This window comes from Equus asinus, chromosome 11, assembly GCF_041296235.1.
Source record: "Equus asinus isolate D_3611 breed Donkey chromosome 11, EquAss-T2T_v2, whole genome shotgun sequence".
NCBI lineage: Eukaryota > Metazoa > Chordata > Mammalia > Perissodactyla > Equidae > Equus > Equus asinus.
Window position 1 is genome coordinate 9,138,558 of NC_091800.1, and position 273,323 is coordinate 9,411,880.

General features: G+C 43.2%; 1 protein-coding gene and 2 long non-coding RNA genes across 10 annotated transcripts; all 3 read right to left on the reverse strand.

Moving 5' to 3' along the window:
• Window positions 1–308: 308 nt before the first annotated feature.
• On the reverse strand, window positions 309–36,211 carry LOC139046596 (uncharacterized). 3 transcript variants are annotated; one of them, XR_011506839.1, is made up of 6 exons: window positions 36,111–36,211; window positions 34,204–34,361; window positions 31,371–31,430; window positions 27,862–27,973; window positions 25,337–25,514; window positions 309–6,957 (listed from the first exon to the last, which is right to left on the reverse strand). It is a non-coding gene; the product is annotated as an uncharacterized lncRNA (long non-coding RNA). The 3 variants fall into 3 exon arrangements; XR_011506837.1 differs by lacking the exon at window positions 36,111–36,211 and adding an exon at window positions 35,459–35,607; XR_011506838.1 differs by lacking the exons at window positions 27,862–27,973; window positions 36,111–36,211 and adding an exon at window positions 35,459–35,607.
• Window positions 36,212–38,548: 2,337 nt separating this feature from the next.
• LOC139046557 (uncharacterized) lies at window positions 38,549–45,516 on the reverse strand. The gene is made up of 3 exons (XR_011506696.1): window positions 45,318–45,516; window positions 42,332–43,021; window positions 38,549–41,195 (listed from the first exon to the last, which is right to left on the reverse strand). It is a non-coding gene; the product is annotated as an uncharacterized lncRNA (long non-coding RNA).
• Window positions 45,517–83,830: 38,314 nt separating this feature from the next.
• USP12 (ubiquitin specific peptidase 12) lies at window positions 83,831–228,533 on the reverse strand. 6 transcript variants are annotated; one of them, XM_044777391.2, is made up of 9 exons: window positions 228,213–228,533; window positions 186,793–186,873; window positions 176,125–176,338; window positions 168,100–168,329; window positions 164,277–164,353; window positions 164,076–164,159; window positions 150,181–150,378; window positions 146,786–146,864; window positions 142,444–145,589 (listed from the first exon to the last, which is right to left on the reverse strand). In XM_044777391.2, the coding sequence occupies exons 1-9, from the start codon at window positions 228,258–228,260 to the stop codon at window positions 145,488–145,490; spliced, it is 1,113 nt and encodes a 370-aa protein (XP_044633326.1). In that variant the 5' UTR covers window positions 228,261–228,533; the 3' UTR covers window positions 142,444–145,487. The 6 variants fall into 6 exon arrangements, with proteins under 6 accessions (XP_070376541.1, XP_044633326.1, XP_044633331.1 ...); XM_044777396.2 differs by lacking the exon at window positions 228,213–228,533 and adding an exon at window positions 227,641–227,891; XM_070520439.1 differs by lacking the exon at window positions 228,213–228,533 and adding an exon at window positions 195,095–195,250.
• Between the last annotated feature and the right edge of the window lie 44,790 nt (window positions 228,534–273,323).

Here is a 273,323-nt window from a genome sequence, read left to right on the forward strand (position 1 = left end):
AGTCCTGGCATTGGGTTCATTAGCTGAAATTCAGGGTTTTTTTTCAGTCCTTTGTTGTACTTTGGAGGGGAGAGAGTCCCAGGTCAGCTCACCCCGCCATTTTGCTCCACCTACTCCCCTTGAATTCTAATTTCCAATTTCTAATTCTAATTCTAATTTCTCCTTGAGCTCGCATCCCAAACTCTCTATGTATCTCTCTCTCTCCTCTTCTCTTAGCTCTTAGCTTTGTATCAGCTTGAGCTATAGGCCCCCACATTCAAGTCATTAAATAATCATTTCTTACAAGAACTAATTTGAAGAGGCTTTTATTACCCAAAGTTGCTACAATTTGAGTATCAAAAAGAATAGTGACTATTATTGATTGAAATGCATGGATTTGTTTAAATCCATGAGTCCATATTGAGGCCAAAAAAGAAAGACCAAAAAGCCCCACAAAACCTTATTTGCCACTATTAGAGGTGGCTACTAAGCTGGTTCCTTCTTCTGAACATTGGTAATTAAGAATTAAGCACTTTTTCAACCTTTCTAGAGAGAGCCGTACTTCAGAGTAAGCAAACAGCCCCAGGTGACAAAGAAAACCTCTGATTTAGATATGAATGTCGTTAAATAAATGTAGAAGGCTTGACAGAATGTAAAAACCACCATTTTTCAAACCCTAAGGCAATAGTTAATTACAGCAACGATCATGATGAATACCAACACCACACAGCAAACAGTTGACGGGGAACTGGACATTCACATGGAGCCCAGGAATCAGCCTCCAGCTTACTTGCTAATCACAAGGGAAATATAACATTATAATAGAGAGACTTGACGTCTCCCCCTTAACCCAGTGATCAATCTTAGCACCAGACACAGTGAACAACCAATACGGTGTATCTCCTGGTGTGATGCAATATGACATACATGGTATCATCCAAAAACATAATTAATCTCAATCTGGCCAGGCATATAGCTCTAACACGCAGCTTATAGGAACATGAAAGATAGACGAACAAGTTAAGTACAAAACAGGGAAACAGACAATCTAGTGTGCAACTCTGTACAAGATGGCTGAGTTTCTTCAAAATGTCAACGTCATTTTTAAAGGGGGGAGGAGTGGAGGTGTGAGAAGAATCGCTCCAGATTAAAAGAGACCTGAGACAGCAGAGAGTTGCTATCTTTGTTTGGATGCTGGTCAGAACAAACCAAGTGTGAGAGACATTTTTGGGACAACCAGGAAATGTGAATATGGATTACATATTGGGAGATATTAGAGAGTCATGGTTAATTTCATTTGTTATAATAATGGTATTATGATTATGTGAGAAATGACCTTATTTTTCAGAGACATCTACTGAAGTTTTTAGGGGTGAATAATGACCATACTTTAAAACGCTTCAGCCAAAAAGAAGTAGATGAAGCAAATATGGCAAAATGTTAGCAATTGTTTAAATCTAGGTGATGGCTATGTGGGTGTTCGTTAGACTCTTCACTTCGCTCCATTTCTCTGTATAATTACAATTTTTCATAGTAAAAAAAGTTTAAGTTTAGGAATAACAAAGGAAAAAGAGCCTAGCAGCATCCCCCTAACAGGGTTGTTGTGAGAATTAGAGGTAATGAACAAAAAGTGCTTGTCTCAGTACCTTACGTGTGCTCATTATGTTCTCAAAACATTTCCCAGTCTTTTCACTGACGCGCAGAGAACAGCAAGAATATTAACAATTAAGGAATGGAAATGAGATCACAGAGTTACAGGCTTTTAAATGGCATAGCTGGATTAGGGTGGAGGTTATATCCTGGTGTGTGCTTGCTTTCTGTGAGAAAGGTCTGGAAGCCTTGGTCTCCTCCCGGTGACATTAAGAGGTGGCTTTCTGGCGCCCTCTAGTGGTGACATGTGGTAACTGTTCTCTACGCAGCTACTGAGTCTTGAGTTGAAAGGAAGGTTCAAGGGTATCATTTTCCAGAGTCGGTGGAGGAGCCCTGTGGCTCCATGGGCCTCTTTCCCAAGAACCACGGGTGGCCTGCCAGCCTCTTGCTGACCACCACTTTGTAAAACAATTGAGAGCAGCACAACGTTGAGCAAAAGGTCACAGCATTGCTGAGTGGGCAGTAGGCATTTGGGGACCTTACAGAGGCATCTAGTGAAATTACATTCTTTGAAGATGTTGCAGCAATGGAAACTGTTGGCCCCTTTCTAGAATCTTTGTCATTAGCTCAGGGCAATGTCTCCATCCCCGTAGACTGGCAAGCCATCATCATAAAGAATCCAGAGATGTAAGATGTGCACACAGGCTGCTTGGAGCTGAGGCAGGGAGGTGACACCAATGGGAGGGGGCTATGTTCACAACAAAAGCATCAGTTAGCGAGCCCTAGCCCAGGCCAGGCCCTGTCCTCGGCACTTGACATGGATCTTCTCACTCACTCCCCACGACAACCGTATCGAGGAGGAGCCATTATTAATCCCACTTTACAGACGGACACCCCGAGGCAGGGAGAAGTTGAGTTACTTGCCCAAAGCCACACGATTTTAGGTGGTGGAGCTGACACCTGGGTTCAGGTCTCCCTGGCTCGAGTGCATGTTTGTAATCATAGTGTCTCTTTTAACTGCCATTTCTTCTCCCCAACCTCATATTTCCTACTCAAAGAATCCTTAAAGAAAGAAAACGTCCATCTTAAAAGGTTCCACGTCAGCAGGTCATGTGCCCAGCAGGGGGCAGTGGTCAGGGGCTGGCCTGTGATGTTGGCATTTCTGGGGTGGGATTCTGGTTGTGTGGCCTGGGGAGGCTGCCGGGCTCTCCCAAACTTCAACTTGCATATGCATAAGACGGGGTTGACAATGGCTCCCTCAAAGGATTGACGGTCCGGATTGACTGAAATGCGATGTCAGGTTCACAGAAAGAGGTCAATAAGCAGGGCTCACTGCCCTGCTCTTGCAGCCCATGCTGCAGAAAAGCCAAGGCAAGTCTGAGCTAAGAGCTGAACAAGGAAATGCACATGTGTGGAGACCCAGCCTCCCCCGTCCTTGAAGATAGATTCAGGCCAGTTCAGAGAGGAACTAGAGAGAAATCGCAGCACCCAGTCCAAGCAGGCACAAGAAGCATGAGGCCTGCAAGCGGGGGTGGCCAGCTGCAGAGGCACTGAGCTAAACAAGCTAACGTGAGTGTCATTCAGACTTTCACATGGGGTGGCCCTCAAGAGGTGGAGCCACTGCTATAACGGATTCCAGGGATCTTCCAGCCAGGGCAGTGACTACTGGGGGATACAAATGTCAAATATTTTTCCAGGTCAGGGGCCTGGAGCAACGGCAGCTTTTGGGGTCAACACATATAGTTGTGTAATCTGTGCACTGAACAAAGGCACCCACCCAGGTCCATGAGAGGGTACGGGGGGCTGGCATTCGACACAGGCCATATTCCAAGCCAGCCCCCTGGCAGGAGATGGCACCCAATCTGGAGGAAAGGGCTCCTATATCCAACAGGTCCATCCACAGGGGCCAAGTCTTTGCAATTTGCACAAAAAAGACAGTAAGTGACTGGAGCTCCTGGTGGTTTGCGTCCTAGGGATTCTCCCGGATGGCTCCGTGGGGCCTAGCCCTTGAAAGAACATCACCCCTGTGTCCTGCCCCGCCTCTGGGGAAGGCTTGATGCAAGATTACCCGACTTGGTGGGGATGGGGGGGGAGGTGGCACAGAGGACCGTGAGAGGGGAAGCTGAGGGGACCACTGGCCGTGAGAAAGATGCGGGCAGGAGAGAGGGGCCGTGACCATCACGGTTATTTCAACAAATCGTGGGTGATATGAATGCCGGCAATGTAAAAAAGAAAAACAAGGATGGAGGTTAGTCCCATTTTCATGAACAAATTGCCATTGCAATACAACTATTATAATAACTACAAAAATATTTTGCTTGAATGATCAGTAGGATGGAAGGAAAGCTGCCCGTGGGGAGTGGCAGTGTGCCAGACACCAGAAGGGAGGAAGGAAGCGTTGCTCAGGCCATTGCTCTCCAGAAACGCCAACGCCACCGCTGCTGAGAGCCCCGTGACCCCGACCTCGCGTGCCGAGGAAGGGAAGCCTTGGCCCTGGCGGGCGGGGCAGGAGCCGGCCTCGCGCACCCACAGCCAAGGGAAGCAGAACCGCGCGCCCAGAGGGCGGCCCCGGAGAGCGGCGTTGAGGCCTAACGTCCCTGGATTCCCTTCTCAGCGTTCGCAGCCCCCAGGTCCTCCTCCAGAAAATGAAAATAAGTGGAATATCCTCTTTCACGGGTCGTTTTAGAGATCAGAGATAAATGTCTAAAATCTAGTGATCACCCAACACGCGATACCCATCGTAGTCGTTATTAGCCGTTAAATCACCCCTCTGTACCTAAAGGAACTCATAAATGGTAAGATAGGCCCTCCTTTGGCATAGACACTGATAAAGAGGGACATTGCGTGAAAAACAAAACCCAGGCAGCGCGTGTTGCCTGCAGATGCTGAGAAGCAGGGCCATAGATGCCAGGAGGGGTGGGGGGCAGCCCTGGCCCCGGAGCGGCTGCCAACAGGTGCTTGGCGTCTACGACGACTCGCTCACAGCAACCGCCCCCACCCGGGGCCTCGCGTTACAACGGGGCAGGGAGTTCCCTGAAGCCCTGGGAAGATGGCCGAGTCGGGGCACAGGAACAGAGATGGAGGTAAGAGAGTCCCTGGAGAAAGGGGCCCCGGGGGTCCGGTCAGCGCCGCCGCAGGCTGGAGGAGAAGACTGGCAGGACCCGCGCTGAGAAGATGCGGACCTTCGCGGACACCCGGGGCAGGGCGGCGTCGGGGCCAGCTTGCCGGGGGTGCTCACTCCCGGTCGCAGCGCTGGGTCGTCTGAGCGCAGGGACCACGGCCCTGACCTCTCTATTGGTTAGACAAGGCAGAGAAGGGCTGGAAGAAAGCCAGCCGGAGGCTGTGGACGTGCGGGAGGAGTGTCAGCGATGCCTGGTGCAGGAGGGGTGTAGGGTGGTGGGGTGCCAGTCACCCCGCCCCTGCCTCCAGTTCAGGAGGCTGCTCCCACTGAGGTTCTTCCTGGGCTGTGCACCAGCCCTGCCAGGCCTCCTCTAGGAAAGACCCCTCCCCATAGCTCCCCACGCCAAGAAGGAGTCCAAGAAAATGGCCACAGCCTTCGGGGGGCCTGGGCCCTGCAGCGTCGCACGCAAGGCCATGACGAGGCCCCGGGGCTGATGCCACGTAAACTCCGTCTGAATTGGCCCCAGTAAAACCAACCCACCCTGGGACCCTCCCGCTGTGGCCAAGCCTGAGCACCCCGCTGGTCCCTGCTCTTCCTGAGGAGGATGCTGATTGGAGTTTGAGCTGTTTGAGGTGGTGGCTGAGAATTTAGAAAACAGCTTCTGCTGTCTTCCACTGCCGCTGCTTCTGCCAAGAATGGGGCAGTCCTGAGAGCCCACGGACCTCCGACAAACACGTGTATTTCCAGGCGAGTTTCCTAGTCTTAGGTGACAAAGTACAGACTGTAAGGAGAGCTAACACGCTCTGTGAGAGGCAGCGGTCATTGCCGGGGTCTTGTTCATTCCTTCGTTCTGCACCGTTCCATGGCAGGAATTGCTGCCTGCTGTTCACCAAACCCGTTTCTTCTTGGGCACATAACTACATTATATCTGCCAGGCTTCCTTCTGGTTAGGTGTGGTCGTGTGGGCAGAACTGATGCACCCACTCAGCCTGACCCAAAAAGCTTTCCTGTGGCCAGGCCTCTGTGCTTTTCCCCCCTCAGCCAGCTGATGCAGAGGAGTATAAAAACCACGTGTGGAAGATGGAGACACAAGACAGAGGGGTCCTGGGGCCGAGTCACTGCCTGGAGGAGGGCTCTTCTCTGGTCTGGAACATCAGTTTTGGACTTCTTAAGTCAGAAGTAAACTTCAACCACTTTTGAGCCATAGCACATTTTTGGGGTCAGTGCACAGACCCTTAGCGTTCTGAAGAAAGGCTGTGTCACCAGAGACACCGTTACCATTCGGAAACTCTCCTGCAATGCCCTCGTGGACACCGAGTGCCTGCACACAAGACGTCAGATGACTATAAGGTGGGAGCCACCACTGCTATCGACAGACCCAGCAAACCAGGATGCTGGGCGGTCCCACAGCACCACCTCCCATGGCACTGGCGCACTCAGACGTCTGGTTTCCCCACACCCCACAGCCTCACTGCTGAGGGACCCCAACTCAGAGTACCTCTCAGCTCAGCCCGGCAGTACGCCCGTTCTCGCTCATTCTTCTCTGCAGCTATTCCAGACTTGTGAGCACTGTTCTAGAACCATCTGCCCCGCTCCCTTCCCTTCCTTCTCATCAAATGGCCCTGCATTCCACTACCCCTTGAAATAGAGAGGCGTTTTCTCCTCTCCTCATTTCCCACTCGCTCCCTAACTTCCTACTATCTTTATCCCACCCCCAGCTCTATGAGAATGGCAACTGCTTTCGTGAACAGAGGCCCCAGAGTCCCCAGTTCCCACTTTTTAGTCCTCATCTTTCTTGACTCCTCTCTGCATTTGGTACTGTGGATTCTTCCTGCCCCCTTAGAACTCTTCTTTTTTGATGCTGCACTCCTCTGGTTTCCCTCCTACTCTCTCATTCTCCTTTGAGGACTCGCTTCCTCTGCCGCCACTTTAGATATTGGCAGGGACAACCTTGACTCTAAACCCCTAGGCACCGGCATTCCGAGGTGAGACCTTTGGCAACAACAGATTAGAACACTGAGCATTAGTGAAACTAAGAGAGATGTCTTGGCCAAGCTGATTAGGGTGGGGGGGCAGACTCAGTTTGGTCTTTTGGTCATTGGTCATTTGGTCTTTGAGGATTTTGAAGTCTAGGGCCCATTTCTTCTTAGCATTCTCTATATATCTCTTGGTCTTGGTGTGTTCTCGGCTTGGAAGTCTTCTAGGAATCCGAAAGGTGCCAGAGGAAGGCCCAGAGCAGTGGAACCGTGAAGCAAGGAGCCTGGGTGCTGTGGTTTTTAAGAGAAAGAGAGAAAAGATATTCATATTAACCTCTAGTTGTTGAGCCCAGCTTACTAGGGTACGAAAGAAGCAGAGATAAAGGGAAAATTCTAAGACCAGGAGGAGAAAACAATGGTCTTGTGGCCAGATCAGCCCAGCACACTCTCCCTGCAGAATCCGAGTCTCGTAGACGGGTCCTGGAGACTGTTTTTTATGAGTCGTGATGGAGACCTATTGAAGTTGCAGGTCTTTCACTTCTTTCATCTTTTGAGTATATTTATGCTTTTCTATTCATTTTGTCTCTCTACTCCTTGCTCTGTTTCTTATATTCATCAATTTATGAGAACAATATTTACTGAGCATCATCCACTGCAGGCACCAGCAAGCATGGAAGACACAGTGCTGAACAGAGCTGACATGGTCTCTGCCTCTCTTCCTCCTCTCACCAAGCTCCACTCCTGACTCCCTCTGGTTCCATTTCTACCCTCCTAACCACCCCATCACTCTCCCTCCCTAAGCCTACAATGTGCTTTTTATTCACTCATTCAGCAAATATATAATGAGTGTTCCTTGTGTGGCAAACACCATCTGGGGTCTGGAGTACAGAAGTGAACAAGACAGAGGACTCCCAGCTTCCAGAAGCTTCACATGCTAGTGACTCTGAAGGACCCAAACAGGCCAGATCTCAAAACATGCCCAGCACCAAATGCAGCTCATTCTATATTCTGATTAATCTGGAAAATAGAATGAATACATCTTCAGCTGAACCTGGTCCAGCTTTAGGGGACTGAAGAAGGCAAAAAGGAAGACCCTTTTGTGTTTGTGTGTTTGTGTGTGTGTGTGTGTGTATGAATTTCCTTTCTTGAGAGCCTATCAAGTTGCTAGACTGGTAGATGAGAGCAAATACAGACATAATGTTCATGGATTTGGGAAGATATTTGACAGTATTTTATGGAGAGTATTTTTGGTCAAGATGAAGGAATTTGGGTTATGATAGTGATATAGGTAGGTGTATTAGCAGCTGTTTCTGTCATACTTAAAGACTATTGATTAAAAGATTGATATCTACCAAGAAAGAAAAATCTTTTGGCATTTGGCCATGGACCCAGTCCTTGATACTATTCTGATCCAAAGATGTCACATACCAGCAGGTGGCGAACAGCTGAATGTGACCACAGGCAGACCTCAAGAAGGATTACTATGCCACTTCTATTCAACATTGTACCTGAGGTTCTAGCCAGGCTAGGGCAACAGGCTAGCCAGTTCAACAAGACAATGAAGGCAATGTAAATTGGAGAGGAAGAAGTAACACTATCTCTATGCACAGATGACATGGTCTTATATGTAGAAAATCCTAAAGAATCGACTAAAATATATTGGAACTAATAAACAAGTTCAGCAAAGTTTCAGGATGCAAGATCAATTTGCAAAAATCAATTATATTTCTATATATTTGCAATGAAAAATCCAAAAATGAAATGAACAACTCCATTTATAATAGCAACAAGAAGAATAAAATACTTAGGAATAAATTTAACAAAATAAGTACAAAACTTGTATTCTGAAAACTGTAAAACATTGTCGGAAAAAATTTAAGATCTATATATGTGGAAAGACATTCCATATTCATGGATCAGAAGACTTAATATTGTTAAGATGGGAATACTCCCCAAAGTGATCTATAGATTCAATGCAATTCTCATCAAAATTTCAGCTGGTTCTTTGCAGAAATTGACAAGCTGATTCAAAAACGTGTATAGAAATTCAAGAGATCCAGAATAGCCAAAATAATCTTGGAAAAGAAGAACAGAATTGGAGAACTCATATTTCCCTATTTCAAAACTTGTTACAAAGCTACAGTAGTTGAGATAGTGTGGTGCTGGCTAAAGATACACATATAAGCCAGTGGAAAAGAAATGACAGTCCAGAAATACATCCTCACAATTACAGTCAATTGATTTTCATCAAGGGTGCAAAACAATTCAATGGGAGGGAAGAATAATCTTTTCAACAAATTGTCCTAGGATATCTGGGTGTCCACAGGCAAACGAATAAAGTTGGATCCCTACCTTACACCAAACACAAAAAAATAACTCAAAAGGGATTAAAGACCTAAACGTAAGAGATAAAATGAGTGATATCAGCATCATGGCAGCATAAGACATCCCTCCTTTCTGTCCCCTCCTAACAACTAAAATTCATTATCCATCCATGAACAAAAGTGGGAGATGCGAGATCAGGCACTAGACACCAAAGGTCCTGGGAAGAGTCTTGCCCACCTGTGCTTTGGATGATAGTCAGACTGACCTTGGGACAGGCTGTGGAACCAGAAGGAGCAGCCTATAAACAAGCTTCAACCCCATTCAGCCACATTCTTGGTGCAACTGGAGAATTCTGACTTAGGCAGACAACCACAGCCTTTGCAGAAGTCAGGTTTTACAGAGGAGATGTTCCAGCACTCCTTTAGTGCAAAACAGAGAAAAATGCAAGTTTGGACACATTGGAATGGGTAAGAGGAACTTTATCAGTATCACCTCTCACCACAAGGTAGCACAGCTGAGAGCTATCGGATGCCAGGGATGTCTCCTGTGGGGGAAAAAGAAAGGCAGTGAGTGACTGCCCAGCTTCCCAACTGTGGAAGATGCTGCTAAAGAAACCCATCTCTCTCCCAGAGTATTAAAGTGAAAGCACCAAGTGGAGAGGGGAGGAGATCAGGAAAGAGGCAGATAAGAATATCAGAGGGCATTGAAGGGACACAGTTCCTGCTAACTGCATTCTGGACTCCAGTAGGAAGCCTGCCTATCAGGCACTGGGAAAACCTCACCCAAGGATCCCCTCACCTAGTTCACTGGAATCCCCAACACCCCAATGCCAAACTTACACCTCCCCGCACTCTGCAGCCAGCTCCTTGTGCACACTCCAGAGGGTGGCAGTGACAGTGAGCTAGAGTAGACAAGGAGTACACACAGGAATCAAACCAAGATCGTCAAGAAGGGGGAAACCACAATCTTGAGTTGTAGTGCCACCTTCTGGAAAACAAAGCAGAGGTTTCCAGCAGCCAGGCTGGTGTGTTGTAAGATAGTGAGAGGACATACCATCTTAAGAATTCCGCCATGAGAGGGAGCAAGAAGCATGGAGCAGGTGTATCAAAACAAGGTGGGAAGAGGCCCTAGATATAAGCAGGACCAATGAAATGTGCCTTCCGCCTGAAGGCAGCTAGTAAAGACTGGAGGAGGAGACTGCTACTTCATATGAAAAATACAGCAATGCAAAACTCCAAGGAACATGAAGAATCAAGGAAACTGGACATTAACAAAAGATCATCCTCCAGTAATCAAATCCAAAGACATGGAGATCTATAATTTACTGGATAAGAAGTTAAAAGTAGCTGTTTTGAGGAAACTCAATGAGCTACAAGAAAACACAGAAAGATAACTCAACAAAATCAGGAAAACAATACATGAACAAGATGGGAAATTTAACAAAGAGATAGAAATAATAAAAAAGAACCAAACAGAAATTCTGGAGCTTAAGAATTCAGTGAATGAAATGAAAATTGCAACAGAGACCATCAATATCACAATAGACCAAACAGAAGATAGAATCAGTGCGTTAGAAGATAAGAACTTTGAAATAACGCAGTCAGAGGAGAACAAAGAAAAAAAATAACAAAAAAGAGCAAAACAAGCCTAGGTAATCTAAGGGACACCATCAAAAGAACAAATATCAGAATTATTGGAGTTCCAAAAAGAGAAGAGAAGAAAGTTTATTGAAAAAATAATAGCTGAGAACTTCCTGAACCTGGGAAGAGACTTGGACATCCAAGGTAATGAACTTAATAGATCACCCCATTATTTCAATACAAAATGATCCTCTCCAAGACACATTATAATGAAACTTTCAAAAATCAAAGACAAAAAAAGAATCCTAAATCAGCAAGAGAAAAAAATATTTTAACCTACAAAGGAACCCCCATTAAACTATCAACAGATTTCTCAGCAGAAATGTTAGAAGCCATGAGAAAGTAGAATGATATATTCAAAGTGCTGAAAGAAAAAAATTGCCAGCCGAGAATATCTGGCAAAGTCATCCTTCAGAAATAAAAGAGAAATAAAAACTCTCCCATACAAACAAAAGCTGAGTGAGTTCATCACCACTAGAACTGCCTTACAAGAAATGCTGAAAGGAGTTCTTTAAGCTCAAATGAAGAGACACTAATTAGTAACATAAAAACATATGAAAATGTACAACACAATGGTAAAGATAAATATACAGTCAGATCTAGAGAACTGTAATTCTGTAATATGATGATGTGTTAGCTACTTAACTATAATATAAAAGTTAAAGGAAAAGAATATGAAAATAACTACAGCCACTATAATTTTTTTAACAAATACACAATATAAAAATAGGTAAATTGTGACATCAATAACATAAAAGGACAGGGAATAACAGGCTAGTGTTTTTGTATGCACTTGAAGTTAAGTTGCTATCAGCATAAAATAGACTGCTATATCTATAAGATGTCTTATGTGAGCTTCATGGTAACCACAAAGCAAAAACATATAATAAATTTATAGAAGATAAAGAGAAAGGAATCAAAGCATATCAGCAAGGAAAATCACCAATTCACAAAGGTAGGCTGCAAGAGAGGAGAAAAAGGAACAATGGAACTACAAAACAGCAAATTAATAAGATGGCATTAGTAAGTCCTTACATATCAATAATTACTCTTAATGTAAATGGGTTGAATTCTCCAATCAAAAGGCACAAAGTGGCTGGGTGGATTAAAAAACAAGACCTAACTATATGCTTTCTACAAGAGATTCACTTCAGCTTTAAGGAGAAACCAGGCTCAAATGGAAGGGATGGAAAAAGATATTCCATGTGAGTAGAAACCAAAAGAAAGCAATGGTAGCTATACTTATATCAGACAAAATAGACTTTAAGCCAAAAAAAGTAACAAAAGACAAAGAAGGTCATTATATAATGAAAAAAGGATCACCTTATCAAGAAGATATAACCATTATAAATGTATGCACACCCAACATCAGAGCACCTAAATATATTAAGCAAATACTAATAATCTAAAGAGAGAAATAAACAACAACAATAATAGTGGGGGACTTTAATACCCCACTTTCAGCAATGGATAGATCATCCAGAGAGGAAATCAACATGGATACATTGGACTTGAACCATATTTGAACCTGACAGACATATATACAACATTCCATCCAATAGCAGCAGAATACACATTCTTCTCAAGTGCACACAGAACATTCTTCAGCCAGAAAACAAGTCTTAACAAATTTAATGAGATTGAGATTATAAAAATATCTTTTCCAACCACGATGGTATGAAATTAGAAATCAACAACAAGAACAAAGCTGGAAAATTTATAAAGATGGGGAAACTAAACAATACACTCCTGAACAACCAATAGGTTAAAGAAGAAATCAAAAGAGAAATAAAAAAATTCTCAAAACAAATGAAAAGGAAAATGCAGCACATCAAAACATAAGGGATGCTGCAAAAACAGTTCTTAAAGGGAAGTTTATAACAATAAATGTGTATATTAAGAAAAAAGAAAGATCTCAAATAAACAACCTAACTTTACACTTAAAGGAAGTAGAAAAAGAAGAACAAACTAAGCCCAAAGTTACCAGAAGGAAGGAAATAACAAAGATCACAGCAGAAATAAATTAAGTAGAGACCAGGAAAAAAAAAAAAAAAAAGCTTAACAAAACTAAGAGCTGCTTTTTTGAAAGGATAAGCAAAATTGATGAACCTTTAACCTAGACTAACAGAAAAAAAGAGAGAGGACTCAAATAAATAAAATGCAAAAGGAAAGAGGAGACATTAAAAATGACACCACAGAAACACATAGGATTGTAAGAGTCTACTATGAACAATTATACATCAAGTTGGATAGCCTAGAAGAAATTGGATAAATTCCTAGAAACATACAACCTACCAAGACTGAATCATAAAGAAAGAGAAACTCTGAACAGACTAATAATGAGCAAGCAGATTAAATAAGTAATCAAAAATCTCCCAATATAGAAAATCCCAGGACCAGATGGTTTCACTGGCAATTCTACCAAACAGTTAACGAAGAATTAACATCAATTCTTCCCAAGCTCTTTGAAAAACTGAAGAGGCAGGAACACTCCCAAACTCATTTTACAAGGCCAGCATTACCCTGCTAACAAATTGTTAGCCTGATAAAAAGACTACAAGAAAAGAAAACCGTAGGCCAAACTCCCTGATGAATATAGATGCAAAAATTCTCAACAAAATGTTAGCAGACTGAATTCAACAGCACATTAAAAGGATCATACACATAGAGTGATGTCAGCATCATGGCTGAGTGAGCTCTTCTTTTAGACTCCCCACTAAGATACAATGAAAAGGATATTCATAAACCAACAGAGGACAATCACACAACACAATAGACATCTGAGACACCCATGCAGCCATATGTCTGAAGGTGGAGGTGCTGGAACAGGAGGCAGTGGAAGAAGGTAAGGGGGTCTCCTCTCCCTCCCTGGCAGCAACCTAGAATGTGGGATTGTGTGCAGCTCTGAAAAGAGAGTGGGGAGGGGTGGCTTTCTGTGGGAACACCTTTGCTCTCTGAATTGCCTCCCAGCCATGGGAAAGCTCCACACAGAGGAGACTAAGCTATTGCAGGGGTGTCTTCATCAAGTCAGCACCTCAGGAGGGTAGATAGTGATATCAGAGTGAGAACATCCCCGGGATCATGCATGTGAAAGAAAGCGTCCTTCCCCCACACCCAATGCACCAGCTTGACTGGTCAGCCAGAGCGACAGACCCCCACCCAAGCACATGCACATTCGTTAGTAAAGCAGCAGCTGTGAGTGGGCAATCAGAGATGGGCCCTGTAAGCATAGACTCCAAAGATGCCAGAGATCATGGTGGGCTCAGAATACACAGCTCCTGCCCCCACCCAGTAGCAGGAGGTGAAATCTGTGACCAGATACTATCAATATGCAAAGGCACAAATCCACCCCATCAAATAATATGGGGAGGTATATTAATACTCCAGACCAGAAGGAAAATGGCAAGCACCCAGAATCAATACTGAAGGCACAGAAATTTACAATCTAAATGACAGAGAATTCAAAATGACTATTATTAAAAAACTCAACAAGATACAAGAAAATTCAGAAAGACAGTTGAATGAAATCAGGAATAAAATTAATGAACAGAGGCAATTATTCACAAAAGAGTTTGAAACTATAAAGAAAAACGAATCAGAAATGTCGGCAATGAAAAACACAATGAATGAGGTAAAGAAAAATCTGGAGTCCTTAAATAACAGAGCTGGTATTCTGGAAGGTAGAAATATAGACATGCTTCAGGTGGAGGAGGAAAGAGAACTAAGACTAAAAAGAAATAAAGAAGTTCTCCAAGAAATATCCGACTCAATTAGGAAATGCAACATAAGGATTATAGATATTCAAGAGGGAGAAGGGAGGGAGAAAGGAGCAGAGAGCTTGTTCAAAGAAATACTAGCTGAGAAATTCACAAACCTGGAAAAGGAGCTGGAATTACAAGTAAAAGAAGCTAGTTATCATTCCTAATTATATCAATGTAAAAAGACTTTCTCCAATGCATATAGTACTAAAACTGAAAAAGTAAGTGAAAAAGAAAAAATATTAAATGCAGTGAAGCAGAAGAAAATAACATACAAAGGAACCCCTATCAAGACTTTCAGTGGATTTCTCAGCAGAATCCTTACAGTCTATGAGAGAGTGGAATGATATACTCAAAATACTGAAAGACTTTCAGCCAAGAATACTGTATATAACAAAAATATCCTTCAGAAATGATGGAGAAATAAAAGCTTTTCCAGATAAACAAAAGCTGAGGAAGTTCATCGTCACAAGACCACCCCCCCACCCGCCGCCAACAAGAAATGATCTAGAAGGCCCTTATACCTGAAAAAAAAGAAAAGAGAAAGTGTTTACAAAGCCTTGAGCAAGGAGATAAATAGGCAGACAAAATCAGAAAATTGCAGTTCTCTATCAGAACAGGCTAGCAAACACTAAATTCTAACATTAAAGATAAAGGGAAGGAAAACATAAAAAATAACCATAATCTCGGAAGTGACATCAGCGTCATGGCAGAGTGAGCTTTCCCAGGACTCTCTCCCCTCCAACATACAACAAAAAGGAGCAACCATATTCCAACAAAAAATATCCTAATAGCACAGGAATCCTTGGAGACCCACAGCAGCCAAATGATGGAGGGCGGAGAGGCTGGAGCCCCCTCAGAAGAGCTGGAAGAGGGTAAGAGAGAACTCCACTCCCTCCCCTAAAGACTGGGATTGCTGCTGCAGACGGCTGCATGAGGGAAGGAGTGGGGGAGAGGTCAGGCATCCACAGGATCATCCAGAACTCCCTAGCGCCCTTGCAGCCTAGAGAGAAGCCCTCTAATGGGGTGAAAGCTTTCCCGTGGGGTGACCTTATCAAGCCAAGACCCCAGGAGACCAGGTAGTGAGAGCTGATGGGGAAACCGGGGTCAGCAAGCAAGAGAAAGTGCCCCCCCAACCCATGCTGTGCCTCGCCATCTCGGCTGAAGGTGGAGGGCTCAGAATATGTGGCTCTCTATCCCCATCTAGTGGCAATAGGCTGTAACTGCAACTGAATAATATCACAATGGGCAAGACCCACAGTTCCAGCATCTGGCAATTCATCAAATCTCCAGACCAGAGGGGAAACAATAAATACCCAGAATTATGTCCTGAAGACTCAGAAATAAGTAAACTAAATGACAATGAATTCAGAATAGCTATCATCAAAAAACTCAATGAGGTAAAAGAAAACATAGAGAAATAATTCAATGAGTTCTGGAGCTACTTCACAAAAGAGATTGAAACTATAAAGAAGAATTGATCAGAAATACTAGAGATGAAAAATACAGTGGAAGAGATAAAACAAAATATGGATTCCCTGAATGCTCGTGTGGACACCATAGAGGAGCAAATCAGCATAATCGAAGATAGACATGTTAAATGGCTCCAGAGAGAGGAGGAGAGAGAATTAAGACTAAAAAGAAATGAAGAAAATCTCCGAGAAATAGCTGACTCAATGAGGAAATGCAACATAAGAATTATAGGTACCCCAAAAGGTGAAGAGAAGGATAATGGAGCAGAAAGCCTGCTCAAAGAAATAATAACAGAGAACTTCCCAAATCTAGGGAATGAGAGAGAAATGTGTGTGGAGGAAGCTTCCAGATCTTGTAGATTTGTCAATGGAAAAAGACCTACTACAAAGCATATAGTAGTAAAGCTGGAAAAAATGAATGACAAAGAAAGACTACTCAGGGCAGCAAGGCAGAAGAAAATAACCTACAAAGGAACCCCTATCAGACTTTCAGTGGATTTCTCTGCAGAAACCTTACAAGCTAGGAGGAAATGGAATGACGTATTCAAAACTTTAAAAGATAAAAATCTTTGGCCAAGAATACTCTATCCAGCAAAAATATCCTTCAGATATGAGGGAGAAATTAAATCTTTCCCAGACAAACAAAAGCTAAGGGACTTCATAGCCATGAGACACCCCCCCCCATACAAGAAATCCTCAAGACGGCTCTCATACCTGAAAAAAGAAAAAACGGGAGAAAGGGGTCACAAAACACAGACTAAGGAGACAGATAGAATCAGAATAGAATAGCAAATATTCAACTATAGCATTAGGATAAAGGGAAGGAAAACACCAAAAACAAAGACAATCTTGTCACTTTAACCACAAACTCACAACACAAGTTTGAATGAGATATTAAAATTATAACTTAAAAGGGGAGGAGGAAAAGGATTGAATCAGTTTAGACTAAGGAAATAAGAGGCCATCAGAAAATGGACTATGCTATACACAAGATTCTGAATACAAACTTCAGGGTAGCCACTAAACTAAAAAGCAGAACAGAGACACAAAAAATAAATAAGAAAAAAACTAAGAAACTGCAGAAGTCAATGAGTAGACCAAAACACACAGGACGAGAAACAAAGGAAATGCAGGAAAATGGGAAGACACGTAACAGAATGACAGCATTATGCCCTCATACATCAATAATCACCCTCAATATAAATGGTTTGAACTCTCCAATAAAAAGACACAGAATGGCAAGATGGATTAAAGAACAAGATCCAACAATTTGTTGCCTCCAGGAAACACACCTCAGCTCCAACGAGAAATGCAGGCTCAGAGTGAAGGGGTGGAAGACGATACTCCAAGCTAATGACAAACAAAAGAAAGCAAGTATTGCAATACTTATATCAAACAAAGTAGATTTCAAGATAAGGCAGGTAAAGAGAGAGAAAGAGGGGCAGTATATAATGATCAAAGAGACACTGCATCAAGAAGAAATAGCACTTATAAATATCTATGCACCCAACATAGGAGCACCAAAGTTCATAAAGCAACTATTAACAAACCTAAAGGAAGATATTAAAAATAACACAATAATAGTAGGGGACCTCAACAGCCCACTCACATCATTGGACAGATCATCCAGACAGAAAATCAACAAGGAAACAGTGGAATTAAACAAAAAGGTAAAACAGTTGGACTTAATAGATATATATAGAACACTCCATCTAAAAACAGCAGAATACACATTCTTCTCAAGTGCACATGGAACATTCTCAAGCATAGACCATATGTTGGGAAACAAGACAAGCCTCTATACATTTAAAAAAATTGAAATAATAACAAGGATCTTCTCTGATCTTAATGCTATGAAGCTAGAAATTAATTACAAGAAAAAAGCTGGGAAAGTGACAAAGATGTGGAGACTAAACAATATGCTATTGAACAAGCAATGGATCACTGAAGAAATTAAAGACGAAATCAAAACATATCTGGAGACAAATGAAAATGATAACATGCCATACCAACTCATATGGGATACAGCAAAAGCTGTATTAAGAGGGAAATTCATTGCAATACAGGCACACCTTAACAAACAAGAAAAATCCCAAATAAGCAATCTCAAATTACACCTAACTGAATTAGAGAAAGAAGAACAAATAAAGCACAAAATCAGCAGAAGGAGAGAAATAATAAAAATCAGAGCAGAAATAAATGCTATTGAAACAAAAAAGGCAGTAGAAAGGATCAATGAAACAAAGAGCTGGTTCTTTGAGAAGATAAATAAAATTGACAAACCCCTAGCCAGACTTACAAAGAAAAAAAGAGAGAAAGCTCAAGTAAACAAAATCAGAAATGAAAGAGGAGAAATAACAACAGACTCCACAGAAATATAATGGATTATAAGAGAATACTACGAAAAACTATATGCCAACAAAATGGATAACCTAGAGGAAATGGATAAATTCTTAGACTCTTACAATCTCCCAAAGCTAAGTCAAGAAGAAGCAGACAATCTGAACAGATCAATCACAAGGAAAGAGATTGAAACAGCAATAGAAAGCATCCCAAAGAATAAAACCCCAGGATCAGACGGCTTTCCTCAGGAATCCTACCAAACTTTCAGAGAGGATTTAATACCTATACTTTTCAAGCTATTCAAAAAAAGTAGGGCAGATGGAACAATTCCTAACACATTCTACAAGGCCAACATCACTCTGGTACCAAAGCCTGACCAGGACAGCACAAAGAAGGAGAACTACAGGCTAAGACTGCTGATGAACATAGATGCAAAAATTATGAACAAAATTTTGGCAACCCAAATTCAGCAATACATCAAAAAGATCATACATCATGATCAAGTGGGATTCATACCAGGGACACAGGGATGGTTCAACATCTGCAAATCAATCAATGTGATACACCACATCGACAAATTGAGGAATAAAAACCACATGATCATCTCAATAGATGCAGAGAAAGCATTTGACAAGATCCAACAGCCATTTATGATAAAAACTCTCAACAAAATGGGCATAGAAGAAAAGTACCTCAACATAATAAAGACCATATATGACAAACCCACAGCCAACATCATACTCAATGGGCAAAAACTGAGTGCCATCCCCCTGAGAACAGGAACGAGATGAGGATGCCCTCTATCACCACTCTTATTCAACATAGTACTGGAGGTTTTGGCCAGAGCAATTAGGCAAGAAAAAGAAATAAAGGGTATCCAAATTAACAATGAAGAAGTGAAACTCACTGTCTGCAGATGACATGATTCTATATATAGAAAACCCTAAAGAATTCATTGGAAAACTATTAGAAATAATCAACAACTGTAGCAAAGTTTCAGGATACAAAATAAACTTACAAAAATCGTTGCATTTCTATACTTTAATAATGAACTAACAGAAAGAGGACTCAAGAATACAATCCCATTTACAGTCGCAACAAGAAGAATAAAATACCTAGGAATAAATTTAACCAAGGAGGTGAAAGACCTATACAATGAAAAATGTAATACATTATTGAAAGAAATTGATGATGACATAAAGAAATGGAAAGGTATTCCATGCACATGGATTGGAAAAATAAACATAGTTAAAATGTCCAGACAACCTAAAGCAATCTACAGATTCAATGCAATCCCAATCAGAATCTAATGACGTTCTTCATGGAAATAGAACAAAGAATCCTAAAATTCATACGGGGCAACAACAGACCCCGAATAGCTAAAGCAATCCTGAGAAAAAAGAACAAAGCTGGAGGTATCACACTCCCTGACTTCAAAATATACTACAAAGCTATAGTAATCAAAACAGCATGGTACTGGGACAAAAACAGACACACAGATCAATGGAACAGAATCGAGAGCCAAGAAATAAACCCACACATCTATGGACAATTAATTTTCGACAAGGGAGCCAAGACCATACAGTGGAGAAGGGAGAGTCTCTTCAACAAATAGAGTTGGGAAAACTGGACAGCCACATGCAAAAGAATGAAGTTAGACCATTACCTTACACCATGCACAAAAGTCAACTCAAAATGGATTAAAGACTTGAATGTAAGACCTGAAACCATGAAAATTCTAGAAGAAAACATAGGCAGTAGGCTCTTTGAAATCAGTCTTAGCAGCTTGTTTTCAAGCACCAGTCTGACTGGGCAAGGGAAACAGTAGAAAAAAATAAACAAACAGGACTACAGCAAACTAAAAACTTCTGAACAGCAAAGGAAACCATCAACAAAATGAAAAGACAACTGGGAGATATTTGCAAACTATATATTGATAAGGGGTTAATATCTAAAATATATTTAAAAACTCATACATCTCAACAATAAAAAAACTAACAACCCAATTTAAACATGGGCAAAAGATCTGATTAGACATGTTTCCAAAGAAGATATACAGATGGCTAACCTGTACATGAAAAGATGTTCAACATCACTAATTATTAGGGAAATGCAAATCAAAACCAAAATGAGATATCACCTCAAGTCTGTCAGAATGGCTATAATTAACAAGACAGGAAATAACAAGTGTCAGAGAGGATGTGGAGAGAAGGGAACTCTCATATACTGCTGGTGGGAGTGCAAACTGGTGCAGCCACTATAGAAAACAGTATGGAGATTCTTCAAAGAATTAAGAATAGAACTACCATATGATACAGCTATTCCACTGCTGAGTATTTATCCAAAGAACATGAAAACATGAATGCATAAAGATATATGCACCCTTGTGTTTATTGCAGCATTATTCACAATAGCCAAGACTTGGAAACAACCTAGGTACCCCCCAAGGGATGAATGGATCAAGAAGATGTGGTCAAGAAGTCAAATACCATATGATCTCACTCATAAGTAGAAGATAAAAACAACAAACAAACACACAGAGACAGAGACTGGATTTGTGGTTACCAGAGGGGAAGGGGGTAAGGAAGAGGGTGAAAGGGGCATTTAGGCTCACGTGTGGTGATGGGTTGTAATTAGTCTTTGGGTGGTGAATGTGATGTAACCTACACAGAATTCGAAATATAATGGTGTACACCTGAAATTTATATAATGTTATAAACCAATGTTACCTCAATTAAAAAATAAAAATAGAACTAACATATAATCTAGTAATCCCGCTTCTGGGTATATTTATCCAAAGGAAATGAAAACAGAATCTCGAAAAGATAGCTGCACTCCCAAGTTCACTGCAGCCTTATTCACAACAGCCAAGACATGGAAACAACACAAATGTCTGTCAACAGATGAACAGGTAAAGAAGTTGTGGTGTATATATACACACACATAATGGAATATTACTCAGCCCTGATAAAGGACATTCTGCCATTTGTGACAACATGGATGGACCTTGAGTACATTATGCTAAGTGAGATAAGTCAGAGAGAAAAAGACAAATGCTGTATGATATCACTTACATGTGGAATCTAAAAAGCTGAAGTTGTAGAAACTAAGAGTAGAATGCTAGTTACCATGGGATGGGAGATGGGGAGATTGAGGAGATGTTGGTGAAAGTGTACAAACTTGCAGTTGGAAGATGAATAAGTCCTGGACATCTAATGCACAGCACTGTGATTATAGTCAACAATACTGGATTACCATAGTCCCCCCTTATCCACAGGGATACGTTCCAAGACCCCCAGTGGATGTCTGAAACCACGGATAGCACTGAACGCTATACCGTGATGATTGATCTGATAATGAAGTCTGCTACTGACTAACAGCGGGTAGCATATACAGTGTGGATCCACTGGACAAAGGGATGGTTCACTTCCCAGGCAGGACAGAGCAGGACGGTGGGAGATTTCAACAGCTACTCAGAACAGGGTGCAATTTAAAACCCACAAATTGTTTATTTGGGGAATTTTCCATTTAATATTTTTGGATGCAGTTGACCATGGGTAATTGAAACCTCAGAAAGCAAAACCACGGATAAGGGGGGGCCTACTGTATATACTTCAAAGTTGCTAAAAGACTAGATCTTAAATATTCCTGCCACAAAATGAAATAATAATTATGTGATGTGACAGAGGTGTTAGCCAACGCGATAGTGGTAATTATATTGCAATATATGAATGTAACAAATCAAAAGAAAAGAGAGAGTAAAAACTATAAAACTCAGGAAAAAGCATAGGAGTAAATCTTCATGACTTCAGATTTGGCAAAGTTTTCTTAGCTATAAGACCTAAAGTACAGTAACAGAAGAAAAAATGGGTAAGTTGGACTTCATCAAAATTAAACACTTTTGCACTTCAAAAGACACCATTAAGAAAGTGAAAAGACAACCCACTGAATGGGGAAAAAAAATTGCAAATCTTGTATCTGATTAGAGAATTGTACCTAGAATATATAAAGAACTCTTACAACTCAATAACAAGAAGACAAATAAGCCAGTTTTAAATGGGCAGAGGATTTGAATATTGAGGATGGATATTTCTGCAAAGAAGATATATAAATGGCCAGCAAGCACATGAAAAGATGTTCAACATCCTTAGCCATTAAGAAAATGAGCATCAAAACCACAATGAGATACCACTTCACACCCACTAGGATGTTGTTATTGACAATGTGGAAAAATTGGAACCCTCATACACTGTGGGTGGGAATGCAAAATGGTGCAACCACTTTGGAAAACAGTCTGACGACTCTTCAAAATATTAAACATAAAGTTACTATTTGATCCAGCAATTTCACTCCAAGGTATACACAACAATAGAAATGAAAACATATGTTCACACAAAAATGTGTACACAAGTATTCCTGGCAGTGTTATTCGTAGTAGCCAAAAACTGAAGGAAAAAAACCCTACTGGCTGTCAACTAATGTATGGATAAATAAAAAGTGGTATATCCATACCATGAAATGCTCTTCAGCAATAAAAAGGAATGAAGTATCAATAGATGTTAAAACATGGATGAAACTTGAAAACTTTGTAAGTGAAAGAAATTATTCACAGAAGACCACATAATTTTATGATTGTGTTTTTATTAAATGTCCAGAATAAACAAATCCATAGAGACAAAAAGTAAATTAGTGCAGTACAAACTTCCGGTCACAAAATAAATAATTCTCGGGGATGCGACGTGCAGCCTAGTTAACAATACTATATCGTATATTTGCAAGTTGCTAAGAGAGTAGATCTTAAAAGTTCTCATCACAAGAAAACAATTTGTAACTGTGTATAGTGATGGATGTTAACTAGACTTATTGTGGTGATCATTTTGTGTATACAAATATCAAATCATTATATTGTTCACCTGAAACTAATAAAAAGTTATATGTCAATTATATCTCAACTACAAAAATAAATAAGTGGGATTCATATGCAACCATATTTTTAAAATTAAAAAAAATAAAATAGAAAGTAGATGAGTGGTTGGGGCAGGGCCTCAGAGAGATGGGAGGTTTGGAGGGAAATGGCCAAAGGGCATGGATTTCTTTTTGGAGTGATGAGAATGCTCTGAAATTGACTATGGCGATGATTGCACAACTCTGTGAATATACAAAAAAGATCACTGAATTGTACCTTTAAATATGTGAATTGTATGGTGTATGAATTATATTTCAATAAAGTGGTTGTGAAGAAGAGGAGGAGGAGGAGGGGAGGGAAGCAGGAGAGAGAGAGGAAGATTCCTGCCCATTCCAGACCTTCTAAAACTAAAGACAATTAGGGTACGCCCCGGGCTCAGATTTTCCTTCCCTGACTTTGTGGGTAGAGGAGGAGCATGGTTGCTGGTATAATTAGCCTCCCACCAGCGCCCCAGGGCTCCAGCCACACTTGCCCTCTGGGTAGTAGCGTCTGGGAGTGGCAAAGGGAACAAGGACGGTAATGCCATTGCCTCTGTCACTCAGGGGGCATGATGCTACTTTGGGCTCCAATAGTATGAATTACTTTTGATAGAGCATGAGATTTATCTCCCCTTGACCAGAGATGGATCTAAGACAGTTCTGTGGACAGAAATTCTTAATCCTAGCTTCAGGACTACGTTACTATAGGTATAAACAGCCACATTTCCATTTCCCACGAGATGGCAGTGTTGTCACACTCGAATTCTGTCACACGGCCCTGTTCTCCTCCCTCAGAAAGAACAGGAGACATCAACGAAATGGATTCTAGTTTTCCGGCCTCTGAAATCACATAGGCCTGAGTTTTACTTGAATAAATGATTATAAAATAACTATTAAACTGTTAATTAAAAGGGAAAGAATTACGATTATTTAAAATTAAACAACTCTTCTTTATTAAACCTCCTTACTAAAAATGTATTGTGGAAAAAATATTCCTTTCAAGCAGGAAAGTAAAGATTTCATTTGATATTGTTTTTAGCCCACATTGACCCCACGCAAATTGGAGCTACCCTGTGTCCCTTGACACCTTCTCTCCCTGAAGTGGAAGGATCCCTCAATGAGCTCGTTTAGCCCAGGGCTAAACAGCAAAGTTGCTGAGAGGCGGGGGCTCTGGGGCCCACAGATCCGCACTTGAATTCTGGCCCCGCCACCTGCTAGCTGAGCGATTTTCACCTCTGCATGCTTGATTTTTTCATCTGTAGGAAAGAGAATAGTTCTTCCCTCACTGAGTGTTGTGGGGAGTAAAGGAGTACTTAGAACAGTGCCTGGCAGATAGTACGCGCTCAATAAATGATAGTCATTTACTCAATGGTTCTCAGCTCTGGGTGCTCACTGGCACCCCCTGGGGAACTTTTTAAGTCATTAATCCCCAACGCAAATCAAAACCACAATGAGATATCGCCTCACATCCATTAGCATGGTTGTTATCAAACAACAAACAGAAAATAGCGAGTGCTGCCAAGAAATTCAGAGAAACTGGAACCCTTATGCGTTGTTAGTGGGAACGTGAGACGATACAGCTGCTATGGAAAACAGTGTGGCAGGTCCTGCTAAGTCAGACAGGGAATTACCGTATGATCCAGCAATTCCACTTCTAGGTATATATGCCCAAGAATTGAAAACAAGGACTCAAAGAGAGATTTGTACACCTATCTTCACAGCAGAATTGTTCACAATAGCCAAAAGATGGAAACAATCCCAATATCCAGTGACAGATAAATGGATAAACAAATGTGGTATATACACATAATTAAATATTATTCAGCCTTAAAATGGAAGGAAATTCTGACCCATGCTGCAACATTGGATGAACCGCGAAGACATTATGCTACGTGAAATAAGCCAGACACTAAAGGGCAAATATTGTACGATTCCACTCATATGAGGCACTTAGAGTCAAATTCATAGAGATGGAAGGAACAGTGGTTGTCAGGGTCTGGGGGCAAGAAGGAGTGTGCAACTGTTGTTTAATGAGACAGAGATTCAGCTTTGCAAGATCAGAAGAATTCAAGAGATGCATAGTGGTGATGTCTGTACCACAGTGAGAATGTACTTAATGCCATGGAACTACACACTTAAAAGTGGTTAAAAGGGGGCCTGCCATGGCAAAGCGGATAAGTTCACTCACTCTGCTGTGGTGGCCAAGGGGTCACCGGTTCGGATCCCGGCGCTGCTCATCAAGCCATGCTGTGATGGTGTCCTACGTAGGAAATGGGGGAAGATGGGCGAAGATGTCAGCTCAGCGATAATCTTCTTCAGCAAAAATAAGAGGATTGGTGGCTGGTGTTAGCTCAGGGCTAATCTCCCTAAAAAAAAACGTTAAAATGTAAATTTAGTGTTATGTATATTTCACCACAATTTTTTAAAGTCTTTCTCTTTTCAAAAACATTTTAAAGAGAAATTACCAGAACAACAGAAATCCCAGTTTCTGGGGTATAGTCTAGGCATTAATATCTTATAAAAACTGCCCTGGGAATTCGAAAAGTCCTCGAGTGGGTGGGTCATTCGGTCATTCGGAGAAGAAGCCGGGAAGGGAAAGCAGCGGAGAGAATCTCAGGATGCTGGGACTCTCAGGGCGACTCCTTTCTGCCCTCTGCCGGCCCAGCTCGGACTCCGAACCCTCCAGCCTCCCCGTGCTCAGCCGCTAGGATCCGGGAGGCTGAGGGGTGCTCTGGGTGAGTACAGGAGTCACCAGAATTCAAAGCTGGGTAGTGGCTTTGGGACCACCATGTGATGACAGCTTCCATTAGGACTGAAATCTGGAAATAAGCCCATTCGTAGGCCCCGACTGCCCCACGGCAAGTACTACCCTGAATAAAAGCCAGCAGTGACCTTCTGAGGGGCACTCCAGCCTCAAGAGTATGTATTTCAGCCGAGAGCTTTCATCCATCCAGCATGCCTGTCTGAGCTGGCCTGGGCCCCACATGGACATGACGCCCCTCCCAGGGCTCATCCTCTTGGTGTCTAAGCCCCAGAACCATAAACTGACCTAGTGGCCTCCTGGGACCCTGAAGAAGAGAGCTTAGCCTTGGGTCAGGGTGCCATTTCCCAGCTAGGACTGCAGTTGCCCCGAGCAAGGCCCAAGGGGCGCAGCGCTGTGGGAGGAACCTTTCTCTTCTTCGGAGCTGCCCCTCTGGGCGAGGTGGGCTGGGCCTGGGGACTGCAGAAGTGGCCTGCGGGGTGGTGGAACGAGTGGACAGACTCGAAAAAAATGCCGATAATTTAAGGGTGAGAGGGCTATGGAAGGGCCATCCTGGGAGCTGGGAGGGAGGCCCAACCCCCACCTCTTGCCCCCAGGGGTCTCTGCCCAGCCTGCCCTTCCTCCTGCCGCACCAGCCAGGTCAGACATGAAGCTGGTACGCAGAGTTGAAAGTGTCCCCCAGATCCACTATGCTGTACATGCGCAGACACGAGCATACCCACACACACTCACTCTCCCATGTGTAAACAGGCGCATATATGCACAGACGCAGACGCACAACACCATCGGGCAGCTACATTATTAAAATGTGCATTGACAACATACTAAGGGGGAGTGGGGGCAGCCCCTGTGAAACTGTTCAAAACTCACTCTGATGAACTGCCCTGTTTTCCTTTTGGAACAACAAGGATGTCACAACTCCACAGAAACACCCCAAACAGGAGCCAGCGGAGTCGGGGGACGCCTGTACCAAATGCCCTGTCGGGATCCGTCCAGGCCCAGGCTATTACTAGTGTGTAAACACCGAGGGCTAGAATCACCAGGAGGCAGAGGAGAAGAGAACCAATTAGATAAACCTTCGTGCTTACAGCCCCATTAGTTAAATGATCACTTTACTGTGCCCAAAGCGAGCCATAAGACTAATCCACGTGTGACCGGCTTTATGGGGGCTGTGGGCTCTTTACAAGCTTCCTCTGCTCGCAAGTGTCAAATTGGAGCTGTATTGATAGATAAAAGAAAAATCGAGCTGCTGTGATGGCAGCCTTTCCCTTCGATATCTTTATACTGTGCTATAAAAGCCTATTATACTTAATTTAAAGAGTGAAAATTGTTGACATCTCTTTCAATTGCTAATCTTTAGGAAACAATGAGTGGAATATTATTTGAAATGAATAACTACTCAGTTTATTGGAGAGTAGTAAAAATCTAATAGTTGGCAAAACAATATGGTGTTTACTCTTCAAGATAGTCGGGTTTATTAGCTTAAGCACCAAGCGGGCGAGAGTCAGCTCAGCCCTTGTCTTCCCGGGGTTTACTCAGCTTGTGGCACCTGAGGTTTTGTTTGTTGTTGTTGTTGTTACCTTTTTCTTTTTTTTCTTTCTTTCTCCCCTCCCTCCCACTCCAAAAAGGATCAAAGGCAACACTTTTAAAGAACTTATTCTCGAATGTGGCGTATATTGATTTAACTGAAAAATATCCTTCAAGGGAAAAGAATGTTTGTCGGACGCTAAATTCTTAGAAGTCATAATTTCCCAAAGTGAGAGATTTCAGGTCTGGAAGCTAAAGTTCAGACACTTGACCAGGTCTGGGAGCAAGTCTGATGGGTTTGTGTGTCCAGGCAGCCCACGTGCACGCACGCACACACACAAACAGACACAAATACACACACATTCTCACACGCACACCTACGGCAGGATTGGGAGAACCGAGGCTGGCTCAGGGCCCTGTGCTACCTTGTCACCACACTTAGCAGCCACGTCCTCTGCTTGTCTGCTCCACTCGCCCGGGAGCTCCGGGAGGCAAGGACTGGGTCTCATTCAGCTGTGTCCTGGCAGCCTGCGAGTGCTTGGAAGACAGGCATTTCATAAACACTTGTGGAATGAGGTGGTAAATGAGTCCACCTCGAACCAGAGAAATCATTTTTATTATAACATTTTGAGAACAGACTTTTTGTGCTAATGGCACCTGATTCTTTCTTCTTTAGGCCTCAGCTTGGTTCCCACCCCAGGAGTCCTCTGTGCGTCTTCTTCAGGGAGGACCTCTGTGCGGCGGTGGGAAGTTCACACCTGTCTGTCTATTTCTACAGAACTGTTTTCATTGTCGTGTGCTTATTTATAGCAACCCTCAAATGTCCAAATCAGGGTGAACAGCTGGGCGGTTCATTCACTAGACCCTGACCATGCTTTTGTCAACTGTGATCGCTCGTCTGTTTACAGAAATAAAGCTCTTTCGCCTTCATCAGCCCTCAGTAAATGATGATGTGTGATTTCTTTCACTTTGGGGCCTTCGGCTCCTGGTTTTCACACCACAGGGTCAGGGATCAAGGCCTAGGCCCATAGTTCCCCACCGTGACCGTATAAATTTGCCTGCACAGCAGCCCTGGGGAAGGGCCCCAGGAAACCACATTTTTAACAAGCGCACTGCGAAACTGCAAGTGCTCAAAATGACTTCATCCTAACAGAGACCACTTTTCTCCAGCAACACCATAAGCGGAAGCAGAATTCATGAGTATGCTGTTAAGCTCCACTTTGGGTTCTGAATTCGCTGAGGGCAAGTCTAGGGCCCAAGGAAGGTTCTGGAGCCTCGAGGTGCAGCACAAAACAGGACCCTAAATATTGGCTGCCATGCTTTCCATTGGCCCATCCCATCCTGGAATCAGGAACCAAAACCCCACCACTAGCTTCAGCCGAGGGGCCACGCAGGTGGCGGGGCCAGCGTCTCCTCTCTGCTCGCAGTGCTGCTGTGGGATTGTGGAACAGCAAAGAGGAATCAGCCCCGAGTTCAAAAGGCGAAGAGGCCTCCCGAGCAAGCCCCTGCCGCTGGGCCTGCAGATCACTCATGCCAAGAAACGCTGCTTATCTCCTGAACTTTCAGCCTGCTAATTCCAACCAAAGTACATATCGCTTAGCTTTAGGCAATAAAAAGAAAAAAATTATGTTTATCTGCTGTGGCCAAATCCAGTCTCTCCCAGATGACTCTTCTGTGGGACTATTTCCTTGTTCTCCGTGTTCCAGTTTCTGCAGTCAAGGCCAGCCAAAGATCAAGGCTCGCCCAGTGGCCTGAGAACTTGGCCTCATCAACGAGGTCAGTCAGAAGGCCCTGCACCCAGTTACCCAACAGGCTCTATTCAGGGTCACTGCCAAGGTCAGGAGCACTTATGCAGAAAAGCATTGGCTCTCAGGCTCTCTGTTCCATAAATAATGGGCTGCTGGTCAACTGGGATTCAGAAGGCATTGGAGATATCTAAGTAAATCCCTTTTTTAGGCCAGGTTAGACCTCTAGGAGCTCCAGGAGGACTAATGCCTAAAGAAGCCACCACCTGACTCTGGGCGGTACCCGAGCCCCAAGGGTGGCCAGAGACAGGCCGGGGGGGCAAGAGACATGAAGCCCAGCCCTGCCGCTACCTGCTTTACCTGCCAATGGTCCCCGTGTCTGGTTAGCAGCACTGTCGGGGAAGGGAAATGTATTGGTGGCAACTATCAGATGTCGCTTCTTCTCAGAGGCCTCTGAGAGACAGGACCAGGTGAAAGATGAGCCAGACACATGCACCAGAGTGGCTCTGAGCCCACAGTCTTGGCCCCAGCCCTGGCTCTCTTTGGTTTTGCAGTTGACAAAGGCTCAAATCCTCTGGTGGATATGTGGGAATGGTGAGGTGGGGATGGGGGTGCCCCACTAGTCATTTCTTAGGGCAGCAGCCCCAGAGAAGCATCCTGAGAGGAGCAAGGCCCTCAGGGCTCCACTGCGCCAGCGCCAACCCACTCCGCTCAGCCCTTGCGCCACCACCACACCTGTCAAGAGCAGAAAAGGTTTCTACTGCCCATTCTGTGAAGGGCACCTCCTTGCTAGGACTGAGCTGCCCAGATGCAGGCTGCATCCAGAGATCTCCCCTCTAGCAGGACACCTGTTAAGAGTATGTTTGCGTGCCCGTTGCCCCCACTGCAGCTTGGTTTGACAGTTTTATTTCTCCCAGAGGCAGTGTAATTTGCCACATGTGACACTGTTCCTACAGAAAGCAGAGGCCCCATAGGAGCTTCTAGAAAAATGCTGCTCTCACAAGCGCCAGAAATGGCAGCCTTTAAAGACACCCAGCGTTCAGCACTGAAGAGCTGGAGGACAGAGCAGGTGACGTGCTGGAGGGATGTCTCTGGTTTACTTGCACTTGCTCCTGGGCAGCAGGCAGTCCCGGCGTGGAGGCAAGAGCCACAGGTGTGCACTGCAATTGGAAGGGAAGGGAGGGGAGAGCCCATGCAGATTTTTTTGGACGCGTCTTCTATATCTCACTGTCTCCTCACTCAGCAGGCAGCAGCATCCACATGCAGCACTGATTCTGCCAGAGCATTAATGATGCTGTAAAATAATAAGGCTTGAGACCGCCCGCACGAGGGTGAGCACTTGATAAAAGGGAGATTTACAGCCACATCCATCAATTTAATTATCTTTTACTAGGGTTTAAACTTAGTGGTAACACTAATCTCTATTTAGTACGGTTTACGGGATCTATGGACACTTTACAATCTTCCTCTATTCCCAAGTGTCAAATTATGGCAATATTGATAAAACAGTGGAGTAAACGGGAGGTGAGACAACCCCAGAACCAGCTAATATGCTTTTTACTGCACTGTAAAAGCCTATTACTCTCTGATTTCAAATGAAAATTTGTGGCCAATAATCTGGGTTGATAATGTTTCGGAAGCAATCTACAGATAATAAAAGTTGCCTCTTAGCCTTCTTCGTCACCCCCCACCCCAGCCCCAACCCCGAGCCCAGCCTCCTGCATGGACTTGACCATAAAAGCCAGTGCCTCAGGGGCCCAGATGGAACCCGCCGGCTCGGCCGATCGGCAGCCTCCTCCGGGCCGGCCTGCGGGGAGCCTGCCCGCCACCTGCATGGGCCGCCTGCAAGCAGCCAGTTTTCAGAGGCCTTTGTAGGAGTGCATGCTCCACACTTTTCAGGGGAAAGGAAGAAGGAGCAGCCCAGACCTTTGGTCCCTGAAAACTGCCTCCTGGAACGTCTCTAGCCAACTGTGTAGCTATATTGAAGGGATCTGTGGGCCAATATTGTGCTTTTGAGCCCAACACCCCCAGAAGGTACCGTTGCCCTCTCTGAAGTAGCTGTTTCTTTCTAATCCACTCCCTTCTGCGGTCAGGCCGATCCCTCTTCCCCGATGCCCTTTGCGTGGTGTTCAATCTGGGTGTTCTCTTTCTAGAACATGGCGTCAAACCTTTGGTACTTCCCGACTTACTTGGAACTGAGACCCGGGCCTTCCGAGGCAAGCACGCCACTGTTTTCAAACCGAGGCTCCCTGTAGAGCAGAGGGTACTCATCAGAGAACTTTGCTGGTTCTGGATGGAAAGGGGAGATGGTCTGTGCCCCTTTCTCAGCCCCTACAACCTCCTCAGGGCCCTGAATCATTCAAAGCCCCCAGGACTGGCTCAGCCCGCACTGCCTCAAACTCCGGGCAGGCTGCCTCCATCCCACATGGTGCTTTTGTCTCTTTAGAGGAAGGCACTCCTTTCTCCAGGTGACTTCAGTCCTGTGCCCCACGCACACCTTCATCGTCAGGGCTGAGCTGTGGCAGAAGCTGAGGCTCAGCCCTAGCGGAAGCACTGGCTCCGGGCTCTAGACGTGAGTTTCCCAGTGTCAAGTCCGGCTTAAAGTCTGTGCTCCAGAAGCCCCTCTCCAGGCAACTTGCTCCCTGGTTCTACTTCTCTATCTGCATCACAATCTGGAAGGAAATGGTGGCTGGGGACACAGGGACAGAGTGTTTGGGGAGAGAGGGAGACGTCCCCCACCCCTCCAGGGCACAGCGATCCCACCAGCCAGGCTGCTGAGGACGGTCCGGTGCAGTGAGATGGCTCAGAAGAGACAGCGCCCACTGTCATCATGACTCTTACAAATGCTCTCGATACAGCTGTGGGTGCAGAACACTTTTACAGCCACAGACTCTAATCCTCTCCAAACAGGAGCCTCTACCAACCGTAAATAAGGTATTACCCTGTGAATCGGAGACAGCCTTGTCTCTGGCTTGGAGTCCAAAGAAACTAGCTCTATGACTCTCACAACTTCTCTGAGTCACAGATTTTGATTTGTACGATGGAATTACTTGCCCCCTCTAAGAGCCTTTATGAAAATCACATGAACATGTAATATATACGGAAGCTCTTTGTAAACTGTAAAGTGCTATAACAATGACAACAATAATATAATGACACCAAACAGTTACTCACTATGTGCCAGGCAGCGGGCTAAGCATTTCATATGTGTTACTTTCTTTAAATACCCCCCAAAACCTTATATTGGAGGTATTATTATTATTATTATCCCTATTTTAATGATGCAGAAACTAGGCTCGGAGAGGCTGAGGGACTTGTCCAAGGTCACATAGAGACAGAGGCGACCTGACTCCGGTGCCCGTGTCCTTAACCACCGAGTGCTGCTCATGAAGCTGTGGGGGTGATGGGCTGTGGAGCCTGGAAAACAGAAATGCTGTCAGTGTGGTCAGTTGGCCTTGTGGGTTGCAGGAACCCAGAGTCAGGCTGGCATATGAAGCCATCGAGAAGGGACTGGAGCCCTTCCTTTGCCAACTTGGCTCTCCCAATCAAAGCATAAAGATAAACAATGTTTTTCAGAGCACTGGTGTTCCCCAGATCTGAACCAAGCAAAATAACTAGATACAAATCTAGACTCCCTGAATTTGGAAGCTGGTGTTGGGCATGTGAGGCTGTGGGGGCTCGAGGATCGTGTAAGCCACCAAGGCAAGATGACTTGTTTGAGGGCATGTTGCAGATAAGAGGCAGACGGGAGACTATAAGACAGCTTTCTCACCTCCCAGCTCAGGGCTTGTTCATCGCGCCAGGTGAGCCTTTGCAAGCAGTGAGCCATATCCTGCATCAGCACCATCTGGGGAGTCTGTGCTCAAATGTAGATTCCAAGGCCGTCTTAGCTTGCTTCTGACCAGGAATCCACATTTAAACAGACATATATGTCTTTTACATGCCATACCCTGCCCCTCGTCCCCTAGGAGATGAGGTGCCCCAGTGCCGTCTTTGGAGGCCTCTTTTTGCTCTGTGGACTATGGTAGAGGGACTGGGCGCCAGCGGGCATATTTCTTGGATTCATTTTAAATGAGGGACTGGCAAAGAGGCCGCTCCACGATGGTGAATTAAATCTAGCCCCACCTCCCCCCCCCCCCAGGCACACATTGCCGCTTCTGAATTTTCACACAGATCTTTAAAAACCACCTTCCCCTCCCCACAAATTCTTTTTCAGATGGCTTTTCCTCTCTCTTTCCAGGCCAGATCCAATCCAAGGCTGGTCCTTCACTCCCTGTGTCAACCCCACTGCATCCCTGAAAAACACTTATAGAACGTGGCTGTGATTTCATCCTCCCAAACGCAAGTTGGAAGATGGAGCCCTGGCCCTAACCTGTGCCCAGAGCTGGGGGAGAGGCGGGTTTCTAATCTGGGCCGTCACTGTATGTGCCCTGTACTTGGACCAAGGTGCCGGAGAGTGAGGCCAAAGAGGTGGATGGGAAGACAACCGCATTTCACAGAGCAATGGTGGACATTGACGTACAGGGCGGCAGGGCACGTGGTATGATCCGAATGGTAGAAATGCCACCACTCCTGTTCAATATTCTGTAAAACTGCGAATTTGAGAGAGGGGAGTAGGTATAACAAATTAGAGCTGTCTGGCATTCTCACCTTAATGGGGATTAGTTTACCAACTTGCTTTTCAAGAGGCCTCAGGACACATACAGGTTCATTTGGAAGAGAGATAAATGAAGAAGAGAGGAAGACAGTTGCTCCAGAAGGCAGGCCTGTGGGGGAAGGAGGTATATGGGGGGGGGGGGGGGGGTGGCGGTGCACCGCAGCAGAGAAAAATCAGGGAAAAAGGAGACCCTCAGGCTGGGGAGAAGGAGGTTAGAGTAGCAGAAACACAAAAGCAAGATAAGCAGAGCTGTCTTCATAAGTTTTCTCTGAATCTGCTTTACAACCTTTCTAGAACAATGTGAATTATAAAGTAGCCCCTTAATATTTTTCTGAGGACTGAGTCTGGCAGCTGTGATGAATTACCTGGATGTGCGCACTGCCATTGCCAGAACATTCCTGCTGTTTCTGAGTCCATCCCAAAATAGGCAGAAGCCTCAGAGTTCGTCCATCTCGCCCGACACCAACAGGGGAGCAAGGATCAGAGGGGCCAGGTGCACAGAAGGTGAGCAGTGTGGATAGTTCTGGAAAATCAAAGAAACTTCTTTTCACTCAGGAAAGAATCCTTCTCTCCATCTCTAAAAAAAAGGACTTTCTAGTGATAAAAGAAAGTTTCCAGTTGCCAATAATAATGAGACAGATTAAAGAACATTCACAAAGATTGTCAAGGCAATTGTAGTAATGTCAATAAAGGCTGGAAATAAAGTCAATACAATTTCTCTACCTGAAAATATAAATGTTCTAGAGATGATTTATTTGGCCATAAATTATTTTCGTGCACACATTTTTCATCTTTTCCACAGTGCTTATTTTCAAATTAGTGTCATTTGTGTGAACAGCGTGGGGATTGAAGTGCTCAGATATTTTTAAATCTTTAAAACAAAAAATCCTAAAACTGTTAAGGAGAAATAGTAGTTGGCTTTTAGGGGCAGGGGTGTCTTGGGGGGCGTCACTAGTTCTACAGATGAGGCGAGAAACAAAGGACTCCAAGCAAGGGAAGAAAGAGAGCCAGCCTGAGCCCATTTTGTTTGTCTTGGTGCATGGAGGCAAGAAGTCAGCTCGGGATGCCGCCCTATCTTATCCAGCCCATCTTATCAGGTGGTAAATCTGTCCTTTGATCTTGTCAACAATGTGGAAAGTCGGAGACAGCTGCCACCACCCCTGGTCAGCAAAGCCTCGCTATTCCCTCATAAAACATTTATGAGGCCCGTAATAAACAGGCCTGATAAGGAAGAGAGCTCAAGATTTCAAAAGTCAGCAGCTCCACAGAAAATGCCCTTCTCTCCCTCCAAGGTTCCTTTATTTGAAGAGCAAACACAAACCACCAATTCCCGCTGGCCATAAAGTCTCTGAGCAAAGAGTTTCACCAAACCCTGAGATTAGCAGAATTTGTTTGGAGTCTTACCCCTATTCAGAAACCAGCTCCCCTCCCCTGCCCGAAATTCTCCACACTGACGTGGGCACAGAGGGGCCAGAGTGACAATAAAAATTCAGTCATGGAGAAATGAGGAGTCATTTGATGGCACAAAGTAAACTAATATTCTATCTCTGAGCTTAGAAAAGAGAAGAAGGAGTAGCATTTCAGTAGCATATCATATAACGTTGGAAATATTTATTTTACCTTCTGTTTTATTTTCTGGGGAAATTAATCGAGCTCTCTGAGTTTAGCAGAAGTAGAACGAGTCCTAACGATCCCTGGCTCTCCGGGAATTTTCTGAGTTGACTTTCCTGGGCAAGCATCAGGTGTGTTCGGTTGCTTAAACCAAAGGTCTTCAAAGAATGAAGACGTAAAGCAAGCCCCGAGGAAGGTGGGGAATGAGTGAGACTGCAAACACTCCAGGGGGCAGTCCTCTGCTTCAGGGAGGGAACGCTGGCGGTAGGTATAACGCAGGAGGAGGAAGGCACCGTGAGGGTTTGCCAAATGATGAATAGGCAAATGAAAGAAAGAAGAAGTGGTGCCACAGGCATCTGAGGGAAGATAAGCAGCATACTTGAGCGGAGAGAACCTCTTTAACTAGAGCCTTGCATTCAAGGCGATGACAGGCAACACAGCCAAAGGATAATTGTATTGATTGGGGGGAGGCGGGATTTCCAGATCTTTCAACTCTTCTGCCCCAAACTGGTGACCAAAAAAGAGAAGGAGGAGGACACTCAGGGGGGCATGGGGAACAAAACCCCCAGGCCGAGCAACTCCCCTGCACGGAAGCTTCTCTCTCCCCCAGATTCCCAGGCTAGGAGAGATTTCCCCTTGTTTCTGCCTCCTCAGCACCCACCTGTTGGGAAGCTCAGCTCATCGCTCTCTTCATTGTCCACCCTTGCCTCATTGCTTAACATAAAATAAATCCTTACACACCCTTTCACATGGGCCCCTGAGCACTATGAGTGTTCTGTGTGTCCACTGTGTTTTTTCCATTCAATTTTTCTGTGTTCAGGAGGGAGGAGACAACCATGACTAACCTTGTAAGCACCTGCCCCAGCGCCGGCACCTGGAGCTGACAATGATGGTAGTCCAGAGAGTAGTGCGAAAGAATGGGGACCTGGAGGCCCTCACCCCCGTGATCAGCTTCTGCACTTCTATGCTGCCTGTTTAAGTTTACTGGACCAATGCCCAGAAGAGGGGCTCCAGGGCAGGTGGGCTCCAGGGGCAGGTGGGCTTGATGGACTTCAGTGTTCCAGTCATTGAGAGCCAAGATGCCTAGTCTACTGGAAGAAGTAGAGATGGGTTTCAGCTGTAACTGGCGACCAAGGATATGTAGCTGGCAGCATCTAAGATGCCCCAAAGTGCTGGTCATCAGCATTGGTCAATAGTGGTTTGGCCAAAATCCATCAAGGGACGCAGAAATGAACTCATCATCCTATAATACATAAGACTCCTTTAGTAAATAGGCCATGTTATTTAGGTTCATATCTGAAGTGTCCCCAAACGCTTCTGGAACAGACCAGAGCCAGACTTTCATGGAGAATTCAGCCCAAGCGTTATATTTAGGAAATCCCGTCAGATGTGCCATTTCCCGTCTGCTGCTGTCTCAGGCCACAGGACTCCATGTGGTGCCGTGAACCACAGCCTCAAGGAACAGGGGGCTGACCACTCAGGGAGGGCTGTGTGGGAGAGATGAGGAGGATGCCTGAGGCCACCCCGTTCGTTCTCTAGAACAGGCACACAGTCTCCCCCAGGACAGGAGCTCCCGGCACTTTCCACAAGTCAAGAGGCAGGGAAGTGCCGGGATAAGGCATGCGCTCTCCATTAGCTGCCAGGGCCGCACTTACTACTCCTGTGACCTTGAGCACCAAAGGCTGTGCCTCAGTGTCTCATCTGTAAAAGCAGGATGATAAAACCACGGTCCTCGCTGGGCTGCTGTGAGGAATGGAGGAGACAATGCAAGTCTGGCATGTAGAAAGGCTCAGCAATTAATTGTCAGCCATCATCATTAGGGTTTTGGGATGTCACCAGCATTTTTGCTTTTTAGTGCTCAGAATATATAGCTTGTGATTTTCATGCACTTTTCACGTCCACAAAATATTCTGTGTGAAGCCTGGGGTTTGCCCTGAAGGCTGGCATTTTCTGCTGCTTCTGCTTCCTCTTATCCACTCTTACATCAGCCACCTAGATCCTCTAAAAATCGCAACTCACTATCTTACAGCATTGTCCACGTAATGATGACAAAAACACATAAAATGGGTGCGGCTATCATCCATTTTACGGGCAAGGCAACCGAGCTTTGGCACTGTCCTGGGTTCGGAGCATGGCTGGTTCGGGTGTGGACCAGGGCGTGAACCTCAGCTCTGCTGGGACCTGACTGAATGGGACCCGCCAAGAAGAGGCTGCAAAGGGGGAGGCCAAAGGCAGGGACTGAGATGAGAGCGAGACAAGATGTGTTACAATAGGTCCAACCAGAGCCGTCCCGGGAAAACCAGAGCACGGGGATGCCCTAGTTGAAGGCCACAAAGAACCCAGCCAGAGACACCCCAGTTGAGGCCAAGGTGAGCAACATTGCCATGAAGTTGTGGCATGTTTCTCCTCACAGCTGGGCTGGGGACAGGCAAGGCTGGCCACCATTTGCCCCTCTGCTGTCTCCCATTTTCCACAAATGTCCCTGTCTGGGGCTCACCCAGACCCAGCGTGGCACCTAAGGATCCTGTCACCATCCCACCCCTCTGCCTGCCTTCCCCACCAGTGTGGGGGTCCATCGCTCTGACAGACACTGTGGGCTTCCAAATGGTTTAAAAGCTTGGCTGTTGGGTATTTGTACACCCATGTTCATAGCAGCATTGTTCACAAAAGAAAACAGATGGAAGGGACCCAAATGTCCATTGACAGCTAAATGGATAAACAAAATGTGGTCTCCCCCTACAATGGATATTATTCAGCCTTAGAAAGGAAGGAAATTCTGACACACGCTACAACGTGGGTGAGCCTTGAGGACATCATGCTAAGTGAAATAAGTCAGTCACGAAAAGACAAATACTACATGATTTGGGTTACACAAGGTACCTAGAGTAGCCAAATTCATAGCAACAGAAAGTAGACTGGAAGTTGCCAGGGGCCTAGTTGGGGGAGGGGAGATGGGGAGTTAGTGTTTAACGGATACAGAGTCTCCGTTTTGTAAGAGTTCTGGAGATTGGTTGCCCAAGAATGTGAATGTACTCTACACTACTGAACCGTACACTTAAAAATGACTAAGAGGGTAAATTTTATGTTACGTGTATTTTATTACAATTTTTTAAAAGTTTGGATGTTGGGTCCTGACACCGTCAGACACAGTGGGCTGACATGGTCTACCGTCTGGGGAAGAAGCTGTCTCCCCTGCCCCGAGGGGACGCCCTGGCCTCCCTCCACAGCCACCTGCCCACACCCTGCTCAGCAAGCTCGTGTCCTGGTGCAGGGCTGCTTCAGCCCAGAGGAAGAGGGCCTTTTCCTGGTTTGTACAAAGATGTCATTGGTTCCCCCAGCCCTGTGCCCGTGCTCTGTGTCTGCCCAGAAGGGTGCATTCCTCAAATCCCACAGGGCACCTGTAGGGTCTGGGGTGGCCCTGCATGCCTGGTTCCCTCCCAGCTTGGCTGAGAGCTGCCCAGAGCGGGGACCATGCTTGCTTTTCTCCATATCCCCAGCTGCCTACGCAGAGCCCCACACACAGTGCTTAATAAATATTTGTGGAAAGGAAGAGAGAAGGAAGGCAGGGAACCAGGGAGGGAGAGAGGAATGGATGCATGGAGGGGAGACACAGAAGCTTTTTCTGGGGATAGACACGGACACGTCTCAATCTCTGGTTTGTGTGCATATATACGGCTGGAGTCTCTGAACTTGCCATGGATTACCCGAGGTTCATTTTAGGACTTGATGTGTTCTTCCCTTATCTCACTACCTAGAATTCTGAAAGCTGTGGTGGGCCAGGATGGTGTTCCAGGTCACTTGCTCACTTGCCCTGGGCAGTGCAGAGCCCTGGACGTGCTCGGAGAGAGCTGCGCCATGCTCCCTGCCGCCTGTGGTCGGTGTTCACAGCAAATACCGGAGCAGCCACAGAGGTTCAGACTCACCAAACCCGCTCATCTCCCCCGCTCCCACTGGGGCCCTTAACGACACCTACTCCCCCATTGTTTCTTGATATCTCAGTGCAAGGAACTCAGAAGGCCCCCGTCCTCATGGAGATGAAGTATATTTCTCCTTCCCCGCTCTCTCCTGCCCCTACCCCTCCTCCTCTCTGGCCTCTCGGGCCTCGAGGCTCACATCTCCCAGCCCAGCCCACCCCGGGCGGTTCCGTTATCTGCACGGAATGTTCCCAGGCGATAATGCAGCTCGGGTCAGGCGCAGGGGGCTCTGTGGACTTGCTGAGGCGCAGGGATTTTCCTCGCTTGTCGCCCCTGCTGTTTGCTCACCTGTCATTTCAGCTTTGTGACAAGGCTGACGTGAAAGAGGGAAGAGGGCATATTTTTGGCAGGAAAGGTAATTTACTGGAAGGCTCCTGGCTATAAACATGCCCGTTCGGTTTTCGATTGCAGACCTGGGCCCGCCACATGGCCTGGTCCCCTGTTAATGCATAACCAGTCACTCTCGAGGCCACTCTCAAGGCAGGTGCAGAAACGAGGTTTTACCCTCGGTCTGCTCCTCTGCTCTCTGTATCAGGGTACGTCATCCTTTGCTGGGCGCAAACCCTGCTGAAAAGTGAAGTCCAGGAGAGGGGCCACAGCACTCCAGCCCTGGGCCAGGCTCAGCCGCTGGAGCCCACAACCTGCCCCCAAACAGACCTTCGTTCTCCAGCTGTAGTCACCAGACATGAGTATGGCTCAGCCCATGACCTCTGACCCTGGAGGAGGACAGGGCATCAAGGTCAGGGGTGGTGGCTCCATGTTGCAGAAAAGAAAGTGCAGCTTAAAGGTTAAGGAGCAACGGCTGAGAGCTGAACTCCGTCATCTCGTCAGCACCTCCATGTACGACCCCAAATACACTTCCCAGAGGAGAGAGGAGAGGCCGTTTACCAGTGCAAACTGGACACGAGGCTGGGGTGTATGAAAGACTCATGTTTTTAGAGAAAATCAGCCTTTTAGAGTCTATTTCCTTAGAAGAAACGTGAGGAGCCAAAGAAAGTAAAGTACAGATTCTGGAAGCCAAGCACAGCATGCTCAGCATGGGGTGGAGGCAGTGAGAGCCACAGGGCGGACAAGAGGGCTCTGCAGTGAGGCCCCAGCCGACCCCCTGGAGCGCCCGGCACCGGCGTAGAGAGTGAGGCTGGCAGAGGGCAGCAGAGAGCCCACGGGGTTGGAAGGCCAGGGGAGAAGAGATGCTCGTGGCTTCCTTGGGTGGGGCCTGTCTGTCCTCTTTCCTCTTGGACCCCCCCCGCCATCGATGGCCCGCTTCCCCCAGCCTTTTTCTCCTCTTCTTTGTTCCTGCTTCTCCTGGTCTTCCTTAGAGGTTGTGCTGTCAGGGTCAAAGCCAGACCCATGAAAACCATGTGCTTAGTCATCACATCTTGGAAAACTTCCACCTCCTTGGAAAAGCCCCCATTTTACAAATGTAATTTGACAGGCAGTGACATGGAGTCATTCTTTCTGAGAGCCTTGAGCAAGGCCATGACCCTCCTGGGCCTCAGTTTCGTCACCGCAGAGCACCCAGGCAGGCGTGGGATGGCTGAGAGGGCATGAAAGAGCTCAGTGTGTCCCCAGGATGAGCATCTTGCTGTCTATTGCCTGCCCCTTGGCTCCAAACAATAAAGGAAGAAGAGGAAATTAACGCCTTTCTTGTTCACCATGCCAAATTAGTGCTGCAAAGTGCTCTGGAGTGGGACCAGACAGCAAGAAGCTGTTAAAAACCATGACGCAGGTATGAAAGCCATCAGTGGTTGTACGAATGTCACAGAGCCATCCTAGGAAACAGGTGAAGAAATAGATTATTTAGATGACAGGCGATTGGCTGAAATAAGTTCCCAAATGGCAACAAATCCAGAGTGAATGTGATGCCTGGGGGATAGGCTTTTCCAGAAAATCTTTTCTTGAAATATAACATACATACAGAAAAGCACACAAACCACAGGTGCACAGTTGGATAAATTCCTGCCAAGTGCACCCGCCTGTGTACCCTGACCCAGATTAAAAAGCAGAGCGTGACCAGCACCCCAGGCGTCCTTTAGGCTCTTTCCATCACTTCCTTCCCAAGGGTCACCACCATCCTGACTTCAGACACAGCAGATGAGTTATGCCTGTTTTTGAATTTTAGGTAAAGAGAACCACACCACAAGTTCTCTTTTACGTCTGCCCTCTCACTCAGCCTTTTGTGTCTGCCCTCTCGCTCAGCGTGGTCCATGCGCAGCTCACATGTGTGGTTGCATAGGGTCATCGTTCAGTCATTCTCGTTGCTGAATTGCATTCCATCGCATGACTGTACCACAATCTATCTACCCATTCTACTATTAACGGACACGAGCGGGGTTTACAGTTTGGCCCATTATGAGTGAAATAGATGTGCATGAACTCTTAGTGGACATATGGACGTATTTCTGTTGGGTCCACACCAGGATGGGGAATGGGCTGGACTTTGGGGGGTCTGTGAAGTCCTTTTTCTTTCTGAGTTAGGCAAGCTGTGAATATCAAAATGGAATGTTTGTATAGCGTTGACTTTTAATGAAAGTGGGTATAAAAGCTGGGAGAGAAAGAGATAACATGCTACTAAAATGCAGGCTGATGGCTCTTAAAACTCTCACAGCTTCCAGTAAGTGGGTCATAAATGTGGCTGGCAGGTAGAAACAGTGTGAGTGGGGGAGCATCTGAGATGCAGTGCTGTGGGGAGAGTTTTTGGTGCTGGGCAGAACTGACTGGAGAAGGATGGAGGCATTGGTGTTACTGGGCAGGGATCGGCCACTCACTCCTGCAGGAGCCCACTCCCATGGAGCAGGAAGTGAAGGCTGTATGAGAATGACGTCACCACCTCCACCCCCTTCCTCCTGGGTGTTGGAGGTGCAGACATTCATGTGGGTCCCCATCTCCCTGTCTCTGGCTCCCTCACCATTGGAGGCAACAAGCAGAGCAATTTCCCATTGTGCTCTGGCTGGCTCCTCTTCTTCTCCAAGTGCACGCACAGAGCATCGCCTGAACGTAGGATCAGTGTGCTCAGTCAGGCCTCCCCCACCCCACGCAAAGTTCCGTAAAGGCTCTCCTCTCTCTGTTAATGAAAAAGGAGCAGGTCTCCAGTAGGAAGGTGCCTCTTCTAGAAAATATCCCTGTGAATATCTGGAGTTAGCTGAGGGTTCGAGGAAGGGGCTGCTGGAAGAAAGAAAAGAAACATCGACAGCACTTCAGGAGCCCTGGCTCGTCGCTTTAAAATTCAGCCTGAAGGAAAGCAATCAAATTGTAGGGCGTTCCGTGGAGGTTTCATTCTGGAGCCCAGTGACCGCTGCCCACAAGTAAAGCCAAAGCAGTTAAGGCCACTTCAATGTGAGCCCCGCATCCAATTCAAAGCTGTCAACTAAGCGGGCAGCGGATGTAAACACAGAGAGAGCCACAGCCACACTGGGGCCCCTGGTCCGGCCAGCTGTTCCCTCTGTTCTCAGCAGCTACCACCAGGTCAGCTCCCGCTGCCCGTGGTCCTGGAGGTGGTCCTTGCTCTCTTTCCATCTGAAGGGCCACACAGGTGGCTGATGGGCAGGTGGTAGTGAAGCTGGTGAGGGGAGGGAGCGATGCTGAAGAAAATACCAGTCTGTAGCCACAAAAGGAAAGTGACAGGTTAGGGGAAAGGAAATACGGTGAGGTGCAGTTTCCCCTTCTCAGCGTGTCTGGAATGACTGATGAGTCAAATTGGCCCTATCAGTTCCTCAGCTGAATGGGGACACATCTCCCCCAGCTTCTTCCCCATCAGCTGTGTCTGCACCGGACCCCTTCGACTGTGAAGTTTACAGGTCACAGAGAGGCCTCTGGACTCACGCAGCTGTGAAGCTCGGGCATGCCTGTCGCACGCAGGAGAAGGAGCATCACCGTAAATACCTGAGGCCATGCTGATGTGTTCGCGAGCCCCTGCTCACGCACCCCCCAGCCCCCATACTCGAGGGAGCAGAGAGACATTGTCTAACTCATCAAAACGGGCCTCCCAGCAATAGTTCACCCAGTTATTATTTTATGAGATTGTTATCACTGACAGCCACAGGATTAATAAAAATGGAGGGTAATAAAAGAAATCACAGAGGAAACTAATGCTATCAACTATGTAATAAAAGGGAGGAAGCAGGCTTTGTCTGTAATGACAAATTCTCCTTGCCTCACAAAGAGCTGAAATGAGGCCCAGGAGGAAGGGACCAGTAGGCGGCTCTGGAAGAACAGACCACACACTGGTTCCAGGTAACCGCCTCTCAATGGTGTCCTCCACTCTGCGTGAGCTGGAGAGCTCCCCTCCACGTGAACTCAGGGTAGAAGAGGGAAAGAGTCTTCTCGTCTAGTCTGTGTCTACACCTTCTCCCCGCAGCCCCATCCCCCCGAGGAAGATGCTGCCGTCATTACCATTATCACCACCCCTACTGGGCTCAGAGCAGCCATAGCCAAGGCCTGGAAGAGCCTGCCCAACAGCACCCTCCCTGGCCACGGCCCAGCTGGGGCCTGGAGTCCTGCAGCTGCTCCTCTCTCACTGGGCCCCAGCCACCCTTTCTCCCATCTCTTCAAAGAAGCCAGCAGGGTGCCCAGTGCGCTCAAGTCTACAAAGCCACCTGAGAAGCAATGCCCCAGCATCCTGCCTGCCTCCTCAAATTTCCTGAAGCTTCCTGGGCAGGTTCTCCCTCAGCCTCTCCAAATGGCTCCTTTTTGCCCCTCTCTTCACCAGGCCTACACAGTGGGGCTGAGAAGGCAGCCTCGCTGACGGTTGGTGAGGGCAACGGCAGTGGATGAAGTGTGGGTGGGAGGAGTGGAGGGGAAGAGGAGGACGTGCCCAGGACACTCACACCCAACCCAGCCTTCACACAGCGAGCTCCAGAGCTGAGGTCTGTGGCCAAGAATGGCCACTTCAAACTGAAGGACGTGAGACCAGTGGAGGAGCTGTGACTTCCAGCACCGGGGGACTCCGGGTTCCCCCATCACTGCACGTGGGTGGGAGTAGCTCCTACCACACACACAGGAGGGAGGGAAGTAGCTTTGAATCACTATTCCCCTCTTGCACTGTACAAATACTCACCCAACTCCCAGCCTGACTTACCAGGGACACAGATGTGGTAGTGAGGGGCCACTTAGAGCTCAATGTCACCCCCTGTGGTGTCCCTATATTTGGAAAAGAGCCCTGAGCTCCCCGGAGAGACATAAAGGCAAGGGGAGCCCCAGCCCCAGCCTGGGAACTAACTTCAAGGACAGCACAGAATCCACTCAGATCAAAGGAAATGTAGACTCGTGCCGCACAGACCCCAGCTCTGAGCGCCACGGCGTGTGCACTGAGGGGTGCAGGCAGGAGCAGACGCCGCTCGACACGGCATTGAAGAAGGGAAGGACATGTTAGGCCAAGAGTAAGGACAGTCTAGATAAGGAGAGCGGCTGAAAGGAGGGTCTAAGAAATGGTTGCTTAGGGGAGGAGAGGGGAGCACAGACAATGGGGGTCAGAGATGGGTAGCATCGCTGTGGCTACCAGGCATGAGATGGGATAGATGAGACAGAGCTGGAGAGGCGAATGGACACTCCTCATTTTATACGGGGTGACTTGGTCACGGCCAGGCTTTCCTGTAAAACCTGATTAGTTCAGGGGGAGTCATTTGGGCAGATGACCATGGAACTCTCCCAACTTTATTTAATTCCTAAGAACTTTCTCACAGTTGTCCAGAAAACTAGGAGGTGCTTCTGGGGAAAGTCAGCGTGATTTTGCAATTTGCGCAAATATCTCTGATTTGTCTCAGCTTCTATGGGGGAGACACCATGAAGAAGAGGATTTCAACACAGGATGCACAATCAGGGCCCCGCTGTTTGGACCCCGAGCAAAGCGTCCACAAGGAGCAGGGCACTGACTCATCCCGGCCTCTTTGCCTTACCAATTCTGAGGTTTTTCTGCTCTGGATCTGGGCTCCCTGAGGCCCAATTTCATTTCAGGGCTTTCTCCAGGAGGAGATGTGCAGTGCTCAGTGCCAGACCTCTCCGCAGCTGGAGGAAGTGGGTGCTAACAACCCAGACGCCCCAGTTTCCCAAGAGGGGCCTGACTCCTGTGTCCAGCAAGGGCTGAGCTGGAGCCAATTGGCCACCTATCAGTATGCAATCCAAACACTGGCCAAGGCCCCTCGGCCAGTAATAAATCCAGCCGGCTGCAAAAACAGGTCAGAGAGGCCGGGGAATACAGCCCTGCCCTTGTAATGATTAACTGGCAGCGAGGGGGTCCTGGAGGTCACGGTGATAATGAGAAAGTTTCCCTGAGCTATCTCAAGTGCAGAGGGCCCGGGGAGGGGCCCTGGCTGGCGCCAACTCATAGGCAAACGCTTCCTGCCCCCTCCTGGGCGTGCTCTTGTCAACGACTAAACACTGCGCCTCCCCATGGGAACGGGAGAGCTGACATCACAACCCCAGGGACATGGGCCCTGGTAAAGTCCACGGTGAAGATATCAATGGGAGCGTCTTCCTAGGAGGCAGCTTGTCCCCCAACCGGAGACTGAGAAGCCCTTGTGAGAAGAGAACACCGCTGCCTATCTTTGCTCTCTGGCGTGTCCTAAGACACTGAGGGTCGCTCTGTTTGAGGGAAACACGGAAAGAGTTTTCAGTCAGATTTTCTGCTCTCTGATTTTTTTCGTACTTTAGCATCTTGCAAAGGAATTCTCCAGCAACTTTCTTCTGAAATTCCTAAACAATTTCAAATGCAGTTCATGCTTCAGTTCAAACTAATGAGGATTGCTAAGCTCCTGCCATGTGTCTACTGTGGTGCTGAGCACAGAGCTCAAAAGATTTCTTCCACTGGGAGGCAAGGCCAACATAGAGGAAAAAATAATAATAAAAAGGACTCTAAGATGAAGGGTCTATAAAGCCTCTCAATGTTCTAGGCAATCACAATGTCACCTGGGGACTGATCGGGTCTCCCAATATTCAGATAGAAGTGAAGGCACAAAGAAGTGACTCACCCGAGAGCATGCCCATCAAGATGGCACCATGAGCTGCTCTCCGAACCCCAGCTCCCGCACCTGCTCTTCTGCACAAAGTGTTCCCACGTCCACACTGTCTGTCCCTCCCTTCTCTTCAAGTCCACCACCCCCTCTGACCCGACATCTATGGTAGAAGCATCCTTTCTCCCTAACACTGAAGCCAGGAGTCTCTTCGCACACTTTCCAAATTCGTCTTGTAGAGCCACGTACGGTTCTTGAAAAAACTTTCCTGATTCCTACCAACACGCCCATCACATGTTACTCAAAGTGTCCCAGGAATTCATCAAATATGGCACATGTCATCAAATATGACAAATATGGCGTACTGGGCACGCAGGTAGCAATGCTGAGGTAAGACGAGTGCCCAGTTCTGGAATCGTACTTAGGAGACCAACCAATCACTGAGCAATGCTCCTGTATCCTTTTGTTTATTGCCTAATTCCTCAAATAACTGCTATTAAGACACCACCCAGAGCAAAGCAGTTCCATTTCCAGTCAGTGTCTATTGGGTAAGTCAGTTTTCACATTTTTCAGATGTGTATGATAACACTGATCTGCTTTTAATAAGTTACACTTTAAAATATCCACAGCATTATGTGCTCCTGATGGAAACAACACCACCTCTTGTAAATTAAGTTGTCTTGACAAAAACAGTAAAATCAAGTTTCCAGATCTAACCACTAGCTTACAAGAAATACAGGATTAGGAAAAAAATGTTACACAACACCCAGGGTTGCAGTCAGTAGAACCTGGAATGTGGGAAACTGTCTGTTGATCCCTGTTATAGCTGGGTGATGGGTTCAAGGCGGGTCATTGTATTATTTGCTCTGCTTTTGTGAATGCGAAATTTTTATAGTTAAGGGTTAAAAATACCTGCAAGTGTTTTGCACATACACACACACACAAATCCAAAATAACATCCAATCAGAAACCTTTCCATAACCTGTTGTAATGGGAGCAGTGATGACAGAAACCTGAAGAAAGGACCAGAACCTCCACCTGGCTCTTTCTCGCACGTCACCTCCCCGCTGACCTCTAGGTGAGGGTCCCCAGGAGCACCTGGCTGAACTGGTTAAAGTGCTGTCTCCAAGGCCCCTTTTCCTCGAGGATCATGAATGGGCACAGTTCCTGGGCACAGGTGTGAGGCACATGGAAGGTTTATGCCACCCTCAACTGGCCCATCAGACTCTGAACCAAAGGCAGTTATAACACAGATCCAGGAAACACTGAACATGGGTGCACAGGAGAATGCCAGCCTGCATTCTCAGGACTGAGGTCTACATCTGACTCTGCCACCCACCAGCCGAGTGACGTTGAGCAAATCGCTTAAGCTCTCAGAACACCAATGTTTTCTTCTACCAAAAGAAGGAGAATCATTCATTCAACAAACACTTGTGGTGGATGTGAAAATGAAGTAGACAACAATCCTTGCGCTTAAGGAGCAAGAAATGAGCACATGGAATATATTACACAAGATTGGATGGGAGAAGGACCATCCGAGAGGCAAATACCATTAGGGGTTCTGAGCTGAAGACAATCACTTCTCTCTGAAGATCAGGGAGCAGGTGGCATTTGAGCTAGACCCTGAAGGGATTTCAGCAGGTGGATATGGAAGAGGAGGGCAAGCCAGCAGAGGGATTCTGAGCCCAGGGCATAAGAACACAGTAGCACAAGGTCTAAGCCTGGGGAGGTAGGTCAGGCCCAGGCTGTGGAGGCCATGAGTGCTGCCCAGTGTGTTGGAACCTTATGTGGAAGGCAATGGGGAGCCATTTGGAGACCTTTGCAGAGAGAGTAGTTTTGACCAGGACCATTCTTCAAGAAGGTTATTACAGAGAGGATGGATCGGGGAGGAAGACTTCATCTTATTCACAGCCAGAAAGAGGAGAGGAGAGCTCAGCCTCCCTGGGAGCCGTTTCTGATCCTAAAGAAGGCAGAATGTGTCCCACAGCACAGCAGCCTTCTTTCTCTGGGGGAAGAAGTACACTCACACACACTCACACTCACATGCACACACACACAGTTGTGAATCATGAGGTTTGGGGCAGGCGTCCACAGCCACGCATGACAGAAAGTACAGCTGGAAAAAGGAAATACGTCAACCGCCAAATGCAGACGCAGTGAAGCGTGGAATGCTGGGACCACCTGCCTCTCTTCTGCTGTTTCAGAGAACTCTCTTGGCATCCCTCCCTGGTTTGTTCTGGGACAAGTTCTCCAGGACTCAGAGGACAGGGGCTGGTCTCCATTGCTGGGTGACTCAGGCTGACCAGGACGTCACCTGGCCCCTGCAGCCAAGCCTCCATCCCTGAGAGGGTGTTGGGAAAGCAAGGCCGCCCCACCCTGCCCGCCCAGGACGCTGTGTTACCTTCATATTCTCTCTACAGACAATGACATTTGCAAAATCAAAAGGCGTGCAAGTAAAACAATGTAGGAAAGAAGTTTTATAGGGGCGTGCCAGTTTTATAGACAGTTGATTCATAAACATGTTCCCTTTCTGTTTGTGGCATTTGTCAGCTTTTTAAAACTTGTCATTTGATGAGATTTTTCTCTTCTCATTCTAAAAAAATTAACTTTAGTAAACTTTGTATTCTTTTTCTTAAACTCCAGGCCCCTGAAAATCCTCGTCCCAAGTCCTCGGAGTAGAGAACACCCCTGAATTCCTACTTTCCCTTGTTTTCTGGGCAAGTGAAGATGTTGAGGACCCCCCCGACACACACCCCACCCCAAGGTTCGCTGCTCCTTGTCCCCAGCTCAGCTTTCCTGATGTGAGCACAGCAGCTCTCTTTTCAGCAGGCAGCTGCGGGAACCCTGGACTGTGGGCCCCCAGGGCTCGCTGCCAGGAAACTGCAGGCTGATGTGGAAATGCCTGCAGCATAGGCGCTCAGGGCTGACCCCTGCTCCCTGCACCCCTGGCCCCAGGGCTGCACTGCTGTTCCTTCAGAAGGGCAGCCCAGGCCGGCCCTCCTTCCTGGTGATGAGGGGACGGCAGCCGTCAAACCGGGTGTATCTACTGTGGGGGTGCACCTGCAGCCTCCCCGGGCCCCCGGCGCGGGGCTCATGGGCTCTGGTCTGGCCTGTTTCACAAGGCAGTGTTGGTGTAATGATCTTCACCAGATTACCAAAACCCCAAATCTGTTAGCAAAGGTAGCCTTCCTATTTCTAAGAAAACCAAATAAGCAAAACCCTCCTTCTTTGGAGTAACTAATTCATCCAAACCGTAGAATACCCCTTATAAGACGTGAAGAGTTCCAGGAGCAGGGACAGACAAATGTCCTTCTTTTTCACAAAGTTCCAGTAGCAGAAAAGCGCTCGTGACCCTGGTGGGTCAGTGAACTGGCTGCAGGGATGTGGACCCCTGGAAGAGGCCCTGTGGCCTGGGGTGAGCTGCCCTTGCCAGTTTCAGTGTCCAACTCTTCCGGAGCCTCTGGGCTCCCCCAGGCAGTGAGAGGGGGAGATGACAGAGGCACAAAGGAGCCCGTGCTAGAACGGCAGTGGCAGAAGTGGAAGCAGGTGCCCTGAGAGGATCCCACATTGTCTTGGCACTGCCCCCACAACCACAGCCCAAGATGGCAGCAGCGAGGCCCCCGCAGTGGACTGCGCGGTCCAGCTCCCCGAGAACTTCCCAGTCCCACCTCTGGGACCCCTCGCACGAAGTCCTGCAGGCCGGCCTTCTCCTCCCTGTGTCACTCCTGGAAGACAGGACCCTCTCTGACCCCAGCAGAGCCCAGCACTGCCCTTTGCAACAGTGGATGCTCGATAAATATTTGCTGAATATATTAGCCCTAAAAATCAATGCACCTGTTTACTTTGGAGCCTGGCCTCACTTGTTGGTAAGGACTACAGGTTCCGAGCCCCCAGGACACGCATGTTAACTGTCTCCAGGAGCCTGCCCAGGGGCCAGAATAACAGAAATGATCCGGGCCCTCGCAGCCCACCCAGATAAGTCTTCCTTTCCACTGAGTCCTCATTCTGCCCAGGCTCCAGGCTGCACAGAGCTGACCGCTTATGCGGCTACACCTGCACACGGACATTGCCTTCCACCACGTGTTCACAGAGCTGAGCCCATCACTGGGGCCCAGGGCCCTGGGCCTCCAGAGAGGCCTCCCGGTTTCGTATCCAGTGTGAGGACCGGGTTTCACCTGGGTAATCGTTCAGTGGGCGCAGCAGGAACTGGCGGTTTGTTTTTGTTGGGGCTGCCAGGGAGCAGCTGTTCAAACCTACCCGGGTCCCCGCCCTGCTCCCCATCACCACCCCCACGCTCTTGTCTTATCATCCCTCAAGAAACCCTTTTTGAAGTTCAGATGGCAAGGCTGCCTCTCTTGCCCTTGTTTGCAATCCCAGATCTCCACCTCTTGGGTTTTTATTGAGTTTGGCCTCAGAACCCTCATCGGTGGCCTGGAGGGCAGACACGGGATGTGTTTCCTCTTGGAGGCCTCCAGAGACTATTATCAGGCAGAGATCAGGTATCATGCGGGGGCGAGGAGGCAGGATGCCTAGTGGGGACAGAAAAGGACAGAGGGAGAGTGCTGGCACATCCACTAGGATCATCATAGGCAGCGGGGAAAATGAGAAATCTTACAGCATCGTCTCCAGGCCCACAGAGCCCAAGGCAGCAGCCAGGGAGGGTAAGAGGAAGGAGATGTGGACGTGGTAGCAAAGTGGTCACTAGATCTGTGATCCCAGGCTGGGCATGAGCCGCTCTGAGCCTCAGTTTCCCGATCTGTAAAATGGGATAACAATAGTTGCTACCTCATATGGCTGTTCTGAGGATTAAATGAGTTTAGATAAAGCCCTAAGACACTGCAAGTAACGTAGGTCTCTTACGTTTGCTTAAAGATATTTCCCAGGCTCTTCGTCCTGCCAAAGGCATCTAGGGGGAGGGAGAGTTCATCACGGATAACGTGTGGTACCTAACACAGAAATTTAAACTCCTGCTTTGGCTTGGAGGCGCTGGGAAGGAGGGCAGCTAGAGAACAAGTCCAGTTGGAATCCTGCTGCCCTGGACGAGGTGGTGTGACTGTGCAGGTGGCTCAGCAATCCTGCCCCGTACTGGAAGGATGGCCCTGCCACAGGCCGCGCTCCCCGGCCACGCTCTCTCTGCTTTCTAAGGAAATTTGTTAAGATTAATAGTACATATTTTTCTTCCTATCCATCAATAAAGTCCTAAAAGCTATTTAATGTTCATTTCATTCTTACTAAGTGTCTTCGTACAACATACTCAGTAGAAAGTGTAAAAGGTCATTGATATCTGGAAATTTCCCTTTTGCTGGTGGCGGGGGTGGGGGGAGACGTAGGGGAAATAACTCCTACAATGGGTAGGGGCTGCTTCTCGGATCTTTGGGTAATAGTGTGGATTCCACCTATCTGACCAGTTAGGCAGGGGGAGGATGTCCCTTTTAAAGAGGGAGAGATGAAGTCATTTGCCCACATTCCTGCCCTGACGACCTAGCTGAGACGCTAAGTCCTGGGCCCCAGGTAGTGTATGCCACCTCGCTCTCTCCAATTTGTTAGGACATGGCAAACCCAGGAACGTGCCTACCATGTGTAGCATCTTCTCTTCTTAGTTTTGATAAATCAACCTAAGCCCTCTGCACACCTCACTTCAGCCTGTCATGGTCATTTCATCAACAGGAACAGCTTGTAGTCACTTGGGCCATGAACTGGCAAAATTAGTCATGATGGCCATCTTTACTGATGGTCCTGACCCCAAGGAGGCAGGAAAGACCCCAGGTGCCAGAGCTCCATCCATCACCCTCCCTCTGCCTGGGCCCGGGTACTACCTGAGCTCCAGGGCCTGTCACTCAGGGAAACACTGTAGGATTGAGGATCACTGAGGTCTGTCGTCATGCTGTTGAGCGCCAGAGTTGATACTGATGAGGAGTACTTAGGAATGGCAGCACGAAGTGGTGTGGGATCATTGTTGAGTCTAATGTGCACTGAGAAGCATCTCTGGGTTTGCTTGTCTGGAACTCACGTTCACGCTTTCGTCCCTGGGAACCACAAAAGCCCCACTGGCAGCCCACACTGTCCTCACTTGCTGATTTCTCCAGATTTCCCACCACCCCACCCCCACCCCCTGGACCTCTGTCAAAAGGCTCCCACCTCTGCCCCTGCTTCTGAGGCCCCAGACCAGACCTGAGCCCAGCATCCACCAGGAAAAGACAGTTGGGTAGTGCAGCCTCGCTAACCGTTGAATCTGGGTGATGCATGTAACGGGGTCCCTTGTTCTAGTCTCTCTATGTTTGTGTGCGCTTGAATTTTGTAACAATGAAGATTCAAAACTAAAAAGACTGTTGGTGGATCTCCAGGATTATGGAGCACAACACAAAGCTATTAAATGGTTACAATAATGATTCATGTTCGTTGGCCACACGACAGGGGCTGAGCTCGTACTCAGCATTGCACATGCCTTACTTGCTGTAGTTAGCACCTCAGACTCATGAAGCCAGCACCCACAGTCCCACCCTTTGTAGATGGGGAACTCAGAGGTAAGTGATAAGAACACGTGGACACAACTGTGTGGTGAGCCCCAGCTTTTACAGTCAGTCCCTGAGGAGCAACGCTATGGGCTGAGTCAGGACAGGAGGGCATTGACACCATTACCTCACTATCCCGAGACCAGGAGGAAACTAGGGCTTGGGGAAGTGACTGGCCCAAGGTCACAGGGCCAGGAGCAGCAGTGCAGGATCCACACCCTTCTCACCCACTGCTTCCGGAAGACCCCATGCGACCACGGCTTGCTGCCTCTGCAGTTACCTGGGGCTCCCTCTCCATCCTCCTGGTTGAAGGCCCAGCCAGAAGTCTTGTCAGGTCATGGCCTCCACAGGAACCCCAGGCCAATGAGGCGGTGAGGGTGCTGGGCTGGATGTGGGAGGCCATCTCCCTCAGCACCCATGGAAAGCAGAATTCCTGGGTCGGTCTGGGAATCTGTGTTTCAGAAGCTCTCCAGACGATTCTTGGGAGCACTGAGGTTTGTGAGCCATGCTGCAGCGGTTGAAATCACCCTTCTAAATGGCGTGCAACAGCCCCTTTCCTCACTTGTTTGCTGCCTCTCAAACCTGAAAGGCACGTGCATGGGAAGAAGATGGAAGAGAGACACCCAAAATATGACCAGAGGGTGTCTCTGGAGGGCCAGCCGACATGTGACTTTTATTTTCATGTTATTACCCGTTCCTTCTCAAATATCCTTGAGAGCTTGAATAACTCAAAAAGATCCTGAATCTTTATGGCTTCTAGCTTGCAACAGAGGAAGGAAGCAGCAGATGACCACACGGAGGGATATTCACGGAACAGGTTGTGACAGCCGGTGGGCCGTCACTCATTATAACTGGGCACTCTCTGGGTTCCCCGGCCCCGCGGACGTACCAGGGAAGGAACTCTGGCCTCATTTGTGTGCAACGACAGGAAACTGTTTGGCAGGCACAGAGCCTGGTTTGAACACATTCGTTCACGTGTGAATTTTCTAAAGGTGAAGATAAAAGCACAAGACTGTTGGTGGGGGCCCTGCTGCCACGGAAGGACTGGGTTTCGGTCCTGAGGTCTGTAGGGATCACGGGGGACCCAGCTTCATGACAGGGCGTTTATGTTCCTGACTCACTGGATCTTAGGGAAACTCCCAGGCTTTTATCTGCCATGGTTTGAGGGCTCTTTCTCGAGGGGGCAGGGAGACAGGTGAGATGACTCTTGGAGGCCCTACCCCAGCTTTCAGCCCATGCTGTGGGAACAGGCAGCCAACAGCGCCCGCCCGGGAACCAGCGTGACAGCCAGTGGGGCCACGACGTGGCTGGCAAGGCCCTGTTGGAAGCTACTCCGAGGCTGTCGCTACGGCCAGATCAACATCCACGTGGGCAGTTGAGGCCGTGATGAAGTGCGCTCACTGTTGGCCTGAGAAATCAAGCAACACTGGCTCTTCCACGAAGAGTGAACCTTGCCAGTGCTGTGTCCATTGACCTGGCACAGAGGGGACATGGCTGCCAGCTGAACCTCACTCGTCAGAGGAACCCATTCCGATTCCAGGGACAGCGGTCGGCTTCCACTGAGGTTTCCAACAAAGCTCTCCAGAACCTGGGTGCCACTTGTCCTGACCGACCGCAGCAGCGGCCATGCTCACGGGGGCAGAGATGGCCCAGGGACCCGGGCCTGGAGGGATGTGCCTGCGGAGCTCTGCTCACAGGAGAGCGGCTTTCCGAGTGGCCTCCATCAGGGAGCCATCAGCCATGGCCCAAATTTCCTTGGTTTGTCAGTTTTCCCTATTGGCAGCCATGTTCCAGTTAGGAAGACAGCTTTCTAGAACTTTCTGCTCAGCTCCTGCTCTCTCGATCTTTCATTCCTATTCCCTCCCCCATGCCTCATCCCCCCCGGCACCTGGGCCAGAGGGGCAGGGAACAAAGGCAAGAGCAGGCAGTTCTAGCCCCGAATGGGACGAACAGGTCATCTTACTTTCTCCCTAAACATCATCTCATCCCTACTTCCCTGTTGAGAAATCAGAACGTGAACAGCTGGTGGACTTAGAAGGGGTGACCAGGTGGGCTGTGAGGGAGGACAGATCAGAACACAGGTGTCCTACGTCCAGGGCCCTGAACCAGGCCCAGCCACCCCCAAGGGGTCTGCACCCGCTCTCCCCCAGGCTTCACTCGCCTGCTCCAGAGACTCCTGCTGACCATTCCCCACATCCCGGCGGCATGCTGAGTTACCATGGCAGCCGCCTCCGGAACAAGGACCACAGCCCTGCCCATGGTGGGCGGCAGTCAATTTATAGTAATTGTTTTCCACAGAGATCTCTTCGTCCCCACCTAAATTATAGTTTAAATTGTATTCAAGAAAAAAGAGCTGTGTGTTCCAAAGCCCAAAGATAGTAATAAAAGCAAGCAAGATAAAAATCTGGAGTAAAAGTGGTTTACTCTGATGTGTTTTTCACCTTACAAACTGCTAAATCAACAGAGCACACATAGCCCCAGAAGTGTTTTATTGCGCTTCCTGTGTGTATTTCCTGAAGATGTTTCTCTGCATATCTCAGCCTCCATAATTTAGCTAAAGCTGCAGAGGTAAAAAGCAGCCGGGCCATCTGTCCCCACATCAACTTGGGAGTCGCGTGGCTGTGTTACCTGTGTTTCTGGGAACCGTAGCCCTTCAAGGCTGGCAGGGGGACTCTGGCGCCAGCAGGTGGCCACATCACAAGCAGCTCCTGTCCCTGGCTGGCGGGATGCTGCTCATCCTTGTTCCAGCAACTTGGAGTGCATTGTTTCCATTTTATTTCTGTTGGTTTTCACGAAACGTATCTCATCCTGTCTTTCAATCTAATAATTGGCATTTCGTGTGAGTCTACTTGTTCCAAAGTCATTTTTGAAGGAGCTAAATGATTCTCATCAAATCTGAGGCACCCTTAAGCAATGTCAAGCCATACCTTGGACTCAAAGGTGGTTCCCGCCACCATCTCAAATAAAATGGTGGAGCCCAAAAGTGTCCAAATACTCAGATCTTCTACAGTGCTTGAAAGATTGGTGTGCAATTTGGCTTTCAAGTAAGTTTTTCAGTAGGTCCCTAGGGCACAGAAATACCACCAGGAGGAGGTCTGGTGCCCGTGGTGTAAAGGAGATGAGAGGCGTGAGCTGTTCTCCTCGGACGCTCTTCCCCCAAAACCTGGACCATCCATCTTGCATATTCTGCTACTTCTGTCATCAAATATAGAGAAGAAAAAAGCAAAGAAAAGAGCAGAACATCAGTGGGATTCTCATGCCTTTAGATTCAGGGGATTCTTTTCTTTCAATACTTTGCGTATATATTTCTAGGTCAAAAAAATAACACATCATTCTACAATCTGAAAAAAAAAAAAGAAAGAAAGGAAATTCACTGCATATGAAACCCGTCGCGGGCGCCGCTCAGTCTGCGGCTGGCCCACGTTTATCTCTGACCGTCCACTGGCAGTTTGAAGCATTACAACTCGCTGATAACCAGACATGAGTAAGCACCACGGCCGTTCAGAGTGTCACCCTGAAGCACCAATAAAAAACTCATAACTTCTATGGCATAGTTATGTGGCCAGCATGCTGATGAAAGGAAGTTTACGTTACACGTCTTTGGGTTACAAATGACTATTTCATCAGCATCCTCCCTACCCAGCTTGGGCTGCTTGGCCCTCGAGCCAGGGCAGCTCGAGCACATTCCACACCAGCTGCAAGGTCCTTCAATTCCCGGAAAACGAAGCTCAGTGAACTGAAAATTCCTGGAGCCGGTTTTCCGAAAGCCAAGCTCCATGAGCACTCAATCAGGAGCTGCGTCGCCGTGGCTCAGAGGAGCAAGGTTCCCAGAGGAGGCTTCCCAACCCGCCCCTGTTGGCAACGAGGTAGAGGCACCTCCTGGGAAGTGAGGGCCCCTCCAGAGAGGTTTCTGTACTCGGGGTGGAAACCCCTGGAGCAGGGAAGGCGGCCGCAGCTGCATCACCCTCACTGATGCAGAGATTGCTGCCATTTTAAAAAGCGATGCCTGCGGGACAGTTTTTTAAATTAATTTTGTAATTAAAAGATGAGAATGTGACCTCCTGATAACTCCTTTCTCCTCCCCTCCTCCCTCCATTGTCCTTGATCACACGCCCACACTCGGGCCCCAGCACTTCTGCACCGGGTGTCTGTCTGCCCCGTGTAAATTCCACTGTGTCAATGGAATCCCACACCAGTTCCTCCACGTGTCTGGCTTTTTGCACAACCTTGTGTCTGTAATCTCCATCCATATTGATGTGGGGAGCTGTGACTGATTCTTCTCATCGAAGACCGATTGTTTTTAAGTGAGGGAATAGCCCTCACTCCTCTGCACTTCCTGCTCTCCCTCCTTCTCTTTTCAAATCAGTATGTGAACTTGTCCACACCAAGTGATTCGGTAGAGATGAGAATGTTGGTTACATGAGTCCATGTTGCTCTAGAGAAAAACGTGAATGTGCCCCCCTCCCCACACACTGGCTTGTGCCCCCCTGTCCGCAAAGGCTCTGGTGGGGATCATTTTTAATTAAGGGCTTAGCCACAGCTCCAGGAATGTGAAACAGTGCCGTCGGTTCCTGGAAGCATCTTTGGAAATGCGTTCCCTGAACTGTAACAGTTGGAGAGGAACCAAGTTGGTGCTGGGGTCTGGAGGATGCGCCGCGTTTCCGTCCTAGACCCTTGGAATACCACGCTCGGTTCTGGAGGGTAGCAACCAGCAGACAGAAGGGCCGCAGCATGATGTTGGCTGTGAAACAGGCTGGAAACTGAGCAAAAGGTAATGCAGTGCAGAAAGAAAAAGCGAAAAGATGCCCCCTGTGGCCCATTGCAAAGAAAGGTCAATAAGTCAGGAGAAGAAAGGAAGCGGGGCAAGGCTTTCCACTTTTCAGGCTCAAGGGGAAGGGAAGGACTAGACATGAAAGTGGGAGGTAAAGGGGAAAGACTGGATTTTTTAAATTAAAAACAATCATGGACGCCATGTACATGCAAGTTAGGATACAAAATGTAACAAACATGTAACTACAGGGTGGGCCAGCAGATGTCAGACGAAGACAACCTATTCTCTGTGAAGCATTGCCCTCCGCCCCCAGCCCCCAACCAGGTTGATAATTACCTCTGAGCCTGTGTGGGGACCCAAAGAAGGTGTGACCCCTTATCAAATAAGGCAAATCTCTGTCATTACTCCAATATCTTAGTGAGCAAACAGTCCTGTAGGAATTACAGCTCCTTTTCTCAACCTGTTTTCTTTGCCTCTCTTGATCCCAGCTACTTTTAAATAGATATTGGAACTCAGGAAGGATATGCTAAGTTAGAAAAACAGTTTAGTGTAGAATGTGATGATTTTGAGACTTTAAAAAAAAGAAGAAGAAAAAGAAGATAGGAAAATTAAATTGTGGGAGTTCCCAAACTCACTGAGGCGTTATCTTCCCTGCCTCATCAGAAAATGTTTGTGGAGGTTCTTCTGAGTACTGGGGGCCGTGCTCGGTGCTGCAGAGTTTAAGGCCCCTGAGGCGGGGTCTCTGCCTTCTGGGCATGAATTCCTCACTCCTCTGTCACTTCTCCCAGCACCCAGACTAAGGAAACTCACTGCGGGGTCTCCAGCACCAAAGACTATGCTTGGCCCTTGGAAGGATTCCAACAAATACACATTGCTTCTGCTGTCTTGCACCTGTGAGAACTAGCTAACTAGTCAGGGATACTGCCCCACATCCAAGATTACGTAATTAACTGATAAATTGTGCAGCTCAGACACCAAAGCATATTAAATTTCTTTCTCCGTCTTCCCAGGCTCCTCATACAGGTAGAACCAGGATCCCTTGATTTTTGTACGCTCTCCTGAGCATGTCCTCATGCCTGGCCTGTGAGAAGGACAGTGTGCATTCACTCTCTTAATCGTCGCAACTTGATGAGGCGGTGATTGTAATTCTCCCCATTATACAGATTAAAGAAGTGAGGCTTGGAGAGGTTCCATTTGCCCACAGTTACAGAACGGCTGAATTTGCCTCTTAAGTCAGGCGACGGCACGAGGGAGTGTCTAAGGCTGCATACGGCGTGGGGAGCAGTGTGGCCGATGGCTTGAGCACCCACCCGACACCACGGCCTGTCTGTGTTTCAGACGAAGCTCCCTGTTTGGTTTGGCAAGTGCAGCCCACTGCAAGGAACAGACCGCGTCGTGTGTCGGCACGCCTTCGACGTCCAGCTCCTGCCCAAGAGACCGCTGTGTGGATGCCTGGATGACAGGCCCTCCTGGGACGCTCGGCGTAGCCACGGCTGTGAGAGGAAGCTTCCCCCTCGACGGATTGTGCACTGGTTCCACCTCAAGGACTCCCAGAGATGGCTGAGAAAATGACTACTGTTCCACCAAAACCCTGATGAAATTAAATGTTCAGATCTTAGGTATTAAGATCTCAGCTCAAGGCCGAAATATTGTAAAGAAGATCCCCTGAAAGGTGGACATTTTCTCATATTATCCTCTTCAAATCTCACGTATCTGTGCTCACCCCTCTTCCTGCTCCCAAACTTTTCCTTCTCTTGCTTCCCCTGTTCAGAGCAGATGCACCTAGCGAGCCCCTGGATGTCCCTGGCAACGGCAGTGACACAGTGCTCACCCTCTGCTTTCTAACAACTCGTGACACAGACGCCCGGGGCAGTGGAACCAGAGCCACAGGGCCCACAGCCTCACACAGCAGCCCACTCAGTGCCCCTGCTGCCACGGGGTCTGGAAGTCCAGGAGGGTTGCATCGGGCACGCAGTCTTGTCCTCACTCTGTGTCCCCCAGCTGGTCCTTGAAATGAGTTGCAGTTAAAAGACCAGCTCTCCATGGGGCTTTTGAGACCTCTAAGTCATTGAGTCCACATTTCATTATCAGCCACTGCAACAAAGAAAACGTAGATTCAACAGGTGCACGGTCTTTCTGCGGGGTGAGTTGAAAGAAGTTGCAAGTACTGTAGTTAAGAGCAGAGACTCTGAAGCCAGAACGTCTGGGATCCCTTCATGGTTCTGCTCCTTAAAGCTGTGTGGCCTATGACAAGTCCCTCAACCTCTCTGTTTAACTGAGCTTTCTCATCTGTAAAATTGGGATGATAAAGATGGTGATGATGCGAGCATCCTCCTTTTACAGTTGTGAGCTAATATTTATAAAGAGCTAAGAATAGCATAAGACACAATCCACTTGTGAATTTTCAACCAACATCAAACCTTATTAAAATAACATGATACAACCCTCTCGACTTCTGCTTTGGGCTCATGAACCACAGCTCCCTGTAGAGGAAGTGTTAAGGGAACACAATTTCAGAGCACCAATCTAATACTGAGCTGAACACACTTCATTAACTCAGCGAAGGCTTTCTTTCCTTACCTCCAAGGAAAGGTCCGGTCTTTTGTCCTCCTGGCACCTGTCCCATCTCTGATCCCGCTCTTCTCTGATCTCCGCTGCTCATCAGATATCAGGGTCACCTGGCTCTTTGGCCCCATTTCTGGTGACCTTTGTGCTCCAACTGCTCTCGGTTTCTCCCAGGGAACATCCTGGCTCCTCTTACAGCTCCACTTTAGTTCAAGTCAATAATCATGTGTTAAGCACCTGCTAGCCCGAAGCACCAAAGGATGCAGAAGTCCCCATCCTTACTCTCAAATGGGATGTGTGCCCAGCATAAGATAGGGCCAGCGCTCCAGCTGAGATCCAAAGTACTGTGGACCAAACTTCACGGGGGGCAGAACAGGAGGTGGCCTCACCAAGGAGGGGACCTTTGGTGTAAGCCTTAAATGGTGAGATTTCAATATGGAGAAGCACAGGCTCCAAGCTTTGGAAGTGCAAGGTGCTGATTTATTCATCCATTCACTCAATAGGGAGCGCCTACCATGTGCCAGGTACTGAGTTAGAATCTCTGCTCAGCCACCTGCCAGCTATATGACCGTGGATGGTCCACTTAACCTCTCTGTGCCCCAGTCTCCTCAAGCATAAAATGGGGCCGTAACAATGTCTATCTCGTGGACTCAGGAGCTCTTAGAACAGTGCCTGCTACATAGTAAGTGCTCAGGAAAGGCTTCCTAATATTATTCTTGTTGTTATAAGTGGAACAAATAGTTGCCTTAAATGCACTATCTGCCATCAAGAAGCTCATGAATATTACTAGAGCCGCAGACATACGAATAATTACACTTCCGTGTACTCTCCTGGGAGATTCGTCCAGTGGGTTTTTTTTTGTGACCTCCCCTCCCCAATTCTTGCAAATGAAAATGTCTTTCTGTGTTCCTGGCTTTCTCATACATTACGTTAATGACATCTGTTGAGCTTTCAGAGGCAGGCAGGTGGCCCGCCTGTTGAACTCCCCAGCATCTCCAGAGATTCAAGTCGTTCACTTCATCTGTTCATTCATTCTCCAAACACGGTGTACCCCAGGCCCAGGTCCAAGCACTGATGCCACCACATTTGTAAAAAATAATAATGATAATAAATAAGGACAGAGGACAGAGGGTGGGAGAGAGAGACATCCGAAAGGCAATTAAAATACAGAATGGTAAAAATGGAATTGAGAATATTTTAATAGAAGGTGCAAAGGCAGTTACCTGTTGGTTGGCAGTTAACTCTCTGCACAGGGAGAGTATAGATGTCATTAATGTATTCTGGAATTGAATGCTGGGCCCTGCCTCATGCCCCCTTCTCTTGTCTTCTGCTCAACTTCCTCTGATCTCGGCCATTCCCACATCACTTCAGTTATCAATAACTAAAATTTGCACCTCCAGTCCAGGCCCATCTATGACGCTCCAAAATCATATAGGCATCTCCATAGGACCATTAGGGTCACCTCAAACTCCTCGAGTCCCAAATGAACTCACGGTTTTGCCGCCGAGCCTGGCTCCTCCTCCACTGTTCCTGGCTGTCCACGCTGGAAACCCGAGGGTCCTGCCTCCTCTGCCCCCGCCTCCCCCAGTGCCAGTCAGTACCGGTTCCTTCCCATCCTGCTTCCCCACCTAAACTACCTGCGTTTCAGCTCCTCCACCTTCTGTGCAGGATCTTAGGCAACCGCACGTTTTATTTCATTTTCCTGCCCATATTTTCCCTTCACTCCAATTTGCTTGTTTGTTTACTTACTCTTTTGTCCTGCTGTATATATTTCCATCCGTCACTTTGGGGCCTGCATAAATAAACATGGTGGAAAGCACTTGTGCATTCATTACGGGCCCGGAGCTTCCCAGCCACCCTGGGAGATGCAGGGCACGTGGTACCAGCATCACTGTACAGATGAGGAAGCTGAGGCCGGCGGGGGCAGTCACCAGGCTATCGACAGTTCCATAACTGAGCAGAGCTGGGGCAGGAAGCCAGGCTGCGTGGCGTGTCACATCCCAGGGACCCCGGCACCCCATCCCACTATGGTGCCCCAGCCCTTGCCAGGGAGACGTCACCCTTGCCCTCAAGTGCATAATCTATGGGGTCAAAAACAAGGGAAGGCCATGCCCTTTTCTTGTGATATAGGTGGAGCCAGAGTGGATGAGGCAAAAAAAGAAACAGAGTAAAATTTTAAAGGGCCGTGGCCTGGAAAGGTCACAGCCAGGCAGCGTGCTCCACAGCCCAGCCCCTCCACGCTGTGGGCTTTACATGAACAGCTACTGCCCCTCCCTCGAGCCTTGTCAATCTGGCTTCCTTGTCTGGTCAGTCTGCTTCGTGGCAGATGAGAAAGTTCAAGTGAGAGGAAAGAACCAGGCTCGGGGCTCTCAGCAGGCCCAGCCCAGGCCGTAATCCAGGGTTACACACGCCCAGACCTGCCGCGATCATCGGGGTCTCCTCCTCCGCCCCCTCCTGCAAGCAGGACCCTCGGTCTCTCCCCTGCCCCAACTCGGCCCAGCTGACAAGGACTAGTCCTGACAGCAGGGACTCCTCAGCCCTGTCCACGGAGCCCCAGAGGTCTGTGGGCAGATCCAAGATGTCCATGAACTCGGCTGGAGGAAAAAAATTAGATCTTCATTTTCTCTCACCTCTAACTGCAACTTAACATTTCCTTAAATTATGAGTGGAGCCAACGACAGACACAAATCACGGCAGGAACCGCAGAGGCTGTGACACCGTCACCAATAGAAATCAGTTATTTTCATATCGCATCACTGTTGCAGATAGCTCAAAATATCCTTCACACCCAGTGCTTCTTCAAAGCTGTGTTCACTGTTAGACCCACTGCTGGAGTGTGACATTTTTTGTTTGTTTGTTTTGAGGAAGATTAGCCCTGAGCTAACTACTGCCAATCCCCCTCTTTTTGCTGAGGAAGACTGGCCCTGAGCTAACATCCATGCCCATCTTCCTCTACTTTATATGTGGGACGCCTACCTCAGCATGGCGTGCCAAGCGGTGCCATGTCCACACCTGGGATCCGAACCGGCGAACCCCAGGCCGCCGAGAAGTGAACGTGCGCACTTAATCGCTGCTCCGCCTGGCCAGGCCCTCGAGTGTGACATTTAAGGCATTAATAAAGAAGCACAGGTATTACTATTTCATGAACTTGTCTTAAAGTTGTTTTTATAACTGCATTTTAATGTCATTAGTTTCCTTGGTCATCCTATGTATTTTATCTTATATTCACAAACACACTATTCCAGGAGGGGTCCTCAGGCGTCTCCAGCTCCCAGACAGGCCCATGGCGCGAGAAGCTGAGCCCCACCTGGCACCCCCCGCACTCCTGCTGGGAGCCCTTCTTCACGCCTGCCTTTACTCCATCCTACCTGGATCCGTGCTCTCTTAAACTGCCATCATGGGGGGAATAATTAACCTTTCAGAAGCGGGGGGCTCCTCCTTCTGGCCAGGGATCCCGGAGGGGGACCCCTGTTTTTAATTCTGTGACAGGTGTTTTTGGTGGCAACAGAGCTTGGTGTTGAACCTGAGTCCTGGGGAGTCTGGGCTATCTGCTGGAACCTCAGGGCCCCTCAGGGAGATTTGGGGTCACACAGAACTGCTGGAAAAGTCTGTGGAATCAGTGAAACTTCAGATGACTTTACATGCCCGTCCTCACGCCCTGTCCCAGCTCCCGTGTCGTCTTCAGCCTTTGGGACACTGCACTGTTGAAGGAAGGAGCTCCTCCCTTTAGCCAGTTTGCCGGGCTGAGGAGCTAGGATGAACAGGCACGTGTCCCAGTGGGCACGTCCCCTACCCTCTCGTACAAACACACTCCCAACCTTCTGAGACACATCCCCCACCCCCCACCCCCACTGGGAAAGATTCACCTCAGCTAACATCTGTTGCCAATCTTCCTCTTTTTTTTTCCCCTCTCCCCAAAGCCTCAGGACAGAGTTGTATATTCTAGCCATGAGTCCTTCTAATTCTTCTACGTGAGCCACCACCACAGCACAGCTACCGACAGATGAGTGGTGTGGTTCTGAGCCCAGGTGCTGAACCCAGGCTGCCGAAGTGGAGTGCACCAAACTTTCACCCCTAGGTCATCAGGGCTGGCCCACTGCTGGCCCTCTCTTGACTGCCTGGGTGGCAGCTCACCCAGCACCCATCCCAAGATGCTACTGTCAGTGGGTCCTCAGGACCAGTGTCTCAACCCAGCTGTGCTTTCCCAACAGACTCGATTCCATTCATAAAAATGACATAGGTGAGCAAAAGGATTCTTGACACCCTGGGTATTATCTGTTCATGTTAGCACATCAAGGCTATGGGGCAGCTCTTTGTCACTTCTTTGATAATCTCCCAGGTACCCAGAGCTCTCCCACTGAGGGAATGGAGCTAAGCCGGAGAGCACATTTCATTAGTTAGCCGTGCAGACTGCATTTAAGGCCACGCTGGGACTGAAGAAGACTCGAATCTGAAAACCAAACGTGCAGCCTCTGGTGGCTCTTTCCAGTTCTGTGCAGGCAGAAGTGACTGCGTCTGTCAGCCACCGTGCTGCTTCCTTAGGGGCTGTTTCAAGAGATGGCATCAGCTCAGCTCAGAAAGCTCGGCTTTGCTGCTCAGGACGTCTGTATTTGGGGACAGCTCCTGACTTGGTGATATTCCCGTCGATCCAGATGCATTAAATTAGAGAGCCTGAGGCAGGCGCCAAGGTTCCGGACAGCCTTGCCCTGTCTCCAGTGTGCTCCCAGGGCAACGACAACATGGCAGGAGCACAGGCCCCACCGCTCCGAGCCCTATGCCACAACTGGGCAGTCCTGACGACAGTTCCCTGTTTCTTTCCTCCAGAGCATTTGCCACGGTTGAAAGTACCTTGTTTGCTTCTTGATTTACTGTCTGCCTCCTCTGTTAGAATGGACGATTCCCAAGAGCAAGAACTGTGTCTAGTTCAATGCTTTGTCCCTAGGGGGCCCCACCCAGAATCGATTCATGATGCTTGTGAGTGTCTGGTGCGGGGATGCTGCATCAACGAGCAGGGTTTCTCTGAGCCCAGTCTCCTCTGGGACAGTCGTAACCTGTGGCGTGTATGCACAAAGCTGTTTGAGGACTGTCACTGGCATCTCATTTTGATCTCTGCAGCTCTCCTGGAGCGTCGTGTGGAGGCAGGTTCATGCAAGTGCGAGAGGCCGGTCAGCCCCCAGAGACGCGGGCGGTGGGGCTCGGAACAGTGTGGCACTCAAAGGAGAGGCTTCTCCTGCTGTTCCCCTGGCCGCCTCTCCTACCCTGTCAAGCCTTCGCCCTGCTCCTCTCTCTCGCTCTCAATACTGGCCCCTCCCACCAGCACCGACCCACATGCGGTCTCTCTCCTCTTAATCTAAACCTCCTGGGAGCCCTCATCCCTTCAGGACCATCCCTCCCCGTCCTCAGCCGCACCTCCTGAAACAGCAGTCCAGGCACCATCTCCATCGGTTTCCCTCCCATTCCTGCTGCAAAACCCTCATGAAGGATTTCTGCCACCTTGTCCCACCCACCTTCCCTGGGATCTCGTTGCACAGGCCACATCCTTGCCCCTACCTCGATGGGCTCCTGGTCCTCATCCCCAGCCTCTCAGGGTATCTGACAGCATTGATACACTCTCCTTCTTAAAATACTTTCTGGTCCCAAAACCCCACATGACCTTGATTTTCTTCCCTCCTCTCTGGCTACTCCATGCCAACCTTCTTTCCAGGTTCTTCCTTCTCTTCTCCTTCTTTAATTCTCATCATCTTGTCCCAGGCCGGTGATTCTCAACAGAGGACAGTTTTGCCCCCAGGGGTCATCTGGTGATGTCTGAAGAAATTTTGTTTGTCACCACTAGGGGGTGCTACTGGCACCTAGTGGGTAGAGGCCAGACACGCTGCTAAACACCCCACAATGCACAGGACACCCCCACAACCTAGAATTATCCAGTCCAAGCCGTCAGGAGTGCTGCGGGCGAGAAGCTCTCCTCTGCCCACACATTCTCCTGGGCCAGCACCTTTGTCCCTGTGTCTTCAGGTGCTACGTTTGCAGTGATGGCTCTCCAAAGCACTCCTCTACCTCACCCCTCCCTGGTGGCTTCACACTGGGGTGCCTTCTGGACATCTCCGCGCGGAGCTTAACCTGTCCCAAACCAGCGTTCCTGCTTCTCCCCACAGCAACTCCCCACCCCCAGTCTGATTCTCTTTCTGTCCCGCATCTCAGAGAATCCACAAACTTCCATCCACCTGCTCCAGCAGAAATCTTGGGCCACCCTCCACTCCTCCCCCTCTCTCCTTTCATAGATCTGATTGATGATTGGGGTTTTCAGTTCAAGCCACTGAATATCAATTCCATCTGCCGCTCCCTCTCCCCTGCCAGCTCTCTGGTTCAGGCTTCCAGATCTCTCACCCACAGCCCTCCGACGGCTTCCTAACAGGGTTTCCCACCCACACTCTTCCTCTCTCCAACCCATTTCCCACCCTGAAGCCAAAGCAACCTTTCCAAAATGCCGATTTGATCATGTAACTTCCCTGCACCCCTTGCCATCAGGATGAAAGTCCAAATTCCCATCTAGCCCGTGCTTGTCTCTCCAGAAGAATCTCTCATCATTCTCTCCCTCTCCCCGAATGAAGTTCAGCCACACTGAAGCTGCATTAGTCCCTGGAGTGGGAGCTGTGTTGTCTCTAACCTCCGGGCATTTGCATATGACACTCCTCTGCCTGCAGCACCTTCCTCCTGCCAGGCCTGAGACGCCCTTCCTTCAGAAGCCCTTCTAGAAGCCCTGAGTCCTGTTTAGGTGCATGTCCCATACAACCTGTACACCCCAGCAGAGCGGGGACCCTACAGTGACTGCCCACTTATTTGTCTTTCTGCTCAGTCAGGGCCGCTCTGTGAGGACGGAGCTATCCCTGCCAGTGCCCAGTGCCGTCCACAGTGCCTGGCACAGAGCCTGACACTAGGTAGGAGCTCAACCAGTATTTGCTGTAGGAATGAATAAATGGACCCCTTTTTAAAGATTGGCACCTGAGCTAACACCTGTTGCCAATCTTTTTTTTTTCTTTCTCCCCAAAGCCCCCCAGCACACAGTTGTATATTCTAGTTGTGGGTCCTTCTAGTTATGGCATATGGGACATCGCCTCAACATGGTCTGATGAGTGGTGCCATGTCTGCGCCCAGGATCCAAACCAGCAAAACCACCGAAGCGGAGCACAAGAACTTAACCACTCGGCCACAGGGCCAGCCCCTGGACACCTTTTTAAAAACCATCAGAAGCTGGATTGCTCTACACCGTGGCAAGAATCGTGATTCAAAATCACTTTGTTTAAGCAACAAACTGACAAGGTTTTCTCTGCTAAGACTGCTTACTATACATGTTCAGTTCAAACTAAGGAATTCATGATTTTTCAAATTAAAATGGCTTATCTTAAGTGATGAGGAGCAGGGAATTAATGGCTTGCTTAGCTTCCCAAATATCTTACATGTCTACCCCAAGCACAGGCCTGTGTGCAACATCAGCAATATTAAGGATGAGTGAATTAGGGAGCGATTCAGCCACTGTGCAAGTCCAGGTTATTACACTGAGGAGTTTCTATGTTTGTTTTTTGTGTCTATATGAATGTATTTAATATGGAGGCTCAGGTATTGATTTCTTATTCAGTATGACAATCATTCAATAATATCTTTAAGCCTCTGTGTTTTCAGAGCAGCCAGGACAGGTTTATCTCCGAAGGCCAACTGGAGTGTGGGTGGGAAGGGGCTCCAGCCCAGCAGAGGGCAAAGTCGTCAGGCAGTGCTGACTCAGCCACTGAACCACTAAGGCAGGAGACAGGAAGGGGCTGGGGACACCACCTGCTTCACCTCAATACGAGGTTTCTTTCTTTCGATGCCTCTGCCTTCAAGGCAGCAGCCCAGGTGGGAAGGCAGGTGAAGATGTTAGCTCCACCTCAACAAACTCTTGGAAGCAACAACCAGTTAGAAAGGTATCCAGAGCCAGCCCTGATGGCCTAGCAGTTGGAGTTTGGCACACTCTGCTTCAACAGCCCAGGTTTGGTTCCCGGGCGTGGAACCACATCACTTTTCTGTCAGTAGCCATGCTGTGGTGGTGTCTCACATAGAAGAACCAGAAGAACTTTCAACTATATGCAACTATGTACAGGGGCTTTGCAGGGAGAAAAGGAAGAAAAAAGGAGGAAGATTGGTAACAGATGTTAGCTTAGGTCATATCTTCCCCTGCCAAAAAGGAAAAAAGAAAGAAAGCTGTCTACCTACACCTAGAGACATGCCTGATTTTCTTTGAAGAAAATGGGCAAGGCAGGCTTCCTCCAGCAGAGCACACAAGTCCTCCAGTCACGCAGACTGTCCTTCAGTTCTGGAAAAGCTCTCCAAGGCCAGAGCTGCCCCATGTGGACCTCAGTAGGGGCTGTCCCAGCCACTGCTGGCACCCTTGGTGGTCCCAACACTCAGAGATTGAGAGCACGGACAGCTCAAGACGAGACTGACGTGTTCCAAGTAGACCCTGTATGCACCAGCAAAACACCAGCAGGGACATTCTCTCCTCAACAGACGGGGCTCTGCCAACCTGATGTGTGTGTGTGTGAGTGTGTGTGTGTGTGTGTGTGGTTGGGGCAGGGCAGACAACAGGAAAGTGGGAGATCAAAAGCCACCCCAGAGCTTTCCAGCCAAAACTGCCATCAAGCTAATGGTTTTCGAAATAAAATATTGATTGTTAATCCTGCGTCTTTCAAAAATCTACACCCAGCCAAGACCTGTGCCCGTCCTTGTGATGTTAACAGCCTAGAGAGAGAGCCAGCTCTGGGACCCTCAGGGGCAGGGCCGACCTGCATGCTCCGGGTATGCCAGAGGCATCTGTCCCACAGGCTTCTTCATCCAGGTGAGCCTTTCCCTGGGCGGTCCTTGTGCCCTCCACCCCTGACTAACCTCTCCCTGCAGGCCTGTCCAGTCCATTCCTCGCCCTCCCATGTACACCAGTGGCACTGTTTGCCCACCTGTCCACATCCTGTGCCCCCACCACCTGGCACAGCACACCGGGGAGGCAGCGTGCAGAGACCACTGACTTTGGTGCCAAACAGACCCAGGGTCAGATTCTGGTGCCACCATTTGCTAACTTTGGGCCTGTCTTTAAACTCCTCTGAGGTCAGTTGCATCATCTGTGAAATGGGTGTAACCACTTCAGTCACAGGCAGTTGGTTGAAAGTAACAGAAACCCATTTGAACTGACTTAAGCCAAAAAAAGGGTAGTTAATTGAGGGAATTCTAGGGTATGTTGTGGAATCCAAGGAAGGTTCAGTGTCTGCAATGCTACCTCCTGAAGGTGAGGGAAGATCAGGGAGCGTGCAGATGACGGGCTATCGCAGTCCCCGGCACACAGGAAAGGTTCATGAAACAGGAGCCATGATTAGTCGTAAGCTACTCGCACCCTACCCCAGTGCCCGCGCCTGAAAAGCAGGGGTGTTAAACAGAGATAGAAAGATTTCCCCGCGTTTATGAACTTTGTGTCTGTTCTGTTAGCATCCTCAATAGTTCTAATTAGACGGTGGAAATTTCCAGGCACAGTGAGGGATTTGCTCTATTTCACTTGTTGAATTTTTCCAACCAGAGCCTAATTTCTGTCTTCTTTGCTCTGCAGCAGGGGCAGAAGGCACCACAGCTGAACTTGGCAGCTGATTCCACCCACTTCCTCCCCACTGGCCGGAGAAGCAAAGCCACTGTGGCCGTGAAGCTCCACAATGTGAGGCCAGCACAGAGGCAATGGCGGCATCCAGGGCGGGGCCCACACCTCCCCCATGTTTGCCATCCCTGCGGCCTCCCGCCTGGGGCTCCGCAGACTTCCTGGAGGCCCCCTGCTTGCTCTCTGCATGGTAAGTGGTTGTTTTCCAGGGTACCACAGACACAGCCACCTCAACAGCAAAATGTCCACTAAAGCAGCAAGTGACCAGATGCAGCCACACAGACCTAGTGCACGGTGTTTAGACAGAACTTTGGGATCTGAAAGATCCGACTTTAGATCAGAACTCCATCATTAACTGGTTGTGTGACTAAGAGAAAATCGTGTAGCATCTTTTTTCCCCAATTTTTTTATTATATCATTTATTATGTATTATTATTATACCTAAATGTAAAATGTACCATCTTCGTTACTTTTAAGTGCGCAGTTCAGCGGCATTACATACATCACAGTGATGTGCAGCCATCACTCCATCCATCTCCAGTGCTCTTCCCTCCTGCAAAACTGAAACCCTGTATTTATTTGTACTGGTCAGGGTTCTCCAGAGAAACAGAACCACAGCCTCCCAGACACACCCGGAAATAATGTTTAACCAGCTATCTGGGCACCGCACGGCCCAGCCAGGTTGACACATAAAATTAACTGTCGCACCATAAGCACTAACTCCCCATTCTCCCGCCCCCAGCCCCTGGCAACCGCCACTCTACTTCCTATCTCCATTGATTTGATTGCTCTGGGGACCTCATCTAAGTGGCATCATACAGAATTTGTCTGTCTGTCACTGGCTTCTTTCGCTTAGCACAATGTCTTCAAGATTCATCCTTGTCGTAGCGTGTGTTGGACTTTCCTTCTCTTTTAAGGCTGGATAGTGTTCCCCTGGAGGGATATGCCACGTTTTGCCTATCCATTCATTGACACTTGGGCTGCTTCCACCTTTTGACTCTTGTGAATAATGCTGCTATGAACATGAGTGTACCAATATCTTTCAATACCCTGCTCAATTCTTTTTGATATATATCCAGAAGTGGAATTGCTGGATCTATAGTAATTCTATATTTAACTTTTTGAGGAACTACACATCATTTTCCACAGTGGCTGTAATACACTCCCGCCAACAGTGCACAGGGTTCCAATTTCTCCACGTCCTCACCCATACCTTTATTTTCCGCTTTTTTTTGATGATAACCATCCTAATGGGTGTGAGGTGGTATCTCATTGTGGTTTTGATTCGCATTTCCCTAATAAATTAGTGATATTGAGCATCTTTTCATGTGCTTAACAACCTTTTGTGTATCCTCTTTGGAAAAATGTCTCTTCAAGTCCTTTGCCCATTTATGAACTGAGTTGCTTGTTTTTCGTTGCTGTTGAGTTTTAGGAGTTCTCTATATATTTGGGATATGAGTCTCTCATCAGCTATATGATTGGCAAATATTTTCTCCCATTCTGTGGGTTGCTTTTTCACTCTGTTGATAGCGTCTCCTGATGCACAAAAGTTTTTAATTTTCATAAAGTCCAATTTGAATGTTTTTTCCGTTTTTCCTATGCTCTTGATGTTGTATCCAAGAAATCATTGCCAGATCCAATGTTATGACATTTTTGTCCTACGTTTTCTCCTAAAAATTTTTTAGTTTTAGCTCTTATGTTTAGGTTCTTGATCCACTCAGAGTCAATTTTTATATATGATGTAAGTAAGGGTCCAGCTTCATTCTTTTGCATATGGATACCCAGTTTTCTGGCACCACTTGTTGAGAAGACTTTTTCCCCCATTGAATGTCCTTGGCACCCTTGTCGCAAATCATTTGCCCGTGCATGCAAGGGTTTATTTCTGGACTCTCTAGTCTGTTCATTGGTCTATGTCTACCTTTACGCCGGTGCCACACTGTTTTGATTTGTAGCAAGATTTGAAAGCAGGAAGTGTGAGTCCTCCAACTTCATTTTTCTGTTTCAAGATTGTTTTGGCCGTGTAGTGTCTGAAGCCTGAATTTCACCACTTGTAAGATGGGGAAGATACTTGCGTCTGCCTCCCTGGATCCTGTGTGTGTGTGTGAGTGCGCGTGTGTGTTAGATGAGATAAGACGTGTAAAGCACTTGGCACTTCGTATGGGATGTAGTAAGTTAATATTAAGAATTTCCATTAATATAAAATGATATAAAAATTCCTTTAATGAGTTATTGCCTCTTCCAGATTACCAGCTGTGATGTATCTTTCATGTGTAGCCTGCATCTTTAGGAAGACTAAGTCAGTCTCCCAGTATTAACTGGCCCTGTCTCAGCATAAACTGTCCCAGACTGGAGCGGTCAAGCCAGTGTTCAAACCACAGGTCAGTCACATGATAGCTGTGTGCCTTAGGGTGAGACACACAATCTCTCTGTGCTTTTGGTTTTTATATTTGAAATGGGCATAATGAGACCTACTTCAGAGTCTTTCTGGAGGGGATAATTTAAACAACGCACGTGAAGCCCCTAGCTCTGTGCACTGCACATAGTAAATACTAAATAAATTATTTTTTCCTCCCTCCCCGTTTCTCCCTCCCCATGTCGTTCTTGCTCTAGACAACTTGTTTCCTTGCTTTTCTGCTTTTCCTATGAAAGAGGTACATGCTGTGGTCTCTGACACAAGAGAATTAACCATCTCTTTAAAGAAACAAGAAATTTTGTTTGCCCAAAACAGGGGCAAACAATGCCAGACCCCACCCTCGAGGAAGCAGAGTCCATATGGGCCTGCGGCACTGACCGTTGTCTAAGGGCCACCACGCCCAATGGCTCCGCCAGTCCAGGAAGGCCAACGTGCTCCACAAGCAGTTCAGCTCAACCCAGGACTTCATTTATGTACTTTCGCATTTATTTATTCATCGGGAAACATTTGTTGAAGGTGTACCACCCAACCTTGCACCCACCAGACCCCTATCTCATGGGAAGACAGATAAATACAATAATACACGCAGGGGAGATGCAGCGGCTTTAACACCAGCCTTGATCTGCTTCTGCTTCTGCTTCTTGAGCTTCTTTCAGGAAGAACGCTAGAAACAGAAACAGAATTCTAAGTGAACTAAGTCCAAGTGACAGAGTAGCTTTCGTCAGGCCTGCTCCTGTTGTGGTGGGGACCCAGCTCGAGCCACAGGTTGACAGGGAAAGATCCGCACTCTCTCCCACCAGCACTGGGCAGCAGGTAGACTGTGAATGATCCCAGGAGATGGGCCAGCAGACAGTTTCCTCCTGCCTGCTGCCCAGACGTTAGATGAGGCCGACAGCATCATAACGTGCCAGCGATAGTTCAAAATCAAGGGTCAAGCTCAAGGTCTTTCTTTGTGTTTCCTTGTCACTTGCTCCACCTAAGTCTTCATCTCTGTGAAATAACGGGTGATGGCTGTTCTTGGAAACACATCTCCTGATTCTGACATAAAAGGATGTCTTTCGTGCCTTGCTTGGTTTCAAAGGTGAAGCCAATAAACAAGGGTGACGTACGCATCGCAGACAGGAATAATGCTCCCCAGGGCCCCTTTCTCCCAATTGATGGCTGTTAAATTTTGTACTATACCTTGAGAGAAGGTGAACAGAGTTGCTCTGTTAAATTAACAAAAAAATTGTCTTAAGTATGAGATAATTAACAGATTATCTAATATTCTAGAATACAAGACAATGAAATCAGCTTTAAAAATAACTTGACGTCACAGGTCTCCTCTCCATGGAGATTTGTGTCCCGCTGCTGCAAGCGCACATCCTCGTTTACTCCATCGTGCTCGGTTCCGTCGTTCCCTGGGAATGTGACACCAGGGCCCCCTGCGCAAGCCTGACCCAGAGAGGAGGCTGGAAACCAGAGCAGGGAAGACTTCACTCGGAAAAAGCAGCCTTGAAAGATTTATTAAAACCCAGAGCTTCCTGTTGTTCCAAATCTGAGGGAAGAAGGATGTTTACAGACTCTACAGTAACCTCTATACTCTTCAGATACTGCAAAACATACTGCTGATGTCTCAGACGTATTGACGTATCAATATACTTACAGACATAATTTTTTACTCACCAAACAGAAAAAGCATCTATAAATCATTGAGAAACTTTGAGGACACGTAAAGACTATGGGTTTACAACAAAATGCAGAGACCAAAATTTACTAAATTGTTAGAATACACACAGATACACACACACAGAGACCACACCCCATACCATCATCACGCCACTTAAAAGATGTTTAATCTGTATTCTTAGCCCTGTTACAAAGTTTCGCAAGCTTGGCCACAGCTCTGAATGATGGTGAAATAACTCCACTAACCTTTGGAAGCTTTGGAGAATTCTGCAGTGGTAGAATTTTTAACTCCAAGCAGCATAGAGCAGGCCTTGTTCTGTTCTTTTGTCACCTACACAGCAGCTTCCACCGAAAGAGGACTCCACGTGTGGTCCGTCCATCACATCGGCACATGTGGAGAGTGAATTTGGTCTCCATGGCTGACGAGCAGTAAGCAACAGAGTATGACCATTCTGGGCATCTGGACCCTGACCATTCTGCCCTTGGGAAGATGATTGGTCACCTTCCTGTATCTTGGCTACTTTTCTCAGACCCTAAGTTGCCAAGTCTGAGTCTGAGATCTTATTGAGATAAAAAGAACCAGAGAGGCCAAGAAATGTTTTAAAAATGAAAAAGCAATTGGTAGACCATTGTGTGGTGTGGGTCCATTTCTGCCCAACGCTTGTGTGTGTTAATGTATACATATGCGTATATTTAGTGTGAACTCTGGAAGAATATTACCAAAAGGTAACTAATGGTTATTGCTTTGAAGCAGAATTTTAGGATACTTGAATTTTCTATTTTACTTTGATATTTAATTTTTGATAATGAGCATGTATTAGTTTTGAAAACAGAAAAAATAGGGGTTTCTTTGTTTTAAAGAACAAATATGCAAATAAGAAGTTCAAACTCATCATTTTTACATATGATTGGATATGGCTTTATTAACGGCAGAATGTGTGACTGAAAATAAGATTACCTTGGCCCAAAGATGTACAAACAAGGCCCTATTTATGTCCTCATATCCCCATTTTTTATGACCCAAAGAATATAAGATAGTTAATTTTTAAAGGTGCTAGTCATTCTTCAGCCTTGACGTGAAGGCACTGAGCTAACACATCAGAAGAGTTAAACAAATTCAATGTGGAAAAGATCAGAGTTTATATCAGGGTTTTCAGTTATTGTGAAGTTCAATGCTGGGCTCTATCTCATTTTCCCCTTGTTTTTTCAAGTAATAGTGCATAAACAGTTATATTCTACTATGCCATTCAATGACAAATCATAAGGATTTCCCCACATTGTTGAAAATTCTTCAGAAACATACTTTAATAAATGTGTCAAACAACTGCCTCTTCGTTGATTTGGCCACTTTTCTATCATTGACCTTTTAGGTCTTTGATTAGCTATTAGAAATAATCATTATTTATTCATCAATCTTTCATTTACCAATTCAGTGAGCACTTTTTGGGCACTTGCTATGCACCGGGCACTGTGCTGAGCACTGGGGGACCACCATCAAAAAGGCAGACACAGTCTCCCCTCTGAGGGGCTTACGGTCCAGTTGCAAGACAGACATCATCCAGACAAGTGCCTGTGATTCACACACTGTGCTGACCACCCTGACAATGAAGGAGAGTTTGATGACAGGTTGAGGTTGGGAATCTGACTGCTGTGGGCTGAATTGCGTCTCCCAAATGCATGTGTTCAAGTCCTAAGCCCCAGGACCTCAGAATGGAATTGGAGTTTGGAGATAGGGTCGTTGCAGATGTAACTAGTTAAGATGAGGTCATTACGGTGGGGCCCTAATCTGGTATGCTTATAAAAGGGGAAATTTGGACATGGAGAGGGAGAATGCCACATGAATGTGAACATGTCGATGGCCATCTACAAGCCAAGGAAAGAAAACCGCAGCAGATGCTCCCTCACAGCCCTCAGAGGAACCAACCCTGCTGGTACCTTGATTTCAGACTTCTAGCCTCCAGAACTTGAGACAGTCAATTTCTGCTGTTTAAGCACGCAGTCAGTGGTACCTCCTTGTGGCAGCCCTAGAAGGAGGCCTCTCTGAGAAAGCAGCAGATAAGGAGGGCTCAGCAGGAGAAGAGAAGAGGAGAGGAAGCTGTGCCGAAATGAAGACGAGGAGGCTGAGTCATCCAGGGCCTTATAGGCATGTTAAGGATGTTGGGTTCATTCTCTGGTCAATGAGCGGGGAAGCAATATGATGAGGGTGGCCCTTTGGTACCCAGAGTTCAGTAGAAAACAACAGAAACCACTCTTGCTTTTTTAAGCAGAGAGGAATCTATCGTGGAATTACCTGCTTGCAGATTGCTGGATGGGCTGGAGGAGCAGGCCGTGGACCGCGGCTGGAGGAGCAGGCCATGGATCGGGCCTTGAGGAGAGACTCCTAGAACGTCGCCACAGAGCTCACCCACCAGGGGAACCGTTCCTTCTCCTGCAGTCAGGAAGCTGAGGAATGGGGAAGGTGAGGCTGTGCCTACCTGCTGGTGCCAGAACATGCCAGGGAGGCAGCAGTCCCTCATCCACAGGCCACAGCTTCAACTGTAGCTGCAGGGCCACAGTGCACCTGCGAGAGCCACACCTGCAGAAGTGAATGCCTTGTGCCAGCCCCTCCCGCCGCCCCCCGCCTCACTCTGCGCTAACTCACCTCGTCCAGGAATGCATGATGTACTCAGATGACTTGAGCATTGCGTCTGGAGCCAAAGTTGCATGGACTCTGGGAAATGGGGTCTTCAGCTTTCCAGCCTCTGCAGGAGAGAAAGGTACACTGGGAGGAGGTTGGAATAGGCACTGAATACACCAAAGTACCGCATCCTCTTTAAAAGGTTACTTTGGTGGCCATGTGGAAAATGGATGGGGGAGGCAAAGGGAGGGAAGGGAGACCAGGTAGAAGACTACTGCACCAGTCCAGGTGAGGGATGATGGTTGGGTGGGTTCAAAGGGCAGAGGTGAGATGGAGGCAAGAGGGTTAAGCTTATATCTTGAAGGAAACATCTACAGTCCTTGCTCTGATCTCCTAGGCCCTGTGAGACCGAGCTCCTACCTTCTTCTCTGGCCTTGTTTCACTCTTGCCCTTGATCTCTCTGCTCCAGCCACATCTATCCTCTTCCAGTTACTCGAACAGCACAAGCTCATTCCTACCTTAAGGCCTTTGCAAAGCTGTTTCCCCCACCTGGGCTGCACTGCCTTCAGATTTTTGCATAATTGGTTTCCTCTTAGCAAATCCCAGTTTAAATATTACATCTTCAGAGAGGCCTCCTCTGACCACCCAATTTGAAGTAACCTCCACATTGCCTGGTTTTTCCAAGAGTATCAAGAACCAAGTGATATTTTCTTATTTGTTTGCCCTCTGAGCAGAGACCCCATATGTCCATTTATCTCTATGTCTTCTGTGCCTAGAACAGTGCCTGACACACAGGTGACACTCAGCAAACACTCACAGATGGCCGCAGGATGTGGGAGATGAGAGAGAGAAGTGCTGGGGATGACATGCAGGTTGCTGGACTAGACAACCGTGTGGACGATGATGCCACAGAGATTTGAGCCAAAATGGGGACAATGTTTTGTGAGAAGAGGAAAACACAATTTAAGTTTTTGACATTTCAAGTTTGAAATGTCCATGTGGTAGACAAAATAAATAGCCCCCAATGATGTCCACATCATGATCCCTGGAGCCTATGACTGTGTGACCTTACATGACACAAGAGATTTTTCAGGTGTGATTAAGTTAAGGATCTTGAGATGGGAAGATTATCCTGGATTACTGGGTGGGCCCAGTGTAATCTAAGGTCCTTATAAGAGGGAGGTTGAGGGAGATCTGATGACAGAAGACACAACGGCCATGGAAGCGTAGAGGTTTGCATGATGGGAGGAAGGAGCATGAGCCAAAGACTGCAGGCGGCCTCTGGAAGCTGGGAAGGCAAGGAAACAGACTCTCCCCTGGAGCTCCAGAAGGAACCAGCCCTGCTGACACCTTGATTTTAGACTTCTGACCTCCAGAACCGTAAGAAACCATAAGACAATAAATCTGTGTTGTTTGAAGCCGCTAAGCTTGTGATCATTTGTTACAGCAGCAACAGAAAACTAATATAGCCCATAAAAAGTTCTATGTGGAGACGCTAATTAGGCAGTTAATACATCTTTGTTTGCGTCTTTATTATTTTTAGGAGTACAATAGTGAATCAAAGAGGAAGAACTTTTAAAACCCCATATATATCATTAAATGGCTTTATAGAGACGTCGTACCAGTTAGCTCTCCCATCACGTGTACACAAGGGAGCCATCTCACCTCACTGCATCATTATGTTTGCAAATTTGATAACCAAATAGTGATATTTTTGCTCTGGTTTGCATTGCCTTTAACTGCTAATGAGGCAAAACATTCCTCGTACATTTATTAGCTGATTTTAATTTCCTCCTCTGAAAATTGTCTATTTCATCTTTTATCAGTTAAGATGACTTCATCCCAAGTTACAGAACACCTACCTAAAAGTAGGTTAAACAACAGAAATTTATTAATAAATCTCACATCACAAACAGCCCAGAGGTGGCCAATTGGAGGCTTGGCTCAGAGCACCAGTGACTTCAGGGCTGTGGTCAAATTCTCTCTGATTGTCTTTGTGATACCCTCATGGTCACAGCCTGCTACGGGCCTCCAAACATCAGACCCTCAATGCAACCCTCTTCATGAGCAGGAAGGAGAGAGGGAAGGGTTTCCCTTGCACCACTCTCTCCTGCATTTTCCTCAGAGCCTCAGAATCTGCCTTGTGTCTTACTGCTCAGAACTGGGACACATGCCCGGATCACAGCGGCAAGGGGAGCTGGAAATGTGAGCTCCTGGCTCTTCTCTGCCTCTGTTTGGGAGTGGGCTTTCCCAGCAGGGAAAAGCATCCCCACTCGCCTTTGCACCTTGTCCTGTTGCAATCATTATTTTTTCTCACCCTCTTGCATGAGCTTTATCGAGTAAGGATATTAACCCTTCATCTGTCATTGTGTGGCCAGTACTGTTTTATGGTTTGTTTGTCATTTCATTTTGTTTATGGTAATCTTTGTCTTTACTAAATGGGCTCGGTGATTCCTTAGGAGACTAAAAAAAGTTTGTGTGTCTCCCTGCTCCCCTCAGAAAGTGCCGAGAAGAATTCATTTCCGCTGACAGCAGTGCAGGCACCTGCAATGCGCTGTCCGGTGCTCCGCTGTTCTCTCCTCTAAAGGTGCACGGCCTGATGGAACAGTTACCACCCTCCAGGCTCTCAAGGGGCCTGAGCTCATCCGAGGCAGGAGACCTGACCTCAGCTCTTGAGACACTACCCAGGGAAGGAAAGGGGTGCTGAGAACGGCCCAGTTCCCCCACAGAAGGACGAGAGAGAAATCAAGATGGCGTGCTCTGCTTTGGAGGTCATCACTCTCCATGGTCTTCTCCGGGCCATCCATGGAGATCTGCTCCCGCTTCAAATTGCTTTGGTCCTTACAGCTATGGCTTCACTCTTGTGTTCATTCTGCCTCAGAAACGTCTGCAGGTCCTTCACACACGTCTGGGGCCCTCCGCTAGCCCGGAGGCTCCTTGGGAATGAGGACCGCAGCGTCCACTTTGGGATCTCTCGAGTACTGAACATTTGAGGCACTTCTGTGGTGGCACCTTTGCTATTACAATAAAATCTCACTACCCACCTCCCCGACACGTCAATGCACACATATTTTTTTAATCTTTCAGGTCTATTGCAGAGCTGCCCCGAAGCTGTCAGGGCCTAGAGGTAGGTTCCCAGTGCCCACATCACACCTAATCCCGTGCTAGGGCCTGAAGAGTCCTACAGCCCTTTCAGAACTGGTCCAGAACAGGCACCCAGCCATAGCCTGCAACTGCCCCCTCATCCTCAACCAGCTCACGGACGTTTTCTCCTCTTTGTCAGGCACTTCTGACCCATCTGATCTTTGAACGTTTGTGATCCCAGAATACTGGCTGCCCTCCCAATCGATCTCAGATTTCAAATCTGAGCCCTCCACCTCGCTGCGTTGCCCCAGCCCCACCCACCAGCTTTCCCGGCTCCTTTGACAGGTGGTGGTAATTTTTTAAGGGATGGTGGTCAAAGAGTGTCTTCAAGTTCCCTAAGTAGAACATAGTGGCTCCCTAAGGAGAACCACAGAGAACATATAAAGGGCGTTGGTCTTTTATGACACAGTTATTTGCAGTTCTGTTCAGTGTGCAAAGATACATAAAATTTCTTCAGTTCGATTTTTCATTAAATTTTTGTGAGAAATGTTTAACAATAACCAATTACAAAAGATAAATAAGTTTAAATTGTTATTTAAAAGGACAAACCTCAGATGTCACTCTAATCGTCTGCTTTAATCTCCTCTCATGAGCTCTGAATCCGAAGACCTGACTGTCTCCTGGCTCCCACCAGCTGGGTGTTCTGAGGGGTCGGCTCAGCGGTTCCTCCCTGGGGAAGGAGCCACCAGCAGTGCATTTACCCGCCACGACCATGTCCTCCCTTCCACCTCACCTCCTCATCAATCCAGTCACCCAACATGGAGCGTCGTGTCTCCTCCACAGCCCTCAGATCCATCCGCTCCACTCCATTCCCGCCAACCCCGCCTCAGTTAAGGTTCCCTTCTTGTCACACCAGGATTACTACAAAGGGTCCCCATCTCTCTCTCTCTCTCCTGAACCTTCTCCTGGTTGCTGAGGGAGGGATTGTGATACAGCACGTCTCCCTCTCGTCCTCAGCAGCACCCTCAGCACCTCTGGGGTGCAAGGCTGGCTTCTCAGGACAGCCACCAGCTCTACCCACCCTCCCGAGCCCCCCGCACCCCTGGGCTCCAGCTCCACAAACAGCTCATGGAATGCGCATGACTTGCTCCTGTCAGTCCCGTTGCACCCGTGACTCTCTGCCTGTGTTTTAAATATAGGTTTTATTGCTATCTAAGTATGGTGAGGCCCACAGATCAGGAGACAACTACCACGGAGAAGATAGTTGTTACTCACAGTTCCCAAGAAGAGGGTCACACCGCGCTATGCAGGGCCACCCAGGGAAGCACTGGGGTCACTCAGGGTGCAGGGGGCAAGGGGAAATTGTGGGCAAGATCCTTTCTTGTGGTTTCTGGGGAAGGAACGGGTGAGGCAGGGTAAGTGGAATTAGGATTGGCTGGTTTGAACAATTTTAGCTGGCTCTAGGGCATAGGGGCTGACACTAGTCGGTTGGTACCTGGCCCTTGGGGGCTTAGGGCAGGTGGATAGTGGCCTGGAGTGTGAGAACCAATAAAGGACGTGGTGGGGGTGCGGGCTCTGGATTGGCTGGTTTGCAGATGAGAGGTGCGCTCCTGGGCCAGTCTTTTGCTTTCTCTAGGAACCAGCTAACCCTGGAAGAGGTGGTCCCTCTCTGGTCAGCAAGGCCCTAGATGTCAAAATATCAAGTACAAAAGCTAGGAAGCATGTTTAATACATGCTGGGATGCCCTTCTCTTCATCCATGTCATGACTGATGGGCAAGATGTCACAGTGCAAGGCTCTAGAGGCTCCCACGTGACCTCAGTCGGCCAGGGAGCCTCTCTGAGCCTTGGTTACCCATCTGTGGAGGGTCACGGGACCAGACGTGGCTGGTGGCCAGCACTGCGCTGGGCATGGAATCAGCACTGAGTGGATGTCAGTTTCCTCCTCCCCAGCTTTGTCCTTCCAAGAGAGAGCTCAGGTGTTCCTTCTCTGGGATGTCCTCTGACCCCTCGGCCTGGGCTACTTGTCCCCCTCATGCCATGCACTTGCCTGTATCTCAGCACTTATCACACTAGATTGCATGTGTCCATCTGTCTGTCTGTCTCCGCTGTGAGACGGGGAGATCTTGAGGGCAGGAAGGGGTCTTCCAGAACTGAATCCTGAGGGCCCACCACAGACCCTGGCTCCTGGTCACAGGGCTTGCTCGGCAAACATTTGCAAAGTAAATGAATTAATCGTGGCTTTACAGTTTCCAACACCTCCCAAAGGAATGTTCCATGCAGGCCCCTCTGGGGACAGACACTCATGCTTCCTCATCCTGAGTCTCCGTTTGAAGCCAGACCAAGCCATTAGCACAGCTGCACACGGGGGTGGCAGGCACCAGCTGGCGGGGTGCATCTCAGCTCTGGAGTTGATTTCCCGAGCAGACCCTAACACGTGTGTGCGCCAGCCACACGGGAGCGCTTTCGCTAATGAGGAAACGGCACCTGGCCTCAGCCTGCGGGGACTAAGCGACACACTCTCCTCACCTCCGCCCACCCAGCAGAGTCCCTCGCCTCCAGCCTGGACAGCAGGCTCACGTGCCCACCCCTGGGACCCCTCTCCCAGCAAGGGCCCCACACATACCCCAGACCAAAGCCGGGCTGTTTCTACTAGAAACCTTGGTGCATGGAAATGGATGGCATTGCATCCAGCAAGGGAGAAATATCACATTTTTAACCAATTCTTAATGAAAACGTGCCATTGGACGTGCTGAGGCTCTCCCAGTGTGACTAGCAGAGGCCATCATGGGCCCTTGTCCTAGTTAAGTTTTATCACCCTCCACTCTGCTCCCAAAATAACAGCCGGGGCCTGAGCTGCTGGGTGGCGTCCACAGACCGGCTCCAGTCCATGGGGTCTTTTTGCCCAAACATTCCTCCCTCAGCTGTCGGTTGCCTTGTGACACTTGTTCCTGGGAAAGAGAGTGAGAAGGGGGTGGGGGTGGGGGAGGCACCCCCAGCGACTGCTTCTGATGCTTCTGATTTGTGTGCTTTCTGGAAGGTGAGGGGCGGGGTGGCAGGCAAGGACAGCTGCTAATTCCCAACCCCACGCCCGGCTGCCCGCCACGCAGCACCTCAGATGCCCGAGCCCCGGGGGGAGCAGGAGCAGCTGCAAGGAGCAGAGTGGCAAAGCGCTGCTCATCCAGTCTTTCAGAAGCATTTATCCAGCTGTTAGTACTTGCCAGACAGCGGATAGGCGGGGAGGGTACAAAGAGTAAAAATAGATTTTCCTCAAGGCACTCAGGGTCTAGCCGAAGAGGAAATAAGCAAAGATGCAAATAAAATGCAACACAGTAACTGCTATAGGAAGTGCTCCTGATCCAAACTGGAGGGAGTCAGGGGGCCTGCTGGTGGAGGCGAGGCCTTCGCTGAGTCTTGAAGGAGAGACGTCAGCCGTGTGAAAAAGTGTCAGCCGTGTGAAAAAGTGGGAGGAAGGGAGAGAAACCAGACTGTCCAAAGGGACGAGCAAGAGAGAAGCGGCATCGCGTGGTCGGAAAACCACATAAGCCAAGTGTTCACAGACCTCAGGCTGTAGATCCACGTGAGGGCACATCCGTTATGCTGGCATGTGCTCAGATGCAAGAAAGATAACCCACAGCTGTAAGTCACTCAAGCCAGGGCTGTCCAAACTTTAGAGTGCATACAGATCACCCAGGGATCTTATTAAAATGAAGACTCTGATCGAGAAAATCTGGGGCGGGGCCCGAGATCTTGCATAGGCTTTCTGGAAATGCAGAATACAATTGGCCAATAGAACTGGCAATATACTCAAATGAGCTGTGGACCAGACTTCTGGAAGCAAGGATTAAACATCGAGGAGAAATCTTGTCTCACGTAGCAAGATGCCTGGACAAGGTTGTTCCATGGTGGGTCCCGTGGCTCAGCATTGTCACCAAGGGCTCAGGCACTGCTTCCTCAGCACAGCTCTCCTCCTTGTCTGATGCTCTTATAATCAAAGTGTGGCTGTTACAGCTCTCGACAGCCAGTTCTCCCACAGTATAGCCTCAGAGACAAGAACAAAGGCAGCTTCTCCCCACAGGCCTCTTTCTTTTGCCCAGGGAGAAAAATCTCTCCCAGAAAATATATACATATATATATATACACACACACACACACATACACATTGATCTATTTATCTAGCTAGCTAGCTAGCTATCGAGATTTATTATAAGGACCTGGTTCATACAATCATGGAGGCTGAGACGTGCCAAGGGCTACAGAAGGAGGCAGCAAGCTGCAGACCCAGGAGAGCTGATAGTGTAGTTCCAGTCCAAGTCTGTAGGCCTGGAAACCAGGAGAGTCGGTGGTGTACATTCTGGTCAGAAGGCTGGCAGGCTCTAGACCCAGGAAGAGCTGATGTTTCAGTTTGGGTCTGAAAACAGAAAAAAGCCAACGTTCCAGTTTGAAGGTTGCCAGCCTGTTTGTTCTATTCAGGCCTTCAACTGGTTGGATGAGGCCCACCCACGTTAGGGAGGGCCATCTGCTTTACTCAGTCTCCTGATTTAAATGTTAATCTCATCTAGAAACACCCTCTCAGAAACACCCAGCATAATATTTGATCAAACATCTGGGCACCCTGTAGCCCAGTCAAGTGGACACATAAAATTAACCACCACACCTCCTGGCAGGCCCCCTCTATGTTTCGTTGGCCAGAAGTGGGTCATGTGCCCACTCATGAACCAATTGCTGACAAAGAAAAATAGGGTCCCATGATGCCTCAAACAATCAGGGCTAACCCCGCCCCAGGTTGGACCCAACTTCTGTGTGCATACTGCCACCAGCATCGGACTGAGCAAAACCAGGGTTCTTTAGCACAGAAGAAGAGGAGGAGTGGCTATGAGCAGGCAAGCCACAGTGCCACAGAATTAAGAGCCACTAACTGTGGCTCTTAGCTCCCACCTCTACGGCCGGGCCCCCTCTGTGCTTCCACTTATATCCAGCAGTCCCAAAGTAGTGTCTTCCGTTTCCTCGGATGCAGTCCAGGGTGCTACTCACTACCTCTACTCTCCTTGGGCCTAACTCTGCCATGTAGCCCACTGCTTTAAGCTGTAGATCTCTGTTGATGGACCTCAGATTTCGTGTGACCCAACAGCTTGGCAGACACTGAGAAGTAGGAACGAGAACAGCTCCCATAGCAGGTTTGCTTGGCCAGGAAGTGCCGGGGTTTAGGCGATCGCTCCTCGGAGTAACACTCACAGTCTTTTTCTCCCCATAGCCCACACCTCATCACTAGGGCTGCATCAGAGCAGGTCTACATGCCAGCCTACATGCTAGACTCTTCCTAAAGGCACTACTCCCTGTCTGTCGTGTCAGACCCCTCGATGAATTCTCTCCAAGGCCTCAGAGCTCTTCTTCCTGTTGTGACTCCCTTCCATCAGCCCGTGCTCCACACCCTGGCCCCAGACTCATAGCTAAACACTCCTGCATCGCGTGGAGCCCAGTTGTAGGTGTCGTTTGACTGTTTGCCACAGGGTGCTTCTCTGCCCTCATTTAAATCAGTAGCTATAAATAGATACTTGGGATGGGCGGGGAGAGGCATCACTTATTCTGTGGGCCAGACCTACCTCATCTCTGCTGTCTCAAGATGATGCGTTCAGTTACACGCGAGTAAGTAGGAAGTTTTAGTGTGGGTAAAGGCGGAGTGAGGCTAGATCATAGAATTATCCTGGATACACACTAAGGAATTTGGAGTTATCCCAAAGGTCACAGGGAGCCAAGTGATATAGGATTTAATCTGGGAAATGGCATAATATGACTTGCATTTCAAAAAGTTCCCTCTAGGACCCATGTGGAGGATGAAGTAGAGGAAGATGGTGACGAAAGGCAAGATGACCGTTGCCCATGTAGTAATTTAGGTGAGAAATGAGCAAGGTCTGAGCAAGAGCAGGGTTCATGGGGTTAGGGAGAAGGAAATAAGCATGAAACATGTAAAAGGAGGCTGAGTCTATAAGACTCCAAGCTTTCATGAACGACTTGACTCGGGAGTGGTGAAGCAGAGGGAGTCAGCGGGGCCCCTCCAGACAGGAATGGCAGGAGGGGTACCAGGCTCAGGGAAATATCTGTTGCACTCGGCTTTGATCACATTGAATTTAGATCATCTGTGGGACATCTAACCATTATTATATCACAGTCTTACATGCAAGAAAGAAATTTAAGCTGGAAAAATTACAGAATCGGGAGTCATCATCATATAGTTTAAGTTATTTGTACGGATGAGATTCCCAGGGAAAGAGAAAGATACAGTTTGACACCAGATATAGATACAGTATTTCTGGGCATGTAAAGAGAGGGAGTCTGAGAAGGACGCTTAGAAGCAGTGGCCTGAGAGGCAGGAGAAAATCAAGAGACAATGGAGTATTTCCAGAGGGAAGTAGGCAATTGATTCAGGAAATTTGTATTGAATATCTACAGTGTAGCAGGCACTGTTCCAGGCCCTGACAGAGAGGAACAAGGCTGACATGGGCCCTACCTTCATGAAGCCAGCAGTCTAGAAGAGAAGACAGGCATTAACCAAGAAAGGAGGGCTCCTGGCAAGATGGTGAACAGCGCCGGCTGCTGGCCCCTCCCCCAGCACAACCCTGGAGATACCAAAGATCGACAAGGAAAATGCATGGATTTGAAGAGCTAAAGCAAAGACAAAGACAAACCCTTAGGGAAGGGGGGGGGGTGTTGACCTGGTATGGAGTAGCCTGGGAGAGGAGGGCATAGGACCATGACTGAGGAAGAGGCCACATTGTGCTCTTTTCTCTGCCATAGAACCTGAGTGGTTGTTGCCTGCCTTCCAGCCCTTGCAATGAGAAAACACCACAGTAAATTTGTGGCAATAACAGAGGCCAGTGCAACGAGAGGGTGAACAGGTGACAACCGGGGAAAACTGATTAGCCCTCGAATTTCCCTCCTCCCCTGTCCTTTACCTCCCCCACAGCTCAAAGACTAGGTAGCTACAACAAGGAAGGCAATTGCTCAGAAGGCCAGGCAAGACGTACAGAGAAGACCCCTCTGAGACAAGGTCATCTTGTGAGGGGCACTAAATGGCTGTCCTCGAGAACTGAGCCTGGGCCCACGAGAGCTCTGTTCTAAGGCAGGCACTGTCACCACAAGCTAGGAAGTTTATCAGCAGGAGCGCATGAACAGGGCCAATTACTACAACAGCAACAATAATCCTCATATTATCTAATGCTTGGTTTTCAACAAAAAAATTACATGCAAAGAAACAGTTAAGTGCAGCCTGTACTCAAGGAAAAATGCAGTCAATAGAAGCTGACTGAAGGGAACCAGATGCTGGATTTAGTAAGCAAAAGTTTCAATGTTGCTACTAAGAATACGTTCAAAGAAGTAAAGGAAACTATGTCAAATAACTAACAGAAAATACTATGTCAATGACTGTTACAGACTGAATATTTGTGCCCTCCCCAAAATGTTTATGTTGAAGCCCTAACACCCAACGTGACTGTATTTGGAGATAGTGCCTGTGAGGAGATGATAAAGGTTAAGTGAGAATAGAAGAGTGGGGCCCTACTTTGATAGGTTTGGGTCCTTATAAGAAGAGGAAGAGACACTTGTTTTCTCTTTCTCTTCACCATGTGAGGACCCAGCAAGAAAGCAGCTGTTTGCAAGCCAGGAAGAGAATCCTCACCAGAAATCAGCTTTGCTGGACCTTGATCTGAGACATCTAGCCTTCAGAATTGCGAGAAAATAACTTTTTGTTGCTTAAGTCACCTAGTCTATGGTTTTCTGTCAGCCCAAGCAGACGAACACAATGACTGAACAAAATCTCAATAGAGAAGTAGAAACTATAAAAAAGATTCAAATGGAAATTTTATAGTTAAAAAGACAACAACTAAAATTTAAAATTCACTAGATAGGCTCAGTGGAAGATTATAGATGGCAGAAGAATCAGTGAAATTGAAGATAGATAAATAAAAATTATCCAATCTGAAGAACAGAAGGAAAAAAAGATTGAATAAAAATGAACAGAGGGGCTGGCCTCATGGCCGAGTAGTTAAGTTCATGCGCTCTGCTTTGGGGGCCCAGGGTTTTGCCAGTTCGGATCCTGGACGCAGACATGACACTACTTATCCAGCCATGTTGAGGTGGCGTCCCACATGCCGCAACTAGAAGGACCCATAAATAAAATATACAAGTATGTACTGGGGGGATTTGGAGAGAAAAAGAAAAAAAAAAGAGAGAGAGAGAGAGATTGGCAACAATTGTTAGCTCAGGTGCCAATCGTTAAAAATAAATAAATGAATAAAAATTTTAAAAATAAAATAAAAATAAATGAACAGAGACTCAGAGACCAGTGAAACATCATGTGTACCAACATATATGCAAGAGGAGTCTCCAAAAAAGACGAGAGGAAGAGAAAAGAAACTATCTGAAGAAGTATTGGCCCAAATTTTGCAAATATGATAAAAAAAAAATTCATCAAGAAGATATAAAAAGTAAAAATATGTACGCACCTAACAACAGAGCCCAAAATACATGAAGTAGAACTGGCAGAACTGAAAAGACATAGAGACCATTCCACAATTATAGTCAGAGAATTCCATACTCCTTTCTCAGGAACTGACAGCAGTAGACAGAAAATCAATAAGGATATTAAAGACTTGAACAACAGTCCTTCCCCAAACAGCAGAATTACACACTCTTTTCAAGCACCCATTAGACACTCTCCAGGATAGACCATATCCTAGACTATAAAACAAGTCTCAATAAATTTAAAAGGAATTAAATGATACTACCTATTTTTTCCAGCCACTGCAGAATTAATTGGTGGCCAAAAACAGAAAGAAAATTGGGAAATCACCTACTATCTGAAGTTAAACAATATACTTCTATCCCTGGGTCAAAGAAGAAATCACAAGAGAAATTCAAAAAATATCTTGAACTGGGTAAAAGGGCAAACACAACATAAATTTATGGTATGCAAGGAAAGCCATGCTTAAAGACAAAAATTATAGCTTTAAATACTTACATTAGAAAAAGATATCTAAAATCAATCATCTAAGTTTCTGCCCAAAGAAACTAGTAACTGAAAAACAAAACAAGCCCAAAGCAAGTAGAAGGAAATAATCAATATCAGAGAATAAATCAATGAATAGAAAACAGAAACACAATAGAAAAAATCAAGCAACCAAAGCTGGTTCTTTGAAAAGGTCAACAAGATTGATAAATATTTTGCTAGACTAACCAAGATAAAAGGAGAGAAGCTATAATCATACATCATGAATGAAAGAGGAAGCATTACTACAGATTCTACAGAAATTAAAAGATGATAAAGGAATATTATGAATAACTTTATGCCAACTCCAATTTGTGTATTTTTCTCACACCACGAAGCAATTCTCCAACATCAGCCGAGTATCCTACAAATTTAACTCAATTCTGACACTGTCTACCTGGAGATACCATCAGATCCCACAGGTTAGGGGCTCAGTCCTACAAGACTGCTCACCCCGTGCCACCAACTTCAGGCACCAATCACAAGTCCAGGTTGTCACCTGTGCTTCATTCTGACTGGCTATAGATCAGAGGTTTCCACGACCCTTCCTTGGGTTTCATTAATTTGCTAGAGTGGTTCACAGAACTCAGAGGAACATTTTACTTACTAGATTACTGGTTTATTACAAAGAGATATAATTCAGGAATAGCCAGATGAAAGAGATGCATAGCACAAGGTATGGGGAAATGGGTGCAGAGCTTCCTCGCCCTCTCTGAGCATGCTGCCTCCCAGCACCTCCACACATGGTCACACATCCAGAAGCTCTCTGAAGCCCATTTCTTTCGGTTTTTATGGAAGTTTCATTACATAGGCATGATGATGAAATCATTGGCCATTGGTGACTGAACTCAATTTCCTGCCCCTCTTCCCTCCCTCTGAGGTTGGGAGTGGGGAGTGAGACTGAAATTTCCGGCCCTTTAATCACACGCTTGGTTCTGCTGGCAACCAGTCCCATCCTTAGGTTCCCTAGGGTTTTTCCAAAAGTCGTCTCATTAACATAACAAAAGATACTTTTATCACCCTCATCACTTAGGAATGCTCAAAGGTTTTGAGAGCAGGGACAAAGACTAAATATATATTTCTTATTATAAACCACAATATCACACCAACAAATTACACAGCTGAGATGAAATGGAAAAATTCCTGGGAAGACACAAATTACCAAGACTGACTCAAGAACAAATAGAAAATCTGAAAAGACCTATTAAAATGTAAAGAAATTGAATTAGTAATTTTAAAATATTGCTAAAAGGAAAACCAAATTCTGGTGATAAATTTGGTAATTTCGACCAAATATTTAAGGAAGAAATAATACACATTTACACAAACTCTCCCAGAAAACTGAAGAGAGAATATTTCCTAACTCATTCTATGAGGTAAGCATTATCTGATACTCAAACCAAACAAAGAAATTTTAAGAAAAGGAAGCTACAAATCAGTATACAAAATTTTAAACAAAGTATTAACAAATAGAATCCAACAATATATTGAAGGATAACACATCACGGTCTAATGGAATTTGTTCCAGGAATGCAAAGTTAGTTTAACATAAGAAAATCAATCAGTGTAATTCGTCATATTAGTAGAATAAAGGACAAAATGATCATCTCAACAGATACAAAATTTTTTTTACAAAATCCAACATCTATCTCTCAGAAAAACTCTCAAGTAGGAATAGCAAGGAACTTCTTCAACCTGATAATAGGCATTTACAAAAATCCGTAAGCTAATATCATAATTAGGAGTGGTTGAATACTTTCCCCTAAGATCAGGAACGAGGAAAAGATGTCCTCTCTCACCACTTCTGTTCAACACTGAACTGAGGGTTCCAACCAGAGCAGTAAGGCAAGAGAAATAAATGAAAGGCATGCTGATTGGAAAGGAAGAAACAACATTTTTATTTTTCATAGGCAACATTATTTTATATGCAGAAAATCTTGAGAAACCTATAAAAACTATTAGAACCAATAAACAAGTTTAGCAGGGCTGCAGAATCCAAGATCAACATACACAAATCAATTGTATTTCTCTATTTTAGCAATGAACAACCTGCAAATGAAATTAAGAAAACAATTCCATTCACATTTTAGTTGTTACTAAAAATATGAAATTGGGATAAATCTGGCAAAAGATGTTCAAGGCCTGAGCACTAGATTTTCCTTTGCTGCATTGTAAACCGTCACAACCTGAGCAGCTTGGTAAAGCTCTCACAGCTTTTGTGAGTCAGGAGTCTGATCACAGCTCCATCTGAACCCTCTCCTCAGGTCTCCCAGGCTGCAATCAAGGTGTCGGCTGGAACTGTGGTCTCATCTGAAACCTCTTAAACATTCAATCAGCTTGTAGCGGAATTCAGTTCTCTACAGAACCCATGGAAGCTTTCATCCTCTTTTGTGTGTGTGTGTGTGTGTGTGTGTGTGTGTGTAAGGAAGATCGTCACTGAGCTAACATCTGTGCCAATCTTCTTCTATCTTGTATGTGGGATGCTGCCGCAGCATGGCTTGATGAGCAGCGTGTAAGTCAGTGCCCAGGATCCGAACCCTCGAACCCCAGGCCCCCAAAGTGGAGTACATGAACTTAACCACAATGCCACTGGGCCAACCCTGAAGCTTTCATCCTCTTTGAGGCCAGAGTGTCTCTCTGGTGCTTCATCCTCTTCTAAGAACTCCCCTAATTAGGTCAGGCCCACTTAAGATTATATTAACCTTTTATTAACTCAAAATCTACTGATTAGTAACCTAATTACAGGAGTGAAATCCCGTTATATTCATGGGTCCTGCCCACACGCAAGGGGAGGAAATTGTACCAGGCACGTGTACTAGGAGGTGGAAATCTTGGGGGCCATCTTAGAACCCTGCCAACCACAACCCGTATACTGGAGACTACAAAACATTGCTGTGAGGAATTAAACAAGACCTAAGGAAATGGAGAGATACATCTTCTTCATGAGTTGGAAGGCTCAATGTTAGCAAGATATCACATCTTTCCAAATTGGTTTATAGATTGAACACAATCAGAATAAAAATGCCAACAGGCTTTTTTGTAGACATTGGCAAGCTGGTTCTAAAATTCATATGAAAATGTAAATAGCCAAAAGACCTAGGAGAGCCAAAACAACTTTGACAAAGAAGATCAAAGTTGGAAAATTAACGGTACTGAATTTCAAGACTTAGCATAAGGCTACAATTATCAAGTCAATGCAGTAGATAAACAGATGAATGAAACAGAATATTCAAGAAACAGACTCACAGGTATGTCGATAACTGATCTTTTACAAAGATGTAAAGGCAACTCTGTGGAAAAATGATCCATAAAAGGAAAAGGGATACATTAGACTTAGTCAAAACTGAGACTTCTGCTTTTTGAAAAATATTATTAAGAGAACAAATAAACAGCTACAGACTGGGAGAAAATATTTTAAAATTGTATGTTTGAGGGGCTGGCCCCGTGGCCGAGTGGTTAAGTTCGTGCGCTCCGCTGCAGGCGGCCCAGTGTTTTGTTGGTTCAAATCCCGGGCGCGGACATGGCACTGCTCATCAAACCACGCTGAGGCGGCGTCCCACATGCCACAACTAGAAGGACCCACAATGAAGAATATACAACTATGTACCGGGGGGCTTTGGGGAGAAAAAAGGAAAAAAATAAAATCTTAAAAAAAAAATTGTATGTTTGATAAAGAATCTGTTTCTAGAAGATATATTTTTAAATAAGTTTTTTTCTTCAGTTTTATTGAGATATAATTGACATACAGCACTATATAAGTGTAAGGTGTACAGCATAATGATTTGACTTACATAATTGCAAAACGTTTACCACAATGAGTTTAGTTAACATCCGTCATCTCATATAGATACAGGGGAAAAAAACAAAAAACTGTTTTCCTTGTGATGAGAGCTTTTGGGATCTACTCTCTTAACTTTCAAATATACCAGACATCAGTGTTAACCATAGTCATCATGTTGTACATTACGTCCCCAGTGTTTATCTTATGACTGGAAGTTCGTACCTTTTGACCACTTTCATCCAATTTCCTCCCTCCCATCCCCCCAAACTCTCCTGCTTCTGGTAACCACAAATCTGATCTCTTTTTCTATGAGTTTGGGTGTTTTTAGATTCCGTGTATAAGTAAGATCATAGAGTATGTGTCTTTCTCGTCTGATTTATTTCACTCAGCATAATGCCCTCAAGTTCCATCCATGTTGTTGCAAATAGAATATATATTTTTTAAAACTCTTAAAATTCAAGAATAAAAAAGAAAACAATTCTTTTAATGGGCAAAAGATATACAGATGATTAATAAACACATGAAAACATGCTCAACATCACTAGTCATTATGGGAAAAGTGAATTAAAACCACAAATACACTACACATCTCTTAGAATGGCTAAAATTAAAAAGACTGACCATACCAAGTGTGGCAAGGATATGGAGCAACTGGAACTCTCATTTAGAAGATAGTTTGGAAGTTTCTTAAAAAGTTTGACGTAAACCTATCATAAGATTCAACAGTTCTATTCCTAAATCTTTATCCAAGAGAAATGAAAGTAAATAGCCACACAAAGATTTGTACATGAATGTCCACAGTAGCTGTAACAGCCCCAAACCGGAAACAACTGAAATGCCCATCGACATGTGAATGGAAAACCAAATTGTAATATAGCCATAGTTTTCAGTGGAATTACAGGGAATAAACTACCGACGCATGCAACAACATGGATGAATCTCAACATCATTACATGAGTAGGAGAAGCCAGACCAAAAGGCATACATACCGCATGATTCCATTTATTTAAAATTCTACAAAATGTAAACCAACCTAGAGTGACAGGTGCAGATCAATGAGACAGAGAGATGGGGAGTGGGAGGGAGAGACCACAAAGGGGCGCCATGGAACTTTTGTCAGTGAAAGAGGCGTTCATTATCTCAACTGTGGCATGGTTTCATGGATGTATACATGTGTCAAAATATATCAAATGGTGTGCTTTAAATAGGTGCAGTTTATCGTCTGTCAACTCTGTCTCAACAAAGCTATTTAAAATTTTTCAAGTTCAACATGTTTGACAAGAATACTTCAGACTTCACATTGTCTCTCAGCAGGTACACGATGTCAAGTTGTCCCTGTATTAGTGATGCTATGTTTTGCTAATATGGGAGGGTGGCGACTGCCAGATCTTTCCATTATAAAGTGCATTTTTCTTTTTGCAATTAGTAATTGATTTAGAAAGTGATACAATGGCACCAGGCAAATAGCCTCTTCCTCAAATCCTTTTCACCAAATGGCTTGTAACAGGAGTCAGGAAAGTATTTCTGTAAAGTTCCAGATACGAGGCTTTGTGGACCATATTCTCAATGCAATTACTCAGATCTTCCATTGTAACAAAAACACAGTTACAGGCAATCTGTAGGTAAATAAGCGTGGCTGTGTTCCAAGAAACCTTACTTATGGACACTGAAATTTGAATTTCTATAAATTTCATGTGTCAAGAAATATTGTTCTCTTTGGATTTTTTTCCACTTTCTAAAAATATTTAAAACGTTCTTAGCTCATGGGATGTACAAAATCAGGTGGTGGGCTGGATTTGACTGGTGGACTGTGTTTATAGAACACATTTATTGCCTGAATCAATGATTTCATTGAGGTTTGCAAAATGGTAGTTTTCTAATCCAATCATTCTTTTCACAAACACTAGCTGGCACTAGTCTGTAAAGAACTGCTTCTCATCAGTTAGGAATGAAATGCACTTTCTCCTCAAAAGGCAAGATAAATAGTTAATTCTTTCCATTTAATTACAAATTTTCACAGAAAAAAATAGTGTAACTGTCATAACATGTCATAACATGTCAGGATTGTAAATGATTTCCTCTCCCTTTCTCCGGAAAACTATACAGCCATGCATTTTTATTTATTCAATAGTTAATAAAATATTTATTTATTTATAATCAATCTTAGTATTTTTTTCTGATGCTCAAATTGTCCCAAATTTGGCCATTAGGAGACTCCTTCATGTCGGCCCCTGTATGTTTTTGGTACAACTCCATTAATCTTTGTCAGCTTCCTTACTTTTGGCACATGACACCAGGCTCACCTTGTATTTTCTCAGTGCAAACCTGGAATCAGCCATTTCTCCAAAAGCCCTGATTCCCTTAGTGAGGATCTGTATTAGACTTAAACAAAAATACTAAGAAACCAGGTGTGCTCATTGCTACTGTAGTGTCATTGTTTCTAGGCCTTTCAGTGGACATAATTTGTGTCGATATTGCCCCGCAGTGCCCCAGACACTCTCCAGCCGGGAGAAGATGAGGGTCGGGCGGAGATTGGATGGAGGTGGTTAGTGGAATGGAAGGGTTCCCTCCAGAGAGCTGTCAGGGCTGTGGTGCTGCCCCTCGCCCTCATGGAGAAGGAGAGGCGGAGCTTTCCCCCCACCACTTCCCAGCAAGTGAGGGGACTCCAGCCTCAAGACGAGAGCAGGAACAACGCCCAAGGGTGAGGCAGGTTTGACAGACCAGCTGGGGAGGGATTATTCCCTCTGCTGCAACCCAGTCCTCAACAGCTGAACAGCAGAGTGAGCAGTGTGAGACCCGAGAGGCCGCGTGCTCCCAGAGATGTGCTCTGCTGGCCGGGATCCCTCTCTGCCTCTCCAGTCAGCCTCAGCTGGGATAACCCGGTTGGTGAGTCAGGTTACCAAGATTCCACCCCATTCCCCACCTCCCTGGCCTTCTTGCCTTGCACAGCCTCTCTCTGACTCTTAAAACTGGGTGCCTAGTGAGGAAATGAGGCTGGTACGCCACTGTGAAATGAAGTACACTCTCTGCTCCCTCCACTTATGGATTTAGCGGCTTTTATTGGGGCATTTCTCACAAATGTTAATGGCTTCGAAGACCAAGGACAGCAGCTGTGTGGCTCGAAACTGCTAATTGACTGTCTGAGACAGTCGAATCGTCAAAGCCAAACCCTGGATGTCAGGAGCCCCAAGTGAGTTCCTGGTCTTGTACGGACATGATGTTTGGTTACCTCCTTCTCACGCCCAGGCTTTTGAACATGTTCTTTCTCTTACTTGTAACTCCCACCTCTCCCTGAAACCCCCCACCCCCCGCCCCTCTCCCCGGGACACCTTCTCTGACCGTGCCAGCTCACACTCCTAGCTCACATCTCTGACCCTGCGGCACTTGGTCGAGAGCCAGCCCCAGATCACAGACCACTCCAGGGGCGTTTTCTCGATTTGCCTTCCGTTGGTTTTGTCAGTAGGTCTCACTCCCTTAGCTGAGTCTTCAGTGCTTGCCCTGGTGTCCTTTCCTAACTCTGCCAGTTCCAGGGCCTCTTATATTAAAATCTCCAGGTAGATAATTTTCAACATTGAAAACAAAAGAAACATTTGTGTATGTTTGGAAAACTATGCAATAAAAAGTAAATAAAGAAAGAAATGTGAGGCCCCTCAGAATATTAATCCTGGTTCCAGGCCCCCATCCCAACCCTCCGCCACACTCCATGAGTCACTCAGGGCCATGTGGCAAGATTACTAAGCATAATTAAGTAATGCAGCTGACAAACCCTTTTCAGATACAGTCTGTTGTGCTTTAACGTGACGTACGTGATCCTAAAAATCGCCACAGCGCACACAATCACTCAGTAAACAGCACAGGGCTTATGGGAGTAAATGGAGATGAGGAGCGACTCTAAATGTCATCAGTGACATATGCCAGACAACGTAGGGCCCTAATGAAAGCAGCCGCACAGTTTTAACATGATACATGATTAATAAATACAAAAATATTACAATGGAGAGGGCACTTCACCCTGAAAATGACCTGAAGTTTGCTCATGGAGGGGCTGCGACAGGTTGAGGCTTGCCTGTTGTTGTGACTGGCAGACGGAGCGTTCTCTGAACTGAAACCTGGGCACAGAGAGATGTGACAGCCCTGTGGATGGCGGGGCTTATTGTCCTTGATTTTCCTTCGCACCAACTATCAGAAGGAACCTGAAATCCTGACGCACGTTTTTCTGCCTAGAGACACAGGTCCTGTGGGGCACGTGTGCGTGATAAATACCCATCTCATCAAAAATGAAAATCATATCCAATAGTATAGACTTTCTTACAGTTAACTTCTGTATCACTGCTGGAAACTTGTTTCAGACTCTCTTGTTTTCCTCATCTGCACTCAACGCTTTGAAAATTGTAGCAAATGCTTGAAACCACTACACCAGCCATTACAGCACTAAAGGAGTCACTCATGCAGGATCTGGGATTTCCGTTAGGGTCTCTGTATGTAAACAACGCTTTCCTGTCACACGTACTCTCTGGAGTTTTGAACCAGCAGGCTCAGATGTGTTTGAGGTGTTGAATGTTTTTTTTTTTTAATATAGAAAAGCTCACAAGTGCAAAGCAGAGCAAAGCGCAACCTTTAATTGGAACACCCGGGTGCGCGAGGTGGCCAGCAGCTGTGTGAGGAGTGCGTGTGTGCGCTTCACGCGTCCTCTCCAGCCCAGCTCAGTGGGGCGCAGTCTGATGTCCATAGGCCAACGCGGAAGTCACATCATGCGCAAACTGTTCCTTAATGTATCAATTGCTTTGGAACAAACTCAGGTTTTTAAAACAAGCGTTAGAGATGAACTGACTGCAAGTGAAAACTGCCACTCTCCCAGAGATGTTCTTTCTGCCCGGCACCATGCCCTTTCTCTGCAGTAGATGATCTACTGATTTTGATGCATTTTATTTCATAAATGCTTGTAACACTCCTGAATATAGGTTTCATCAACTATAAAGAATAAAACATTTTTTAAAACTTTAAAAGAATATGAAAGAACAGGATGAGAAGGAGGAGGAGAAAAGCGAGGAGGGGCTGCATCTTTTTCTGGTAGTTGGTGCGTGTTCAAGGAGCGTGCGTGCGTGCACTTATATACCTTCCTTCATATACCTAAACGTAATTCCGGGGAGTCAATAGGAGCTTGAAAAATGCTCCCCCATATCAATAGAGCACAGACAAAAGAAATTAAAGATGGCACTAGTGGTGTCTGGATTACATTCATTTACATCAGGCTAAGAATTCTTCTAAAGTCATATTCAGTTTCAGTCCTAAAGTAACCAACTCAATAATGCTAGGAAGTCAAGACAAAATCTAAGTGGCTCCAGATAGAAACCACTCGCCCAGGACAGAATACAGCATTTAGGAAATGCTGGCTCATTCCTGCGGAGGGCACACCCAGGAGCTTGTGGCCCAGAACCACATGCTCCACCTGAACGCCCAGCACTCAGGCTGATGGGCAGGCAGACACTCAGCGACCCTCCTCTCTGGGCTGCTTTCTAGCTCAGAGGATGGCACTAGTTGCAGTCAGAGAGGACAGACCAGGCTGTGGACCTCTTTTTCCATTAGGAGCTTTCCTCCTCTGGCTCCGTTTCCATAACTAGCCCCATTCACATGCTGCTTCCAAGTTGTCAATTGAATTAATTGAATTAGGTCAGTCTACACTCTGCCTATTGGAGGACTGAGAAAAAAGGCAGCTCCGGTGGATTGGTCTCCAGAACCCCCACCATGGTCATGACAGCAAGGGGCTGGAGGGACGGAAGAGAGGGGACAGGGCATGAGGGAGAAAGAGTAGCACCGACGTAGTGAGAGTGTCAAGGACAGTGTGTGAGGTAGAGATGCAGGAGAGAGACTCAGAGGGGAAGAACAGACATCTATTGAGTGCCTGCTGCATGCCAGGCATCATGTTGAGCCCTGGGAATCCCACAGAGAGCCAGCTAGACCCAATCTCCCTCACGGGGCCCAGCACCCTGGCCTCGCCAGGCAGCAGGAAAACATAGGTGAGAAGGATCCTGGTGGGGAGGAAATGAGTCCTGTACCTCAGGTCAAAGTGGGCTAAGCAAGAATTCAGTGAGAATCCCCTTCCGGCCTGAGGCCACCTGCACAGGGAGACTTCCTGAGACGACCTGAGCTGGGAACATGAGGGCAGGCCTTTCCTGGCCTTATCTGCAACTCCGTCTTTCAATTCCCAGAATTCCCAGATCTGCCTGCTCCTTGCCAAGTCACAGGGGGTCATTTTGTCAGTCACCACAAAATCCCTGGATGTGTGACAGCCTGAGAGCTCCACAACAGCCTGGGAAGAACCAGGAAGAGCCTGACCAGCACAGAGGCTCAGCCAGGGAGACGGGAGCTGCTCAGCAACAAAGGGTGGGTAATAGTCCAACATGGCCAGCCATACATGTAAACATTTACTACTAAATTTAAATACATTTAAATATAATTAACCATGCAATGGTTTAAAAAAAGATACTTTGAGAGTTTTTATAGCGGGGGAATTTTTTTTTAACTTTTTATTGAGATTGTGATAGTTTACAACCTTGTGCAATTTCAGTTGTACATTATCATTTGTCAGTCGTGTTGTAGATGCACCACTTCACCCTTTGTGCCCCCACCCACTTCCATACAATTTTCTAACACATACCCCCACCCCTCTTTTCCTCTGGTAGCCACTAATCTGTTCTCTTTGTCTACATGCTTAACTTCCACATATGAGTGGAGTCATACAGAGATTGTCTTTCTCTATCTGGCTTATTTCACTTAACATAATACTCTCAAGGTCCATCCATGTTGTTGTAAATGGGACTATTTTATCCTTTTTTATGGCTGAGTAGTATTCCATTGTATATATATACATCATATCTTTTTTATCCAATCATCAGTTGATGGGCACTTATGTTGCTTCCATGTCTTGGCTATTGTAAATAATGCTGCAATGAACATAGGGGTGCATGGGACTTTTGGAATTGCTGATTTCAAGTTCTTTGGATAGATACCCAGTAGTGGGATGGCTGGGTCACACGGTATTTCTGTTTTTAATTTTTTGAGAAATCTCCATACTGTTTTCCATAGTGACTGCACCAGTTTGCATTCCCACCAGCAGTGTATGAGGGTTCCACTCTCTCCACAACCTCTCCAACATTTGTTACTTTTTGTTTTGGTTATTTTTGCCATTCTAATGGGTGTAAGGCAATATCTTAGTGTAGTTTTGATTTGCATTTCCCTGATGATCAGCGATGATGAGCATCTTTTCATGTGCCTATTGGCCATCTGTATATCTTCTTTGGAGAAATGTCTGTTCATGTCCCCTGCCCATTTTTTGATCAGGTTGTTTGATTTTTTGTTGTTGAGTTGTGTGAGTTCTTTACATATTATGGAGATTAACCCTTTGGCAGATATATGACTTGCAAATATTTTTTCCCAATTGGTGGGTTATTTTTTTGTTTCAATCCTGTTTTCCCTCACCTTGAAGAAACTCTTTAGTCTGATGAAGTCCCATTTGCTTATTCTTTTTATTGTTTCCCTTGTCTGAGAAGACATGGTGTCCGAAAAGATCCTTTTAATACTGATGTCAAAGAGTGTACTGCCTATATTTTCTTCTAGAAGCCTTATGGTTTCAGGTCTTACCTTTAAGTCTTTGATCCATTTTGAGTTTATTTTTGTGAATGGTGAAAAAGAATGGTCAATTTTCATTCTTTTAAATGTGGCTGTCCAGCTTTCTAGCAGGGGAAAATTTTATGACAATATAATACTAAATCAAAGGTCAAGAAATAAAACTGTATTACATTCGCTCACATTTACACATAAATAAATCAATATAAATACAGGAAAAATAGTTTTCTTTGTGACTTTTAAAAATTTGTGTGTTCTACAATTAACATATCTGCATGCTAAATAAATAATAAAAATTTTAATCTATAGATATACATATCAACCATATTAAAATATATACTAGAAAGAAATATATCAAAATGTAAACAGTGGCTGCCTCTGGATGGTAGAATTAAAGATATTTTTCACTTTCTTCTTTATACCTGTGTTTTTCAAATGCTCTAAGATAATAACTACAATAATAGCAACTTCCTATTGAGCACTTATTATGAGCCAAGCGCCATTCTAATCTCTTGAAACGAAATAGTTCATTTTAACCTCACAGTCTCCCTGTAAGAAGTAACTTGCCCAACTTTGCAGAGGAATAAGTGGCTAAATGTATTCTTTTGATTAAAAAAAACAAACCTCTTTAAAACAAGATGCCAGGTTGAGGGGCGGGTCGTGGTGAGCGCCTGTGGATGTCAAGTCTGCGCCGGCCGGGCTCTGTGCTCCACCACACACTAGAGGGGCGGCCTTGGGCAAGTCACTTAACTTCTCTGAAATGTGTTGTATGTATTGCAAAAAAATATTTTCTGTTGCAAATTCCAACAATAATATTGAACTCAGTTTATGGAGAAGAGTAAATGAGATAAATGAAACTTTCCTCCCAGTGCCTGTTCCACACTGAACAGTCAGGAAACGGCCGCTGTCGGTGTCATAGATGTCATTGTTGTTGTTGCTGTTACTTCTGCTACAACAGCTGCCACCGTGGGGGGGTTTGGGGAGTGTGGAGCATTCACCGCGACAGATGGTCCACCGAGCCAGGGTCCCAAGGCAGGAGTCAGCAGATTCCCGGTCAGATCTCTCTGCGGGTTGTCTCTCCGCACAGTTTTACTGAAACACAGCCGCACCCCTTCATGACGGTATTGGCCATGGCTGCAGTCACACTGCAGCAGCAGAGTGGAGTCGGTGCGACAGGCTGTATGGCCACAACGCCTCAAATATTTCCTTCCTGGCCCTTTACAGAAAAAATTTGCCAGCTCTGCCATAGAGAGCAGACAGAACAGGCTTCATCCGGGACACAAAGGAGACCAGGGGGGTTAGCACTCCCCAGACTGTTCCAAAGAGGGACCTGTTTGCCTGCATCCAGGAAAATCCCCCCACAAGGCCCTTCCGGCTGCCTGGGGTGCACCAGGGGCCTCCTTTCCAGACTCCAGCTCAAGATTCTCTTTCTTCCCAAGATTTCCAAATCACACAGCCTTCCATCCTCCCTACTCCCCCAAATTCTCTGGGGACCACTTCCATCCAATTTTCTGACACACACGCCCAGAAACTCACAGACACCCACAAGCCTGAGCAAACAGAAAAGACCTCCCAGGTGAACAGCCATGGTACACCTGTGTACACCTGCCAGACCTGACAGCAGAGGAGGTGCGAGGCCATCGCCGCGCGGGAAACCTGAAGGGCTGCTGGCTGCCCAGGCCAGGCGTTTCTGGCACAAAAGTCAACAAGCACAGTAGTGGTAGGAAAGAAAGGTGGAGAGAAAAGAAAAGGATAGAGCAATAATCAAAATATGTCAGAGAGAGAGCTGCCTGCAGATGTGGCCCAGAAGAGCAATGTGACGAGAACAGAACAGGGTGGCAGACAGCAGGGCACCGGCACTGCTGAGACGAGCCAGCGCCGAGAGAACATGAAGCCAGGCTGGTGGAAGGAGGCAGCCGGCGCTTTGCACAGGGCAGACAGCCCGCCTGGAGGCCGCGAGGAATCGCAGAGAGGACACGGCACTCAGGGTAAAGGGGCTTTCTGTATTCTATTGGATAACGCAAGGAAATTGGAAATTAGTTTTAGAAAGGCTTTAATAAAAATGTTTAATGTGATTTAAAGTGAATCCAGAACATGCATTTCTTCTCTTAGGAACGCTCATTTCCTTTCCTGGGTCTGCCTGATGACGCTTAAGATTCCTCTGGAAACTTCCCTGACCCTCCTTCCAAGTGGCATTTCCCAGACTCCACCCCAGCACCCACCACACTTGCTACAATGATCAGCTTCTGTGTTTTCCTCCCTTCGTAGACCAGCAGCTGCCTGGCTAGGACGCCATGACTGCGTCCCACATCCTACCTGTCACGGCCCTGCCAGGTAAGACTGTGATAGGTGCTTGCCCGGTGAAGAAGGCGAGGTTCAGAGAGAGTGACTTACGTCCCCAAGATCATCCAGCTGGGAACTAGTGGGGCCTGGATTTGAATCCAGGTCTGTTGTGTTCCAGAACTTGAGCTCAGTCCATCATCCATTTGTTTAGAGAAAGTGTTTAGTAAATGTTGGTTAATAAATAAATGAACGATGGGTGGGTGGGTGGATGAAGCATAGATCTTTGTAAAGCTGCTCTTTGCTCATCGTCACAAGGCTGTGTGGTCCAGTGAAGGGCCTCCTGGCCTTCTACCTCTTGTTATCTGACTAATCTTACTATGGTCTATACACCTCAGGTTCTCCATCTGCAAGGAGAGCAACACCAACATCACAGGTCTGGGGTGAAGGTCAAATGTCATAATTTAAGCAAAAGTGTTATGAAAACTATAAAATGCAAGATAAATACATGGTTATATTAAGACTAATTATTATTTCCTTTCCTTGACATTTGAGTCGTTCATTCATCATTTAGCATGTGTTACGTATCAGGTGCTGGGGACACAGAAAACAGTTTCTGCCCTTAAGAAGCTCACATTCTTACGGCGGAGACAGGCAATTATAATACAGCTGATATGCCACTGACAGGAATAAAAGAAGGATGAGTTCTTAAATTTTAGATTTATGAAAACATAAGCGCTTCCTTTTGCCAAACTCAGTTCTCTACTTTCCACTTGTAGGGGCTCCACCCAATGCTGATGTCTGACTCTGGTCACCTGAGGCTGGGCCAAAGGTTCTGGAACATTTGGGCATCTAGGAGCTGAGAGGAAGCCCCGAGCATCAGCAGTGGTGATCCAGCCGTCATCTTCGCAGAGCAGCTGCGTAGGACAGCCTGGCCGTGCACACAGAGCCATGTGCTCTGCCTTCCAAAGGCAGCAGGACTTACACAGGGTCTGCTCTAGCAGCTAGAGGCCCAGCTGGTGAGGGCCCTGCACGTCCAAACTATGAGCGTGTCCTCTAACACTGCATCCTGTTTACGCGCTCAGTCTCCAGTCTCTTAGGTTGTTCTGAACTGAGCTCTCTTGCCCTCAGCCCTCACCCATGTGTGTCAGGAGGAGAGTTAGTGTGTTTGAATATCCACAGGCATGTTTACATTTTAGACACTTCCCAGCAGAGACAGCCTCTGTCCTCTGCCTGAGTCCCATGCGTTGACAGTAGTAACCACACAAATGTTGCTTGCTGTTCCTGGTAATTATAATAATAATAGTGACAGCCATCTAGATGGGAGCACATCCTATGTGTTAGGGTCAGAGATAGAGGTTTTATGTACATTATCGCTTTACTAACCACAACCTTAGGAGCCAAGTATTACTCTTATCCCAACTCCACTGATGAGCAAACAGACTCAGAAAGATTCATTACATCACGTGCCCAAAGGCACACAGTTAATAGGTGGTAGAGCTGGGTTTTGAACTCAGGTCTGATTCCCTAACTGGTGCGTTTAACCTACCTTCTATGTCAATGCCAGACCAAGTCCTTTTTGAGTTAGTCACCAAGGAGCCTCCTATTGCTTGCTGCTATGCCCTCCCATGTCTGCATGACTCCCTCTGGTACCCTACCTGAAATGGCACCTCGTCCTCCATCTCTCCTTATCCCTTCCTCTTGCTTTATTTTTGTTCACAGAGCTTACCCTTACTTGACATCATATCATGTACCTACTACTTGTTTATTGCCAGTTTCCCCATTAGACTATAAAGTCCTCGGGGGCAGGGACTCAGTTCTGTTCACTGCTGAATCTCCAGCACCTAGAAGACAATGTGGTCCACAGAAGATACTCCAAAAAGAGTCATTGAATGAATGAATATATTTCATGCAAATTCCAATTACGCAAAGTTAAAATGGTGCCATGTAAAATATTAATAAAGCCTCACATTGTTTGCAAAATTTGAAGTGATTCAGATGTTTCCAAATTGTAAGAATTCATCAAGAGTCACAAGACTCCAAAGCTGGCAGGACAGGGAAATTATAAGCTGTGTTTATGCTGCTAACCATGGTTAAAAGAAAAACTGCTCTTTCTGTAGTCCTAACACTTCTGACACCAAATGTGTGGGTTTTTCCACACCAAGCAGTTCTCCAGTTCTCAGGGGACACTGACTGGATGTCCTACAATTTAACTCAATTCTGACACTAACTGCTCAGAATTAGCCCAGACCTTACAGGTTAAGGGCTCAGTCCCATAAGACTGGCCCCCAGTCTCAGACACCAATTGCAAGTAGTGGGTCCCCAGGTTATCCACGACTTCCGTCCAACGTGGCTACAAATTGGAGGGTCCCACAACCCTCTCCTCAGGTTCAACAATTTGCTAGAATGGCTCACAAAACCCAGGGAAACAGTCTAACTTATTATTACCCATTTCTTATAAAGGCTTCGCCTCAGGAGCAGCCACGTGGACAAGATGCTTAGGGCATGGAAGCTCCATGCCAGGCACGGCGGCCTCCCAGCTCCTCCACGTGTTCACCTACCTGGAGACGCTCCAAACGCCTTTGCTTAGGCTGTTTGTAGAGGCTTCATTACACAGGCACAATTGATTAAATCATTGGTCATTGATGACTGAACTCAATCTCCACCCCCCTCCCCTCCTCAGGGGTCAAGGGGTGAGGCTGAAAGTTCCCACCCTTTAATCACGTGGTTGGTTCCCCTGGCAACCAGCCCTCATCCTCCAAGAGTCACCCCTTTAACATAAACTCAGGTAAGGTTGCAAAGGGCTTGCTATAAATTACAAAAGATGCTCCAATCACCTCTATCATTCAGAAAATTCCAAGGGACCTAGAAGCTCTGTGCCAGGAACCCAACTGGGGAGAAAAACCAAATATATATTTGTTACTGTGTACACTACCACAACGGGGGCACCATTTTCGCTGGAAACCGGGCTCAGTACGCCCAGAGCCAAGCTGTTCTCGAACATTGGAAATCCTGTGAGTGATTCTGATGACTGGTGAGCTATTACTTTATCATTTGCTAACATTATAATTTAAAGTATTTTTGGTGCCTATAAAAATGTCATCCAAGTATTCACCATGTGCATGTGGTGGAAAATTTGCCTGAAATTCATTAACTTCGGAGCAGAAGTAAAATGTGACAAAACATGCTGTAAAGAAGCCCACACTGCACCCTGCTCCCCCACCCTCTGAATTTAGGAGACAGGACTTTGCAGAAGAGGAGAGCCACAGCCGAGAAACCGAAAGCAACTCTAAGGAAAAAGCAAACAGTAATAAAGACTTAACATGCTTTAGGAAGTTTTTGTCTTGCTACTTTGTATTCATTTCTGTGGCAAAATAGGTCTTGGATCATGCGAGTCAAAGGTCACCTCTCCCCGAATAGTGGCCGCCCAGACTACAGGGTTTGAAGTCTTGCCTGGTGTGCAGCTCTGAGTCTCCCAGCTGGAGGGTTCGCCCCGGCAGAGCAGCCCTGGCCCATCCAGTCCTGAGGGTGCTTCTCCAAGGGCTCAGTGTGGTGGTTCCCCAGGCATGCACCTCCGCCCTTAGATTATGTTTCTTCCCACCTTGCTTGCAGGGGCTCCCGTCAGCTGCCAGGCTAAGCTGTACAGGCTTCCTGAGCAAAGGCCTTCGCTTACACAAATAAATGGCTACCCTATGCAACAAAACCATACATCAGGCCCTAAGTGATGAATAGGCCATTTCTTCTTCCTTTGTCTCGAAACTGGCTCTCATGGGCTCATGCCAACTTTAGCTACCTCTCAAACACAGAACCAACTGCCAACCGATATGTAACAGAAGCTAACACGAATGCCAACTTCCCACACCATCTGCAGCCTCCGCATAGACCTGCACTAAAGAAACCAGTTATGTTTGAAGCCTTGGGACAGATCAGTTCCACCACGCCTCACATCTCCCCTGAGACCTTCCCTGTACTCTCTGGGCTTCCATTCACTGAGCCAAACTCCCACGGCTCTCCCTCCCCTCGGGCCGCCCACTGTGCCTCTGACATCCTCCTTCTGTTGTATTCTCCAAGCTTCCAATGTCCTCTGCACCTTTGCTTTTTAAAAGCACTTCTAAATTCCTTTCCTCCACCCTTAGAAAAATGAAACCCTGCCACCACAAGGCTCACGCCTACCACGCCTGCACGCCGGTCCCTCTCACGTTCACGGAAGAGCATGGCCCCAAGCCCACTCTTCTTCCGACCATAAATCCCGCTGTGATCCCAGCAGGTTCACATCCAGGCTTGTATCGTCAGCCCAGACTTTAAACTCGATCTGGTTAATTGGCACTTCTGAAACTTTAAACTCTATCATGCCAGTGACAGCCACCACACTTGCTCTTTGACGACATCGAGGTGGCCAGTCCTTTCACCAGTCTGTGCCCTTCCTCATGTTCCTTCCTTCCCGGGCAGCCGGGACTTAAACCGCTCTCTCACCAGTACTCTCATGTCCCAGGCCCTTTGTCCTCCTTGCACACCCACCCCGCAGAACTCCTACTCTGGATGAAGTCAGCTCTCTCCCTTATGTTCTTTCTCCCATACACACACACACCCCCAGGCTGTCTCCCCAGCGTGAGCTCGGTCAGTGCCACTACAAATCTGTGGCCTCCAGCCACAAGTGGTCTCTGCACTGCCCGGCAGTTCTTCTCCACGTCTCCCGTCACCTCTCTGCTTCTCCCAGAAGTCATCTCACGCTGTCTTTGACGTTCCTGCGAGCCCTTCCTACCACTCCCCCGCCACCTGCCACTCCTCCTCTAACCCCTTTCTGAACAGACCTGCATCCACACCCAGCCTTGCCTCTTCCTCCTCTGACAGTGGGAGAGTGTCCCTGCTGCTGCCCAACTCGGGGTCCCACCGCACTTTGGGTCCCCTCCCTCCCTTCCCATTCTTCAAGGACAGTGGTAGACAGAATAACGGCCCCCAAAGATAGCAAGTCCCAATCCCTGGAACCCGGAAATGTGACCTCATTGGAAAAAGGTCTTTGCAGATGTGATTAAATTAAGGATCTTGTGATGAGAGTTCCCTGGATTATCCAGCAGACCCTAAATGTGTCCCTGTAAGAGGAAGGCAGAGGGAGATTTCACCGAGAGAAGAGGAGGAGGCGATGTGACCAGGGAGGCAGAGTTAGAGAGATGTGGCCACAGCCAAGGAACACCTGGTGTTACCAGGAGCTGGAAGCGGCAGAGAACAGACTCCCCTCTAGACCCTTCAGAGGGAGCCCGGCCCTGCCAACAGACTTCTGGCCTCCAGAACTTCAAGAGAATACATTTCTGTTGTATTAAGGCACCAGGTTTGTGGAGATCTGTTACAGCAGCCACAGGAAACTAATACAGCAATTTCATCCCCTCAACTATCGCCTCTCCAGGCTTCAGTCTCTCCTCTGTGATGTCCTGTCCCCCTGTGAAGGAGAGCTGCCTTCAAAGACCTGGCGGCCTGAGAGAGTGCGGCGTGTTGCAGAAAGCCAGGAAGGCGGCTATGGGATGGTTAGCACACTGGGCCGTGGGAAGAAGGGCTAGCCTGCCTGGTGTGGGGTGAGGAAGGAGGGAGGCTCCGTCCACACTGAGCACTTTCCGTATTCGAGTGGGGCTCGGCCTTGGAAGGCAAAGGTGAATAAGACACAGACTCTGCCGACCAGCAGTCCACGGCCGGGGCGTGGCGCCTGTGCAGGGAAGGGAGACGCAGGAGGAATCGGAGGCGCCTGATGGAGATCTTAACATGTGAGGGCACTCAGGAGGTGCCTGGGCTTTCCAGGACTGCCAGCACCAAGGAAGCAGGAGTCTCCTCTGGATAGATTCTACGGAGAGTAGGAAAAAGAGTAGCAGAATGAAAAGGAAAAGGAGACATGGAAAATATGCTGGATGTGGTAACAGAGAGATCACGAGCCTCAGGGTCAGAAACAACAGGGCTTAACTCTCACCTCTGCTGGTCACTAGCTAGGGGGTTGGGGAAGAATTCTTCAGGCCCGGATTTCCTGAGCCATAAAAAGATCTGGCTTGATTCGGAATAAGCCTAACACGCAAAGGGCCTGACCCCAAAGAGACGCTCACTGAGAGGTAGCTGCTAGCTGTTACTTCTATGGAGAGTCCTCGGCATCTGCCTCTGTCCTGTTGGATATGGACGATGAACACTCCAAACATTCATCAGCTTCGAACTTAAAAGTAACTGATTTTAAGGGCGCCTTGGAGTTATCCCCAACAGAGATGTGCTGAACACGCCCAACCACGTAGGTAAGAACTCAGGAGAAATCCCAGCTGACCATGGTGGCGTCCTCTTGTACCACTGGACTGTGGGCATTTTCACTTCTATCCCTAGAATTGCTTTCAAAATTGAGGAAGAATTTCAGCTTTATCAAGCTCCATGGAGTTACGTCACTCTGATTAATACCAATAGTCACCAGCCATTTTCAATATGAAGACTTAGCTGTGGGCAGTGCCCTGCACTTAACAAATGTTTTGGGAGAAGGGAACGTATCCTCCACACACTATACATTGGAAACGGATGTTGGAACTGGTGCTCACCCCTTAAAAAGAAGGAACTGCTGTAGCCCACTACAAAGTTACGGCACAGGGTGAGCATCCTGGAGGCAAGCACGGGCACCTCCTCTCGTGTTCCTAGGGAAGCACATGATCCACAGAGGAAAAACTAGTTCTGTATCCCTGGGAAAAACACACAAGGAATGAGACGAAACGTTCTACTTAATTGGCCTATGAACTCTCACAACTTGTTTTTCTGCTATTTTCTATTTTATGAGCATCTGTCAAAACTTTCTCCTGCTGTCACCATCAGCAGCCCTCAGGCCTGGACGTGCCTTCTAACATTTACCTCGCCCCATTTGTACAGGTCCCTGCAGACTGGTCTCAACTCATCCAAAAAAGCTAAAACAGGTTGTTGTTGTTTTACACCAGCTTAGAGGAATTTACATACTTCATCTATAAACTCAAGACAGAGAGACAATAAGGCCCAGGGCTAACTGTTAACCTGCCAAATAATTTCTAAGTACAGAAAAGAAGCAGGTAGGCTTATTCTCGTCTCCAACAGCTCTGCCCTTTAAACATCACTCAGTGACAGGTAGGAGAGTGGTGGGGAGAGGGAGAAAGAGAGAGAGAGAGAGGATGTCACAAGGGAATCTAGGGGTGGAGATGTGGTTTGGAAATTGCGTCCGTCAGCTCAGGAAGAGAATCTAGGTTTACTCTTTTCTTTCCCAAAGATAGTTTTCTAAATAGACGAGAATGCCTGACCACTGATACCAAAGTACAGAGGGCCCGACTGAAGTAGTGTATTTGGGGGTTTTAGGCTCCATATTAGATTTAAGATATTTGAAGATTAAAAACACTGGAATTACCCAGTAAGACTAAAACAGTGTTGGCTGATCCCATTCTAATTGAAATTATTACCTATAGAAGAACAATTCAAATGATTGTGCATGTCTCACAAAAAAAAAAAAATGGGAAAATAAGGGAAGCGTACATCTTCAAAGTGCTCAAACAAAAGAACTGGCAAGGTAGAATTCTGCATTCAGTGAAAATATCCTTCTGTAAGAAGGTGAAATAGACACTCTCAGAATAAGAAAAAGTAAAAGAATTCATTACCAGCAGACACGCTCTAAAATAATTGTTAAAGGAAGTTCATCAGACAGGAGGGAAATGACACCAGGAGGAAAGTTGGGACAACACAAATGAACAAAGAGCAATAGAAATGATAAATATCTGGGTAAATAGAACAGGTTATTCTTTTCCTGTTGAGTTACTTAAATTATGTTTGCAGTTGAAAGCCAAAATTATAACACTGTCTGATGGAATTTTTCATTTATGTAAAGGTAGTCTATAACAAGAATAATAAGGGGGAGGGTAAACGCATCAATATGGTGGTAAGGATTTGACAGTCCAGTTGAGTGGTAAAATATTGATTTTAAGTAGACTGTTAAAAGTATTTATATTATAATCCCTAGAGCAATAAGTGAAAACTAGACCAAGAGAGATACTCAAATAATAAATAATTAAAAGAAAATACTAAAAAAAACAGTCAAATAAACGAAAAGAAGGCTGGAAAGGTGAAACATAAGAATGAAAAACAGAGGAAACAAACAGAAAACAAATAATAAAATGGTAGGCCTAAATCTAAAAATATTACTAATTACTTTACATGTAAATGGTCTAAATACATTAATTAGAAGACAGAGATTGGCTAAATGAATTAAAAAAGATATGACCCAACTATATGCTGTCATTTAAAATATGATGATATAGATAAACGCAAAAGGATGGAAAGAGATATGCCACACAAGCATGAGTCAAACAAAGCTAGAGTGTCTACATTAATATCAGACAACGGAGACTTCAGAGTAAAGAAAATTACCAGAGATAAAGACAGATATTATGTAAAGATAAAAGGGTCAATTAACCAAGAAGATAAAACAATTCTAAATGTGTATATACCTAAAAACAGAGCTTCAAAGTACATGGAGCAAAAACTGACAGAACTAAAGGGAGAAACAAACAAATTTACAAATATAGTTGGAGTATTCAGTTCCTCTCTTACTAATAAATAGAACGAGTAGAAAATCAGCAAAGATATAGATGAACTAAACAATACCATCAACCAGCCATATCCAATTAACATTTATAGAGTAGTACACAAAACAACAGCAGATTATACATACATTTTAAGTGCACATGAAATATTCACCAAAATATACTCCATACTAGATCATAAGACAATCTAAACAAAAGTAAAAGAATTGAAATCATACAAAATATGGAATATAATGCAATTAAACTATAAATAAACACAAAGATAACAGGATAATCTCCAAACACTGGAAATTAAGCAACACATTTCCAAATAATGAGTCAAAGAGAAGTCTCAAGGGAAATTAGAAAAATATTTTGAATTGAACAAACATGAAAATATAGCATATCAAAATTTGTGTGATGCACCTAAAGCAGTGCAAAGAGGGAAATTTATAGCATTAAATGCTTACACTAGAAAGGAAGAAAATTTTCAACTAAATAAGCCTAACCATTAAGAAACTAGAAGAGGAAGAGCAAAATAAAATCAAAGGAAGCATAAGGAAGGAAAAAATAAATGTAGGAAGAGAAATCAATAAAATTGAAAAGAGAAAATAAAAATCTAGTTATTTGAAAAGATCAATAAAATTGATACACTTCTATCAAGCCTAACAAAGAAAAAAGTAAGAAGACACAAATGATCAATTTCAGGAATTAAGGGGGGAATATCACTACAGGCCCCAAAGGCATTAAAAAGATAATAAGGGAGTACCACATATACCTCTACACAAATAAATACAAAATTTCAGATAAAAGGGACCAATTCCTCAAAAATCACAAATTAAATGTCACTCAGGATGAAATAAATAATCTGAACAGTTCTACTACTATTAAAGAAATTGAACTGATAGTTAAAAACTTTCCAAAAAAGACATTTCCAGGCCCAGATGTTCTCACTGGTGAATTCTATCTAACATTTAAAGAAGAAATGAAACCAATTCTACACAATTTCCTCCAGAAAATAGAAGAGAAAGAATAATTCCCAATTCATTCTATGAATCCAGCATTATCCTAATGCCAAAAATAGATTAAAACAGTACAAAAAAACAGAAAACTGTAGACCAATATCCCACATGAACATCAACATAACGATCCTCACCAAAATATTAGCAAATCAAATCTAGCCTTACATAAAAGGAATAATAAACCACAACCAGATAGGTTTATCTTGGGAATGCAGGGCTCACATAATATCCAAAAATAAATTAATGTAATCTACCATATTAACATCAAAATAAGAAAACCACATGATCATAAATGCAGGGATAAACACTTGACAATATTCAACAACCATTCATGTTAACTCTCAACAAACTAGGAATAGAAGAGAACTGCCTCAACCTGATAAAGAGCATCTACAAAAAACCTACAGCTAACATCATATGATGGTGAAAATCCATATGCTTGCCCCCCAAGAAGGTAAACAAGGCAAGGATGTCACTCTCAACACTCCTATTCAACACCACACTAGAAGTGCTAGCCAGTGCAATAACACACAACAAAATTTCAGAAGGAAGAAATAAAAACTGTGCCTATTCACAGACAACATGAAAATCCCAAGTTAAAAGAAAAAAAGAAAACCCTCCTAGAGATGGCTGTGTTTAGCAAGGTCACAGGATACATGGTCAACACACAAAAATCAAGCATACTTCCATATACTAGGAACGACTGATGGAAAAATCAAAACATTTTTTTAAATACCAACTTAAAAAGTTGTCATTATTTCACCACAAAATGAAATAATTAAGTTAGGGTTATCAGATTTAGTAAATAAAAATCTAGAATTTTATTAGTTATAGAATAAATTTTTAGTATAAGCATGCTCCACGTATTGCACGGGACATACTTACACTAAAAAATCATTCATTCTTTATCTGAAATTCAAATTTAACTGGACAACTTGAATTTTATCTGGCAACCCTAATTTAGGAATAAATCTAACAAAACACGTACAAAACTTATATGCTAAAAACTATACTATGCTAATGAAAGAAACCAAAGAGGATCTAGAGATATGAAAGACATGATGTGCTCACAAACCGGAAGACACAACATACTGAGCTTGTCAGTTCTCCCAAAACTGATTTATAGATTTTACACAATTCCAATAAAAATTTCAGCAGGATTTTTTGCAGATATAGACAAGCTAATTTTAAAATTTAAATAGAAAAGCAAAGGGACTAAAATAGTTTTTAAAACTTAGAAAAAGAATTAAGTCAGGGGAATCACACTGCCTGATATGAAGACTGACTGTAAAGCTACAGTAGACACGACAATGTGATCTTGCTGGAGGGACAGACACATGGATCAACTGAACAGAATAGAGAGTTCAGATAGAGACCCCCACACATATGGCCAATTGACTTTTTACAAATGTCCAAAAGCAATTCAGTGGAGAAAGGGAAGTCTTTTCAGCAAATGGTGCTGGAAAAATTGGACATTCATATGCAAAATAAATGAAACTTGACCTGAACCTTACACCTTACACAAAAATTAACTTAAAAAAAAGGGGGAGGGACCATTCTCTGGGGGACCATTCAATGAAGACCATTCCATCAGAACCATTCCATAGGGACCATTCTATGGGGACTATTCCATGAGGACCATTCCATGGGGGACCATTCTGTGGGGACCATTCCATGGAGATCATTCTATAAAAGACCATTCTATGGGGACCATTCCATGGAGATCATTCTATAGGACACAATTCCATGGGGATCATTCTACAGGGAACCTTTCCATGGGGACCATTCAATGGAGGGTCATTCCATGAGGGACCATTATTGGTTACCAATAAAATAACTATCTTATCCGGATTTCTTGAATTTAAAATTATATATGTCCTAGAATTCAACTGTCAAAAAGTGGCAGTCATATAAATAAAAATATATTTATTCTGTGTATGTGAGGGCCACATGAATTGGGACAGGAAGAAATGAAAATCTTTAACTGCCTGAAAGAGGTTTTTCATTCAAAGCGTTCACAGGGACATTTTGCCTAGCCTTGTAAGAGAAGACGAGCGTTTAAAGGAAGGAGAGACGGGATAGAGGAGAATACACTATGCCTGAGAGGACAGTTTTCCTACAGACGCCCTGCCACAAGGCACTGGCGCCTAGACCGCTGAGAAGAGAATACAGAGGGGCTCTGAGACCAGAGGGATCACCAAGGCCTCAGAGTCACACAGCCTGAAGAAACAAGATGGCTCGGTCCTGTCCAGGTCAGAATATTTAAAACAATAACAACAACAAAAGCAAATATTCACTCAACAACATTTATTCAATAAATACGTACTGAGTACCTACTGTGGGCCAAGCTGTGTCCTGGGTGCTGTGGACATAATAACGAGCAGGACAAAGCACCCATGTGAAGGAGTTTACAGGCTGGAAGGAGACTGGTGGGGCAGCCCAGAGAGAGACAGATATGAAGGCACGTAAGTTGAGAAGGAAAACCGACAGGTGGTGAGGCGGAGAGGGGCCGAGGCACTGAGGTGGGAGTCAGGGCGGGGCTGCTCCACAGAACGCCGCAAGGGGAGGCCGCTCAAGCAGGTAGCAGGGCACTTGCACCCTGAGGTTGTGATGGGGAAGTCCTGGCCCTGCGGCTCAAGGCCAGAGGAGAATCTTTGGGAGCCTGGGGCCAGTTGGCGAAAAGGAAAGCAAGTGCAAAAAAAAAGAAGAAAAGAAAAGAAATGCCAATTCCCTCAGCCTGGAGGTGCTGTAGCATGGGGGACCGAGCCCATGGGGGACCAAGCCCACCGCGGACCTGGATTCCTGCAGTGTGTAACAGGTAAGAAAAATTGGGTGCTTGTCCTTCTGGACATGGAGAAGAGACTCCATTTAGGCCGTGCAATACAATGCAGAGACAAAAATGGATGAAAGATTTTTTAAAAAGTAACCCCAAGCAGTTAAGGCAAAAAGCCTTAATTTTAGGGTCAGAGGGCTCCTGAGGTACCCAGGCACATGCCCACTGTGATGGCCGGCCCTGAGGGTGTGGGCAAGGCTCACAGCAGTGCAGACAAGCAGCGGTGGGGTCTTTAGCCTCCTGGGCCTAAAGGCAGTCCCTGTCACCAACATGGGGAGCATTGGACATTAGATGAGAATCACCTGTGGGTATAAATATTGTACTTAATTCTATGTGTGTCCAAGTTCATAGTTAGTTCATTCATTCAATAAACATTTTCTGAGCACTTATTATGAGTTTGGTAGATGAATAAGACACAATCCATGTCCTTAAAGAGCTCATTAGGCTTATGACAAGGTGAAACAAATTCTATTATCACAGGCCTATGTTGGGGGATCGAGGAGGAGTGAAGAGTGCTCGAGGCCACCAGCCCTTTGATCAGAGTTCTCCAGAGAAACAGAGCCAATCAGAGATATATAGAGAGAGTGCGAGAGAGAGAGGAGATTTGTAGGAAATTGGCTCACATGATTATAGATGCTGAGAAGGTCCAAGATCTGCAGTCGGCAGCTGGAGACCCAGGAGAGCCGATGGTGTAAGTTCCGGCCCGAGTCCAAGTGTGAAGGCAGAAGACCGACGTCCCAGCTTGAAGACAGTCAGGCAGAGAGAGCAAACTCTCCCCTACTCAAACTTCCTGCCTATTTAGGCTTCCAGTGGGTTGGATGAGGCCCACGAGGTTGGGGAAGGCATCTGCGATACACGTATACCGACTCAAGTGTTAATCTCATCCAGAAACTCCCTCACAGAAACACCCAGAATAACATGTAACCAAACATCTGGGCACCCCACGGCCCAGTCAAGTTGACACGTAAAATTAAGCATCACAGATGGGCGGAAAGAGTAGAGCCTGCAAGCAAACTGGGAGGAGCAGCTAGAGGACCCAAAGGAAATCAAGAGAAGGTGGTCTGGGAAGCCAAAGGGAGCGAGCATTCCAACAAGGCAGGGGCGGTCAGCAGGGACCCATCTGCCAGAAGGCGAAAGGGGAAGGACAGAGATGGACACCATTTTACCATATTACCATTACTGGGCTAGTTATAAGGTTATTGGTGAGCTCGGAGTGAGGATGGGCCAGAATGCAGGTGATGGCAGATTGTGGAGTGACAGGAAAGGAAATGGACACAGTGAGCCCAGGCTAATTCTTTCTAGAAGGTTAGTGGTGGGAGGAGGAAGCAAAGAGAAGGTGGAGGGGAGTGTGTGCAAGAAGAGGGCTTTGTTTCTGCTTCTCTTCCATGGGAGACTTGAGCACATTGCATTCTGATGGGCAGGACCAAACAGGGAGGGAGAGACCGAAGACAGGGCCAGCAGAAGGGCCCCTCCGCCGGGCCAGCCCCCACAGGCAGAGCCGCCGCCTCCTCCTTCTGCACTACGCAGAAAGGGGAAAGGATGGGGAGAAACAGAAGGCAAGTTGCGGGGTTTGGTGGTGGGAGCCCAAGGACATTCCCGGGGGACCAGCTGTCACTCTCCTTGTGTGCTGCAAGCCATGGAGGCTGTGGTCCAGCTGGGGCCACTTCCCGCAGTGGGGTATCAGGCAAACGACTCAGCCCATCCGTGCCTGTTTCCCCAACTAAAATGTGGGATAATGACACCACCAACCTCGAAGGGTTACGGCAAGGATTCACTGAAACACTGCATTTACGCATGTTCAGTGTTTGCGACCATATCTAGTAATTATTACTACTAACACTATTATTAGCATGTCTATCTTATTTGTAAGAATCAGTTATAGAGTCTGTTCTTTCAGTCTTCCTGGGTTTTCCTTTTTATTTTTTAGAAATAAAAAAGGCACATAAAACCTTTTCCCCTTGTCATGCCTTCAGCCTAGAGGGTCAGGCGGGGCCCATCCTTCTCCGCAGCCACATGCTTTACTGCAAGGAGCTCTCTTCTGCTGGGAAGAGAATGCTGAATTTTGCGGCTAGAGTGCTGCAACAAGATCGGACGTTTCTTGGTTAGGTGGAAAGCCGAGAAGATCTGGAAGGTTTTCATTTGTGAAGTGCACGTACACATGTGGTTTCTACTGTACAGCTTGAAGGCAACACAAGGCAGAGATCAGCAGGGGGGGAGTGTAATCCTGCTTCGGCTTTGTGCTCACTGTGACACTGGCACACAGATGGAAGCTGTGACTCACCACACGCTGCCAGCTCCACTCCCGCCCTCCAATTGAGTCCAAATTCCAGGGTCCAGCCCCGCCTCTCTGGGCTCCCAGGAGCCTGCCTCCCAGTTGAAGGGCTCTAGGTTCCTGGTCACGGTAACAGGCCATGCTCCTGCAAGTCCCAAACGCGTCCCAGAATGCCGCCCCCTGCCCAGCCCCCAAGTCATCCAGAGCAGAGGCACAGCCAACGACGGCTGAGTCACTGCACTGTCATCAATGCCTGTCATTTCCTAATATCATCTTCTAAAAATACTGTCAATAACCACATCATGGCATGGAAACAAGAGCCTTGGAAACCGAATCTCAGAGCTTGGCACTTCCCTTAAGGGCATATCTCAGCCAAATAGCTACAAAGTCCCAACACATTCTTGACCTTCTAGGAAAATGTCAGCGTGGAGCAGAGGCCTGTGTTCTGACCCCGCCAGCTGAAACGACTTCCTCCCTCCTGCTTGTAATTCTTCAAAGAATCCCGACGACTCCAGTCTTGATGCAATTTCCTTACGGGAGCGTTGCTCGCATCTGTTCAGCGGCCTTCTCTGCCCTCGAGGTCCAGAGTGGCTTTATAAAGTGGCCCTAACCCAGCAGCATTTGAGGATGTTCACCTGCTGTATGTTCTGGAAAAAGGGGGCAGATTTGTCTCGGAAAGACTCCTGTTAGTCAGCACAAGGTCCAGGTCATGTTCTGAGAAGGCAGAGAGCGGACTAACTCCTTTCATTGCAGATCGTTTCTGAGAAACGCTCGTGAGGGTGACCATGTGCCTCGGTTTGCCGGAGATGGTCCTGGCGGACAGCCGTGTTTCAGTGTGCATATGGACAGCACCTCCTTTCACGCGCCTAGTGCCCCACTTTGGCCGGGGGGTACACCTCCAGGAGCTGGCTGCTACACCTCCAGGCTTCTAGAGCCTGCCGGGCAACAGGCAGGAGGTTTAGACTTGAATTGTCTGCTGGGGTGAAGCCTAACGAATATCTTGTCCGTTTGGGGAGAAAGAAGTGGGGACATTTGGCAGCACACTTGTGACCTTGTGTCACCCTCAAACTGCAGATCTCCGGGCAGCTTCGGAGGGCACTCCTGGCCAGTAGGCTGCTCGTTCTCAGGAGTAGGGAACTGCCCGGGAGCAGGAAGTGTCACATCAGAGGTTTCCTACTCGGAGGAGAGGAGGCTCTCCTGCTCTCCCCTGCTCCTGGCCAAAGCCTTCCCGGCCACCACAGGGCCCAGAGAGCAGCTCAGGCCTTCATCTGTTCAGTGCCCCTGAAACAGTGACCAGAAACTCAAAGGGATGAGCCTGAATGGGCCCAGTGCCTGCACACAGTAGACACTCAATAAGTATTGTTGACTGACTAAATGCATACAGGAAGAAGAGAATGACAAATTAACAAATACCTGGAGCTCTAGCCTGAGCTGGGAGGAAGAGCGACATCCCTACACAGCACCTGCGCATTAGCCCCGCCCCCTCCCACCCTGAGCCCAAGGAAAACCAACCCTCCAGGTAACAATCCAGGAGAGGGAGGGACTGACCATAAGGCCCTGGAGCCAATGGGCGAGCATGTGTGCACACAGCTGCGTCTCCTTGCTCTGATCCCAGATCCAGCAGGTGTCCTGATGCGGAGTGGCTGTCTTCAAGGCTCTGCTCCACCTCCCCAGCCTCATTCCAGACCGCCAGAGGGAGCAGCTCAGGATCTCTCAACTTCCCTGAGCCCAGAGGGGCCGGCTGGCTCCCTGGGGAGCAGCCTCACTTCTATTTTTCCCAGCCTCTCTGGCTCACTCTTAGCAACTTCATTCTCTCTTGGGCTCTTTCTCCCAAGATCCTGGAGGCAACAAAGCTAGAAGTACAAAACAGACTTTAAAGCAAAAAGCATTGGCAGAGATAACTAAAGGTCACTTCATAGTGACAAAATGATAACGTTTAGATAGTTTCCCATTTGGAGCTGTTCAATGTTATTGGCAGAGCACATGCTCTTATGAAGGTTTGTGAATAGAAGTCAAAATTGTTTTGAGTGTGATCAATTCACCAAGAAGACATAATAATTTTATGCATCTAATAACGTAACTTCAAATATATAAAGCCAAAAAAAATGACAGAACTAAAATGATAGACAAATCCACAAACATAGCAGGATATTTTGACATGCTTCTGTCAGTAATTAACAGACATAAAAATCAGCAAGGATATAGATTTCGACAACCCAATTCATCTCTTTGGAAAACAGTTTGGCATTATCTTTAAAACTGCAGATATGCAAACCCAGAACTTCCAATCCTAGGTACAGACCGCAGAGAAACTTGTGCACATGTGCACCGTGACTCACATCCAAAAATATTCCTAACAGCCTTGTCCACTACCAGCAGCACGGTACCACAGCCGATCTCCCCTCGACAGTCAAAGGAATAAGTAATTGTGGTATACTCACATGAGGGAATCTTATACCACAATGAAAATCAGTGAACTAAGACTGCACATAACCACATGGATGAATCGCAAAGAACAATGTTGAGAGAAAGAAGTAAGATGAAAAAAAAACACATGCAGTATGATTCCACTCCTATGCAGTTTAAAGACAATCAAAGCCGAAGTTGAGTGTTTAAGATACAGACCTAAGTGATGACACCATAAAGGAAAGAGATGGTTATCAGAAGAAGTTAGGCTGATGGTCACTCTTGAGGGTCGGGGGGTGACCAGGGAGACACACACGGGGGTCCTAGGGTGCAGAGTCTATTCTATTTCTTGACTAAGCAGTGATTACCCAGGTGTTCCCTTTATAATTCTTTATTAAACTGTAATATATTTTAATGCAAGTTTATGTTACGTTGGTTGTATTTACCAATAAAAACAACGTTTTCAAAGACTTAAGAAACGCTGGGCAGAGCGCCCTCGGGGGCTGTGTGGCCAGAGAGGCTCTGCCCAGCCCTTTTTCTGCTCCCTTCCCTGCCTGCTCTTCATGCAGCCCTCAGCCTCCTCCCCCGCGGGAGCCCTCCCCCGACCCCCAGGTGGCCTAGGGGCCCAGCGGGCTGCTTGCCACAGGTCCTGGGGTGGAGGTTCCCAGCTCCAGCTTCTCCCCATTCCTTCCCAGGCAGGAACGCCGACTTCGTACCACGGAAAGCTGCAGGTGTGGGCTAAGAGGAAATGCCCGCTCAGCCTGTTTTCATTCAAGGCCCCGTCCTGCCTCCAGCCCGGTAAAGAGGCATTCTCCACGGGGTCCACACTAGTCTGTAAGGACACACACTGGGCTTCGCTGTCATACAGAGCATGCATTGGCCTTCACTTCCCTCTCTTGGGCACATCAAGGGGAGGGAGGGCACTGTTGGGGCAAAATCCAAAGATTTAGGATCTTCAACCCTTTGTCATCGTCTGTTCCCAAAGGCCGGTACTGAAGGGTGGAGGCAAAAATGGCAGAAAATTAAAGCCCGGCCTTTGGGGTGAAATCTCTGAACCACGCTCCTTCCATTCCTCAGCCAGAAATATCTGGTCCCCAAATGTGACCTGGCGCCAGGACATTTCCAGTCCACGCTGGGGTCCCAGCCAAGGCCCTAGGCTTCCAGGAATCGCTTTGTCTCCAGTTAAATTGCTGACACCTATATATAAAATAGATTCCCATAAACAGACATTTTTCAAAAGCTTTTAAACCACAGATTCTCTACCTAAAGCCTGAGAAATGTAAGCCTTGAGCTTGTTTTTCCTCCGACATGGGAACCCTGCCGAGTAGCATTCCCCAAGAGCAAGCGCCAAACATGGGCAAGAACAGCCCCTGCGGGCAGGAGGCCACCTCTGCCGACACTCCGCAGGCCCACCTCGGTCCCCAGGCCTCCCCCTCCTCCCTCGCCCCTCCTCCCGGGAAGGAAAAGGAAACCGGAAGAGCAGAAGTCAACAAGGAGATGGCTCCCGAGCCGGGAATCCAGCCCCGCCTTGCTCTCTGGTGGCTGTAAACACAGCGGTCCCCCCTCGTTCACGGAGGCTCCAGTCTGCGGGGCAGACACAGCGCGGGCGGCAGGGCCCCGCGCCGCTCGCTCGCTCGGGGGTGCGAGTCCCCCGTCCTTCCCGCCAGCCTCGCTCCCGCCTGCACCCTGCCATCTGCAGGGCTCCCCATGCACGCCTGTCCCTCCCACCCTTCCATTAGGCTGCTTGGAAGAGGGTCATAGGCCCCCTCCCTGCTCGCCTCCTGCGCGTTCCCCACCCGGCTCTCCGGCCTCCCCGCGCCGCGCCGCGCCGCCCCGCCGGGCTGCCAGGGCACCTTCGGTCCCTCCGCGACGCCGGCCGCTGCCCGCGCTTTTGCTTTCCGGGAGCTCCTCTCCCCGGGTCCTCCTCGGACATCGCTGCCTGTTCCTTGTCTGTCCCATTTGTGACTTTCTGCTTCCAATGTTGCCCGCCTGTCGTCAGTTCTCCATACCTAGCAGGGTGGTGACCTTTTAAACATAGAAATCAGGGGCCGGCCCGGCGGGTGGTTAAGTTCGTGCGCTCCAGCGGCCCAGGGTTTCGCTGGTTCGGATCCTGGGCGAGGACATGGCACCGCTGTCAGGCCACGCTGAGGCGGCATTCCACATGGCACAGCCAGAGGCACTCACAACTGGAATCTACAACTATGTAATGGGGTGGGGGTGGGGGACTTTGGGGAGAAGAAGAAGAAGAAGAAAAAAAGAAGATTGGCAACAGATATTAGCTCAAGGCCAATCTTTAAAAAAGAAACCAGACCTGGCCAGTCTCCTTCTCAACCGCCGCCGAGTGGCTTCCCCTGCTGTCAGGATGAGATCTAAAGTCCTTCCCAGGGGCCGACGCCCTGGGTGACCCGGCCCAGCCCATGTCTCACCCTACCCCTTAGCTCTCGCCTTCCCGCCTGCCCTCCCACCTGCCCTTCTGGGCGGACTGGCCTTCTCGCGGTTCCTTGAATTCGCCCAGCTCAGGCCTGCTCCGGCTCTGCCGCAGGGCACCCCTGCCCCAGGGCACCCCTGCCCCAGAGACTGTTCCCATAGGTCTCTACACGGTTCCCGCTCCCCACACGATTCCGTCTCGGCTCGGTTTCCTCAAGAGCGAGGCCTGTCCTCGGCTAGCCCCTCCCTGAGTCACTCCTGCTGACGGGTCTGTGCCTACATGCGCATGCCGGTGGGTGCTACACCCGGCCCATCGCACCCTGGCTCCCTGCATGCTCCTTCTAGACTACACAGTATGAAGGCAGGGACTTTGTTGGCCATGCTCATCTCTGCCTTTCCAGACTGACACATGGTGGGCACTCAATAAATATGTGTTAAATGGATGAATCAAGGATAAAACAATTATATAAATACTTTAGACATTTTATTTTCATTTAAAACACATACATGGTAATTTATTTGCCAATATTCTGACCCAGGGCTAAAGCCTTTTCTTTGAGCATGGTGCCCTCATTGGGATCCTCGCTGTCTCCTTTCAATTTATATGTTATCCACAATTTCAAATTTCAATTTCTTTAAAGTGGCATGAGATGTTAAAGACTCTTGAAAAGCATTTTCAGTACAGAGCTCTTCCATGTTATTATTATTTCCCCCTAATCTCCCCTATACTTAATTTAAAGCAAATCGTCGTCAACTTGCCTTCATTGTGTCTTTCCAAATCATTCAACTTAGTTTTCAAGGAAACGGCCCTGTTTACATTGGTTATATTGGTTTGCATAATACAGGTGGTCAGCATAGCGTGTAATTAGGTTACTTAAGCACGATTACATGTACTGTGGGTGCAAACTGGTTTAGAACCAACACCGCTCGACTCAGAGGTGCAGGGGTAAGCTGGAGACCCGCTCATGTTCACCGGGCTGCGGGCACCTGCCAGCCACGTTGCTCCAGCGAGCCGGCTTCGAGGAAGTCAGAAAATAGAACTTCCTCTGTAATATAAAAGTTCCTGACACAAGCACGGGGCCATTCTGATGGAAACTGGTATGGACCCCACAGAAGAGAATAGGAAAAGCAAAATCAGGTCGGCTAACTGCCACAAGGATGCAAACAGCCTAGGCAAGAAATTTCCTTCTGCCCTCCTGGCCAAGGAAATGTCCCTCCTGAGAAGGAACTGAAGTTGGCATGAGAGCCATGATGAAAGTCGGGTTCGGATAAATACGGTTATCCTGTATCGTTGGTCAGTAAACTGAACTTAGTTCTCATTCTCTAGTCAGAATGACTGACCAGTCATTCTCAATTCCTTTGTGGTCCTTTAAATCCTGAATAAATTAATCCCTTCGGGTATTTTTAAAGACAGATTTCTGAACCCAGAGTGAGCCTAACTTTTAACTCTCGCTTTCCCCGCTGGTAACATTTTATACACCCCAGACGTTCAGCCACGCTGTTCTTCTGTTCATTTGTCACCCACACGCTGATGGAGAATTTTGGCCTCAGCTGTGGATCTTGTCCAACAACACACCCCATCCTGTCACTCAGCCAGTCCCCCTTCTAATGGCCCCGCTGCTGGGATCCTGACCCTGTGGGTAACTCGCCTGCACACACTGGTCACGACATGTTATCCTGCCCCCTCGTCCTCAGATGTGTGGGCTTCAGAAGCCCAGCACCTTCTCTTTCCCGCACCCTAGTACACTATGTGTGCCTCGGTCGGGCCAGGCTAGGCAACTGCGGAATCAGTAACTGGCTCTAAAAGCAACGTTAAATGCTCAAGATCTTGCAGGCATTTTGGCTACAGCTTTCAAGGCAGCTTCAATTCCTCCTTTGGAATGAGAAAGATGAAGGTCAAGGCCAAGATGCTTTCCTTCTGGGCACTCAGGCGTGTGGTTATGACACTCGCTTCCATCAACCCTTAGCTAAGGTGCAGCTCCTCCCCTTCTCTGGTGTGTTGGCAAGTCATTTTGTTAGATTCAGTTGTGGGCTGGTTCTACCGTTTTGACTCACATTATGGGGTCCATTTCTGAATGACCTGATAATGGTGACTCACAAGGGAGACCCTGAAACTCATAGAAAGGGCCATCCCATTGGCAGACCCTGGTCGTGCCACATAGACTCGTTCATGAGTGACAAGGGGCCGGGTAGGAAGGTAGGCGCTTCCTGGCTGCCTGAAGGGCACAGACCCTTTCCAGATGCCAGGCCACATTTCAACCATGTAACCACTTCCTCTGCTCTGAGTCATTTCTCATCACTTGGCTTCCTCTGGAGTTTGCTTAAAGGGAGATATGCCGTACAGGCCAGCGCACATACGTGGTCCGTTTGGCAGGTATATTTTCTCCATTTCACTCTTGGCACGTGTCCATCTCTCTGAGACCACCTCCAGGGTTCTGACAAGACAGTTTCTGAACCTGTGAAGCTGAGGGCCAGACCCCAGAGTGAACACCTCTGCAAGGCTTCCCGACGCCTGGTCAGCCGGTCCTAGCTGATGAAGACGCAGGGCAGCGGTCCCCAGCCCTGGCCATGCATCGATCGCACCAGCGTTTAAAAGGATGTGGACACCCAGCCTCAGCCGAGATCGGTTAAAGGCAGAATCTTTGGAGGTGAGGCTGGGACAGTGGCTTTTCTTAAAAGCTCCCAGGAGATCCTCATGGACTGCCAGAGCTGAGAACCACTGGCTTAGTGTATCTCTTATTCTAAGACGAAGACAGAGCCCTTGGATCCTGGAACCAGTTTGAAAGGTCTTCTGATCTGGATTCTACTGAGCTCTTGTAATGTTATTAGTCGCCGTCTATTGAGGGCCTGATACGTGCCGAGCATCATGTTATGCACTTTTTTGTACAGCATCTGAAACCTAAAAACAGCCCTGTAAGGAAGATATCGTTATCCTCATTTCTAAATGTTTTATTTTATTTTTTAGCTAAGAAAAGAGACTCAAAAGGTTAGGTAACTTGACCACACCTCACACAGCTGATTAAGTAAAGAAGCCAGTATGTCAATCCAGGTTTATCTGATTCCAGAGGCCAAGCTCTCCCGAGCATGCCATGCTGTCTCAACCCTTAATGATTGTAGGAACTGTGATTCGAATGTTCGCATTAGTAATGCTTTTTCCCAAAATTCCATCCATAGAAAATCCAGGCTGAGAAGACTGTCCCTCCAGAGGCTAGTGATGCGAAGACAACTGCCTGTGCGCAAGAGGCCCAACTCATTTATTATCATAATCTATTTTGTAGAACAGCAAACTAGAGGATAATTTTGAGCTAAATTACATTTGTGTTTTTAATCAAGGGGCCAATGTTATTGATTACGTCATAACCCATCTTCTCTGTTTATTTTAATCCTTGAGAAAATAATAACTTCCCCCATCAAACTCACTCTGACCCTGATTTTGCAGACTTACTGCAGTGCCTGAATCTGACAAGACTCACGCGTGGAACAGTGGCTAATTAGTGCATAAAATATCGAAAGGGAGAGTCCTGTAATTCCAGAAGTAACTCCTGAGGTACAAAGAGTCCACGGCATCACCTTAAAAGCCTTGTAGGGAGAGGCCGCCCCTCTCTCTGCACACCCCCAGATGGATGGCCCTGTCACTGAGTCATCAGAGGACAGGCTGCACCAGCTCTTGGTTCCGTAACAGCTGCTGGGAAACAAAAGAGCTGGGCTGAGTTATCCAAACACTGCCTCACGTGGAACTCTGCTGAAGGCACCCATTGCTTATGAAAGTAACATCCTTCTGTAAACTGGAGACTGGGCTCCAGCAGTCAGGTCAACAACGAGCACAGTGCTGGGGATGCTGTCCACAGTGTAGGCACAGGAAGAATCCTCACAACAACACAGACTCGTGCCCCTTCGGACATCTTACTCAGCTTGACAAGTTTGTGATGATTCTCTGCTTGGCTGCTCTTGGGGTACTCCCAGCCTGAACCCTGAAATACTGTTCCATAGAAACAACTGATAAATACGATGTTTAGCACAGTGCCTCCAGTTTCATGGGAGGTTCATAAATATTTGTTGAGTAAATGAGGGAGGTGAGGACGGGGGTGGCATGTCCCCAGGACTTTGGCGGGGACTTTTTATACATTTATTGCATTTTCACACTATATAAATTTCACAACAATTCCCAAGTGTGGAAATTGAGCTCCGGAGAACACGTGGCTAATAAATGGTGGATCCAATTTTCGAATCAGTTCTGTCTGCCTTCGAGCCTCATGCTCTTTTCTCTGTACCACTTACTAAGAGTATCCCAAGAGAGGACCTCTTGTCTGTCCAGAATGGTGGGTTCCAACCTTGGCCCAATTTCTTTTGTATAGGGTCTTGGGCTTGGCTCCTCAAGAGTCAGCTCAATATACTCAGTAAATATCCATCTGTCTGCAGGGTACAGGGCCCTGTGCAGCCAGGGATGCACCAGACATGGCCCCAGCCCTCAGGGAGGTTGAATTCTGGTGTTCAGGAGAGGTGGAAGAAAGCAATGATTACATCCCGCTGAAGAATCCATGAGGTTTGGTGAAGCAGCTGGCATTTCAGAGAGACCTTGAAGGAGGCATCAGAAACAAGGGCAGAGGAAACTGCATGCTCGAAGGCCTGAGAGCAGAAAAGCCCCAGACGTGGAGGGAGGTCTGCCGTGCAGGCGTGTGCTCCCGGTCCAGGTTCACCACTTTGTTAGCAGTGTGACCTTGCCAGCAAGTAAGCTAACCCCTCCACATCTCCATTTCCTCACCTGTAAAATGAGAAGCAATTCTGTCTAACTTCAAGGATCCTACCCATCCCTCAACATCACTTATGAAGAAGCTAGAGTTAGCGTGCCTGCAGGAGAGAACCGTCCCATGGTGTGAGGGTGGAATGAGACCATGCATGTTAAGTGCTAAGACTCATTCCTGCACACAGAGGTGCTCCGTAAACGTTAGCTGTTATTATTTGGGGGTACATCAAGCAGCCTGATTTGACTGGAGGACAGAATATGAGTAGAAGTATCTTTCCATCCCCAGCATTTAGCACGTTGCTTGGGATGTATTGGACACATGGTCCCTTAACCTCCTCTCTAACCCTTCCCAGTAGAACAGAGGTCATAAGACCTGCTCCAAAGGGTGGAGGTAAGGATTAAATGAGATGATATACTGAAAGCATTCAGCTCAGTGCCTGGCACATGGTAGGTACTTAGGAAATGCTATGTGAATCTGAGTTCCTCTAGGGTCAACTCCAGGCCTTGTAGTCCTTTCTGAAGCAAGATGGTACAAGTTTAGTATTTCTCAAACTGAAATTAGGAAACATGTATGTTCCACGGGATTCTAACAGTGTTCTATGAAAAAAATCAATGCCTGTACTCCTTTCTGAAATTACAATAGTCATACAAGTAAAATGCAAAACGTTCCTATATGGTTGTCCATATTATTTTTCACTAAGATGCAGCTGAGACATGGAGAACCACAGTGATTAAAACATTATGGTCCTGGGGTCTGGCCCGAAGGCATAGTGGTTGGATCCGCATGCTCTGCTTCAGTGGCTCAGAGTTTCCAGTTTCGGATCACAGGCGTGGACCCTGGCACCACTCATCAAGCCACGCTGTGGTGGCATCCCACATAAAATAGAGGAAGATTGGCACAGATGTTAGCTCAGGGCCAATCTTCTTCACCCACAAAAGAACCAATATTGTCCTGGGAACAGGACTAGACAAGCAGATCAATGAAACTGAAGAGAGGACTCCAAATAGCTACAGGTTCACATGGGATTTCGGTACATGATAGAGATGGCATTTCCTCTAATCAGTGGGGAAAAGAGGTTTTATTCAACGAACATCACTGGAACAACAGGCTAGCTGTTTGATTTCCTTTTTCACTCCTTACATCAAATATTCTATGATGTGCACAGAAAACAGATGTAATAATTCTTTTCATTTTTTAAGTCCCCACCTAAAGAATGTTCTTACTTTCACACTCAACAAAAAAAAACTTGCTATGTTTAAGACACAGCAGGAAAGCCCCCCCTGTTTAGGATTCCCATTGAATCAGCCCCACGACCTCACTGCACCGAAAACTCATTCCCATTTCAAGGCTCATGCATTCCTTGTCCCCTGCTGTGCCCAGAATGTTCTCCGCCTTACTCTTTGCTGACCCTTTCTCATCCTCCCAGTTCAGCTCAGATGTCTCTGCTCAGAGAGGACTTCCCTGTCCACCCAGTCTACAGCAGGCCTCCCCCAGTTCAGTCCTTCTAGCACACAGCCCCGTGCACTCCCTTCCTGTACGTCATGGTATCTAATAATTCGGCCTCGTTTGCCCCTATTAGAACGTAAGTCAGGAGAAGGCAGCCAGTCTCATTCACTTCTTTCTTGCCTGGAATGGTGCTGAGCACAAATGCCCTACAAATATCCTTGAATGAACCAAGGAGTGAACGACCCCTTCAGTTTAAATATGTGCTGAATGACACCTTTTTTTCAAGGAGATGGACACGTTTTTTCTACTTTTTACCACAATGGAACCCTCACTAGCAAACCTGTTTCCAGTCTTCTGTTTTACTTTTAAATGTCTACCCACCTGAGCTTGGTTTACTTCTTGTGTATTCTGAGTTAAAGAAATTTTACTTACTGGAGCACTATATTTATATTGCCTTGAAAAGGCAATGATTTGTAACTTCGGCAACTAATATGTTGGTTGATTGTATTTAATACTTTGACACCAAAAGATGACAGACATTGCTTCCAAGCCAGTTTCTTTATTGACTTTCGGATGCATCCTGAGCCTGCTGGACCCACATTCAGTGCAGGGTGGACTGCCAAAGGGCAGAAGCGCTCTATCAGCCAGTGTTCTGTCTACAAAGATTACAAAATGTTTGTGTGTGTATGTGTGTGTGTTGCTTACTATATGCTATGCAAGGCAACATGCCCTCTCCTGCTTCTATTTTCTGTGCTCATAGCAGCATCAGACCCGGAGAGGCTTATCCATGGCCAAGTCTAATGACAAGTGACTATGAAACTTCCTTACATGATGTGACCGAGGCAAACACCTATACTCGCTTCCAACAGTTTTGACTATTGATATCTCCCAAGGGCCAGAATTCCTTCCTTCATCTTTACCTCTTTCCTCTGTGCCTTCTATATTGGCCTTGAACTTTTAGTGAGGGGCATAACCAAAATACTTTTATTAAATAAATATCCTGATATGCTCTGTAATGACAGCTGTCTTCAACAATGTCAAACAGAAAAGAATGTGATATTGACTGTGGCATATGGTATTTTCCAAAGATGGCTGCACAGTGTCTCCCATCCCACCTGCTCTTCTTGCAGTGTGACCCTGACATCCCTCCCACCATGTGATGGGATACATGTCCACTTCCCTTGAATCTGGGCAGAGCTTTGGGGTCGCCTCAACCAACCTAATATGGCAGAAGTGATGCTATGTGACTTGTGAGGGGAAATCATAAAAATGTCATGAACTTGCACCTTGCTCTCTTGGGGTGCTTCTTCTTAGATCCCAGCCACCATACTGTGAGGAAGCCCATGTGGAGAAACTGTATGGAGAGGCAAAGTGTAGATGTTTAGGTGACAGCTCGGCTGAGGTTCCAGGTGACAGCCCACGTCAATCTTCAGATGACTCCAAACTCTAGCTGCCAAGTCACTCCCAGCTGGGCCCCCAATTTCAGGAAGCAGAGACAGGCTGTTTCTGCTGTGTCCTGACTCAGACAATTTCTGAGCATAGCAAAATGGTTATGGTACACCCTTCAATTTCAGGTAGTTTGTTAGGCAGCTATATTATGTGGAAAACTGATTTAAGCTCACAATCACAGTTCATAATTTTAAGATGCCGTCTAGACGTCCTGTGAAACATTTAGAATTTGAATTTAGAATTTGAAACATTTAAAACAACCAAGCCCACTAAATAAACATCAGTGTATGGAAAATTATATGCCCACTGAGATGAATTTTAGTGTCATGGGGATATGTTGGTGTAGTTATTTAACATATTTGCCTTGAGCAACCCACCACGTATCAGGCAAAAAGCAGCTGGCAGGAAATATTCCCTGCCCGAAGGGTCCTACCGTTGAAGGGGGAAGGACAGGGAAGTGAGTAGGCAGTTAGAGTGCGGGAAGTAAACGCGAGAGGTCTGCCCAGGAAGAGGGACTCCAGCATGGCAGCCGCAGCCGCAGCTCTGCGAGTTGGGAAGGCTGCCTGCAGGTGACGAGCAGGCAGGTCAGCATGGCTGACACACTCAGGACAGAGAGAGGGAAAGCAAGTGAAAAATCAGCAAATGTAGGAATTCTGAACGAGATGCGATCAGGAGAACCCTCCTCTTCACGCCGCTCCCCCCACCAAGTATCCCTGGACATAGTGTGTGGAGGAGGAAGGGGGTGCTGGCCTGTTGCCAGGTTCCCATCAAGGTGGGATAGGTTTGAGCTGTTTCTACTTACACACCACAGGTCCTGATGCCTTCAACAGGCTGAAGGACATGGGGACATCCAGGTGGCCAACATATGGATGGGGACAAACACACACATGAAGGAAATATACCAAAATGGTAAGACTGGCTGTCTCTTGGTTGTGTGAATTTTTTCTTCATTATATCATGTTTTGTGTTCTAAATTCTCCCTAATGAGAAAATATCCCTGCCACAACCAGGGAAGAAAAAGCAACGACAGCAATCATAAACAAAAATTTTAAACATCATATCCTACAAACAGTGAATGTGCAAAGGGGGCAACCGCTTGCCTTTCACTTATTTCACTTCCCTCGCTCTCCCCTCTCCTTCCCAGGCCAGCTTCTTGAAAGAGCAGTCAACCCCAGCCCTCTGCACTTCCTCTTGCCCATTCACCCACATCTCTGCACCTGGCTTCCACTCCCCCACCCCACCCCAGGGTCAACAGTGACCTCCTTATTGTCAATCCATGGGGCATATTTTTATCCTCATCTTACTTGATTCTCCAGCATTTGGCACAGTTAGCTACTCTCTCTTCCCTGGTTTCTAGGCTACCATCCTCCTCCAGTTTTCTCTCTGCTGCCTCTTCTGTCTGCTTCTCGGGTTTCCTTCTCTCACCTCTTCAGTGTTCTCCAGGACATCATTGGGGTTCCACTCTACACCTTAACCTCTATCTGCTTCCTATGTGATCTCATCTAAACGAATGGTTTCAAATAGCGACTATACACTAATAACTCCCAAGTCTATCTCTAGCTCAACCCTCTCCCGAGGTCTTGCTCCAGATATCAAACTGCCTACTGGATAACTCCATTTTGTCATATCACAGGCACCTCAAGCTCACCAAGCTCAAAATCAAACATTATCATTCCCCCAAATTAATTCCTCCCATGTGCTCTAAGTGTAGGTGCCGTTACCCATCTAACTAGTCAACCAACCAGAAATTAGGAAGTCCATTCATCCACTCATTCATTTATTCATTCACTATTCACTAGGCACCTGTGGACAAGATGGACACATCCCTCACAGCCTTGTGCTCACAATTTAAAATCTAGGGAGGTGGGAAGGGTGGCTTGCCAGTAGTGATGTGGGGGGGCTGTAAGCTAGTAGACAGGTACAGAAGCAGTTACCTTATAGCATGGAAGTGCTGCAAGGGAGCAAGTGCTGGGGACTGTGGAGACACTTAGGAGGGCATTCAAACCTTGACTTTGGAAGATCAGGAAAGACTTGCTTGAGGTGGTGACAGAAGCTGAAACCTGAAGGATGACTGAGTTTTCAAGGTAAAGAAATCAGAGGATGGGGAAGGAGTCTTACAGGCTGGAGAAACATGTGCAAATGCTTAGAGGGGAGAGAGAATATGCACATTATATTCCAGGGCTTAAAAGTAAACCAGTATGGCAGAAGCCTAGATTGTGGAGAGGATGTGCATGCGTGCGTGTGTGTGTGTGTGTGTGTGTCTATGGGGTGGCAATGGTACAAATGAGCTAAAGGGGTGGTCAGGAGCCAAATTATCAGAGACCTTGTCAAAGAAGTTTGATTTTACCCTGAGGAACACGGAATCGTTGAAGTGTTTAAGCAGATGAGTTCCTTCAGCATTTATTCAATAAATGAGTGCACTCTAAAAAGAGCCCTCGAATTTTACTCTGGAAAATGAACTTACATAGGCAAGACTAGAGGCCAAAAGGCTGATTTGGAGGCACAGGTGATGGTAGCCTGGACCAGGGCCATGGACTAAAGATATCAGAAAGCAGGTAGGTTCAGGAGAGTTATAGAGGGCAGTTCTGATAGGACTTGGTGCCTGAACGTATGTATAGGATGAAGACAAAGGAAGGGAGGACGATTTCCAGCTTCTGACTTGCGCACATGAGTGAAAGATGGTGCCATGACTGAGTCAGAGAAGGTTGCAGGAAGGATGGGTCAGTGTTGGGGCTGGAGGGGGGCTAACCAAGTTGAGTTTGAGGTGTCTGTTTAACAACTGTGTGGAACTGCCCAGGAGACACAACTGGATATTTGGGCCTAGAACTTAAGGCATCTGGGCTAGAGGTAAAGATTTGGCATCAGATGATTGAAGCCATGGGAGTGGATGAGGTTGCCCCGGAAGAGCGTGACGAGAAGGCAGCTAATGGCCTAGAAGAGAGCCCTGAAGAACACCAACATTTGGGAGCAGAGCAGAATCCTCCCTGCTGCCTTTAATCACATCCAATAGATTCTACCTCAGGACCTTGTGTCCCAATCTCCCCCCTCCACTCCCAATGCCATCACCTTGTCCATGCTCTCACGCCTTCTCACCCGGTTTACTACAATCTTTTCCTCTTGGTCTTCTTCTTGTCAGGAGGAATCTACTTCCACGCTGCTACTAAAATGATCTTCCCAAAAACGTCATTCTGAGAAATCAGTCATCTACTTAAAATCTCCTAAAAATTCCCTATGTCCATTTTAGGAAAATCCAAACTGTTTAGCTTGATAAATTAGGCCTCTTGGAATTAGAACTCCATATTTCTTGCCTCCTGTTGCCAAATGCACTCTTCGCCCTAGCCATACTACCTACACTTCCCAAATGGGTAATCTTTTCTGTGCCACTGTGCCTTCTCATGTACTGTCTTCATTATTCCTGGGATGCCTCCCCCTCTACCCTTGCTTTGATGTCAATAACCCTTACTTCTCCCTGAAAGCTCAGCTCAAGTGGCATTTCCCTTGGGAGGCCCTTCCTGCCCCACAGTGATTTAGATGCCTTTCCTGTGTTCCCCCATTATCTTATTTATGGTCCCATTATGGCACTCAACACTCTGGATCATTGCAATTAACTATTGATTTGTCTGTTTCCTTCACTGAACTGCACATACAAAGTCTTACTCAACTTTGTGTTCTTGGAAACTGGCACACAGTAGGCACTCAATAAATATGAACTGAATAAATATGTAACTGCTAACATTTATCAAGCACTTTCAACATAATCCTCACAACACTCTGAGGTAAGCAGATGTCCACAGTGGTCTTTATTTTGCAGATGAGGACCTGAAGCACACGCATTTGCTCAAGTGAACCCAGGGACTGGGGCGCTGGGACGAGAAGGGGGTCTGTCTCCAGTACCTGTGCTCCGAACCGCATGAGGCCACTTCTAAGAACTCCTCCTTCTGAACCCAAAGAACATTTTACTTACATTTTGTCTTGTTTTTTAAAAAATGAACTTTTCTCCATTGTAAGCTCAATGAGAACAGAACTTGCATCTTAGTTATCTTTATATCCCTTGCCTCAACTGATACGATGTTTGTCACTGTGATACGATGCTACTCACAGCCCTGGTGGTCTAGTGGTTAAGACTTGGTGCTCTCACTGCTGTGGCCTAGGGTTTGTTTCCCCATCAGGGAACCACACCGCCTGTCTATTGGTTGTCACACTGTGGCAACTGTGTGTTGCTGTGATGTTGAAAGCTATGACACTGGAATTTCAAATACCAACAGGCGCACTCACAGTGGACAGGTTTTAGCAGAGCTTCCAGACTAAGAAGAAGGACAAGGCCACCCCTTTCAGAAAAACTGGCCATGAAAACCCTGTGAACAGCAGCAGAATATTGTCTGATAGAGCACCAGAAGGTGACAGGATGGAGCAAAAAGACCAGGAAGGGCCTCGAGGGGTTGGAATCAACTCAACAGCACTAACAACAAATGATGCTAGTCAACACGTACTAAATAATATCTATTCAACAATATCTAAGAAATTAGTGTTGGGTTTCAGCCTAAGTTTCTAGACAAGACTATTTGAGGAACTGTTGCCACGAACTGCACCAGGATTATCTTACATGCATCTCAATTCAGTTTTACAACATTCCTACAAGATAGTATTACTTTCGCCATTTTATAAATGAGGAAAATGGGCTCAAGCGGGTTATGCCACTTGCCCAAGGTCCCGAGGCTGTGAAGGGCTGGCTCACTGTCTACCTCAGTGTGTATGATTAGTCGACATACAAAGGAAAAGGTGCTAAACATCAGGGTCACAAGTATCATCAGTTCATATCTAGATTGGGCTGGGAAAGATGCCAAGAGACCTGTGTCAGAGAAACTGGACACGTTGTCAAAGATACCTCCAACAAGAGAATTCCCCGGGAGAGGCCGGTAGCAAATCTGATAGCAGGGAGCCATCACACACCAGGTGGGGCTGAAAGACTGCACTGGAATCAGCCTCCCTCCTACGTGACTGCAACTTCGGCATCTAACAGAGAGCAGCATCCAGGTTCCGGGACAGGTCCATCACTTTTCGCTAGATGGGACTTCAGTCTACCTAGCAGTAAATTCACTTCACAAAACTCTCCCCAAAATTTCAAGTTATTTATCAACTGCATTTTTTTTCTTGTCCTAAAGCCTCTCCAGGGTCCTTAAAATTTATCATCTTTCCATAGAGAAAAGGAAATTTTTTATGCCAGAGCAAAGGATACAGATACAATTAGCTTCCAGTAAAAACTTTCAAGACATCTAACCTTCTTCAACATGAGGCTGCTAGTTTTGTTTTATCAATCTGTCCTCAGTTATGAAATGCCTCAAAGTCACTGCAGACTTTGTGACACGGTCTCTGAGTTCATCCAAATAGTTATGATCTCAGAAGTATAATAGCCATTTCGACTTTCTACCTAATCTCAACTTCTAATGTCAAAACTTTGCACTGGGGCACATGGAAGAGAAGCTAACAGGGATATCCTGAGCATGTGAATTCCGATGATTCACATGCCGTCATGGCGAGACCTCCCCAAACTGCAAGGCAATGTCAGTTTATCAAAAGCAAATGCTTGTAAACAGACTGTGTAGATCCCCACGTGGAATACTATGATCTAGCCTCCATGCCTGGTGCTCTTCCTGGGTTCTCAACGAAAGGCTTCTTTATCTCCCTGGTTGTACAAGCTGGAGAAATCTAGGAATCTTCCTTGCCATGCCTCTCTCCCTCGTCCCCCGCTGGCCAGCCCACTGCTAGGTCCTGTCACCCTGAGGCCTCATCACACACACTCTGCCCCCCACCACACCACAGCCCAGGATTATCTTCTGAAAATATAAACCTCCCCACCCCTGCCTGCTTTGGCACAGGATCATAAACCTTACCTCAGTTTGTAACTTTACACTCAGTAAGGTAAGTTCATGTAATTTCAAACCAGTTCTAATCAATAGCTTAATATATAGTAAAATATACAGTAAATATGATGTATAGAAATCCAGACACTACATTACCCATCCTTTGTGTTCGCGATAGGAATTTAAAAAATAGATCTGTTGAACAGAGTGCAACAATTGATACAAATTTTAGAGTGACAAATACATGTAATACTGGGAATACAGGTAAGATGCTTACTTGTAGTTATATCTCCTGAAGCTTTCATTATTCCATGTAATAATCTCATTCCCTGACATGCAGTTTTGTAAGTCTACCTTCCTCATCATTCTATCATCTTTTTTTCCCTCGTTAAACTAAGTACAAAACTCTGGCAGGTTATAAAACACTAGCCAGTAAAAGTCCAGCCAAGAAAATATTCATTTTTGCAGCCTAAAATAAACACCACTTGCAAAATGGATTCTATCTGAAGGGAAAAACTGCCAGCAAGCAAAAGTTTCAATAAAAAGCTAAAAATAACACAACCAATCATTGCATTTATCCTCCCAAAATGTGCACAGTGTATTACTATCTTGTTTCTGGGCCTTGCGCTGAATGGAGAAAGACTGTGATGACATGGCCGAGTGTGATAAAATCAAAATTCTATTTTATTCTTCTGCAATCTTACTTATAAAGGACCCAACACACACTCTCCAGGATCCGTTAGGCGAGTGTTATACACACATGAGGTGGGCAGGTCGTCCCCCAGGTACTTTGAACATGTCTTCTGTTAAGTTGGCCACGATTCAGAGGTTCCTAAATCTAAAGAACCTGCATGTTGTTCAAAGGAAAGCATTTTGAAGAGAGTGGCAAGTGCTTTATCTATGCAGCGTAGATTCACCCCAGGCCATCCTGCCCGCTCAAACTGAAGGCAATACTAGCTCAGCTTCTGCCACTGTTGAAATCTTGAGACTGATGTGTTTTCTTCAACCCAACTCCCTCTTTTCAAGTCACGGGATGGTGACGGGATGCTTCCCATCCTAAGGACCAGTGGCAACCTAAATTCTTCCTATTGCAAATGATAGCACTCTGTGTCCAACTATTTTAAAAGAGAAAGGGCAGTGTCATATAGAACTAAGTCTGAGCCCTAGAATCAAAACCATGGCTAGCCCTTTACCCTCGGTCCTCACCGGCTCATGGAGGAAAGAGCCTAAGGCTATCTAAGCACAACCTCCTCACCATCTAAGAACCTCACCTACAGTCAAATGGCATCAGCTTAAAACATCTTTTTTTCTTTTTCCTAGTTTTTCCGTCATCATACATCTGTGCCCCTTCACCCCTTTTCGCCCTCCCTCCACCCCCTTCTTCTCTGGTAGCCACTAATCTGTTCTCTTTATCCATGTGTTTATGTTCCACGTATGAGTGAAATCATATGGTATTTGTTTTTCTGTCTGGCTTATTTAGCTTAGCATGATACCCTCAAGGTCCCTCCATGTTGTCACAAATGGGACGATCTTCTTTTTTATAGCTGAGTAGTATTCCACTGTGTGTGTGTGTGTGTGTATCTTTTTTATTTCTTAGCATGTCAGCTCCTCACTGCTGACCTGAAAGCTTTTCCTTGTACTTATTATGGCCTCTCTGCCCTTTCCACATCTCCATCCCAATTCAACCCTAGAAGCAAAACATCCTCTAGATGGCATCCCTTCAAATACCTTATGTGAAGACAAGCGTTCCATCCCTCCTTGAGTTTCATGTGACCATTCCTTAGATAATTTATTTTGACAACACTTCCGTCAGGTCAACTCCAGATCGGCAGTGACCTTAGAGAAACATGATATAGAACTTCAGATGAGTTCAACCCAGGGAGTCCCAAACCGGCATTAGAACCACCTGGGAGTTTTTGAAAAGTAGATTTCTCATCTCCAATGAATCAAAAGCTTTGGGGACAGATCTCAGGAATCTGAACACTTATAAAATTCCCTCAGTGACTCTGCTAAATCATCCAGATTTGGGAATGACTCGCCAAATCAGTACAGTGGGACTATTTCTTTTTTATCTTAAAAGGGAGTTTTGCTTACTTGAAAATAATTACAAGGTATGAAGTTTTAATTAAGTCTTACATCAGAGTTTATAGGGCAAATCATTGACTGAAGGTGAGGAAATTTAAGAAAGGAGCCAATTATTGGGATGAATTCTAGTAAGTGGCATATGATGCAGAATAATGTAAGCTTGCTTCCTCCGGAATCAGGGGTCCATAGTGGCCGCTTGAGTGGAATTTCTGAGAGTAGTTTAGAGCCTTTCCTTAAGAAAACAAGGGGCAAAAAAAAGCATTTGAAGCAGGCTTAAAAATTCTATTACTAACCAGGACCAGGAGTTAATATTCTTAAATTCCTATTACACTTAGTATTCCCAGTGCCTTTGACTATTTTGGATTTCCAGATTCCCTCTTTGGGCCTAACAATCTGCCTGCACCTCTGTGGATGTCAACCGTACCTTTCTACCCCGCCTTTCTCCACCTATTCTGTGTGGTTGTGTATATGTTTAAGTACACAGGTGACTTCCATAGCAATGTTTCCTCCGACTCCCTCTTAGATGACAAATCCCTCAAGGGCAAGACGATGCCTTCAACTTTCTTAATAGTGACCTACAGTGCGTATATAAGCATTGGTTATTTGCAAAAGCCTTTTGATATTCTCAAACTCTTCCAAAAAGTTCAAGAGGAGGGAACACTTCCTAACTCATTCTATAAGGCCAGAATTATCTTGACACCAAAACCAAACAAAGACACTACAAGAAAACTACAGACCAGTATCCCCTATAAATATCCATGCAAAAATTGTCAACAAAATATTAACAAACCAAACTGAGCATCACATTAAAAGGATTATACACCATGACCAAATGAGATTTATTCCCAGAATGCAAAAACGGTTCAACATATGAAAATCAGTCACCATAATACATCAGATTAACAAAATGAAGCAGAAAGACCAACATGATCATCTCAATGATACAGAAAAACCATGTGACAAATTCTCTACCCTTTCCTGATAAGAACACTCAAACTCAAAATAGAAACTTTCTCAACATGATAAAGGCCAAATATGAAAAACCCACAGCTAATATCATACTCAATGGTAAAGACTGAAAACTTTTCCTCTAAGGTCAGGAACAAGGAAAAGATGCCTGATTTCACCACTTTTATTCAATGCTGTATTGGAAGTTCTAGCCAGAGGAATGAGGCAAGAAAACGAAATAAAAGCCATCCAAATTTGGAAAAGATGAAGTAAAATTACCTCTGTTTACAAATGACATGATCTTACATGTAGAAAACCCTAAAGATTTCCCCCCAAACTGTTAGAGTAAACAAACTCAACAAAGTTGTGGGATATAAAATCAATACACAAAAATCAGTTGTTTCTATACATTAACAATGAATAATCCAAAAAGGAAAATTAAGAAAACAATCCCGTTTCCAACAGCATCAAAAAGAATAAAATATTTAGCAATAAACTTAACCAAGGAGGTAAGAGATTTGTATACTGAAAATGATAAAACATTGCTCAAAGAGATTAAAGATGACACAAATAAATGGGAAGACATCCCATGTTCATGGATTGGAAGACTTAATATTGTTAAGATGATGATACTACCCAAAGTGAGCTACAGATCGAATTCAAGCCCTATCAAAATCCAAAGAGCAAGTTTTGCATAATTTAAAAACCCATTCTAAAATTCTTAAGGAATTTCAAGGGAGGCTGAAGAGCCAAAATAATCTTGAAAAAGAACAACAAAGTTGGAAGCCTCACACTTCCTGATTTCAAAACTTACTACAAATATACAGTAATACAAAGTGTGGTACTGGCATAGGGACAGACATATTGACCAACGGAATAGAAAAGAGCCCAGAAATAAACCTTCACCTATATGGCTAATTGATTTTTTTATTGAGTTCCTGATGGTTTACGACATTGTGAAATTTCAGTTTGTACATCAATACTTGTCTGTCACCATATAGGTGCTCCCCTTCTCCTGGTAACCACTAAACTGTTCTCTTTTTCCATGTATTTATCTTCCGCCTATAAGTGAAATCATACACTGTTTGTCTTTCTCTGTCTGGCTTATTTCACTTAACATAATACCCTCCAGGTCCATCTGCCTTGTTGCAAATGGGACAATTTTGTCTTTTTTATGGCTGAGTAGTATTCCATTGTGTGGTGTGTGTGTGTGTGTGTGTGTGTGTGTGTGTATATATATACACCACATCTTCTTTATCGAATCATCGGTCAATAAGCACTTGGGTTGCTTCCATGTCTTGGCTATTGTGAATAATGCTGCAATGAACACAGGGGTGAGTAAGTTACTTTGAATTGTTGATTTCAAGTTCTTTGCACAGATACCCAGTAGTGGGATAGCTGGGTCATATGGTATTTCTATTCTTAGTTTTTTGAGAAAACTCCATACTGTTTTCCATAGTGGCTGCACCTGTCTGCATTCCACCAGCAGTGTATGAGGGTTCCCTCTTCTCCACAACCTCTCCAACACTTGTTACTTTTCGTCTTGGTGACTATAGCCATTCTAACGGGTGTAAGGTGGTCTTAGGGTAGTTTTGATTTGCATTTCCCTGATGATTAGTGATGTGGGGCATCTTTTCATGTGCCTATTGGTATGGCCAACTGATTTTTGACAAGGTGGCAAGATCATTCAATGGAGAAAGAACAGTCTTTTCAACAAGTGGTACCAGGAAAACTGGATATCCACATGCAAAAGAATGAAGTTAGACTCTCACCTACACCATATACAAAAATTAACTCAAAATGGATCAAAGACCTAAATGTAAGAGCTAAAACTATAAAAGTTTTAGAGGAAAACATAGAGGAAAAGTTTCATGACATTGGATTTGGTGATGATTTCTTGAATATGACACCAAAGGCATAGGCAATCAAAGAAAAAATAACTTAGACTGCATGAAAATTAAACTTTTGTGCAAAGGATATCATGCCTAAGAGTGAAAAGACAACTCACAGAATGAGAGAAAATATTCGTGAATCGTGCATCTGAAAAGGGATTAACATCCAGAACTTACAAAGGATTCCTACAAATAAACCACCCAATTTTAAAAACGAACAACTCAATTTAAAGAAACGGATAAAGGACTTGAATAGACATTTCTCCAAAGAAGATAAACCAATGGCCAATAAGCACATGAAATGATACTCGACATCACTTATCAGGGAAATGCAAAACAAAACCACGACGAGACATCACCTCACACCAGTTGGGATGACCACTCCCAAAAAACCCCACAAAATCCAGAATACATTAAGTGTTGGCAAGGATATACAGAAACTGGAACCTTGGTGCACTGTTGGTGGGAATGGAAAGTGGTGCAGCCTTTGCGGAAATAGTATGGCAGTTCCTCAAAAAGTGAAACACAGAACCATGCGATCCAGCAACTCCTAGTATATACCTAAAAGAACTGAAATCAGGAACTCAAATGGATACTTGTACCCCCGTGTTCACAGCAGCAGTACTCACAATAGCCAAAAGGTGCAAACAACCCAAATGGCCATCAAGAGACGAATGGATAAAGAAAACCTATACACACAACAGCATATCATTCAGTCTTAACAAGGAAGGAAATTCTGATGCATGCTACCACATGGACGAACCTTGAAAACATTATGCTAAGTGAAATAAGCCAGACGCAAAGGGACAAATATCCTGATTCCACTTATATGAGATATGTAGAGCAGTCAAATTGAGAGATATAAAGTAAAAACGAAGGTCCTAGAGGCTGGCAAGGAGTAGAAATGGGAAGTTACTATTTAATGGGTACAGAGTTTCTGTTTGGGAAGATGAAAAATTCTGGAAATGGATAGTGGTGATAGTTGCACAACACTGTGAATGTACTTAGTGTCACTTAATTGTACACTTAAAAATGGTTAAAATGGTAAATTTTATGTGTATTTTCCACAAAAAAAAATTTTGATAATGACAGCCATGGTTGAGAGCTTGGCAATAAAGTTATACCTATTTGAAGCCCGGATCTGCCGCTTCCCAGCTGAGTGACTGGGAAAATTACTTACCCTCCGAGGAGCCTTAGTTTCCTGTTTTGTAACATGAGGATGTCACTATTTCATAAAGCTTGTCATCAAGATTAACACTTAAAAAAAAAGGAAAACGCTGAGGATAGGGCCTATCATGCTATCAACTCAAAAATGATGGGTCGTGATTTCAGCAGCACTGGAGATAAAAAAGATCGTGGGTGATCACAGACAACACATGAGAGGAGAGAGGTAGAAAATAACATGCACAGGGACCGGGTAACAAGGGAACCTGAAGAAAAGGAGGGGCAGTCTCGGATTCTCAACAGTTCATGAAAAACTCTCTTGAATACGGAGAAGTTCATTTACTAAACGTTCAATATGGAGTGTGTGATACAGACGTTTAGAAAAGAGAACGCAATCTGAGGTCCCCGAGGACAGTCCAATTCTCCTGTTACTGTGTTTCTTCTAAGAACGCTCTTTCAGAGAGATGAATGAGCAGAGTGCTTCCAAGACCGGGTTCCCAGGAGCGATGGCAGACAGATGACACATCACAGCGGTGTAAGCAACTGCCTCAGTTACTCAACAATGGACCAGGCTTCAAGCACAGGGTGAACAATTACACGTGACAGGTCTTACAGGGGCGATTACTGAACTGGAAGGGAGGAGGAGCGCTGGAAATAGTGACTTTTAAGGTATTTTCCCATCTAAGATTGTATGATACTGAATTTAAACTTTTAAACTTGGGACTTGGGGCAAGACAATGCTACCACAGAAGGCAAATGCAAGATTCGTGCTGATCAGAGGAGGCTCACAGGGAACACTGTCCTACAAACGTGGAAGGCTGTCTAGGAAAATCTCTTTGCATAAAAAAAGTAGTAACTTTTGAGCAAAAGCAGTAAGACAATTCCCAAAGTGTAAACTTCTAATTTGAAATACGTTTTAGGCAAAAAGGAAAAAAACACACTAAAAACCCACAAGCACAAATAAACCAACTTTAATAGATATTATTTTGTATTTATATAGCGCCTTCTTCAAGAACCTTAAATGCTTTACAGACATTATATCTAATTAATCCCCACAACAACCCTGTGAGGTAGGTATTACTCCCATTTTACAAGATAGGGAGACTGAAGCACAGAGAGGTTAAGTGACTTGCCCAAGGTCACACAGTTAAATTCACTGAAGAGCCAGGACCTGAGCGCCTTAGCCTCCCAGCTCCCAGTTAAATACCTCATGAGAGAATCTTTAATGAAAAGTGTCTTTAAAGAAAGTATCAAGAGTAGTATGCTATGAAAGTGAGGTCTTTCTACTGCCATCAAGGAAAGAAAAAAACCCTTTACTGATGGTTAGAGGCAACAAGACCCATATATTATACATTTTCTCTTTTCCCTTTTCTAAAGTCTCATGGCTCCTGTCTTAAGCAATCTTCTCAAGGTAAAGTTTCTAAGGCAGAAGCCATATGACTTAGAAGTGAGACTTAATTTAGAATATTTACTTTCAGTTACGATAATTTATAGAAATTTTTATTCCAATATACACACTATGGGACAGCCATCCCAACAGACATGTACATAGTTAGATAGCAGTCAGCCACCATTTACAACTTAAACCCGCCCCGCATCTCCATCACAGTCAACCAACAGACAAGCTCACAATGCTCTCCATCATGGGTCACTTTTCTCACTTACTATATCTGCATGTTTTTAACCCAACCCTAACCCTATATGTTTTAAAGTATACTGACTTTCTGATAAGCTTCGAAACATTGTACGTAGATGCAGCTGCACTAAGAGTAAAAAGTAAATTGAGAACCATCACCCCATAGTCCCTCGCCTGACAAATCAAACTATTAAATACGGTGTAGATGTGGACAGTGTGTGACTACCATGGAACTCAATAAAAATGCTTTAATATGAAGTGTAACCTTGGCTTTTACTGTATGTTTTAAATGCAACATGTAAAAACAAACACAACATAGTATTCTAACGCTGTACCTTTATGCAAATGACTTCATCTACCTTTCTCATACATGCTGTGGCCCCCAAGGAAAAGCTGACTCTGCCCCACTGTCCTCCTCTCTGTACTGAAAGCTGCAGGAATACAGCTTTAAATTCTGAGACAATTTGGCTTATGCCCTCAAAATGAAGAATGTACCTACTCCCATGCTATGACCTTCCCACCATCTTGGCTGTGACTCTCTGTGCAATGTTGGTAGATCAGGCAGGCTGCGCAATTGGTACAAACCATTCCAGCCAGGGTAAGGCTTTAGAAACTATGTGTTAAAGAGCAATTTGTCAAATACATCATAATTTTCTCCCAGCACATCTGTTCAAATAGCCCAATTAGCTGAGCGACCCTGTCACAGATCTGTTCATGGAACGAATAGGTGAAGTCATTTCCTGAGCTAAAAGATACAGATAATAAATGTTAATAATAGCAGCAGACAAAAACATTCTTTTTTGTTGTTTTTCATAATCAACAGTATTAGTAAAATAAGTTTAGAAAATTACAGCAATTAAAAAAAAGATTACTGCCTGAAAAGACTTTGATAAAGAACACCCAAGGCCTGATTGCTCTTATTTTGAATGTGTATTCAATTATTTTCTGCGAGTTACATTCGGCCACTGTCAGACAACTTACTGATGCATGGAAAAGTGTCAAATGCAATGGTTTACAGACATTAATACATTACATATATTACTTCTCAAAATTCCCAACAGAATGAAGTCTTTAACAAACACAAAGTTTAACTTCTGAACGTTCGTAAAGGTGGAAGGAAAAAAACACCTTTTTTTGGTATATTTCCGGTTTAGTTCATTAAAATTTAATCTTAAAAGGGTTTTCAGTTAGCTGCTGCTGGGGTGATGATGGATGACTTCTTTCCAGGGTAAAGAACGACATTTGAAAATAACGTAACTGCTATGATATGAATTTTCTAAACATGGCCTCAACCTGAAACATTAGAGTATTTAAGAATTCTAAATGGTATGCCACCACTGCACCAGAGTTTCTCTTATCATTCCAACAACTACAGGGAATTTCTGACAGTTTCTTTATTTTACTGAAATTAAAGCTGGATAAAAGGACCGATTTAGAAACTCTAACAAAAGGACAGACACCGAGCCAGAGATAGCAGTTCCTCCCGAAAAAGACCACTGACCTCCCCTCGCTGCGGCTCTTCCTAAGGTATCTTACAGTTCACCTTAAAAATAGAAACAAACAAAAGGACTAGTTAAACTGACAAAAGCTAATAAAAATATGCTCCAATTTACTGACAGAATCATGGGCACTTCATACAATACTTACACTCTACCAGTTTTCAGTAAAATAAATAAGGAAAAAAATTATAATTACAAAGCCAGTCTTTCCCCTTGGGGAAACAAAAAGCCACTTTTGACCAATTGCTCCCTACATATACATATACTGTATATTATTATAAGCTTCTTCAGAGAAGCAAAACATATTTGTCTTCCCGACACTGGATTCGAGCATCTGTTAGTTTTTTTACATCAGGAAGGCAACTGCAAGTGTTGGGCCCAAAAGTATTTCTGGTTTACGCTTGAAAAGACCACCAAATAGTCACTCTTTCTATACATATTCAACACAGGCAAATTCATGCATTGTGTTCAATATTATCTCCTTAAATTACCAATACAACCTAGCACAGATTCCTATTCTTTCTACTGCACCCCCAAGGAGTTCACAACATTACTGGTGCAATTAAAAAAGAGAAAATGCACGTCAATGACTGGAAGGCTGTTTGACAAGAGGAGCTGGTATCTCTGATTTCACTTCCTTGTTGTGTGGAACTGCGCAGACAGCATGATACCTGAGCAAATAAATCAACTACCATGATAGGAAGAGCCTGTTAATCCATAGTCTTTGCTTTATTGTGTGCAAAGTGTGCTACTGCCCCCTGAGCTTCCCGCATTTCTCTTTTCTTGAAAAATCAGTGCTTGATCCTTTCCAAAATAACCAGAGGAGAAATGAGGCAGAAAGTCTCTCTTCATCACGGTTCCCCCTCAGTCCCGAGACTGATAGAAAAGGATGTAACCAGACTCAGAGTTCTTTGAGATATCTGATGTTAACCCGTAGAATTCTTCAATAGCTTGTGCATCTATTTTCTGTAAGGCAAGAACGTAAACATTAGGACACAAATGAGCTCTCTGAACTGCTTAAATCCAGTAAAAGCTTCAACATTTCTTAGAATCATGCCTTTCATGTTCTCATTTATAAAACAGCTCTGCACAACCAGAATGGCTTAAATTTAAAAGACTAATAATACCAAGTACTGGTGAGACTATGGGGCAAGTGAAACTCTCATACATAGCTAGTGGGAATGTAAAATTGTACAGACTCTCTGCAGAAAAGATTTGGCATTATCTTCTAAAGTGGAACATACAATTACACTTTGACCCAGCAATTCAATTCCTAGAGATAGGCTGAACTAAATACTACACGAAATATATGAAACTACCAGCTGTCAACCATGTGGGACTTACGAAAACGGCAATTTCATACAGTCCAACCTAACACATACCCAAGAAAAATGAACGCATATGTCCAGCAAAAACGTCTACAAGAATGCTCAAAGCAGTTTTATTCCTAATAGTCAAGTATGGGCAAAAGCCACATTTCTAACTTGGTATATTCATACAACAGAAAACCACGCAGAAATAAAAAAGAACTACTACTACAGGCAACGAGACTGAACTGCACAGACACAATGCCGAGGAACAAAGCCCACCACAAGAGAAGTCATACTGGACGAGCCCACCGATATTCGAACGTAAGCAAAAGTAACCACATTGATAAAAGTCAAAACAGTGGGTTCAAGGGTACAGTGGGCGGAGGGGAGGAAAGCGGGGGGTACTGACCAGGAAGAGGAATAAGGGCGCTTGCTGGGGTATTGAGAAAGCAGTATATCTTGATTTGGATGGTGGTTACAAGTGTGTGTGTGAATGTGTGTGCACTCACAAGCACAAATTCAAGTTACTGCTTAAGATTTGTGTGCTTTACTGTATGTATGTTATAGCTCAGTACATTTATTTTTTAGTCATAGAAGATTTTTTTAAAAACTAGCTCTGTTGTTTAAAGCTTTCCCTTGTTTTATTCTAAACATTTGAAAAGCTAGCTGACCACTGAAGCATTGGGATTGGCTACTAAGGAGCAAGAAGTAGGAATTAGACGACAATCCCAGGACCCAGACATCTGTCTGATACTCATCACCTGTCACATATGAATGAGAGGCTGGGAGAAAAAATAAAGAGTAACATACACACAACTTTGAAGAAAAATGAGAAATTAAGAAACTACTTACTTCTACAATGTCGTCATCAAACAACAACCAAAAATCGTGACTCTTAACTATTGCAATATAATGGCCTCGATTGGGACCACTGAAACAAAGAGAAAGACGAGTTATTTTCATACAATATTTATTACTAATATTCTTCTTCTATGCCCTAAGTTTCATCTTAGATAAAGAAGAAAAAGTGAAACAGATAAAAATACTCCTTACCTAGTTTTTTCCAAAAAAGGTAAAGCTACATTGATTTGAACTGGCATTCAATTGTAAAATCAAATAATTAGTACCCTACTTTGAGAGATGTAATCAGTATTCCATTTGTATAAAGCTATACTATTACAATTCTTTACTGTCTTCATAATAATTTTTAAATTAATTATTTTTTGAAATAATTTTCAAATTTGCTTCTATGAAAGATTTAAATAAATTTCCTAACATTTTTTGGGAAGGGGGGGGTCATAGCCAGAACATGCTGAGTTATACTACAAAACGATGCATGTAGAACTATTTCTAAGTCTTACTCCCTTGGCAATAGCTTTTCTCTTGAGGAAAGACCCTATGGGAGGCTTGAAAAAGCAAAGGGATCAAACCCATGGTTCTGAAACCAAACTCAAACTTCAAAAACTTCTTTAAAAACAAACGACATTTTGTTAGTGTAAGAAGTGCTATCTCTAAGTACCTAATTCTGAGCACCATTATAATTCTTATAATTGCCTCTACATCTCATTTTAAACAAATCTGAAATACAGAAATCTAGAAATGTGTAAAAACAAAGATGGGACTATTTCTTTTAAAAGAAATTCTTTGCTTTTTAAAAGCCATGGCAAAGATTTTAACCTCTCCCAGTTTAAGTATGATTCATTATAAAAGCTTATATATAATTGTTTAAAGTATAATTCTATTACAATTCTTATATTATAGAATTTGAAATAATTTTCAACACAAATTATTCTTTATGGTGAAGACTATTTTAAAAATAGCAACCTCAGATATTAGAATAAGCCACCTCTCATGTTTCCAATGACTCAGATCCTCTGATCCTGTGGTTGAGATGAGTCTGTTAGGTGACGAAAATGACACAAACAAGAGTACTTTTTTTCCTGAGGAAGATTTGCCCTGAGCTAACATCTGTTGCCAATCTTCCTCTTCTTTCTTTTTTTGCCTGAGGAAGATTAGCCCTAAGCTAACATCTGTGCCAATCTTCCTCTATTTTATATGTGGGTTGCCATCACAGCATGGCTGCTGAGTGGTGTAGGTCCATTCCTAGGATCCAAACCCATGAACGCAGGCCAGTGAAGTGGAGTGTGCTGAACTTAACTACTATGCCACAGGGCCAGCCCACAAAAGTACTTTTTATACAGAAGAAAACACCTCAAAACTTCTTAAAAAAAATCATCTACTACTAAAATAAGTCTACTTTCTCCATTTCTATAGGATTCATCTAAGGAGTCATGTTTTATAAAGAGAGGGTAAGAAATGAAAGAAAAAATTTTTAAGGGGTTGAGAATAAAGAAAACTCACAGACAGGCTGAGGAACAGCCTGAGAGGGAAGGAGGCAGGTAGGTTGAGGACCAGGAGGTATAAGATTGAAAAGGTGAGGCAGCGCATTCCTTTGGCAAAGAGCTACTTTGAAGAACGGTGGAAAAAAGTTAATTACAGAAACTAGTACTAACACGAAGGGCTGAGGCTAAGAAACTTAGACGCAAGGAACTCGTTAGCTAGGGATTTGCATCCTGAACCTAAGACCAGCTCAGTTCAGTACACACGGTGCCTAATGTGTGCAAACGACCGTGCTGGCTGCTGTGGGGACTGGAAAGACACCATCAGTGCAGTGACTGACTACTCCAAAAACACGAGACAGGGCAAAGCAGGATCCGAAAGCAGAGCCCCAGGGGGAGTCAAAGGGAGAGACTCAGCCAGCGAGGGCTGAGGAGTCAAGACAGGTTGGTTACACAGTGGGGTTGGGGTCTGAGAGGGGCTTAAAGGAAAATACTTCATAACTCAGCAAACACTTGTTGGAAATCTACTCTATGCCAGACAGCAGGGATAGAGAACGAGCATGCTGGACGGCACAGACGTGAACATGAGGCTCCTCGACAGTCGAAGGACACGGGCAAGTTTAAGCCCTCACACTCTCAGGTGAGGCGTACCTACAAATAAACCTTGTAAATAAAAGGAAAAGTGAAGAGAGGTTTTAAAATATTAGTCTTTTGTTAATGAACAAATTATTTCCTGATTTAAGAAGTGCCCATTCTCATAAGGGAAACAGACATATAAACTGATAAATAAATACACGAGGGCCCGTTACAGCTAGCTAAACGCATCTAGCAGTCGTGTGAATTCAGAGGCACAGCCCCAAGTGGAGACAGGCTGGACAGAACAGCACCGAGACAGGCTTCCTGCAAAGTTTAAAAGGCACAGGAGGGGACAAGAGGAAAGCATGAGGTAGTCACAGCGAGAGAAGAGGAGGCAGGAGGCGCGGGGCCTGGTTGCGAGCAGGAAGCTCAGAGTTCAAGATCCTGCAAGCAGAGCAATTCCAAAAGACCCAGCATAATCCAAGTCGAGCAAAATTAACCGCCGCTGAATGCAAAGAGGCTGAAGAACAGCACAGTGACAGTGTGGGAAGGCAGCATGATCATTATTGCTCTTAAAATAGCAGCAGCAGCTAAGCAGTTTACATTTCCCTTTTAGTCCTAAGGATGCAGCGAGGTAGTTACTAACATTTACATTTCATAGAAGAGAAAACTGACATTCAGGGAATTCTGTATGAAGTCACACTGGCCATAAATGGCAGAAACAGAACGGAAACCCAGGCTGTTCTGACCTTCCAAATATAAATTTTTATTATGTGACGCTCTGCTGTCGTAGTTTGAGAATCTTTTGAGCTATTTTATAAATTAAGATATATAGAGAAAGATCACACAAAACTGGTTAATAGGAAATAAATCATTTGGTAAAATCAGAAAACTTATCTTTGAAGATTATTTTCAAAGCCACTTTAAATGTTTTTCACAACGATTAACATGAACATAATCAGTTTATCTCAAAAATAATTTATTCTGCAAAATCTATTTAGGCAGCATCATTTTTACCAACAACCCAAAAATAATAATAATAATACTAAGAGAAAAACAGGCCTTAAAGTTCTCTTAGAGTAATATTTAAATAACAGGAATGAAAATCAAACCCAGACAATAACATAGTATTTTAATATATAGAAGTTTTAAGGAGGAAACGATAAAATGTATTGTATCTGGAATATCCATTTTGAACTACACTTATCTTGATACTAAAGCGGTGAAGGGTAAAGACCTCTAAAAGACCTCTGTTGGACTCTCTCCCCAGCACCTGCAGGCGCTGTGCCGCTGACGCAGACCCTCACCACCAGGTCCCATGGGTGCAATTACCTTCCACAGTGAACCACAACGGCGACAAGGTCGTACATTCTGTCAGGATTGGTTGCATCGCCTGAAGTGTTAAATAGACGAAGTTCTAAAGGAAAAACTACCCGGTAAGAAAGTTTTGTATATCGATGAAGTTGATCCATATACTTAAATCTTTTCAGGTGTAGAGCTAGAATCATGGGCAGTTTTTTAACTTTCATCCTATTAAAATAAACATGAAAACAAAACTTCATGAAAGACAATCACCATGACCTTAAAAGAATTATCAAACTTTATGATTCAATTAACAAAGTTAATGGTCAGTTTCAATAGCCCAGAACTGCCCACTTTTGCATATTTCTACCAATTATTTTTCTTTTTTTTTTTTGAGGAAGACCAGCCCTGAGCTAACATCCATGCCCACCTTCCTCTACTTTACATGTGGGACACCTGACACAGCATGGCTTGACAAGTGGTGCGTAGGTCCATGCTCGGGATCCGAACCGGCAAACCCCAGGCTGCCGAAGCAGAACACGCGAGCTTAACTGCTGCACCACCGGGCTGGCCCCTCTACCAATTATTTTTATACCGGCAAAGCAATATCTGGAATGTCCTCAGATGACCCCACCCAACCATCAGCACCAAACCACACAATTTGACTCAGCACTTGATATGGCTCCAAAACAGATGGGATGGCATCAGTCCTTTGGTAAGAAATCGGTATTTCTGAAATATAGGTCCTTTACAATAAGGCTAAATACACATGATGCCTACAACCATTGGAGGAAAAACCAGTTCCTTAAAGCTGCTAATTCCTTTGGATGTGGGTGGAGACTGAAATCCATTTTTTCTATCAACCTATATAATTCAATAACAGATTGAGAATAGGAGACAATGAAAAACGCATTGAAGACCATTCCACTAAAGGAGTTTAACAGAGATAAGAAATAACTCCACATTAGGAATAATGAATACACGTATCCTAGAAAGGGAGTAAAATAATCTGGAAATGTAGGAGCTACGTTTTTAACTGTGAAACCCAGGCTATCCTTCACATTCTAAATAATCTTCATCATGCCCCTAAATGCCCCCCTCCCTGAGAACGCTTTGCACCCCACTTCACCTGACAGCAGCTTATTCTTTCAAAGGCTCAGCTCACTTCTTCTACCATCTGGCACAAACACCTCCCCTCTTCAATCCTCCATCAGCACTTCAGAGTCACTTTATACGCAGTTTATTACACTATAAAATACTTAGATAATTATGGGGTCTTTCCCTTTTTTAGGGTCTGAACCCTTGGCAGGTGGAAATCCTTTCTTTCATTTTATTTCTCCACTATCTAGCAACATGCCTGGCACATGAAGGATATTTGACAAATGGTGCAGATCTAAATCCTGTATGTGTTCAGTGGAGCAAAACACTTTTCATAATTAAAAAATGAAATTTACTAAGCCATTGCCTCTAATGAAGGAGGGAAAAAAACCCATTTTGATAGTATTATACTAAAGCTGCATTATACAGAACTTAAACGTGGTAGGCAGTTTATTATTCTGGAAATATTTACTATTCTACTAACCTGGCCTTTGAAAAACATTAGTGAAAATAAATGGAAACACTTAATCATTCCTGGAAAGCAATCTAGCAATATGAATTAAGACCCTTTATGGCCTTTGCCTCAGAAATCCCATCTCAAGAAATTAAATTAAATATGTCATCTCAAATATAAGGTTTCTGAGAAGAATTTACTTCTGGAGTTATTTTATATCATGAAAATTGGGAAAACCCTAACTATTCAATAATAGGAAACGGTGAAATAAATTCAAATACACCATAACAGAATATTATACAATTTCAAGCAACGTTGATGATGAAAGTTTCTAAATGGCACAGGAAAATACTTATGGAAATTAAACAAGGCATAAAATTATATACAAAATAACCCAACTATTAAACATCAGATATTCAATTAAACCTATACAGAGTTGCTAAAACAAACTCTTTCAAGACAACAAAAACAAAGCATCCTTTGAAAGTTTCCTGGGGAGTGTAGATCCAGAAGAACTTCCTCAGCGTGAAACAAACATTAATGTAATAGATGGCAGTTAGTTAAGATTAGCAAGAGGAGGCAGGCATGCCCTGTGGTTAGGAAAAATGTGCTTTTAGAAACTAAACAAGAGCAGAGGGGAAAAATAAGTCCAAATGGAGAAAAGACAAAATATCTAAATGCTAGTTCATAAAATATGTTCGATCAGACAATACATGAAGGATATGAATCCTACTGGCAGTTTCCTCCCAGGGGAGGAACTGTCAGGTACTACAAAGAAACCAAACACTTGCAGGGATAAACATGATAAAGTCAAACAAAATATTTGTGGACCTGTATCTCAAAGATGAGGAGAGACTATCTTGCAAAATTTTCCTTGTACTGAAATAGTTCAGGAAGAAAAGAAGAAAACTGCTCGCACACACATGCAAGGAGTCTGAAATATTATGTAGATTTTGCAGCAGAAGAAAGAAAGATGTTGATTTCCTGCTCAAAACACCAATTGTACCAACACACCAAAGAATTTATTGGGTTCTGGTTTTCCTTCCATTCAAACTTGTGTGGAAAGAGGATACATTAGGGAGCCCTGGATCTCTGTCATTGTTTTTTAAAAAGTTGTCTTAGAATGTTAATGTTTTCTACAAAAGACAAACGTGTTGAAGAAAAAAATAGGAGGATAGAGAACACATTTTTCCTTTTCAGTTATAAAGTTTGAATTAAACATTGATTTTTATCTTCTGTAAACTGACATAAATCAATTTTCTATTTAAATTTTTTAATGGCATTTATTCACTACAGAAACAATGATTAAAGTTTGGATGAATTGTTACACATTTTCTTGCTTTTACATCTTTAAAACAATGAGGTACATTCATTTTGCACTCTAACTTGAGGTGTTTAGCTTTCTTGATAATGTCTAATTATAGATTAAAAGTATTTAAAAAAGTAGAAGGATGGAAAAAGACATAAACATTAAGAAAGGCAGCTGGCTTTGGCTGATACCAGTATCACACAAAGTAGACTTCAAGACAAGGAATATTACTAGAGATAAAGAGAGACATCCCATATAAAGTGGGGCAATGAATCAAGAGGACATAATCTTAAAATTCTATGCTCCAAATATCAAAGCTTCAAAATTTGATAGAATTAAGGAAATAAACAGATACACAATTAGAGTTGAAGTCTTTAACAGACTTCTCTAACAAAAAATTAGTAACAATAGGGAAGATATGAACAATCTAATTACAGATCTAGTTGACATTTACAGAACACTCCATCACAAACAGCAGAATGCGCATTCTTCTCAAGTACAATGAGGACATTCACCATTGTACTGGACAACGAAAGAACTCTCAACAAATTCCAAAAGGTGAAACCACAGAATATGTTCTCTGACAAAAATAAAAACCAAAAAATATCCAGAAAAACCACCAAAATATAGAAACTAAACAACATACTTCCAATAATCCATAGGACAAAGAGAAAATCACAAGGGAAATTAGAATAGATTTTGAAATGGATCATAATGCAAATATCACATGTCAGAATGGGTGGGAATCCAGCCAAAGCAGCAGTAAGAGGTAAATTTATAGCTTTAAATGTTCATATTAGGAAAGCAAAAGGGTTTAAAATCGATAACCTAAGTTTCCAACTTAAGAAGCTAGAAAAAAATGGCTAATGAAACCCAAAGCAAGCAGAAATAATAAAATAGAAAAGAATAGAAATCAATGAAATAGGAAACAAAAACAAGAGAGGTTCATAGCATTTAAAGCTATAAAATTCTAGCAAGGGTAATCAAGGAAAAAGAGAGAAAACATAAATAGCCAATATCAGAAATCAAAGATGGGCTATTACTATAGATTCTACAGACACCGAAAGGGGAGTTAAGGGTACTACCCAGCAATAGAAAGGAATGAACCACTCACATGTGCAGTGACTTGAACAAGTCTCAGGGGACCGCGATGAGTGAAGAAAGCCAATCGCAAAAGGTCACACACTACATGATTTCATTTAGAGAACATTCCCAAACTGACAAAATCATAGAGATGGAGGAGTCGCTAGTGTTAGGATGGGACCAGCGGGGGTGTTGTGTGTGACTACGTGTCAAGGGGTAGCACAGGGGAGATCAGGCACAAGGGAGATGGGACAGTTCCGTATCTTTACTGTTGTGGTGGTTACATGAATCTACACACGATATAGTTGCACAGAACTACACACACACACACACACACACACACGAGTACATTTAAAAGTGGTGAAATCTAAATAAGGTCTATGGATTGTACGAATGCTGATTTCCTGGATTTGCTATTGTAGCCTAGTGATATGAGATGTTAACCGTGGGAGATGCTGAGGGAAGGTGGTACACAAGACCTCTCTTTACTATCTCTCTACCATTTTTACAAACTTTCTGTGAATCTATAATCATTTCAAAACAAGAAGTTAAAAAATTAATTAACGGAATATTGTGAATAATATTACATTAGATAATTTAGATAAAATGGACAAATTCTTTTAAAAAACACAATTTACCAAAACAGAGGCAAGAAATAATAGAAAATCCAAATAGTCTTGTATCAATTTGTAATCAAAAATCTCCCTTTCAAAGGAAACAAAGAGGACCAAATCACATCACTGATTAATCCTATCAAGCATTTAAGAAAGAATGCCTATCTTATACAAACTCTTTCATAAAAGAGGAAATGATCCCCAACTCATTTTTGAGGCCAGCATAAACCCAGTACCAAAACCTGACCAAGCTATTACAAGTAAAATTACGGGCCAATATTCCTCACATTTCAGATGTGAAAATCATCAACAAAACATTACCAAACTTAATCCAGCAATATATAAACCCAACTTGGTGACGATATAATAGTTATATTAAATGAACTGATGATTTTTTTCTCAAGTTCTTTCTAAAAATCAGTAACTACAGAAATGAATTAATAAAGTAATAAATATGTAAAGGGCACTTACAAAAATTAATACAGCATATTTCTCCTTCTAAAGAGAAGCATCTTCACCTCAAATTAGATTTTCTAGAAATTTTACATCTCTGCAGAAAACTTACGCTGCTTAACAATGTGATTTTTAAAACCAAGCATGTCCTCTTCCAACCTAATCAAAGTATTCTGCGTGAGACCAGGAATGAGGAGACTACAGATGCTATCCTCTCAGCAACAGTTTACTGTCCACATTGTACCCACGTTAGAGACTCTGACTGCGGCACGAGTCTCCTACAACAGGAGACGTGGGGTGTGCTGAGGGGAGAGCCATCCTCCCTATTTCGGGTCCTATTCCCCAGAAGCAGCCCCTGAGACTAGAAGTCACGCCCCAGATTTATCAAGGTGGTGCGCCCCGACGGAGTGAGGGAAGCAGGGAGGGGAGGGGAGGATGCCAGGGAAGGGTTCCACCTCAGGCAAAACCCAGGGTGCAGCTTCAGCCCCGTCCCACGGGCAAACCCTGGACTACGAATTTCACTGCAGATCTCTCTCGACCACAGCAAGGTGGCTGGGCTTTCACTCTTTTCCACCTGTCAGTCAGAGGTCAGAGGCCACAGGTGGCAGAAATTCCCAGAAACTTCCTTCTGAAGTAGCCCAAGGGGTCCTCTAAACAAGAGACATAAGTGACAGCGACTCCAAAGGCATCGGCGGCAGGAGGAGCACTGACACTGTCTACGATGGCTCCTGAACTCGAAGGCACAGAGCGCAGGCCCAGTACGTCAATGTTGTCTGCTGCTTTCTTTTTTTCAAGAAGAGCCAGAAAACATTTTTTTAAGTAAAACTTCCCATTTGTATAAACTGTGTGAGCCAAGCAAAGAGATCTACAGATTGAATTTGACCCAGGGGGCACTAATTTGCAAACTCTGTCACAGAGAAATTTAATATCCCAGCACAAACACACAGAGAAGTCTTGACCACACAGAAAAGCTTAATAACTGTACAGATATAAAATTCCACACTCATAAACTGTAATGTCAACAAGGATGGACTGGAGCAAATTCACTGAGGGGTGAGAGGGGATACAATGCTACGAGGAAGACACTAGGTGACTGAGATGTGAGCACTGAGAGCAAAGTCAGACAAGACGAGGGACCCTGACCTCCAGCACGTGTTACAAATGAAGGACAGGTCAGTGGATGGATGAGGTCCACGGAGAGTCCCAACCAGCAGATGGCACGGAGTACTGAGCACTATCTGGAGATGCTGCCAGGTATGCAACCAGGCACCATCAATCTGCCAAAAGACAGAAGGACCCAGACAACCAGAAACACAGGTCAGATTCAGGAGGATTACAAGGGGAAGTGCTAGAGTTTGCATGTTTACAGCCCCCCCAAACTCATACGCTGAGATCCAAATGCCCAAAGAGATGGTATTAGTGAGTGGGCTTTGGGAGGTGCTTAGGTCATGAGGGTGGAGCCCTCATGAATGGGATCAATGTCTATATAAAAAAGGCCCCAGTAAACTGACAAATATTAATGTACAACTGAAATTTCACAATGTTATAAATTACTGTGACATCAATTAAATAAATAAAGGCACCAGAGCACTCGCTAGCACCACTCCATGTGAGGGCACAGTGAAAAGGCACTGGCTATGAACCAGGAAGAGGGCCCTCACCAGAACGCAACACGCTGGTGCCTTGATCTTGGACTTCCCAGCCTCCAGAACTGTGAGAAGTCAATTTCTGTTGTTTGCAATCCACCCAGTCTATAGTATTTTGTTACAGCAGCCTGAACGGACTAAGACAGGGTGTGTGTGCAAGGAGTGGTTGGGAATATTGACCACATGGCAAACCCCTACCGCTGAAAAGATCCTAACATGACATTTACTACATAGGTAACCATGACAAGACCTGGACACAGAGGAGTAAGATACGGATCTAGTTATGAAAATGGAGCAAAAGGGAAGGACTTGATTTCAGAAATAGGAAGAATCTCAATTACTAGATCTAGGGCAGATAGAGATGGACATGTGACCATGAGAACTTGCTGCTGAGTCACCTGGGCATGCAGGAGTCTTCTTCAACACCTGGGAAAGACAGGAGTGGTCCTGAAAGTGGGCTAAGCCAAATATGGTATAGAGAAAATACAGGGAGGAAAGAGAGAGGAAGGATGCGTAGGCAAAGAGCCAGGCAGGTTGGCTCAGCTCCCAGTCCACTGTCACTCATCCTCAGATCCCACTCTAAGTGACAGAGGAGCGACAGAAATATTGCTCTTTAAAATCTCAGGCACCACTCCCACCCCACTGCCCAGAGGACAGGGAAACACTACCTGAAACCAAGCCATCAAGTCCCTCCTCATTCCAATTCCCCAGGGACACCACTCCACTCTTACCCATAAGCTGTATCCTCCCCTTGGACAGAAGGATACAATTATTACATTCACATTTACCAAGCTAGTAGTTTTCCTGGACTGTGCTGTAACATAGCGCAATAGGTATGCTACAGAAAAGGAGTCTATGTGCCAACAAATTCTGGAAAAAGCTAGATGAAAAGATAAACCTCTTTATACTGGGGATCTTCTCAGAGTCTACAATATAAAGCACAAATAAATAAGAAACTTTATTATATAGCAAATTCATTTGATGGAATATTTATTTTACGGCATATTAGTAACATTTCCAGAAATCGCTCCTCAGTGTTCCCAGACAGAAACCTTTTTTTAAAGAAGATACTGTCTTTATACTAATACAAATATAGATATCTTATGAATGAAAGTCAAACCACACGCATTTTTTTTTATTGTGGTAAAAACTACAGAACATAAACTTTACTATCTTAACCCTTTTTAAGTGTACAGTACAGTAGTGTAAGCTATAAGCGCACTGTTGTGCAACAGAATCTCTGGAACTTTTCCATCTTGCAAACTGAAACCCTATACCCATTGAACAACTCCCTTTTTCCCCTCCCTGAAGACGCTGGCAAGCACCATTTCACTTTCTATTTCTAACAACTTGACTACTTTAGATTCTTCTTCTAACTGGATTCATACAGTATGTTTTTTCGTGACTGGCTTATTTCACTTAACATAATGTGCTCAAGGTTCATCCATGTTGTAGCATATGACAGGACTTCCTTCCCTTTTTTTTTTGGTGAGGAAGATTGGCCCTGAGCTAACATCTGTTGCCAGTCTTCCTTTTTGCTTGAGGAAGACTGTCACTGAGCTAACATCTGAGCCAATCTTCCTCTATTTTGTATTTGGGACGCTGCCACAGCGTGGCTTGACAAGCGGTGCTAGGTCTGCGCCCAGGATCCGAATCTGTGAACCCTGGGTCACTGAAGCATAGTGTGTGAACTTAACCACAACGCCACCAGGCCGCCACCAGGCCGGCCCCAGGATTTCCTTCTTTTTGGCCCCTGGGTTTCCTTTTTTTAAAGGCTGAATAATATCCCATTGTATATATACACTACATTTTCCTTATCCATCCGTCAATGGACACTTAAGTTGCTTCTACCTCTTGGTTACTGAGAATAGTGCAACAATGAATATGAGAATGCACGTATCTCTTTGAGATCCTGTTTTCAATCCTTTTGGATATATACCTAGAAGTGGGAATGCTAGATCACACAGTAGTTCCATTTTTAATATTTGGAGGAACCTCCATACTGTTTTCCATAGCAGCTGAACCATTTACATCACGACCAAGAGCACACAAGCACACAGTATCTCCACATCCTCATCAACACTTGTTATTTTCTCTTTTTTTGATAGTGGCCATCATAACTGGTATGAGGTTTTATCTTATAGTGGTTTTGAATTGTATTTCCCTGATGATTAGTGATTTTGAGCATCATTTCATGTGCCTATTGGCCATTTGTATGTCTTCTTTGGAGAAATGTCTATCCAAGTCCTTTGCTCATTTTTTAATCAGGTGACTTGGTTTTTGTTGAGCTTAGGAGTTCTTTTAATATTCTGGATAGTAATCTATTAGATATCCGACTTTCAACTATTTTCTACCATTCTGTAAATATTTTGCAAATATTTTCTTTCATTCATGCCTTTTCACTCTGTTTACTGTTTCCTTTGCTGCACATAAGATGTTAAGTTTAATGTAGTCCCATTTGTCTATTTTTGCTTTTGTTGCTTGTGCTTTTGGTGTCATATTCAAGAAATCATTGCCAAATTCAATATCATAAAGCTTTTCCCCTAGGTTTTTTTCTAGGAGTTTTATAGCTTCAGGTTTTATACTTAGGTCTTTAATCCACTTTGAGCTAATTTTTATATATGGTATAAGTTAAGGGTCCAACTTCATTCTTTTACACGTGGATATCCAGTTTTCCCAAATCCACCTGTTGAAGACTATCCCTTCTCTACTGAAGCCTTGGTACGTTTGTTAAAGATCATTTGACCTATAGGCAAGGGCTGACTTCTGGGCTCTCTGTTCTGTCCCATTGGTCTGTGTGTCTGTCCATGTGCCAGGACCACATTGCTCTGATTACTGTCGCTTTGTACTATGTTAGGAAGTGTGAGGCTTCCAGCTGTGTTCTTCTTTCTCAAGACTGTTGGCTATTCAGAGTCCTTTAAGAGTCCCCATATGAATTTTGGATGGCTTTTTCTATTTCTTTAAGAAACACCATTGAGATTTTGATAGGGATTGCACTCAACCTGTAGACGGCTTTGGGTAGTACAGCCATTTTAACAACATTAAGTGTTCCAATCTATCAACACGAGAAATCTTTCCATTTCTTTGTATGTAGCTTCTTTAATTTCTTTCAGAAATATTTTATAAGTTTTTAGTGTACAGATCTTTCCACCTCCTTGGTTAAATCTATTCCTGAGTATTTTATTCTTCTTGATGCTATTGTAAACGGGATCATTTTCTTCTCAGATTGTTCATTGTTAGTGTACAGAAACACAACTGATTTTTGCGTGTTGATTTTGTATCCTGCACCTTTGCTGAATTTGTTTATTAGTTCTAACAAGGTTTTTCTTCTTTAATCTGTAGGGTTTCCTATGTATAAGATCACGTCACCTGTGAACAGAGGTAATGTGACTTCTTCCTTTCTGATTTGGATGCTTGTTACTTCTTTCTTGCCTAAGTGCTCTGGCTAAGACTTCCAGTACTATGCTGAAAAAAAGTGGCAAGAATAGGCATCCTCGTCTAGTTCCCGATCTTATAGGAAAAGCTTTCAGTTTTTCCACCATTGAGGATGATGTTAGCTGTGGGCTTTTTGTATATGGCCTTCAATATGTTGAGGTAATTTCCTTCTATTCCCAGTTTGCTGAGTGTTTTTATCATGAAAGGGTGTCGAATTTTGTCAAATGCTTTTTCTGCAACCACTGAGATGATCATGTGGTTTCTGTCCTTCATCTAGATTGAAATCTTTTTAAGTCAAATTGATTTTTGTTTCTTTAGTAAGAACTATGATCTCTATATCCAACACATGTTTATTCTGTTATCTTAAGACTAGAAACTATAGACTTTTAGAGCTGGTAGAGACCTTAGAAGTTGACTAATCCAAGTGAGACCCAAAAAAGATTAAATGACTTCCCCAGTATCACACTGGAAATTAGCAGAAGGACTGCTACCAGATCCTAGCAGAAAACAGATAATTTCTGATTTCTGTCTTTTTATGAACTTACACAGAATTTATCCTACAGAAGTACTCTAAAAACTGTCTGAAAATATGTGGGGAGTATGAGTGTGTGTGCATACATACAAAATACATTCATCAAAGCACCATAACAGTGAAAAATGAGAACCACCTAAACTGTTGCATTTGGAGGATTGGCAAGTTAGTGTGTCCACACAAAAAACACCATGCAGCACCTCTTACAAATGATGAAAAAGTATATTTTCATTGACATGTTTGTAATTTATTAAGGGAAAAAGTTACAAAACTGGATACAAAGTTTGATTCCCTTTCAAGAATTACGTGTGCACATACATATGCACTTAAAAAAATCTAGGATATATACAAAAACGTTAATACTTTTATGAATAATGATTCTTAATTGATTTACTCTTATCTATATTTTCTAATTTCTTTACAAAAAACATATTCCTCATGTAATTTAATAAAAGATCTAATCTTAAATAATATATTAAAATCTCATGGACGTCTTCAAAACAAACAGCTTGACTCTGCAGACAATTCCTAATTACTCACTACGATACTTGTCATTCTGTGTGCTCACAGATGGACCTTCCTCCTTGTAGCCAATAAAGTTTGAGTTGCATTCCTCTTAGCTACATTTAGTCCTTAACTGTAACTTCCTTAACCAACAGTCCTGGGTACCTTCTACGACATTTTCAGGATTAATCTAATGCATCAGCCCCCATGCCTCTAACCAAACTTAGCTGAGGTGCTCCAGCGTAGTCTGCGCTAATGGAAGGGAACACTGTGCACTGCTTTCGTTACCTGTGTCCATTCCCCAAAACACCTCCCTTCTTAGTAGATACGTCTGTGTCCAAGACAAAAACACAATCACTTAAAAATCTAAGTTCTTCCACTTCCCTTCATGAACATTTCAGTTCAACCATTAGATGAGGCCACGTAAGGCAGACCTCTGTGCAGGCAGGGGAGAGGGGAAGCCCAAGCAGAGTAAGGAGCATGACTGTATGAGAGAAGTCTGCGTGTACATGCAGGGGAGTAGGAGGTGCTAAGATTGGTTACCTACAGGGGCACTGACCGAATAGGCAAATATACAGAGATAATGGGAGCCAATTTTTACAGTCAGAGAAGGAAATTACAAATATTAAAAAGGAAGAAATCAGAATGAACCCTAGGGTGCTGGCTGAAATTGGAGATATTTTGAGTTCATGGTTTTTCAATATAGACAGAACAAGAGATAAATAAGCACACATGTAAATATGCACACACACACATCCCCTCCAGCTCTGTTCACTAAGGGGGCTCAGGAACAGGGACATCCCTATAGCACTGAGCATACCTATACCAACATCCTAGTTTCTAAACATCATTCTCCAGCTAAGAGGAACCAGGGCTCCTTGGAGAAATGGCTGGTCCCAGGGTGGGGGCAAGGAAAGTACAAAATGAGCTTGGAACATCTTAATTCTACCAGAAAGTAAAGAAGTGCTCAAGAACAATGGGACATGTCAAAAAGACACAGGAACTCACTTGAAGAGGCTCCTGCTGGCTAAATCAGGGATAATTTGAACATGAAAATAAATAAGAATGATAATGGATCATAACCCACTGAATAAAACAGAAATCCTTGAGTCTACACTGAGATTTAAAAAATGAAAAAAATTGCAAGTTTGATGAGGAATGGGGATATTTACGATCTCAAAATACCTTCACACAAAATACTTATGAATTACAAACAGGGAAAAGCATAGCTTAAGAGTGAAGAACTCCGGGAAACATCACCTTAATCAAGTGTTCACAGATAAAAGCACCAGCAGGGATGTGCAGGAAAGAGTTAACACAGCAGGCCTCAGACTAGCCTTAGAAAGGCCTGCTTGCAAGGATGATCCTTGGTTAACACCTGGGAACTTGGATTTGGGGAGTGTTCCCACCATTCCCCAAATGATAAGGGTGTCTCAGTGTGCCTCAAATGTTTCTGCAAATAGTATGGTTTATGCTGAACACCTTTCCTTCTGGGAGTCTTGAATTCTGGTATGAGCTACGTAGAGGGTGCCTACGTGAGCAGCCCCCAGTTAAAACCTTGGGCACTGAGTCTGTAATGAGCTTCCCTGGTAGACAACACTTCTCCCATGTTGTCACATTCGATGCTGGAGGAATTAAGTGAGTCCTGTGTGATTCCACAGGGACAGGACTCATGGAGGCTTGCCTGGCTTTCCCCTTTGCTGACTGTGTTCTGTCACTTGTCTCTAATAAATCTTAGCTGTGAGCATGACCATATGCTGGGTCCTGCAAGTCCATCTAGTGAATCAGCAAATCCAGGAGTGGTCTTGGGAACCCCTAACACATGAGACGTATCAAAATCGTGTGCCACTTAAGAGGATACAGTGAGAAGAACACAGCATCACTTCTGTGAGATTCCTGCCCAAAATATATACCCTGAACCTAATCATAAGAAAACATAAGCAAACCCAAAGAGGAACAAAAATTACAAATAACTAATTTGTAATTTTTAAAAGTGCCAAGATTACTGACGTCAAGAAAAGACTAAGGAACTGTTCAAAACGTAACAAGACTAAAGAGACATGATTACTAAAGGTTATGTGTGATTCTGGCCGGACCCTTTCTTCTATAAAGTACGGTACTTTATAGACGACTGATGACAGCGGAATAAGGTCTGTGATCCGGGAACACGCCAGCGCTGCCTTCCTGATCCAGATGGATATGCCACATGGGAGAACTCTCTTGTTGACAGGAAATAGCTACTAAAGTGTCCAGGATCAGGGGACATCACATCAGGACCCTACTTTCAAATAGTTTAGAATAAAAAAACATTCTTGCTACTGTTCATGCAACTTTTCTCTGAGTTTGAGATTGTTTCAAAATAAAAAATAATAACAAGGACGATGATGATGATTCCATTTGTTGATACCAAAATCCAGTCTTTATAATAATTTACTAAGAGAAGGTACAAAATCCCATGTAGGGATAGCAGAAAACAGGGCAGGGGTGAGGAAAGCACTTCTCCCCTCATCCTCCCTCACCAAGAAAAAAGTTTACACGGTCAGGAGAGCTCCGAAGCCAAACACTCTGACTGTGCCGGCTTCCGAGTACTGAACAGTCACTGAACGCAGACAGTCACCTGAGGGGCCAGAGCTGACGCCTGCTTATCCAGTAATTACCTAATGAGTCTTAACTGTCCGTGACAAAATTAAGAATTTCTACTCAGTGTAAATGTCCATAGATCACTTTCAGCTGGAAAAGCCATCTACACCATCCATTACCAAAGAATCACTAAAAAATTTCAAAAACATGAAATTACCGTTTGTGTGCTTCCTGTTTGCTGCGACATTCTTCACAGTAATATTTGTATTCACTGCATAGAGTTTCTGTGTTGCTAAAACCCCTGTGTAAAATTCAAAATAAATTTATTTTGTCTATACTAGAAAATCACATATTCATTTAAAAACATTCTAAACCAAAGATATTCATTAAATTTCAAAATAAACAACTCCACACTTACCTTAAGCAGTGAGTAATTGATGTGTTTTGTTCCACGTCAACAGAAAGATCTAAAAAATCTTCATCTTTGCTGCTTATCTGTAAAAATAGGAAATTACCTTTGATTTCTTTAAATATCAGTAAATCACTGTCCCACTAGTCCATTAATTAATGATAGAATTAAACGAATTCTATTATTAGTAGTAAGTACATGAAGAATTCTTTTTCCTAAGTTGAAAACTACTTGATTCACATTATTCAAAAGGACACAATAAATAACTCTTATCATATGTAGAAGGACAACACCAAAGCACACCTGGAACTGATTACTGGCAAAGGCCAGGAGGATGTGAAATTCCATTACTTTCCAAAATCTTGATGTTACTGTAAAGCACAAAACAAACTGTACCACATATACTAATTCTTAAAAAAACAGAGGCAAAGACTTACTGAGAACGCTTGCCAAAGGACATGATACCTGTATTGTTTTATCATTTAAGAAAATAATTTAGCCCAAAATGCCAAATTACAATCTTCATTTATAACCCTCGTTTATTTCTTCAAAAAAAATCTAACAGTCCATGTTAAGGAACAGGAAGACTCAATATTGTCAAGATGTCACAACTTGTCTTACAGATTCAACACAATCCCAATCAAAATCACACTACATTATCTTGTGGATAATAAATCAGTCTCTATGATTCTAAAATTCATGTGAAGAGGCAAAAGACCCAGAAGAGACAACACCATATTAAAAACAAAGCTGAAGGACTGGCACTACCCAACTCCAAGACTTACTATAAAGCTACAGTAATCAAAACAGTGTGGTACTGGAGAAAGGACAGACAGACAGATCAATGGAACAGAACAGACAGCCTAGAAATAGACCCACATAAATACAGTTAGGTGATCTTTGACAAAGGAGCAAAGGCTATTCAATGAAGAAAGAGTACTCTTTTCAACAAATGGTGTTGGAACAACTGGACATTCACATGCAAAAAAAATGAATCTAGACACAGACCTTACACCTTTCATAAAAATTAAGTCAAAATGGAGTACAGTCCTAAATATAAAATGCAAAACTATAAAACTCCTAGAAGATTAACATAAGAAAGAATCTAGATGATCTTGGGTTTGGTGATGACTTTTTAGATACAATACCAAAAGCATTTCCATGAAGGAACTTTATTGAAATTAAGATCTTAACATTAAAACTTCTGATCTGCCAAAGACACTATTAAGAAAATCAAAAGACAAGACACAGACTGAGAGAAAATATTTGCAAAAACATATCTGATAAGAGACTGGTATCCAAAATACACAAAGAACTCTTAAAACTCAATAATAGGAAAAAACCTGATTTTAAAAATGGGCTAAAGACCAGTAAAGACATCTTACTCAAGAATATATACAGATGGCAAATAAGCATAGGAAAAGATGCTCAACATCGTATGTCATCAGGGAATTGTAAATTAAACAATCTGATACCACTACACACATATCAGAATAGCTAAAATCCAACACTGACAACACCAATGCTGACAAGGATGCGGAGCAACAGGAGCTCTCATTCATTGCTGGTGGGGATGCAAACGGTACAGCCACTGTGGAGGACAGTTTGGCAGCTTCTTACAAAACGAAGCATACTCATACCACATGATCCAGCAACTGTTTTCCTTAGTACTAACCAGAGGAGTTGAAAATTTACGGTCACACAAAAATCTCCACATGAATGTTTAGAGCAGCTTTATTCATAAGGATCAAAACCTGGAAGCAACCTAGATGGCCTTCAATAAGCGAAGGGATAACCATGGTACATCCATACAAGGGAATATAGTTCAGCAATCGAAAGAGATAAGCTACTGACCTATGAAAAGACATGGAGGAAATTTAAATATATGTTGCTAAGTGAAAGGAGACAATTTGAAAAGGTTGTAGACTCTATGATTCCAACTACATAATATTCTGTAAAGGCAACACTATGGAGGCAGTAAAATGATCAGTGGTTGCCACAGGTATGGGGAGTTGGGAGGGATAAATACACGGAGCACAGAGGGTTTTTAGGGAAGTGAAACTATGCCGTTTGATACTGTAACGATAGACATATGCCACTTCATATCTGTCAAAACAAATAGAACCACGGAATAGACAACACCTAGAGTGAACCCTAATGTAAAGTATGGATTTTAGTTAATGACAATATATCGATATTGGCCCATCAATTGCAACAAATGTACCTCACTAACGCAAGATGTTAATAATAAGGCAAAGTGGAGAGGAGAAGGTATTTGGGAACTCTCTGTAATTTCCACTCAGTTTTTCTAAATTGACAATTTTTTTTATTAATTAAAAAAAAGACAGTTCATTATTAGTCTCTGCCTGTGTAAGTTTATCAAATTTAGTAAACCAAGACACTGTGATTCTTGCAAACATCCATGAAACATTTCTCTTACTTTTCTTGCTTGCGGATTCTCTTTCCCAAAGGACCATGCTACTCTCCTATGCTATTAAAAACTAGTAGTACAACCATCATAGTAAGACTGGATCAGGCAAAAATCATCAGTGGATGCTAAATCTTAGAAAGAGATTTTGACGAGGAACAAGACTTTTGTGTTTCCCCACAGACTGCCTACTAGTTACAAGGGCATAAAAACCAGTCATTATGAAGTGGAGAAAATGAACGACACCTAGAATGAGATCAAAATTAATTTCACCAATGAGGGGCAGATAGATATTGTGAGCCTAGATGTGAAACCCTGAGAAGGACACAGCAATAACTAGAAATTATTCCAGCCAAGAATGCATAACCTGCATCTAATTAGAAGGAAACATCAGACAAACTCAATATGAGGAATGTTAGGTTTAAAAAAAGGAGGGGAGGGAGGAAGGTATATTCTTTAAAAATGTGTATGTCATAGAAAACAAAGACAGTGGAATTGTTTCAGACTGAAGGAGGCTAAAGAAAACATGCTAACTATATACAATGCAAACTACTACCAAACTCTAAACTGAATTCTGTACTGCAGGGGAGGAAATGCTATAAAGGACATTATTGGTTCAACTGGCAAAATTGGATAATGGATGCCTCATTAAGTAAGAGTTTGATCTTTCATTCCTCAAGTGAGAAATTAGGTAACAAGGTAAGAACATAAGAGGAGTGCTGGCTTATCTGATCCTATGTGTAATCAGTTTTCAAGCTTTTTCCCTACTGTTCATCTTTATGAAGGATCCAGCAAATGGGTATTTTCCCCTCTCTGAGTGTACACAGTATGCTTTGGGGGTTTTTCGTTTGTTTGTTTGCTGACGAAGATTCACCCCGAGCTAAAATCTGTGCCAATCTTCCTTCATTTTGTACGTGGGACGCCACCACAGCATGGCCACTGACGAGGGGTGCAGGTCCTTGCCTGGAAACGGAACTCAGGCTGTCAAAGCAGAGTGCACCAAACTTAACCACTAGGCCACAGGGCCACTCCCCAATATGCTTTAGTTTTTATTCCAACAATAAACAATAAATGTAACTGTAGGAAAAGGAAGAACAATCACTATAACTCCCTGACCTATAAGCCTCTGAAGAGCTTAACTAAGACATGTAATTTCCAGAACATGGCTCTATGCCTCCTGTATTTGAGCAATGAGGATTTTCCTCTCACCTCAGGTATTCACTCTTCATAAGCAGCATTATGAAAAAGTGTAGATTCCTTTCAACTGGCAAGTACATCTTTAACATTCATTTATACTATACCTAAGAATTACAACTTTCAAGTTCATGTCTCATACTCATCCTCAAAGAACTTTCAATATAATGAATTCAATTTGTTCTACACAAAATTTTAGGATATACTTACAGTTTCACAAGTAAGACATCTGGTTTCATTAGTTAATGTTCCCTGAAAAATCTCATGAACCCAAGTTGGGTCTGGTGTGCTGTTGTTATTCTCACTGTCAATATTACCATTAGGTAAACGGCCATTTTGTTTTTCCTGCTTTCTCTCTTCTTGTAAAATATCAGCAATCGTATTTAGTAGGTAATTTAAGAATTCATGGGCATCTTGCTGCATGTAGTTGTCAAAAAGCTCTAAAAATAAAAATATATTAGAGAATTATTTCAGAATTAAATAACTTCATTAAAAAACTAAATTTAAAAAAGAATATCTAGTATTCTATCAGAACTAAATACAAATGTTTGGTATTGTTAGTAATGTACAAGAAACAGATATCTTTCTTATATAAAATTGTGACTGAATTTACGGAAAAGAAAGTTAAGATGAATGAGAATCTTTTTTTTAAGAAAAAAACAAAACCCATCCTTACGCATTTACCTAATATACTGAGGAGATAAGAAACAACTGCTTTTATTAGTTCATCTAATCTATTATTCCACAAATATTACAACATGGCCACTTTTAAAGTGGAAGCTGGACAACCTGTTGCCACTGCCAAACCAAATGCCTAAGAACCACACAGAAAGTTTGCTAAAATCATAAATTACTGGGCCATCCATCCTAGAGATTCTGATTCAGTAAGTCAGAGATGAAGCCTGAAACCTTTCCAAAGCTCCTCCAGGTGACTCCGACGTGCTTAGGTTTAGGAAATAATGGTATCATGAATTATCTATTTAATCCACACAATTTCTAAGGCCCCTTCCAAACAAGAGATTTTATAACTCCATGAAATGTTCCCTGTAGTTACACAAATGAGTAAATATAATGGAAATACAGACAGTCGCTAACATCAAGCACTTTATCCTGTGCTTGGCATTACACAACCTTAAGATTGAAGAGTAAGGGCTTTAGAGGCAGTATCTCATTTGATCTTCTTAACAACCCTGTGATCCTGTTGTTAACGTTATTTATAAATGAGGAAATGGGATCAGAGAGGGTAAAGTCACGCTGCTAGGAAATGGCAGGGCCAGGACTCAAACCAGACAGTCCGACTCCACCAAGCTGCAGACCGAGCTGCAAGCAGCAACGCCCACGCGACCGAGCCACGCAAGGACGCCTGGGGTCCAACAGAACGCACCGAGATCCTCCACGCCCATTTGATAAATCCCCGAAAGATTATTGTTTACATTTTTTTAATGAAAGAACAAAACTTTAGAAAAAAATTTAGGGAAAGTCTTTCTAAGATAAAAGGAATAAAAATTACATTAGAGGAGCTACAGATATGACTGCATAAAATTAAGTTCTATGCATTAGAACTCATTTAAAAAGTTAGAAAGTGAAATCTGAAAATTATTAACATCTTCAACATATAAAGAGCTTATACCAAAGAATATACGAAGTGGGCAAAGGACTTGAAATCAACAATTTATAGAAAGAAAATTCAAAGGGTTAAGAAACATGAGGAAAATGTTCAACCCTGGGGTAATCAAAAAGATCTTGATTTTCCTTTCTGTAAAATGGAATACCATCCTCCTTTGCGAGATTATTGTAAAAATAAAGTGGGGACAAATGAAAATACTCATTGAGGAGATATATTAAAAGAAAATAATGATTTTAATCTTGGTGTCAAAAAGATCGCTAAAAAGCATCACATTTAAGGCGCAGCTACTAGAGCAAGATGGTCTGGATTCCTATTACAGCTCTACCTCTAATTATATGGATGTCATAGGCAATTTACTCAACTTTCTGTTGGAGCTCAAATCAAACACAATAATATTAACAATACAGCTGGAGCCACGCTTCATTTCTCTGCTGTAAAGTTTGCCTTGAGGGATTTGATTAGTCTTAAACGTCTTATGTTATCTTTAAGAACAATAAAAGCCCTGAGTCTTAGGAGTTACCGCATTAGCCTACGTGGACTCAACGCCTGATTCTAATTTGGTACACTGTGTGTCCACTGGTTTCCACTCCACCTCTCTGAGAACAAGCCAAGTCACATTCAGAACCCTCAGATGGTTCCACCACTGGACTGGTTTAGGCCAAAGCCAAGACAACTGAAGTCCATTACCTTTAACCTTGCCTCTCAACACAATAATCTTCCATCCCTGAAAATACTACTCCACCCTCAACCCCAGTCTTCTATCCTCTAGTACTCTTCTCATTCGCTTATTCTATCTTATTTCCTTCCTCATCCTTGGGATTCTCTACTTCCCCAACGCTTTCTGCTGTTCCTTCTAGGAACCGCTTTCTGTTCTAAACTCCCCATCTCTTCAACCTTCGGCATTTTCTAGCTCCCTGCTGCCACTTCTAAACCATTACACTTTCGGGGCTGGCCCCGTGGCCGAGTGGTTAAGTTCGCGCGCTCCGCTGCAGGCAGCCCAGTGTTTCGTTGGTTCGAATATTGGGCGCGGACATGGCACTGCTCATCAAACTACGCTGAGGCAGCGTCCCACATGCCACAACTAGAAGGACCCACAACGAAGAATATACAACTATGTACTGGGGGGCTTTGGGGAGAAAAAGGAAAAAAAATTAAAAAATCTAAACCATTACACTTTCACCTGCATATAAAAACTTGCCCTCAATCAAAAAAGCTCTTAAGATCTGGCCACACTACCCTTAATCCTCCTCTTTCTACAATCATTCTGTCAACCTCCCCTTGCCCTCTAATGGCCTGATTCATGGTTTCTTTGTCCACCCTGACTCCTGCACTAACCTTGACGCTTTCAGTGTCTAGGGAGCTTCCTTAAGTGCACATGAACCCCTTAAAAATCAAGAGCTCTCATCTCTCACTCACTCACCCGTCTCCAGGTCACAAATCTAGAACCACCCACCTCAGGAGGTCCGCCAAGATAAGGACTGGAAGGAAATTATGCTAGAGTTGATTAGGGGGCTTTAAAAAAGTGGAAATAAACTTGAAAAGTCATGGAGGAATGTAAAAAGAAGGATAATGGGAGAGGACCAGTAAAAAGGTTTTATAAACACTGCTAAGGGCCTAGTTAAGGTGAGAGATGAATAATTCACTCTAATGGATCTACATGCTGGCTCAATGCCACAATTTAAAGTTGTCCCATTTTTCCCTGTTAAAAAAGCTATTCTAGCATATACGTATGGTTTTCAAAATAATTACTTTTTTTGTAAAGCAAAAATGTGCAAACGTTTTTGTTTTCTAAAAACTTGAAATATCTTTTTTTGGATATTCTTTTAACACAGAGCAATGACTTCATATTCACAGAAATACTTCAACTGACTTGAATGCTCTAGAAATGAAATGCAAAGTAAACCAGAAAATACTCTTTAAGTATTTTATTGAAATATTTAAAATAATTTATAGTCCATTTTCTAAAAAACATAGTATATGAAGTATGCCAGAATCTTGCAGTGCCTAACAGCAGCCGTTACAGTTTTTAAAACATCAACCAGGACCACATAAACATTGAAACATCAACTAAATGGCCTCGGGACAATCCCTGTAAACCGTATTATATTTCACTTTTAAAATCTTGGTTTTCTTATGGTTTGCTTTCTTCTCTGCTAAGTAGCATAAGGGGAAGGTGGACTTCACACTAGCTTTGGCACGTTAAACAAACTCACTCATTCAACAAATATTTAGTAGGCACCTACTAGATGCCAGGAACTGGATTATGAGCTGGGAATACAACGGTGAGAAAAACAAATGGGCTCCTCCATCATGGAACTGACAGTCTACTGGGAGAGACGGACAGTTTTATAATAAATAAATGTATATGAAATGGATAAACTGTTAAAGTCCTGATATAGCTGCAACATTAATCCAAAAAAAATTAAAACTAAATCACTGCTTAAAAATAAGTTATGTTTTCTTCATAATTGAGAAATAGCTATAGCTTTCATTACACAAAATATCTTTCATGCTCTTTTGGAGAAAAAGGATTGAAATGAATATGGGAAATTACTCAAATCTATTTAATACGTATTATTTGTGAACAATTAAATTTCTTCACTTGAGGAAGACCAATACTTAAATATACACATTTACATATTTATATCTGCATCTCTCCACAGCACCTGAAACACTGCCACGTACATACAGGTCCCTTGAGAACAAGACCCTTTCTATCTCATTCACAACTGTATCCCCAGCACTTAGAACAGTGCCCGCCACATATTAGATGTGCTTGACATTTTCTGAATAAATGAATGAACAATAGGGGCTGAAACAGCTAAAATGACATGAGAAGAATAAATGTGGCCCCAAACAACAATATGAACTATGGACACAGCTAAGGTCAGTGAGTCGAAGCACAGAGCTGCAGAGGCCAGCTAATCTGACTTTCAAGCACACCTTAAACGATGCCAAGCTCTCCAGCTGAGTCAACTCCAACTAACACAGAATAAGATCACCAATCTGTGTGTTAACTCTTCTAAAATAACAGAGAGCCTATAGAAAGCTAGTAATTCTAAACAGATAACTTCAGTTCTTACCTAGATTGCCCCAACAGCCTCCTGGCTGGTCCCCCTGCATCCATTCCTGCTGCCCACCCCCACCGCTTCCCATGGCCATGCCACACATCAGCAGAGGGATCTTTCCTCATGCAGATCAGACCGTGTCACTCATCCACTCAGAACCCTGTAATGGTTTCCTATGGCTTTCAAAACAAAACCCAAGCTCTAGGCCCTGCCTTTCTCTCCAACTTTATCTTCATCCTACTCCACTCCAGCCAAGTTAATTTTCGTGCTGTCCTTCAAGCACCCAGGGCAACTGCAATTTCTGTTCTATCTGCTTCGAACAACTTTGCCTTGCATCCTCAAATGGCTTGTTTCTCAATTCAAATCTCTGCTCTAAAAACACTCATCAATTCCCTCAATTTTCTATCCCCTTTCCTTGCTTTATTTTTCTCCATGTCAATGACACATTATATCACATAATTGCTTGTCTTCTCCACTAGAATCTCAGCTCCCTGAAGGCAGAGGCCTATCTTATTTCTACATCCCTAGTTTCTACACAGTGGCTAGCACACAAGAGGATCTAAATATATAATAATCAGTTCACACATTCAGCTAGTTTCCCATCATCAAAGACAACATATTTATGGAACAAGTGTTAGCACACTGGGCTACAGTCCTCTCATGCTATGATTAGGTAAGATAAATTAAAATTCTACAAACAAAAATTCATTACTGAAATTAAAACAGATTCTTTCCAAGGGATATCAAAACGATTAGGATATAAAGCAATGGTGGTTAAAACAATATGGTAGTAGTATTCTGTCTCTTAAAAATATAGAATATGAAGTTTTTAACATAATGTGGAAGGAAATTCATTTACGAACAGTCCAAAAGTGAAAGTTAGTGGAACACTGAACTGGGCAACATACTTTCCAGAGATTTAAAACAAACCAGCAAACAAAATCTCAGAAGGAGAGTTAGGCAATGGATACCTATTAAATTCTCTTTGCTTTGCATGCTCTTCTCTATAAAATTATTAGGAAAAAAATCAAAACCCAAAAATATATTTCAAAACATACTTACAAAAGCCAGCAACATCAAATAATAAACATGCTTTTCTATTAAACATTGTTTCTGAAGTACAGAAAAGTGAAACAAAACTTATGAAGATGGGTTTAGAATATGCATCCTGGAATCAGTCTCATTCAACAAAGTATTTAAGAAGTCTATCATGCATCAATTTACTCTGCCTAAACACACTGAAAAAATTCAAAAAATACTGAACATATAAAACCATAGGTATTCAACCACACAGAAGTTTCAAAACACAGTAACTTAAACTCTGTGTTTAGCTTGAGAATCAATCTAAATTTAAAAAATCATTGTATACCTAAAGATCACATTATGGACTGCCTGCAGGTATCCCCTACGAAATTCCTATGTTGAAACCCTACCCCCTGATGCAACGCTATTAGGAGATGCCGCCTTTGGAGGTCATTTAGGTCTTGAGGGCTGACATTAGTGCCCTTATAAGAAAAGACATGAGGGGCCAGCTCCGTGGCCAAGTGCTTGGGTTCGCGCGCTCCGCTGCAGCAGCCCAGGGTTCGGATCCTGGGCGCAGACATGGCACTGCTCGTAAGGCCACGTTGAGGTGGCGTCCCACATCCCACAGCTAGAAGGACCTGCAACTAAAAATATACAACTGTGTACGGGGGCGGGGTATGGGAAGATAAAGCAGGAAAAAAAAAAAAAAGAAGATTGGCGACAGTTGTTAGCTCAGGTGCCAATCTTTAAAAAAAAAAAAAACAAAAAAGAAAAGAAAAGACATGAGAGCTTCTTCCTCTTTCTCTCTTCGCCAGGTGAGAATACAGCAAGAAGGCAGCCGTCTGCAAACCAGAAAGAGGGGCCCTCATTGGACACTGAATCTGCCAGCATCTTAACCTTGGATTTCCCAGCCTCCCCAACTGTGAGAAATAAATGTTGACTGTTTAAGCCACCTAGTCTACGGTATTTTTGTTACAGCAGCCAAAACTAAGACAAACTATGACAGGAGCACATGGAATATATTAAACAATAAGGTCAAGAAAAATGTACTATTAAATGAAAAGGAAAATAATGTGTGTTTGCGTGAGTTTTGTGTTTCTGATGTTGAACGTTTCTAAAATACTAACGACATCACTGAGAAAGGATGGCATGTTCAATATCATGTACATGAATTTTCTACCAGGACAAAATTTTTAAAGTTTCACACCAATACAGACAAAAAGACTAAGAAGACTTGAACCTCTCAGTTCACATTCTAATAGAGTTGTATTTGGCTTTCTCAAAAACAGAAGATACTATACAGATCTATAATTTAAGAAGGTATATATGTTTAGCTTTCATCAAGGAAACACAAAAAAGACATATTTTTTTGAGCAATTAATCAACTGCCTTATATTTGTATATGGAGAAAATGAACAAAATCTTTAACGTGTATCAGATTCAAGAATAACAGCCTAAAGTCATATTATTTCAGCATCTTCTTATGTTTTAGGGAACTAGATATGACACAGGCTTATCTCAATCCCTGTGATCATGAACACCGTGCACAGACTCAAGAGGACAGGGAGGATCACCCACTGGCGTATTTGACAGTCAAGTTTAAAGACTTCTCAAATCATATTTCTGTGGGCATCTTTCTATTTGATAGACAACAGATCAAACTGAAAACACCACTCAACTTTATTTCTCCAATGATTGAAATGCCTACATCAAACAAAACCCAGAATTCTACATGTTATTTAAATCCTATTTGAGTTTTTTGAGGTAGCATACCATATTAGACTGAACACTGGGCTTAGATGTCAAGGAGAAGTGTGGGATCCTGACAAGTTATCTTAACTTCTCTGAGCATCAATTATCTCATGTAAAGTGAGGTAATAATGTCTAACTTATGGGCTTGCTGTGAAAATTAAATAAAAAACATTTTAAGAAAGAAAACGGAAGTGGGGCTTTATCAGTAACTATTAAAAGGAGGGTGGGAGGGACTGGAGTTAAAACTATCTACCCAAAGCCAGAAAGTTGGATTTATTGTTCTGGCTCTTTCCTTTCCCTGGGGTGTGACCCCTGGCAAGTCTTTTAGCCTCTATTTTTTTCACTGCTAAAATGAAGGAAATAACATGCTCTCTACATCAGGTTACTGTAAGGATCAAATGAGCCAATATACATGAAAGCATTACAAAAACAACAAATAAACAATAATGTGGGGGAAAAAAACTTCAATCTTGATAGAAATGCCAAGCAGACAAAAAAGAGAAATACACGATAATTTCTCATTTCCTGGCATATGGAATTTGATCTTTGTATAACACACTTCAAACACTGATCACACCTTATATTAATCACTGTGTGACTATCTCCTCACTAAACTAGGACTTCTCTAAAGACAGGAACATCATCTTTAGTTCTTCAATGGCTAATACATCATCAGGCATAAAGTCAATGCTTGCTGAATTGTAGGAGGCTATATTTAACCTTCTTGTTATGTAAGCAATACATCAAGAAGTAGAAGAAAATTACCATTTTCCTTCCGTAATCTTGTTATGAACTTCTTAGGAGGTATTACTCCAACCTTTTTCTTCTGCGTGGCTATGCTATGGAAGAGATCTGCTAAGCACGTAAGAAGGTTCTCCTTCTTCCTAGGTTGACTCTTGTATGCTAGAACTTTTTCCCGAAATGGACGACAAAAATAAAGTGCTTGAAGAACTGAATTACAGTAGCAGGTATTCCCAAACTAGAATAGGAAAAAAAAACAATTTTGTTAAATTTGGGGCAACACATTTTCAAAAGAAAGAATTTCCATGTGTACAGTTGAGAGAACAGAAAGAGAAGATAGGGAATTTATGATCCTCATAAATTAAAAGGTATCTCAGAGTAGAAATTATTCTGACTGCAAAGTAGCCATTTTAACATTAAATGGATGCTCTAGGCATCACTTTCAGGTTAAATTTGAAGGGAAATATATGCGATAAATTTGGCCTTTATGAAAACTGATTTAAAGAAACTATATAGTTTAAATATCAAGATTAGGTTTAGGATTCTGGATAATTTTTTTCTTTTCTTTTTCAATTCCCATTGTTACTATAGTATTGGTTGTATACAAAGTATTTTACATATTAAACATTTAAAAATATAACTCTCAAAAATTCTTAAAAAAGATACAAAAGTGAGGTTTTCTATCAAGTTCTTAAATAACATGCAGAAAATAAACAAAAACAAAAAACAAGGAAAAGCAAGATCCTCTGAAAGGTGAGATTAAAAATCATCAATGTGACAGGCTAACAACCATGAAATGCTGCAATGCCAGGCTGTATCAGTCTCACTATGTTAGAAAGACATGGACTTCAGCTCCAGGGTTAAACCCTGAACTACGGACCTCTCTCCTGCTGGCCAGGTGATCTGGAGTGTGTAACTACAGCTCACTGAAGTTCAATTTCCCCCTCTTTAATAATGGTGAAAAATAATCCTGCCTTACAGAGAGCATGACACATAGTTTGATAACTATTTATTGCCTTCCTTTTCCCTCCCCAGTAATAGACACTGGCTCCCAGAGTAAGCTGATAAAACACCCGGAAGTCGACCCATGAGGATTTGGGGAGTGCCTTGAAACTGTAAAAAAGGAATGAGGACAGTTCTCATGGTACTGCTATGGGGTGAGGTCACATATATATTAACTTAAACAGGCTGGGCAGAGAAGAGTGTTTAAGAGTAGGCTATATTAAATGTTTGTGCATAAACATGCACGTTTGCTTACATTTAGAAACTAGGAAGGATAAGTTAAACGTGATTAAAAATAGTTATTTACAGAGAAAGAGGGGAAAGAGTGGAGAGGAACGAAAGTGAGATTCCTCTGCATGTACATTATAAAAAGATTACTTTGTACCAATTTTTTAAACTAAGTCATAAAAGAAAGAGAAAAAAAAATTCCTAAAATTGAAAACAGATAGAAATAAATAAAACCTAAATATATATCAAGCTGGTGGTAAAACTACACAGATAAAAGAATTATGTCAAGTGACTTTAAAACACAGAACTTTTACTATACGTGCCTACCGCAATACAGTCTAAGAATAAAAATAACAAAGAAATCCTAAACAGCACTCAGCAGTCACATTTTTAGAATTAATCTGTGGATACTGTTATTTTGAAACTACTATAGACACGCTCCAGGACAAACCAAGTAAAGAATTATGTTAACACCCTTAAGAAGCAAAATTTTTAAAGTAAAGGAGAAAAGTTACAAGAATAAAAATTAGAAGAGTAAAAGCCCTATAAACTTAAACTGGAATTAGAAATATCAGTATAAACTCATGCCTTTTTGTAAATCTTAAGATGAGTGTATGCGTGCATGCGTGTGTTTTTTCAAGTTCTGTCCACTGAAAAGGCCAGCTGCAATTAAGTTTCCCCTGTACTCAGACCGTGGTCTCTAAAAACCTCTTTGCCACAAAATGGAACTACGATGCCTTGCAGATATGGCTATTCAACGTCTGAGACAGGAAATGTACAATGTACAAGATTAGCCTGGAATACCTTTTTGTGTGGATCCAAGAGCTAACTTTCATCAAAAAGAATGACTGCAATGGATAAAAGGCACATCAACTACATAAAAACCTATGAATAAATAATGATGTTAAAAAAAGAAACTTTCATTAGTCTCCAATGGAAGTTATAAACTAATAATAAAAGGAAAGTATCAAAGTTTTATCTTGTCCTTCTTATAAGAACCATATTTCAGGGGGCACTAAATAGTTGATAAAGGAAGTTCTTGTTTATAGAATAATTCTGCCTAATAACTTCAGAAGAAATGGTCGTAAATAATGGACTAGGCAATAATTACCAATGGATACTAAAAGCATTAGGTTAAAAGTTGATGGGGAACTTTAAAATGGAGGACTCAGGCCTAAACCCCCAATGGTTCCAGTATCATTAAAAACAAACAACAAAACTTTCATGTTTTGCAGTGTGATGCACCAAGAAATATACAGCAACTCCTATTAAGTATCATTGTCCTAAAAAATAAAACAAAACCACTACACTTTGATCAAGTGTCTAGATCTAACTACCACTTTATAAGATACTCAAGGAATAGAGGAACAAGTTAAACACTACTACAAGAAAGGAATAGGACAGGAGACCCAGTGAAGATACATGACTTCCACGTTCATATAGCTCGTCAGAGCCATGAACTGATTTCATGAAGACAGCTGCTTGAAAGGCTTTCCAGAGACATGCTAAAAGAAGTATACAATAATGATGCATTGATATTAATGATCCTAATTCATAAAGGCTACCCAGTGCTAAGTACATCAGCAGTAGAATCTACAACATTACTAAAGTTAACTTACCAATTACTCAGCATTAATTAGTCTGAAAAATACCAGTATTTGTACCACAGTCTAATGACTCTAATGACCAACAAACTATGGCTCTGTCAAGTGAAGATACAATCTCCATAATCTGGACATTTTTATTAAAGAATAAGCAACAGGGACTCTGCCAATTTCCACAGAGTAGGTAGGTAAAAACAAAAGACAGCATCTCACAGTATATCAGAAAAAGTTATCATAATGAGTTTGACTCACTTATAAAAAAGAAGGAAATGGGATAAGCTAAGGAACTAAAGGGAGTCCACACTTTGTACAGAATGCTCGCAGCCAGCCTCTTGCTCATCTCCCCAATTTAAAGCAATAGGTAACACTGTAATCAATTCTTTGAGGTCTTCTATTATGGTCTTTCACTTACCTTCATCAATCCCAATAAAGAAAAATTAAAGATTGAAACTACTACTACGCCTCCAGAATAAGCTAACTTTCAATCTTATTCATAACTCTGAAACTTTTAATTTCCTTGACTTTTAACAGTAACTTTCATTCTAGTTCCTAAAATCTAAAAATATATCCTTCAAGTGTATAGTTTTCCTGCAAAAGACTGTCTGGGATGTTTTCCTCCAAATTCTTATTTCTGAAAGCTCAATTTCCAAAAAGACATTGCTCTATGGTTGAAACCTATCCTGTATTTTTTCAGCTGCTTCTGAAGATCAAAGGTATGACCCTCTTTAAAATCAGGGGAAACAAATTTTAAAAGGAGCCACCCTCCTCGAGGTCTGATCACTGATTTTTCAATCGCCTGTTGAACGCAATGACCTATCCTTGCTTTCTCTGATGCCTTTTTCTCTAAGTCTTAAAAAAATGCCCCTCCACAAATATGAATCATTGCCCCATCAATAAGATGATTCTGAGTACACATCTCTAATGCATGTATATTTATTTATAAATTATATACATATATTACATACATTAAAAATATAACAGGGGGCCGGCTGCGTAGCTAAGTGGTTAGGTTCGCACACTCCACTTCAGCGGCCCAGGATTTCGCTGGTTCGGATCCTGGGCGCGGACATGGCACCACTCATCAGGCCATGCTGAGGCAGCATCCCACATGCCACAACTAGAAGCACCCACAACTAAAAATAAACAACTATGTACCAGGGGGCTTTGGGGAGAAAAGGAAAAATAAAATCTTTAAAAAAAAAGACACAAATAAGTGATTATATTTTGTTATATTTTTAATAAGACAAGATGAAGCAAACATTTTAAATTTGTCTTATTAATTTTTTCATTTTCACTAAAAATTATTAATATTTAACTGAGGGCAATGAGACTGAGTGTGCTTTTGTGTAAACTGTGGGATACAGACTGTAAGACAGTGATTTGATAGTCTGGGTTTACGTCCAGTTATATGGTTTTAACAGCTATCAAAGTTGAAAAAGGTATCTTCACAAAGATACATACATTAGTCCAAGTGAAAAAGAGTCTCCTTTATGGCCTTTATTTTCTAAATTATGGTATTAAATTTGCAATCCTATTTACTAAATGTTCGAATACATGTGAGTGATCACCGGCCTTGAGAGCAGCACAGCATGGGCACTGAGCGCAGAGGATCTGAAACCAAACAGTCTAGGTTGAGACCTGGTTCTGCTATGAGACCTTGGGAAATTACTAAACCACTCTGTGCATCAGTCTCCTCATCTGTAAATGGGGTTAACAGCACCTACATCTTAAAACCTTGTAAAGAATTAAATGAATAATCTGTGGGAAGTCCTTAGAACAATTCCTAACAGAATTACACAGTTAATTTTGAAACAACCTTTTTCAAGCCATTTGTCCATTTTGAGGAATTAGATTAATTGAAATTAAATCATGTAATCTCTAAATCCACATTTAAATTATAACAGATAAAACAGCATAAATGAGTAAGAGAGAGTGATGCTGTTGACTGCTCGGCACTGTGGCACTTGAAGTAACACAGGACCATTTCACACATGGATAGTGTGGGTGCCAGTATCATCCATTTATCAAGAATAGTAAAGCTGAATCTATCTTTCATTTTTAGATGAAAATAAACATCAGAAATTCTACTATTTTCTTCTCATACCCCAGCGGACCATCTCAAGTATTTCATTTGGAGATTACTGGTTTTAACCACCATTATGTCAACAGTGTTGCCTTTAAAAAATGTTTTAAAATGTTTGACTGCTCGCCTGTCCCCCATGCTGGAGGCTGGTGACAGTGCCTGTCCTGTGAACATCCCCTTCTAAGGGAAGACCCTCTTCCTCCGACCACAGTGTCTCGTTTAGGTGGCCTGTTTTATAACACTATGCCCCACTTTCCCCTACCCACCACCCTCACTGCGGCCAAGTGGACCCAATCCCAAAGCGGCCTTCCTCATTCTAGCGGACATCCACTCCTCACCCCACGCCCTTACTCCATGGCCCTGTGCTTCCTTCTAGGAACTGACTTCTACGCAAATTCCGTAGGGCTGTCAATCACAAGCCCTTTCTCAGGCCCTGTAACAGGGCTGGGCTCTTGATCCACTCTAGACAGAGTACCTGGGCTACAGTTCTTTTGTCAGGTTTGACATGGACGTTCTCTGGGATCTCTGATAATGTAAGCCTCAAGGAGTCTGTGGCCACAGGGGAAGAGAAACTAAATGAGAATGAAATCAATGCAAAAGAAAACAGAACCAAGAGACATTTGCCTAATCAACAGTATAACCCACAAATGGAAAGAAAGTTTCATTTTTATTTCTCTCTCTCCTCCATAATGGTCCTTGTTCCCTGGATCTAGAATTCCAACTAATAAGTACTAGCAATTCAGGTTAAAAAGCCTTTCATAAGATGGTCTAGGAACACAATTGTAATTTCATAACAAAGGTCCACAGTAGCCTCCCAAATAGATTGATTGAGCCCAATCAACTTATGTGTTGGACCCTATTGTATTATAAAATTAATATAGAACCATACAATTAAACATTGAAGAATGGCTATTAAAAATGCATAGACTGCACAAAAAGTAGGAAAGAGACACTAGTTTAAATCACTGTCTATAATAAACTTTACTAAAATAAGTACTCATTAGCTACAAGACCTCAGAGGAAAAGGCAATCTGGTTTATCAGATGAAAACAACTTGTTTTCAAAGAATTTAGCTGACTGTAAAAACAGCCGACATGTGAGTGGGATATTTTACAGCAAGAGAAAGCTTCCAAGGGCTCCTGTGCCTCCTCAACGTGGTTCCTGAACCCCCACGGCACAGGACATTCCTCCTCGGCTCCCATAACATCAGGAAGGTTAACGTATCCGCAGCAGTCCAACCAATAGGAAAGCCCCACTCTGTGTGTTACGTAAATTATAGTGACCAACATCAGAATCATCATTAAGAGTAAACTGCCATAAAAGCTATCATTTTTGAAAATACTCTTCCAAGACAAAAATATCTACAAGTGAAAATAATGGAAAATAGGTTGTCATTAACAATGTTGAAAGTAACCACTCTGTTGAATTTTCTGCTAGGTTAATCAAACTGTGGTACTCTTTTCTCCATTAAAACAAAAAAAGTCTAATTTTCTAACTGCCCAAATACATGTATTATTTCCCAAAAGCAAGTGCTATTGAGTGACCTACCACTCAGTGGTTGCAAAAAGGGATCCAATCAGGCAGATCTAATAGGAACTCTTTTCGGTATAAGCTTTTTATAAAAGCAATTAAAATGAACCTGGAAATGCACACTTAGCTAAGAACGGACTGATGAAAAGAAAATATACATGTGCCCCATTTTAACAAAATCCAATTGTTAGGAAAGGGTAACCACCAAGTTTCTTAAAGCAGCTACATTTCACTGTTATTTACAACACCAACTACTTGGCAGACAGGTATAGGGGCAGGAAAAAAGTTAAAATACTGATCTCTGAATTAACAAGCCCCTACCTCCAAAACTACAATCTTAATTTTTAAGAGACTCCTATAAATAAGTCTACAAATAAAAAAATGGGGGAAGGAAACAAAGAGAGAAAGAAAAGAGTAATGATAATTTGCAGGTTGAAAAATAAGACTTACAGAAAAAGGTTAAACGTACAGAACACAGTTGCAAAGTAGCGTGAAAGTATAAATCCCAGAAAAAGTTAATCACTATTCTAGTTCTGCTGCATCAACTCTGACCACTAATTTATCTCTGAGTATAATTCAAAGTGTTCATCAACCTTTCACAGTTGGAGCCCTGGCCACCTTAGAGATGTCAATTCTTCACCATAATAACTAGGCACAGAGATCAGAAACTATATTTCTGCTCCTCAAATGAACCTCTCGAGGGGATAAGACAGAGCTTCCTCTGATGGCCTCTTAGTCGCTTTACTCCCTCCTGCTTCTCTTGGTTTTACTGACGCTCAGTTACTCAGCTTCAGGAAGAAACACAAATACCACCTTCTGAATTTAGATTGATCCACAGGGAGTAATGAAAAATGCTATTTTCTTAGAAACCTTTTTTTTTACACAATTGACGCTGGCATTTTGATACTGATATCATATTAAACTTAAAACAACATAGCAGAAAAATACTATAGAACTTCAGAACTCATGATTTTATCTAGGATGTTGTTTCACTCGTTCTGAGGCTATCTGCAGAAAACTTACAGCTAGACACAATGAGGAGATGGAAATATTTATACTGGAGAAAGTTAAAGGTAAGACAGCCTTCAATATACAAATATATTGTGACAAAGTATAAATAAGTGCTATTCTAAAGACATGGGTTCTTCTGGGACACTATCAATGGCACAACTTCACTACAATTCAAGACACATGTGAGCACTGGAGTCTGAAGCAGGTACGGGTGGGAGCCACCAGGACGCAGTAACGAGACTGAAGAAACAGGTTTGCCACCCCCAGATCCAAACGAGGCTCTGACCACCGGACAACTCTGTATGAGAGCACAAACATTTCAGATCACATAAGGAGAGGCCAGACTTCTTGTTGAACAGGGAAATACTCATTTAACTCTCCTCCTCATGAAACCTCAATAAAATGACCATGGAAGAACAGATCAGGCAAAAACTCAAAAGGCCAAAGGAGATAAACCACAGACCAGAGATGTCAGGGAACAGACAGAAGGCAGACAGAGAAACTGCAGAAGCCCAAGAGCCCATAAGGGACAAACAAGAAACAAAGTGACTCATCCTGAAGGAGCAGGATGGGGGATGGGGGGTGGCGGGGGAAGGTGACATCTAAAAACACAAGTCTGGTCACAAGTGTTTCAAAGGACCATTTAGACCCCCAGGCTCTTAGCCTGCTTTCAACTGCAGGTCAGTGTCCAGAGAGGCTGAACAGGGAACTCTGGGTATAAGAACAGCGAGGACAGCAGTGAGGCCTGGACAGGAACCAGAGGACCAGACACACCCGGAACGAAGCACCTCCCAGGCAGACTGAGGAGTCCTCCCAGAAGCAGACAGCCCGCCCAGAGCAAGGCTCCAGATGCTGACACTGGGGGCAGGAGGGAGTGGGCAGGGAGCGCTCTGTTTAAAGCCTGTTTGCCAGCGGGTCACCCTAGAGTGGAGCCAAAGGTAGACAAGCTCCACCCATAATACACAAAGCTCCAACCAGCGGTCTAGAATTTCATTTTTATGTATGATTGAAATTTGAGGAAAGCTTCCAATAGGAAAGACAGAGTTGAAAATGGGGGGTGGGGGTGGTGAACTCAGAAACAATCCAGTAATCCTAAGAAAACCTCAGCAACAAACTATAAATAATATCCTGAGAAAAATAAAAGAAAATATTGCCTCCATGAAACAAGATCAAAAAATAAAAGTAACATTCTAAGAAACAAAAAAATGCAATGAGTTGGATGAAAAATAGTCTAAAATGTAGAAGAAATAGTCTAAAATGTAGAATAGAAAGGCAGATGATCAAAAATGGGAGGAAAAATAAGAAAAATAAAGAATCAGTCTAAGTCTTTCAATATGCAACTAACAGTGTATCAAAAAAGACAGAACAGAGAAATTACACTGATAGGAAGAAAATTATCCAAATAATAGTATCAGAAACGTTCTAGAACTGAGGAAAATGAACCATCAGTCTGAATGGGTTCATAAACACCCAACGCAATAACAGGGGAGAGTAAGACACATCATGAAATTTCAGAACATCGTGCATAGAGAGCATCTTAAAAGCCTCCCAAAATTTCTTTGAAAGGGGCAAAAAAGCCTCATACAGAAAAGATCAAGAACCAGAAGGGGGCCTGCCCGGTGGCACAGCAGTTAAAGTTCACGTGCTCCACTTTGGTGGCCCAGGGTCCCCAGGGTTAGTGGGTTCAGATCCAGGGTGCAGACCTATGCACTGCTTATCAAGCCATGCTGTGGCACGCATCCCACATATAAAATAGAGGACGATGGGCACAGATACTAGCTCAGGGCCAATCTTCCTCAAAAAAAAAAAAAAGAAGAAGAAGAAGAAGAAAATGGGAAGGAAAAAAAAGAATCAGAAGGGCATCAACCCTCAACATCAAAAGAACCAGAAAGCAACAGAGTAATCTCTTAAAAATTGTGAAGGAAAGTTATAACTTAGGATCTATATCTAGCTGTAACAATAACCGAAACACTTTTAAATACACACGATCTCAAAGTTAATCTCCCATGCACACTTCCTAAAGAAGCTAGTGTAGACCATGTTCCACAAAGCAAGAACACCAGAAAGAAGACAGGATCTGCAAGTGGAAAGAAGTGAAGGGAATATCCAGGGTGACAGAAAAAAGAAAGGCTGGACAAAAGCTGCACAGCAGGAGGACAGAAGGCTCCAGAGGGACGTCATGGGGAAAAGGAGGCGTTACTTGACGGGTACGACTCAGTGGAAACTGATACAGAGGAGGTCTTTTTATTTTTTCAGTTTTGTTGACAAATCTGGGAAGAATAAATGAAAAATAAGGACATGGAAAAACAAAGCCATGACTGATCCCGTAGGGGAGGAGGAGGAAAAGTGAAGTTGGGCAGAGGCGGTGCGAGAAGAGAACTAAACTTCTAATCCACCTTAACAGGAAGTCAACAGGGTTTTGTTTTTTTTAAATAGCAGTATAAGCACTTTATTTAGAATGGAAGGGTAAAGTCCAGAAAAAATAGCCATCAGTTCAATGAGTAGCTTCCTGTGGGGAAGGACAGAAGAGGGTGGAGACGGCTGATTCTTTGTTACAAGCTTCACACTGACAGAGACCGACAGGTTCCCAGAGCAAGGGGAAACAGGTCACTCGAAGCGCTTCCCTCAAGTCACACAAGAAAGCACACATCATAATTCCATACTCGTACTTATCGACACACCAATTTGTTCACTATAACTTACTTTGTTATCTGTGCTACCGCCAACACAGACATTTTAAAACATTCACCGTGGACCCACCTAACAGTACAACAGCATAAACTACTACGACAATTACATAACACAGATTTGTGGTGGTTTTGGTTCAGAGAAGAAAGTTCTTCCAAAGTTTTAATAATGTATAATTACTAGAATTACCTCCACAAGGACTGAGATGTATGTTTTCCCTATATTTTGCACTTTTATATCTATACTACTGGGACAATGCCAGGAGTAAATTGACAGAGACGCTATAGACACATGCAGGCATTTACAAACTATATTTATATCTGTACATTTGAACCACTTATATTTAGACATTTAAATAATTCTCAAAGAATCAAGAGATCTGTTCTCAGTTGTTCAGCCAACTTTGTTTCCCTTCCGTGACAGATAAATTTAAAATTCCACATCAAGTTTCTTGGCATTAAGTCTGAGACAAATGAACAATTTTCCTTTAATAAATTATGAAATGCATTCATCAATTCTGAAGGCTAAGTATCAATGGATACTTACATTGACTAATCCAAAATAGTGCTCATTGACTGGAAACTGTTCTGGACCAATCTCTTTCTCTAATGCCGAGGCATTGGCGCCCTATAAAATGAAACGCAGAAATCTTAGTATTTATAGTATTTTTATAACATTGTCACAATTATATAGGCATTACAGAGACATTCTTTAAAAAACTACCTATAACTTACAGATCTATAACTTCCCTATAACTACCTAACAATACTGAAAGAAAATAAAGGATGAGAGTGAAGAACGAAGGCTTTTAACAAGATGACTAAAAACTAGTTTGCAGGAACCTTCTCACGGAACCAAAGCCTGGATCAAGGAATTATATTTATAACTTGTTCCTTTTTTCTAAGTAACGAATGAAAGTGGCTGTTGCATCATGCACTGTAACAAGAGTGTAATCTGACAGCAGCCATCTCAGAGAGCTGAAATTTTGTGAAATTCGCCTATATCCAGGGACCTAACAATTCTTCCGAGGTATACACCTGAAAAATTCTCACAGAGAGCTAAGGGCGACAGGAATGTTCACTGATGCATCACTGATGATGCAGAGCTGACAGCAATCCAGGTGGTCTATAAAACATGACAACATCCTACATAACAGAGTCAGAATAAATGAGCTAGATTTATGTACAAAAACATGACTATTTCTCAAAAACATTATGTTAAATTAAAAAAGAAAATGAGACTAAAACGAAACACCACCATATATACACACACACACACACACACACAATAGCACACGGCCAATGGGCTGGACAAACGCACATCAGACACACTTGAGTGGGCCCTGGAGGACGGCTGGGACTTGGAATCGGGGTGAAGGATGAGAAGGAAAAATAAAATGAAACCCAAAAAAAGAAGGGCCCTGCACAGACAATATCATATTCCTGAGACCTGTGTCATGCGCTCAGAAATATGATCAACTCCATTCTATGCATCCGAGGTCCCTGAAGAAAAAGCTTAGTGGGTGGGAAGACACAAAGTCCCTAGGCACCAGTACACAGTACCAAATGGACTCAAAACGTGGCTTGAAAGGGGAATGAAAGCAATTCTGAAAACACAGTAACTCTGGATATGTTTACATGAAAATCCCCAAGAAAAGGTACTGATATAACAAGAGAATATAACTGATATGCAGTCAGTCACAAAATACCTGAACACCACTCTGCAGGGCTGCACACGAGACAACACACACAGACGCCTCCTCGAGACGCTGCACACGGTGAACAGCCCTGAGCGCTCAGGAGCCCACTGCGGCAGTGTCCTGGCTGAGCTCCGATCCTGAACCTGGGAAGCCCAGCCCTTCGTCAAACACATCCTCAACTTCCTGAAAGGTCAGGCCCGAAAATAAGCGCTGATGAAAGGGACCTGGCGGGTTGGTGGTCAAGTTCTGCCAAAACAAGATATTTCCTCTAACGTCCTCCAGCCACCCAGCACTTGTATGCAGACATGACACAGTCTTTATTTTTTTCATTTAGGAATTATTTTTAGGCTTTCTATAAAACCTCGATACAATCACTAGTTCATAGATACCATTTATTTCAAATTTGGCTATTCATTAACTGTTATTATAGCAACTTCAAGGTCCACCGAACAAAACTGTCTCGGCAGGAACGCTGCCAAGCCCCACTCCCCACTCTGCCAGCTCAAGTCCTGTCAGGAAATTTCTTCACATATGTTGAAAACTATTAGTAAGTCAAGATGTTTACCACCTACTATAAGAATTCAAACTGGTTTACTGGAACGAGTATAACCCTTCTGCACAAAAAAGAAGAAAAGCAAAGGTGCCATTACCCAAAATACAAGCTCATGTATCTGTCTGTGTGGAACGATTAAATGCCAGCACGCACACCTTAGGAAAGCATTTCTGGCCCTGAGGATGAACAGAGGACGGAATACCACGTGTACATATGTCTCCGGTGTAACTGCAGTCACACGCCACACACTGTGTATCCCGGCCACCCCAGATGTCCCACTCGGCCCCCAAACACCACAGACTTCCACACAAGCTTAGAAAGCCCACCTTCAGGGTAGTTTTCACTATGGATCAAGTTATTAGCCTTTCTGTGACTCAGTTTCCTAACTGTAAAAGGAAAATGTTACCAACTACTTTATAGGGTAGCTATAAATTAAATGAGTTTAAACTTTTTTTTTTTTTAAAGATTGGCACCTGAGCTAACAACTGTTGCCAATCTTCTTTTTTTTTTCTGCTTTTTCTCCCCAAATCCCCCCAGTACATAGTTGTGTATCTTAGTTGCAGGTCCTTCTAGTTGTGCCATGTGGGATGCTGCCTCAACACAGCCTGACGCGTGGTGCCATGTCCGCGCCCAGGATCCAAACTGGCGAAACCCTGGGCCGCCGATGCGGAGCGCGCGCGTGAACTCTACTTGGCCATGGGGCCAGCCCTGAGTTTAAACTTTTGTGAAAGCACATGGCAGTGCCTGGTACATAAGCAGCTGTCCCAGAAATGTTGGTTCTCTTCTCCCCCTTCCCTTCAATTCCAAGGGGGGAAAAAGGCTTCTCTCATTTAGCCAGTAATGTTCATAAATATGATCTGCCCCATGTAACAGCTAAGAAATAACATGAGAAGGAAACAAAAGTTACAACAAAAAAATGAGACAGCTATCATAGAAAAAAAAGACAGATGGTCTCCTCAGTGCAGCCAGTTCCACAAAGCGGCGCCTGGAGCTTTCATCACTGTACCCCCAAAAGCCTCCTGACAAAGTGGAAGCACAGTCCAATCTGCCGGGGAAGACGAAGCGAAGTGTGACCAAGTGGAACAGCCACAGAACACTGCCATTTAACCCTTCTGGATTTAAGAGTCTTCATTTGCAAATAAAAGGGTCAGTCTCCTCAGTGATTTTCAAACCCCCAGCTCCAAGTTCATCTATTGGGTTTTTAAGTAAGCTTTTACACAAATGAAGGTTTTCACAGCTAAGTGTGTTTGGAAAATTAAAAGGCTGGGTAATTTCTAAAGACTCTTCTAACTCAACATTCTATCATTTCCAAGCACTTTTATCAACACTTCTGAGGACACTACTATCCCAACACAAAACTCCAGGGAAGTCCAAGCCAACCAATGGACGCTCCGCAGCGTAATTCAACAGGGAGCGATGGCCGTTACAGATGGAGTTGGGGGGCAGACGCACTCTCCTTAATGCTAGTTCTGCATTCAGGTACACGACAGCACACTATCCCTTACTAAGGCAGTAATGCTGCAGAGCAGATCCCCAGTGTGCAGGAGGATACTCTCACGCACGGATTCACGTCTCTCCCTGCAGAAATGATCAGAGTACACCCCGGCCTCCAGCAGAACTGTTAACTGCAAAGGCAAAGAGTCGACAAAGCAATCTAGTTTCTGATGAGTGTTTTTTTTTAATTTAAAAGTGTTTTCAACACTAGAGTTAGATGTAACTGGTTGAAAACCACCACTAAGCTGAAAATTTGCTGTACAATTTTCAGCATCTTTTGAAGAGTGCTGAAACATCATCCCTTGAAGATTTTGTTGTAGGCTGACTAACCCTATCATGTCAAATAATGGTCAGTCAAGCACCTGAGGATTTAAACTGAGCCTAGAACAAGTCAGTATCCAATAGTAATGGCTCTGAACAATCTTCCATGCCTACACGGGAGAAATACGATCCTACTACAATTAACAATCGTTTATGAAATCAGTGATTCTTTACTGGAATAAAGGGAAGAAATGGGGGTAAGCTCAGTTAAGAATTTCTGCTCTAAAGCTTTCACAGGTATCAGCATTCATTTGTTTTGTGTGAGTCCACGACACGCACAGAAGGAAGACTTTTCTTCTGACTGGTCTCTCCCCATTTCTGGAACTTACACAGAAGATTATTTTAGACTCAGTACCTATTACCACAGAATTCATCATGAAGAAGCAATTGGATATTCATGACCCTCCTGAGGAAAACAACCAAAAGATGGATGAATTTTAAAATTAAAAAACAATAATTTACTGAGCTGGTGAGAAAATAAGGAATCCATAGAAACCAAATAACAAATGCTGGGGGAAACCCTGGGAGATAAGCCAAAGGCAAAGACAGATCCCACACCGCGGGGATCTGCCAACGCTCATGACCTTGAGGCTCTCTTCCAACAGCGGAAGGGAGGACAGGAAAACTGGCCCTGAAACTCAGGGCCCACCCAAGAGACAGAAGCCAATGGAAGACCCCAGTATAACACTGAGATCCAAAGAGGACTGTATCTTCACCTTAAGGGGGAACAAGAAACAATCCTGTACCACAGAAGGAAACAGCAAGGAAATGTGCCTGACTTGTCCTTGGCACTGGGGTGGAAGTGAGTGGAGTGTTGAGGGGAGAAGTTGGGAGGTTAAATACCTTCCAAAAATTCATAGACACAAGCCGCCCTCATGAAAGTTTGTGACCCAAATTCACGCAAGCTGTATGATCTTAAAAAAAGAAAAAAGCTCAAGTAGAAAATATAATTAAAAGAGATCCTGAGTTGATAGTGCCCTCTTTCACCCTACAACTAGCAGAATTACACACGTACTCTGGAAGGCAAATTCAACCCACTCCACAAAGAACTCCAAGAGATCAGAGTTCACAATCAAAAATGACGCAGATACACAAAAACAACAGAAAAATACAGCACTATGATTAAAAGCCAGCAGAAGCACAGACAGCAGAGTCAGACTTAAGATATTATGTATCAGAACTATTTCAGACATGATATAAATAAAACAAATGCTTCATATGTACCAAGAAATAACAAAGGCTTGATTATAAGAATCAATGAGACCCTGAAGTCTAAGCAGATTTTTTTAAAAGAACCAAATAAAACTTCTAAGTATAAAAATTACAATAATTAAAAGTAAAAACTCAATGGTAACTACAGAGGCAGTAAAAATTCAGAGGCTGTGAGAAGTTGGGGCGGGGGTGGGGATGAACAGGAAGAGCACAGAGGATTTTTAGGGCAGTCCAAACACGCTGTACAATGCCGTAGTGATAAACACGTCATCACACATTTGTTCAAACCCACAGAATGTACACCAAGACTGAACCACAGTGTAACCACGGACTTCACGCGATGACGACATGCCAGTGTAGGTTCATCAGCTGTCACACGTGCACCACTCTGGTGGGGATGGTGACAATGGGGGAGGCTACGCGTGCATGGACACAGGGGGTATGGGGGAAATCTCTGTACCTTCCCCTCAATTTTGCTGTGAACCTAAAACTTCTCTAAAAAAGAAAAACCTTTTTTTTTTTTTTTTTGAGGAAGATTAGCCCTGAGCTAACATCTGCTGCCAATCCTCCTCTTTTTGCTGAGGAAGACTGGCCCTGAGCTAACATCCATGCCCATCTTCCTCTACTTTACATGTGGGACGCCTACCACAGCATGGCTTTTGCCAAGCGGTGCCACGTCCACACCCGGGATCCAAACCGGCGAACCCCAGGCTGCTGAGAAGCGGAATGTGTGCACTTAACCACTGCGCCACCGGGCCGGGGCCAAAAGAAAAAGTCTTAATAAAATAAATTAAGAAAGTAAATCAGAAAAAACTCAATGGTTGTGCCTAAGAAACAAGGTTAATATTGGGTAATATTTCTTAGTCAATATAATGCTACTAATTGAAACTAAAGTTTTATTAAAAATAGGAAACGTTATTTTATGGAAAAGATTTCAGTGAAGAATAGATTGATATGGATATGGAGCTGCTGTAGAGAAACCACAGTCTACTAAGAACAGCACCGCACTAGCAAAGCCACAAACTTGAGTCTGGTCCTGGCCATGCCACTAACTAGCTATAATAACTTGACATAAAACGCTTCTGTCTTTGGACCTCAGTTATCTCATACATAAGATCTTGGTATTTATAGTGCCTCCCATCCCCACAAAGGAAATCTCCATAATCTAAAGCTAGAACATGATAAAACATGGTATCTAGGAAGATATGCCATTTTGAAAAGCTAGTTAAGTTCAGTATATACTGTTTAATAGACAACTTAATACATTTTAGCAAGAAATAAAAAACAATGAAAACGCAAAAAGATGAACATCTACTATCTAGAAAACATGCTTATCAAGAATATTTCCCTTTTTTCTTTTCTTTTTTTGCAAGGAAGACTGGCCCTGAGGTAACATCTATTGCCAATCTTCTTCTTCTCACTTGAGGAAGATTGTCTTTGAGCTGACATCTGTGCCAATCTTCCTCTATTTTATGTGGGATGCCACCACAGCATGGCTTGATGAGCAGTGTGTAGGTCCGTACCCAGGATCCAAACCTGCAATCCCCAGCTGCCGAAGCAGAGTGTATGAACGTAACCACTAAGCTACCAGGCGAGCCCCAATATTTCCTTTTTTATACCAGATAGTTATGGCAAACTATTAGTTTCCAGGCAACTTTCTTCTTGTTTAATACATATATGAAAAAGTACATTTTTCCCACTTTTGTGTTTCAAATCATATCCTAGAATCCAGCGTTTACTATTCCAAGTTTCATACTGAAAGGGTCAGATCAGAGCAGTACGCAAAGGACAACTGCCAAACAGGCAGGAGAGGCTTCCCGAACATGAGAGAAGCAAGTGACCTTGGTAAAGTAAGAAAGGTTCTGGAGGCACAGGAAGAGCGACATGAGAGTGCGAACACAAGAGAGAGGAAGCTAAGGTGAGCAGGAAAAGGATGAACCCAAGGCACAGAGGGTGTAAGAAACAAGTCTCCATCTCTGAAGTGAGACAGCGGGGAAGGGAGGCTGAGAACCTGTCCCTGCTCTCCCTGAAAACAGCGTGTCCCCGAAACCATGTCAGACAACAAAAGTGTCTACGAGGAAACAAACCACGTCCACACTCGACCTTCAGGCATCAGCAGCACACTCACAAAGCGGCAGTCCCCCAGAAAAGGTGAAAGTCACTGGAATCTGAAGATGTGCTTTCTTCCCCACCCCCGGCCCCGAGGGAGGAGCTGCAGAACAGGAGTTTCAAACCACAGTACCGTTAGCGGGTGGCGAGATCAATTTAGTGGATCACAACAACATTTTCTTTCTCAGTAAAACAGAAAACATCACACTCTATCTCCCTACTAAGAGTAAATAATGATTTGTGAAATTTTTGTTCCAATATTTAAGTACGCATCTATTAGGTCTCCCTGTAAAACCTACTTCTCACTGTGGATTGAAATCAAAATAATTTTGATATACAGCGCTGTAGAAGATTTTTAAAAGGGCAAGAAAAAAATTACAAAGTCATAATCCAATTGGGGAGTACACAGTGAATAAAACTTAGCTTTTCGTGATGACACACAGGTAGAAAATTATTAAAAAATAAATTTAAAGTTACAGAGGAGAAAATAACTATCAAACTATGCTCCAACAGAGCACGTACTGCAGGGCGTCAGCACAGGAACAACACTGCGCGCTCGAGAACTGGGGCAAGGCTTCAGAACCGACGGAACTGAAAGAGCCAAGTCGTGACTTTTCTTCAGAGGTCTGTTCATGATGGCTTTTCGGGTTGGGGAATGAGCGGCCTGAAGAACACGAGCAGGCACTTAAACACTCCTCCTGAGGCTGTGCGCCAGCAGAGAGACGCCCCAGGATCAGGAGCCCCGCGCTCCCCGCTGGTTCTAACACGACCCCCCTGACCGCAGGTCACCTGCACAAACCACTCTGCCGCACTCTTCCCAGCACCAAGGTGACAGAGGACAGATTTATGGCATCTACTGCAAATCTAAAATGCTACAATTCCAAAATAGCAGAAATATAAAATCACAAAGTGTGAATTTAGGGCAAGATATTTCATGCCTTTGACCTCTAATTTCCTAATCTCGCCAAACAGGGCCAACAACCCTCTCTCATCACAACCTGTTTCTAATAAACGTCCCCAAGTGCTCCGAACAACGCCCGGCACAGGGAGCACTGAACAAACAGGTCCTCTCTCACTCCCGCCGCCAGATGAAGCCCCTAAACGACTGCAACGCCCCGCGTCACTGAGAACGCGCTGGAGGGCTCCAGGCGGACGAGCAGCCCCTCTAAGAAGCCTGGCGCGGCCCTCCGCAGCGGCTCCTCCGGCTCTAACTCTGCCAGCCAAGCTAAACGGTGCTGCCCAGAAGTACAAGGATGCTCCGGGGGCCGCAGACTCAGCCCCGCGGGGCCCCGTCGCGCGCGGCACGGAGGGCCGCAAATGCTGCCCGAGAGCGAGCGCAGCGCCAGGCCAGCGCCGTGACACACAACAGGGCGGGGCGGGCCGGGGCGGCCGCCAGCCCCGACACACGAGTCCAAACGCCTTGCTAGCCTGAGACAAACGAATCCCACACAACCAGTCACCCAGCTCCGACCGCCGCGTTCCTGGGGGCCCGCGCCTCTACGCCAGGTCTTCTGAAAGCCAGCTGTGCTCGGGTCCACGAAGGACAACCCATAGGAACGTATTTCCAGTGACGTGTGCGGGTGCTCGTGTGTACATCCCATCCTCCCCACCACGCAGTCTTCAACCCAGTAGGGAAGACTTCGGGCAAGCTTGTAAAGTTTCCAAGAATAGAATTCTTCTCAGGCGAAATTAAAGTAGTTTACTTTCTCCTTCAACTGCCACCACAGGAGCACACACGTGACATATTACACACGTCAAATTCTTCATGTCAGCAATTCAGGAAAATTCATTTCTATGACTAATCACTGGCCAAATGACTGCAAACTTAAATTTCTCAGAAGACTGCACTTACGTGATCCTTTTCATCTAACAGTAATATATACACAAACACATCATGTAAGAAACAGCAGCTAAGCCACAAGTTACATATCTGAATCGTTATAATTCAGTGACCAAACCAAAAACAGGCATGTAACTCCAACCTCCAAAAGGGCAAATATCCACTAAAAACTCAATGTTCCTATCAGACATGTGTTAAAAGCTACAATCTTCAAATTATTTGATCTAGTATCTTCAATGAAAAGTTTGGTTACATATTCACGGCTAAATGTGTGTTACTTGTAGAGAATATTTATACGAGGAGAACGAAAGATTCAGCTTCACTTTAAATCTTTTAACTCAGTCAAGGAATGGAAGAGAAGACGGACTGGACGCCAACAGCAGCAGCACAACCCCGCTTTTGATCTGTAAATGTCCACAATACAGTGAGTTACTGAAGAAAATCTCGGTGATTCATCTCTGTGAAGTTAACAGTAGTGACACTGGGCTCATTTAGCAAGAATTTTTCTGCTGGACCTTCCTATTTAGCTTAACAATAATATCAAAAAGAAAATTCTCAATTATGACCAAACTTAGGCTAACAACATACTCAGCAATTCGAGCACAACGAATTTTACAAATCCCACTTTTGTACCAACACTAAAAAGCTTTTCAAAAAAATTCACAAAATGCTCCCATATATAATTAAACATTTAAAACAAAACCACACCTGACCTCAGTTCTGGCACCTTACCTACGACAAAAAATGGGCAAGACTTTGGTTTTTACAGCATCTCTGCACTGCTTTCAACACAGTCACCTGCTTTGGCGAACAAATTACAGGAAATGTTTTATCATTTTAAGCTCTTTATACCACATTCTTGACAGATTTTCCGTTCTATTTTACCAAATAATGTTTCAGCTCTATAAAAAACAAGAAGCCCTGGACTGATCCAGGCGACCCCTCAGACACCTGACTCGGAAAGCTGATTCGTGTGATGATGCTCAATCAGAAAACGAGTGTTCAATGCTGTTCCACTTATAAAAACATCCACAGTTCTATTTTTCCCCAACTCCTATGTTACAGTATAATGAACTACTTGTAAAGTCCCTCACATTCCTGTGAAGACACGCACTATATAGATACAAAGTGCCAAGGTGAAGTGAAATCAAAACTATGTAAACTATTGACCAGCTTAATTACTCTGTTACTACAACAACAGTTCATATTCTAGATTCCAGAAGTTAAATGTACTCCAGCTCACCCTAATAAAAAGCAAAATGATCAGCAAACTTAAATAGTTCTGTCAAATATAGAAAGGAACTAGCTGCAGTTAGCACCACCAAGTGTAGTCGTGTCCAAAATATAACCAAGGGCAGAGTGATGTCACAGAAAATGGCACAGTGGGAAGCTCCAGGGGTCAGTCCCTCCACCAAACGATTAATCTGAAAAATCCATCAGAATCAACCATTTCAGAACACCTACAACAACGAGGGGAGTGGTTAATGAAGGGAGAGGCTGCTGAACCTGTGTAAGGGAGCAGAGCGCACAAACCAGCTCACATCCCCCGTCCCTCAGCCCCACAGCAGAAGTGGGCACAGGACCACGTTCCCAGAGCACTGGTTGGTGTCAGGGTGGGCAATGGGGACCCTGCCCTCCAAACTCCGGGGAAGTGCATTTTGGTCATTCTGGCAGAAGCCTCGTGGAACAGCAAGATACTTGCACTTATTTCTGCTCTCTTGGCCTGCAGCAACTTCTCCTTCTGGATTTGGATTTTTTTCTTTTGGGGGTTTGGGGGTGAGTGCAGACATTTAAGTAAATCCATGTCGGGTCACAAGCTGACCAGAAATAATGGAAGAGAAACTTCAGTGACTACACAAGAAAGAATACAGGCTTTGCAAAATTAGTTTAGAAAAGTAAACATATAATTGCAACTTTCAAGAGGAATCACCGTGGAGGGGAGAATCTGATTCTCAGAGTCACCATATTATAATATTCAAACGGCCCAGTTCTCAAAAAAATTACAAAACATACAAAGAAACAGAAAACACAGCAATTTTGGAGGAAAAGCAGAATCTGATGGAAACTAGCCCGTGGAATTCTAGACTCTGGAATTATTAGTCAAAGGTATTAAATCAGTTGTCTTAAATATGCTCAAAGAACTAAAGGAAACAACAAGCAAAGAACTAAAGGACATCAGGAGAATGCTGTATTAATATACAGGGAATGTCAATAAAGAGATTATAATAATAAAAAAGAAACCAAATAGAAAATCCGGAATTAACAAGCACAATAGCTGAAATAAGAAATTCACTAGAGGGGTTCAACAGCAGATTTAAGCAGGCAGGAGAAAGAATCAGTGAACTTGAAAATAAGGCAATTGAAATTATCCAGGCTGAAGAGCACAATGAAAAAAGAATTTAGAAAAATGAACAGTCACTGAGGGACCTGTGGGACATCATCAAACATACCAACATATGCATCAGAGAATCCCTGAAGAAGAGGAGAAAAGAAAGGAGTGAGCAGGACAAAAATCGGAAGAAAAAAACAGCCCAAAACTTCCCAAATTTGACGAAAGACCTCAATCTACAGATCCAAAAAGTTCAACAAATTCCAAGTAGGAAAGCCTCAAAGACAACTACATATTATAGTCAAACTGTCAAAGGACAAAGCGAAAGAGAGAATCTTGAAATCACAAAAAGAGAAGCAACTCATCACAGACAAGGGATCTGCAATAAGATTAAGAGCCAATTTTTCCTCAGAAATCATAGATGCCAGAAGGCAGAGGGACAACATATTTAAAGTGCTGAACAAGAAAAACTGTCAACCAATTCTATAACTGGCAAAACTATCCTTCAGGAATGAAGGAAAAATTAAGACACTGCAAGATAAACCTAAGGGGACTCCTACTAGCAGACCCGCCCTACAAGAAATACTAAACAGAGCCCTTCAGGCTCAAATGAAAAGACACCAGGCAATAATCAAAGCCATGTAAACAAATAAAGAACACAGGCAAATATAATAACTAGTACTATTGTACTTTCGTTTTTAACTTTTTTCATAAAAAAGGCAAACACATTAAACAATAATTATAAATCTGTGTTAATGGGTACACAATGTATAGGTGTGACAACATAATCTGTGACAACAATATAAAGGTGGAGGACATGTATAGAAGATGTACAGAAGCAGAGTGTTTGTACACTACTAAAGTTAAGTTGGTATTATTCAAACTAGGTTGTTATAAATTTAGGATGCTAATTGTAATCCCCAAGAAAACCAATACAGAAACGGAACGAAGGGAATCAAAATGGTACATTACCAAAAAATCAAGTAAACACCAAAAAAAGCACTAATGAAGAATTGAGGAATGAAAAACATAAAGGAGACACAAAAAACAAACAGCTAAATGGAGAAGTAATTCCTTCCTTATCAGTAATTACTTTAAATGTAAATGAACTCAGCTCTCCAATTAAAACACAAAAATTGGCAGAATAAATAAAAAATAGTCTCCAACTATATGATGTCTACAATAGACTCATTTTAGATACAGAGACACAAAGAGGTTGAACGTAAAAGGATGTAAAAAGATACTCCCATCAAGTAGTAACTAAGAGAGCCGGAGGGGAGGGAGCTTTATCATTATCAGATAAGATGAATTTTTAAGTTAAAAAAAGTTATAACAATACCGTACTAATACCAGAAAGTTGTTAAGAGAGTAGATCTTAAATGTCATCACCACGCACACAAACACACACACACACACACACACAAAATGATAATTATGTGAGGGATGGAGGTGTTAACTAACTTTCTGGTGGTAATCATTTTGTAATATACACACGCATCAAATCATATTGTACACCTTAAACTTATATATGTTATCTGTCAATAATATCTCAGTAAAGCTTGCAGGGGGAGTTATGAAACATTATATATATATCAAAAAAGGTTTAATCAATCAAGATGATATAACAACTATAAACATACATGCCCCAACAAATAAAATCTCAAAATATATCAAACTGACAAAATTGAAGAAAAAGACAGTTCTACAATAGTTGGAAACTTCAATATCCACTTTCAATAATGGATAAAATAACCAGACAGAAATTCAGTAAGGAAACAGAGGACTTGAACAGTATAAAACCAAATAGATGTAAGAGACAAACAGAACACTCTACCCAACAACAGAACATACATTCTGCTCAAGTGCACATGGAACATTCTCCAGGACAGATCACGTTGACGACAAAACAAATCTTAATAAATGTTAAAAGACTGAAACCATACAAAGTATCTTTTCTGACCACACTGTAATAAAACTAAAACTGATAAAAGCAGTTAAAACTAGAAAACTCACAAATACGTGGAAATTAAACAACACATTCTTAAACAACCAACAGGTAAAAGCAGCAGAAGGGAAATTAGAAAATAACTTAAGATGAATGAAAACAAAAACACCACATATCAAAACATATGAAATATAGCAAAAAGCAGTGCTTAGAGGGAAATTTATAGCTGTAAAAGTCTACATTAAAAATGAAAGAAGATCTCAAATCAATAACCTAACTATACACCTTAAGAAACTAAAAAAAGAAGAGCAATCTAACCCAAAGCTGGCAGAAGGAAGGAAATAAAGATTCAAGGGGAGATAAGTGAAATAGAGGTTAAAAAAATAGAGAAAATCAACAAAACCAAAAGTTGGTTCTTTGGAAAGATCAACAAATGTGACAAACCCTTAGCTAGACTAATGAAGAAGAAAAAAAGATTCTAATTAATAAAATCACAAAGAGGGAACGTCATTGCCAACTTTACAGAAAGGAAAAGGATTACAAAAGAATACGACGAACAAATGTCTGTCAACGAATTGGAAAATCTACATGAAATGGACAAATTTCTAGAAACATACAAACTACCAAAGGACCTGAAAAGAAAACAGAAAATCTAAAGTAAGGAGATTGAATCAGTAACTAAAAACCTCTCAACAAAACAAAGTCCAGGACTAGATGGTGTCATTGGTGAATTCTACGAAACATTTAAAGAAGAATTAACACTAACCTTTCTCAAACTCTTCCAAAAAGTTGAAGAGGAAGGAACACTTCCCAACTCATTTTATGAGGCCAGCATTACCTTGACACTGAAGTCAGACTAAGACTATAAAAAAACTATAGACCAGTATTCCTTTTGAATATTGATACAAAAATCCTCAATACTAGCAAACCAAATTCAACAAAATATTAAAAAGATTACTGACCATGACCAAGTGGAATTAATATACAGAATATATAAAGAACTCCTATAACTCAAGAACAAAAAGACAACCTAATTGAAAACTGGGGAAATGACTTTAATATAGTAGACATTTTTCCAAATGACAAATAAGTACATGAAAAGATGCTCAAAATCACTACTCATTAGGGAAATGAAAATCAAAATCACAAGGTAACACCTGAACTGCAGAGTTCAGATAAGGCCAAGTGTTGCTTATTCAGTATACAAGCCCAAAAAGATAATTCTTAAAGTAAATAACATTTAAATTCCACTGCTTTGATTCAGCAAGTCACAACAATGCAAAACAAGGATACCACAAAACTTCTGGAAGGCGTCTATATCTCCGAGAAAAGATCAGTTTAGCAGGGTAAGGAACAGTGCAGTCTACTGACTGAAATAACAAGAGGCTGAATGATACCCAGTGTGTATGTGCGGCACTTCTTAAAAACTGCACTAAAACTCATCTTTCAAAATAAACACAGGGGCTGGCCCGTGGCCGAGTGGTTAAGTTCATGTGCTCCGCTGAGGCAGGCCAGGGTTTCGCTGGTCCGGATCCTGGGCGTGCACATGGCACCGCTCATCAGGCCACGTTGAGGTGGCATCCCACATGCCACAACTAGGACCCATAAGTAAAATATACAACTATGTACTGGGGGCTGTTGGGGAGAAAAAGCAGAAAGGAAAAAAAAAAGAAGATTGGCAACAGTTGTTAGCTCAGGTGTCAATCTAAAAAAATAAAAATAAAAAAATTAATAAAATAAACACAGATTTATGTATTTTAAACACAACTAGTATGCAGGAAGAAATCAATGTCGGAGCATGAGTTTGGGTTATGTCATAAAGGAAAGACACTTCAGACATCCTCATCAGAAACTCTTACCCACACCAAAGCCAGTTTCACTGAGACCACTGTTCCAAGCAGCAATCTCCAAAGTGTTTTCTTAAATATTAAATATAGAAATATAAAAGAAATTCATAGATCAATTATCTATCAGAAAATTTTTCAAATTTTACTCTAATTTATTAAAAAATAATTTTACTAGTCACACAGTATGAGTGAAATGTGTCACCACACTATAAATGAAAAGGACTGAAGAAGCTCTCTTTATGGGGGTACTGAAGACCCACAGGACAGGACCTGGAGAGACGCAACATACTGGGAAGTGTTTTGATCAAAAGCAATTCAATTCTAAAATTTATCACATTTTGCTGGCCATCTAAGCTCATCCTCTGTTATAGTCTAAAAAATGACACAGAAAGAGAAGAAGAGCGCTCCCGTATTCAATCAGAGAGGGGGGAAATAAGAGTTCAAAGTGAGAATACATGTATCTGCACGCCCAAGTATAAGGAGAACTTTCTCCCAAATCTCTCAGAAAAGACAGTGAGAACACATTTATTAATTATGCCTAATGGAAAGCAGTATGGAGTATCCTCAGAAAAATAAGGATAGATCTACCATATGATCCAGCTATCCCACTGCTGGGTATTTATCCAAATAACTTGAAAACACAAAGGCATAAAGATACTTGCACCCCTATGTTCACTGCAGCACTATTCACAATAGCCAAGACTTGGAAGCAACCTAGGTGCCCATCAAGGGACAAATGGATAAAGAAGATGTGGTGTTTATACACTATGGAATACTACTCAGCCATAAGAAATTATGAAATCCGCCATTTGTGACAACATGGATGGACCTTGAGGGTATCATGCTGAGCGAAATAAGTCAGAGGGAGAAAGTCAAATACCGTATGATCTCACTCATAAGTAGAAGATAAAAACAACGACAAACAAACACATAGCAACAGAGATTGGATTGGTGGTTACCACAGGGGAAGGGGGAAGTGGGAAAATAAATTAATTAATCAATTAAAAAAATTATGCCTAGAGATATGGCTCATAATTGTACATGATGAATGTTATAATAAATAAGCCTTTAAAAATTACTTTTATAAAGGAGAGAATAGTTCAGCAATCTGTGATATACGTGGGGATACTAGAAAACAAGCAAACAAAAAGCCAACTGTCAATAATATATAAATAGAAATGCTATCCCAAGCCACAGTATCCACTGATGCCATCAAAAATGAATTTAAAAGTACTATACATAGAGATACACTTAAATAAAAGTAAAGATGACATGCTGACGAACTATGCTAGATGGCACAAAAAATAACTAGAGATGAAGAAAATGCTGATGCTAAAGATATCTATGAACAATTTGAGTATGAATAAAATTCTACCATAAAATGAATAACATTTACAATTTATTTTTCTCAAATCTGTGTAAAATTTACAAATTAAATATAAGTAAGCCTTTAGTATATCATCTGATTTCCTCAACATTTATATATTCAAATCCTTAAATATTAAACTCTATGAAATATATAAATCATAAGATACGTGCTATTTTATATATAGACCTATAACTATATATAAACATTTACTGCCAAAAGTAAGCTGGGGAAGGGGGCAAGGGGCAGGGAGCAGGCGGCAAAGGAAAATATGCTTTTCCTCACTCCCCAAGTTGGTTAAGAATATCTCATCCCAAAACATAGGCACTTCGGGGCCAGCCCCGTGGCGTAGCGGGTAAGCACACAGGCTCCACTTTCACCAGTTCGGATCCTGGGCGCAGACCTACACACTGCTCATCAAGTCATGCTGTGGTGGCGTCCCATGTGCAAAGTGGAGTAAGACTGGCTCAGTGACAATCTTCCTCAAGCAAAAAGAGGAAGATGGGCAACAGATGTTAGCTGGGGCCCGTCTTCCTCAACCAAAAATAACCGACATCAACTTTGTTTTCATAGGGCTCCTCTTGTCTCGAACGCAGGCAGCAACAATCCCCTTCACCAGCCATCCTGCCCACTCGAGGCCTGAGTTATTGCTGCATTACGTTACCTCAGGACTGTTCCCAACACAGATCAATTCCGAGAAAACAATTAGGAAGAGTGGTCAAGTTCCCCACTACCACAGGATTCTGAGATTCTGAACTGATTCCTGCTCTGAGAGAAAAACAGTACTTGAAGCAGAAACCTAAGTTTCTGTCACACTGCTGAGGGTGGGAGAGTTAGGGTGACTATAACGAGCTGTTCACGCTCTATTTGACCTGCTGCCTGCATTTCAGAAAACCATGACTGCTAGAGAAGCACCAAAAACTTCAAGGCTCCTGAGTCCAAATCCTGTGAACAACTAGAGCCAACAGACCCGAAGAAAAACCCTTCAGGGAGTGACAAAGTGAAATTCTCCTTCAGTGCGGAGAACAGAGATAACTTACCCCAGGTGAGTTTGTAGGGTCAATTCAAACTAACCTAGAGAATACAGAACTTCATGACTTCTAAGCGGATACACGTGTAGCTTCCCAAATAGCCAGCCCAGGAGGTGTAGTGGTTACGATTCTGCACTCTCCCCACCCTGGCCCGGGTTCACGTCCCCATCAGGGAACCACACCACCGTCTGTCACTTGGCAGCTGCGAGCTGCTGTGATGCTGAAAGCTCTGCCACTGGCATTTCATGCCAGCAGGGTCACCCACGGTGGACAGGTCTCAGCACAGCTTCCAGACTAAGACAGACTGGGAAGAAGGACCTGGCACCCACTTCCGAAAACTGGCCATGAAAACCCTGTGAGTAGCAGCGGAGCGTTGTCTGCTGTAGCGCCGGAAGAGGAAAGGATGGCGCAAAAAGAGCAGGTGGGGTTCCAGTCTGCTGCCCACAGGGCCACTAGGCGTCAGAGGCAGCTCAATGGCACTGTACTGACCACCCACTAGGCACCACTAGGGCAAAGCAATACATGGAATATATGTCCATATCCTCAAGAAACATCCAGTGTAAAAGAGAAGAGCCTAGATCACACTCAAAAAGTTAGACCACATAATATTTAAATAATTAAATGATACCTGGGATTTGCTTCAAAATCACCTAGGAAGGTTTAAAGCAGGCAGGAACAAAAAAGACACAAGGTTGGTCAAGAGACGTTTTTGCTGTAACTCGCTGACAGGTATATATGGTGGCGCATGCTACTACTGTCTAACTTAATACGTGGTTTTCTATAATAAAAAAGATGAGGCTTGGGTAAAACAACATGTAATACATGATCAACTGCCAAGTAAGTGACACAGTCAGTAACTGCCTTAGTTCAGAAAGAGACCTCCCCTCACACAGGTCATCACACAGGAGGGTCAGACGCAGCCAGGCTGAGAGCTACGTGAACGCATCATCGTGGGGGACAGAGAATAAAGTGTTCACCTCCAGGGTGGAAGGGACCTGAGACTTGCTTCTACCCAATGCAATGTGCCCAAGGTGACAGGACGTCACTTATGTGATTGTGTCACATTACAAAAGCTTTCAGACGGCCTGCAGGCTGGCTCTCTGATTCGCTCGCTGGCCTGTGGAGAGGGTGCCCCCCCCACCCCCGCTGCGACCCGGGTCTCACCATGGCGACCCCACGCGGGCAGGCTCCAGGGGAGGGGGCTCCGAGCGCAGCCCTGCAGAGGGCACAGCTACCCAGAGAAGCTACTATTTAACAAAGGGGCCTTGGCTCAAGCCACTAAACTTGTGATAATTTGTTACACAGCACAGAAAAATAACACAATCACTCATTTACCTGTAAACTTTTCTCTCATATTTTCAGTTCAAAAGCTCCACATTTGCCATGTTTTGTGTAGTGTTTGCCCCTTTAGTTGTGCTATTACTTCTTTAGAGTTTAAAGAAATATTCACTCTAGAAGTCTAGGATATGACAGAAATCCACGTTCACCCTATAACAGGATGACCAGGTGTCCCGGTTTGCCTGAGAGTTTGTGCCAACTGTCAAGGCATAATTAACAGCACATCTTTTCACTCCCAAGTGGCCCAGTTTAGACAATAAACGATCACATTCTCTATATTAATTGTTATCTTTCCAGGCAAAATTAACTTATTCTTTTCAGTTTCCTCCTATTGCAGACACTTCATACCTCTAATCACTATAATTAACATTGTGCTGGACTTTCCCAAGATTGATGATTTCTTTGGCAATGAAGTTCAGCATACATATCAAAATACAATACCTAAGATGCAGACACACTTAATCGAGCCTGCCTTACTTTACATCTGGACGGAGTACAATTACTGTCCAAAATGCTGATATGCCCTATATTCCTACAACTCTGATACAGTTTCCAACAACTTATGGTACATACTTACATAAAGTTGTTTTTAAAATAGCCTCTCTTATATAAATTCACAATACCTGAATTTCTTTAGAAACACAGAGTTCTCCTACAGCAATCTTATAGACCCAAGTCCCACCTTAAAATCTATGTTATGCTATGCTATCCTGCCCTATAGACATTAATAAATACAGGTGAAGTCAGACACAAGTGTTACCATGTACCTGTCTACACTGATTCCTTTATTTATTTTACAAACATTTTCTTATATGCTAATTGGTGCTAGGTACCATGAAAAGTATGGGGACACTAGTTGACTTATCCTTACAGAAAAGGAAACTGAGTTTCCGCTTTTGTTGTTCACAGATTATTATTAACTAAGTGATAGTGAAAGGGACATTCTAACACTCTTGACCCTCAGAAATGTTCTACTGATTACTGTAGATTCTACTGTAATAGGGACAAATCCAGATTAAAAGCTTACTTCCTACTTGCAAAATATTTTAGTAGCGTACTTACATTAAAAATCATAATATGCAACACAAGAAGCTATTTAAAAATATAATTCTAATCTTAAAAACAGGGTAGTTCTTTTAATACATACATTATGTTTTGGATAGGGCATAACAAAGAAAAAGTAGAAAAATTTACGTACTGTCCCTTGAGAGAGAAGCTGGTAGGTGGTGACTAGGAGAGAACATGACGGTGGCTTCACAAGTGCTGATAATGCTGTTTCTTAATACTGGAGCTGGTTACATATGTGTATTTAGCCTTACACTTATATGTTAAGCAAATCAGTGTAGTTATGGAAACACATAGAAAGTTAAGAATTTTAGAATATGAAATCTTAGAGGTACATCAACAAGGAATATTAATCAAACAAGTATTTTTTAGTGCTTATTATGTCCCATATGCTATAGGACACAATAACAATATTGTAATAATAATAGGTGCCATTTATTACCTACGATGGGCCAAGGACTATATTAGGCACTCTACACACATAATCTCATCTTATCTTCAAAACAACCCTTTTAGACATTATCCTAATTTTACAGATAGCAAAACTGAAAACTTCTCTAAATTAGCACTTTGAATCCTTAAAAGGTTGGAAATTTGATTAATACTATTCTTCCTTCACATGTAAATGAAGCAATATCTAGATATAATAAATTCATTTTAAAAGACTTAAAATTAAGTTTTTTAAATTGTAAAATGTTCAAGAGATCAGCAGATTTCACAATTATTCCCAAGTCAGCTGACAAGGACTATTCAGCCAAAACAAGATACTAAAACTACACATTACTACTGAACTTCAGAAATACCACAGAAGATTTTCTCTAAAGCCTTTTGCAACTATTTCAATTCAAAAGGAAGAAGATTCAAAGAAGAAAAAAAACTCTAATGTTAAATTTGATCTGAAAATATCAATGTAAGCTTTTTTTTTTCATTTCTTTGCTATGTCCACTAAAAGAGCCTCAACCATGACAGCCCAGTAGCAGCGAGCACATGTCGAGCCCATATCTTGGTTTCTAAATACCATCCTCCACTAAAAGGAGCCAAGACACTTCGGAGAATAGCTGGCTGGAGGGCTAAGGAAAGGAAAGTACAAGATGAACCTAGAGTATCTTACACCAGAAAGTTAGCAAGTGTTCAAAGGATGAAGAAGACACGACAAAGGGAAAGAGGAGCCAGATGAAATCCACTGGCCAAGTCAGGGACAATCTGAGCATCAAAATTAATAGTAATGATAATGGATTATAATCTATTGTACAAAATAAAAGTCCATACTGCTATAAATAAACTCATAAATAGACAGAAGGGAGGAAAACCTCTTTGTTGCAGCAGAATCCAACTAATACATATAGAAGGAATGACAGTCCTAAAACTAGTGAGTGAAATCTGATGAGGAGCAGTGTATTTACTTAGTCTCAGAAACATCTCCCCCAAAATTAACTATAAAGGGAAACACAGTTAACTTGACAGTGGAGAAACTTTGCAAAAAGCCACAACCAAATGATCAAAGTAACATCACCACCAGTATTAGCAGAAACCAGTATCATCGTACACCTCCTAAATATGACACACCACTTCTGTGTATTCCCGCTAAAAAATGCATAAACTGAACCTAATCTTGAAGAAACATCAGCCAAACCCAAATTGAGAACAGTAGACAAAATAACTGGCTTTTATTCCTCAAAAGGTCAAGGTCAATAAAGACAAAGAAAGGCTGAAGAACAGTTATTAAAGGGCACTAAAAAGAATGACAATTAAATATACTGCATGATAATCTTTAATTTGATACTGGACATTATCAGGACAACTGACTAAATTTAAAAATGGACTATGGGTTAGTTAACAGTATCGACTTTTTAAATTATACCGTGTTTATGAAAGAGAACACCCTTGTTTTTAAATGCATGCTGAAGAATGTAAGAGTAAATTGGCACGATTCTCCAATTTATCCTCAAATAGTTTAGATAAAATCATGTGTGTGTGTGTATTTATATACACACACATACACTGCACATTTGCTAAGCAAATTTAGCAAAACGTAAACAATTGGTGAATTTAAGTAAAGAATATTTGGTAGTTCCTTGTAGTATTCTTGCAACTCTTCTACAAATTTGAAATTATATCAAAAAGCCACAGTAGCACCCAGTGAGGGGCTCTCAACAGCCAAATCTAGGATAATTTGAGCATCAAAAATGACTGTAACTATCAAACCAACTGTTACTCATTATATAACACAATAAATAAAAACCCATCACGATACTCAGGGGGGAAAGAGAGGCCAAACACAGAGGAGCAAAGGTCGCTCGCAGCAGTGGGGGCGCCGTGCTGACTCCCTAACGAAACACCGATCACCGAAGACACAGCATTTACTCTGCCTCCCAGGAAGAATTATACTTCAGCTCCAGCTAATGAGACAAAATTCCTTACAGAGAAACGCTTGCTAATAACAACAGAAAGAATAACAGAATTAGAAAAATATCACTTTGCAAAACCCAAAGAAACAACTGAAACTGCTTACATCACTGGGTGCATTGGGGAACAGGATATGGGCAGAGTGGCAAATACCTCAGATTACTTGGTAAGTGCAAAGTGAAATATTTCACTTCTAAGGGAAAGATCTGGTGGTTTCCACTTTAATTGAGATATCAAACAGCCTCACTGCTAATGACACAACTGGCATCCTGCTCCACATGACAGGCTGCAATATGAAATACGTAACATCACATATCAAGTATTCTTGTCAAAAAATGTTCAACCTCAGCCTAATCACACCTTAAGACCGAATTTCTACTTTAGAGGAAATACAAGGCATAGAGGAGCAAACTAAAAGACACCACAAAGAAACCTTCAGACAAATCCAGAAAGGGTCATTATTATATGAGACGACCTGTCTTGTCTGTTCAAAGTCAGCGTCATAGAGAAAAAAAGAACCTGAGAGACTCTTCCAGATTTAAGACTACAGCCACATAACACCAAATGTAAAGCATGAATCTCGATTAGACTGCTGTTCAAAAAATAAAAGACCACAGAAGACATTTTTAAAACAACTGGGGCAACTGGAATATGGGCTAAATATTAGATGCTATCAGAAAATTACCACGACTTTTCCTGGGGGAGAAAATGGAGTTGTTACATAGAAGCGTGTCCTCAGTTTTGGATGATTCATCTAGGGCCTGCCTACTTAATCATTCCTTAGAATTCAGTTCCTTCATGAAATATGTCTATGACTTTCAATCTAAAGGTTAAATTTTTTCATTAGAACCTAAATTAAAGAAGAGATGAGATAAGTCTAAGTAAGACTACAAAGACAAGGCTCTCAATCCCCAGAGGGGAGAAGCGCTCTGAGGCATGGGGGGTTTGCAGTCACTATTTCTGACACCACGTGACAGTGCCACGGTGCTGGTCACATCTCTCCCCAAGATTTTCCCTTCCCCTTTCCACTCACCTTGAAACTGCCCTAAATTTTGACTGGAGATTTTCGCCTGCAGGAAGAAGGTAAGGTGCAGACAAATCAAGAAAGGTCCTATGTTATCAAAACTTCACTGATACAGCAAATCCATGATCTGTGATTATGAGTACACAGTGAGCCACGAAAATACACGGTTCCCAGCAGACACCCAAAGAGCTGAAGAAGGGAACTGACATTTCCTGAACTACATACTTAACACATGCTATCTTATTCACCCCTCCCGATAATCATTAAGCAGTAGTTTTGGACAAGCAGTTGAGTATGATAGTTGTAAACAAAGTCTTTAGGGATTCAAATCCCAGCTCCACCAATTTAATGACCATATGACATTAGGAAAATTCCTTAAGCTACTTGTGCCTCAGTTTTCTTATCCAGAGAAGATAACTGCAGTTCCAACCTCATAGAGTTCTTGTGGCAAACACATGAGTTAATATGTGTAAAGGGCTTAGACTAACGTCCAGCACACAGTAATACTACTAAACTGTCACACATATTATTTTTGACCCATTTTATAGATGAAATAAACCCAAGAGGTGAAGGTAATTTGCCCACAGTTCTAACTAATAAATGGCAGGGGGAAAACTGAACATAGGCGTGTGTCAAATACAGAGCTCGCACTCTTCATGACACCTATTTCTCTTCCTCCTCAAACGTCAGGTTCTCCTCAAATAACTCTAAGAGTGTAAGATAGTTCCCAGGGAGTTGTCTTCTCGAGGGATGCCAGGTGGCAAAAGACATGAAATTCGGAGCCACGCTTTTCTCCATGTAGCCCCTATGAACAAACCAGTTGCCGTAACGTTGAACTACAGTAACCACAGTAGCAATCAGTGCTAAAACTACAGTCACCATCTACAGAAGGCTGTGTGAACTGTAGGAACCAGCAGTGCTAAAACACACCTTGCGCGTTTAGCTAAGGAACTGAATTCATACATTGTTCCTATGGGAAAACGAATAATGAGCTGCGGTCAACTGACTTTAAAAGGATCTGTGGAAATCAATCTGTTAGTTGAAGATTTCCTGCACAACCATTTTCTTCCAATGCTTGTTATTCCAGTTTGGTAGCTTCTCAGAAGGAAGGACAAATTAACAATGATGTAAACCAGCTCCCACATAACTTCAATCTAAATTATTATGTTGAAGGGCTTCATTTAGAATCTGCTCATCACTGTGAAATATCTCTGATTTAGTTCCCCTGCAGTACTTACTTGTCACCATAAAGGGCTAGCTGTCCTAAGGTCCCCATTAACTCCAAAACTCTTTAAAGCTGTTAACACCAAACTTTTGCTGTCAATAAAGAAAATGAGAAACAATGAAAACAAATATGCCTTGGTCTCCAACATGTTGCAAAAAAATAAAAAACGTCTGATTTGACAGCATTAGCATTAATAAGTTAATTACCCACAGGACAGTTAAAAGAATATTTAATAATCCAAATTTTGCTGTAAAAATCACATATGGGACCAGCCTAACGGTGTAGTGGTTAAGTTCACACACTCCACTTCGGTGGCCCAGGGTTTGCAGGTTTGGATCACAGGTACAGACCTGGTACCACTTGTCAGGCCATGCTGTGGCAGCACTCCACATAAAATAGAGGAAGATGGGCACAGATGTTAGCTCAGGGCCAATCTTCCTCACAAAAACCAAAAAAAAAAAAGAAAATCATGTATGAAAAAGACCAGGAGAACATACACAAACATCTTATCAATTACTAGAAACTGATTAATGGTTTACACATTTCTGTCCATCACAAACATTTATTCCTTTTATAATCAGTAAAACAAAAAAATCTCTTATTAGGTATCCATGTAACTAAAAGAAAATACTACACAGCTGTGCAAGGCTGGGGGTTGGAAGGGGACTGAGTAGTTATGAAGAGGAGAAAAATCAAGCAATTAGTTAACTACACCCACTTCCAGAAAATGTCAGCCATTAATAGATTAATGCAAAATTAAGTATAAATTCCAGCAGTGTAGAGCTCCAATGCTGGCTTATAAGCAGGGTTAGAGGGAGTTAATCTAGTTAGCTTAAAAGATACCTAAACTATCCAATTGCTGCTCCCCTTTAAAAAGCACAGTTCTTGAGCTCCCCACCTTGTTTCTGAAAGGACTTCAGATGGCAGTGCTCCCTTAACCCAGCAGTTATGGGCTGAACTGTGTGCCCCAAAAAAGACATACCGAAGTCTTAACTCCCAGTAACTCTAAGCCTCCTTAGAAACAAGGTCTTTAGAGAAGTAATCACGTTAAAATGAGGTCACTAGGTGCGCCCTAAACCAATCTGACTGCTGTCCTTATAAAAGGGGAGATTTAGGGGCCGGCCCAGCGGTGCAGGGGTTAAGTTCCCGCACTCCACTCCGGGGGCCCGGGGTTCGCAGGTTCAGATCTCAGGTGCGGACCTAGCGCCACTTTAGGCCACGCTGTGGCAGGCCTCCCCCATGAAGCAGGCCCAGCAATACTTCCCACACATACGTACTACTTTACCCAGTTACCTTTCAAGTCAGTTAAGAGAAGAAAGGAGGAAAAAAATGCGTTTATAGCGTCCCTTGCAGTGAAACAATTACAGTCATGGGTCCTCTGCTTTTGCTCACGTGGACGTGAATTACTGTCTGAAGTCACTTGCTTTCAGCCTGATCAACCTCCTTTAGTATGTCTTGTGAGACGTGTCTGCCAGCAGAAAGTTCTGTCAGTTCACCTCACATAGTATTAGACGTATATATTTCCTGGTTCTTCTTTTTTCTCTTAACATGTCTCTTCTTTTCTTAATCTCTCCTGCTCTCTTCATTTTCCTCCAGACTCATGAGCAAAACGAGAAAACAAAGTCCCTAAATGTCCAATTTTTCGTTTCAACCTATTTCTCTTAGTTTACTGCAATATCAAATTAATTATGGTAGTCATTTAATAACTGCACAACAAAAATCTTGTGAGCTTTGGCAATCCTGAAATTAGAATTTCTTCTAATATTATCTTTAAACGTTAAAAATCTCTCTCACATCCTACAAGAATCTCTGTATGTTTCCACTTTGCATAAGAAAAATCCCAGGTACCCTTTCCTACCCTCTCTTCCTGAGGAGGCACAGAGTCTGTTCTGAAAATCTTTTCTCTAAACCTCAAAGATTATCTTTTCATGAAAGCCAGCTGTCATTTGAATTATTATAAATATAAAAGGTTTTGATCTATCTTAAAGTCCTAAAATATATTCTACATATTCCCTGTGGAGCAAGGCCATATAGTATCCATTTTATCCATTTTCATGACCTTTCATGCTACAAAGCCTATATTTACTAACTCATCCAAAGTTGTAGAAGTATAGGCAGATAGTTTTCCTCAGTGCCCCACTGCGTCTTTACGTTTCTCCGGCTGAAACTGGAGGTATGCCAACAGTACTCAAAGTAAAAATTCACATTTTGCTACTCCTACACTTAAAACAGATAATAACCACCTACGAACATCCACTTAGCGCAAAAGGTATATGTTTACTAATCCGCTCAAACTCCGTTCCAACCCTTCAGCACAGCCCGAAATTTATTACACAGGAACCAACTTTCTACATTTAACAGAATGCTGCCTTATTTTTTAAAGTGAACACTGTATTCACACTGTGGTAGCAGAAAAATAATAACTCCCTCAAAATGACCACATGCTAATCGTCCGTTGGAACCTGAGAATATGTTAGGTTACATGATGGGGAGAATGAAGGTCACTAATCAACTGACCTTGAGATGGGAGGTTATCCTGGATCATCTAGACAGGCCCAAGGTAGTCACAAGAGTCCCTGTAAGTGAAAGAGGGAGCAAGAAGAGCGAGTGTCTGAGGGAGGCGATGTGAGAAAGGCTGACCAGCCGCTGCTGGCTTTGTGAAATGGACGAGGGGCCACCAGCCAAGGAATGGAGGCAGCCTCTGGATGTAGGACACAGACTCTCACCAGGAGCGTCCAGAAAGGAAGGCAGCTCTACCAACACCTTCATTTTAGCTCAGCGAGACCCCCTCCAAACTCCCGGCCTCCAGAACTGTAGGATAATAAATTCATGCTACTTTAAACCAACAAATCTATGGTAATTTGTAATAGCATAAATAGGACGCTAGTACACATGCAAATTTTTGGTTCATTTTAAACATTACAAATAGAAATAAATGCACTCTAGTATCGCTAAAATTTGAAAGTTAAAATGACTGTATCTGATTAGTTCATCTAGTTTTCTGAATCATATGGTTAAGGGTTTGAAGTTGCTTTAATAACAAGAGTATTAAGTATACGACTTCAAAATGAACATACTGAAAATGGAAAATAAAAGAAAAACTACTTTGTCAAGCATTAGTGATTAGTAAGTCTTATTAATTAGTTCAGATGCAAGAATTTTCATTAGAACCCCATGTTACCTTTTTTTTTTGAGAAAGATTGGCCCTGAGCTAACATCTGTTGCCAATCTTCCTGTTTTTTTTTTTTTTTTGCTCTCCAAAGCCCCAGTACATCCTAGCTGTAAGTCCTTCTAGTTCTTTTATGTGGGATGCCACCACAGCATGGCTTGATGAGTGGTGTGTAGGTCCCCACCCAGGATCCAAACAAACGAACCCCAGGCCACCAAAGCAGAGCGTGCAAACTCTCTGGGCCGGCCCCTGCATGTACTTATTCACTTGTAATACGACAAAATTATGTTTAGACATGAAAAAAGTTAAATTTTATTTTAAAACTTAGCTTGACTAAATTTATAACTTGGGGAGTACAATTATGAAAATATTCTGCATATGTAAGAAAATTTACATCTATATAGCTTTACACATGAAATAAAGAATTAATCTATATTCTCTCTAAATGTTTTTATAGTATTTCTTTAAAATAAAAAACTTATATGGGGCTGGTCCCATGGCCAAGTGGTTAAGTTCGCGCACTCTGCTGCAGGGGGCCCAGTGTTTCGTTGGTTCGAATCCTGGGCGCGGACATGGCACTACTCATCAAACCACGCTGAGGCAGCGTCCCACATACCACAACTAGAAGGACCCACAACAAAGAATATACAACAGTGTACTGGGGGGCTCTGGGGAGAAAAAGGAAAAAATAAAATCTTTAAAAAAGAAAAACTTATAAAAGCAGTTAAAATTCTATTCTGAACCCCTAATAAAATGCTGGAAAATGAAAATGTGCCAACAGTATTACATAACCAAACCTTTCTAATATGATAGACATTGAAGATAAAAGAGAATTAAAATGAGCAGTTCTGACCTAGAATGAGCAACATAATCACAAAGAAAAATGTCCATTATACATTAAGTAAAAGAGAAAGTTGCAAATAAATCTGTAGATTCAATGTGTGGGATGGAAAAATCACTCACTCACACTCACACACACACACCCCCAGACATCTGCGTATGCACAGGCGACGTCTAGCCAGACACACACACTCACACAAGCAACGAGCTTTTGGAAAGCACTGCCCCCTTCTCTTTGAAAGAGAGGGATTTTTTTACTTCACACAATTTTGTACTTTTTAAGAGAATAAATGGTTTATTTTTTAACTTTTTAAAAATGTAGAATTAAAAGAAATACTATTTCCTAGATAATCAAATGTCATATTACTCTCTAACTTGTGTTAAATCTGAGTGATTTAATTCACTTTTAAATTCCTCATTTTGATAGTTCAAAACAATTCATTAATTCCTAAATTACAAATATCTATTATATCTACTATTGGCATTATCTACTATTCCATTTCTAAAAGTGACCACGTCATTATAGTTCAGAGTCAATAATTATTAAACATAGCTTGTTTGCAAAAAAGCACAGAAGGATAATAAGATATTTACCAACCACACCATGTTTACCCGGCATGTAATTCTGGGGGTTTTACAAATGTTCTGTCATTAAATTCCACTTCTCAACTGGGCCACACCTATTCAGTCCAGCCTTCTCCCAGGTACAGTACCAAGCAACATTTACCGAGGGACTTGTTAACTTTGATGTCAACCAAAAATGTACCCAAATATCCTAGCTCTCTTTAATAATACATTCTAGATTTATCATTTATAAATTTACCCATATCCAAACCCTCCCACACCTTTATTTCTGAGATTCCAATTGTAACTACCTAGTAAGCAGTCACTCATTAAATGTTAGATCTCTATACAAATTCCGTGGGAAAGCTGAAAATTACAGAAGTCACACACAACTTTACAAAGTCTGCTAAGATGACCCAAGTCATCGTTAACAAAAAAATGGCAAGAACATCACAATAAAGCCAGGCTCTTAGCATGGAAATGGTCTAATAACTACAAGCCGGTTCCAGAAGCGAAAAGCAAAGATGGCAGGGAATTAAAGCCAATAACAACTGGGGGGGGGGGGGGGGACGAGGGGGGGGGGGCCGAGGCGGGGGGGACTCAACAAACACAAATGAGGCTTTAAGTACACAAGGAAGTAGAAACGCCCCAAAGAGCAGGGCCACAGACGCTCGGAATGAAAGTAACCTGAGCAAAGACAACCACCCAGTCTGTAAGAACAAAAATTATAAAACAAACTACAAACAGAGAGCACAAAGAAGGCAACAGACTTCACTTGTATCTTTTTAGTTAAAAAGGTCAATAGATAATGTGTCCAAACAAGGAGACAATGATGCAAATATGCAAGTGCAGATGACAGGCTAAGGCGTGACTTTTATAGGAAAAAAATAAGAAGCCGTTGAAAGTCGCTTCCTTTCAGCTATTTGCTAAACTGAAGGCCAAAGTCAGTCAAGGCAGCGCTTTAACCAGGCGAGGTCACACTCAGGTCTCCGTGAAGCCGGCTTCCCTGGGAGGGAGATGTAAACCGCCTCAAATTAAGAAAAATGCAGTACAAACTAACTAACTAGTAAACTAGAGGAACTAGGAAAAAAAATGCGAACTTTCTGAAGAAGTACATATGCAAACAATGACAACAAAAGTAATAAATTTGCCTGGCAGAATCAAAGCACAGTGTTTTTGGTTTTGATGAATTATATCCAGTTTTCAGCCTTCGACATTTCAAAATAGTTCTAACTTTTGTTCACCTTTAAATAACCCTGATTTCCATCAGTCTGAGGAAATCATCGGTGCTACATTCTTACGTCCATCAAATAATAAATAGTGAAAACACTTGATTTCTACTCCTTGCCTGTTCCTAGATGAACCAAAGCGCCATCATTCAAGGCCAAAAGTCTGAGACCTTCTAAACATCACGCCCTGTTTCGTAGAAACAAGAACACCCTTCCTCTGTTATTTCAAGACATCTTCCTCATGCAAACTTCAAAGCACCAACTGCCAGCCCCAAGGTACTACCTTCATCATCCTGCACGTGAGTATCTTCATAAAGCAAATTAAACACCAGGGAATCTTTCCGATATCAGCAAAAAAAAACACACAAAAAACTGTGGAACAATATTCTAGAAAAAAGATAAGCTTCAAAGACTTTTACACCGAGATAATCACGTACCAGGCAGAGGAAATGTTTCTGCCTATGGGATCTCGTATTATAAACATATTTCCCATCCCAATAAACGCAGGCTTTTAATTTATCCCCTCCTTGCCTAGGACCTTCTTCACCGCTTACTTTACTTGTACGTAGATGGGCTCTTTCTAGGGTCCTAATTTGAAAGAATTACAACAGTTCTCTTTTCAGAGATCCCTGAAAAACCCAGGTAGACCAATACTGTAGAAATTAACACAATTTCTGTAGTGAGTAATACTGTAATTTGAGACCTTTAAAAAAAAAAACTTTACTAGAAGGGAATTACTGGAAGTTTGCTGACATCAGAAGTTAACTGCCCCATCAAAGCACAAACAACTTGGCAAACAACTGTACGTCAATAAGAGAAACAAGATACCTTATTAGAAGAAAAGAAAATGCTCTATGCACTATAAACTCATAATATATTAAAAAGATCTTTTTAAAAAAGAGTAATCTAAAACTTGGCTGCATCGATTACCCGAGCATCCTAAGACCGGGATCACTGAAACACCCATCATCAAGCTGAAATGACTACACGCTATCAAAGGCAACTTGTGAGCCGTGTTGTCTCCCACAGTCCACAGCAACTTAAGGTGCCTTCTTCTATCCTTTCCTTATGAGGACAAATAGTCCTACCAATAATGATCATATAATAATGATGTTAATTTCCATTTACAGTACAAGGACTTTCACATGTATCATCTTATTTCACATTAATTCTCTCATTTCATTTAATGGAGACGTTATTACTCCATTTCATAGCTGAAATCAGGTAAGTGATCTATCCAAGTACAAATAACCAGTAAATGAAGAAGGACTCAAAGCTACACACATACAGAAAGCGTAGAAGTTAGGGAGAAAAAATCCCTAAACTCTTGTTTTAAAAGGAAGGAAAAACCATTTTATCTCAACCACGAAAGCTGCAGTATGTTGGCTTGTCTTAGATATTGTCATGGATTTGGGAGTCAAGAAATCTGGACCTCATCCCTAGTTTATGTGAGGATGACTTGAAACTTGTTTTTCCAATCTGTGAAAGCGAGGATAATATTACCTGAGCTTTCCTAGGTCTAAATGGACCTTCAGGATAACAGATATGAGAAAAAGCATGAGACTAGCCAAAAAAGATAAGGACTACGTGATTTTGAAATATCTCAAAAAGCAATCTACATACTGTTACCTTTCTTAAGTGTGATAACTGTATTGTGTTATTGTTATATACACTGCCATTTTGTTTTAGGTAGGTTTCATGTTAAGCAGTATTTTGTTTTTTATCCAATCTGATAGTTCCTTTAATATAATATAAATTTATTCCATTTAGATTTATTGTAATTATTGAAACAGAGCTTATTTCTTCAACTTTATTTTGGTTTTCTGTTTTGTTTTGTAGTTTGTTTGCATCTTGTTTTTCCTATTTTCCTGCCCTCAGAGTTTTAGTAACAAAGCTTAAATTTCTGCTGATTTCAAAGCAAGAACATTCATTTCTTGTATGGGTGTATATTTTATCCTTAATTTTTAACATGTATATATACTTTAAATTTTCTAATATTGGAGGTTCTGGAGGGATAAGACAAAGGTCTTAATAGGTTTTAACTACCCACTGAATAGTCCTTCACCCCACACCATCTTGTTATTTTCATTTTATCTTTTTTTTAAAAAAAAAATACAAGTAACTTTTTAACAACATAAGGAAATTTACCAACATATTTTTATCAATTCCATTGTTTCTTTATCCCCATAACTTTCCTCAGAACTTTGATCTCCTCAGGCTAAATACATATTTTAATGAGAGTCAACAGTTAGTAAACTCTCTCGGTACTTCTTGATCTGACCCCTGCCTCCTCTCCAATCTTATTTCTCCCAAGACCCCTTGCATGCCAAGCCACCTTCACAGAACCTAAAAGCAGCACATTATCCCACGACTCTACACCTTTGCTCACATCCGGAATCCCATCTCTTCACGTCCACACAATAAATGACTTCATCTCACAAAGTTCAAATCTCTTCCAGGAAGCTTTTTCCCTAAAGCCCTCTTCTCTCTCCCAGAGAAAAATAACCACTTCCTCTTTCACATATATTTACCATTACTTACATTAATAGGAAAATCATCTCATCACACTCATTTGTTTTATACATCTATCCTCCTTCCCAACCTTTTTCTCATCATGGCACACACAAAAAACAGTATCTATACAGCCCACAGGAATATACAGACAAGACTGTTCTCACCTGGATGTGACTGGTAAGGGTCTCTGGTCAATCCAGATTCTTCCAGGCTGCCAAGGGGCCAAAAGGATTACTTTCTCAGCACAACTATACCCATTCAGGGCACACTACATGGCAAGCTCTGCGAGACCAGAGCTTACCAGTCATCTCTGTCTTCTCAGAACCCACATACACCCCAATACAATGCAGGTCTCCATTAATAATTCCTGAAAGTACTTACTGAAGAAAAGCCACTCTTCACAAGGAAAAAACAGTCATTTTAGCTTAAAAGAAATAAATCCTTCCCCTCCTCCCATGAAAAATACTTATTCACTATTAGGCAGAAGGCTAATCAGGTCACTAAAATAAAATCAAAGACAAGAATAGTCTAACTCCATTAAAAGATATATGATTTAAACCATTATTCACAAGCAGGAAATGCACAGATGGTTCCCACAGCTATGAAGCGTTTCAATAAGAACATATGTCAGTTATCACTGAAATAAACATCCACTTCTTGTTTTAAATTGGAAATAAATTTTTAGTGGCATGTAGCTTTAGACATGTGGATTACTACAGATGGAGATTCTAAGCAAGCTTATACATCACTCTGTAGACACTACACAATTTTTAGAAAAAGCTAATGGTCTTTCTTAGCAAGAAGCAACAGAAAAGCCTAAGCCAGAGAACATGCAGGATTATGAAGAGCTACAGCACCTCACACAATCATGTTTGGTATTAAATATCTCGTACTTGGGGCTGGCCTTGTGGCCGACTGGTTAACTTTGTGCACTCGGCTTCACTGGTCCTGGGTTTCTCAGTTGTGGTCCTGGGTTTGTCAGTTAGGGTCCTGTGCGCGGACCTACACACCGCTCATCAGGCCATGCTGTGGCAGCATCCCACAAAGAACTAGACTGACCTACAAGTAGGATATACAACTAGGTACTGGGGCTTTGGGGAGAAAAAAGGGCAAGACTGTCAACAGGTGTTAGCTCAGGGCCAATCTTCCTCACCAAAAAAAAAAAGAGAGAGAGAAAGCATATGTTAAATAAATAAATATCTTGTACTTTACACTATCATAAAATTCTTCTTGATTGTGTACTTTTGTAAAAGTAGTCAAAGACTTAATAGTTTTCCTTCCAAAACAAATTATGTATATAAACTGTCTGTCTCATCTTCTAATACAAATTCTGTGCATAAGATTTTAAATGATGAAACTTATAAATAGGTATTTTCCACAATACTGAGTCTCTGAGAGTTTTCAATTCAGCAACCTGTAACTCTTCACAATAGCTAGCAGTTTCCCTCCTCTTCCAACACCTTAAAGTACTTCACAGATACTTAAACAATCCTCTTCCAGCCCATGTGATGAGAGAGAAGAGGTTTCAGACAAAAGCAGGTTGAGTAACTGCACTGCAGGCCAACAAGAGATGTTCTTCCAGTAAAGGACAGAAGTAGAAGGGAATTAAGTGCAATAATACAGCCCCAGTAAACAACAGGCAAAGTTGAAAGGAAATAAGGCCTGAAGCTGACTTTAATGCACACAACTCATTCTAACAATGACAAAAAGTGAGTGTGCTTTTTTTTTTGTTAAGTAGAAAAAATAAGGTAAGATTTTTCCTCTAAGAATATATTTCCAACCTATCTAAACTTCTAAACATGTTTGAGAATGTCACAACCTAGACCATTTTATTCCCTGACAAAAGGAATGAAATCTCTTTCTACAAACTATTCAAAACAGAGAAGGTCATCTACATTGTTAGTTTATAATATTATAACCCAATACACTTAACTTCAAAATAAGTTGGTGCCTACTCAGAGGTATATACTACTAATAAACTAATGCTTCTTAGGATGAAAATGAACTAACTGCATTTCATAAAGCCAATTTCAATTCTGGCTACTAGTGTTTGTTGAGCTAACGGTAATCAGTAGTGCCAGTGAGCCCTTCCTACCACACCAAGGGGAGGAGGTCACTTGAGAAGGTAACACAGTTGTGCGTCATTTAACAACAGGGATCCGTTCTGAGAAAAGAGTCGTCAGACGGCCTCGGCGTCGTGTGAACACCACAGAGTGTGCCTACACAAACCTAGATGGCGTGGCCTACTACACACCCAGGCTACACGGTACAGCCCCTTGCTCTGAGGCTACAAACCTGCACAGCACTTTCCTGCACTGAGTACTGTAGGCAACTGTAACACAGTGCTGAGAGTTTCGGTATTTAAACATAGAAAAGGGACAGTAAAAACAAAGTATAAAAGATAAAAAACAGTACACCTGTCCAGGACATTTACCATGAATGGAGCTGCAGGACTGGAAGGCGCTCTGGTCAGTGAGCGAGTGGCGAGTGAGCATGCAGACCTACGACATCGCTGTACGCTGCTGTAGACTCTATAAACACAGTGCACTTAGGCTACGCTGAATTTATTAAAAAGTATTTTTCTTTCTTCAGTAATAAATTCATCTTAGCTTACTGTAACTCTTTTACTTTATAAACATTTTCACTTTTTTCACTTTTCGACTCTCGTAATAACAGCTTAAAACACAAACATATCGTACAGCTGTAGAAAAATTCTTTCTTGATATCCTTATTCTATAAGCTTTTTCTATTTTTAAACTTTTTTTTTTTTCAGTTTTTAAAAAACTAAAACTGAGACACAAACACACATTAGCCTAGGCCTCCACAGGGTCAGGATCATCAGTATCACTGTCTTCCCCCTCCACATCTTGTCCCACTGGAAGGTCTTCGAAGGCAGTAACATGCGTGGAGCTGTCATCTCCTGTGATAACAACGCCTCTTCTGGGACACCTCCTGAAGGACCTGCCTGAGGCTTTTCTTGAGAAGGTGTCACTCTTTTCAGAAATATGTCCATGGCGGTTTGCTTGGTTTGTTTCTTTTTCTTCATCACAGACTTGCTTGTAAGCAGATAACGCACCATGAACACCCCTCACTGTTACTGAAAACCTACAGTGTTACAATGAATACGTCACTAGGCGACAGGAACTTTCCAGCTCCATTATAATCTTATGGGACCACTGTTGTATACGCAGTCCATCACTGACCAAAATATCGGTACGTGGTGCATGACTGTAATAACTGCCAAGGCTACAGATTACAGTAGGCCACGTACCATCCTACCGCCCTACCAAACTAGGTACTATTCTATCCCCATCTACAGATAAGGAGAACGTGGCACAGAGAAGCAGTTTGTCCAAGATCATACTCACAGCTAGGGAAATAAATGCGGAATGTTAAAAAAGGTAACCAATTCAAATCTTTTTTTAATGGTATTGGCAAAGGAAAAAATGCCAAAAATTAGTAAAGAGCTATGTGGATTAGCCCATTAATGAATAAAATGGTGGTATCACTAACCTCCACTAAATGCTTTTAAAGGAAGAAAAGTATATTTACTTTGGACTGTAATTTTCCATAAATTCTGTAACATTAAAAAAACTGGGAAAGTAGGCATAACTCATATTTACCTATGTCTAATTCTATGCTCCTTATATTATCTAAAACATGATTAGAGCTTCCAAAATTATGTCATTTATAAACTCTCAACAGATCAGAGACTACTGAGTTTTAGATCTAGAAGGAAACAAACATACAAGGAATATTTATTAAAGAGTGTCTACTCCAATCCCTCTAATTTACAGATGAGAAAAATCAACTCAAAGTTTTAACAGACTTTCCCATATATACAGATCTAAATGTCAAAATCTAGACTAGAATTTCCCTTCTGTCCAACTGTTCTTTTTAACATACCACGCTGTAGGATATATAATAAAATACTGCGTTAAATTTCTGTAATTGAGCTACCGAAAGAGAAAAATCAGAACAGAAGTTGATTATTTAAATCTGAAAAATGACAGTTTCTGGAAAGGAATTAATGCTAAGTAAACAAATGCTTAAATAATCTCTCCTGAAACCATGAAAGTTTCAGAAGAGCTAGAATAAATACAATTTTAAAGGCAGGAAGGAAGGAAGAAACTTGCAAGTGACAAAATGGAGGTGGGCTCAGTCTCTGGGCAAAGCCTGGAATCAAATAAGAGACATGTTGTGATCACATCTGACTGAAACAGGCCACATGGACAGTGCGTGGTAGGTAAGTAATTAACCTACTTTGAGATCTATTATGCAAAGATTAGCCAGGGGCGGAAGGAGAAGACCAGGAGGTGTGCAAAGCCATGGGATATAAAATAAGACCAGGGTCTTCACACACACGCCACATAATTGAAGATGGTATTGAAACTACACTTTTTAAGCATATTAAACATTCCAAATCCCAGTGGTCTTACCTTTATTTGTAATAACTAGTAAGTGCCTAACATTAGAATAAACCCACTATCTCATAAAATTCCCTTTCTACTAACTATGCAACCTCATCCTCTAATAATCATTAAATAACCTGTCAACGACCTGGGAGCCTATCACTGTGCCTTACTGAGTTAACAATCTTGCCATATTATCATTTTAAAACATTAAACTCTCCATGTTTATCCTGAAGTTGTACAAATTTTAACACTAACAAGACAATAGTTCACGGCGAAAATGAAATGTAAAATTGTATCTAGGGTATAAGCTTAATTAAGTTTTTTAAAAGACAAAATATGCTCTAGGAGGTAAAATGTTATTTTCTTTTTGCTTCCTTGAGAATTTCCAAACTCTTTTCATAGACTCTTTTCTCAAATTTTCTGTGACAAGAATGTGTCATTTTTAATGACCAAAATGTATTTCAGCCAAATTCAAAAGATCAGAAGGGTTAGATAAAACTTTTGTAACACTTATTCTAAATGTTCTCTCCCCAAGCTCCTCACAGACATGCTCAAACACTCCTGCCAGTACTTAACCATTAATAGAACAGAAGACTCCTTATTTTTGATGTTTTCATCCCTTTTAAATTAACACTTACAGTAAAAACAGCAAAATTAGATAAGTAAAACAATGGCCACTCTGAATGTTCCTATCATAGAGGCACTATTTTGTTAATGAAATATTAATAAAAATTTAACATTTTACCAATAAAACAATTACATCCATCCTATTTCTTGAGAAGTATCAAGGAATTTTATTATTCAACATAATATTCTGACGGCATGAAGAGGAGACTGACGCCCCGTTCAACAAGCCTTGGGCTTCTCGGGGTTTTTCCCCTTTCCTTGCTTTCCGGAAGATCCACACACCTTACTCAGACTGACCTCACCCAGTGAGACTCAAACAAGAAGAAACAAGTAGGCAGCTTCACCTGCGACTTCTTTCAGCAAGGAGTTTAAAGTTTACCACAAGGAGGGTGCCCTGCTAGGTACAGGCTTTTTCGAAGTAAACCTGTCAGAGCCACTGAGCAGCTCACCTGTGGCCTCGGCCTCACGGACACCAGGCTCTACCGGATCCATCTCACGCCCGTGATGGGAGGTGGGCAAAGAGCCAGGCCAGTCCTTCCCCCACAACAACTTCTCCTTCATCTAATCCCCCTCCCCAACAAGCCCTTCCCAACCATGACTCCTACAACCCACACAGGAGGAGACCACAATCACCACAGTCCGAGCCCCATTTCTGGAGCCCCTTCTCTCCCTGACAGCCAGGACCCACACTATCACTGTCTCCACTGTCTAGGCCACCAAAAGCTGCTCCACAACTCCACCTCAATTTCAAAACACAGGCCCCTCCATAGGTATGTGGCCACTTTTCCCATTACTTCACAATGATTAAGTATAATATTAAATACTAGGTAGCTACTCTGTGCCAGGCCTTTTAGTGTGAAGCAAAGAGGAAAAACAAACACCATGTGACACTGAAAATGTATTATTCCACAGACAAATAACAACAGGCATTTCTAGATGAACCTTTGCAAATTTATTCATTGCAATCTAAACAATCACTTATTTGGGTCAGGCTATAATACTAAGTTCAGAACAACAAACTTTACTAATTTTCACAAGTAAGCAGAACAACAGTGATCTGGAATAAGAAATGTCTGAAGAGATTTGCATGAACAGTTACTTAACCCAAGTAAGATACTGTTGATTTGCCCAGGTACCTCACATTGAGAAATGAAAAAAACCATGTAAACTTCACTGATTTCAATTCATCACCCATGCTTTCACAGCCTGCTGACTCTCTGAGAAGCATCACTCTCTTTAGGTCCAGCCCTCTTCTCTCCTCTCCACTCCATCTCAGGCACGCTTACCCAGATTCATTTCCCCGGATATCGCGAGGGGAAACAAAAGGTTCTGGGAAACTTTTCTATTGTACGCAGTAGTTAGTGCTCCGGCAAACTGCAGAAACCAATGACAGTCCTTCCCCTTAAGACCTCACAATCCAATAAGCAGATAAGAGAAAAATGTACAAGACGGTAAGTATGATAAACGCTACTGAAATTCCAAAAAGCTGTGAAATTATAAGAGGAGATGGACAGCGGAGGATTATTCAGGTCAGTCTACCTGCTTGAGAGAGGTATGAACTGGCCAGGTATGGGGGGGGGGGGGGGGCAGCTCAAAGCCTAGCAAAACAGCACCTCTGAAGGCTTAGAGGGAAATATCTTGGCTTTTCTTGACTGTTAATTTTGTAATTCTCAGATCAGTTGCAGTTTGCTTCAGAGAATAAGACTGCAAATTACATTGAGATGTTTACCATTATTTTGGGAGCACATGAGAATTTATTCAAATATGAATAGAGACACACCCAATTTTAACATTACTTCTGGAACCATCTCATTTGGCCAGGCAGATATTTCTGTGTTTGCCAACAATGCACACACACCTCATGCAATTAAGGCACCCGAGTGGAAGCCTGAGGAAGAGCTCGGAGTCTCACACTCCGGAGATCAGAATCACACTCACTCAAGGTCTGACTTGGCAAATCTGTCTCTGCCTCATTTTCCTAATCTGATTATGGCACATATTATATTTATTAATACATTATTTGAATATTGTTTGTGTCTCTCAACTAGAATGTACACACCATGAAAACAGGGGCTGTCTTGACCACTGCAGCATCCCCAGCACACAGCACAGGCTCTAACACTTACTAGGTGTTAAACCCGACAGACTTGAGCGGATGACTGGTCAGGAAAGAATAACACATCAGCCTGAAAGCCCAGACCTCGACAGTGAACTATGACCAGACAATCTGCGTAGCTCAGCAACCTGGCAAGATTATCACTTTCAAAGACTTAATTATCACATTCCCTTTAAAATAGAATAATAATTGTCTTACCTAAAAATAATCCAAATGAACCTTGGAAATCGTTTTAATATAGTCCCTTTAATATCAATGCTTTCCTAAAATGTAAATTGTGAGTAAAAAACAAACATCCATTGGGGAAAATGGATTCTTCAATGATTCATTCTTCAATATGATTTCTTTAATACTGTAGATTTTAACCCCACCTGATTTCAGCCATTTTTTTACACCCTTCCTCTGCAAGCGGTATAGAATCTGCTTCTAAACCATCTTTCCGATCTCATTCACCACTCCTTAAAGAAAGGCATACAAAATGTATATACAGGTATATAAACGTATATAGGCATATAAAGGTATATAAGATGTACCACCCTTAAACCGAAGATTGCTTGGGGATCTCCTATATGCAATCGGGTGCGTAAAAAGGGCTAGTAAGAAATAAAAGAGAAGGGAAGATTTCAGAAGTCTTTAATAGCATAATCCCTAGGCCCACGTTGCAAAGAATAACTTTTTTCTGTGATGGCTCATAATTAGGATTCCTAGACGTAAGCTCATAAGGAGCTAACGAAACGAATTTGCCCCATCGTGTGGAAGACCGTGGTCCTTCCGGCCAAGCACAAAAACACCGAGATCGAAACGCACGCACGTTTTGCATTATTCGGAACTTTTCAATAGGCATTAGCACTTTTTTCCCCTTAAAGTCTATTTAAAAGCCCCCATAAAACACACACAATAACCCTTGCAGTCAGTCCCTGCACAGAAACACTTTAAGCCACACAGTGATGTGGCTGGTGTATTAAAGTAAACAAATGACAGGAAAGCTTAAGCTGTTTTTCAAGATTAACGTTGATTCCCAGAGACAAGACTGCCACCTGGACACTTGGTTGGAAAAGGGAGAGCTCGTCCCTCCAAGACAGAGTAGAAAATGGGAAAAATTTCAACAGCACTTACTTAAAGTTTCCACCTTCATACACACCCCCTTCCCCTGAGCGGGGGGTGGGGGACTCGGCCTCGCCAGAGGCGCGGGGACTACGTCTGCACTTGACTTCCGTCCCCTCCCGGGCAGGACTGGGACCCCGCCTCCGGCCGGCAGCCCCCCACCCGCGCCCAGAGACGCCTCCCGCCTGGCGCCCCGCCAGACGGAAATGGACAGCGCGCCGTCCGGGTCCTTCCACCTCCGACCAGAGCCAGGGCCGCGCTCCGCCCAGGGAGACGCGGGCACTCGAGGCCGGGGCACCGAAGACCCGTGCCCGCCCCCGCCACCCCCAGCACGGCCGCCCCCTGGCGAGTCCCCCTCGCGCCGCCCCGGCTCGCCAGGCGCCTTCCCCTTTCCCGGGCCGCTCATCCCCGCGCTGCCGCCGCCGCCGCCGCAGCCGTCCAACCGCCCCCGCCGGCCTCGCCGCCCCCCGCCCGGGCCCGGGCCCAGCCCCCGCGCTAGGCCCCGCGGGCGGCCCGGGGGAGGCGCGGAGACCAGGGCCGCCCGCCCGCCCGCGGGGTCCCGGCCGCCCTCCCGCTGCACCTACCATGGTACAGATGGAGGCGAATTTGGAGACTGTCATTAGGATTTCCATCCGCCCAGCGCCATCTTCCACCCAATCACAGCGGCGGCGGCGGGCGGGGGAGGAGGGGAGCCGGGCCGCCCGCTAGCACCGCAGCCCGCGGGCGGACCCCGAGCCGCCGCGGACCCACGCACCGAGCCTGCGCTGCCGCCGCTGCCGTCGTCGCCGCCGGCGCTACGGCTCTCCCCGCCCCGGGCCCCAGCCCCCGCCTGCCGGCGCCCGCCCGCCCCCGGCTCCTCCCCGGCGCAGGGCGCAGCCGCCGCCTCGGGGCCCGCGCCTGCCCGCGAAGCCGCCCGCCGCACACCCCGCCCAGCGCGCTGGGGAGCGGGCTCCGCCGAGGCCCTAATGCCCGGCCTGCCCGGCAGCGGCGCGGCCACCGGCGCGCCCCGCCCCCGGCCCCGCCCCCGGCCCTGGAGCGCGCGAGCCGGGGCGCGCCGGCACCGCCGCTCCACTCGTCCGGGGCGGGGCTCGGCGGGCTCCGCCTCCTGCCGCGGCCCTCGCGGTCCTAGAGCCGGATCTCCCGAGTCCTGGCTGCGAGAGGGGCTCCGGGGGAGGCTGCGGGCGCGGCGGGGGTGGCAGCCACCACAGAGTTCAGACCCGCAGCTCCTGCCGAAGAGGACGCTGCCGAAACGGCCAACGGAGACGACGATCTGAAAAATTCCGAGTGGGTTGGAAAGAAACCTGCTTCTGTACGGTTAAAGTAACCTGGGCCCAAGCGCTTAAAATGTAAAGTGGTTTGTTTCTTTTCACATACATTGGGTGAATCATCTGGGTCAAAACTCCATAGCTTAGCAAAAAACAAATTAATTAACTAAAAATGAAAGAGACAAGAAACCATGTATGCTTAGCTCTTTGACTTAAGAAGAAAGGTAAGTAATGGAGCAGGAGGGCGAAGCTGCCTTCCCGCCTGCCTGTTGGCCATAAATTTAGAAAATGTTTATAAATATAGTATCTAAGTATATTTGTTTGTAAAGTTGAGTTGCAAAATAGGGAAGATTTCCACCCAGCAGTGATGATGATGTTAGCAGAGATGAGAAGTCTCGCAAGTGAGAAAAATGTCCTGTAAGAAAGACTTAAGCAGTGTTAGCTAGTGAGACAGTTCCTCCTTTCTACTTTTATAAATTCATCATTGCACCCTGTTCTTCGAGTCAGCAGCGCAGCATTATTTCTTCCTGTTTGAGAAAGTAGTTATAGTTAGTAGAATAATTTATTATATTAGAGAGCTTGTGGTATTTCTCAATTGGTGAACTGCAGTGATGGGGTGCTTTTTGGGGTTCCCCCATTTCAGTGGGGCTGAGGGCCTGAATTCAGACAAAAGCTCCAAGATCAGATATGCCTTACCTCATGGATTCAGAGCATTCAAAAAACAAAACACAGCATTCAATCAAAATTTAAGGGAAAAATAGATTTCTGGTACATGAATACTGTTTCCATAGTGATTTCCATTATAAGCTTGCTTGGTGAAAAAAGTTGCAAACAGAATATAGCCAAATCCCATAGCAACAGTCCTGGTTCTCCAGGCACCTGCCTCCGTAGAGGCCGGGGCCTCCCTCTTTGCCCTGATACCCAAGCCAGTGACTAGGACCCTGCTTTTCACCACCACACATTCAGGTGTGTGGAGTTCTTGCCTCTCTGTTTCCCTCCCTAGACTTAGCAGTATCACCCACCTGGCTTCTTTCTTGCTGCGTTCCATCCTGCTTAGATCTCCAGGGCCTGCCTGGGCCCCATACTGGTGTCACCACAGCCCTGGACCCTGTCTGTCTCGCCTATTTAGATAAATGTCTGGTGTCATCCTGTCTTCCCCACCTGCTTCTGTTCCAGCAAACAGGTCTGATGTGCCAGAATTTGAGCCCTGCCTCTGTCTATGCTGCCCACCAACATGCCTCCTTGTCCATGAATCCTAAAAAGTCATAGTAACTGAGGCCACTAGCTAGCGTTACAAATTAGTTTATATAAGAACAAGTCCTATTTAAAATGGATTTCTAATAGAATCATCTGGAATTGTGTATAGTTGGTGTTATAGCTGTCTATTTGCAGGTGGTATCATAGATCCTAATTGCAGAACCTCAGAATGCCTCGTCTCCCCAGCCTAAGGTTGACTGGAGAGGCGCAAGCATAAAGAGAGATTCCTCTGTGTGCTAGGCACTGTACTGGGGAGTTTACCATATGTAACGCAGTTGACGATAAGATTTGGCTGAAATACCACATTTTGCATCCAGAGCCTAGAAGAGGTCATCTGGGCTTAGAACACAGTTTTTACCTGCAACTGTATCCATTTTAGAAAGAACTTCCTTGTGCCTAGGGAAAGATGGGTTTGTGTACAACTGACTTCTTTGGGCCTTCCTGAGTGGGTAAGCTACAAAATAAACCCAGAAAACTTCATGGACTGAGCAAGTAAACAAACGAGGGCCAAGCTTAATCCATTCAGTCAGCCTAATGCTTTAAAATTTGCTTCGTTTGAATACTTTTACACAATCCTGTACTGTCCAGTTCCTCGCAAGCCACTTCATATTTTCTGTTACTCATCCTGTCTGCAGTTAACCACAGGTCACTTCATATATTTCTGCCACCTCCCTTCTCCCTGAAGGCATTTGGGTTTGCACCAGCTAACATAAATGAGTGAAATGTTGCCTGTGATTGGGAGGCAGGGTGTGGAGGAAGTGTGGGGAAGGGGTAAAGACTGGGTGTAAGACATCCAGACAAGTAGTGCTTATTGAGGACATGTCTGTGCACCAAGTATTTTATGAAGTACTCATAACAGCCCAGGGACGTAGTTCCCCGTTTTCTAGATGAGGAAACTTACCCAAGGTTGCACAGTTAGCAAGCAGTGGAACCAGGATTTGAACCAGGCTCCAGAGGCCACACTCGCATCCACTCTGCTATACCAGCTCATGTATAGCAGTACGTCGTTTTGATTTAGTGGGATGAGGTTGAGAGGCTCTCACTCCTTTGGGACCCACATGCAGGTTTTAGCTACAAAATATACGCGAATAACTATTTCTTTGTCTCATTTTCCTCGTCTGGAAGATAAGGGTAATGATTATGCCTACCTCAGAGGGGTGTGACAAGGATAAAACATGGAGGCATGTTTAGAACAGCGCCTGCACTCCGCACGAACTGGAGAGCTCTGAATGGCCATTCAAAATCAACAGTTTAAAAGTCAGGGTGGGCAAATACAGCCCTCAGGCTGCCAGTTTACTCCCTCGGATTTAGTGAGCCTCTGCTGTATGCCAGGTACCTAATTAGTACTTCAGATGCATTCTCTAATGGAACCTTCCAATGCCCTTGGAGCTCCATCATTCGTGCCCATTTTACCTCTTTCACTGTGACACTGCTCATCTTGTGCAGAGCCAGGGTCCAAACCAGATGCTCCGACTCTAAAACTCGTGATCTCTCCCCAACTCTCCCCTGCCCTTTGACAGTTGAATGGATCAGCCTTCTTGGTGGCTTTAATTAACATCATCCAGCTGTCCAGAGGTAAATGTCAATCAAAACAGTGATGTTCTTCTGTTGGTTTGAATCAACAGATAAGTGACTGACTTCCAGTTCAGAGGAGTAAAATCGAGTCTTCTGCACCATGGATGTATGACAGATTTGCTGGGCAGGATGGCATATAGCTAATATATCTAAAATTTTGTCAGTATTTAAATCTAGGTTTAAAAGAAGAGGACCAACGGCGTAGCCATGTTATACTCTATTTCAAACTGAAATATGAGTTCATTCATTAAAACAAATATCTGTTGATCATCTCCTGATGAATAAGAGAAATCTTTGCCCTCAGGAAGCACACAGTCCATTGGGGTAGACAGATGATTTTTTTGGAAAATGAGCTGAGGAAATGAAGAACCAAGTGCTGTCAGCTCCAAGTGGGGTGGGACTAGCTCTGGCTGCAGGAGGAGCAAGCCGAGGGCAGCTTCACCATCTGGAAGAATAGGATGAACCGGGGTAGGGGGAGGGCAGTGGTCTCCCAGGCAGAGGGAACGTCATGCACAGACCCTGAAGGAGCCTGGAATGTGTGTCAGGCTGCAGCACGGGTATGTTGCAGGGAGTTTGTGGAGAAGAGTGTGGAATGTCAAGGGGACAGTCCGACCCACAGTCACACCAGAAAGGTTATGGTCTCTGGGATCTCTCCTGTCATATCCATCAATAATAAATGGTAGTATCAGCCTACCTTGAAACCTGTTCCTTGTTCTTCATAATATCAGTTTGGATTCCCAGTCGTGCAATTTGTTGAGACTAAACTTGGCAGAGAATTTCAAGGAGACATCAAACCAACAGGTCTATAACTGGGGAGAAAACCTTGACTTCTGGTGAGTGCAGAAGTAAGCCAGAATATTTTGTGTGCTTAGCTCTTCATTTAGCAAGGTCTGACTAGAAGAGACTACACAGCTGCTGGGGAGGGTGTTGCAATCATTCTTCTGTTTAGAACTAGTTCAGAAGTTGCTGAGCTTAACTTCGGAAGGGGCTACCTTTTGAGGTCCTTGCATTAGCCACCCCTTCTGTGAAAAGAAGAGAACAGAGCGAGAGCGTGGACAACCTTGGATACAAACATGATCCATTCCGGTCATGCAATTATTCAGCAATGTATATCTGAATTGCATTTTTTTAGTCCGTACGTATCTGTTGAGTACCTCCAACTTGTGAAGGCTTCTGGTAGACACCTAAGGAACAGGAGTCATGCCTTCAAAAAGTTTGCCATCCAGTTGAGAACGAAGACATAAATAAACCACCTCAAGTTAGGTTAAGTGCCAATTATGTGATTTATGGTATTACAGGGGTTTGGAGAAGAAAGAGATTGTCTCTTCTTTAGGTCATCAAAAAATGCTGCTGCATCCTGGAGAGTCAGGTCGTTTGATCTAAAGGGAAGTTAGAAAATCTCAAAGAGTAACAATTAAATCTTTTAAGTAATCATTAAAGAAAAATTTGTTCATATTTAAATTGAGGATAACGATATTACCTGCCTCCTGCAGTTATTTTGAGGATTTGATTAGCTCATACTTGTAAAGTACTTAAAGCAGCACCTGGCACCTAAGGAGCAGATACAGCTGTTGTCCTCCTTCTCCTCCTCCTTCCAGTCTTTCCAGCTTCGTCTCATCCTCCTCCCCCTTCACTCACTGTTCCTGTCACACTTGCCTCCATTTTGTTCCTCAAACACCAGCAAGCTCCATGCCGGCCACCTCTGAGCGTTTGCACTAGCCATTCCGTCTCCCTGGAGCTCTCTCCGTCCTTCGGGTGGTGTGTGTCATCTCGTTAAGGAGACCTGCCCTGCCGTGGACCCCTCCTCCCAGGGCACCATGTCTGTCTGTTGAGCTCTATCCCCAGTGCTGGAAAGGGATAATAAGTGCTCAGCAAGTACTCGTTACGGAATGAACTGACTGATAAGCACCTGCACTCTAAGGATGTCCAACTCCAGAGCAAATAAAAGTAATTCAGGAACACAGAGGGGTTTTATCCTAACTAATCAACACCATAAATTTGAAGTCTCCCGAAGCACGGACAGATACTCTGCTCTTCTGATTCTCTTCAGGTTGGACTTTCCCGTTTTCACCTCAGCGTTTGCTGAGCTCTAGTGAGAAACTTCACCAGAAAAATTAAAAAATAAGAAATCGTAACATCCTCTAGACTCCAAAACATCTCGAACACCTATGTCTGACTTCCCCAATCGTAACTGCCTTTCTTTGTGGTGCCTTTAGGTTTTTTCCTGTGGAGACAGCTTCTTCCTTCATCCTGCCCTCTCCCCACCACCTACTTCTCAAATATTCCGGGATGGTTTTTCAACACACTTTCCCAGAGTTTGCCCAGGTGCTTGGAGTTTATACTGTAAAAGTTTGGACTAACTTGTGGTTTTACTATCAGATTCGCATCTTAGCACCCACAGGGCGTCTTTGCTCCTTGACCTTAATTAGCCTACCCAGGGCACTTAGCGAGGGTAGTGTACCACTCGGGGGTTTCCTCAAACGTTCAAGCTCGGTCATCAGTTCAGAGAAACAGGCATGGCTTCCACTTCTTCTTTTTAAAAAAGACTCTATTAAACTAGCCAAGCATAGCAATGTTAAACAAAAGTAAAAATTCCAAAATATATTTAGCATAAAGAAACTCCTGTTAGATACACAAGAAACTGTTGATGGTGATTTCCTGAGACTGAGGAAGCGGGAGTGGGTGAATTGGGGGGCGACATGGAAGAGACCATTTTTATTGTATACTTTTTTACACTTTTTGCGTTTTGAACCATGCAAATGTATAACTCTTTCAAAAATTAAAGAGACTGAATATTTTTAAAACTTAAAAGACGTATTTATGTGACAATGTTTTTGAATTACTAGGCACAATCTAAATTCGTTTCTTTGTAAAAGTAACTTAGTGTGAGCCTGGTTTGATTCCAGTGCTGCTCTGCCTGATTAGAACATGCACTTGAACTCTGACACTTCCTTTGGACTCTCCGATAGCTCTTATCTTCTGCCTTCATTGGCTCAGACTCTCCTAGTAAAGAGAGACAACATGAATTAAAGGGCAAGCTTTTTTTCCGCCTGCTTGAAGAGGGCTATCCACGGGTTATTTTTCCTGCTCTATCAAAAGGAAGAAGTGGTGGGGAAATGAGAGATGAGAAGGAAAGTGAACCCAGACACTCCTCTCTGCTCTCACATGCCTGGCTCTCCATCCTCAAGGCCCAAACAGAAAAGAGATACAGTGATCACAGTCCCTCGTGTGGTCCCAGCCCAGCACCTCTAAGAGTCCTGTCCACAGAGCTGCCCTGTAGCTGGCTTTTCCCCAGCAGAGGAGGAGCGCTTGTCCTCTCAGGCACTTCTGCATCTTAACCTTTTCTGGGGTTTTTTCGTAGGATTTTTTTTTGCTTTAGCCTTTCCCAGTTCCCTCTTGTCAATTCTACCAGGCACAGTATGCACCGAAATGTAGTTGTTTTTTTTTTTTTTTAACAACAATGACACACAGGAGCAGATACATCTGCTTTCTGATGCAAACCTTGAGGTTATACAAATGACAGGTTATACGAGAATTTCTTTGAATAGGTCTTGCAGGTAACAGGGGAATGCACGTCTGTCTCTCCCTGGCTCAAGCCCGGGGCTGCTTTTCCTGACAACCTGGGCACACAGTGTCCCCAGAGCCACCTCTTCCTCCCCTTTGCTGCCTGTAAGCAGCAAGGAGTTTTTTTATTTTAAGGATTCTGTTATTCATCGTTACTGGGAAATAGGAAATAGACAACAAAAATAATGAATTAAGGAAAGACAAATTTTATAAAGCTCTATAGGCCTGAAATACTAAAGGGCTTCAAGTTAAGACTTAGGGCATCAGAAGGTTTAGCTGAATCTTGGTGATCCTGAACAAGCTCTTAACCTCTAAGCTCCAGTTTCCTCATTATCCAAGGGGGAAGACCCCAAATCCGTCGGGCAGCTAAGAGCATTAAATGAGATACTGCACATAAGTAGCCAGAACCTCAGCGGGCCCACAGGACGAAAGAGATCAAAGGAATGCATGGTGGTTCGCCTGGAATCTTTTCTCCTCTCCCCAGCAAGATAATTCATTCAGAATAGTGCATGATGGCTTGATTCAAAAACAATGAATTCTCGATAGCCAAATGTGGACATAACCCAAGTGTCCATCCACAGAAGAATGGATAAACAAAATGTGGTAAATATCTGCTATGGAATATTCAGCCTGAAAAAGAAACAAAGTACTGACACATGCCACAGCATGGATGAAGTTGGAAGACAATATGCTAAGTGAAATAAGTCAGTCACAGAACGACAATACTGTATGATGCCCCTCATCTGAGGTTCCTAGAGCAGTCGAATTCATAGAGACAGAAGATAGAAAGGTGGTTGCCAGGGGCTGGGGGAGGGGGAGTCAAGAGTTAGTGTTTTAACGGATAGTTTCTGTTGAGGATGATGAAAAAGTTTGGGGTATAGATAGTGATAATGGTTGTACAATAATGCGAATGTTCTTAACACCATTGAACTGGACACTTAAAAATGGTTAAAATGGTAAATTTAATGTTGTGTATATTTTACCGCAATAAAAAATAACAATTGAAAAAAAAACTCATCAAGGACTTGTAGACAAAACAGAAAGCAGCTTTGTTAATTTAGGCTGAGTTGCTTCCTCCTCTGGGCACCCAGAGCGCTGGTCGCTTCCATTACGTTGACTGGCTCCTGATGCCTCTCCTCTGCCCTGCAGTCCACCTCTCCACCCTTAGGGGGCGCGTCTCAGTAGTTCTTCCACGGACCTACTGGGGATCCCTTGCTGTGTTCTGAATCCTGACCAGGAGGTGCAGAGGGGAGAGATGCACGAGGCATGCCTGTGGCTCAGCCAGGTCTCTGGTACCTACTTCCCCGCCCATCTGCTTCAGTACTTCTCCGTCACCGGCTCCCTGCTTCCCGCAAGGCACCTTGACTCCTTTTCTGTCTGCACTGACCCCTGTGGATTTAGTGACTCAGCTCTTGGACTGGCCCTTGGCTCAGCACTTGGCCCTGCAAGATTCAGCTTCCTGCATCTGCTCCCTGTCAACTCTCGGAGTCTGCCAAGCAGCTGAGGTCATCCTACGCTTGTCACCACCCTATGGAAAAGGAGAGCAGAAGCCACGAGTCACCCAGGCTGGGAAGGTTACGTGATCCATTTCTTGTTTCCCTCACCTCCTGCCCCTCCATGCAGCCCAGTCAATTCCACCTCAGGAATACCTGGTGTATGTACTTCCTTCTGAACCCGCGCTCTCCCATGCTGCTTGAGATCAGGGGCCCGTCATGCCCTGGTGAGCCACGGCAGCAGCCTCATGTCTGGTCTCTGTCCTCTAGTCTGTGCCCCTCCAGTCCTTTCTCTACATGCTTGCCAGAGCTATTGTCCCCAGATGCAAATCTGGTCCCAGTTCTCTCCTGCTCCACAGGCCCCCAATGCTGGAGGGCCAAGTTGAAGTTCTCTGCTTGCCAGAATAATTCCCTCACACTTCGACCCCCACCCCCTACTCCAGCCCCAGCCCCTCCTCCAGCAGTGCCACCCTCCCTACTCCAACACACCGAAGTTCGCTGCCTTCACCCATTTGTTCCTTCTGTGGCACAGTCTGAGTGACTGTATGGCCTGGTTTGCCCAGAACAGTCTCTGTTTACACCCGTTCAGTGTAATTATTAATAGCCTCTCTTTCACTCTCCAAAGTGTCCTGGTTTGGGCAAGAAGTTATGTGGTCAGACTACATTTGCCCTCATTCTTCACCTGGTGAATCTCTGCTCCTCTTCCACAATCTGCTTGATGTCAGAAGCGCTGGGGAGCCTTGCCTAAGACCTGCAGGAGAAATCGGTAGCTCCTTCAGGACTCCCTCGGCCTTCTGTGTATAACTTCATGACAGTGTTTACCATGGTGTAGTGTCAGGGATTGTGTACATGTTTGTCTTCCCTACCAGGCTTCCTGAGTCTTACATATCTGTTCATCCCCAGCACTCAGAAGAGTCCCTGACATATAGGAGGTGTACAACTAAAATCTGCTGAAGAGGAATGAAAAAATGAATTCATTTATTACGTGAGGACTATGTGCTGGGCACTGTTCTAGGTTCTTGACAAAACAGATGAGCATCCACATTCTCCCAGAGTTTACGTTTAAGTGGGGGGAACAGACGTAAGTTAATTTCCGAACAAGTCGTAGGTAAGGGTCTAGGTCTGGGATTTCCTTTGGCTAAGCAGGCTCATTCCTAGGGCTGGGGCTGGGGGGCAGCTCCCTGTGAGGCATGAGGCTGTCCGAGGGATGAGGGCCACCGGGCCAAAACAAGCATTCTGGCAGAAGGAAGAAGCAAAACGTGATGATGAAAGCAGGGGCAGAGAGATGCTACGATGCTCGTTCTGAAGATGGAGAAAGGGGGCCACAACCCAAGGAATGCAGGTGGTCTCCCAAAGCTGGAAAAGGCAAGGAAACACATCCCTTTCTAGAGTCTGCAGAAAGGAACACAGCCCTGGGGATACTTTGACTTTAGTCCAGCATCATACTTCTGACCTCCAGAACTATAACATAATAAATTTGTACTGTTCTTTAAAAAAAAAAAAAGAAGAAGAAGGAAAGAAGCAAGGATCAGATGCTGGGTAGACTGTGTCCATTTGGGGAAGGATTTCAGAATGATTTACTTCCAGGTCAGACTTCTGTCAGTCCTCTCCGTGTACTTCCGGGACAGTCTGTTTGACCTCATTGAAGATAATTCGGAGTGTTATTGTAAAGCCTTGGATGAACGGCTCCCTTGGCACATCCTGCGATAGAGGCTGTCGTTCAGATTCGTACGTGGTCAAGATGAGTCAACCTTGTCGTGAAAACTGTCCTGAGTATTGCAGCTACCTAACTTTCGCATCAAGTACCACCAATGATGACTTTTAATCATCAAACTATCAAATCTGTAGAAAAATATACCCACAGAGATTGCTACCATTCCAATGTTAAAATAAAAACACATCTACGGACATAATAATGGCAATACGATCTGTTCTGTGGACATAGTTCCAACCAAAGCAAGGCCCTCCCCCTCCCCCGGAGTAGCTAATCTCCATGCAAGGTCTCTGTGGGATGAGGCCCCACCCTGGAAAGCCCTCGATACCTTTCCTCCTGGGTCTGTTAGGAAATGCTCTGACAAAGTCTCAATCCTCTAACCAAAAGCGTATCAAAGAACATTTTTCTCACTGTTTTTTTCCTTAGGAGATGACAGAGTAGCAAGTGTATGGATGAGAATACCAAGTAGGCATTTTGATGATGCTAATCATGAAGTTGGCTGGAGAAAATGGGAACTGGATCAGAAAATACTGAATAAATCCTTTTGTGCTCTCTCCTTTTAACACCTGAGTCAAAGCAACCCCTCCCGTTTTCTGCGATCCTGCGTTAGTGTTCCAGCAAGCCAGGCCCCTGCCCAAGCCAGTGAGCCATTATCTGTTTTAACTGAAAGGCGCCACTCTTAATCTGCCCCTTTTATTCCATGCCATCACTCTGATTTAAATAATTTTCTTGCTTCCAATACTGCAGTAGATTTCTTCTTTCTTCTCTTTCTTTTTTCTTTTTAATTTTTATTATAGAAATTTTCAAACGTATAAAAAAAGTAGAGAGAATAGTAACATGAACGCAATTTACCCATCACCTAGTTTTTCTACAAAAAATTTACATATAGTAAAAAGCACAGATTTTAAGTGTACAATTGTTTTGATAAACGTATACACCTGTTTAATTGCCACCCCCAATCAATATATAGAGCATTCCCGTCACCCCAGAAAGTTCCTTTGCCCTCCCCCAGTCTTAGCAGTTACCACTACATGCCATGTTTGTTTCATCTATACCCCCACCCCAAAACCTCAGGATGATTTTGAAGCAAATCCAGACATCATATTATTTTATCTGTAAATACTTCCTTATGTTTCTCTAAAAGATAAAAAATATTGTCACACCTAAATGAACAATGATTTCTTAACATTATTAAATATCCACTCTGTGTCTACATTTCCCCAATTCTCTTTTAATAGATTTGTAATTGGTTTCTTCGCCTTTGATATATCCCATTGACTTTGAAAACCACTCCAGATTAACATTTTCAATCCACCATCGTGATTATGTACTAACTGAGTACTCCTTAGTCTAGTAGAACCTGGACTCAATGTATAACTTTCCAGTTTAAATTTCCAGTATTCCTCTGCAGGCAGCTTACTCTTCAGCAAAAGTAAACTAGCTTTCATATGAATAAACCTTGTTTCCCTGCCTCTGAGAATTTGATTGAGTCTCTTGCCTCCGCCAGGGATGGGTTAGTGGCTAGGGAATCGGTAGTAAACAAGACAAACATAGCTCCTGCCCTCGGGTGATTGTGGCCTCCTCTCCTCTCTACCTGTTGGAACCCCATTTACTTTAAGGTCAAGTCCAAACGTCATCTCTGTGAAGTCTGCCCTGATCTCCTCAGGCAGAAATATTCTCCTGCTCCCCTAAAGCTCCTGCGCTGCTGCATTTGCACTGCTCCTACAGTACGTCCCACACAAGGAATTTGAACATAAGACAGGTAGAGAGAATTACTTCATCTTTGTAATACCTTCAACATCTAATGGGAACACAGCGAATGAAGGAATGAAGGAATGAATACTACGCTAAGAGGAGTTATCAAAAAAAAAAAAAATCACCCACCAACTGCCAAACCTGAGCCAACTGTTTAAGAAAACATATGTTTGAGACATCCTTGACCTGGTATAGATGATTGCAATGCTTTGAGGGCATCTGGGAGAAAAAGCCCGTTTATGAAACATTGGGAATTAGCCCGGAGATTAAGAGCATATGCCTTGAGGTCTTCCATCTTTCACTTATCTTATTCCTTTCTAGTCTGTTTCTGAACTTGGGACACAGAACTAAAAAGCTGATTTTCTTCAGCCAGAAATCCTTAAATTAGTTCTCTGTCATGACAAAAATTTGAAAACATAAAAAGGCATAAAGAAGAAAATTAGAATCACCCATAACCCACCAGTCAGACGAAAATCACTGTAAACATTTTGGTCTATTTGCTTTCAGTCTTTTTTTTCTGCGAATAGGAAAAGGGTCTGTTCTGCAGCGCTGGGTTTCACACTGGCGCTGAGGGTGGGTGGACTTACACAAGGAGAACATTTTGTTTTCCATGTTAAAGTCGTATGGCCGTCATCTCCTCTCCATTCTGCCTTTCCTCACTGATTGATGGATCTCTCTTTTTTTTCCACACATTTTGTTCTGGCTCTTCCCCCACTGAACCCAGAGTTCTGGTCTTGTGACCCTAATTTGAGTCTTCACGCCATTCTCTGCTCCCAACATCATGTCCCTAATCGGAATATCAGAGCCCTGTCATTTCAAATCTGTTCACCTCACCTCCTGGGCTCTGAAGCCAAGCTCCTGGACCACATCTGATCTCTGACCTTTATCGTACTTTTTTTTTTCCACTTACGAGCATTTTCCCATGGCATGAAAAAGCCTTTGTAAATTGAAACTGAATGGCTGCATATTATTGTCTTTTATGTTTGACCATAATTATCTTAATCATTCTCTTAATATTGACCTTATGTTAGTTTCAATTTGTCACTGTTATGAATAACATTTTGATGAATATCTTTGTAAATAAATCTTTAACCATGTATCAGATTACTTTCTTAAGTCAGCTACATAGAAATAAACTAATTGACATAAAATATGGCATAAAAAACATTTGATACATATTGTTAATGTGATTTCTAGAGAGAACGTGCAAACACACTCCCACTGCCAAGTATAGTGTGTCTGTCTTGTTGCATTGTGGCATTATTGTTAGAAGAGAACTTAGGAATAGAAAGGAGTTTTCTCAATGTAATCAAGAGCATCTCTGAAAAATGTAAACTAGCATCATACTTAATGGTGATAGACCGAATGCTTTCCCCCTAAGATCAGGAACAAAGCAAGGATGTCCATTCCCACCAGTTCTATTCAACGGTGTATTCTTTTTAAATATTTGCTAATATGGGATATTAAAAATCATTGTGCATCAATTTGTGTATCTTTGTTTTATTTTCTTACCTTTATTAGCAATTTGTATTTCTTCTTTTGTGTATTATGTATCTTGTAGTCTTTGCCCATGCCTCTGTTGGAGTTCTAAGGCTTTTTATTTCTGTGAGCTCTGTATATTTCTGTCTTAATTATTTATTTCTACAAATTTGTAGTTTGCTTTTTCATTTTTGAATCCCATATTTTTGCCATAGAGAAGTTTATTTTATTTTTTGTGAACAAAACTATTGAGTCTGTCTCTTTTTAAATTGCTTTTGTGCTCAACTCTTTCCTCTTATAGCACTCCATGGTTCTACAGAAACAATACTGCTTCTATATTCAAGGACTGGTTGAGCAGTTCATCACCCCATTATTTTGATAACCAATTTTCAGATGAGCAGTAGTTCTTACAGCCTGCAACTGGTGTTATTTGTGTCATTATAGTCCATCAACAGGAAAAAAAATGGCCCAGAGAATCTAATTTGCAATATTGGCTCAAAGTTATAATGTGTAGAATTTATACTCAGTTTTGAGTCATGTTTTCATCTACAAAATTTAATTAAAGGATGGTGAGGCTGATATTCAAGAATCACATAGGAGCATAAAAATTTATAACAGAATCTCACAGAGAAGGATAGCTTAATTTGGACTGGAAGATTATCTTACTAATTGTTCAAAATGGAAATGGACAAGCATTTTCTCCTGTTCAAGAGTAGCTAAAGAGTAAGGAGAACAGGGTTGGCCTGGTGGCGCAGTGGTTAAGTGTGCACATTCCACTGCGGCGGCCCAGGATCGCCCGCCCGGATCCCGGGTGCAGACATGGCACCACTTGTCAAGCCATGCTGTGGTAGGCAACCCACATAGAAAGTAGAGGAAGATGGGCACAGATGTTAGCTTAGGGCTAGTCTTCCTCAAAAAAAAAAAAAATACTAAGGAGAACAAATAAGAACAATTATTTTCATGTGCTATCAATCAATAGAGTTATATTGAGTATTGAATTTTCCAGAAGTTGTTAGTCTAAAAGGGGTTGATTTTTTTTAATGTTAGTCTTTTAGGTTATAAAATTGACACTAAAGAATCTTCTATTTGACTTTATTTGTAGCTTAATTCATGTATACTATCTCTGGGTTAACAGCTGATAAATTATTGTATTTTTATTATACCTCATATTCTTTGGTCTCATAAAGAGTTTGGATATGAGACTGTAAGAAGAGATGTACCTCAGAGTAACTACTTTCCAGAGTTAGTACAAGCATGTGATGAGTAAGATTTTTATGGTACCAAAATTCTCAACGTAAAACAAAGGGAAAGTCCAGATGAAGCAATTTAAGATAATAATTTACACAAAAGTACAAAAAAGAGCCCTGGACTTCAACAAGAATTCATGTATCAATCCCAATTTCAAAATACGTGAAAGAACATTGCACTGAACAGCACCACTGAAGGGAGCTCTGAGCGTGTGGAGGCCGCAGCACAATTTGAGTCCCCGCCGGCTCATTCTGCTTCCCGCACGCCCAGTTCAGCCCAGCCTTTCTTGAATTTGCTCTCTGCACCAGCATAGGACCTGCAAAGAGCAGGGACTCAATAAATGAGTTGTTATGAACACCTTTTTGGCAAGTCCTTGGGGAATAGAATCAGCATTCAAGAGTACCAAGAGGTGGGCTGTGGGGCCAGGCTGTCCTGATGCAAATCCTACATCTGCTATTTACCCACTGGGTGACCTTGAACATGTGTACTTAACCTCTGAGTGTCAGTTTACTCTCATTTAAGATGAAAATAATGATAGCATCATAGGTTTGTGTCAAGATTAAATGAGACAAGGCATAAAAAATACCTAGTATATAGTAAGCATTTGGTACATTTGAGCTATTTATACACAGAGGAAAGAAAAGCACAACCACCTGAATATTTCCTATCTATATCATCCTATGCAAGTAAATGATATATATGTGAGCAAAAGACATATAAAGGCACTCTAAGAGCCATTGATTCAGTTAGGGTTCGGGTTAGCTGCATGAAATAAATAAATACCCCCTGCCCCCATACACGCAAACCAGCCATTTAGAAAAATCGAAATTAATTTCCCTCACACATAAAATAAGCCAGAAGGTAGGCAGCCCAGGGCTGCTCTAATGGATATATAATTATCTGGCTCCAGGCTCCATTCTTCGTGCTGCTCCTCCCTCCATAGTGAGCTGCCTCAGGGTCCTGGAAGGTTGCTTCACCCCCACTATCTGATCTCCTTTTCTGGGCAGTGGGAAGGAGAAAGCGGGGGAAAATGGGCCTGCCTTTACCCTTTAAAAATATTTGTCAGTGGTTACATCCAACACTTTCATTAACATTCCATTGGCCAGAACTTGATCCGAGTCCCATTGAGCTACAAGGAAAGCTGGGAAATAGCCTTTATTCTGAGCAGTCCTGTGCCCAGCTAATAATTAGAGGTTCTGGTACAACAAAGAATATTAGGGAGGAAAATAGCATTTCTTGCCACAGCCCAGTGGATAACAAACTGGCTCTGAGAGAGAAACATAATATATTCCAGAGAAACGAGGGCAACCCCAAGATTTATGTATTTGCTTATTTATCTGTTAGGGGGCAATTGTCACTGGTTTATTCTGTTGTGTTTGTGCTTCATTCCTCAGAGTCATAACAAAGATTATGTGCTTGGCCCTCCTAGAAATGCTTACCAGAGTGTCCTTCCCGTTCTGACCTCCAGGCCTTCGAGGCGAGGGAAAGCTCTTGGGGAGGATTTCAAAGAAAAACCACCAGATGACTAACAGCTTGAAACAGTAAGACCTCACACGGACCTTTAAGGGATGGGCGTGAGTCAGCCAGGGAAAGGAACGGCTAGAGGGTGACTAAATAATGGTGTCCTCCTACGTGAAGGACTCTGACACAGAGGAGAAGCAGAGGGAGGAGGAGGAGGAGGGTCAGGAGGATGGCCAGCTCTTCATCTCCACTAAGGACTGAAGAGAAGAGAAAAGGGAACAGAAGCGACTGCGGGTGGCATACAAGGAGAAATGTGCTGCCAGGGATGGCTGTTAAAACACTGCGCATGCAGATTATACACTGACGTCTCTGACCACTGAGATGTTTGACACACTCCTCCTGAGCGCAGGGGTCGGGGGTTGGAGGGGCGGGGCACAAGCAGCCGGTGGGTGAATGTCTTGAACATTAACAGTTTCCTTTCCCATGTCTCAGTTTCGCTCATGGAATAACTATGTTTTGGAGCTTAGAAAAAGGGTACAATGTTGATTTGAAAGATAAATTCTGGTTTTGCATGTATATAAAAAAATAATAACTACACGGTATCAGTATATTGTAAAATAGAGGAATGAATTTTCTATGTTTTAAGACACCTTTTTTTAAATTATAAAAGTAAGACAATAGCTTTCTGGTCAAGATGGTACAGTAGGATGCAAAAGATCCCCTGCAAACAGTAAGCGATGCCGAACAAAACATACAAAGAGAAACACAAAAAGATATAGCCTGGCTCAGAAAGGAGATGATTACTTATGGGGCCCAGAAACAGAAGACAAACAGTAAAGAGCCGAGGGAGGCGGAAACTGGGACCTGCGGCTGAGGGTCTCAAAACAGGCGGTGGGAGCTGAGAATCTGGCCCCTCTAAGATGCTCCACCTGAGACTGAAGACCAAAGCCACACTCACTGCGAAGCCAGAGGCCGGGTGTAAGATCTCCTTCCTCCTCTTTTCCCCTTCCCTTCTCCAAATCCCACTCCCCAGGGATAACTGCTTTTCCTGTTGAGCTCTCCTGATGGCCACTCGGCAGATAAGGACATTACAGCATGTACGGGTCTTTTTCCCTCTCCTGCCCTTTCTCTACTTTTGTTCAGGTCTGCCGTTGTTCTCACATTTCATTCTGATCCGTAACCATAATTAAGTCTTTTGTGCTTTGTATATAGGTCCATTGCAAAAACAAGTAATGTGGCTGAACCCCCAGTGAAGGAAATGTATCCTATCTCATGAAACCTGTGCCGTGAGTAAATAGGCTGTTTTTCTAAACTCTGTGTATAGCTCGGAATCATGTCATGTTTCACTTAGCTTCTCATTTAGATCATGATTTTCTTTTACAGCATTTGTTTTCCCTAAAGTTTCTAATTTCCTCTCCTGTGTGTGTGTGTGTATTTATATGTAATTATTGAAATGCCTTCACTTTCTCATCCAGTACTTCCAAGTTCTTAAATATGCGTTATATGTAATGACACCTTTTTTCTCCTTAAAGATATTCTTCTTGGAGCCCTTTCACTTCCTGTTTCAATTTGAGCTGACAGCTGTCCAGGCCTGTTACACAAGTGACCCCCTGCGGTTTCTCTTCGATGATTTCCTGGGCTAGTTTCCTTGGTTTTTGGATTCAGTCTGCCTCTTTCTTGTATTTCTTCTCAGTTCGAGAGGAGTACATCCTCAGTTTTTACAGAAAGGGTGTTTGTAGAGAGAAACTTTGTGAGTGCTTAACATTTTGACTTTGTCCTCGCCTTATTTGTTTGATTGGATGTAGGATTCTAGATGGAAATAATTTTTCCTGGTAAATTTTGAATTATTTCTCCATTGTCTTTTAGCAACCAGTGTTGCTTTAGACATATCTGATGCCAATTTAGTCCTCATTTCCACCTGAGAAACTTCCTTTCTTTCCTCTCTACACAATTTTAAGGTTTTTCTTTTTAAACATGGCATTCTGAACTTTCACCAGAATATGGCTCTGTTGCTATAGATGTGTCACCCTCCACCCTCGCCAGAGTAGGAGGTGGGTGAGAAGTTCTTTCAACCTGAGCACTTGAATTTTTCTTCAGTTCAGGGAAATTATTTTCTGTTATTTCTTTAAATACTTTCTCTTCATTCCCTATTCTCTCCTCCTGGAACTCCTAATAGATAGACATTGAATCTTCTATGTTTCTTAACTTTTCCTCATTAATGCTCCATATTTTGGAATATCTCTCTCTCCATATCTTCCAGATCACTATTTGATCTTTTCTTCATTCAGTCCTTCTATTTTTTTTTTTTAAAAGATTTTATTTTTTCCTTTTTCTCCCCAAAGCCCCCCGGTACATAGTTGTGTATTCTTCGTTGTGGGTTCATCTAGTTGTGGCATGTGGGACTCTGCCTCAGCGTGGTCTGATGAGCAGTGCCATGTCCACGCCCAGGATTCGAACTGACGAAACACTGGGCCACCTGCAGCGGAGCGCGTGAACTTAACCACTCGGCCACACGGCCAGCCCCCAGTCCTTCTATTTTGAGTTTTCATTCTACCAACCATGTCATTAATTTTTGAGAATTTTTCACTTTCTGAGTGCTCTTTTTTCATGGCCATCTGTTTCTATTCTTTCTTTGAATAATTTATCTATCATTGAACATCTTTTGGAGCTTAGATTAGAAAGTTTTTTTTAAGTTCTATTTCTTGATTTTTTGTCTCCCACTCTCTGAAACAATGTGTTCCATTTGTTCAAATTGGTCTTTCACAGCATTATTCTTTTAAATGTCTTATGATTTTGTTTGACATGGCTTATGAATGATGAAATATATTGATTTTCACAGGCCACTTACCTGAGTTTCCTTCACCCAAAAGGCCTCTTCCTCACCCCACTCCCACCCTCTACTCCCATCAGAATAGGAAGTGAGTAAGAAGTCTCTGTGTAAACGAGTGTGTATGCTCCACAGGCAGGATTCTCAGAATTGCCAGGATAAATAAGAATGTCCTCTAAAAGCAGATTAGCCAGCCCTGGTGGTCCAGTGGTTAAGATCTGGCACTCTCACCACCCCGGCCCAGGTTCGTTTCCTGGTCAGGGAACCACACCACTGTCTGTCAGTTGTCATACTGTGGTGGCTGTGTGTTGCTGTGATGCTGAAAACTATGCCACTGGGATTTCAAATACCAGCAGGGTCACCTGTGGTGTACAGGTTTCAGCAGAGATTCCAGATTAAGACAGACTGTGATGAAGGACCTGGCCACCCACTTGCAAATAAATTTACCATGAAAACCAAAGTAAGAGGATGGCTTAAAAAAGTTGTGCAGGGTTGTGTGACTCTGCTGTACACAGGGTCACTAGGAGCAAAGTCCTTTGCCTGTGGCTTCTTGTGGGGGACCTGAGTCTCTCAGCGCCTGCTCCATCTCAGTCTCCACCCCTCATACCTTCACCTTTTCACCTTGAGATCTCCCCAGACATAGTACTTGGAGGAGGGGCTCACAGGGCTGCTGCAGCTGGGGCAAATGGTGCTGCTCCAAATATTTAATGGAGAGGGAGGGACTAACTGACTGAGCCATTCTATAGATGGTCCTTCAATTCATCAATCCTTCTCTCCAAACTTATTGACTCCAAGTCTTGGAATTTCTCCAGAATTCTGCCACGAAAAACAGCTAATACTTCCATGGTGGCCCAGGGTTACCATTTTGCTCTGCTCTCATCCCATCTACTCTCCGTCTTCTATGAATTTTTCACAATGTCTTGTCTGTGGATGGTGCTTCCTTGTTTTCCAGGCGCCCGTGTCTTTCCACTTTCTCTATCCTTTCTAATTTCACTGGCGTCTGCTCGGCCCTGGGTTTACGGCTGGAAAGGAGACAGTACCTCCTCGCATGGAGTTGATGTTCTTGAGCAGCAAACTAGCAGTTACGGTTGAGCAGACAACTCATGGCGTTAGGACAGTGAACTCTGCAGGAGGGACTCCCTAACCAGAGTTACAGGTAAGAAAGTCCTGTAAAGAAAAGGCTGCCTTAGCTGAAATCTGACGAATGAGCAGGTACCATGTTGGAGCAAGAGGAGGGATGTGGCCAGAACAGAGAGAAGGGAGGACAAGCATTCCAGCCTGAAGGCACAGCATGCAAAAATGTGGAACCCTGCAGGTGAGAGTGGCCAGCCACATAAAGGGTCTTCAAATGTCCCTCTGCCTCATGGGACAGAATGAGCCCAAACAAGCTGCCTGATGGCTGCCCACCCTGTCACTTAGGATGTTCCCTTTTCCGTATTTTTCTTACGAAGAACAAAAGAAATCAGTGTCTGCAGAGGGCTTCCGGTGGAAATGCTTATGCATATCATCTCCCTAATTCTCTCAGTAATCCAGTGAGATGGGCATAATCAATACTACTTAGAAGTAAGGAAATTGAGGCTCCAAGAGGTGAACTAACTTTCCCAAGACCACACAGCTAGTGAGTAGTAATGCTGGGATTCTAATCAGTGGGGGCATCTCTAAAGCCTACGTGCTTTCCTATATTAGGTGTCAGTAGCTTTTTTTTCCAAATCTTTTTATTGTGATAAAATATACATAACATAAAATTTATTGTCCTAACCTTTTTTTTTTTTTTTGATGAGGAAGATTCTCCCTGAGCTAACATCAGTGCCAGTCTTCTTCCATTTTGTATCTGGTTCACCACGACAACATGGCTGATGAGTGGTGCATGTCCACACCCAGGATCCAAACCCATGAACCTGGCCCACCAAGAGGAGCACACCAGACTTAACCATTATACCACGGGGCCAGCCCCTTCTTAAACATTTTTAAGTGTACAGTTCAGTGGCTTTAAGTACATTCATAGTCTTGGGCAACTATCACCACCATCCATCTCCAGAACTCTTCCTGTCTTGCAAAACTGAAACTCTGTCCCCATTAAACAACTGCTCCCCACTCTCCCCTCCCTCCAGCCCCTGACGTCCACCATTCAACTTTCTGTCTCTATGAGTTTGACTACTCTAGGGACCTCATATGGTGAAATCATACAGTACTTGTCTTTCTGTGACTAGCTTATTTCACTTAGCATAATGTCCTCAAGATTCATCCATGGGTTCCAATATCTTTTTAATACCCTGTACTGAGGAGGCAATGTCAAGACAGCAGTGTAGGCGGACTCTGAACTCACCTCCTGCCATGGACACAACAAATTTACAACTACTCTGGGAACAATTACTCCTTAGAGAGAACTGAAAACTGGATAAAAAGAACCCCAACAACAAGGGACAGTGTTGACTTAGGTGGAAGAGGAAGAAATACCTTTCTGGAGAGAAAAATATCACCTTTTAGGCACAGCACTAAATGGCCAGACAGAAGAAATCCTAAGGTATGAGGCCTTCCCTAAAGGAATGGGGGATCTGAGCGGGGGAGCATAACCACAATAAGCAGCTTTTGGACTCAGCACAAGCAAGACGAGTGTCATAATATCTGGCTTTGCTGGCTATTAACAACAATGGGGAATACCCCCAGAAAATCTATTGGACATAAGGGGACAAAAAAGCCTGCTCCTGAGGGGCCCACACACAAATTCACCTGTTTCAGAAACCAACCTAAAATCACCAGAAAGAAAGATGCACAGTCCTTTGGTGAAAAAAGACTCACCTGATAGACTCTGGGTGCATCTCAGCAAGAAGTGAGACTTCCTCAGACTGGAACTGACCCCCCAGGGACTGAGACATTGGCAGCAGCCATTACTGTGACCTAGTACAGGCATGCTGACACAGATGCTAGCGGACACCATTAGAGTTCTTCCCCTGGCCTCTTAGCCCAGGAGTCTGCCCCACCCACTAGAGCACCAATTTAATCCAGCTCAGCCAGGGCAGGCAGCCTACCCTAGGGACATAAATGAAGACTTGGGTTACCCGATCAATTAACAAACCCCACTCAGTCCGGCAGAAGGGAAGATAAATGTGGAATGGGTGGTGGAAGAAGCGATGGTTATCAATTTGTACTTCATGACTTGCTACAGAAATAGGTTCAGTAGCAGTTACACTTTATGTTGGTCATTTTAATTGTTCTCCCTTCCTCCTGTTTTATTCTAAGCCCCACTCATATCTTATACAAAGGGCACTGGCAATGGCTAACATTTTTTATTTCAGGTCAGATTGTGACTGAATTGAAATCACCATGCAATGACGCAACAGTTGATAGAACTTCTGAGGTACTCTGTGCTGGGAAAGGATAAGAGTGGATGCTGGGGGCTCTTGTACTAGATATCTTCCATTTATGAAGCCTGAGGGCTTGAAGTGGAGTTCAAGGAGTCTTCTTGGGCCGGGGGTGAGGACGCTGGAGCAGAGGGACAGGATGCGCTACTTCACACTGGTGTTCACGGCGAGATTGGAGACACTGAATTTTCCACTGGGAGATGGAACGTCAATTATTTATTTATTTATTTGTTTGTTTATTTTCTAAAATTGAGATATAATTGGCATATAATTATATTAGTTTCAGGTGCACAACATAACGATTTGATATGTATATACTGCGAAATTATCAGTACAAGTCTAGTTAGCGTCCATCATTGTACATAGTTACTAATTCTTTTTCTTGTGAGAACTTTTGATTTGCTCTCTTGGCAACTTTCAAATATACAATACAGTATTATTGACTATAGTCATCATTCTGTACCTTAAATCCAAGGACATTTATTTTAGGAAGTTTGTACCTTTTGACCAACTTCACCCATTTTACCCACCCCCCATCCCCTGCCTCTGGCAACCACTAGTCTGTTCTCTGTATCTATGAGTTTGGGTTTTTAAAAAAATTCCACATATAAATGAGATCACACGGCATTTGTATCTGTCTGACTTATTTCACTTAACATAATGACCTCAAGGTCCATCCATGTTGTCACAAATGGCAGGATTCTGTTCATTTTTATGGCTGAATAATATTCCATTGTGTGTGTTTTCTTTATCCATTAATTCACCACATTTTCTTTATCCTTTCATACATCAATAGATACTGAGGTTGTTTCGATGTCTTGGCCACTGTAAATAATGCTGCAGTGAATATGGGGATACAGATATCTTTTTTACTGTTTCCCTTTCCTCCAGATAAATACCCAGAAGTGGAATTGCTGGATCATATGGTAGTTTTATTTTCAATTTTTTGAGGACTCTTCATACTGTTTTCCACAGTGGCTGCACCAATTTGCATTCCCACCAACAGTGCACAAGGGTTCCCTTTGCTGCACATCCTCATCAACACTCGTTATCTCTTGTCTTCTTGCTGATCACCATTCTCTCAGTTGTGAGGGGATACCTCACTGTGGTTTTGATCTGCATTTCCCCGATGATTAGTGCTGTTGAGCACCTTTTCATGTGCCTGCTTACTCAATTGTTTCTTTATGATTGGATTTACCAGAATGGTGATTGGAGCTGCTTCCAGGTTAAAGTGGGAACAAGAATCTTAAAAAGACCTGTCCCCAATCTCCTGATCCAAGATGTAGCAAAACGGCATCCACGAAGGAAAACAATTCTGACTACCAGAGCTTCTCAAACTTTAATTATGGGACACACCACCTGGGGACTTTGTTAGACTGCAGACTGTGACTCGGTAGGCCTGGGTAGGGGCTGAGATTCTGAATTCTAACTACCTTTCACGTGATGTTGCCATTGGGCCTCCCTTTGACTACAAGGCATAGCTCTGAGGCTCACAAACCTGTTATAGATTAGAATCAGCTGGGGGCTTTTAAGACCCACTCATGGCTAAGCCCCTCTCCTGGAGATTCTGATTCAATTTAGAGGCCTGATTTTACTGGGGCTTGGGTATCATTTTTTTAAAAGTCTTCCAGATAATGCTAACAGTTCCTTAGAGGAATATTTTTAGGACCAGGTGACATAGTTGATTATTTCCAATTGATTAATGATGCATTTTGAATAAATCATTCATTCACTCATCCATTCATTTATTCAATTTCCAACTCTAATGATTGAATGTCCTATTTTAGAGAAATTATGTCTGTGAATTTTTCATTTTTCAAGCAGTTCTTAGCATCGTCTTGAAATACCTATGTTCTTTCTGCTGAATTTTCACTAGGTTACTACATAATGAAATTAAGCTCTGAAAATGGCATCCTTCCTACAAATTTCACACTAAGCTGCTTCTTTTGGAACTAGACAATAGCAAAGGAGAACAAAATTAAATAGTCTAGACAAGGAAGGAAAAAAAAATCTATTTTCAGTTTACATTTTATTAGAGGTGACTTGCCAGTCAGATGATATGTTAAAATTATACAGAACAAAAAAAGAATGAGTACTTTTGTGAAAATCTTCTTTTTTCATTCTTGAGCATTTCCCCAAGGAATTACGCACATAACGAAAATTCTAGGTGACTCCAGCAGTGGGCCGGTGATGCATCTATCCGATGCTTTCAGAAAACAGGGTAGAAATACGAAGTTTCAATCTTGCTATGAATGTTCTTATGAAGTCTTACGCATGTGGGCAACAGTTGTCGTAGGTACATATAAGTGGAATTGCTGGGTTATGTGAATGTTCGACTATGAAGATATTACCAAATTGTGCCCAAAGTGGTTGTATATTCTTATCCTCCCCACTCACAGTGTATGAGTTTCTATCGATCTTTGAGACTTGTGATTATAATCCTTAATTTTAGCCAGTTTAGTGGGTTTGATGTGCTGCATGTTGTAGTCTTGATCTGCATTTCCTTAATTACTAATGACACCGAGCAAATGTTTCCACGTTTATTCAGCTTTTATGCTTCTTTCTGTGAAATATCTGTTTTCATGTGTTTGGACAGTTTTTCCACTGCTTGTTTGTCTTTTTCTGTTTGTTTTATAAGAGTAATCTGAATACTGCTTTCTTTGTCCGCTATATGTGTTTCTGGTCCGTAGATTGTCTTTGCACTTTCTTGTTGGTGTCTCTTGATAAACATAAGTTCTTAATTTTAACATAGTCCGATGTACCAATCTTTCCAACTAGAGTTTGTTGTGTTCTAAGTACTTTTTCCTTACACAGAGATTAAAAAAGATAGTCTCCTATTTCTGAGTGCTTAGAGGTCTTACCTTTATGCCTCTTAGTGTTAAATCCTTCCCGAATTAGGCATCATAAACCCACTCGTAAGGCTGATTCACATGTGGAAAGGATAGCCACAAATTCCTCCCAGGAAAGCGTGCCTGGTGTGTGTTCTCTGGCTTGTGAAATCCTCCCCTCATGCATATTTTGAGTTTGTCACTTCCTTACAGGCCAGGAACAGTAACAAACATGGGGACTCTGACATTCATAGTTACTTCAGCCCACCCTGGTACAGTGAATTAGTTTCTCAGTTCCCAATCCCAATAGATCTGACAAAGGTGGTAAACTAGTTATGAACATAAGAGGAAATTATAACCCCAAGGGGTGAGCAAAATTCCCCCCACCAAAGCATACTTTTAAGCTTATTATGTGACTTTATTATGTGACTGCTTTTTTTGATAACCGTTAAAAGGCCTTTCTGTGAAAACAACAACTCTAATTACTCCTATATAAATAAGAAAATTAACACAAAACAACCAATTAATGATACTGAATTTAAAAACAACAACAACTACAAGCCAACTCTGCAGTCTAATCCACATCTTTTTTTTTTTTATGCTTTTTGGTGAAGAAGATTGGCCCTGAGCTAACATGTGTTGCCAATCTTCCTCATTTTTCCTCCCCAAAGCCTCAGTACATAGTTGTATATCCTAGCTGTAGGTCGTTCTAGTTCTCCTATGTGGGACACCGCCACAGCATGGTTTGATGAGTGGTGCTAGGTCTGTGCCCAAGATCTGAACCGGTGAACCCCAGGCTGCTGAAGCAGAGCGTGCAAACTCAACCACTCGGCCATGGGGCCGGCCCCCAAATCCACATCTTAATGTCAGGAACGTGACCGAAGGAGGCAAGGAAGAAGCCAACGCTGACCCACACCTCTGCTCCCAACATGACTGACTCTCGGCAGACAGCAGCCAGGAAGGAAGTCAGGCACTCTGCACTCTGAGGGAAACCAGAAATAATAAAGGTACCTTGACTGGTTTGGGTCTCCAAGATATTAAAATTTTGAAAATCCTAAAACCTGGATTTCCAAACAGAAACGACTTTATGCCTGATTTTGCTATGTTGACATTTGAGACGATGTCTTGGGCTTTATGACTATAATCACGTGAGGAAGTTGTCTGTCGTCACTCACTAATGTAAACTTGGGGGCCTTGATACCTTTGTGGTTCATTTGATTAAACACTTGTTAGGTTCTCTATTTGGGGAGTGAGTCCTTCTGAAGTCTGACTTCCTGGTTCTCTTTGCAAGTACTTTCCCTTTCAAAGTCTTCTGTCTCTGAGTGCCCCTTTGCCTTGTGCAGTTGGGTGCTATGATGCGGTCATAGTGTCACTTATTGGTCATCTTTCTTACTTGGTAGTTCAAACTGTCAATGTGATGACATTTTCTTGGTTCATGGCCCACCCATACTTCTCACGTTTTGACTGGGCGTATTTTCACTGACACTTTACAGAGATCCATCCTTGGTTTCCTCCTGAAGCAGCGATTCATGCACATGTCCTCTTGGACACACGCAGGATGAAACAAAACCACGCTTGGAAAGGTACCTCTTGGGTTTGTTCCATCTCCAGCCCAAGCAAAACCTAGCAGTTAGAATTCGGCCAGTCATGAAACTAAGGACTTTTGAGCAATTTTTATCCTAAGTCTTCCTTATCAGAAAAAAAAACCCACCTTATAAAAAAGTATTTTCAACCCTATAAATCCCTTGCAGTAATAGAAGTGTGTGGGCATGTGTACTTGGGCAGTTTTCCCCCATTTGCTTTTTATCTAGGACAGAGTTTACATGTCTTCTTAGGGTGACTGTGGCCACATTGCAATATCTGTAGCTCCCTTGGGACAGGTCGTCATGGGTTTCACAGTCTCACCCTCTCCTGGGATCTAGGACAGAAGGTTAATGCAAAGGCCCTGAGGTAGACACATTTTTTTTTAACTTTTTATTGAGATTGTGATAGTTTACAACCTTGTGAAATTTCAGTTATACATCATTGTTTGTCAGTCGTGTTGTAGGTGCACCACTTCACGCTTTTTGCCCACCCCTTACCCTGCCTTTCCCCTGGTAACCACTAATCTGTTCTCTTTGTCTATGTGTTCAATTTCCACATATGAGGGGAGTCACACAGAGATTGTCTTTCTCTATCTGGCTTATTTCACTTAACATAATTCCCTCAAGGTCCATCCATGTTGTTGTAAATGGGACTATTTTATCCTTTTTATGGCTGAATAGTATTCCACTGTATATATATACATACCGTATCTTCTTTATCCACTCATCAGTTGATGGGCACTTAGGTTGCTTCCATGTCTTGGCTATTGTAAATAATGCTTCAATGAACACAGGCGTGCATGGGACTTTTGGAATTTCTGATTTCAAGTTCTTTGGATAGATACCCAGTAGTGGGATAGCTGGATCATATGGTAGTTCTATTTTTAATTTTTTGAGAAATCTCCATACTGTTTTCCATAGTGGCTGCGCCAGTTTGCATTCCTACCAGCAGTGTATGAGGGTTCCTTTTTCTCCACAACCTATCCAACGTTTGTCACTTTTTGTTTTGGTTATTTTAGCCATTCTAATGGGTGTAAGGTGATATCTTAGTGTAGTTTTGATTTGCATTTCCCTGATGATCAGTGATGATGAGCATCTTTTCATGTGCCTATTGGCCATCTGTATATCTTCTTTGTAGAAATGTCTGTTCATTAGACACATTTTTTTTTTAAAGATTTTATTTTTTCCTTTTTTTCCCCAAAGCCTCCTGGTACATAGGTGTATATTTTTAGTGCAGGTCTTTCTAGTTGTGGCATGTGGAGTGCTGCCTCAGCATGGCTTGAGGAGTGGTGCCATGTCCGCGCCCAGGGATCAGAACTGGCGAAACCCTGGGCCACCGAAGCAGAGCACACGAACTTAACCACTCGGCCCCGGGGCTGGCCCCTCATTAGACACATTTTTTCAACAACTCATTTCTCATGAGAAACTATGGAGACCAAAGGCAGTGAATGACATATTTAAAGTACTGAAAGAGAAAAACTGTCGACTAAAAATTATATATCTAGCAAAATTATTCTTCAAAAATGAAGTAGAGGGCCGGCCCGGGGCCAAGTGATGAAGTTCACGCACTCTGCTTCCTCGGCCCAGGGTTTGACGGGTTGGGATCCTGGGCGCTGACAGGGCACCACTCATCAAGCCACACTGAGGCGGCATCCCACATGCCACAACTAGAAGGACCTACAACTAGAATATACAACTATGAACCGGGGGGCTTTGGGGAGAAAAAGGAAAAGTAAAATCTTTAAAAAAAAAATGAAGTGGAAATTAAGATACCCTCAGATAAACAAAAACTGAGGGAATTTGTCAGTAGCAGATCAGTCTTAAAAGAAATGCTAATGTGAGTCCCGCGGGCTGAAAGGACAATATACTGTAACCTGAAGCCTCAGGAAGAAGCAAATAATTCCATTAAAGGTAACTACACAGGTAAATACAAAAGCCAGCATTGTTGTTTTGTAACTCCTTGTTTTTTTCCTATATGATTTAAAAGATAAATGCATAAGCAATAATTATATATGTTAATCAGCACACGATGTATAAAAATGTGATTTGTAACAGTAACAAAAGAGAGGACAAACAACACATATGAAGGCACGAAGTTTTGTATACTATTGAAACTAATGGTATAAACTCAAAACAGATCGTTATAAATAACCATGACAATTGCAATCCCCAAGGGAATCACTAAGAAAATAACTAAAATATACAAAGCAAAAGAAATGAGAAGAGAATCAACACAGTACAAAAGAAAAAAGTTAAATAGAAAAGAAGGCGTGAATGAGACACTGAGAAACAAAAATGATAAAAGACAGAGAAAGCAAACAGCAAAATGGCCAAAGTAAGTCCTTCATTGTCAATAATTACATTAAATGAAAATGTATTAAACTCTCCAAGGAGAAGGTAGAGATTGCTATAACACATGAAAAACATGATTCAACTATATACTGTCTACAAGAGACGCATTTTAGATCCAAAGACACAAATAGGTTGAAAGTGAAAAGATGGAAAAAGATTCCATGTAAACAATAACTAAAAGATAGCTGGGTGGCTATACTAATATCAGATCAAGTAGACTTTAAGAAAAAAAATTGTTACAAGAGACCAGAAAGACAGTATACTTTGATAAAAGAGTCAATCCATCAAGAAGATAGAACAATTATATCTAATAAAAGAGCTCCAAAATATATAAGGAGCTCCAAATGTAAAACCTAATCAAAGACCTAATCAAATGCCTCCAAAATATATGAAGCACCTAATAAAAGAGCTGTGAAATATACAAAGCAAAAACAGACCAAATTAAATGGAGGAAGAGACACTGCTACAATAATAGTTGGAGATTTCAACACACCACTTTAAATAACGGACAGAACAACCAGACAGGAAACAGAGGACTTGAACAACACTATAAACCAACCAGAACTGACATATACAGAACACTCCATCCAAACACAGCAGAATACACATTCTTCTCAAGTGCACATGGAACATTCTCCAGAATAGACTATATGTTAAGCCACAAAACAAATTTTAATAAATTTTAAAAGATTGAAATCAAACAAAGTATCTAATCTGACCATAATGGAGTGAAACTAGAAATCAATAATGAAAGAAAATCTGGAACATTTAACATATATGAAAAGTAACACACTCAAACAACAATTGGGTCAAGGGGGAAATCACAAGAAAAATTAGCAAATAATTTAAGATTGATGAAAATGAAAACACAACATACCAAAATCTATAGGAGGCAGTTAACCAGTGCTCAGAAGGAAATTTATGGCTGTAAATGCTTCCATGAAAAAAGGAAAAAGAGAGGGCCAGCCCAGCGGCTTAGTGGCTAAGTTCACATACTCTGCTTCGGCAGCCTGGGGTTCACGGGTTCAGATTCCGGGTGCCGACCTGCACACTGCTTATCAAGCTGTGCTATGATGGTGTCCCCCACACAAGATAGAGGAAGACTGGCACAGATGTTAGCTCAGGGACAATCTTCCTCAAGCAAAAAGGTGAAGATTGGCAACAGATGTTAGCTCAGGGACAATCTTCGTCACCAAAAAAAAAAAAAAAAAACTTCATGCTGAGTGAAAGAAGACAGACACAAACGGCCATATACTGTATGATTCCACTTATATGAAATGTCCAGAGTAGCTGAATCTATAGAGAAAGAAAGCAGATTAGTGGTTTCCAGGGCCCGCGGTCACAGGAGCAATGAGGATTGACTGCTTAATGGGTACACAGATTCCGTTTGGGGTGATGGAAATGTTCTGGAAGTAGATAATGGTGATGGTTGTACAACATTGTGAATTTACTAAAAGCCACTGAATTGCACATTTAAAATGGTTTCTATGGCGAATTTAATGTTATGTGAATTCTACCTCAATAAAAAAGAAACAAACAAGACAGAGTATTCACTGACTTATGTAGGACTCAGGATTTCTTGGTGGTACTTTTGTTTGTTACACATTTATTCAACCATCAAACAAAATTTTATTTGGCACCTGCTTTGTGCAGAAAGTACCTACGGAAGTATAATGTGCTTGATGTTGAACAGGAAAATATATTTCCTTTAATTTGTGGTTCTGTATTTCAGTCTAAACATAATCAAACACACATACACAAAAGAAATAGGAATATGTATACATTTAAAAAATTTTAAACATACCAACAAACAAGGATAAAAAAATATGGGCAAACTAGAACAATATTTTCGTTACTAAAACTGGAAAAGTCAACACATTATTTATATGGCAAATTCTTTTCAAAAATCTACCTATGCTATATAACCATAGAAATTTGTAGGTCTTTTTCCTAGACCATATATCATTGAGTCAAGATAATTTATTCACAATTTTGTATCCTCTGATAAAATGAATACTTCTCAGGGGTATGGGTGTAATTGTATAAGTCAGGTGATGATTCCAAGTGTGTTGAAGACATATGCCTGTGCTGTCCTCACTCACTCCCGCAGTTCGATGCCGTCTACTGTGGCAGTCTTGCCTGCTCCCCCAGAGGAAGGATCACACTGCTGATGTTCTCATAGTCTCAGCTGGTCCTTCACGGCGCATGTGAAAATTGTTGTTAAGTAATCTTCTAATTACTAGTTTAGTATCTGTCTTCCTGGAGAACATGTATTTCCCTAAAGGCATAGACTTTGTTTCCATGTCAGGAATGGTCCCAGTGCCTCCTTTGGTACTGCTTAGTACCAAAGTACAAAATGCTTAGTAAAAGTTAATGAATAAATATGTCACATCACAGAGGATTTTATAAAGAGAGGACCCTCTATATGTTTTTCAATTGTCTTGTTTCTGGTTTGTATGGAGAATAATGATGTAGAAGGGGGTTCATACTATTCAGAAAGGCACGAGAGGACATGAGGTTCTGGCATTCCAGGGCTTAATCATCTCCCAGCTTCTTGTCAAATGTCAATTAGAACAAGCCTTACTTTTTATTCCACATAATCATACTAGTTTATCATTTTAGTGTCCTGGGTTTCAAAAGTATTAGTTAAAAACTTTCCTTCTTAAATAATTGGAAGGCACTGCTGATAAAATAGTCCCAACATGGAAACAAACAAAATGTCTTTCAGTAAGTGAATGGTTAACAACCTGTAGTACAACCATACCATGGGATACCTTCAAGTAATGAAAAGAAATATGAATTATTGATAACATGCAACAACTTGGATGATCTCAAGGGCATCATCTGAGTAAAAGAAGCTGATCTTCTACATAAATGATTCCATTTATTTAACATTCTCAGTATGACAAATTCTAGAGATGAAGGACAGATTAGTCGTTGCCAAGTACGGTGGGAGGAAGACGTAGGTGTGACTAGAAAGGGGTGGAACGTGGGAGTTGTGATGGAAGTGTTCTGTAAAATTCTATAATGCTTCTTCTAAGCTTTTCATAAGAATTAATTCAAATATTTGAAGGAAAAAAAGGCAATGCTGAAATTCATTATCCTACCTCGGTAACATTCATTTTCCATGGTCCCAGTGGCCATATTGCTACGTCAGAATCCTCCGCATGTGATACAATGGCATAGAGCTGTCCACACACACTGTCCCAAAGTCAACTTTCTGGTTTTGAGATTGTGCTACAGCTATGTGAGACATAGCCACAGCGGGAAACTCGTGAAGGACACACAGGATCTTTTTGTACTATTTTTGCAGCTTCATGTGAATCTATAATTATTTCAAAATAAAAAGTCCAAAGAAATGTAAAAAGCAAGGGAGCTAAGTTTCACACAGGAAAGCGACCAAACTTTGTGAGGTTGGAGCATCTTTCCAGACACATTGTAGCAGGGCAAATGCACCCACGGAAGAAGGGCATCTAGAGAACTCAGCTCCTCATCAGAAATCGCACTGGCTCTAACTTCCTTCTGGAATTAGTTGCTACTTTAGCTATTGTGTACAGAAATTATGCCACGGATTATATATAATTGTAGAAGCAGAAGGAACCCGAGAGAGGCAAACCCCTAAAGTTCCACCTAAAAAGTCTGGAGAATGATGGAGAAAAGAGGGTTTGCCTGTGGTCATCCTCTCTGCCAATGACAGTCTTTAGATCCCTAAGCCAAACGCTCTCCCACCACACCTTGTGGTCCTCAGTAGCAAAATCCTTAAAGTCTTTAGATGGAGGCTAAAGACATAGTTCTCTGATCACTAAGATAAAATGCCACCCACTCAAAATTTTAGAATATGAAATAATTTTTTTCCTTTGAAATGTGGATAAGATAGGTACTGCTAAAAATTCTATAATGCTGCTTCTAAGCTTTTCATAAGAATTAATTCAAATATTTGAAGAAAAAAAAGGCAATGCTGAAATTCATTATCCTACTATGGTAACATTCATTCTCCATGGCCCCAGCGGCCACATTACTACGTCAGTATTATGTCCCACAGTCACTCAGGAAACAGGCCTCCCTAGACAAAAAGCCAGTGTTTGTTTCTTAACAGCTTTTTTGAGATATAATTTACATTACACAAAATTAACCCATTTCAGTGGTTTTTTCCACATTCACAGCCATTACCACAATCTAATATTAGACCGTTTCCATCATCCCCAGAAGAAGCCTTGTGCCCAATACCTATCAGTTCCTTTTCCCTCCTTGCTCCAGCTTTAGGCAAACACAAATCTACTTCCTGTCTCTATTGATTTGCCTATTGTAGATATTTCACATAAATAGAGTCATACAATATGTGTTCTTTTGTGTCCAGCTTCTCTCACTGAGCGTGTTTTTGAGGTTCATTCAATTTGTAGCATGAACAGTGTTCCATTCCTTCTTACCCTCTAACAGTATTCTATTATACGGATACACATACTACGTTTTGTTTATCCATTCACCAGTTGATGGACATTAGAAACGTTTCCATTTTGGGCTACTGTGACTACCAGTGCTCTGAATATTCAATGTAGAAATCTTTGTGTGAACGTGTTTTCATTTCTCCTTGGTAGATGCCTAGGAGTGGAACTGCTGGGTCATGCGGTAACTCTGTATCTAACTTTCTGAGGAAGTGCCAGAATATCTTCCAAAGTGACTGCTCTGTCTTATATTCTCGTCAGCAACATATGAGGGTTCCACTTTCTCCACATCTTTGCCAACACTTGTTAATATGTCTTTTTTTATGTAGCCACCAGAGTGGTTATAAAGTGGTATCCCATTGTGGTTTTTGATTTGCATTTCCTTAGTCACTGCTAATATTAAGCATCTTTTCATATGCTTATTAGCCATTTGTATAACTTCTTTTTAGAAATGCCTACGCAAACCCTTTGCCCATTTGAAATAAATTGTGTCTTTTTATTACTGAGTTGTTAAAGTTCTTTATATACTCCAGATATAAGTCCATTATTGAATATATGATTTTCAAATATTTCCCCCATTCTGTAGATTTTTTTCACTTTCTGGAAAGTGTTTTTTGATGTCTTTTAATTTTGAGAAGTCTAACATGTTTTCTTTTACCACTGTACTTTTGGTGTTATTTCTAAGAAATCATTGCCTAAATTCAAGGTCACAAAGACCCTCTTTTTGTTCTAAAGTTTACAGTTTTAACTCTTTCATTTACACCTGTGATCCATTTTAAGGTAAATTTGTGTATGGTGTGAATTTGAGGTCTAAATTCATTCTTTTGCTTATGTGGATTCCAACTTTCCCAGAACCATTTTTGAAGACTCCTTCCCCATTGAGTTTTCTTGATAACTTTGCCAAAAGTCAATTGACCATGAAGTAAGGGTTTATTTGTGGGCTTATTAATTCCACTCCCTTGATGTATAGTCTATCCTGTACCAGTACCACACTGTCTTGATTACCATAGCTTTGTATTAAGTTTTGAAATAGGTAACTGTAGGTCTTCAAATTTTATTATTTTTCAAGATTGTTGTATTTTTTCAGTGTCCTTTGCATTTCCATAAGAATTTGTTAGCTTCTCAATTTCTGCCAAAAAAAAAAGCCGTCAGAGATTTTATTAGGGTTTGCACTGAATATGCAGTCCAGTTTGGGGTTTTTGCCATCTCAACAATATTAAGTCTGTCAATCTATGAACATAGGATGTTTTTCCATTTGTTTAGGTCTTCTTTAATTTCTTTCAGCAAGATTTTATAATTTTAAGTGTCAAGTCTTGCACTTTTGCTAGATTTATTCTTAACTACATTATTCTCTTTGATGCTATTGTGAATGGAATGGTTTTCTTAATATTATTTTTGGATCATTAATTGCTAGCATACAGATGATACAATTGTCTTTTTTTTAGGGGAAGATTCATGCTAAGCTAACATCTGTTGACAATCTTCCTCCTTTTTTTCTTCCTTTTTACTCCCCAAAGCCCCACAGTTGTGTATAGTTGTAAGTTCTTCTGGTTCTTCTTTGTGAGCTGCTGCCACAGCATGGCTACTGACAGATGAGTGGTGTGGTTCTGCACTTGGGAACTGAACCCGGGCCACTGAAGTGGAGCCCACTGAACTTTAACTGCCAAGCCATCAGGGCTGGCTCTACAATTGGTTTTTGTATATACGTCTTGTATCCTATGGGCTGAACTGGTTTATTATTTCTAATAGTTTTAGGGTGGATTCTTCAGGATTTTCTATATACAAGATCATATCATCTGGAAATACAGATAAGTTTACCTCCTCCATTCCAAGCTGGATGTCCTTCTGTTTTCTTGCCTAAACACTCTGGCTAGAACCTCCAGTACAATGTTGAATAGAATGGTTAGAGCAGACATCTTGCCTTGTTTCTGATTTTAAGGGAAAATCATTTAGTCTTTTGCCATTTATAATGATGTTACCTATAGGATTTTCATAGACAGTCTTTATCATGTAGAGGAAGTTCCTTTCTATTCCTAGTTTGTTGAGAGTTTTTATCATGAATACATATTGGAGTTTTTCAAATGCCTCTCTGCATCTTTTGTGATCATGTGGTTTTGCCCTTTATTTTATTATGTAATGTATTACAGTAATTTATCTTCAGATGTTAAATCAGCCTTGCATTCTTGGGATAAATAGCATTTGGTCAAGATGTATAATCCTCTGTATATGTTGTTGGATTCAGTTTTTTAATATTTTAAGGAAATTTTTTACATCTATATGCATGGGGGATATTGCTCTATAATTTTCTTTTCCTGTAATGTCTTTGTCTCATTTTGGTATCAGGTAATACTGCCTCATAGAATCAGATGGAACGTTTTCCCTCTTCCTCTATTTTCTGGAAGAGTTTATGAAGAATTTCTAGTTAATTTTTCATTAAATGTTGGGTAGAATTCTCCAGTGAAATTATTTGGGCCTAGTGTTTTCTTTGTGGGAAGATTTTAAATTAAAGATGCAATCTCTTTACCTGTTATAGGTCTATTCAGATTTTCTATTTCTTCTTGAGTCAGTTTCAGTAGTCTGTGTCTTCCTAGGAATTTGTCCATTTAATGTAAGTAGTCTAATTTATAATTCTTAACATTTTTGTAAAAGTCAGTAGTGATGCCTTCTCTTTCATTCCTGGTTTTGAAAATTTGAGTCTTCACTCTTTTTTTCTCAGTCAGTGAAGCTAAAGGCTTGTTAATTTGTTGCTCTTTTCAAAGAATCAACTTTTGGGGGCTGGCCTCATGGCCAAGTTGTTAAAGTTCCTCATGCTCTGCTTCAATGGCCCAGGTTTGCCGGTTCAGATCCCTGATGCTGACCTGTTCCACTCATCAGCCATGCTGGGAGGCATCCTACATAGAAAAAACAGAGGAGATGTTAACTCAGGGCTAATCTTCCTCAAGCAAAAAAAAGAGGAAGACTGGCAATGGATGTTGGCTCAGGGCAAATCTTCCTCACCAAAAGAATAAAAATAAAAATAAACTTTTGGGATAGACAGGCTGAATGGCTCCAGACAGAGGAAGAAAGAGAACGAAGAATTTAAAAAACTGAAGAAAATATCAGAGAAATAGCTGACTCAATGAGAAAACGCAACTTAAGAATCATCGGAATTCCTGAGGGCATGGAAAACGAAAATGGAGCAGAAAGTGTGCTCAAAGAAATAATAGAAGAGAACCTCCCAAATCTAGGGATTGAGAGAGAAATGTGTGTGGAGGAAGCTTTCAGATCTCCTATATTTGTCAATGTAAAAAGAACTACTGCAAGGCATATAGTAGTAAAAGTGGCAAAAGTGAGTGACAAAGAAAGGATACTGAGAGCAGCAAGGCAGAAGAAAATAACCTACAAAGGAACCCCCATCAGACCTTCAGTGGATTTCTCTACAGAAACCTTATGCGCTAGGAGAGATTAGAGTGACATATTCAAAACTTTAAAGGATAAAAATCTTCAGTCAAGAATACTCTATCCAGCAAAAATATCCTTCAGATATGAGGGAGAAATTAAATCATTTCCAGACAAACAAAAGCTAAGAGACTTTGTAGTCACAAGACTTCCACTACAAGATATCCTCAAGAAGGCTCTCATACCTGAAAAAAGAAAAAAAGGGAGAAAGGGGTCACAAAACACAGAGTAGGGAGACACATAGATACAATCTGAATAGGATAGCAAATATTCAACTATAGCATTAGGATGAAAGGAAGGAAATCACCAAAGCAAAGACAATCTTATCACTCTAACCACAGACTCACAGCACAAGTTGGAATAAGAGAGGAAAATAATAATTTAGGAGGGGAGGAGGAAAGGGACTGAAACAGTCTAGGCTAAGGAAGTAAGAGATCACCAGTAAATGGAATATGTTATACATGAGATTCTGAATACAAACTTCAGGGTAGCCACTAAACTGAAAAACAGAGCAGAGACACAAAACATAAACAAGGAAAAATCTAAGAAACCCAGCATAAGAAATTGCAGAAGTCAATGGGTAGGCCAAAACACACAGGACGAGAAACAAAGGAAACACAGGAAAACCAGAAAACGAGTTACAGAATGACAGCATTAAGCCCTCATGCATCAATACTCACCCTCAATGTACACGGATTGAACTCTCTAATCAAAAGACACAGAGTGGCAAAACGGATTAAAGAACAAGATCCAACAATTTATTGCCTCCAGGAAACACACCTCACCTCCAAGGACAAACACAGGCTCAGAGTGAAGGGGTGGAAGACAACACTCCAAGCTAATAGCAAACAAAAAACAAGCGGGTGTCACAATACTTATATGAGACAAAACAGACTTCAAGATAAGGCAGGTAAAGAGAGACATAGAGGGCCAATAATTTATAATGATCAAAGGAACGCTTCATAAAGAAGAAATAATGCTTATAAATATCTATGCACCCAACACAGGAGCACCAAAGTTCATAAAGCAACCATTAACAAACCTAAAAGAAGATATCAAAAATAACACAATAATAGTAGGGGACCTCAACACCCCACTCACATCAATGGACAGATCATCCAGACAGAAAGTCAACAAAGAAAGAGTGGAGCTAAACGAAAAGCTAAAACAGTTGGACTTAATAGACATGTACAGAACACTCCATCCAAAAACAGCAGAATACACATTCTTCTCAAGCACACATGGAACATTCTCAAGGATAGACCGTAGGTTGGGAAACAAGCAAGCCTCTACAAATTAAAAAAAAATGGAAATAATAACAAGCATCTTCTCCAATCATAATGCTATAAGGCTGGAAATTAATTACAAGAAAAAAGCTGAGAAAGGCACAAAGATGTGGAGACTAAACAATATGCTATTGAACAAGCAGTGGATCATTGACGAAATTAAAGAAAAATTCAAACATACCTGGAGACAAATGAAAATGATAACGTGCCATACCAATTCATATGGGATACAGTAAAAGCTGTATTAAGAAGAAAATTCATCGCAATACAGGCACATCTTAACAAACAAGAAAAATCCCAAATAAGCAATCTTAAACTACACCTAACTGAATTAGAGAAAGAAGAATAAACAAAGCCCAAAGTCAGCAGAAGGAGAGAAATAATAAAAATCAGAGCAGAAATAAATGCTATTGAAACGAAAAAGGTGGTAGAAAGGATCAATGAAACAAAGAGCTGGTTCTTTGAGAAGATAAATAAAATTGGCAAACTGCTAGCCACACTTACAAAGAAAAAAAGAGAGAAAGCTCAAATAAACAAAATCAGAAATGAAAGAGGAGTAATAACAACAGACTCCACAGAACTACAATGGATTATAAGAGAATACTACAAAAAACTATATGCCAGCAAAATGGATAACCTAGAGGAAATGGATAAATTCCTGCACTCCTACAATCTCCCAAAGCTCACTCAAGAAGAAGCAGACAATTTGAACAGACCAATCACAAGGAAAGAGATTGAAACAGCCATCAAAAGCATCCCAAAGAATAAAACCCCAGGACCAGATGGCTTTCCTGGGGAATTCTACCAAACTTTCAGAGAAGATTTAATACCTATACTTTTCAAGCTATTCCAAAAAATTAGGGAGGATGGAACACTTCCTAACACTTTCTACGAGGCCAACATCATGCTGATACCAAAACCTGACAAGGACAGCACAAAAAAGGAGAACTACAGGCCAATATCGCTGATGAACATAGATGCAAAAGTTCTAAACAAAATTTTGGCAACCCAAATACAGCAAATCATCAAAAGGATCATACATCATGATCAAGTGGGATTCATACCAGGGACGCAGGGATGGTTCAACATCCGCAAATCAATCAACGTGATACACCACATCAACAAACTGAGGAATAAAAAGCACATGATCATCTCAATAGATGCAGAGAAAGCATTTGACAAGATCCAACAGTCATTTATGATAAAAACTCTGAACAAAATGGGCATAGAAGGGAACTACCTCAACATAATAAAGGCCGTATATGACACACCCACAGCCAACATCATACTCAATGGGCAAAAACTGAGCGCCATCCCCCTGAAAACAGGAACGAGACAAGGATGCCCTCTATCACCACTCTTATTTAACATAGTACTGGAGGTCCTGGCCAGAGAATCAGGCAAGAAAAAGGAATAAAAGGAATCCACATAGGGAGAGAAGAAGTAAAACTCTCGCTGTTTGCAGATGACATGATCTTATATATAGAAAACCCCAAAGAATCCATTGGAAAACTGTTAGAAGTAATCAACAACTACAGCAAAGTTGCAGGGTATAAAATCAATTTACATAAATCAGTAGCATATCTGTACTCTAATAATGAACTAACAGAAAAAGAACTCAAGAACACAATACCATTCACAATCGCAACAAAAAGAATAAAATACCTCGGGGTTAATTTAATTAAGGAAGTGAAAGACCTATACAATGAAAATTACAAGGCCTTTCTGAAAGAAATGGATGACGACATAAAGAGATGGAAAGACATTCCATCCACATGGATTGGAAGAATAAACATATTTAAAATGTCCACTCTACCTAAAGCAATCTACAGATTCAATGCCATCCCAATCAGAATCCCAACGACATTCTTTACAGAAATAGAACAAAGAATCCTAAAATTCATATGGGGCAACAAAAGACCCCGAATTGCTAAAGCAATCCTGAGAAAAAAGAACACAGCTGGAGGCATCACAATCCCTGACTTCAAAACATACTACAAAGCTACAGTAATCAAAACAGCATGGTACTCGTACGAAAACAGGTGCACAGATCAATGGAACAGAATTGAAAGCCTAGAAATAAAACCACACATGTATGGACAGCTAATCTTCGACAAAGGAGCTGAGGGCATATAATGGAGAAAAGAAAGTCTTTTCAACAAATGGTGCTGGGAAAACTGGAAAGCCACATGTAAAAGAATGAAAATTGACCATTCTTTTTCACCATTCACCAAAATAAACTCAAAATGGATCAAATACCTCAAGCTGAGACCTGAAACCATAAGGCTTCTAGAAGAAAATGTAGGCAATACACTCTTTGACATCAGTATTAAAAGGATCTTTTCGGACACCATGTCTTCTCAAAGAAAGGAAACAATAGAAAGAATAAACAAATGAGACTTCATCAGACTAAATAGCTTCTTCAAGGCAAGGGAAAACAGGATTGAAACAAAAAAACAACCCACTAACTGGGAAAAAATATTTGCAAGTAATACATCCGACAAAGGCTTAATATCCATAATATATAAAGAAGTCACACAACTCAACAACAAAAAATTAAACAACCCGATCAAGAAATGGGCAGGAGACATGAACAGACATTTCTCCAAAGAAGATATACGGATGGCCAATAGGCACATGAAAAGATGTTCATCATCGCTGATCATCAGCAAAATGCAAATCAAAACTACACTAAGATCTCACCTTACACCCATTAGAATGACAAAAATAACCAAAACAAATAGTAACAAATGTTGGAGAGGTTGTGGAGAAAAAGAAACCCTCATACACTGCTGGTGGGAATGCAAACTGGTGCAGCCACTATGGAAAACAGTATGGAGACTCCTCAAAAAATTAGAAATAGAACTGCCATACAATCCAGCTATCCCACTACTGGGTATCTATCCAAAGAGCTTGAAGTCAGCAATTCCAAAAGCCCCATGCACCCCAGTGTTCGTTGCAGCATTATTTACAATAGCCAAGACGTGGAAGCAACCTAAGTGCCCATCAACAGATGATTGGATAAAGAAGATGTGGTATATATACACAATGGTACACTACTCAGCCATAAAAAAGAGCAAAAGTGTCCCATTTGCAACAACATGGATGGACCTTGAGGGAATTATGTTAAGTGAAATAAGCCAGATAGAGAAGGACAATCTCTGTATGCCTCCACTCGTATGAGGAATTTAAACATGTGGACAAAGAGAACAGATTAGTGGCTACCAGGGGAAAGGTGGGGTGGGGGGTGGACACAAAGGGTGAAGGGTTGCACCTGCAACATGACTGACAGACAACAATGTACAACTGAAATTTCATAAGCTTGTAACCTATCCTTAACTCAATAAAAAGTTTTAAAAAAATAAACTTTTGGGTTTCATTTATTTCCTCTATTGTTTTTCTATTTTCTATTTCATTTGTTTTCTCTCTATTCTATGTTATTCCCTCTCTTTTGCTTGCTTTGGGTTTTGTTTGCTCTTCCTTTCTACACTCTTAAGGTGTGAAGTTAAGTTACTGATTCAAGATCTTTTCTAACATAAGATGTACTGGTGGGGGTGAAATGGGTAAAGGGGGTAAAAAGGTACAAACTTCCTGTTATAAAATAAGTCCTGAGGATGCAATGTACAGCATGGTGACTATAGTTAGTAATACAATATTGCCATATTCGAAAGTTGCTAAGAAAGTAGATGTTAAAAGTTCACACGACAAGAAAAAAAAAAATGTATAACTATGTATGGTGATGGATGTTCACTGGACTTATTGTGGTTATAATTTCACAATATACACAAATATTGAGTCATTATGCTGTACACCTGAAACTAACATATGTCAATTATATTTCAATAAAAAAAGAATTTAAAGCTACAAGTTTCCCTGTAAACACTGCTTTCACTGCATCCCATACATTTTGGTATATTTCATTTTCATTCATCTCAAAGTATTTTCTAATTTCTACTATGATTTTGTTTTCTTTAATCCATTGGTAACTTATAGTGTGTCATCTAATTTCCCCATTTGTGATTTCCCAAAATTTCCTTATGTTTCCACTGTAGTCTGAGAACGTATTTTGTATGATTTCAATTATTTTAAATTCTTTGAGAGTTGTTGTATGGCCTAGTATATGGTCTATCCTGGAGAATGTTCCATGTGCACTTGAGAAGACATCTATTCTGCTGCTGTTGCTTGAATGTTCTATAGATGTCAGTTAGGTCTAGTTGGTTGATGGCATTGTTCAAGTGCCCTATATTCTTGTTAATCTGATTGTTCTATCCATTACTGAGATGGGGTATTAAAGTCTCCAACTATTATTTTTGAATTTTCTATTTCTCCCTTCAATTACCTTCTCTTTAATCTTAACAGTAACCTCAGAGTGATCTTTTACAAAAATAAGTCAGATTATGTCACTACTCTTCAAAATCCTCTAATACCTTCTCTCCTTACTTGGAGTACAAACCAAAGTATATACAATGCCTAAAGGTCCAACAAAACGTGTCCCCCATTACCTCTTACTGCATTCCATACTATGCTCCTTCTCCTCCTCTTGATCCAGCCTACTGCCAACGCCCCATCCCCAATATTGCTTAAACATGTCAGACACTCTTTTCCCACAGGATCTTTGCACTTGCTGTTCTCTTTACTTGTAATGCTCTTCTCAGATATCTGCATGGTTCCCTTCCTCACTTTCTTCAGATCTTTGCTCAAATATCCTTCTCAGTGAGGTCTTCTCTGATCACTCTATTTCAAATTGTAACATCTCCTCATTTCCCCATTCCTGCTTGATATTTTTCTACATAGCACTTATCTCCATCTGTCATAGTGTACATAATGTAATATAATAATGTAAGTAGTATATTATTTATCTTCTGCCTTTCCCCACTAGAATGTAAACTTCAAGAGCACAGGGATTTTTGTCTGTTTTATTCTCCTGTATCTCTAGCACTGCATCAGTGCCTGTCACACATAGTAGGGGCTCAATAAATGTATGTGCTATGAATGAATGAATGCCCTGAGCGCTGCTTGAGGAGACCAGGCAGCTTGTCAATCTTAAGTGAACCCTAAACACCAATTCATTCTGTGACCATAGACTGCATTGTGAAAAATCATTTTCTTAAACTTCCATTAATACTATTAAAATTACCCATATTAACACGGATCCATTTGGGTCAGCTTCTTGCTCCCTTCCATTTCCATCTTTTCCACCTCTGTTTCCAAGTATTTATTGAGCATTTACTATATGCTAAGCATTGGATATAAGGCAGGAAGCCTATAGTGACAAAGTCCTTACCTTTATGAAGCTTACATTATAATTTTCTGAAATTCACTGTGCCAAAGTAATCAGACCACTATCCCTAGAAGTTCCCTATCGGGTTTACTCCCCAATTTCAAGTATTTTCTCCTACAACTAAAACTGAATAGAATTCTAGCAAATGATTTAAACTGAACCTTACCAATTTCATGCACATAAATCAGTTTTCAAATACTACAGAAACCAAGTTTTAAGCATCACAGATATTTGAAAACTAGTTTGAAGAAAATATTTGACAGTCAAATTGCATCTATAAAACCTGAAAGCTTAGTGCAAATTAGCAGCATTAAATTAATGTCTGACAAAGGTTCTTCACATAACATTTTATGCTTCAGCCACAAATCCCAGTGCTGAAACTTTTAAACTTTTAAAAGCATTTTGTATCAATTATTTTGCAGAAATATTTTGAAGTCTCTGCTGCTCATTATAATGGTTAAAGTTATTGTCAGTTTTCCAAAAAAGCCTATTTCAAAAATTCCTGGCATACATGAAACTGGAGCCAGAGCAATTTTTCTAACGGCTAGAAAGGTTTTAGTCTTTTGTCAGCAAGTACTGTAGTCAAAATGTTTCAACCACAGATTGTTCCTGCTCCATCAGGGTGCAGCAAAGTACCTGAACGACAGCTCAGAGGTAGAGGCAGGACACTGTGCTGGTCAGCGAAAAGTTTTGAATGTACTCACAGGACAGAAGCTTAATTGCTCACCTATTTCATTTGACAGCCAGAAAGACTGTTTTGAGAAAACTTTTGTGGGTTTCTTTTTGAAGTGTCTCCAAGGTAAATTTTAAGAAGCATAATCAAGTGCTAGTTCCTTATCTGATTTTTCCATAAAATTTGACTTATTTGCCTAATAAGCGGTTTCACTGGAAATCTAAGGACATGATAGAGTAACAGAAGCAAAATCAGCCTAATTACAGAATAAAAATCCAAGACCTTCAGTTTAAGGAAATTCAGCAGTGGTACTGTGACTTGTCTGGAATTCACAAAGCAAAATGGAAACAATCCCATGCGCCCATGTTCTTGAATAACTTTGCAGAAGCAAGATCACTATGGGAACATACATATTTTGACCTGGGACTCATCCAAACTGATCGCAGTCAAAGTGCGCTACAAGGGGAGATCATCTCAGGAGCTGGCAGTGCCATCTAGGCTCTCCTCTGGGAGTCAAAGCACACCCAGCAGAGCAGAAGTAGGTGACTAGGACAGCGTTCTCAAGCCTTTTGGTCTCAGGACCAATTTAGCTCTTAAAAATTACTGAGGACCAGTAAGAACTTTTGTTTATGTGGGTTTCATCTATCAATATTCACCATATTAGAAATTAAAAGGAAGAACTTTTTGAAGGTCATTAACTTATATAAAAATAAGTAAAACCCCACAACATGTTAATATAAATAACATCTTTTTATGACAAATAACTGTATTTTCCACAAAAAATGCTGAGAAGTGTGGCACTGTTTTACATT

Coding starts and splice junctions, on each gene's coding strand:
- USP12 (XM_070520439.1), bottom strand. CDS start 195,235: ATGGGATGTACACACGAGCACCCGCACACGTCACTGGAAATACGTTCC. Junction 168,330..176,124: donor AAGATTACGGAAGGAAAATG/GTAATTTTCTTC, acceptor TTTTATTTTTAG/AGCTTTTTGACAACTACATG. Junction 145,590..146,785: donor TTGATGACGACATTGTAGAA/GTAAGTAGTTTC, acceptor CTTGCCTTACAG/AAAATAGATGCACAAGCTAT.